The sequence below is a fragment of the Podarcis pityusensis genome, assembly GCF_964106645.2.
Source record: "Podarcis pityusensis genome assembly, chromosome: 9".
Taxonomy (NCBI): Eukaryota; Metazoa; Chordata; class Lepidosauria; order Squamata; family Lacertidae; genus Podarcis; species Podarcis pityusensis.
In genome coordinates this window covers 33,254,614-33,542,971 of record NC_138034.1, presented here as the reverse complement: position 1 = coordinate 33,542,971, position 288,358 = coordinate 33,254,614, and the positions used below count along the sequence as shown (strand labels likewise).

General features: G+C 41.4%; 2 protein-coding genes and 3 long non-coding RNA genes across 59 annotated transcripts in view; 2 read left to right on the top strand and 3 right to left on the bottom strand.

The window, feature by feature from the left end:
• The window catches only part of LOC308485761 (uncharacterized protein), a 105,810-nt gene extending 5,419 nt beyond the window's left edge, over positions 1–100,391 (top strand). For 2 of the 50 annotated variants that reach the window (XR_013990706.1, XR_013990710.1), the window contains exons 2-7: positions 8,139–8,227; positions 11,692–11,855; positions 34,695–34,750; positions 52,632–54,731; positions 54,851–57,962; positions 58,085–58,324. Coding sequence is in view for 14 of the 50 variants with exons in the window: in XM_081021808.1 (XP_080877934.1) it covers positions 30,963–31,037; positions 34,695–34,750; positions 71,967–72,085 (250 nt within the window). In the remaining 36 variants the exon portion in view is untranslated. Of the gene's footprint in view, positions 1–1,805; positions 1,923–8,138; positions 8,228–11,691; positions 11,856–30,962; positions 31,038–34,694; positions 34,751–52,255; positions 52,463–52,631; positions 54,732–54,850; positions 57,963–58,084; positions 58,325–62,242; positions 62,514–62,675; positions 63,859–64,458; positions 64,474–64,560; positions 64,621–66,347; positions 66,460–66,502; positions 66,521–67,750; positions 67,769–69,947; positions 70,077–71,295; positions 71,315–71,421; positions 71,440–71,966; positions 72,104–73,781; positions 75,374–78,442; positions 78,623–82,635; positions 83,132–86,900; positions 88,998–94,591; positions 94,607–97,546; positions 97,562–97,641; positions 97,657–98,504; positions 98,520–98,821; positions 99,953–100,169 lie in introns of those variants that run through there. The other 48 variants (XR_013990705.1, XR_013990709.1, XR_013990703.1 and 45 more) reach the window with 44 other exon arrangements.
• Positions 83,777–85,356, bottom strand: LOC308485766. The gene is made up of 2 exons (XR_013990738.1): positions 84,668–85,356; positions 83,777–84,376 (listed from the first exon to the last, which is right to left on the bottom strand). It is a non-coding gene; the product is annotated as an uncharacterized lncRNA (long non-coding RNA).
• On the bottom strand, positions 88,750–96,921 carry LOC308485765. The gene is made up of 5 exons (XR_013990737.1): positions 96,713–96,921; positions 95,076–96,524; positions 92,837–93,024; positions 89,374–91,722; positions 88,750–89,006 (listed from the first exon to the last, which is right to left on the bottom strand). It is a non-coding gene; the product is annotated as an uncharacterized lncRNA (long non-coding RNA).
• A 13,920-nt stretch (positions 100,392–114,311) lies between the features above and the next one.
• Positions 114,312–120,719, bottom strand: LOC308485776. Of its 3 annotated transcripts, none has more exons than XR_013990761.1 (3): positions 120,383–120,719; positions 117,683–118,578; positions 114,312–115,352 (listed from the first exon to the last, which is right to left on the bottom strand). It is a non-coding gene; the product is annotated as an uncharacterized lncRNA (long non-coding RNA). The 3 variants fall into 3 exon arrangements; XR_013990762.1 differs by having other exon boundaries at positions 114,312–115,349; XR_013990763.1 differs by lacking the exon at positions 114,312–115,352 and having other exon boundaries at positions 117,444–118,578.
• On the top strand, positions 118,983–242,860 carry TLL1 (tolloid like 1). 4 transcript variants are annotated; one of them, XM_081021698.1, is made up of 23 exons: positions 118,983–119,224; positions 119,483–120,220; positions 175,283–175,393; positions 181,999–182,079; positions 183,775–183,927; positions 186,820–186,937; positions 193,777–193,955; positions 195,929–196,034; positions 197,404–197,528; positions 202,087–202,202; positions 208,662–208,764; positions 210,947–211,063; positions 216,411–216,556; positions 218,488–218,683; positions 221,159–221,284; positions 222,765–222,925; positions 223,413–223,593; positions 230,526–230,645; positions 234,846–234,971; positions 235,739–235,866; positions 238,166–238,379; positions 238,906–239,156; positions 240,832–242,860. In XM_081021698.1, exons 2-23 carry the CDS (start codon positions 120,067–120,069, stop codon positions 240,964–240,966), a joined length of 3,147 nt encoding a protein of 1,048 aa, XP_080877824.1. In that variant the 5' UTR covers positions 118,983–119,224; positions 119,483–120,066; the 3' UTR covers positions 240,967–242,860. The 4 variants fall into 4 exon arrangements, with proteins under 4 accessions (XP_080877824.1, XP_080877821.1, XP_080877822.1 ...); XM_081021695.1 differs by lacking the exon at positions 230,526–230,645 and having other exon boundaries at positions 118,988–119,224; XM_081021696.1 differs by lacking the exons at positions 118,983–119,224; positions 230,526–230,645 and having other exon boundaries at positions 119,369–120,220.
• Positions 242,861–288,358: the final 45,498 nt, after the last annotated feature.

Below are 288,358 nucleotides of genomic sequence, written 5' to 3'. Positions count from 1 at the left end.
TATCAAACAGTTAAAACTATTGCATATCTAAAAATCACTTTTAAAAGGAAAACAAAATCTCATTAAACCATTAAAAAAGACCAATGATAAATATGCATAGGATTGCTCTGCACAGATCTCTCTGTGTGGCAAAGTATGTCATAACTTAAGTACTGGCCTTTGTGGACTAACTATAAATTGTGAAGGAAAAAAATAGAATACCATGTTTATTCAGTTACCATGCTCATTGGGTGCTCATTAATGGCACAGCGTCTGCCTGGAGGGAGTTCTCGAGTGGTGCCATGCTCACAGGGCTCTGTCCTGGGCCCTGTCCTGTTCAACATTCTTATAAATGACTTAGACAAAGGTACAGAGAAGATGCTTATCAAATTTGCAGATGACACAAAGCCAGGAGGGGTAGGTAACACCATAGAACACAGAATCAAGATTTGAAATGCTATCAATTGACCAGAACACTGGGCCATAACTAACAAGATGAAATTCAGCAGAGGTACATGTAAAGCCTTCATTTAAGTACCAATATAGCAAAGGGCACAAGGATAGGATGAAGGAGACCTGGCTTGGCAGCAGCACACATTTTAAAAGGATCTAGTTGATCACAGGCTGAACATGAGCCGGCAGTGCGCTGCAAGTGCTAATAAGTGCAATCTTAAGATGTCTTAACCGAGTGTCCAGTTCACAGGAAATAATAGTTCAGATCAATTCTGCACTCGTCAGGCAGCATCTGGAGCACCTGCCCACCAAAATGTGGCACTCCAGGCTTCTCTGTCAGGCCCTTGAGACTTTCCCCCAGGCAACAAACCCTCCTGAGCCATACCTTTCACCAGCGCTGGTATGCTGTTGGGTGTTTTGGACTTGCTGCGATGTGTCCTTGAACTCTGATAATGTTTCTTGCTTGCCTGGATGAAGGATTGAGAGCTGGCTGTGAAGCCTACTGCACACATGTAAAAATTGCATTCATTGCCCTGACCACTTTTACCTTTGGCTTGGCCCACCACTGACATGAGGTCCTGAAAGCAAATGTGGCCAAAAAAAGGCTGCCCACCCCATCCTAGAAAAAATATGAAGCAGGTATGAGAACACTCATGCTGGTCCCCTCCATCACCTTCCCCATTGTCAGTGTAGACAATACTGAGCTAGATGGGTGAATGATCTGACCTGGTTTATGGCAGCTTCTTGTGTTCTCTCCACCAGCTGAAGGTAGACAGAAATAAGGATGTTCTTCAGGTGCAAATCAATGAGATTTGGTTCCAAGGTTAAATAGTAACTGGTATAATTTTTTTCTTGGAGCTCTAGTTCTGAGACTCAAAACAAGCTGCCATGTTGATAAGCCTTTGCTTTAGTTTGAAAATGACTGCTGCTGTATGTTTAAGGTTTCAGCAAGCCGTGCTGCTGTTCATTTCCCCTTAATTCAGGTTTTTATCTTGTTTTCAAGGTTTGGCAGAGAACTTGATAAAAGCTGCCATAATATTTAATCCAACACAAACAGTGATTTGCCTAAGACTGTTCAGACAATCATCTTGTTCAAATGATTGATCATTATGGCATATTTCTTTAGGAAAAGTTGCCTTGCGAAGGCTCCGTGAGGCTCTTTAGCTCTTTAGCTTTCTGTGTATATGCCTTGCTTTTGCTCAATCAACTGAAAATAGAAGGATGTCCACAGGGTTTTGTGGACATGGTTCCAGACAGAAATCACAGTGCCAGTAGCAGAGGGACATAGACCTCCTCCCACTCCCCCCTACTCAAGAACATCAGAAGTGATCTGCTGGATTAGGCCCATCTAATCCAGCTTCCTGTTCTCACAGTGGCCAACCAGATGCATGATGGGATGACCACAAGCAGGACACAAGCGCAACAACACTTTCCCCACTTGTGGTTTCCAGCAACTGGAATTCAGGGGCATACTCCCTCTGACAGTAGAGGTAAGACCATAGCCATCATAGCAATTTGGTAGGTGGCACTGTGGGTTAAACCACTGAGCCTAGGGCTTGCCGATCAGAAGGTCGGCGGTTCGAATCCCTTGTGATGGGGTGAGCTCCCATTGCTTGGTCCCTGCTCCTGCCAACCTAGCAGTTCGAAAGCACGTCAAAGTGCAAGTAGATAAATAGGTACCTCTCTGGCGGGAAGCTAAACGGTGTTTCCATGCGCTGCTCTGGTTCGCCAGAAGCGGCTTAGTCATGCTGGCCACAAGACCTGGAAGCTGTACGCTGGCTCCCTCGGCCAGTAAAGCGAGATGAGCGCCGCAACCCCAGAGTCGGCCTCGACTGGACATAATGGTCAGGGGTCCCTTTACCTTTACATTTTATCACCCATGAATGCTTTTACTTGGCCCCTCTGCTAGTGGTCTCAGAGGATGCTACTTGAGGAGACCCTAGGGTGGCCAGATGCAGAAGACGACAGGGTTCCTGTGCCCTTCACGAAGAGAAAATTTCAGAAGCTGTAGCTTTCGTAGTGAGCTGCACCTTCTTCTGAACATCTATGAAAGATGCTGGAACCACATCCCCTTTTGTATCTGGCCACCTGAAGAGAGTTCTACTTGGTTCCTCTGCTGCCTGCCTGCCACCAGTCCAACTGGGCCAGGAAGTACCCTTGGTTAATGGGGCTAGTACAAAAGATTGAAACTTCCCAAGTGGGAGTGGTGGCCTGCCATGTTCACCTAGTGCTGCCTTTGGTAATGTTTTAAGTGCCAGGCAATATCTGTTCTGTTCTTCCTTGCTTTTAATGGAATCTGATGGCTTTTATTATAATTGGCTCCCTTTTGGTTTATATGGATTTGTAGTTATTGGCTCATTATTACTGCTCACACAAACGCAACCACGCCCTGTTTTTAGTGTTTTATACCTTTTAATATTGTAAGATTTTGTTAGCTGCCCTGATTAATATATGAAAGGTGGCATATACATTCATTGAATCAGCTTATGTCCACCTCATTGTCTTAGACTATGACTCTCATCGGCCCCAGCCAGCATAGTTTTCCTCTACTGTCTTTTGCATTATTTTCTACATTTGTATATCACCCTTTCTCCCAGGTGACAAGTACACATGGGGAGTCAATGGAGCCTTTCATCCCCTTGCTACTCAGGTGCTGTCTAGGCTCACATTTGCTTAGCTTCAGGAATAGGTGTATACCTTTAAATAAGTCATTGCCTGAGGGGTATAAAACCTTTAAATAAGTCATTGCCTGAGGGGTATAAAAACAAAAATAAAAGGCATTAAGTGTTGCTTTAACTCCAGTCATCGTATTCTGTGAAATATAAGAAGAATTTTAAGGCGCTCCCAACAACACAATTCATTAAAACCCACTGTGTAAGATGTGGTTTTGAATGTTTCCTTGATTGTGTTAGTTTTATCTTTACTGTTCAGCTATTGTTTTAGTGTATTCTGTCTCCGATTAAGCCTTTCAATATCTTTACTAGTAGTGAAATTTCTTTCACTGTTTATTATTTCCGCCCCATCAACCCATCTGCTTATTTTAGCTACTTGTTCCTTCCTCTTTTCTGGCTTCTGCATGGAACTCACCAAGGTCAGAGATTTACATTTCAGCTTTGTTTGTACAGTATAAGAATGCAGGCAAGGGCTTTTAATTCATTTCTTCTTTATGGGTTTGCTGTAGCGTTTGAAGGCTTTGGGGGAAAGGACTGTTTCCTTCCTTGAGGTCTGTTTTGATGCAAGAGTGAGAGATACTTCCTTAAGTCAAGCATTTCACTAGACTGAACAATCAGTGTTTAATATGAATTGGAACATTAGTTTAATTAGCACTCGGCTAATTCAGTTCACTGTTCAGCATACCCCCAAAAGGCAATCACTGTTGCTGAGTCACAAACTTGAATACCTTCAACAGTGGTACTCCTCTGTCTCCATTATCCAGATGTTTCTAGCTGCCACCTTCCCAATTTTATTGTGCATTCTTTTTCATTGATGTGAAAACTTTTCATAGTCTGTTCCTCTTCTGCCCCAGCCATGCATTGTGTTAGTTGTTAGTGGTCATTATATTTAGAACTGCTTTAATTTTCCCTCTGTCAGTCTATCAGCAATGGCCGCTCACCCATCTCAGGTGGGCCATGGTTGCCGACCTTCATCCTATCTGCCATCCCCAGCAGCAGAAGCCCACGTGTTTGCCAGCCATTAGGGGAACCCCCTGCATGGCGGAAGTACCAAGCAGGATTCCTGCCAGAAGTAAGTGGGCCAATCAGGGGCCCTGCTGGAGGGGCAGTGCCTTGCCACCTGGCTGAGCATTGGCTGTGGGCCATGCCCAGGAAGGCCAGCAACTGATCAGGCCTTACTCTCTGTTATCATGTATTGTTCCTAGTTGTTCCTGGGAAGAATTTCTCTTCTTGCCCAAATGCTTCCCCTGGGGTTGTTGGCTGGCATGGCCTTGCATTTTCTGTCCATCTCATCCATCCTATCTCTTTCCCTTCAGTCTAGTTCAGCTTTCCTTTCACTTGCAACTGAGGATCCATCCACACTTCCATTCGTCCCGTGATGTCAAGTGATTTCAAGTCATGGGTTTGAGCTGTTTTTGTATTTTTCACCACTGTCCCTGGGAAAGCCCTCTGTTTACTGCTGAATTGGAAAAAAGTCAATCTGGCATTCTGTGGATTGATGTTTGTTCAGATAAGTAAGCATAAGTAAGCAATGGGTTTTCCCAGGGAAAGTGGTGGAACAAAAAAACCCCACAACACCCCTTGGATCTGTGACTTGAAATCACGGGACAAACCAAAGTGTCTTAAGTGTTTGATCTCCTGAATTTACTAGTTGTTGGATCTTCAAGTGGTGCTATCAATGAAGATTGATTTATAGGAAATGTATATTACATGGAGGGATACAGGACAGAATTGCAGCCTATTGTTTATTGAAAACGGAGCAGTGGTCCCAGTTTGGAGAACCAGGAAACTGCATTTTCTCTTATATTCATTGGATCTACTACTGAGTAGATGGTTAGAAACTGAATGGTTAGAAATTATTATAAAAAAAAGGAAATTGAATGAAAAGCAATTTAAATGGCTTAAATGACTGAGACTAGTCTAATGAGTTCCATGGGATTAAGTCATGGGATGTGTGTGTGTAATATTTAAGTCCTCTTCAAGCATTCTGAACAAATGCCTGGAGAAGATAGCAGGATCACACACACAAGCCCTGTCCCCAGTGTAACAGGAGACCATGTGTTGAGTATGAAGGTTTGAAGGGCACGTCTAACAATGTTCAGCCGAGTGCATTAGAGGTCCCCACGTGATCCAGAACATGACAGTATCAGAGTTCGCAATTGTGTGGAGACTTTTAAGCTCAGCTAAGCTATTGGGGTGGGACGTGGGTGGTGCTGTGGGTTAAACCACAGAGCCTAGGACTTGGTGATCAGAAGGTTGGCGGTTCGAATCCCCGTGACAGGGTGAGCTCCCGTTGCTCAGTCCCTGCTCCTGCCCACCTAGCAGTTCGAAAGCACGTCAAAGTGCAAGTAGATAAATAGGTACCGCTCTGGCGGGAAGGTAAACGGCGTTTCCGTGCGCTGCTCTGGTTCGCCAGAAGTGGCTTAGTCATGCTGGCCACATGACCCAGAAGCTGTACGCCGGCTCCCTCGACCAGTAGAGCGAGATGAGCACTGCAACCCCAGAGTCGGTCACAACTGGACCTAATGATCAGGGGTCCCTTTACCCAAGCTATTGGGGTATGCTCAATGTGAGATCTGGGTGGCATATGGGGGCAAACTGATACTCCCACCCCACCCAGTACACATTTTCTCCTCCATGAAATGCTTGAACACCTTAAGAAAATATCTGCATTTGGGGGAGGGGTGCCTTTGATTTGCATGTGTTTTTGTTGTTGTTTTGCTGAAATCCATTCTCTGTTTGGGGGCAAGTTGTGTCAAGCTAGATGTCAGGAGACTACTCTGTGCACTATGAATGGAGTCTATAGAGATTGCATGTTCAGTCTGGCATAGATTCTGACTCCTAGACAGACAGCCGATGTGGGCACACCCTTAGTGTATGGCTGAATAGCGGTAAGTGGGAGGAAGAAATTGATGTGCCAGTTATTCCTTTAGGAGGAAAAGAAACCTCCGCTCCCTCACAAAAGGGAGGAGGTGTTCTGGAATGTTATTTTATTTTAATATAATTGTTTAGCTAGGATAGAATATCGCTTTGTCATATAAATTCACTTCCACCCCTCTAATTGGTAGGTTGTCCAGAAAATCTTTCGGTTTGGGGAGGAGGGGCATGGAAGGGGAATAACAACAAGAGAAAAATAATAATCATTGTGTTGAACATTTTTTCAAGGATGCTGTTAAGAATAAATTATGGGCTGGAACAAAAACGAGAATATTTGCGAGGCTTCACCACCATAATCTCTTGAATATAAATCCATTTGGGCAAGGTTGAAGAGTGAAAACATCTCTTTGCTTTGGAACTTAGGCCAACTTGCTTCAATTAACAGAGCCTAAAGAAACCTCACCCATTACTCCTTTGTCCCCTATGACTTCCGTCTGAAATTCTTGTGCTCAGTACATTATTTCCAGAATTTTATGCAAAGGGAGTCACACTTTACGCTTTGTTTCTTGTGGTCTGTTTTTCTGTTCCCGTCATGGGATGACCTTTAAAGTAAGCGTACTTACTTTTGTTGGTGTACAATGTGGTGTGTTCGGCTGCTGATTTTGCATGAAGAAAAACTGACCGCAGGTCAGGAGCATAGTTTTACAATGACGTAAATAGCTCTTTGGTACTGAAAATGCCTTTAGAATGACGGAGAGGTGAGTCATTCTGCATCTTGGGCCATTTGTAATTGTTTTGAGTGGCTGCTGCTAGTTGCTCTCAGTTGGAAATACTGATCTACAGTGGCTGCTTCCATAGTAGGCATTTGGGAAGCCATTGTAACTTCTGCCCCATCCCTGAGCCCAGCAGGACTTTATAGAGTAGTAGGGCTGCTGCTATATCCACAGTTCTGCTGTGTATGGCATTCAGGTGGAGCCCTTCTCTCCAACCTGCTTTGGCTTTGAGATTGGACCTACACATTGACATACCAAGAACTGCTCTCGTTTAGCTAACTTCTGGATACGTCTTTGTTCTTCACAAGCAAGGATGCAAATGCCTAGTCTGCTGCAAGGTCTGTTGTAGGTGCATAGCTTCAAAACTCTTCAGATATGTATATACCGTACTGGAAGAGTTCATAATTTGATACATATTGTGGATAGTTTGTGCAGGACATTTTGTGTGTTTTAGGGGAGGCATGTCCCTGGATATGTTTAATTCTTTTAGCAGCCACAGCTGTTCAGAACTGAAAAAACAGGCATGCAACATCCTCAAAGCTAAAAGAGACCCCCCCTCCCCCACAACATGCAACAATTCTGGCGATCTTGTGTTTGCAAGGTCAACATTTCAGCGAAAAATATCTCTCAACTCAGCTATATAGTTGCAAATAAAACGTTTTGAGTGTGTTGTAAGGTGCATTATACAAATGTGACACTAGATGGTGATGGTGAGCTATGGCAAATTCAATATATTTTTTTCCAAACTGTTTTTTTAAAAAGCATTTTCACAACGTGTTTTAAATGTGTCTAGATTCCACCTCCATTGTTTTCCACAGAGATCAACCAGAAGTAGCCACAATTTCTGGCTCGTCTCCACCTTGAAATTTCTGGAGGAAATTTACCCCTTCAATATTCTACTTGTGCAATTAGTGGGGGGAAATGCATGTAAAGCATGGGGGAGGAAGGAGCAGTAAAAATCTTTTGGCCGTTCTGAGGGGCTTCCATGGCAATGAGTAAAGCCTGCATGCTCAGGTGGAAAGATTGTTTCATGACTGTAGGATTGTCACTGATCCTAAAAGCATCACACATGAGCAAAAGCCTAACAATAGAACTCCTAAAATTAGAACACACAAACAGTGACATTGAACAGGGTGACACTTCAGCTATTTTTGGTCTTTTGCATTTTGAAAGATAAGCAGACCTGGAGCTATTATGCCTTTGGAGTCTTATAACTAGCATAAGGCCTACCTGCTCTGTTTATTATACAGCTTTAGAACATGAATGTTTACTGGAATGGCTATTTATTTATTTGAACTTTGAGTTGGATGTCATGCAGATAATAAAATGAAAGCAATAGACAAGTAATTCACAAATTAATTCACCAGCAGTTTTTCTTTTACAGTGTTTTGGAGAATAAGAGAGCTTCCTGAAAGATGTTTGAAATACTTATTATTACATTTACCAGGCTGGTCCAAATGATTGAAAGAATAGGTACAGAATTGAATGTATTAACAAATGTTTTGATGATGAATCAATATTTGATATTGTTGACCCTGCTTTTTTAGAAACAAGACTTGCATTCTTCTTCTCTCTGCATGGTGGCTATTAATTTACAGCTGAACTATACACTTTTCTCAGATAGCTTTGTCTGCTTTTGTAGAAAACTTCAATAGACACAGCTTTAATTAAACTTGTAAAGACTGTTTAAAAAATATACGGTATCCAACGGAGAGTTTGTCATCAGAAACGAATAATAGTTGGTGTTTGTACAGTGAAGCTTTTTCTTCTTCGTCTTCCAGAAAGAGTACTGTGCATGTGCCTGTTTTAAAAATGCCTACCCTTATTTGTTGAGAAGCGGAAGGTCAGAGTTCAACAAATTTAATTGTCAAAGATTTAATACTCAGGTTTGAGAACAGTGAGAAATATAGGCAGAGGTCATAATTCAAAGTGCATGGCCCAGTCTCAATGTAAAATGAGATCAAGATGCAAGAGAGAGAGAGAAAATGGTACCACATTCTGGGCTTCTGTTTCTGGAAGGCAGTGATATAATATTGGCAATAAAAAAAGGAAAGTTAATTCACACCCCTCCTCCTAATCCAGCCATAGAAACTGGACAAACACAATTGACAACATAAGACTGATATGATAGATGGAGCACATAAATTAATAGGTGTTAGCAGAACAAGATGAGAATAAGCAGTGAAACCGAGGGAGAAGCAGATGAGGTAAACAACAGGGAACAGAAGGGGTGTGAGAAGGAGTTCTCTGAGGAATTAGCTGCATTTGTGGGCAACTATGGCTGGTAGTGATAGGCATTCATTTTTAAGACAGTTGCTAGAAGTGTGTTACAGGTCTTGTCAACTTTGGTGTACACACACACATATCCCTTTTGTCCCACCGTCATCTATGGTGAAGAAAGGTTTTAAAGCTGTTTTTGAAACGCTACAAAGTACTGTTAATCAAAGCTGACAGTGGGATGAGTCAGGGTTGCCATATTTTGAAGAGCAAAAGAGAGGACACATTTGCCAACTTCTACTTTTAACTGTGGATTGCTATGATGACTCTACCCATGAAAAAAAGGACGTGTCCTGGACAAAGAGGACATATGGCAACCGTAGATGAGTGCACATACTGCAGGCAACAATGCCTCTATCATACCATCTCTGACAAAGGCGATTATCTGTCTCTAGCTCAAGCTGCATGATAGTCAACAGAAGAGGGATACCTTAGGATAGGCACAGAGTTGTACAGAGAAGATTGGAAGTGGTTTTGATGCATATGTCTAGCAAGGCTTCTGAGTTATGTGCCTCCTTGACCAGTAGTAATAAGCTAGGGATACATGCAAGCCTTTTATATTCCTGGCATAGGGTTGTATCCAGTGGGGTCACTCAGCTGGTGTTAAGACTTCTGTCACCAAATAGGGAAGGGATTCCTCCTCCTTCCTCTCCCTGTTATCTGCTCCAGATGGCTGGGAGACCATTCTCCAGAGCAGATTTAGCAGGGCACAGTGAGGGGCTAAAAGGGGAGGAGAAATCACTGACAATTGCTTCCTTCTGCTGAGTGGCACAGTTGGTTCAACCCCTAGTTTTCTTGATCATGCACCATGCCTCTCTTTTCTTTTCAGCCAATTTAAACAGGAGACTTTTAGCTATGTCTTTTCAGCTACAGCGCTGTGCCCACTTGAGTAAGTCTCATTGGGTCAGTGGAACTTGCTTCTGAATAAACTTGCAAAGGATTTCATTGTGAGACATCCAAATAATTAGTATCCAAAAACAAGTTTGTTGAAACCCTTGATTGCTTCATGTACTGCTTGCGAAAAAATAAATAATTTAAAAAAAAGCTTTTGATGGGAAGTATCTGACATAGGGGATAAACTCAGGCAAGTAAATCTTCCTTGTGTAGAATAAAAATTGTCACTGTCCTTTTAATTTCACTATTGTAATCACATAGTGACATCAGCTTTGCTGAGGTGCCTGGAAAGCTAGATGAGAATCAATGGCAGCACCATCTATCAACATGAAGTCTAAATCAATGTAGTTTTGGAGCATGGTACTCATAGTTCCAAATAGCAATGTCACTGGCTGGAAGGGTTTGCGTGGGCATTTTTGCTTGTTCTTAAATAACTGTGTAGTGACATACTTGTTTCCATCTTATTTTTCCTGGCTAAGAACTAGTTCACATGTCTATTTCTGTGGTAGAAGGCACAACTCACCATGACTATGGTTCACAGAATCGTACAATTTGATTAATGTAACCTTTGGGGCTTTGGATGTGCTTCCAGAACGGCAGCTTCCCATGCTGAATAAATGCATAAATAAATAAATTCACATTGAGAAGAATTTCATATGCACTTTATTATATGGCATGGGAGGATGCCGTTCAAAGGAAAGTTGGAAGTCCCACTGGGTTCAGGCATGTCTAATGTAGCTTTCCGATTTGCTGACCACAGATTTCCCCCTCCCAACATCTACAGCAACAATAGGGCAAATCCCTCAGGGCTTTGGTTTTAAAAACTTAGTTCTATATAAGAGCTGTGTGGCCTACAATCAACATGTATAGAGCCATTCCTAAGACTAGGAAGTATGTATAGTGGAAGATGTCTCAGAATATAAGAAAAGTCAACTTCTTTTAGAAAAATTGGCTGGTTGTTTTGTGAATCTACGCCCGTGAAGCTTCTATTATCAGTTAAAGGAAAAGTGTTTTGGGTAGAACTGGCATCAAGTATGTTCTTGCAATATATATATATATATATATATATATATTCTTACACATTGTATTTTTTGAGATTTGTGCCAGAAATGCCTATCACAGGCTTTCTGAAATATTAAAATTAGATTGCCTTTGCATTAGGCACTCAAAGGCACCTCTGAGCACCTGTCACACAATTTCTGCCATATGTGAAAAGTTGTGGGTTTTTAAAATGGGATTTTATTTAATGTAAGAAGTCACATAAACAAAAAACAATAGCATATACGGAAATGAAATTGAGATAGTTGTTAATATTGGTAGTGCATAGACGAGAAATTGAAACTGCGAGGGATATCATGCAGTTTTTACATTTGAACTAAAGGATGATTTAATGAAAAGCCAATTCCAGCCTCACATCTGAAAATGTTCTAATTCCCAGTTTGTATCTTAGATTAAAAGGTCTTCATTCTTAATGGATATGTCAGAGCTTTACTCAAAGGAGAGAGATCTTGGCAGGTCATGACAATAATGTTATTATGCGTGCTGGAATATGAGACACACAGTTTGATGATATGCTGATGAAGGGTTCTAAGACATTCTTGGTAGTTAAACATAGCATGGGGTTGGAAGGAAAGAGTCCAGTTTATTAGAGTAATAACTTGCAATTGCCCCATGTTGGCACAGAAATGAGACTATCATACATTAATATATATTATCATCTTGGTCTTGTAATACTTTTCAATCAAAGAAACACTCTTTCATTTCAGCCTGGTTGATTCTAAAGATATTTTCTCCAGATGGTTGTTGGGCTTCAGCCCACATCAGTCTCAACCAGCATGGCCAGTGGTTGGGGACTGGTTCATTTTTGCAATCTGGAGAAGTGCAGATTTCACAGGATGTCTGTCTGTGTTTCAGTTGACATATTGTTCTGGTAAGTACAAATTAGGTAGGTTTGCCTTTTGCTCCTTGTTGGCAGTTGTACTCCAACGACATCTGGAGGGCCTCAAGTGCCTCACTCCTGTCATACAAGGTACATTTTCACACTAAGGGTTCACCCACACTTACCTTTTGCCCCACATTTATGAGACACAGGTCCATGCTTTAAAGCTCTGTGTCTGGTTGTTTTTATTTCTTTGCTCTTCCGCTTTCCCCAGGACACTCTGCTCTTTAATGCTGAATTGGAACGAATGGCAATTTCTGTGGATTGTCGTCAGCTCTGATTCAGTCGGTAGAGCATGAGGCTCTTAATCTCACGGTCGTGGGTTTGAGCCCCACATTAGGCAAAAGATTCCTGCATTGCAGGGAGTTGGACTAGATGACCCTTGTGGTCTCTTCCAACTCTATAAGATCTAGAAGTGGTAATGAGCGGGCTTTTGTGGGGAAAGTGTCAGGGCAACCCCCCCCCCAAAAAAAACCCAAGAAAAAACAACAACATTCTGATAGAGTGCTTTAAAGAGCAGACCTGTGCCTAGAAATGCAGAAAGAAAGAAAGAAAGAAAGAAAGAAAGAAAGAAAGAAAGAAAGAAAGAAAAAAGGCCTGGGTAAGTCCTGAGAATAGTAAATCTTTGCTTGCCCCTCTCTAAAGCAACTCTTTCCCTTTTTATTTTCTGAATGTATTTTATATGCCCAAGCAGACTGTTTCCATACCACATTTAGGCAGCTGCCTCAGCAAGCAGGTTATGAGCTAGATCTGCTTGACCCGGTTGCCATCTTCTCAATGACCCTTAACGGAATTGGAGTCTACTTATTGTGGTTCTGATCCTGCAAGGGCCTGCATCCTAACCAGGCATGGCATTAACAGCGAACGTTGCTGCTGTTCAATCTTGTTTTTAACCAGGAAGGCCAGAGGTTCACTCATCTGTAACATGTAGCTACTGACATAAAAGACAAAAACTGAGGTTGATAAGATAAAAATGGCCAAGCTGCACGAGAAAGTGGTGACTTTTCCCAACATAAACATTTCTGTAGCCAACACAGCACTTCAGGGGTTTTCTTTGTAAAATGTTCCACATCTCCTTAATCTTCCCGATACAGAAAAGACAGGGAAGATACAGAAGGCCTTTGTTTCCATTTAACAAATTACTATTGCCCTGTAATATTTTTTTTTAAAAGGACCCTCCTTCTTTATTAGCAGCATCCTCTTTCCACAGATATGTCTTGGATATACATGGCATCGTGACAGTTCCTTTCTCCGTATGCAGCTGAGGAAGAGAAATATTAAATGCTTTGCCAGTGTTTACTTGATATAGGTACTTTGGACATATCCTGTGTAGATAATGAATGATAAGGTAATATCCGCCATTGTTAAGGAATTTACTTCACAACGTACTGATGGCAACGGTGACAGCCAGTCCCATAGACTCTCTGATTTAAAAAAGTCTTGTTCAGTTACTTGGACTGGGTTGCCTTTCCATTCCTAAGTATACATTCCATTTCTCCCATGTGTGCTTTAGACTTCAATTTATTGCTCATGCCCAGGGGCCATCAGCTGGTGCCTGAACTGGCTGGTTTCTGGCACAGTACCTGCATGAAATGGTTCTCCTCCTATGAGTCAATCAAACTCTGAGGTAGCTTTGACCAAGAGTTGGTGAGTAGCCCAAGGACGCCCAGCAAGCAATGAGTATGAAAGGGGATTTGATGCTGAATCTTCTCTTATTCCAATGTTCTAACCAATGCACCACAGTAATTAAGGCCAGGCTATGTTAAAATCTGAAAATTCTACATTGTTAATGCCGGTCACTGCCTTCGTGGGAGGCATTTAAAAAGCCTAGAAACAGGAGTTGGTTTAACTAGGCATTTTTGTAATCCATTCTTAGATTGAAATATGTTTTTTTTAAAAATAAAAATAATGAAGTATATATGCTGTTTTCACTCTCCATAATTTCAGTTTTTAAAAGTACATCAACATTGTATTTAAGTTCGGGGTGTGTCTGCAAATAAAGGAGTGTTCCATGACAGCAGGAAAGGGGCTGAGAGAGCTATCACCCACTGTGGTGACAAATAGGTACATGCAAGTAGGTTTCTTCATTCCTGAGATACCTGGTTAGAAACCAGAGAAAGAGGGAGAGGGAGAGGGAGAGTAAGGGATCAAGCAGGACAGATATTTATGGGCTTTTTGTTCTTTTCTTTTTTCCGATTTAATTTAAGTCATAAGATTAAGAGATAGGGGTGGGTCCAGTAGCACTTTCTTTCCTAACCACAGTTTTTTGGGGAGCCCATCAAATTCATTTCAGTGCTGTCAGTAATGTGCTATTTTCCCTCAAAGCGTTGTCACCGAGGCCAGTTTGACAGTGACAGGTTTTTAAATTTAGTAACTGTGCTTGCTTGCTAAGAAACTGTCCGTTTCCTAAAATGCCAGGAAAGAAGCAGCAGAAACCCCTTTCACACCTTTTTAAAAAAACTGCGCAGGTGTGAAGTAGGAAACCAAGACTGGTTGCTGTACCTCTCACTAAATTTGATGTGCCTGCATGCATATAACTTGTACATGTGTATGTTCTGTACACACAATTAGTAATTTCAAAATGCAGACTCCCCTCCTGAATGGGGAGAACCTCTGTGCATGCCATGCATAGGTTCTGTTTTCACATTTGGATCATATGCACTGAGTTTGTGAGTGGGCAGACAGCAACAAAACTCCATTCTGTCCTCTAGCCACCTGCTTTTGAAGGTGTGGAAATGGGGAAATGAAAGCACCAGGGACAGCTCTGGACATTCTATTTCCTGTTCTCTTATAATGAATTGTGTTCATGATGGCACCGGAGATATGTGATCCTATTTTCCATACGTGTTTGCACCTGCAAAGTTTTGGGGTGGTCCTATTGCGTCGTTTCCCATCTGTATGTGTCACTCCAACAGGTGAAGCTCGTCATGTAGGAACCTTGAGGAAGTCCTTCTCGGTAGTTGGGCTCCATTTTATGGAACTGATTTCACCACACGATAAAGACTGTTTTGTAAAGCTTTTGAAGGCCATGCTTAGAATGTTTTTAGAGCTTTTGGTCTCCTTCCATGCCACCGAGCTGATTATACAGGGGAATTTCCAACAAGAGAATGGGCTTTTTCTGTGGTGGCTCCTTGATTGTGGAATGGTCTTCCCAGAGCGGCTTGTCTGGCGCCATCATGACATGTATTTAGATGCAAGGCAAAAACATTTCTCTTTACCCAGGCCTATGGCTATTAAATACAGTGGTACCTCGGGTTACAGATGCTTCAGGTTACAGACGCTTCAGGTTACAGACTCCGCTAACCCAGAAATAGTACCTTGGGTTAAGAACTTTGCTTCAGGGTGAGAACAGAAATTGCGCGGTGGCAGCGCAGCGTCAGTGAGAGGCCCCATTAGCTAAAGTGGTGTCTCAGGTTAAGAACAGTTTCAGGTTAAGAACGGACCTCCAGTACAAATTAAGTTCTTAACCCGAGGTACCACTGTAATCTATGGCCTGTAAAAGTATGGGGGAGAGAACTGTTATTAGGATGACTATTTTATGACCAGGCTGTCTATCAGTATGCTTTTAATTATGTAGAAGATGTTTTTATTATGTTTTTATCACTGATGTTCTGTAATGTGTTTTTAATGTTGTACCCTGCCCTGGGATCTTTTGATAAAGGGCCCTGTTCCACCCCTGCCCCATCCCCTTTAGGCACCAAAAATGGCTTGTGTGTCAGCAGGATCCTGCACAAATGGGGAGGTGCCTGTAATTGTTTTATGGTTGACGTTTAATCTGTTTTGTGCTTTGTGTCAATGTGGTTTGTTAAATGTGAACCACTTTGAGGTCACTGATGAGACAGCGGTATGCAAAAGCTCTCAAGGAAGAAGGTGTTTGTGTCTTGTCTGTATGGCTGGCCATCTTTAGCCAGGTAAGGGCAAGAAGAAATGTTGTTGGAGTGGAACTTAGAAGGAACACAGAGCCGTCTTATAGTTACAGCCCAGCTGGTGATGGTGCCAATTGGTGTATTGATTGCTCTCTCTGTAACAAGAGCTTTTGCCTCCGTAGCTTGTTGTTGGTTTTTATCTTTTAATAGACTGGATGCTTTGATGCATAGATATCAATCCTTTTACTCGTTATTGGCAAGAAGAACACTTTCTGAGCCTTATGCTGGCATGTCTGTTCCTAAATATTTTCTATATATAGCCTTTCAAACATTTCCCTATTCTCTGTAGTAGGCAGATTTGTTCTGTGCCCTTTAAAGAGCAGACCATTATTCACACTCCCAACACATCTCTCACATCTGCCCAATTGTATGCATGCTGAACATTGCCTGCAGTGTTTCAGGCAGCATTCTGGCCATCTGTGTCCCATTGCTTCAGCAACTTTCTTCCAAGTGCTGTCATTAATAATTTCTTCTATCTGGTTTCATTTTATATCTGGAACAGGCATGTTTGTGTAGCTCTTGTTTTCCACCCACATTATTTATTTATTTATTTATTTATTTATTTATTCATTCATTCATTCATTCATCCATTCATTCATCTGTTCAATTAAAATATTTTTACTCTGTTCTTCTGCCAAAAAAGCTCCCAGGGTGGCATACAGAAGCTCAAGCATCCCTGCCCACAGGTTTACAGTCTAAAAGACGTAGCACAAAAGGAAAGAGGACTGAGGAGGGAAGAGGAAAACGAACAATCTCAGGCACAATTCCTTAAAGCTACTTTTAAGTTGTTCTTATAATGGCCAGCCAGAATGGAAACAAGACACCCCTTTCTATTCTCCATCCAGGCAAGCAAGAGGCATTATCAGAGTTCAAGGACAAATTATGGACAGGCAAAAACATTTGTGGAAGGTGCCAAGCAGGGAAGGGGGTGGCCAGGGGGAGGGTGTGTGGCTAGTGAGGAGTTGTGGCTTGGGGAGAATCCTGAGGAGCAGGTGGAGATATTAGAGGGCTGAACTTGGTTTCTGTGCAGGGGTGGGGCAGAGACCAATAAAACAAGAAAATTGCCATGGAATCCTATACTATTAGGGCAGCTAAAACAAAGCCAAAAAAATTGGAAAGCAATTATAAAGTGATTTGAATTAGAGTAGACTTTTTAAAATGAAGAATTATGCAATACAGTGGTTCCTCAGGTTACAGACGCTTCAGGTTACAGACTCTGCTAACCCAGAAATAGTACCTCGGGTTAAGAACTTTGCTTCAGGATGAGAACAGAAATCGTGCAGCGACAATGGGAGGCCCCATTAGCTAAAGTGGTACCTCGGGTTAAGAACAGTTTCGGGTTAAGAACGGACCTCCAGAATGAATTAAGTTCTTAACCTGAGGTACCACTGTATAAGGAAAATTTACACATATTTTCTGTAACATTTAATAGAAAGGATTAGAAGAGAAAACAAACAAAACAAGTGTGTTAATGCAAAATTTTGGCAAATGCACAATAAGAGCTAGCATAATCGAAAAACAGACAGGTTGTGGCTTACTAAATACCAATGGACTGGCCTCTGTCAGGTCTTGTGTCACATTTATTGAGTTATAAGGCCAGCAGGTTGATCTGTGATTAACCAATAATGATTTACTGCCTTAAAGAGATCTGGGGCAGTTCAAAACATGTACCTTTATTAACATGCAAACAAATAGTGTCTGCCTATAGTCATCCGTTATCCTTGGATCGATATGAGGAACCTCCAGTATCCATGAAATGGTGGTGTGGTCCCTGAATTCTCCAAATACTGTAATGTAATTGTTGTAACTCAGCATTGTTGAAAAATGCAGCAAGGGACAGCCCCACTGTGCAGATTAGCTGATGAGCAGTGATGCACCTCACAAGGAAGACTTCTCACCTGCAAACATAAATATAACAGCATGCAAATATGCAGTCTGGGTTATGCAGCGAAGCAGGGATCTTGAATTAGGGACTCTGGTGTCATCACTGTTTTTGAGTTTTTGTGCTGCCTCAAAAGTTTTGCCCCTCTCTAATCTCCAGTCAAAGAAACAAAACTCTTATTGTACCCTCTTTAGATAAAGGTAAAGGTACCCCTGACCATTAGGTCGCGGACGACTCTGGGGTTGCGGCGCTCATCTCACTTTATTGGCCAAGGGAGCTGGCGTACAGCTTCCTGGTCATGTGGCCAGCATGACTAAGCCGCTTCTGGTGAACCAGAGCAGTGCACAGAAACGCCGTTTACCTTCTCGCCGGAGCGGTACCTATTTATCTATTTGCACTTTGACGTGCTTTTGAACTGCTGGGTGCGCAGGAGCTGGGACTGAACAGCGGGAGCTCACCCCATCACGGTGAGCTCTTGACTATCTGGACTTTTGGTTTAGTACAAAATCTATAGATTTAACCAATGAGAAAACATTCACGACATCTTGTGTGGCTTTTAAACCTTTCAGAAGTGCAATTTGTAACAGTGTCTATTAACCATAATTTGCAGTATGTTTTGCTAATAATAGCATCCCACTCCCTGGGGCACTTGATGACATAGTAGCCTTAAAGCCATCGATTTAATGTCTACTCTATATTGCAATAGCTCACATTAATACTGTTTAGGAACCAGCGGCCCATAATGAGTAAGTGATCCTTGAGCATTCAGAGTGTTGGCTGTCCTTGACATTCTGACAGTCCAAGACTTAGTGTGGAAGTGGAGATGGAGTCGTCTGCATTGGCCCCCTTAGACTTAATTTGTTTCAAATAGCAGGAAAATAACAAACAGTGCCAAAATCTGAAAGCCTCATTTCATATACAATTGGGAAAAAATCGCAAATGAGAAAGGAGTGCCTTAGACACCAGCCACAATGAGGAATGTGTGAATGCATGTTCCATACGCCACAGATTTTCTTTATAACCTTTTCCCTCAAAGCACAGCAATAGTTTTCCAGGAAATTGTGAGACTGATTTTTTTTATTTATTAAAAAACCTCTTTAATTTGTCATCTTGCTTGAAATATTAGTAGGAATGGCTAAAAATGTTTGGGGACTAAAGGGGATTAGAAATAAAACATTTTGGGTGGTACCCTTCCTCTCAAAATAATTACCACAAGCCCAGTCCCTCTCACCTTTGAAACCAACTGGAGTTCTGCCATGGCTTTACCAGCAAAAGCATCCAGCATTATGGAAATGAAGCAAAAGTATAAACTAAACCTTTATTAGTAAAGGGAAATGCATTAAACGTAACAGTAATTAAATGTTGAAGAAATACTTAGCTACAGAGATTTTGGCATTGAAATATTTGCCAGACTTTGGACCAATGAAATGAGTTTGTAATGTATCAGATTGATCACCCAATATTTCTGCCTGCTAAAAATATTTTTATGTTTTATTTTTGCTGACTAAATTCATTAAGTGAATCCCAGCTAACATAAAATTTATAGCAACCTATTTGTATCACATTACCATGTGGGATGTATAAAGTCAACCAAAAGGAAGTATCAGAGTTCCAAAAGGAGAACAAGGTTATTCAGCACAAAACATCATTCAGTATTGCTCTAGTTTCATATTTGCTTTGTTCATGTTCAGCAGACATAATTCTCTCCACAGGCCGAGGCTCCATGATACAGGATTGTCATGCATCTTGTATGCTTTTATTTAGTGATGACGACAGTTAAAATTTAAAACAATTTGCAGTCAGAAGAAAAGGATTGGTCCTAAAAATACCTTAGGTCAGGTGCCAAAGGCCAGGGTAAAGAAGTAGGTCTTCAGCCTATGATTAAAAACTGTACAGAGAGTGCCAGACGCACCTCTGTTGAGAGGGAGTTCCGCAGCTTGGGGGCTGCAATAAAGGATGCAATAGAGTGGGTCACCCCACTCCTTGCGTTTCTGAGGGTGCTGCCCCCCCTATCATCCTGTGGGCATTTCAGCCACTGCATTAAGTGGCTTCCTAGCCAGTTATTGGGTGTACATCTCCCTCTTGCTCAACAGACCTTGCTTCCTTTTTGGAAAGTTTTAATGTTTTTATATTATTGTAAACCACTGTGATATATTTTTATGATACAGCGGTATATAATTATTTTTTTATATACAAATAAATGTAGCCCTGACGTCTCCACTCTGTTTCTCCAGAATCCCTCCTATTCAACAGACACCCTCATCTTTGTTTGCTAAAGCATTCCATTACTTTTTGACTTTGTTTGTGTTCAGTATCAGACCTGCTGAAGGACAGTTTGTCTGCCAGACACTTGGAACTCCTGGCTGGATGCCCATCTTTACATCCCGTCATCCTATGTTTCTGCTCAGTGAAGGCCCTATTGTTACCTGGGAATGGCTAATTCTATTACAGTGGTACCTTGGGTTAAGTACTTAATTCGTTCCGGAGGTCCGTACTTAACCTGAAACTGTTCTTAACCTGAAGCACCACTTTAGCTAATGGGGCCTCCTGCTGCTGCTGCGCTGCTGGAGCACAATTTCTGTTCTCATCCTGAAGCAAAGTTCTTAACCTGAAGCACTATTTCTGGGTTAGCGGAGTCTGTAACCTGAAGCGTATGTAACCTGAAGCGTAGGTAACCTGAGGTACCACTGTATGTCCTTGCACTTCTTTGTGGACATCCTACCACGTGGCCAGGGAACACCTTATATCAAAAATACCACTGAGGTTCCCCTCAGCCCAACTTTGTTTCTTTCCTCAGCAGATGAAGAAAATGAGATACCGGTAATCTAAAAGATCTCTTCTGCTCTGCTTGCTAGACAGTAAATAATACTTCTCTCTTTGGCGTGGGTATGGCATCCTGGAAAGGAGTTGAATGAGAGCATTGCCATTTAAAAAAAGCATCCAGAAGTAGGTTTATATCAGAGGCTTTCAACATTTTTGAGTCCACCTGGGAAGCTTGTAGTCAGGGCTACTGCAACAAACAGCTGCACAAGCCTTTGGGAGGCAGAGAGCCGAGAAGGCGTCAGAGGAGGGAGGGAGGGAAAGAGGGACAGAGGCCAGTGTTGCTCACGGCACCCCTGACCATCATTCAAGGCACCCCAGGGTACCACGGCACACTGGTTGAAAACCACTGGTTTATATAATTTTATAACAAGGTTATAAAGGTGGATTTTAGTCCTTTAGCTCCTCACTCAGGACCAGTGAAACGTGGAGGCTATCCAAAATGCTTTATCATGGTTGATGTTCCATGGCAGGACATAACATTTGTGTTATATTTACCACCGCATGAGTTAGCTCAATCATTTCATCAGTGATCACCACCCCATCAACAGTTTTTGCTAACTATTGAATTCTTTTGGGATGTGATGTTCTCTCATTTCTCACAAGTTAAAAAACTGAGTTAAAGTACTTTATTATTGGCCAGTCATTTGGTGCTTACAGGAGACCATGCAGAACACCAGAATTAGTAAGAAAACCATTGGTTACTTTTTCTTTTTTAAATAAATGTTAAATTCCTCCTATGATTTCTACTGTTTTAAGTTCACTTCCTGACTTTTTATATATATTGACAGGCGGGTAACTCAGCAAAATCAGTTGTTATGCAACATAACAAAAACTTACAAGATCTCAAAGTAGCTGTTTTACTACAAAGGAATTTCAGAAATAGACTGGAAAGAGAAGCTGCTGAATTACAACTCATTACCAAACTTAAAACAATGGAGAAACCTGGTCTGAACAGAGACATCGGATTCTTATCTCATTATACATGACTAAGCCATTTCTCACCTTCTCACCCCTTGCCTTTTCCTGTAAGACCTATTACAGTCGTTAAGAGTCGTCAACAGGCTCATCTCAGCTATCTGCCAATCTCCGATTCCCACCACCCTTCTAAGTAATACCCCTCCCCACCTTCTCAATATATAGAAGGATCTGGCAACTTCTGTTTCAGTGTATCTGAAGAAGTGTGCATGCACACGAAAGCTTATACCAAGAACTAACTTAGTTGGTCTTTAAGGTGCTACAGGAAGGAATTTTTTTATTTCGAGTATGGCAGACCAACACGGCTACCCATCTGTAACTGAAACAAAAACTTTGTCATTTAGCACTTCACTAAGCAATTCATCTTTGCTTAGGAACTTTAGGCTTCTGAATATATTCATATTTAGAGTTTGGCTAGGAAGGAACGTGCTGTGGAGCAGAGCAAACTTTAATTATTCACTTGTATAGGAATCAGTGCAAGCTCATGCATTATTTAATCTTAATGACACCCTTGACAAATGACACCCTTTAGCACTGTTTGGCCTGACTTCAGAGGAGTTAAGTAGCTGAGGCTTCCATTATCTTTAGCACCTTGTATTGTATTTCCTATTCTGTGCTAATGCCTTGTTATTCTCAGATAAAATGACCACCTGAAGCTCCAAACCAAGTAGTTTGCCTTCAGGCAAAATGCGGCACTCACGCTATATCCATATAGTGATAACATTTTCATCCTATGTCTGCTCTTTAGATATTTCATTGTCTGCACAATTATGGCACAGTATCACTATTTTCAAAGTGCAGCATAGCTTTTGCTAATATCCTTTGAAAAAGTTGCAGGAATATCCCTTCTTCCCAATTTCTTAACCAAAGCTGTTAATGCAGGTAATCAATCAACCAATGGGACCTTGGAGGCTGTAGATTAGAACCTCATAAAGGCAAGGAATCAATGGTTTTTTTTGTGTGTGGTGAGGATGGAATTATTTTCAAATATTGATTTGAACCAGCCAGCCCAAACTTTCCTATAGCAGGTGTGAAGAACCTTTGGCATTCCAGATATTGCTGAACTGCAACTCATATCAGCCCTGGCCATTGGCCATGCTTGGGAGGACTGATGGGAGTTGTAGTTCAGCAGCATCTGGATGGCCAAAGGTTTCCCAAAGGCTTCTAGATTGGACTGGATTTTACAGCTCACCCATGGTCACAACTGGGCCTGAATTTCGATATTCAGAGCCTGGCTTACACAGAAAGTCATAGAATTTACACCGAATAGCATTGTATATTCAAATATTTTACAAACCTTCTCTGTATAAACAAACAGCTGCCTTTAGAAAATGAAAACAGACAATCTGATAGATCCTTTGGGCTTTTATTTGCAACAGTTTCTGTTTAATAAGTTGGTTCTTCTAGATGGCAAATTGAAGAGCATTTGAGCAGAACAGAATACCATCAGGGTTGTTCAGCATTAGTTTCTGCAAAATGAAACGTGTGATAGTGATCCTAGCTGTTGTATTATTTTTAGAAAGCTGCCTGTTGATAGCCTATTCTGTAAAAATGACCTTTGAAGATGACTTTCCTCTCCTTAAGATAAGGTTTTAAAGATTTTTCTTCCTTTCAAAGCAGACGCTTTTGCTTTTTTGATAACCCTGTATGCTACTTTTCAAAGAGAAGTCTGAATGGGTACTGTCTGTTTTGTTTCCCCCCCATCATTATTGAAAACATCACAGTTTTGAAAATTAAATGCTCCATTCAGTCACTCTTACAACTGCCAGATCTTTGTTTGCCTGGTAAAATCCCTGTTTCAGCTTCAGTTATGGCAATACTGAAGCATTTTATAGCATGTCAAAATAAGCATTTTAAATAAAAAAGTAAATGAAAATGAATAATGGAGCCAAAAGTTTACAGACACCCTTCAAACAATGCATTAAATGTTCTCTCTTCGTGTTTCTTCTTCTTAACCTTTACTTTCCAGTTAACCTTAAGGGGAGAAAATTAGTTGCCTTGTTCTCTGCTGTGGAAATCTCATACCCATGTACCCTCTCCCACCAAACCCTCCCCCCCCTTTTTATTTATTCTGATTCTACTTACCTTAACTGTATGATACTGCACTACAAAGTGCTATGATGTGTTGCTAATATCCCCACTTTTATTGTTTTTATTCATTGTATTGTGACTTTATAAAAGTCAGAGACAGGGTAAGAAATCCAAATGGATGAATCATGTGAGTTTTAAGTAATCTAGTCATTTAACTCCAATCTTTCTCCCAAGGTTGGCATGCTTCCCTTTTAACCTCATAGCAACCTGTGAGATAGTTTAGGCTTAGAGACAGCGACTAGTCCGTAAAGTGATTAAGATTTGAAGCCTGAGTTCCTTAATCCCAAACCCAGTACTCTATACACTGCATCACTTTGGATTCCAACTTAAATTATATAGGCACCACTTTCCTCATGAATAGCCATGTGTAGTCAAACTATCTGGGGAGAACAAGTGCAGAGCATAGAGGATAGATGTAAATATGGAGTTTGGGACAGGAACCCCCCTCATTAATTCTCCTAGAATATGGTATCGAGTAGTTCCGAAACAGGGTAGGGAAATATTTATTCTTCGATTATGGATTTGTCATAATAGGCACCATCTTAGACATTTTCTTCTGTATGTGAGAGAAATAGGAATAACTCTTCTAAGATGGCAGTCTGCCAACATAGTTTTTATACGTACTTTTATTTAAAATGATGACCATGTTTTGCTTTTAATGAACATGCTTCTCAATTAATTGAGCACCCCTTTTAATTGATCGTCAGTTTTCAGATCAAGAAATCCAAGACAGTTCTTGACTAAATAATGCAGCCCTACTGATTAGCTTTCCTAGGACTGGTTCACATGTCATTCTAAGCCAAAACATGGCTCAGCATTAACACACAAGTGTACAGACTCCGGGAGAGGAGATTGTGACTGTTTTGCTTCCCCCCAGTTGCTCTGCTGCTGTTCTGAGCTATGGTTTGACTTAGTGTGTAATCTGAAACTGGGCTCATAGTTTAGCTCTCTGCGTCTTGACCTGTAACCAAGATTTGTCCTATGGTTTATGGCTTGTGGTTTGTCCAGGAGAGCTGAATCATGAGTCTGGGTTTGAACAACATGCTAAGCCAAACCAACCAGCGCAGTTCAGTGGCAGGAGGACCAAGAAGGACTCAAGTACGCCCCAGTTTTGAATTCGGGATCCCACACACTTGATCATTCATGCCAAACCATGACATGGCCTGCTGTGACTTGTGAACCAGGCCATTATGTGGAATGGAAGTGCACAGGAATGATTAGTGGTTGCTGTATAAACAGTATGTATTCTGTTACTACTATGAAGTGCAGCTCCCCAGACCTCTCTGAATGGCAGTTGTGCAAAGTCTAGTGAAAGTTATAGCTAGGCTAACTGTGTATGAACTTAACTGGGAGTAAATCCTGCTGAGTAAATTTACATAGGATTGTGCTGCCAGAGCCCAATGAACCATTAGGAATCTAACATGGCTGTTGATGCTGCAATTTGGTCCATGGCAAGAGTTAAAGGTAGTCTTGGAGCCAAAGTTCATAGTCAAGCATGCAATTCCCTAACGTAATGTGTGGAACAACCCTGTGCATCATTATAATTTATGCTCTTTCCCCACCCAGCCTTCTGCAAACCATTTGGAAGAGAACCAAAATGTCGGCATAGAATAGCTTTTTAATATAGAAAATACTGTTGCAAGAAAACATTTATGTGATCGCACAGAATATATTTTGTTTCCACACATCGAAACATTGCTGCTGATTAACACAAATCTGTGTCATTGTAGCTGCTGAGAAATATGTTTTCCTTGGTTTAAACTACAGAACTCTCTCTACAGAGACACTCATCAATAGCAAAATTAATCACAACAAGAGATTTCAGTGCATGTTGTGGCTTGCTGTGCTAATGCAGTTTACTTGTTTCAGTCAGGTAGCTTCCTTATAACTGTTTTTATTTTCAGATTCACATCTTAAACATGTTACCCTTGTCCAGCCTTCTGGATTTCTTCTAAAATGTATTGGTACATTGCCAAGTGATGCTGCGTGAAATTAATAAAATATGTCCAGATCTTTGTCTTAGTGAGCCAAAATCTAACTCAAACCATTTGCCCTTGTAATAATAATAATAATATACAGATGCATGATAGGATTGGGAAATGCTTCCTTGTGATAACTTTGGCCCTTGTCCTGTGAGCTACCGAGTATCTCAAAAGTCATTGAGCATCTCAGGCTCCTTACCAGACTCCTCCAAGCTGGTGCCCTCCAGATGTTTTGCACTAATCTCCTATTAGCTTTGCAGCTCGATGTATGCTTGAGAGTACTCCTTATTTATGTAGTGGCCTGTCTCCTTCAAAGGTTGCTGTAGCAGAAGATTCATCAGCATCACATGCCATCCCTCTGCTCCACTCTGTTTTCCAACCAAGACTAGGACTGGGAGAGCAGATGAAGGTGATGAATGGGCAGCAATAGTCTTGTGTCTGATCACTTGGCCACATTCTTCAAGCTTTCTGAGCTTCTATCTTATATAAAGGTAAAGGTAAAGGTAAAGGGACCCCTGACCATTAGGTCCAGTCGTGACCGACTCTGGGGTTGTGGCGCTCATCTTGCTTTATTGGCCGAGGGAGCCGGTCTACAGCTTCCGGGTCATGTGGCCAGCAGGACTAAGCCGCTTTTGGTGAACCAGAGCAGCGCACGGAAACGCCGTTTACTTTCCCGCCAGAGCGGTACCTATTTATCTACTTGCACTTTGACGTGCTTTCGAACTGCTAGGTTGGCAGCAGCAGGGACCGAGCAACGGGAGCTCACCCCGTTGCGGGGATTCGAACCACCGACCTTCTGATCAGCAAGCCCTAGGCTCTGTGGTTTAACCCACAGCGCCACCCGCATCCCTTCTATCTTATATAGTGGCTAGGAAATCTCCGTAAATATCAAGGTCATGCTCACAAGTGCACATGCCATGCACCTGTAACGTGCAGTGACTTGGGGGCAAGGCCTCATCCACTCCCAGTTTAGGAGGTGAGCTTCCACTCAGATCATGTGCACAGAGGAGGAGAGTGAAGCCATGCAAGGCTCAAAATTGGAGCGAGGGGCTATGCATGTAAGAGCAAGCTCCCCAATTTAAACCATCCCCTGCAAAGTGTGGCCAGGAGCAGGTGGGGGCATGACAGTGGAGGAGAGGCAGTGGGCATGACATCCCTCTTGTCTTCCAAGGGATTGCAACTGCATGGAGAAGAGTGCTTGAAGGAGGCTGTAGTGAGAAAACAATCCACATTCAAGTTACAGGACAGCATGAAGGGAACCTTCCCCTCTTTTCTGACAGCTTCTTAGCTACTGTTTTAGATGTCTACCAGGGAAGCTGATGTGGCTAAGAAGGGGATAGGGCTGTGTGCATTTCATTAAAGCCCTGTTCTCTTTCCCCCTGACATTGTTTTGAATAATTTGTTTTTTGAAGTGCAGAGGAAACTTCACCAAAGGGGCAGAAATTTGGCAAAGGATCTGTCCAACTGAGAAATATCTTATGTTAGCTTTTCCCGACACACATTCCCACACTGTCCTGTTCCGATTGTCTGAGAGGAGTTTGCTTAAGTCCCTGTCTGCTCTGGAGATAGAAGGTGCTCAGGACTGCACAGCAGTCTTCTTATTTTCCAAAGTGTCACCAGCTGCCTTTTCTGACCTTGTGCATTTGAAATGAAATGCAGCATTTAGAAGCTATAAAACACTTAATCACAATCCAATCCAAGAAAAACATGACATAATAACAACAATAGTAGAAATAAAGCAGCAACTCTGATTCTGATTCCATGAAAGCAGTTCCCCAGAGAGGTCTACTGCTCGCCTTCCAGAAACAATGTAAGCTCCACCACCACCACCTCTTTAATGGAGATAGGCCTTTAAAAATTTCTGTCTGTTGTGAATTGGTAATTGGGGGTTTTGTTAACCTACACCTTTTGTGCATGGGGTGGGGGAAGCATGTTGGCTGCATAGCGCCTGTTAGTAAGGGATCTTAATAATACAAAATACTGCTCTGTTACATTGGTGAACAGAGACTTGTAGCTATTTTGCCTTATCATCAACATCTGCACAGTGATGACTAAACAAAGATCGACTCGAAAACAGTTTGCAAATAGTGTTCAAGTTTATGGCGAGAAGCCATAGGCCAAAGTAAACATACTATATTCACATGCAACATCATTACTGAACGAGGGGGGAATAAGGGGAATAAATCATGACTCCAATGTACTCCAATGTTTTTCTTCCCCTCTCTTAAAACTAGTCCAGGGAGCTGATTGGCAGGAGATTCAGGAGAGAAACAATGAAATGGTTTTTCACACAGCGTTTAGTAACCTATAGCGTCACAAGACATCGTGATGTCCACCACCTTCGATGGCTTGCAAAGGGTATTGGGCCAAGTCATGGAGGGCTGGGCTATCCATGACTACTCTTCATGTATATTCAATGGTGAGGTTCAGAAGCAGCATCCTTCCAAATACCTGTTGCTGGGAATCAGGAGTGGGAGAGGGCCATTGCATTCATGGCCTCCTTGTGGGATTCCCATGGGCATTTGGTTAACAACAGTTGAGAAACAGGATGCTGGACTACGTAGGCCTTTGGACTGTTTCAGCAAAACTCTTCTTATGTTCCAACAACCAGTATAGGCATCGGCATACATAAATATTTGTAAAACACTTTTCTATTTGCATCAGGACAGGAGGTCTGTTTCTTGATGTTTACTTGCCTTCATATAGCTTTCAAACATTACTTGTCTTGCTTAGATTTAAAAGAGCATTGGTCCAACTGTTTCAACCTCTTTGCGTATTATTTCTTCTTGCAGATTTGGGGTTTGTCGTGAGCACTTAGCTCTGCTCAGGGGCAGCCGTGCTATTAGACAGTGAGGTAGCTCTCTCAAGGCAGCTGATTTGGGGTGTTTGTTTGTTTAATATAATGAAAGGGCATAAAATTATTAGTTATACAGTATATTTTTTATTGGGACGCGGGTGGCGCTGTGGGTAAAACCTCAGCGCCTAGGACTTGCCGATCGCATGGTCGGTGGTTCGAATCCCCGCGGCGGGGTGTGCTCCCGTTGTTCGGTCCCAGCGCCTGCCAACCTAGCAGTTCGAAAGCATCTCCGGGTGCAAGTAGATAAATAGGGACCACTTACCAGCGGGAAGGTAAACGGCGTTCCGTGTGCTGCGCTGGCTCGCCAGATGCAGCTTGTCACACTGGCCACGTGACCCGGAAGTGTCTGCGGACAGCGCTGGCTCCCGGCCTATAGAGTGAGATGAGCGCACAACCCTAGAGTCTGGCAAGACTGGCCTGAACGGGCAGGGATACCTTTATTTTTATATATATATTTTCACTTCCAGGGACTGGGAGTTTCCTGCCTTAGGTGAAAAAAACAAATAGGTTTGCCTTGTCTCCTATTACCATGATTTAAGGGTAGTGGTGTGGTGGCGGCAGGGATGTCAAATACTGCTCCAGCCCCGGCAGATAAATGTCTTCATCTGGCCTTGGTTCCACTGATCTTTTGTTAATCAGTCTATCCATGGCAGTAAGATATATAGAGACATAAAATAAATGATGAGATATGATTATGATATAGTACCAGTGTATATTATTAATATTTTTTCTGCTGTTGATATGACCATGATGGTCAAAATAACAACAAACAAACAATAAAGATTACAGTATAGAGCTGTGCAAGTTTCTAGTCACCAGTAGTGAAAGTGAAGATTGTATCTCCAGAATCCTGAGGGCATCTGGGCAGATTTCGTATTGGCTAGCGCACTGAGCTTCCTGTTTGAAGATTTCTCTGGCCAGAGAGTCTAGTTCCTCTCCTTATATTCTGTAAGTTCTACCCCATCCTCTCTACTACTCTAGTGATGTGGTGTTCATCTTCCATGTGCAGCAGAAACTGTGTTACTAGAATGAGTTTTTCCCATTACGTGATTTATATTGCATAAAGTATTGTTTCTTAAACTGCATACTGCAAAGGGCATTTTGTGTGACAATAGAGGTACTGCTGCCTATTTTTCTCTGACTGGAGGGCTCCTGTGTTTTTAATGGCAGCCTGACATTGCTTCACCTGACATTGCTTAGCAGGCATAGCATTTCTCATAATTTTATTGCCATGCCAGGGAAAAGTTCCCTTGTTAAATAAATGCTCACCTGTTGGCCAACTGTCAAAAACACAGGAGTCCTGTAGGAGGAGAAAATTGACGGAGAAGCAGTTACAAAGTCAACTGGTAAGCAGAGCTCCATTTTTCTACCCTATCAAAGCTGGCTGTTGGATGCCAACCACTCATTTTCTTGTTAGAAATGCTTACTGCAAAATTTTCTTTCTTTTCTTTCCTTCTTTTAAAATACTTTTCCTAAACAGTTATTACTGTTAAGGGACTGGTGTTTGGCAAAGTTCTACTCTTAAAGTTGGCCTTACTACCTCTCTTGCTGCTGGAAATTTCTGTGATCCAATAAAGCAGAAGAGCAGCCTTCTGTACAGTCGTCTGGGTGCCCTTCAAACTGTCAGAGCTAATAATGGCAGAAATGAACATAAAAATGGAGAAAAGCTCATTCCACAGAATTGCCAACTTTTCTCTGGCAAGGCTCCTCTGCCTTTTAAGAGAACCAGAACTGCCTAAGTAGATGTTGAAGCCTCTGTGTTCATAACTAGCAATTCAAGAATGAGAACCTCCTGGAAGCTTCCAGAGATCATGTGGAGCTTCTGAAGACTTGCCAGAAGGTCTTTAAGGATCTTTACAAGCCCTTAAGAATTGAAAAATGTCCCTGCTATGTTATCTACATCATTTTAAGTAACAGCTGCCGAAATACAAGCTTGTAAATAAAAGTGATAGATCGTTTTTGCTGAAATCATCTCAAACATTAACTGAGTATTAACTGCTAGCTTCTTTTGTGGTCATGGGCCAATACAAGAAAGTGTCACATTTATACTCATCATGTAATATATTAATGCATCTAGTTCTTGAATTTAGAATCATATGAATGTTGTCAGTGGTTTTTTTTGAAGCAAAGCTAATTCATTCTACAGATGTCAAACATCTTGTGTAGGGCAACAAGCAGCAGCAGCAGTTCACACGCTTAGATGTTCTGTAGGAACAATTTACTGTTCAGAGCCAGCTTTTAATTGTGCTGAAAACATCAGTGGACAGTCCAAAAATACTTGACACTCTCCCATTTTCTGCTATGTTTTAAGAGGGTGTGTAGATGACATAAGAGAGTACGTCGATGGGATCAAGATGTTGATTCTTTACATCCAATCTTTTGCTGGACATTCTGAAAGGAGCCACACTTGGCTCTTCAGATCGAGCCTGTCTTAGATAGAACAAATACCTAGGTTAGGTTTCTGTTTTCTACTTCAGTGCCCACTGGGAAAGAATAAAACCTCACACAAACTACATAACGAGAATTGCTCTCATTAATTATATCTACATACTTTTTTTTCAGACTTTCTGCCCCGGTCCTCACTGGTGGATGCAATACTCATACTCCCAATGCTGTTTTTGAAAAAGGCTTTAATGTGTAGGTACAGAATTCGGCGGCCAGGTTGCTCACCGGAGCAAGACAATTTGAGCATTTTACACCAATCCTGGCCCGACCGCACTGGTTGCCAATTAGCTTCTGGGCCCAATTCAAAGTGTTGGTTTTGACCTATAAAGCCTTAAACAGCTTAGGACCACAATACCTCAAGAACTGCCTCTCTCCGTATGAACCTACTCAGACCCTGAGATCATCTTCTGAGGCCCTTCTTCGAGTGCCTCCTCCAAGAGAGGTCTGGAGGGTGTGATAACACAAGAACGGGCCCTTCTGCAGTGGCCCCCCCTTCGTGGAATGCTCTCCCCAGGGAGGTTTGTCTGGCACATTCATTATATCTTTGGATATATATATCCCGGTCTTTGGATGATTAATGTTCTAAGGCCTTTTAAATGTGCTTGTGGGAGGGGGACCTTATTGTTTTGCCGTTTTTGTTTTGATTATTTATTCGGGTTTTCGTCTTGTGTTTCTATCTTGTGAACTGCCCTGAGATCTTTGGATGAAGGCGGGGGGCGGCGGTATATAAACCTAATAAATAAATGATAATAAATAAATCTGGTTGCAAATCATTTAGGTTAGCAATAATAATAATAATAATAATAATAATAATAATAATAATAATTTATTATTTATACCCCGCCCATCTAGCTGAGTTTCCCCAGCAAGTGTTACTGTGGTTGAAGCTCATGGTTTGGTGTAAGCTGGCATTGTCCCAACATTTGACATCTGCCCCCGTCTCCTTTCAAACATCAGGGGAGGCGCAGTCATTCGGATGGTTGATTGCCATGGGACTGGGCAAAGTGGGCACTAAGTTTGCCAAGTCTGTTTCAGCCAGTGCAGTTATCTTTGTCCTTGGCGATAGAGACTGAGCCGCTGACTAATCTATCTCAAGGCACCTCCCTTTCTTGTAATTACATGTTCACGCTTTTCATCTTCAGAGCTGCTCTGTGTTTACCCATATTTCTGTTTTCAGGTAATGCCTCTCCTATTCTTCCACTAGAACTTTTACTTGTCCCCTTATATATATATATATTTTTTAAATATTTATTGGAGTTTACAATAAGAATAAATGTAACAGGCAGTATAACAAATATCTTAACATACTTTCACATTTTTTTTCTTTGGACTTCCTCACATCTCCCGCTCCCACTTTCATCGTTATAACTTTTTACCAGCAATTTATTATCTTATTTACATTCTTGTATCCCATCTATATATTTATAATCTTATAATTCTCAGAAAGGGTTATATTTTCTCAATCTCACTTATTGTCTTAAGTCATCTAAGTTAGTGGTGCTCAATTATTTATGATCTAGCATCCTGCTTAGCATTCACTCAAATTGCAATGTTTTTGTAAATAATTCTTAAATTTCTTCCAATCCTCCTCCATCTTCTCTTCTCCCAGGTCACGAATTCTGCCGGTCATCTCAGCCAGTTCCATGTAGTCTATCAGTTGCATCTGCCATTCTTCCAGTGTGGGTAGATCTTGAGCTTTCCAGTGCTTTGCAAGTAGTATCCTTGCTGCTGTTGTTGCATACATAAAAAATGTCCGATCCTTCTTTGCCACCCCTTGGCCGACAATACCCAAAAGAAAGGCCTCTGGTTTCTTTGTGAAGGTATACTTAAATACCTTTTTCAGTTCATTATAAATCATTTCCCAGAACGCCTTCACTTTAGGGCAGGTCCACCAGAGGTGGAAGAATGTTCCTTCACTCTCTTTACATTTCCAACACTTATTATCAGACAGGTGGTAAATTTTTGCAAGTTTGACTGGGGTCATATACCATCTATATATCATTTTCATTACATTTTCTTTCAAAGCATTGCATGCAGTAAAGTTCAGCCCAGTACTCCACAACCTTTCCCAGTCCTCAAACATGATATTATACCCGATGTCCTGTGCCCACCTTATCATAGCCGATTTAACCATTTCATCTTGTGTATTCCATTTTAACAGCAAGTTATACATCCTTGAAAGTACCTTAGTCTTTGGTTCTAACAATTCTGTTTCTAGTTTCGATTTCTCCACCTGGAACCCTAGTTTCTTGTCATTTTTAAAAACTTCTTTAATCTGAGCGTAATGTAACCAGTCTCGCACTTTATCCTTCATTTTCTCCAGACTCTGCAATTTCCAATTGTCTCCATCTTTTTCTAATATTTCCCAGTATTTTGGCCATTTAGCCTCCATATTGGGTCTTTTTCGGGCCTTAGCTTCCAAAGGTGAAAGCCACCTTGGAGTTTTATTTTCCAGCAAGTCCTTATATTTTGTCCAGACATTAAACAGTGATTTTCTGACAATATGGTTCTTAAAGGCCTTATTTGCTTTAACCTTGTCGTACCATAAGTATGCATGCCATCCAAAAGCATTGTTAAACCCTTCCAAATCCAACACGTCAGTGTCTTCAAGAAGTAGCCAGTCTTTTAGCCAGCATTTACTTGTCCCCTTATAGACCATTTTTTTTATTAGCCTTCATTCTTCCTGTTAATTCTTTTATCTTTCCTGTGCATTGCACAGTCCATTGCTCCATATTATATTCCATGCTTCCTCGTTCCTTCTTTCATATTCCTTTGCCCTTATTACCAGATTTGTTCAAAAAAAATGATCCCCTGGTGGTATTTGATCACCACTGGCAGCTATCTCTGCTGTGTCACTGCCGCCTCTGTGCTGATGCTTATCCCACAGATAGTCATACAATTATACAGAGATTATTAATATAATCACCATGGCAACTGGCAAACTTACGAGAAGAGCCATTCAAAAGGATTCCAATTCTCCCCAATTCTTCATTTGAATTAAATGCTGAATTATGCCAGTTAAAAGATTGACAGCAACTTACAAACTTAATAAGTTGAAACAAAAGGAAAATCTAAATTAAAAAACCTCTTTATACTGATTGATATCTATTCTGTATTGAAGCCTCCAAAAATAAATAAAATAGTGCCAAATCTAACAGCATCATAAGTTTTGCCTTTCTGTGCATATGTTAGGGGTTTTTTTTGTTTTTTGTTTTTTAAAAAAGACTTCATAGAAATGTAGCTGATTAGCTAGAAAATGACTTCCTGATTGTAAAATGCAATAATATGACATGGTGTTGAACATCAATATAAAACTAGCAGCTGCTCCATTTTAGGCTAGCAGATAATTTGGATTTAGTTTATTGGTTACTGTGTGCTGCAAAAATAAAATAAAATAAAGAACCCCCCCCTGACCAAACCACATAAATGGATTTCCTAAAATATACAAGGGGGTGGGGGAATACTTTAAGTCCCATTAAAATAACTGGGAGTTTTGCTATTGACTTCAGCGGGTTATGGATGGCACCCTATATCAGAACCTGTCAGTCTCAGCTGGACCTCTCTGACCTTTTCTGCAGCGTGCAAGTAATGAGATTGCCCTTTCCCTTCCTGACACAGTTGCATCGCTTGACTCGAGGAGCTAAGCATTTTCAACATGTCCGTATTCTCCAGAGGTGTCATTTTCTGATTAAAACAAATCAAAAAGCTTCAGACTTGGCATGCCAGTAGTAAAAATCCTTTCCAGATGTTTCATTTTAATTTTTTTTAAAAAAATAATGGCAATGTATATTTTCCCTCAGTCACAATAATTTTCTTTTTCTTTTCATCATCCGTTTCCTACACATGAAGAAGACTGAAAGCAAAGTGGCTCTGCAGTCAAGCCAAACGATCATTATTCACAGAAGGTATGTATTCCCCATGTCTCTTGTCTCTCTTGATCCTTTGCCACTCTACTTCTGTTTCGTATCATTATTTATAACCTTCTAGCTAAAGTTCAAGGATGCAATCCAACCCCCTGTGCTTGCAAGCAGTAGGATACAGAATGGCTTCCACAAAGTCCTGTGAAAACCCCTCATCAGCTTCCTCCATACATGATGCAACTTGGCTGGGCCATCTGGTTGTGGACAACCAAAGTCCTTCCTGTACCTTTCCATTTAACACACCTTACCATCCCCCCCCCGCAAGGCCTCTGGGTGTCGCTCTTGACTTTGCTAGAAGTAGCCTGGGTGGGGTCCTGAGGAAAGGCGAGCTACTTAATGCTGATGATAAGACATGGGAGGTCCTCTGATGGAACAGGCCATGATGAGTAAAGTGCTTGGAAGAGCAGCAGCATGTTCAAGGCAGCTGATGAGAGATGGACACATTATTGTTGGGTCCTTGGGAGCCCCTCTGTTCCTGGCAAGAGCGGGGTGCACCCAAAAGAAACAGCCAGCAAATAAGCACACATTATGAACTTGTCCTGTTGATTTCAGTGGGTCCCCTATGAATATGACTAAGGCTGCCATCCTAAACCCTCTTACCTAGTAGGAAGGCCTAAAAAGTCAATGGAATATGGTTAGGATGCTCTGTAAGTCTGGATGCAATCCATAGTTTTAAACTCACATAAAGGCCCAAATTCTCGCTTCCACCTTACCTTTAACATTGGTCAAGGTATCTCAGTCTAGGAAAATTGCCTTTTTATCTCGGAATGATCTCTTTGTATTGTCCTATAAAAGTGCTCCACATTCCTAGGAACCCATTCCATCTTTTCTATCCTGGGCATTGACCCACCTCACAGGTAATGCTGAGTTTAACCAGGGATTAGTGCACATAATCAAATATGTGGGTTCCTGCCGTGATAATTGCAGCTGCCACACTGTTCAGGGCTAAGCCATTATTTGACTTAGCACTACATCCAAACCCAGGCTGGTGGCTTATCTTGCTCCAGATTAGGGATAGACTAGTTTGTAAAGTATGGTTTCTCTCCATTCCTCATTGTTTCACTCTTAAATTCGGTTTTCCACATTTCCGTAGCAGTTTGCAATTTTATTTTAATTTTTTAAAAAACTCATCAGAATTTGCTAGCATTTTAATGAGAATTTCTCCTAGCATATACATTGTTGATAAATATACACATTTCTGCCAACATTTTCCTATTATATAATGCATTTTTGTACACTTTGTTCACTTACATGTGTACTTTTAGGTTCACTTTATATGCTTTTATATTACTATTTTATTGTTTAATGTTGCCTTTGGTTTAATTGTATTGTACACTACTTAGATATTTAAAAAATATTAAGGAGTTTATAAATGCTTCAAATTTAATAGAAAAAAATCTTCTGTCCAGGAACTTGTGTGTTTGCTAGTTCATGCTAAGCCACTATTTGGCTTAGTACTATGTGTGGTCATTCAATCAGTTAACCTTTTCCTTATGATTTCCCAGATGTTTAATGCATTGCTGTGTGACAGCCAACATTGTTGTTATCTTTATTTTTCATTTAAATCTTAAGTTTCGGTTATACAACCTAATTTAGGGGAAGTTTTAAACGTCTTAGTTGATTAGAGAATATACTCCTGCCAAGTACAAAATGATTCCTAAAATTTCAGATTTTCATGGAACCAACAAAGACATTTCACAGAAGAGCCTGTTAATTTATTTGTTGTCAATTTTGAGAGCAACAGAATATTGCAAAACACATTGCACAATGGAATTGTCCAAGGCAATGAACATTTGATCTGTAGCCAGTCTTGACGCAGCCAGTGTGACAGCATATATGCGTCAGAGTGACCTTACTTGCACATTCCAGTTCAGAAAAATAGCAAGAAACACAAAGACACTTTGATGCATTTTAGATAAACAAATGCCATCACATTTTCAGCAAAAAATGTATATAATACAGTTGACCCTGACCATTTCTGAAGTTCAAGGATACCAGGTTTTAATGGTTCCAGGCACAATGCCATCAACCATAAACCTCAGAAATGCCCTCTTTTGTAATACTGAATTCAATTTCTTTTGTACAGTTTCTTTTACCATATTTTTTAACCGAAACCATGTGCTCAACTAGTGAATACAATGCATTTTGTTCTCAAACTTGTATCAGCATCAATAGTTCTTCCTCTCTCTCTCTCCCCCCCGCAAAAGTCTGCACTCATAGGCAGTTGGCAATTTTCAAGGCAGTTCTAAATTGTGCTTTTAACTTTAAATAACAAATATTGAGGTAATTTGGCAGTTAAAATATTTACCCTGGATTTGACTGATTCTGCGTTGCGTTGCATACTTGCATATTGTTTAAGTTGTAAATTTTCCACATATGCTGAGTTGAACCACCTGAGCCAGAGTTTCTATGTCACCCTCTCCACTGTTCACCCCCAACGTAACATATTTGTGCAGACTCCATGGGCCACCACAACCCCAATCCAGCTCATTCTACTCCTGTATAAAACTGGCATGAGATCGGAGATGAGCATGCTAAGCTGTGTGTCCTTGTCACTGTCTCCATCACCCTCCATGAGTTGGAGAGTGAACTTTTGAAGTGGGGGCACCTCCACAAGAACAGGAGATTCCCTGCTTCAGAGAGGGTTGGTCACCAGTTTGTGGAGGACTATGGGAGTCATGTGCTCATTCTTACTCTCTCCACTGATGTGTTGGTTTTGCATGCAAGTAGGATACAGTGACTTTAGTATGAGGTATGTGTTTTGGCATGGATGGAGCATTGCTCCTCATTTATTAAAGAGTATTTGAAGTAGTTCATAGCATCTCTAGTGAGCTAGAGACCACAATATAGAAAATAGAATGGATATCATTAGAATTGTGGCAAAACTCTGGTTTCTTCTCCTGTCAGAAATGTCAACTGTGAAACTGTTTAAAAAAGAGAATAATCCTGCTGATGAGGCGCTCAACACCAAAGCTCTATTTGTTTGCAGAATAAAGGGCATCTTTGAATTGTTTCTTCACATGCATTTCTAACTTTCCATCCATTCTTAGAATAACACCAGATCAATATGCATCCAGTGCCCTTGATTGTGCCTCAAAAGGCACAAGCTAATGATGCCGACAGCTATTGAAAAGCTTTCCATTTGGCCCAATGTTGGATAAATTATCCTGAAGAAAATTGTAGAACCTTTTCCAGTAATGCTATTAATGCAAGGCATGCCATCAGCAATATATCTCAGTACTTAATAATACATTATAGGATTTGTTTAAAAAAGGGGGGGGATAATGGAGGAGCAATCTTTTTAACTACTGAAAAAAGTATTCCTGATATTTGTTTTGTACTTTCTTCAATTTTTCCTCTCAAAGAAAAGTTAAATTGGTTTTTTTTTTGGGGGGGGGGGAGAGAAAGACTGTCTTTTCTGTGTAGCATTTTAAGAAAAGAGATAGATGCAGAATATCATTTTACTCTTTTTGGAATGTTAAATAACAACTGATCCTTCTGAAATAGTTATGCTAAAATAGCCTAAGAAACAGTGCTTTGGATGAGATGGGATGGGAGACACAAAGTATAATAGAAATAATACATTCCGGCTGCAGTCCTATACAGCAACTGTACCTGGTAGTAATTCTATTGAACTCAGTGGGGCTTGTCATAACTTAAGCAAAAAAGGCAGATTTCCAGTTTTATGTAGGCATCTCATCAGCCTTTCCTTGTGGCTTGTTTGACCATTGTCAGTAAACGGTGAATAAGATACAGTGGTCTGGTCTAACAGAAATTTTAGGTTCTCTGAAGCAAGTGACTTCTGTTATGCTGATAACTTTTGTTGACAATCTACACTTTTTCTTAGGTTGCTGTATAATTTCTCTATCATTAACTTTTACTAAAAGCTAACCATCAGACTTTATAGGATAATTATTAGTTGGCAGGTTGCTAAAGTACACATGAGATGCTAGCACACTGACTCCAGCAACAAATAATAAAACTAATGTTATTTTAATAACGGCAGTAAGTGCAGCGCTATGCCGTTTTGACACCATATCCTCAGGGCATCAGCTTATCTAGCAAAACCATCAGATAACACTTTGTTTTATCAAGGAAGGTGCAGGCTTAAAGCGAGGTGTAGGCAAATGAATGGTCCGTCTCTTACAACAACATTTAGAGGAAAGCAGTCATTTTTTTAATCAACCAGTTTGAATTAATATATTAAACTACTTTTCTTCTTGGTCTTGAGGTGGTGAAAACACTGTTTAGAAAGTATACCATTTCAACCATTTGTATGAGTCATTCACTTCAGGGCTTATTCACACAAAAGGCGAACCCAAGAGCTGGTAAACACAAGAAACTCAATGTGGAAATGCCCCTATGAAATAACTTCCTGGTGGTGGGTGAGCCCATTGGGCCATCTTTTAAAAAATATATATCACACTTACTAAGTAGTTGCTATAATCAACAGCAACAGCCAGTACTGATCATACTCACTAGATTGATTTCAATTCCAAATATGGGATAAATAAGTGAATGTAATGAACGTCTGTTTTCATCTTTGGTGTTTTTCTCCAATATCTCTAGTGGGAAAGGGCAGGTTATCCAGGACCAAGGGCAACAACTCCCTAACAATACTCCAGTTGGTGGCAACTGGTAAGGGACTATGAATAAGAGTATAAGAAGCTCTGTTGGATCAGGCTGTCTCGTCCAGCATCCTGTTCTCAAAGTGGCAAACCAGCTACCTATGGGATATAATACTTTCTGTGTGAAGTATTATGCTAAGCCAAGGACAGGGAACCTGTGGCCCTCCGGATATCCATGGACACAATGTTTCTACATAGAATTCTACAATTCTATGATTCTATACGACATTTTCAAGGCACAAGCAATGCATACATTGGCCTTGAAGTGATCCCTGGGTTTCATAGCTTTGGATCATTCATACATTGCAGTTTTAGTGGATACATATTACAAATTTTGCATCTACCCACAATGTAATATGGCATGTTAATTTAATACGGTATACACCACAAAACATGCTGTAGGGAAAGGGACACATTCAGTTGCCAAGAATTGTCTGTAATCTGAAGGAATCTTAGTGCCAATATTACATTTCAGCAGTTTCTCTCCTCTCCCCCTCCATATCTTCCTTCCCCCTCCTGTAAATTCATTTTAATATTTTCTAGACTATTATAGCTACATCATGGCATTGTTCTTTGAATAGCACTTGCACTTAACTATGTGTGTATATTGTGAATTTGTAATGTCTCCCTAATTTGACAGTCATTAATATCCTTTTATTTGAACAGTCATTAGTTTACCTCTGCTTTTGTGAGCTGAGCACACAATAAGCTAGCGTTCGGATTTATATGCTCTTTTACTTCTCCCCATCTCTGAAAAGCTTGCTCACACACACACACAAAAACACTGACAAATCACAGCAGGGCAGGGTTGTGAGTCAGTAGGAAGGGTGAAAATATTGGACAATGCAGCGGTCCACGCCTATGGGAGCTGTTGCAGTGAGGAGATAATAAGGGCGGAAATGGGTCAAGGAGCATGGGATGGTCATGACTTCTGTCCTGGAAGAGGAAGGAAGAAACAAGGGAGAGTGCAGTTTGACAGAGGAGGGGGAATGAGAACTGGGCAAGCCACATGTGACCAGTCCCCAGTCCTCCTAACCTGAGAAAGACAATGAAATTGCTTCAAAAGTGCCTGGGGCCTGGGAAAATGTAGAAAAGAAAAGAGAAACAAATAAGAGGGGGACTCAGTACAGAAATAGGGAAGAAAATGAGATTACAGTACAGTGAAGGGAATCCTCTGGCTAATGAATATTTACTCATTATTTGTTCAAAAAGAAAATTATCCAGTTCTTCAGTAAAAAAAAAAAGGTGACCAGCCCAGCCCACAAATCATTTAAAAAAGGAAGAGACACTCCCTGCTCTCAGGCTTATAATATAAAAATACATGACACCAAAGGAGAATGGATTGGGAGGGAGGAGGAAATAAGCAAGGTACAAGTTCTTAAGTGCAAATCATTCTAATGACCAACTAAGTTGGACAATAAAAAGTCACCCACATTGCTGATCTCACAGGTGTGCTGAGAGAGTGGCCCTGCATCCCTTTTATCCTGTGCTACAGCCTGATACAGTGACTGATCCCACGTGAAAGTTGATGGAGGAAGGAGTGTGGTTTCGATCAAAGCTACTGGTACCGCCACATCCCTCCCTCCCTCCCTTCTTCTGATACAGTCTGCTGTAATTGCAGGACTTTTTTGAGCCAGAACTCACCAGAACTCAGTTCCTGCACCTCTCAGGTGGGCTCCATTGCCATTATAACAGAACAAGGGAGGTGTTCATGGTGAGTTCCGGCACCTCTTTTTCTAGAAAGAACAGCACTGTGTAATTGGATAAATAAGATTGCTTTGGACCCATTAAAAACAATCCAGGTGGTATGTCTCCCTCAGAGGCCACTTGCAAAATATAGCCCTCTGCCTCTCACCCACCTCCCCCTGCCGCCTCCTTTGCCCAATAAAGAGCAGCGATTGGAAACTACTACAATACTAGCATTTCAAGCTAGTAACACTTATGGATAGCTAAGTCAGCACAGACAAAGGTCTATGAATATGTTAGAGTTGCAGTGTTGCAAAACTAGTGTTATTCATCTTGGGTTGTTTTCTTCTGCAACATACTCCCTAATTTGTAGTACAGAAGGAAACAGAAAGCTAAGGAGTCTGTATTCAGAGTTTGTCTCAGACACTGGAAGAGTGAGTCATATGCAACTAAGTCTTGCAGGAAAAGTCTTGACACATCAGACTGGGATTGGAAAATAAATATTTGATTACAAACCCCTGCAATATTATTTTTTTTGAAAGAAAAACCTGAGTAATGTTAAAGGTCAGAAGTTAATGTTTGTTTTTTCCGGGTAAAATTTAGTTACGGAAACGTTGAGACATGTTCTGTGAATAACAGAGCTTTAGATTGCATCAAATTATAGTTTCAATGCACTACGGAGATTTATGAAAAGTTTTGCAAAGTGTCACTAGCCTGAAAGTGTTTGAAGAGAAAGGCAGACAGAGTGAAGGCCGCACTCAATAACATACAATTATATTAGATAGGTAACTCGCCCTTGAGTGCTGCCTCTTGTCTTCTGCTGTCTTGCCTACATCAAACAGCTAGTTACCTCTAGAAACTCATCAACAAGGTATAATGAACACAATTCCTTTTTGTGACTGCATGCCCAGGCACATGAGGCCCTCAGCACGGTGAGGGGCCAACCATAGAAATAAAACGTGGGACATTTTGAATTGGGTTGAAAATCAGCCACAGCTTTATTGATTACAGGTGTAAGTAAGACGGTTTTGGCGAAGGCATTGGGTATGTATCCATCATAAAGCAGCCCGATTGCTGGTTGATAAGCAAGTGGGGGTTGACCCAGGGTTTGGGGGTCGTCCCTGACATTCCCCTTGTAATACAATCCCACTGGAGCCACCATTGTGAAGGGTTCTATGGCCCATAGCTCCCACAAGGACTACCGGACAGAGACATCCCTTCCTGGAATCCTTTAACAGAATGTCAGCTAAGGCTCCAGCCTAATGCCTTATCTGCCAAAGTTGTGACATTTCCCCCCCCATGAAAGCTGTATTATGTATAAATATCTTTTTGTCTTGTATGGTTGTACGCTTAAGTTCAAGTCATTTCATTCCAGTTACTAAACATGTTTGTGAGGTATGCTAACTTTGCTAGCCAATCTGTGTGGGCTAAATTGCAACTCAAGCTTTTAGTTCAAAAGAAATGCATGTAATCCTTCTCTTAACTCAAATAGTCTCTGCAGCACATGGCCCCAGAGGCAACGATTATTTGTGTGAGGTGGGGGTTATCACAGTCGATTTCTGAACTTAAGATACCAAACACTAATTGGAATATATAAAAAAATAAAAAAATTGTCCAGCAGCACCTTAGAGACCAACTAAGTTTGTTCTTGGTATAAGCTTTCGTGTGCATGCACACTTTTTCAGGTATTTGAAGAAGTGTGCATGCACACGAAAGCTTATACCAATAATTAAAAAATAAATAAATCTATATTTCGACTGTGTCAGACCAACACGGCTACCTACCTGAATCTAAAACACTAATTGGCTTTGAGAATCAAAAAAGAGCTATCATTTTGTCCATCCCTTTTGCTGTATTAGATAAGCACTTCATGGAATACTTCAGCTAGCTCTAGCCAAAGGCAGCACCTGTGCATCAGGTGAGCTGTAATAGTCACTCAAAACAAATCCCTGTATGAGCACCTTGTGGTGAACTGTTGCCGTATCTTCCGCTAGCCACCAGAGAGTAGTGTGGTTACAAATGTCAACACTGCATTATACTTGTTGTTGACATCCATCTATCCAGTTGAACTGCAGCATTAGGAGCACTCCCCGGGGCTGCCCAGCCTCACTGATGTGGTCCAAAGAAAAGCGAGAGCAATACGTGTGGCACCAGCTTGGCTGCAGGAGTTGCCGGAAGGAGGCGTACAAGGCTGGCAAAAGAAAGAAGTTGTCAGAGGTATTCATCATGCCAGTTAAGGATTTGCATGCAATAATTATTTTGGGTTTACTTATAAACCTAACAACCCACTTGCACAGGCTTCATAACCTGCTTCTGGATCACGAGCCACTGGCTGGGAAATGCTGATTCAGTGGACAAACTTTTGTAGCTTCCTGTATTGTGGAGGCTACCTGTCTAATTCAGACCCCTGGAAGTACACCTTTGAGAATTTTGTTGATGGGGATGAGTGCAGTGGAAGACACTTGTCCCCATTCTAACTGCTCACATATTTGTTTTAAAGACAAGTAGAATACCCAAGTAGGATACCCAAAGAGGGCCCCTTTCTCTCTACTTCAGAGGTGGCGGACTTTTGTGGCTCCACTGGCCAGATCCTTATCTGATCAGCCTCAAGGACCAAATTTCAAAGGTGGATGGGACCACCCTCCTGTCAATCATTTAACAACACAATGACATCGGGTGAGTGGTGCTTGGAATCCACAAAGTCATGGTTTGGGGGAAATGACCACCACTCCTCTATAGTCATTTCTATAGTCAAAGACTCCTAAAAGTTTGGTGACTTAAGACTGTCCTTTGTAAAAACTAGCATGGCCTGCCCATCTATGTTTTTAAAAATTCTATGTTGAATTATGAATGTTACATGGCCCTGGCAAAAATTGGGACAGAAATAAGGCTTATGAAGACCCAGATAGAGCAAAATGTGGCCAGCAGACAGGCGTTTCATATATTAAGTGGTTTGGGTACAATATTCAATGTATTGAATGTCTGTGAAACAACCCTTCGTATCATAGCCTACAACAACTTGTCAAAGCCCAATTTGATCTGTAGATGCCTTGGACACAGCTTGGAATCTTTTGCATGCCTAAACACTGCCGACCTGGCAAGCTGAGATCTGAACTTGTCTCTATTAAACATCTGTGCTTGAATTACCAGTGTTGTGTTCCTTTGACCTGGTTCATTTGAACTGTGCTGGAAGTAAGCATTGCAACCACTAAATCTAACTTCAGGGTGTGAACTGTTGCTGGGTGATGATAGCAAATTGGATAATGAGCTCTCCAAGGGGCCATGAGAGCACCGAAGATCCCATGTTCTCAAAGGAAAAAAAACAAAACCCAAACTCTTCAAATCAGATTGGAAGGGAAAACAGAGAGCAGGGTGTACATTGTGTTTTCGGGCAGCTCTTTTTGTTTTTTTTGTTTTTAATGACTCAGTATGTATCTAAATGACCAGTTCAGAACTGTCAGGATAGTTCCCCAGTTCCTGGTTGAAAGGTACTACTCAGTCCACATGTAATGGGAGAAGGAGTGAGGCAGAATAGCCTTCCTTCTGGGATAGGAGCCATGCTGTTTTCATCTCTTCACCCCTTGCTTTCATCAGCTGTCCTAACCACTTGCTTTTTATCTTTAGCTGTGTACACATGTAGCCTTTGAAGCACACAGAGGTCACTTTTTCACAGTGCTCTTCTGTACATAGTGGCTCGCAATTTGCACACCTTTGTGCAGTAACCTCATCTAAAGCAGCAGCTACTACTCAAGTTGTCTGTGGGCATGTTTTCAAACCGGTGTTTTTGCCATAGACTCTATCTATCTATCTATCTATCTATCTGTCTGTCTGTCTGTCTGTCTGTCTGTCTGTCTATCTATCTATCTATCTATCTATCTATCTAGACACACATACATCACAGTCTTTTGAAAGAGAAGGGCTGGAAACTGGTGTGTTTATGTATTGATGTACAAAAGCTATATACTGGTATACAGAGGGGGCTGAGTTAGTGCTTCCTGTCTTGCCTATTTCATTCATAAACAAGTTAAACATGGCAAGGGACAGTGGCAGCATCTGTAGATCTGCCCCCACAGGAGATGAGCTGAGAAAGCCCTCTCTGTGTACACATGTATTCAGCAAGTACATGAGATGTGCATTTTGGGACCTGATCAGATTATAACTGTTCCAGCAGAATGCACTTTAGAAAGACAAATAGTGTAAGACAGAGATGACATCATGTATACAGCACCTCCAAAAGGCGCCAGCATCCAGCACTGAATGCACATTATCACGCAGCGTGTACGCGCCCTAGGTCTTTTCCCTTGCTGGTCTCACTGTTCTGCACACCCTCCTTTCTCTATTCTCAGCCCAAGGGAGTTCTTCTCAACAGACACTCCCCACCTGTTCCTCCACCCACCATTCCATCATGCTCCCCTGATGCTATTCATCCTCCCATTCATTCTTTCTTTTACGTTGAGGTTATGATTATTTCCTGTTTGATGCCATTCCTAATGGATTGCTCTATGGGGAGAAGGATAGAGGAGGAGGAGAAGGTGGATCTTATTTTCATAATGAACGCATGCTAATAAGGCTTAAGATGTAGGGGAGAAGGTCACTCTGGGATTTATTCAACAACATTTGTAACCCTGGCATTGATCCCAGAGCACCAGCAGCAAACTGAATAAAATAAACATCGGATTGCTGAATGGGGCTTTCTGAGGAAATTCACATGTGTTTCTGTGTTCCATAGTAAATATTTATGGATCTGTTCTTAGTTAATATTATTGACTCAGACTTAGGAGGAAAAAGGAGACTCAAGCCGCACAAAAATTCAGAAGCTTTCCTAAACTATTAGATTATCCCATCTAATGCTCAATAATATCACTTCCCTGTGTATATATTTCTGGAGAAACACCAAGGAGTGTTTGATGTGCTTTCATTAATCCTTATACATATAATATTACTCATATAAGAAGGGAATATAATTTAACTAACGCCATATTGTAGTCAAACGTCAGAGTTAAAAAAGCAAACTAATGGACCCAACCCTGTAGGGCCTTGGCCAATCATCTTTTGCTGGAGACTTGCAACAAAGGATTGGCTGCTGAAGCCATATATTAATTCCCCATACACGCACAGACACCCTTGATCTTTGTCCCATTTTCTGTCTATTTATCAGGACTACATTGGACAAGCCACCCTCGCAGGATGCTAACTGTATGAAGGGGAGAAGTGGGGTGGCATTCACCAGCCTCGCCACCCACAGATTGGAGGTGGGGGTGTGTGTCTGAAACAGGGAGCCTGCTCTATGTAGGATCCCCACATAGTTAAGAAACCTGCATGATCAGGTGTAGAACATTGTAGAACAGCTTCTCTGCATCAGGATTCCGCCCCCTACTGTGTGACTATGTAGGGTGTGGTGATTCAGGCAGGGCAGACACAGTCCCAGCAGACCCAGAACCCGCATGTGGTTCTAGTTGCATCTGAAGGGAGCACCGTGTAGGGAAGTTGTGTTTTTAATATTTTGTTGTGAGCTGCCCACAGTGGCTGGGGCTACCCCATATAAATATATATAAATAATAAAAGTATAAATAATAAATATAAATAAAGTATAAATAATTAGTATAAATAATAAAATTATTAGTAGTATTATCTTTATAGGCTGCCTATTTTGTTTCCAGGCTTGGTTTAAATGTTCTGGTATTGGCCTTCAAAGTTGCAAATCGGGGGTGGGAAACCTGTGTCCCTCCAGATGTTGCTTGACTGCAGCTTCCATCATACCTGACCATTGGACAAAGTAGCTGAGGCTGATGGGAGTTTTAGGCCCCAGTGTCGGAAGGGCTGCAGGTTCCCCAGTCTTGCTTTAAGTGGCTTTGGTGTTCAGAGGTCTGCACTGGTGGCCAATCTGCTACTGGTTCAACCTTTGTTTGCTTTTAGTATGTAAAGCCCTTAACAACTTGGGAGCAGTTTACCTATGAGATTGCCTTACCCAGTACTTTTCTTCTAGACTATAAAAACAGGTGCTGGTACTACGTGCCCTTGAGTACCCCCAGAAGAAAATAAGCACTGGCCTTACCCCGTATGTGCCCATTCAACTGCTTTAATTGGTGGAATGGGCACATAATACCCAAACCGCATCTGTAAAAGCTCAACCATTTAGTGTGGCACCGCCAAACCTCCTTGCCTATTGATATCAGGCAAGGACATTCTTAATTAGACAAGCCTACTCAGATGTTTGAGGGACGCGGGTGGGGCTGTGGGTTAAATCACAGAGCCTAGGACTTGCTGATCAGAAGGTCAGCAGTTCGAATCCCCGCGATGGGGTGAGCTCCCGTTGCTTGGTCCCTGCTCCGCCAACCTAGCAATTCAAAAGCATGTCAAAGTGCAAGTGTTTACCCCCAGCGGGAAGGTAAACAGCATTTCCGTGTGCTGCTCTGGTTCGCCAGAAGCGGCTTAGTCATGCTGGCCATATGACCTGGAAGCTGTACGCCGACTCCCTCGGCCAATAAAGGGAGATGAGCGCCGCAACCTCAGAGTCGGTCACGACTGGACCCAATGGTCAGGGGTCCCTTTACCTTTACCTTACTCAGATGTTTAGAAAGTTTGTATGAGTTTTAATCTGTTTTAGTCTAATCTATTGCAGTTTCTTTTTTTTATTTATAAATATTTATTAAGATTTTCACAGTATTACAAAATGAAAAAAGAAAAAGAAGAAAAAATACAAAATACAAAATAAAAATAATTAAAAACAATTCAATCTTTCTGTCATTTATCTTTCATTTACTTGTTTCACAGACCTCCTCATACCTCCCTTTTTTGTATTCCAGTTCAATTTGTTAGTTCAGCAGTTCCTTTCCCTCCTTAATTGATCCTGATCTTTAATCTTAAATATATTATAACATTAAATTTTTACCTGTTAAAAATCCATTTTTTCATATTCTTTTATACCGTTTCAGCTAGAAACCACTTAACTTCAATCCAACATCATTCTAACATTCATTGATTTTACAGTATTTCTGTAAATAGTCTTTAAATTTCTTCCAATCTTCTTCCACCGACTCTTCTCCCTGGTCTCGGATTCTGCCAGTCATTTCCGCCAATTCCATGTAGTCCATCACCTTCATCTGCCATTCTTCCAGAGTGGGTAAATCTTGTGTCTTCCAATACTTTGCAATAAGTATTCTTGCTGCTGTTGTGGCATACATAAAGAAAGTTCTATCCTTCTTTGGCACCAATTGGCCGACTATGCCCAGGAGAAAGGCCTCTGGTTTCTTCAAGAAGGTATATTTGAATACCTTTTTCAATTCATTATATATCATTTCCCAGAAAGCCTTAATCTTTGGGCACGTCCACCAAAGGTGAAAAAAAGTACCTTCATTTTCCTTACATTTCCAACATTTATTATCGGGCACATGGTAAATTTTTGCAAGCTTGACTGGTGTCATGTACCACCTATATATCATACCTGTGGTCCACAACTGTTCCCAGTCAGCAAACATGATATTATGTCCTAAATCTTGTGCCCATTTAATCATAGCAGATTTAATCTATTGCAGTTTCAACCTTATGCATGCTTTAAATTACGGTGGTAATTGTTTTAGTGATTTTTTAAATGATTTTAGCTTTTTTTGTAAACTGTTTTGAAGTCCGTCCCCCCGTGCAATTTTATGAAATAAAATCAATCAATCAATCTGGAGGAGACATGTGAGGATCTTGGCTTTCACATGGAGGGGTGCATATGGATTGAAATCTTCTTGTAGTTACTTGGAATATTGAAGAGAAGGAGAGACAGCTGTCTCTTCCTCTATGCCAGGGACTAGCTAGATGAGGAGGAATGGTGGGAGGCTACAGCGGGGACCCCCCCCCTAGGGAAGCATCCGAGTGGGAAGCCCCAGAGCCAGGAGAATGGTGGTGGGATGCTGGAGAAAGGTCAGAGGATGAAGGGGGTGCGGATGGGTTGGAGGCTGAGCAAGCAACAGATTTAAGTGAGACTGAGGCAGCTGAGGAGGAGTAGGAGACTGAGGCTGTGAGATTCCCAGCCACCTGCCAGTTCCATTGTTTCCTTCTCCCTTCCTCCTTTGTCCCCAAGAATGAGGAACGTGTTACCTGTAGCAGAACAAAAGGCACAGAGAGCCCCTCCTCAAAGCAGTTTGAGATGGTTGAGAAGACGGCTACCTGGGGAGGAACCTTGAGAGGAAGTGGGAGGCTCAGATCCTCAGTTCTGGCAACTGCCACACCAGGCTAGTCCTGCCCATGGAGTTCTCTGTTGTGTTTTGTCTTTCTGAATAAAGAATCGACCTTCCTGCTCATCTCTGAGTTCATGGGCTAAACTGCAGCTGAACTAGCCCTGCCCCTCCAACATTCAGAATAGTTTGTAAGGCAGGACAGAGAATGACATCACGGTTTGCCTTGTCCTGTGGTCTTAAGAAGAAGAAGAAGCCTAAGTGATGCCCCCAACCACACACCAAGTCAACCTTCTTAACAGAAGTATCTCGAAAGCATTAGTTTTTTGTTTGATCCAGCAGAACCTTCCTTTGCTAGGGGTTAGCTAGGTAGCCAGGTGAAAAAGAGGATGTGGCTCGTGCATCTTCCTGCAGAAGAGCTACAGCTTGTCAGTCTCTCCCCTCTCCCCCAAAACCCCACCATTCTAAATTAGCTGATGAGGTTTCAGCCTGCATTGGCTCTCCTATTTCCGGGGGTAGCTGTTTGAGAATTCCCCAGTCATTTGTATTCAATGCCAAGACACCAGTGGAAAGGCAACTCTGCCTCCAGACATGGAGCTTTTATAATACTAAATTTAGGGAAAGGTGGCAAGCCCACTGCTGTCAGTACTGCTTCTCCTAGACCCAAATGTGTGTGTGTGTGTGTGTGTGTGTGTGTGTGTGTGTGTGTGTGTTTGCGGGGGGAGCTCAGAAAATCTAACTCATTGAGACAAATCTGACCAACTGTGCAATCTCCCAGATGTAATGAGTCATCATGCAGAAGTTAAAGCCTAAATTGTTCTAAAAATCTGCAAATCCTTATGTGACAGAAATAGCCCCTGCCTTCTGGGAGTTCCACTCTCCCTGCATGCAATGACAGGCCTCAGACATCCACTACTGGGGGGCAGGGAGAGGGGAAGGGTCAGCGATGAATGGTAACTGACGGTAGCTGAATAAGGTGAAGAGGGAAGCACGCTTCCTCATTTTGACAAGCATAGAAATCATGATCTCATAAATGGCCAAGCTTTGCCTTTCCTGAGTCATTTTTTCACATTATTGCTCTCCCCAATTGTACTATGAAACTGTTTTCCTGAATATAATGCTAGTGCTTCTATCCTTGATCTTAATGTTCCTTTAACACTGTATTACCTGTTGCATTATGGATCTGTGGCTTTTTAAATTGAAAAATGTCACATTAACTTTTAAATGGCATGAAAGAACTATATGCTGGAAGACCGCCACAAATTTTATCATGGAAAATTGCATCACAAAACTCCCTTTATTTTCTGGTTTAAAAAGGTTGCAAAAGAATGGGGTTTTTTTTGGAAACAATTAGCCTGGAATTAGTGCTAAACATCCGCTACATTCCATTAGTTTTATGCTGTGTGAAAGATCACATGAAATGTGGAAGTTATCAAGTAAGGAAATGTTGGGTAAACAGAATAAAGTATTTTCTGAATGCAGCCATATACAAAAAGGCACTGCATCTAAGAAGCTTCTTTCTAGGGCCTGCCAGCTGTACAGTGGGAACTTGATCTTGATGAAATTGCATATTTGTTAAAGTGTAAACCACTTAGAGGGATTTTACAATCCTGAGGTATATAAATGTTGACAAGCAAATTATATATTGAGAACTACATTCTCTCCAGGCAGATACATTAAAATGTGAACATTTTGGTCTTCTTACAGTCTATGTAAAGATGCAAGTTATGCATTGTGTTTTCATTTGGTATTTTAATGTTGTGAAAAGCCCGGTGATCTTCAGAAGAAGGGTGGTATACAAATAAATAATAAATAATAAACTGTTTGCATACCAAGAAGGCATTGGCAGGTGTGGGTTTATGTACGTGTGTGTGTGTGTGTGTGTGTGTGTGTGTAATGCATGCAAACACAATAACCTTCCCAGAAGGGATATATCTTCGTAACATCGGTGACTATTTTGCATAGGGGTTCCATTCCTGACCCCTGCGTACACCGGTGGAGTGTGCATAAGCCCACCCAATTCTCCTCCTGCCCCTTTTCAGACACCTTAGACACCTTACGTGACCAATCGGACACATGTAAAATGTTCGCTGTGGTGAGCATCTCTCATGTGTGTAATATCACTTTTATGGCAAACAATTAATGAAATCAAGCAAGCAAGCAAGCAAGCAAACAAGCAAACAAATAAAATGAGTTCTAGCACCCATGATTTTATATCTTCTCCCTTCCCCCTTTTGAAATTTAAACTTTGCTTTCCACGAATAAGAAATCCCACTGTGATTTTTACAGGAGTTAAACTGAAAAGTAGGAGAGTTTGGTCTAGGCCTCCCTTGCACTGTAGTCAGTTCCCACCTCTCAGTCCCCATCTGAAAGCAATTGAATAATTGCATAATGGGTTTAGGCTTTCAGCCGCTGAAATAATGCCATTATGAGTAACAGACGGAATGTTGAGGACAAGAGGACAACTTCTAACCCTACTGAAACGTCCACATTTCTTTGACTGTTATTTTCACTTGAAAATCCAAGTGCATGAACATGTTGAAAGAAGATCAAGTAAGGTAGAAAAAAATGTCATGAATGAGAGAGGCTGTTGCAAAATATTAGCAATCCTTTATGTCATTTTGAAATTCTGTTTGTCTTATCTCACAATCAGTGCACTCTGAACAGTCTAAGCAAAGTTTAGGAAAGTACTGTTTTCTTGAAAACACTACATGTTAGGGCCACTGCTTCTCAGTGCTATTTTTCTCAGAAAAGAGGTGCCAGAACTCACCATTAACGCCTCCCTTGTTCTTACAATGGCAATGCCACCCACCTGAGAGGTGCCAGAACTGAGTTCCGGTGAATTCCAGCTGAAGAAAAGCCCTGCTATTTCTATTTTTTCCCACCAATACCCTTCAGTCACTATATATGGTCATATATATGTCATATTTCAGTGAACAAAGGGCTGCTGTAACAACCGTGTGTGACATAGCTACAGATTTTTAAAAAGGGGCAGATCAGGTACAATGCTTCAGAAACTTGCGTAACATCTGAGTAGACAGTTGGGGCACAGAGGAGCAAAGGATAATGTCTCTGTTCCTGGATCCTTGAAACATCAAAGACAATGTCAAGACGAAGAGATAGTACATATGCCAGCAGGAGGATCACTCGTAGAGGTCCTACCGGAGGGAGGAGCAGGAGATGCAAGTCAGGTGCAGAAATGCCAATTAAAAAAAGGAAAGGTAAATTTCAACTTTGACACGCAATTACAATCCATTAGGTGGGGATCTTAAACTTGCCAATCTTTTGAATAGTATCCAACACCAATTTAATTTGATTGAGTGTTGTGCAGTATATTTCAAAGAACCATACTTTAATGTTTAATCATTGGATTTTGTTTTTATGTTGCAGGGTATGTCCGCGTCTGTGCAGTATACTATTACTGGAAAGGAAGAAAATGATTTCCAGTGATTCCCTTTCCATTGCTTAGAAATTCCATCTTCTGCATTGGTGAATCACAGTGACATCTCCCATAACATGGAAACCCATCAGATAAGTCATCAATGAGCCAAGGAATGACCTCAGGATTCAGGAGTGCTCCTATTACAGGAGCAGTGCTAGGCCTGTCAGTAAACTCATTAACAAAAACCGTTGTCTTTGGTGTCATCCTAAATATTCCATCACTTTGATCTCTGATGTTTCATTCCACTTTTTTGTTTTTGTTTTAATGGATCTATTAAAAACGATGGTGAGATTTGCTGAAAAGGAAAAGCAGAGTAATCAAATTGTGCAAGCCGTCTAAGCAAGCAAGATTAGACGATCACAAATTTATATTCCCCATATGCATCACTTTGGAGGCAAAACGGGAGGTGAAACATATGCAATTATTTCCTGACCTCATAAGAAAGAGTACAGTTTAAAGACCTGCACATGTTTTGATTGATGCTCATATAAATCACATTGGATGTGATTCAAGGGATAAACACCGGTGTGATGGACAGAAAGGGGGTGGAATGGAAGCCCTTCCATGTAGGACAACTATGTCAAACAAAAAGTTGGAGGTCCAACAGCTCACCCATCTGGATGCCCAGATTATTTTTTTTCAAAACATCACTAAGTTTGAGGAGAAGTGACCAGAACTAGGACCAGTGCTTATCTTTTTAAAATATTGCCTGCAGTCCAAGTCAAATGTGCCCCCCTACTATGAGTTGCCTCTCAAAATATATTCCCCAGAGCCACTGCTGCTCCCCTAAGTGTCTCAACCCTGCCCTACACAAGCCTCTAAAATCCAAAAGTGTAGTTCGAATACTGACTGTTGTGATGTGGACCCTGCAGATCCTATTTCCATGCCTTGTCCTGATATTTATTAACTTATTCAAGTTATTTATTGGTTGCTTTTGGGACACATTTATTAATGCACACATTTCTGCAGTGTTTCACCCTAATACAATGAATTTTATATGTTACTTTCCCTAATACATGCATTGTAATGCACACACCATTCCTGCATGCAAATTTGGGTAGACATTTTTTGGTTGAGAAATTGCATCTAGAGAAGCACAAATGCTTAAGAAGAGCTGCTTTTTGGTTAATGTATCATTTTGGGAAGTGCAAAGTAATGAGGCTTGCATTAAATTTTCTCTCCCATCCATATTACCAAATAAAGTACAGTATTTGAAGGATGGGAAATAAACATCACCCCCTAAAACTGGTGTCCACAAACATGTTTTTTTAAAAAAATAAAATGGGTGAGGGTACAATATTTTAGATTTGTCATTAAAGATTGTTTTCATTTCTCTGTTTTCAAACCTTTCACCCAAACATGCATCTGGGGACACATTTATTAACCTTTTAACATATATTTGCATGGTGGTAGTGCTCCTATTGTGACCACCACCCCCAACCGCCCTGAGGATCATCTGTTACTCAGTTTTATGCAACAAGTTATAAGACCTTTTGATTTGCCCGGGCCTATTTAAAGTTTTTAGCCAACTTCCCCTCCGCCCCCCATTCCTCAGTTATTTTTTTACTGTCGGTGCCATTATTATTTCTGTCTGGTTTTATTTCATTTCTTACATTATTTGGGAAATGGCTTTAAATTGGGGCACATATTTGAAACCCATGCGTATGTAAATGTTTGAGGTGCAACCCTGCTTGCCTGCCTGCCCTTTCTTTTGCCCTGCCTTGAGATGAGTATACTGTTACACGGCAGTAAGGGTCACACACTACGTTTCATCACAAAGGAGGGCATGACATCACAAGCCTTTGTGAGGTGCTGCGCTTGGCTTAATAAATGGGCAGAGATGCCCCCAGCAAATCACCAGCTCTGAAAGGCCCATCAAGGACAGGTGGTGCTCCAGCTGCCAAGAGCTCGGAAGGACAAGATCACCATCAGAATGGCCAGATTCAGACGCAGCCGGAGCCGGAGCCTAACTCGCCGAAGGAGGCGAAAGGCCAGCCAAGCGAGTGGATCTGGAAGGAGGCGGGGAAGGCGACGTGGGAGGAGGAGAGGTAAGAAAAAATCCCAAAACCCTACACCATACCCATTTAGGACATTTAACATTATCACTATATACCACAGGTCTAATGGGTTACATTAAATAACTGGTGCTTGTTATGTTTATTTCCAGGAAGGGGGAAAGGTCGTCGCAGAAGAGGGAGAGGAAGAAGACACTAAATGACTCCCTTTCCTGTGTCCTCTGCCCTTGATTCCGGGTCATTCACCTCAGCAAAGCCTCCAGTGAAAAACAAAGTCAAACGAAACCACCCCTTGAAACAAAAACCAAAAAAAGGAAGAATGTCCAAGAACCAGGGAGCCTGAAACAATTTGAAACTTGCCACCTGTCAATAAATGCTGACATTTCATTTTTTTGAGTCCATGCTTTTTGTGGGGAAAGTTGTACACAGCAAAGCAAAATTATAGATGTTGGCGTTACAGTAATGTTCTTAGAAAACAGCAGTGGGCAACTCAGGTTTTTCCATCCTGGGTGATCTGAAAACTGTCAGCTTGGCTCCCAGTACACATTTAAAATTCCAATGGTATAAATGAGAAAGAGGGTGGGAGGTTTATCTTGTCATTTTCTTATTTACAAATATAATAGCACTTGGTAATCTCAAAAGCATTATCACATCAGTTAACCTCTCAGGGCACACATTCAAGGTATAAGGTGTACAGAAAACTGAAGCAACAAGCCAAACCCAAAGGTGATGGACAATGTGAATAATTTTGGCAAACAAAGTGATCGGTGCCAGATTCTGCACAACAGATGGGAGTTGCGAAGTCATTTATTTTGATTTCAATAAATTCTCAAATTTATTAATAGACAGGACCCTTACAAACCTTTCAAAGTTTGCATGAGTTTTAGTGGTATGAATTAATGTTCTTAGCTCTATTCATGTAGAGAACATGTGCTACTCAGATGACAAAGGCTCATAATTGAACCAATTTTACAAAAGACAATGAGCTAAGGATCCTTGGTAGTGCCTAACCGAAAAGACGCTGGAAACAATTGGAACAAGCTGAGGTTTTGGATGGTATGGGACAAATTGACCCAAGATAATACCACAACATCTTGTGATTATTACCTTTAAAATATTAGATAAATGGAGGCATAGTCTCATTCCTGGTTTTTCATTATTAAGCTTAACCAAATATTACATAGCATTCAGAACCAACCCATGGGCTTAAAAATGGAGAAGGTGTGTTAATTAGTGTAGCTTCACTAATTCATGTATAGTTAAGACAATTTTTAAAAAACCAACAACATCCCAAATGTAAATAATCTTGGAAGCAATCATTTCCCAAACAAACAATTCCACACATTCATCTACTTTGAGAAATCAGCTTTGACTAATAAAAATGGCCAAACATGGTTTGACACCCCACATCCTTTTCATATGTGGCTGTTATGTAAGTGATAACACATTTCAAGTTATCTCCAATACATACTCATGGTGCCAGTAGGATTTCCTTTACTGATTGAAAATCTACCTCAAGTGAAGCTTAAAAATGTTTGAACCTTCAGGCTAGAACATAAGTCTTGTGAATATTCTGGGACTCAAATCTCAAGCTTCAGTATTACAATGCCATGGATTATTCCTTATGTTTGCTGAAAAGGAAAGAATAGAGTTTGAGACTACCTATTTCAGTAAAAGTGAAAATTGATGCTCTTAACCACTATCCTACAGCAGACTGCATGATACAGATATCTTAGCAAGTAAAGCATTAAGGCAAGGATGAGGAACATGTGGCCCTCCATACATATATTTTTGGATTACAACTCCCATCTCTGACCACTCGTCATGTTAGCTGGAGCTGTTGGGAGTTAGAGCCGAATAGCATCTATACATTAAATAAACACCTCTCCAAGGCTCCAGACAGGGTTGTTCCCAGTCCTACCTTGAGATTCTAGGGATTAGATAATCTACAATTGAGCTGAGGTCCTTCCCCCAAGAGATTGCCTTGGCTCATTTTTTAATCCTCCAAAGCATGGATTGGAGGGTTGCCTTAACTAGCCATAAGAAGACAACCTAGAATATATATGAATAAAAACATTTCTGAGCTACAAGTCTGTTCCATGTTAGTCCTAAGGTACTCACATGTAAAACTGTATTATATTAGAGCAATGTAGATGGAATTTGTAAGATTACAAAATGTAACAGGTATTGTAACGTTTAAACTGAGTTCCACAAGTAAAGTTTATGAACATTAATTTTTTGTGTTAGCAAAGTTTTCTTTCTACACAAATGGTCGGATCAGAGAGAGGTCTTCTGCTCGCAACATATATTCATCCATCACTGCATGCTTTTTGATGATTGGTCAAGACATCTCATACTTTTAAATTAAAACATTTTGTTCCCAAATCAGTGAACATAATTTGGGTGTATGCAGAGGTTTTAGTGGGCAACTGTAGAAAATAAGGATGAATTAATCTGTCAATGTTGGTTCCTCTCCATTTCTTATTTTTCCAGTTCTAAGTTCAATTCTCCACATGTCCGCATCAGTTTGTGATTTTTTTTTCTTAAACCGCTCTCATAAAAATTCACCAGCATTTTAGAGAAAATGTCTCCTAATATACACACATGTATATGCACTTTTCTTTAATGGACACTTTTTTGCAACGTCCCTTAGAATAATTCAGTTTTACATGTTATTTTCAATTAGTATATGGATTTCTGGATGGAGTTTTTTGGCTGAAGAATTTGGAGAAGTGATCATTTCAAAATATGCTTGTGCTTTGGTTCATACATTGTGAAGTGTGTGTTTGATAAGTCCACTTTCAAATGAGAACAGCATTGAATTTATCTTTCATCCCTAGAAAGCAGCATGTAATAAGGCATGCAGATCCTTTTGGGGATCAAAGAATGGGATCAAGGACAGGTGAGTGGATGCTGAAACTGCCTTGCTGGATAAATTGGCCATATATACAAACCTGGTTATTGGCTGGCTGCATGCAAAGGTCACCCATTGTATTACATCACAGTTGGGTAACGTGTCATTGGCCATTGTCTTCTGGCTATAAAAAAGCCAGCGATGGCCAGCTCAAGCCTTAAGCTCTCAAAGGCCCATCAAGAGCAGGTGGTGCTCCAGCTGCAAAGAGCTTGAAAGACAAAAGACACCATCTGAAATGGCAAGATTCAGACGCAGCCGGAGCAGAAGCCTCAGTCGCCGTCGCCGTCGGCGGCGACATGGTGGCAAAGGTGGAAAGAAACGCGGACGGCGACGTGGCAGGAAAGGGAAAGGTAGGGAGTTGTTAAGTACACGTTTGGAAAAATATGTAATAATGGCTGTGTAGTAATGGCTGCTTTGTACCATAACTGAGGCATAGGAAGTGACAGTGTCTTTGTTTTCTGTGTCTGTCTAGGTAAAAAGGGAGGTCACAGGAGGAGGAGGAGGAGACACAAGAAGGACTAAATAAAAGTCCCTCTTCATCGTCTCTGGCATTGGCATCCCCTGATTCCCCACACTGCTTGCCTCTGGAGCACCTGCGAAACAGAACAAAAAAGACACAAACCTTCTCAGAAACACCCAGGATGACTTCCCCACCATCAAGGAGGCTGAAACAATTTGAACAAACCACCTGTCAATAAAACATTGGACATTTTATTTGCCTCTTTGTTTCATTCATTAGGGCATACTGTGGGAAGGAATAGGGAAGGTAACAAAAATAAGAGATGTTGCTCTATTTTAAAACGTGATCTTCAGCACAGAGGTCCAGTGGCGCAGTAGGTCTGCAATGCTCCCGAATACTGAATAAACAAGGTTGTATCCTAAGGCCACAGTTCTACACCTACTTGGCAGTAAGCTCCCATTGAACACTGTGGAATGTGACTACTGATAGGACACACATAGGATCAGGTTCTTTAATACTTTAAGACCTCAAGGTATGGGCAAACTCACAACTCAAAACTTTGCTACACTCCCCCCACCCCCATTTTTTTTTATCAGTAATAGAATGCAGGTAATACTTTTAAACTTTAGCACTGCCAATATCCTATGGAGCACAGGAGAGGTCACCACAGCAGTTGAGATTGATGTGGGTGGCAGTGGCGTAGCGTGGGGGGTGCCAGGGGTGCCGGCCGCACCGGGCGCAACTTCTGGGGGGGGCGCGAGTCCAGAGGGAAGGGGAACGCCCCTCGCTCAGCCCGCGCATCCCTCGCCCGCCGGCAGCTTCTCCTCCTCGCCTCGCTCAGCGCCGCCGCCGCGGATGCCGCCCAGACCCCCCAGCGCCCAGGGCCATTTCCCGGGGAGCCTCCTCTGGCACATGCCCCGCGCAGGAGGAGGAGGGGGAGGCGGCTCCGGGATGCTCCCTCCCGCCCCGGGAGGCAGAACGCAACGCACAACACACACACACCCTGTCGCCCCCGCGGCAGAGCAAGGCAGCCAGACGCGGAGCAGGGAGAAAGGCTCGGGCTCACCTTGGGGCAGCCTCCGGAGAAGCGAGTCCCGAGGAGGAGGAGGAGGAGGAGGAGGAGAAGCCGCCGCTGCCGCTGCCGCCGCCGCCGTGCGCCCCCAGCACCGGGAGAGAGGCCGCTGGCCGCCCGGCGGGCCGTGGTTCCTTCCTCCGTCGGGCGCCCAAGGGGAGGGGGCTTTGGCTGCCTCGGCCCGCGGGGGCTCCACAAATAATAAATTTAATAAATTCCTTTTTTTAAAATAAGATATTTATTAAAGTTTTCAATTTTATACAAAGAGAAAAATGCAAAAAATAGAAAAAATATATATTAAAAACACATAAAATTCACAACTTATTTTTCAATAACATATTTCCCTGACCTCCTCATACCTCCCCTTCTTGTTTTCTAGTTCAAATTATTTGTTCAGCAAATCCTTATCTCATAGCATTACCGCTAAATAACACCTTATTTTCTATCCAAGTTCTTGAAACTTAAACTTTTACTTTAAAAAACCATTTTTTCATAACCTTTTATACCATTACAGCTAGAAACCACTTAACGTAATTTCAATCCAACATCATTCAACATTCCTTAATATTGCAGTATTTCTGTAAATAGTCCTTAAATTTCTTCCAATCTTCTTCTGCCGACTCTTCTCCCTGGTTGCGGATTCTGCCAGTCATTTCTGCCAATCCCATGCAGTCAATCAACTTCATCTGCCATTCTTCCAGAGTGGGTAAATCTTGCGTCTTCCAATACTTTGCAATGAGTATTCTTGCTGCTGTTGTAGCATACATAAAAAAAGTTCTATCTTTTTTAACACCAACTGGCCAACCCAGTGGCGTAGCATGGGGGGTGCAGGGGGGGCCGGCCACACCGGGCGCAACATCTGGGGTTAGGGCAAATCCATGGGTTAGGGGGCGCAAATCCACAGGTTAGGGGGCGCAAATCCATGGGTTAGGGGGCGCAAATTACTTGCCTTGCCCCGGGTGCTGACAACCCACGCTACGCCACTGGTGGGTGGAATCTACACACATATAAAAGAACACTAAAAATGCCTTTTTAAAAAAGCTTAAAAAAATAACATTGAATTTGCCATAGCTTACTGTCACAATCTAGTGTCACATTTGTATACTGTATTTTACAACACACTTAAAGCGTTTCATTTACAGCTGTATAGCTGAGTCTGTGGACTGTTGACTGGTAGGGATGAGCTATGGCATAGAGAGGTTCCATTTGTATCCTGCACTCTGAAATGGAGTGATTTCAAGTTATTGAAGGAAGAGGCAGCAAGATAGAAAAATGAAATCACAATCTTGGAGAAAGGACACATTGCTAATGAACAGCCAGAACATGGAAATCTCACCGAAAAAGAAAGTTCAGTTTTATTTTCATCATTGTCTTTGGATTTTGTCACTGGTGTATTTTAAGGTGGTGGTGATGGTGGGAAATATAAGCACAAAACCTGGGTGGCACTAGAACAAATGTGCACATATTATTTGGGGGACCAGGACATTTAGAATATGCATCTTGTCCATCAGTCGCTTCAGACATCTTGAAAAGACATGTTTTTACCCAAGCTTTCCCTGACCCATAAGAGCAGATGGTCTTCATTTCTCCAAATTCCCTTAAATTCTTGTTTTTATATGCTTCTAGGCCACTGTTTTACTGGTTTTTGTGTTGTAATTTTGTTTTAATGACATTGTTTTAATGCTGTAGACATTTTCATTTTTTATTTTTAAAAATGTGGTTTGTAAATGCTTTTAAATATGGGAGACAATTCACATAGTAAGTAAGCCCCCTTAGATAAAGAAATTCACTTTGCTGAGGTTTCTGGAGTTTTGGTACAACAGGAATTAAAATTGGTAAATATATCTGGTATCTGGCTACACTGTTTTCATAAAACTGTAACTCCAATTTCTTACTATGTTAAAACATTTTTATCCTGCTTTCTATACAAGATACCCCGAGCATAATATTTTAGCTGAACCCCCACTGCATTGGGATAATACCAGGACAATGTCTTAACATATGACTTTTTCTGCTGTTGTGTGTAGCAAAAGCCATTACAAAACAAGACACACATAAAACAAAATACATTAAAATTAAAACTGGGTATTGGGTGAAATAAATATTTGCTCCTCTGAAGAAATTAACTTGTCATTCCTACAAACCTTTCTCTAGGTGCAACTCTAAAGGCAAAACATCAGGAAAGGAGGGGTGGGAAGTCAAGAAGAAATTTTGGGAAAGAAATTGTAAAGGACGATAAATGTTTTGGAATATTTTTTGAGATTTAATAACAAATGACACAAGGGCAAAGCAAGCTACCTTTTCAGAAATGTTAAGGTAACCTGTCCCATAATAAAAAATTATTCAGGTACCCCATTGATCTGTCACCTGAGAGATTTAAATATTTGGACAAGGCTGTTCATAAGTCCTCATAAATTGGGCAAACAAGTAAATAGTTGGGTAAATCTTCAGGCACATATGCCCGCATGGGCAGACTCTCTCTTCAGGTGGAATCTGGCAATCAATGGATTCCCCTTTTTCTAATACTGGCACATAAAAGACAGATAAATTTTACTCCATGGCTTTGCACATAGTTTTTATATAAAATTCGTGCTGTATTCTGTCACCCACGGGATGGCATTTTAAACAAAATCTCAACATTATTTTTACATCACCACCTTAGTGTACAATTCACATAAATTCACCTTAAATAGAAAAATGTGGAGTTTTCCCACCTATAAATGTTTCAGGGATGCCATACTTGAGAGTCTCAACTACCTTTTGTATTAATATCCTTTCAAAACTCCAAAATACAGGTGGAAAATTCCCTATTTTATGTCAGCCATGAAAATAAGTTATTTCTTCTTTCTATGATTTTCCTGGCGGCGGACAAAAACATATGGAAGGGGCAATATGAGGATTTCAAACCTTTGTGGGTTTTAATAAAACATTTAGGATTTTTCCTAGAGGTTTTTGTGAAATCTACTGAGTTAATGACTCTTAAGTCGATGATAGTGCTACTGTAATTTCCCTTATATGGTCAATCATGTGGACAGAATACAGATCTCCATATAAGGGTTCACCCATTGTATTTCATCACAACTGAGTTGACCTGATACATCATCAGCCTTTGTTAGACTTGGTCACTAGTTTCCAGGGGAGGGGTGTGGAAAGCCAAGTGGTGCCACTACAGTTCACAACCTCTGAAAGGCCCATCAAGGCGGGTGGTGCTCCAGTTGCTAAGAGCTCAAAGGGGAAGCACAGTAACAGACATGGCAAAATTCAGACCAATCAGGAGCATTACCCGATGCCACCGCAGAAAGCCACAAAAGAGACGTCATGGAGGTGGATCTGGAGGAAAAAGGAGACAGCCTGGGAAAACAAAGAGAGGTGAAGACTTTTGTGCATCACTTAAACTAGAGGGGTGCTACAGCTTTGTAACAAATCTGGCAGTTGGCAGCCTCCACTCATAAAAATGTGATTTATTTCTGAAGGAGCATTCAGGTTATTAAGCGTACTAAGTATTGATGGTGTTTTCTGTCTCTTTTCCAGGTCACAGGTCCCATGGTCTCAAGAGGCAGAGGAAGAGGAGACACGACTAAATTCCCTCTTCATGGTCTTCTCTGTTCTTGATCTGAAAAGCTGACCTTTCTAAAACTTCCACCAAACATGAAATTGAAGCAAATTTTCCAACAAGAGACCCAGGATGTCTTCCCAGGAATCAAGGAACAGAAAAACATTTGAGCAAGGCCACCTGTCAATAAATGCTAGCATTTAATTCCTGTTTCATGTCTCATTCAACTGTAGGAGGGTGATGGCTTGAAGGAAAGATATTTACACAACTTTACACAACTGTTGGTTTTTGACATTCACACTAATAGGTCAACATACAGTTATCACTTCACGCCCAATAAAAATGCTCATGTTCTCTTGTATGTTCTGCTCATGTAGAAATATATCTACCATATGACAGTATATTGCAACTGAAGCATTAGTGACCATGATGCACCATATATTTTACACTGCAACTTATCTGGGGACTATCTGGACAATAAATAAATAAGTGAATGTGACAAGTATCAGAGGATTTGGGGATGAACTTTCCTTCCTTTTCAGTATTGACTGTTCACTATCTATAAAACAGCACCTTTTCTCCATTGCTTGATTCCCCTAACAGTCTCTAAGGAATATGAACATTCTTTTTGGGTGAATCTCAGAACACTGAGACGTTACTAGGATAACCAACTGCCACTGGCTATTTCCCAACAAAAGGAGAGAGAAACCTTACACTGCAATTCCCATCTCAAAGCCACATTTCTGATCCTTCAAATATATATATATATATATATATATATATATATATATATATATGATGGTTCCATTGCTTTTTATGCAACTAAAATGCCATAATGGGAGGCAGCCACTGACAAATCAGCAAAATGAGTTTTGTTCTCGGATTTTTCAGTAGTTGTGAATCAGCAGCTTCAGACAACTGCAAGAGCAAGGGTACAGTCACTTAGAGCTGACCCGATATTTTGCTACTTGAAGCAAAGGTCAAGTTGGCACCTCGCCCTGTTCCATGTACAAAATCCAACCACATTCGAATTGTACTTTGACCCTGGGGGGCAGGTCAGCATTCTCCATGGCTCCCGAAGACAGCAGACTATCTTGGTGGGTTATGTGGCTATGTGGCCACACAGCTGTGTCGTAACAACAACAGAATCAGCTGAATCAGGTCAGAAGTTCTGCCTTATGTTCTTATAGCAGTCGGCCAGATCTTGTTTGTTGGGAAAGGAGGGACTTGGGGACATTTTGGGTGGGACAGGTGTATGCCTTCCTCCACAGCCACTTAGAGCCCCCAGATATTCTTTTGAAGGTATTTTCTATCTACCCTCCTGTTCTCCAGTATTTTCTTTTGGAGCCAATTTGAAATCAGCAGAAGCGTATTTTCTTACACGGGGGATTTTCTCATATTAGCCTCTTTATTTTCTTCACAAGTTCATCTCTTTCCTGCTCATTTGTTTCTGACTAATATTCCTGCCTTCCTGCCTTATTCTGTGCAGCTCTTCATGCATGGAGTAACTCTCTCCACACACACACACACACACACACACACACACACACACATATATATATACACACACACACACACATCAAAATATGCACAAATAATAATTTGCACAAATAAATGTCTTTCGGGTCTTACCTTTCAAAAATTTGCATTACAATAATTCGCAAACGCCCACCTCCCAACAAATTATAAAACATACCATTCCTCTTGTAAATCAAACCAGCCAATTGGTCCATTTCTGTTAACTTGAAGACATTTCCATAGCCTTTCTCATCCAGCTGGAACCAGAGACTCTTTCCACTTCTTGAGCCCAAACTACTCTGGCTGCGATCAGCAAGATCTTAACCAAAGGCTGTTGTTCTTCAGATACTTCTGCCTTGATTCAGTTGAAAATAATCAACATAGTAACTCTCACTTTAATTGTGCGTGAGTACTTTTATTCCTTCTATAAATTTGTAGTACAGTGTCAGTTCAGGCCATCTGAATTAAATTACAGGCACTAATTTGGTTACATACTTTAAAAGTTTTGCAGCTGTCTTCTCCAACTGTTAACAAAGCAAGTTATATTCTGTGACACCATTTTAATTACTGAAATGAAGTGCAGATGGCCCGGGCTTCAGTAGTGGCTGGTAGGTGGTGTACAAGTCTGGAGGAACCAGAAGCTCCAGTCACCACCAGCCCACCAGCTCCATCATCGATTATTAGTGGTTACAATTAGGGTTGGAGGAGAAATTTGATTTGTATCACATGTAAAGGTAAATTTACCCAAATCACAGTTTCTGGAACAATCTGAGAACAGAAACACAGCCATCCTTCCAAAATGGCACTTCTCTGAATTTGTCAATGCACTTCTCAAACGATGCATACAGATATACATTTGATGGAGTAAAGTGAGCATAAAAATGGATTGGCGAAAATTACGTGCAAAAATACATTATATTAGGGGAAACTGTATACAAAAAGGTATATATTAGGAGCATCTCACACTAAAATGCTGATGGAGTCCAGACTCCAGAAACAATGGAGGAAAGCTTTCATGTATCCAACAGAGGACAAAAAGAACACTATTGAGATACATACAGTCTGGAGACTATTGAGATACATACAGTCTATGGACTTGGTTACATCAACATGGGTAATAGTAGACCAAATGTGCAAATGACTAACTGGGCATTCTAATTAAAAAGTGATGCTAAAAGGATCAGATTAGGTAAGGAAACCAAGTGAGGCATGTGGCATTCATTGAGAGGCTTCAGTGTCACAAACAACAAGGAAAATTAAGGCTGGCCACTAGCATACATGTATGTAAATCCAGGTTGAGAGGTATCTGTGGCCCTTCAGATGTGAACATGAACTCCCATAAGGCCCAGTCAGCATAGCCAGTGGTTGGTGCTGATGGGAGGTGGAGTCCAACTACGTCTGGAGAACCAGAAGTTCCCCATGCCTAATGTAAAGAAATGATCAAGCTGCAGATTTGTATATGTCAAAAAGGAACATCTGCACTCATTTCTGAAGTCAGGATTTGTTTCTGCTCTAAAATTATCTGGGTACATTTTGTTTACACAAGTCTGTGGCAAGTTTTGAACTCAGAGTGCTTTGTGCTTTTCAAAAGCTCTGGGTTATTTTCAAACAGACAGTTTGTACAAATTAAAATGAATTTATCAGCCCAATAAATTATGAATAAATCACCGCTCCCTCGCAATAACCAACAATACCAGCTTGTCATCTCTTGGTATAAATGAAAAAAATCCAGAATATTGAAGGCAGAGGGAGAAAAGGAACGTTTTGTTTTTTAAAAATGCTTAACAATAAAAAGTAGAAAACTGTGTCCTGTTTTTGAAAGGATATCCCTTGTGCTGACAGTCTTCCATGGCTTGATCTTGCTGGTGTCAAGTCAAGAGAGAGGCAGACAGGCCAAAGAAAACTCTGCCGAGATTGTATTTTAAGCAGGTCACCAAGTTTTTTGATTAAAAGAAAAGCTGTGAAACTAATCCAGATGAGATACCGAATCTTTGTTTATGTTCCACAAAGATAAAACTAAAATCTAACTCTCAGCAATAAGAAAAAGCCAGGAAGGTAAAAACTTCTTTATATTTTTTTTAAGTTTTTTGTGACAGCTCCCCCCCCCCCTTTTCTTTCTTTCTTTTTGACAGTTGCCTGTGGAAAGCTGACGGAAGTGATCCTAACCTTGAGGTAAACTCCCTGGGCAGGGTAGGATTGCTTTTAAAGCCTCTTGTCCTGTTGGGGCACCATGCTGCCAGTGAGGTAATAACCATGCGCCCATGGGAGGTCTGGACTCTGCTTGCCTAAGGAGGAACATGAAATGGTACTGGAGGGCCTGGGGGGAAGGTTAAGCCAGAATTCTGGGCTCTCTCAGGGTTCAGCCTGACACCTGATAGTGGTGGAACATTTTGCTACTAAAATAAGTGGTATTAGTAAAAACTGGGTTCAAAGGAAGTCCCAGACAACTGCTGTGCCCTTCCCATAGGAGACACAGCCCCTAGGGGCCGTGGAGGCTTCGGCCCCCATAATAAAATATTTGAGGGGGTCAGGCCCATGCAAAGTTGATGGGCATTCCCATTCAAATGGTGTGTGTGTGCGCATTGTGTCATGTGATCGATTATGCAGGGCTGGTCTTACCTGGACCCCCCTGAAATATTTTATTCAATATTGCACCTGTGCTCCTTACTCTCTATTCCCACTGGCAAAATAAATAATCACATCCTGACCAGCTCTGCAGCCAGTTATAACACACCTTGAAAGGTATATAATGACATCTTCCCTATTGACTTTGGGGCATCTCTTAAAGACTTTTATGCCCCTAGGCCTATGCAGCTGCTTTAAGTTAATGCTTAGCCAATCATTTTAGTGATTATTATGTATTGTTCTTACGATGTTGCATGTCTTACATTATATCTTGCTGTGTACTGCCTTACTGTTTTATATGAATTAGTGGTATAGACACATTTTTAAAAAACAAGCAAGCAAGCAAGCAAGCAAATTCCTTGGCCCAGGAAGTGTGCAGGGTTAGCTGCTGACATTTTCTGATGCAAAGGACAAGATGGTGTCCCCTCCCCTCCCATGTACAGAAGTCAGTTCAACAGGTAGTTGACTCTTAGGGCTTGTCCGCACCAGAACAAAATGTGGACCCCCCTCCCCAGTCCAGTGATGTCTAGGACCTTTTCCAGTTTATATGTGTGGTTTTCCAAATTTGAAATTTCCAACCATGGGGGGGGGGGCACATTTAAATGGGAGTAAGTCCAGGGTAATGCTCAGATGGGAAGGGGCCTCATGTGGACCTGACTACGTGAATGAGGAAACAGACCACAATCACACATTTGTGCCAAGCTATGGTTTGTCTTAGTGTGATGTATAAGCCAGGCCAAAGTTTCTGTAACATGAGTGGCGGTCCCCAAAAACTGCTTTACATTTTCTTAGATTTCTAATGATCATTGCAGGACCAAATTCACCGATCAGTTTAGAGATAATGCCAAACACAGCTGGAAAGAATTCTCTGCACAATTGGCTTCAGATGAATTCCAAACAGGAGGACTGCAAGCAAGCAGTCTTGTGGGTAACACTCTGTCTACCAGGAAACTATAATTTTATGAGAGGAAGCAGTTTCCTTTTGGCTTAGCGTCAAATGACTTGTTCCATTCAAGATGCTAATGATGCTGCTTCCAAGGAAGAGTGTCGCCCGCCTGCCCTCCACCACAACACACCCATTCCTAAAAATTCCAGTACTAAGGACACTTCAATTGATCTAAGATACGTAAGCCACACATACGGCACACAAAGGGCAAATCTGAGACTTCTGTGGGGCCTAGTGCAAGCAAGAAGAAGGAGCTTCCTAGTGTAGACATCTAGGCTGCTAGAAACCTGTGGCACCTATCACCTGGAAGGCTGGGCAGACTCTTGCCTCCTTTGGTTTGGAGTTATGTGAGGGCGGTGTGTGTGTGTGTGTGTGTGTGTGTGTGTGTGTGTACGTACAGAGGCTAATATGGTGGTGTGGCTGATTGTTTGCTGCCTGGCAAGTTGCCAGTGGGAAGTGATGTCTGTGTCTGTGGGTGGTCCGCCTGAGCAGAGCATTCAGCTTGGGGAAGAGCTGCGAAAGGTACAAAGGAGCTTATGGGAGCTCCCCTGGATCCTCACTTGTCAGTGCAATTGACAAGATGAGAGATAAGGAGACTGTGAGCCCAGTAGGAGCATACTTAAGGAGCGTATCTCCCTAAAAGCACCTCTGAATAAACATCTCTGCAAGTCTCCCTCTGCTTTATGTTAAATGATATGCTGATTGCTTCTGTATACTTGCCAACCGTTAAGGAAAAATATTTGGCAGGGCACCTGAGATTGGAATTATGTGCAAGATTTTCTAGCATTCACATTGGCCTAGTTCTCTGGTAAGGTCAGGCACATGCTTGGAGCTCAGGTGACTGCACACCACACACACAGTCACACTGTACATAGCAAATGTGTGAGGGGGCAATGAGAACAACCCTAATTCAGACAGCACCACTTGTTTTTCTCTTCAACCTCCATAGATCGGAGGGTGATTGAAGGTGTGTTCACACATTACTCTGAACACAAGCACAAGCTGTCTCTTTACAGGTAGAAGTGTTTTTGTGGAAAAGTGTACACTTGTTGATTTGTACAGCTCAGCTACTACCTACAGAGACTGTACCCTGATTGAATGCTACATGTGAGTTACTGTATGAGTGTACAGATCTACAACTTGTTTACACAGACGCCTTGATTGTACTCTCATGGAATGTAACATGTGAACACCCTTTATGTGAAGCACGGAGCCTCCTGTAGGCACCTTTTTGAATCTTTTTCAAGAGAGATTTTACCTGGGAATGGCCACTTTCCGCCACTCTTATTTTATAGCCCTGTTCAAGCATGAAACCCCCTTGCAGTTTCAATTGTGTGCAGGAGAGACTGAGAGTGCATTCTCTGGCCCCTCCCTTTCTGTTGGATCCACCTGGTCCCACCTTTCACCTCCTTAGATCTCTATACAATTTAGATCGTGCTGGATACTGAAATGGCTTTTACTCTTGGGTGAATAAACTTTGGGGATTTCGAAGCCATTGTGTACTGATTCGTTTCCACAGCCTTGCCTGCCAAGTTAAAAAAAATAAAAATGAACAGAAGTACGAGGAAAGAGTGTTGTTGAATTGCAATTATTAGGTTATGGTGGTTCGGGCTGGTTAGCACCTTCATAAAAAGACGCTGTGGGCAATTAAACAATTGCAAGACACAGCTGCAACACACGACTTTTAAAAAGGAGAGAGCGCTGCCTCAGATTCAGGAAGTCAGGCAGGCAGCTCAGAGAACTAAAGCCTAAATAGTAAAACATATATTGCCTATACAGATTATGTACAAAAACATTACAGAGATATCCATGATGTACAAACTCTGATAAGAAAAATAAAAAAATTCCTTCCTGTAGCACCTTAAAGACCAACTAAGTTAGTTCTTGGTATAAGCTTTCGTGTGCATGCACACTTCTTCAGATACACAGTGTGCATGCACACGAAAGCTTATACCAAGAACTAACTTAGTTGGTCTTTAAGGTGCTACAGGAAGGAATTTTTTTATTTCGACTATGGCAGACCAACACGGCTACCCATCTGTATCTGATAAGAAAATCAGCCTAGAAAAAGGTTGCACAAAACGAAAATGAAAATGCATGGAGAAGATTTATTGCTCTTTTGCAAATGGGTAGCTGATCACTTTCCCTATTTCTTTTGTAGGATTTCATTACATGCCAAATGTCCTGTGCAACCTCAGCAATTGACATCAAATGCCATATGAAGCCTGGGGATCTATCTATGAAACTGCATGCGCTGATGTGCATCAGTGTTCACCCTGCTCTTTCCCGGGACAGTACAGAACAAGTACTTCTTGCTCAGGAAGAATTTGTGTAGCACATTCTCTCTTGAACAAGATTATGATGCTATTCCCCTGTTTATAAGCAGAGTTGATAGCTAGCAAATTAAGATACTTGAATCATCAGTAGGAGAGCTACAGTATTGGGCAGCTATGTACTCAAATGCTCATATTCACTGTGATCCAACTGAGGCCATATGGATAGCTATAAGGATTCACTGTGTGCAGAATTCCTGATTCCAGAAAGGCTTGTCCAGCAACTACAGCCTGGGTGTGCACAACAGGCAGATTACTGGCAAGAACACAAACCATATATTCAGAGGTAGGAGGGTAGAATGTGGGGAGAGAAGATTGGATTAAAGTTATTTTCCTCCACCCAAACAATGGATTTATGTTTCCAATAACCTGCCTTGCACTGCTAGACATCACTGCTGCTCAGGCATATGGTTGTAGTAGGACCATTATCCATCTTTCTGTTAAATAAAGTAGGCCCAAATTCCAGTAACTTCAAGTAATAAATGGCTACAGTCATTCTACATGTCTTATCTGGCCAGCTAAGTGGTGAACAGATGATCATGAGACAGTAAGACTAGAAATTATGACTTTTTAGTTCAATCAATAAAATATTCACTTTGACAGAGACCTATTTTGATTTAATAAATGATTGCTGTGAGGCTATATAAACTAGATATTTTGATGATGATGATGATACAGGGGGAATGTGACATAGTGTGTGGAGAACACTAGATTGGAATGCTCCATACACAGTTCAGCAAGGCTTTCAAAAGAGATTTATTTAAATTAAAAATTAAATTCTCTTGGCATGCCTTCAGATATTAGACAACATTTGAATGTACTTGGCTTCCATGTCAGTGCACTATACTAGGCGGTCTTATTCTGCATATTCTATTCTGCACATTAAAACCAAGACAGATATTGTTAAAAAGTATTTCAGCAGTTGTTCTTAATAGAAGTTCTTCCAGTCATTTTAGAAAGCAGCACACAGAAAGAGAAAGTTGTCATTCTTATTTTTCCTATTATTATTATTATTACTAAAACCATTATCTTTGCAATCCATGAGTGAAGATTAAGCAGCGAGAGGACTGACCCTGATCTTCACTGTATGTTCGTTGCTTAAAGGACATTGGCAGGAAATGGTCAGCCTGAGGACACAATGAAAGGAAACAAACGCAGCAGAAAAAGTTTCACTGATAACATGTGATCGGAGCTGGTGAGCAGCTTCAGCCGGTCATCCAGCTATTCAGGCCAAAGTCTCAAAAGCACAGTGCTGACTCCAACAAGAATGTGTCAGAAAAGCATGTGCAGGGCTGGTGAATGACACCTGACACACGGCAGGTGGGCGAGGAGGGAGGGAAAATGCTTTTTGCAAATTACCATATTGTGCAATGCACTTCTTGTTTAATCAGTCAACGTCCATTTGAGAATGCTTCTTTTGGAATGAATTGAAAGGTGGCCGTGTGTCAACAGTAATAATATATGCTCTGTGAAAGATGGAATCATAGATATAGTGGGTGCTCAGCAAAAACAACCATTCATTCCATCTTTTTGCATCTTAGCAGTTGAAAATACACTATGCTAGGAATCAGCTGCTTGCTTGAAGATATCCATACAGACTTTTCACCCTGTATAGGGTGTCCAGTTCTTGTAAGGCTTGCTGAGCCAATCGGAAGAAGTATTAGAATAGAACAAGCAATATTCTCTGTAGCATGCTCAACCTGGGTCCTTTTCTACAGTAGAGGCCTCACAAAGAGAGCTGGGAGGGGGAGAGAGAGAAAGGAAGAGAGCGCACGATTGTATAGGGACTTCCAGACTAAGCATGAGGAAACTAAGTGGCTTTCTGGATGTTCTTTGACTTCCATCAGGCCCAGCCAGCAGCCAATGGTCAGAGATGATGGAAATTGCAGTTCAAAAACATCGGAAAGGCCACACCCCTGATGTCCGACTTGTGGTTCAACAGACAGAATTGCGCCACCACCTGTGACCTACTCGCTTGAGAAATGTAAGTCCCATATTTCTACTGGTGGCATTTTCTTAGCATAAGCAGAAGAGGCCAACATTAGTTTAAAGTATTTATACCCCTCTCTTTAGCTGAAGAGACCCCTACAAACATCAGTCATGGTCTAAGAGTGCATAAAAGACTCACACTAGATCCCAGGGAAAGCACTGAAAAGCATTCGTGACTTGTATAATTACTATACAGTCATTCCTCGGGTTGCGAACGTGATCCGTGCAGGAGGCAGCCTGAAGCAGCCTGAAGCGCTGCGTCTGCACACACGCATGATGCGATTCAGTGCTTCTGCGCATGCACATTATGTCATTTTGTGTTTGCAAGCGCCGAAACCCGGAAGTAACCTGTTCCAGTACTTCCGGGTTCGGCGCAGTCTGCAACCTGAAAACGTGCAACCCGTAGCGTTCGTAACCCGAGGTATGACTGTATAAAGAGCCATGTCAGGATATATGTACACAAATCAGGGAGCCAAAATATAAAGACTTTAAACAATGGGAACCAAAGAAGCTAAACGACAGCACGAATCTTCAAATTTTTCATAACAGACAGGGCCTATAAGGGTTATGGAAAGGGACCTGTGTTACAATGTTTACCTGGCACAGATAAATGATGCTTTGCTAATGGGTATCTGGTTCGCCACAGAGACTAATAGGATGCTCAATGAAATGGATCCGACATCTGATCCAGCTTCCTATTCTTAGGCATGTTCACACATTACATTCAACTGGGTTAGGGGAGAAATTCAATTCACATTTAAAGGTGAACTTACTAATTTGCATTTTACAAAACAACACACAAACTGAAAGACGCAAAAAATTGTGCTGCTCTGAAGTTTGCAATGCACTTCTCCAGCCAAGTATTATTTACCAAAAAAAATCATACAGTGTGGCTGTAGATTCATATATTAGTGAAAATAACACACAAACCCCCATTGTATTATGGGGAAATGCTTTTCAAAAATGTATATATCAGGATAAATTCCATACGAGAATGTGTAAGGAGATTTGCACTAAAATGCTGATGAACAAAGCTTTAAAAAATGGATTGCAAATTAATGTGGAGAACCTCAGATTGGAAAAATGAGAAACTGTGAGAAGGCAAAATTGACTCCAACATATTCACTCAATCCTACATTCAAAGAATGTACAACACAGTAGATGAGCTATACAAATTAACAAGTGTAATAATAATAATAATTATTATTATTATTATTATTATTATACGCCGCCCAGCCACTCTGGGCAGCTTACACAGAAAAACATAGTAAAATGTCAAACTTTAAAAACTTCCCAATACACCGCTGCCTTCAGATGCCTTCTAAAAGTTGCACAGTTCTTTATCTCCTTGATATCTAATGGGAGGGCGTTCTACAGGGAGGGTGCCACTACTGAGAAGGCCCTCTGCCTAGTGTAAACTCTTTCAAACACCTTCACATGTGCAAAGACACTCTGTGTTCAGAGTAATGTGTGAAGAAGCAATTTAAGAGACATTACATGAGTGAAAAACACCTTTTACATGTGGAAGAGCACTTTGGGGTCCAACAAATAGTTTTTTTTCTCTCATTGAGAGGGAGGGCGTCCAGTAATGATGTGAAATCACTACATATTATTCTTTTGAAGAGCTCTAACTTTTTCTGTTGTTTTTTTCCCACCTTTCAAAATGCTGCCAGGGATAACATGCTTTCTAGTTAATACGTAATAAAAAGTACAATGCCTTTCATATAATCATCCAGGAAAAACAGGATTTGGGTCAGTTAATTTCAAACAGGCTTCAGTGGCCTTTCCAGCTGGCAATGGCACCAGTATCAAAACGCCTGGCAGAGCTATCAGTCTTCAGATGTGATGGTACGATCAAATTATGAAGGAAACAACACAAAAAGCAATGGAAATACTTCGTTTTGGCTGTCAGACTTCGCAAGGAGGAGCGGATTTCCAAAACTGAGTCGACATTGGCGTTATAAAATTGGAGATGAAGCTCCAAGTTTATGTTCTAAGTGTGATAACTCTCAACATATCGAATGCCAGTTGCTTCTGCTTGTAGGCCAGCATAAGGCCGTATAAGGGCACCTCACATCTCCTGGCAACCACGTTGTTAAGGACAGATTACTTTTGTACAGTATGAAATTATGAAAGGAGAAAGAGTGAGAAAGCATATTTTTAAAAGGCACTTATAAATGAACAGAGGGCAGCGCTGTCATGTTGCACTTTCCTTGTGTACATTGCTTTTTTAGGCTGGGGAGTGCTTCTGACATTACAAAGTGAAATAACAAATTCCCTCTTTTATTGTTTATTGAAAAGAGTCTTGCCTTTCTTTCCCCCTCTGGAACAAAACTCCCACGTTCCTTCAGACACTAACAAGGACACCATGGGCGTAGCTAGGATTTTTGTTATGGGGGGCAGGCCTTTTGTTGGGGGGGCCAGAACCTCAGTTAGCTATGTATTTTTATTGATTTTTATTGATTTAGGGGGGCAGCTGCCCCTCTCTGCCCCCCTCGCGGCTATGCCCATGAAGGACACTGCATTGACCCACTTGTGGATGGGCTCTAGCTCAGTGGCAGAGCATCGATTTGCATGCTAGAAGGTCCTAGGGAAGAGAGGGTGCCCTGCACCACCTTTATATTTTAAAGAAGAACCATAGTTCAGTGGTAGGGTATTGGCTTTGCATGCAGAAGGTCCCAGGAGGTTTGATTCCTACTATATCCAGGTAGGACTGGGACTATCCCCATCCTGAATCCTGAAGATTCGGTGCTAGTCCATGTGGACAATACTGAACTAGATTCACCAGTGGGCCTGACTCAGTTTAATGCAGTTTCCTATGTTCCCATGTTTCCTCTCAAAAGGATTTCTAGGAGACACTCAACTGTGTTGAAAGATGGGCTTAGTCATCTAGGACATGTTTCATAGGCCTCTAAACAGTCCATCTGTGTTTATTGAAAGTTTGTTGGGTGGGCAAGCTGCATCTTCATGTTGAGGCAAACTCCTCGGCTTTCAACCCAGTATTCCCATTTACTCCGAAACCTACAAGTTACAACTGAGTAATTGGCTACTTTTTGATGAAGAATGAAGGGAAAGAGCTTCCAGGCTGAGTGTGACTTCGCCAGCCCAGCTTCCTTCTGGAATATTCGTTTTCCGTAAGGAATGAAGTGCCGTGGCACTGAAATTCACTCTTTCTCTCCCCCCTCTGTTGTAATTTTGGCTTTTTAAAAATAATGCAGAAAATAATATACATTTCAAGGGAGTTAACCTTTGGTCCTCACCCTTTTTCTGCCAAGTCGACCAACCATTGGTAGTTTAGTTGGACTGACTTATGTGGAAAAAGAATGAAAAAGCTTTGAATTCCAAGCTTTGAGACACTCAAACACTGTGTCAGGGAACTGCCATCAGTGCCGGAGGGAGAGAGCAAGATCCAGAGGGATTCCAGAGAGCGTCCCGGGATTGGGAGAGGCAGCCCATCTTCTGGGGAAGAGAATCAGCGTAGCACCAGTGGAGAAGGGGGGCAGATGGGGGAAGCGGCGAGGCGGTCCCATGACTCCTTGCCGGGGACCAGCGGGGAGAGTAGGGGTCCTCCGCTGCCTACGCCCTCCTTGCGCAGAAGGCTTTCACGCAGAGAGAGTAGGAGGAGACTAGGCGTCAAAGAGCTTCTTTGCTGGAAGAAGTTTAAGAAACGCCCACTGACGGATTCTGCCAGCGATTGAGACAGCCATGGGTGAGTGGCTGTCCGGACAGAAAAGGTTCACTCAGGCAACCCAGCCAGGTGTTTGCACCGGCTTATGCACGAGCAACCCCTAGAACCACTACACACTGATTTATCAGTACTTCATGTACTGGATGAAGCCATACTGGACAAGGTGAATGAGGAAATAAGTAGTGATGGGTGAACTCCCTTTCTTACAGTATTGACTTTGTCAGTATGAGCTTTTTTAGAACATGTCGTGTGTGCGCACCTTTTCATCTTGCCGTCTTGCCTCTCTTCCCAAAACAACCATATCCAGGAACAAAAACCACATCGAACATTTGTATGAAATAGACAGAAGTGACTCAAATAGAGTAGACATTTGCCAAAGAAAAGGCTTTAGTTGGGTGGTCTGGACATGTCAATAACAGCAATCAGTGAACGTTCCACTGAGAAGAATATTAAAGAAATTCTGCAAGCGCACTTACTGGCATTGTCGTTCATATTTCATTTCACAACAATCAGTGAGATTATCGGTGAGGTTAAGGGGTTTAAACTTTTGCACATATGCCTACAAAGCAGCTGGCTTTGGGTGCCGATTGGCTGTATGCCAACTGCACATGCGCAGAATTGCATTCTGCTTTCTTTGCTGATGAAGAAACCTTGTAATTAAAAACATTCACAGCATTGTTACAAATGAGTGCTAGAAATAGTTATGAGCATACTTCACTTGCACTGCAATTGAATATACCCACGCACCAGGAATAAGCCCTATTGAATTTAACAGGACTCCTGATTAATATGTAGGATTTCTGTGTTAATACTTAAATTAGATGTTCATCTTACAAGACCCAGAGTCTTATAAGTTTAAGCTACAAGTTCAACGAACAATAGGCTGGATCCAGTGCAGACCTTTTGTAAGTGGATTCCCACATAAATGGGAATGCAGTTTTTGCTGATTCTCCTTCCTGAGATCTCCTCCTTCCCCTCCCATGCTATTCCACAGAATCCCTGAGCTAGAGCAGAGGGCTGCAGAGAGAAATGGCATCGGAAACTCTCGTCTCCCCCTGCCCATCCTTCCATGAGTAGATCTTTGGTCCATCAGTAGATCTAGCCCAAGTGCGTTTGATATAATAACATCTAGTATGATAGACAATCCATGGAGGTCAAAATGCATTGCATTTCTTTCTCTTCTCAAATTGCCTATTTTCTGGTTTTACATCTGAAATTCAGATTTTCCTTTAATTCTTTAAGTTATAACCACTGTCTCAGATCTTATGGGGTATGAGATCTTACTCAGCCCTCAGTGGAATAGAAGCAGACATTGACTTTATAACTTTTTACAAATGTTTAAAATCCCATTGTCTTCCATACAAATTCCCCAAAACTAGTCAATTTCAAAGAAAGAGGAAGAGACATAATCTTCCTATGAGCAAAGGTTTGGATCAGAGGACTTCCTCTTAATTTCTGACTATTGTCCTCATATTTCATTCCTTTTTGTCATGAAAACAACATCTTCCTAGACCCTTCTTTAGACAGAAAGGAAACATGTTGGAAACATTATTAATGTGACCTAACATAAACTCCTTATTTAAACAGAAAATCCAAATAAGATTTTACCATAGGGGAGAATTTTCTGATTTAATGTGTTTTTACAAGCACTTGAGAGGAAGAAAAAATAAAAATGATCAAGTAAACAAGATAAAAAGGCTGAGCTTTGGGACATTATCTAAAGGCAGCAAGAAGTAGAAGAAATTATCAGAATTATGTTTTCTTTCTTTACTGTGGGGAGGGGGAATGCAGGGAAATTGAAAATGAAAAAGCACAACCCAGTAAAACATACAGCCAGAATGAAGGGACTTGAAAGCAAAAGAAAATGAGATACAAAAATATATAATTATGTTCCTTATGGTAAAATTAGGGTAGCATATGTAGTACCGTACTACTACAGCCTCCCTTCACTCAAAATGGATGCTATCTCAAGCAGTTTACAGTAAATAGGCCAGTTATAGATTAGGGCTAATTCAAACCAGAATCCCCCAAATTATCTGTGTTATGGAGAAGTTAAACAAATGGCATATATATTTGTGTATGTATGCATTAAAAGCTGTGTCTACTGTAGATTCTGCTTAACAGTTTTCCATCACCTTGCACCAGGAGTCACAGGATTCTCCTGCCCCATATGTTGTTTTTTTTATTGTACAGGTCAGTCAAAATATAGTTAAACATAATTAATAAAAAAGGGGAGGAGATAATGTATACTGTAAATAGTTTATTAAGCATGTAATCGGTCATTATTGCACAACACCTTCATTCTCATGATTTGCAAATCATAGCACTTGGCTGTTAATGATACTTGTGGAATAGATTTATTTATATTATAGAATGTCTATATTATAGATGTCCATTCTATAATGTTTATGGATTACTTCTGCAGATATAATCATATACACAAAAAGTGTAATATATGTTGGAGGGATTTTTTTTTAGAAGTGCCAATCCCAAAGAGTCCATAGGAGATGCTGTCTCACGCATGTTGGCAAGGTGACAAGCCACACATGTGTGGAAATGACTAATTAGCTAGGGGACATGGGAATCTGATATTGCTCCCATTGGTAGAGACATGTCATGGAAAGGCCTGGATGTTCTTAATTACAGAGGAAATTGCGCCACCCGCCTGCCCCAGCGGTCAAAGGTCATGGAAAATTGAAGAGAGTTCCTCAGGTACACCTTTATTTCACACATTGGTGGCAGTCCCTTCAAAAAGAATGAAAAGACCCAAATCTCGAAGCATCTGTTGTTCAAATTCTCACTTCTAAATAAACCAGTCAGTCCAGAGAGTGCTTGCTGTATTGCTTTACAAGGCAGAGGAAGTACACTGCTCAGCCGGAATGATTTTTGCTTTTGCATTTTTGTTGCCATGGTGGGAAGGAAGAGGCAGATACCAATAAATGGGATTTAAACAGGCAGCAGTAAATGGGATTCAAACAGGCTTCATTGAAGGGACACAGCATATATCAGGGGTCAGCAAACTTTTTCAGCAGGGGGCCAGTCCACTGTCCCTCAGACCTTGTGGTGGCCTCAACTATATTTTTTGGGGGGAAAAATGAATGAATTCCTATGCCCCACAAATAACCCAGAGATGCATTTTAAATAAAATGACACATTCTACTCATGTAAAAACACACTGATTCCTGGACCGTCCATGGGCCAGATTTAGAAGGCGATTGGGCCGGATCCGGCCCCCGGGCCTTAGTTTGCCTACCCATGGCATATATGCATGGGCGTGTGAGCATTAGCACATTGTTCTCACACTGACACTGATTCACAAAGCTTGACATTCTCTTAATAAGAAGACTGCAGTGAAAACTGCTTATTCAAGTATGTGATCCATGCTATCTCTATTCATTGAAGCTGAGTCCAGATTAAGACCCCAGTCCTGTACTTTACTTAGCTGGGAACAGTGCTGTTAAACTAAACAAATTTTGAATGAGATCGCACTGTCAGTCTGTTGAACTTGGTTCCCATTGAAATGAGTGGGACGAGCTATTCATGCCTTAAGTCCCATTGGTTTCAGTATAAACTGGGTTCCACTAAGAGGCTGCAGGCCTAACCCTATTTACGTGTAACCTAGCCACAATGGCTATGTTCTGCCTCTACTGTCAGAGGCAACTTGCCTCTGAATAGCAGTTGCTGGGAACCACAGAAAGAGGGAATGCTATTGCAGTCAGCTTCTGCTTGTGATAGCTATGTGAACAGTGTGGGGGGCTAGACAGAACCTATTCAATTTTTTTACCATTCCAATCACTTCTGGAGCAGATCTGGAAATCATTGGGGATTGAGGGTGTGTGTGTGTGTGTGTGTGTGTGTGTGTGTGTGTGTGTGTGCTTGAAGAGAGAAAGCCTTCCACTCAAAGAGCCACTGCTCTTGTTGTGCTTTCTTTATCCAAGGTCAGACAACCTGCTTGGAAACTTGAGCTTCCCCGCATTTATCTGACTCCTGCACATGTCAGCTTTATTTACATGTGTTATGGTTATAGATGCCAAGCAGTGTAATTTTAATCATCCTTTACACTTGACAGAGAGCAGAAACATTATTCAAATATTCAGATAGAATATCATTTCATATAAATAAATGGCCTACAGATTCAGGAGGAATATATAGCTAACATATCCTAGAATGTAACCAAAAAAAAAAAAAAAAAAAAAGCTCTGTGTTTATTTTGAATTCTTGATCTTGATCTCTGGCTTTAGCCATTGCTTTTGGGGAAAAACCACCATAATATTACCTATCAAAAGTTTCAGTGCAAAGTGATGTTACAGAAAACGCAACTATATTGGCCACCTTCAGGCCACGGGAAAAGTGAAATGCTAATTATTTGACCTTTCCTTTAACAAAACAGAAAGGGTCAAACTATGTGATCAATATACGGTACTTCTTTCTCTTCAAGCTTCTCTCTCCTGCAATATTACTTAATAGTGTATTCATTTCACACTTATATTTCCCCCTCTAGGGTAAAAATTAGGAATAAGTCTGAACTACACACCATTTTCAGGGAACATTTTATTCAGAGTTAACAAACTGTTGTTGCTGTTTTAGTTTTTGTTGTGATCGTTTCTTTGTCATCATCGTCTTCATCTCCTTATGCCTCACCCTTCCTCTCACGAGAGACCAGGATGACTAACCATGAAAATGCAGCTTTAAAAATGAAAGTGGAAAATGCCGTCCCCACTTTTTTGGATAATTTTTATTATGGCTGTAGAAACAGACCTGTTCCTTTAAAGGTATATGGGTGTTTCAAGCTCTTTTAAACTATTTCATTTGCTGTTGGTGAAGCTATCTCACAGTCAGATATGATTGGTTGGCATAGTGATGTCTCCTAGATCGGTCCAAAAGCCTCGAATAGTTCGGAACACCCTTATGACTAATCCAGTAAGGATTGTCCTCATTCGCATTTGTCCGTTTGCCCTCAGGGATGTGCCTAAACGGCAGGTGTTGGGGAAACAATGGCACTAAATAGGCTCAAAAAAGTTTGTTATTGAGGCAATCTGGGAAATTGTCAGTTATCTTTTCTCCCTGACATAAAAAGTATCCTAAACAGATTCAGAAGGGTAGAGTACTGACATAAATTCGTAATTAAATACCAGAATCTTTATTCAGAAAAAATAGAGTTCTGAAAGTAGCACAATGTTAACAACACTTACATAAATATATGTTTGATCTAAACTGCATTACTTTTTTCTTAAGTAGCAGTCTGAAACAGCAGCAAACATTTCAATCCACCTGCCACTGCGAGGTTAACAGTGTATTTGGATTTACTAATAGGAAGAGCAGCTTTTCATTTTCTGGATCAAAACCAAATTTTGCGTTTCAGCAAAGAAGATTTTCCCCATGAGAAATGAAAAACTAATACCATATATATTACAATCACTTTCAAGGATACCTATCCTCAGTTACAGTGCTGCAGAGAAGTACAAACACATGTGAGTCTCTCAGAATAAAACAGGAATAGAAATCCATCACATTGCTCTTTATAATCTCACAGAAATGAACATCCCTGCTTGCTTCTACAATAAGTAAAGCACACAAGATTACTGAGATGCATCACAGCGTAAAGGGTGATATATTTTATTTCAGTGGGTTGGAGTTGTGCCTGCCCAAATGTCTGCCATGGGGCTTTCATAGGCAGCTCTATGTGTGGAACTGTGAGCCAACAATATGTGTAGAATTACACAAAGCGGAGCTTGAATTGAGCTTTGAATTTAGAGTCCCCCAGCCCCATTTTCCTCCCCAACCCGATCATCATGTTGGCACATAATCTACCATGAATCAGGACAGTACAATCTGAGTCTATTCAGATAGGGCATAAGAACCAGGATAGAGCAGGAACCAACAAAGTTAGTAGGAATTGATTGGACCAACAAAACATATAACACAGATTCAACTCTTTATGCTCCCCCCCTTTCTCACACACACACTCATGAAACACACAATATATTCAACCACAGAAGCATAAAATAACATTCTAGCTAATAACTTTCCCTATAGCAGATTTAAACAGGAGTGTCTACAATAACTTGCAGAAGTATTTCTCAGCAAAATTATTTTACTCCAAGGCTAGGCACAAATTCAGGAAGAAAGTAATAGGCACTTCTGTTCATAGAAAATAATATTCAGCAACCACCCAGCTGAAAACATCCAGCCAGTTGAAACTATTCCTTATGAAAATGTGGTTTTTTTACCCAGTGATGTCATAATCCTATGTGAGTGGGCCTGTGCATCATAGAAACAACTAATACATGAGGGGGAGGCCTACAGCAAATGGGTGAATGTGTGCAAAATCAGGGTAATTTTTGTAAAGAAATGAAAGAATGTTTTTATAACGATGGAAGACTAAGTAATGATGGGGAAGGGGAGCTTCATATGAGATTTGCCCAGGCTCACTCTGGGAAAAGTCTTGTCTCTTTTTAATAAGAACTTGATCACTTTTTCAAAAAAAAGAAGAAAGCAGCGGGTGGCAGAATAATTTCTTTGCCTGAAGCAAGTCTTGCCCCCAAGGTTCTTATGAATTTCTTCACCCCACTGAAGATTGTGGGTGTGTTTCTCACCACTTCTCACAATCACACACCCAGCTCTGATGAATATGCTGGGAAAGTTTTTATGGAACATACGACATAGCACAACCTCCAGACCTTGAGCATGTTCGTGGTTTGTGCACCCATTCCAGCTCCACAATATTGTTGAAATGCAGCAGCCAGAAATGTGCATAATATTTTAAATGTGGTTTCTCACCATAGATTTGTGTACAGGCATTTCGATAATGGCAATTTCATTTGTGATCCCTTTCCTAGCGATCCTTAGCTTTTCCACAGCTGCTGCTGCTGCACATTGAGTCTGCGTTTCATTGATTTCACCGCCCTGACCTCAATATCTTTTTCCTAGTAAGTCACTGCTAGCTTAGTAGTTTGTTTCCCTTGATGTGCATCACTTTACACTGAAATATGGATGAAATTTTGTGAAAATCTCTGTATTGAGTCCATCCACGTATATTTTCTTGTTCCCATCTTGTTCCATGATCATGAGAAAGTTTTTCCTAACAGGTTTTGCTAAGAGGATTATTAATTCTTGCATATCATGGGCATTATAATACTACAACATAATATTATACACATGTACACTCCATATTTCTTATGGTAACCAGCACATAAACAAATAGATACTACAACAATGGATATAATTGTATAAAAATACTTGTGTATCGATGCTGATAGAATTATGCTGCACAAATATAGTACAGTATGGGGCTTGACTCTTTTCTATGCATTGTCTATATAATGTTGTAACCCGCCCTGGGACCTTGGGATGAAGGGTAGGTAAATAATAACTATTATTATTATTATTATTATTATTATTATTATTATTATTATTCTACCCATTTTTGCATCTTAAGTGGTCAGACCAGCGAAAATAGCAATGCACAATTAGCTTGGACATACTGTAAGTGAAAGTTCAACACAAGAGACTTTCTGATGCGAGCAAAGCTTGATCGGGTCAGAAGCATCAAATTCTGTCTCTAAATCACTTTAAAATTGATTCCTCCTCTTTCCTTTTTGGTTTCCATTCCCTACCACATCTTCTATTTTGTTGCCTTATCACCCAGTTGGGAGAGAACCTTTCAAAGTTATTTGCAGTTGATTTTCATTGCCTTGAATAATTTGGAATCATCTGAAAGCTTGGCCACCTCACTGCTCTGCTCTTATAATCTACTAGTGTTGGTACACAAAGCTAGGAAGGGAAGTACTAGATATGATCAGTCAAGAGAGGAGTAGATGTTGGATGGCCATCTGTCATGGATGCTTTAGCTGAGATTCCTGCATTGCAGGGGGTTGGACTAGATGAACCTTGGGTCCCTTCCAACTTCCAACCATTCTATGAGTAAGCAGTATGAGGCCTGAGCTACGTACTATTTCTAGTACTATTACAAAAACAAGCTAGAGAAAACTTGCTGCCGTTGTATTTTTTAAGACAACTGTTTGATGTGAGGCAAGGCAGCCAGGGACTTGGTCCTCTGGTGTAGAGAGGAACCCAGTGGTTAGAGTCCTGCTTGCTTAATGGGAAGAAGGAGGCAGGTTGAAGTTGAACTGTGGGTCTGATCCCAGGCAGCAGAGACCTTTGCCCATCCTGCAGGGATGACCCAGCTTCATGTGGTCCAAAGTTGTCCAAAACGAAAACAAAGGGTTGAAGGAAAACAAGGTGGAAAAGAGGACCCCACAACAGAAAACAGTCCACTGGAAAGAGAGGGACTACTTAAGGACTTTCATCATATTGAGGCTGGCAGGCCCTTCTCTTGGATCTTCTTTGAGCTTTGCTTTCACCAGCTTTGCTATTCCTTCCTGGCCCAGACTTGCAACATTTTCTATGGGAAGGGTAGAGAGAAGCGCCTTCCCCTTGGCCATGGCTTGAGCCTTCCGGACTCTCATCCACTCAACTTTTCCTTCTTCTGCTCCTGTTCCTGCTCCTCCCTCTGCAGTGATTTCTGGTGTTTCCCCTTCTGCTCCAGTAGCTGATTCTGGTGTCTTGCTAATTCTTCTCCTGTCAGGGGAAAGGGAAGATCTATCAAAGAAAGAGATACTCACCATTGCGGACGTCACATCCACACCACATATTGAAAGGACATTCACCACACATTTAAAGCACATAGCTTCACCCTCGCCCAATAACTCTGTAATATCCCCTCACAGAGCTTTAATTCCAAGCTCCCTTACCAAATTATGGCTCTCAGGATTCTTTGGGGGACGCCAAGTGCTTTAAATGTGTGGTGAATTTTGCTTTCAGCGTATTGTGTGGGTGAATACTAAACTCTCACAAGAAGACACAACTTACGCAAGCTTCAGACAGCAGTTGCTCAGTAATCTCAAGAGCAGCTTTATGAAAAAAATCTTCAATCTCAAACACATTCTTTCTGCTGTCGGAAAGCGGCTCTCCTCAAAATACCAAAAGCAGAGGGAAAATAATGCCTCCCCACCCCTCAGCTCGTCAGGTCAGGCAGCCATTTTCCAGGCAGATCCTCCTCATACGTGTCCTAGGCAGGGGAAGTGGGTGGACAGAGCAGGTGGACAAGCTCTTGCCCCCTCCTCTGGTTCTTTCCAAAGGCAGTCTCTCCCCTTGCAGCAATGCCTCTCCCCTGCAGCATCTCCTTATAAGGGTCCCAGACAGTGGGGTGGATTGGGAAGAGAAGGGGTCAAAACCCAGCCTTGAGGGTTTCAAAACATAGGCTCTCCTTTGGAACCTTGGCTTCGGCATGAGCGTGGAGAGCAGGGCTTTGCCAAGATGCCCCTGCTTTTTAGGAGAACAGGGAGCTTATCTACACTTGTATCAGATCCTGGATTTAGCACTGATGTGCTGATTCATTAGCTCAGCACTCACTAACAATGCCGCTGCCTGAGCAGAAATCTCTCTCTCTCTCTCTCTCTCTCTCTCTCTCTCTCTCCCTCTCTCTCTCTGGAGGTTGAACCACATGAGATGTGGGCAGTTCCTTAGTTTTTGAGGGCCATCTTACATATGTACAGGGCTTTTTTTCCAGCTGGAACTCACCAGAACTCAGTTCCGGCACCTCTCAGCTGGGCGCCATTGCCATTCTAACAGAACAAGGGAGGTGTTCATGGTGTGCACCTCTTTCTCTAGAAAAATAGCACTCCATATCTAGTGAGTAGAATGTACACAGTTACTTCTAGAGTGCAGCATGAGTGTTCTGAATTTTCTGTGAATAGATAGGCTGGGAGGATGCGGCTGCTGAGGTTCCTTAATCCACAGCACAGTAAAACATACACATACATGCACCAACCTTCCCCACCGTTTCTCTAAAGTATATTTTAAAATCCTTTATATTATTTTATATATATAAAAAAGCATCTATCAATTTAAATGAGTAATCTAGCCTATTTAAATCTCATATCTGGTAACCTTATAATACTGGAAAGCCATTTGCCGAGTCACCAACAATGTACAGACACAAAGCTTCCTCAATTAATAATTTAATAAGCAACTTAATTTGTTTCATAAAAAAACCCAATTTGTTTTTTAAAATTCCAGAGAAGGATAATTTAATCATTTAACAACTGCTCCCATGAACTTATTTCTTTACTCTTGTTCTTCCTACATTAACAGCAAATAATGATTTTAGGGCACAATCCCATACACATTCTCCTGAGAGTCAGCCCCACTGAACTCAGCAGAACTTATTTCTGAATAGACATGTATAGGATGGTGTTGTTAGAATCTTAAGTGCTATTTGTACATAATGTTCAAACCATAATGTCATCTTATTACCTAGGATGCAAAGCATTGTCTTTGCTTGATTTGGCTTTGTGACATCATTATGTAGTTAAATCTGATTGGCCACAGGGTGGTGGTATCATAATGCCTGTGTGACCCAGTTGACTGGGATTGCTTCAGAAAGAAGCGCATGTTTATTTGGTTATGCTTATTTACATGAGTGTGAATGCAATCCTATGCACGCTTATCAGTTGCTTTTTACTTCTGAGCGGGTTATTAGGTGCATCCTTACTTGAGAGTAAGCCCCACTGGACTCAGTGGGAATTTCATCTGAGTAAACATGTATTGGATTGGGCTGCATGACTGCAATCCTACATATGCTGACCCTGGAATCAGCCCCATTGAATTCAGTGAGACTTATTTTACCATAAACATGCATAGCCGCAAGATGAGATATCTACATTTCTGCAGGAAATGTTAAATATTCCACTCAGTGGATTATATAATATATTATGCAGCAAGGGGAAAATCAAGGATCAATAATATCATTTCCCACAGATTTATAAGGATTTAAAAGTAATAGCTCTTTTAGAGCTGGACTGGACAAACAGTTCAAAGGGAAAGGTTACCAGTTATTAGAAACCTCATATTGATTCTGCGCAAGTTTTGATATGTGCTGTTATGAATAATATATATGTTACTATAGCTGAAAGCCACATCTTCTCATAAGTGAAAATAAATACACTCGTGAAATATGTTTAAAACATGGACATACTCAAGTCTAAGTGAAGCCTCAGTGGCATGAAATGCCAAAGGCATCCAACAAAACGTTTTGTTGCAGGCAACAGCACAGAATCATAGAAGAGTTGGAAGGGACCTCAAGGATCATCAAGTCCAACCCCCTTCAATGCCGGAATCTTTCGCCCAACGTAGGACTCAAACCCACAGCCCTGAGATTAAGAGTCTCATGCTCTACTGACCGAGCAATCTGAGCTAAACTGGACAGAAAGTTCAGCTGTACAAACCCGAGGGATGAATAGAAAATGGGAGGAAAAAAGCATGGAAAGGTTCTTGTGCAAAGAGTGTGTGTGTGGAGTCAACAAGAAGGCAAGTCCAGCTTTGGTAAATGGCCACATCATTTACAATACCACACTCTAACCAACTGAGCTAACCATATAACCAAATACTCCTCAATGTTCATGTATTAAATCCTGAAGTATTGGATAGTGCTTTTTGAAATTTAATTCTAATGTGATATGAATTTGGATTCTATTATTTTAACCCCTCCCTCAATCTTCTGGTTTTTAAACTAGGTCTTAGTACTATGTGGAGTGTTTTTTCATTCACCGTGGAATTATTGCTGGCTTGAGACATACTTATTAGGGGAATTTACACAGTTTCATTGGTTGCGACGTCACTTCTTTTAAAAATTTGTAAAAGGTATGAGCAGAATTTCTAAATAGATCTTCTGGCATGAAAATAAAAAAGACCTTATTTGTAAACTGTGAAATAAATTGTGAAATGTACTTAAAAGGCTTTCTGTTTCAATCCTGTATATACACAGTGCGCATAATGGAAAATCAAGATTAAAGACAATCCGTTATGTCATTAAATGTTATCCAATTTTAAATACCCTCAAGCACCTTGTGTGAGTAGTCTCAGTTCAGAAAAACATTTTAAGACCAATATATAAACCCCTCACAAATACTTTGCAATGGAAACTCTGACAGATTGCCATGTCCTCACCAATGAACTTTTCTCTTTGTACCACATACTAGTTACACCCATTGGCCGGAGCCATTACTGGCTTATTGCTGAAATTTCAGGCTGATTGAAGAAGGTGCCAATCATAACAGAATGGAGTGAAAGGGGGAACACAGGAGGAAGGACTGCGTTTGTAACAATGGCCCATGTGTATATGAAACATTCAGAGAACAACACGAGAGCTTAAATCTCTTTGAAATCAATGGAAATGAAATCTATCCTGCGCACATAGTCAACATTTATTTCAATTAAACCTATCATGCATTTCAAAGGCAGGCACACTCGTCTTTGACTTCCTTTACACATAACCATGCATCTGCAGATGGATTCATATATTCCTTACGTGAACTCCTCTTTGCACAGTGTGATGTTTTACAAAATGCTCGATGTTGTTATCAGGAATGAATGACAAATCCAAAATATTTTGCCTTCAACCATTTTGCAAATGCTCCTATACTGCCTATACTTGGCAGTGGCTGGCATTTCCTATATCTCAAATATGGTACTACAAAATTGTTTTTATATGTCCTTTAGGTTAGTGCTTTTAGCTCACCTTGTTTGCCTGCTCATCTTCACCACAGCTCAGCAAATTAGGGGTCACTTGACTGTGAGAAGACAGTGCAAAAGATGACAGAGGTGAAGTTTGAACAAAGCTGCATATCCAACATTGTATATACTGGAAGACATGTTGGAAAACCAGAGCGCTGCCAGAATCCATGGTGAAGTGAGATGCAAATCCTCATTTTCACATGATGCATTAGGGGAATGTGAATGTGTGTTTCTTGTAGCCTTCCTTGCTTACATGGCTGGCACACTTTTATTCCTCCACTTTTCTGTTTAAGCACATTTCATAATAATGTTTAATGGAGCCATTAAACCAAACATACAGAACGATACATCAGAGATCAAAGAGAGTGAAACCGAAGTGAACTGCATGTTCATGAGTTTACTGACAAACAGGCAGGTCTAGCATTGCTGCTGTAATAGGCCGGCTCCTGAATCTTGAAGTCTTCCCTCAGCTCATTGGTGGCTCCTTTGAAGGACTTCCTTATCATGGAAGATGTCTGGTGGTGCGTCACTGGTGCCAAACATGGATTTTCTGAACAGGACAGTTGGGGAAGCACTAGAAATTACTTTTTCCCTCCTTTCCAGTAGTAGTATGTAGCACAGACCCGTACGTAACCTGTCGAAAACAAAATAAAAACCCATTACTGTTGTTTTTTAAAGCTTTTTATTGAGTTTTACAATTTAACAATCAACCAAACAACATAATGTGACAATTATCATAAAGGAGGGGGGGAACCCTCCCCGTAACTTCCCTCAGCTTCCCCTTCTGGTTCTTTAAATATTTACTACTTCTGCTTAAATTGTTATCTTTTGTGATCTTATACCTAAATGCTCTTTTCAAAAAACAACCCATTACTCTTGTAAAGCCTAGTTCTTTCATATGGAGAGAATAACCTACTTTTATCCTCCAACCATTTGGATGATTTGACAAACCTTAGATGCCCAGCCACAATAGTATAAAACATAGTAAATGTTACATTTACCTTTCTTCTTCTTTAGTGGAGCATCATAGACAACCCTGCACCTTTTGTTCCTTCTGCTTGGAGGAACTCTTCGTTGAGTCTCCTTGCAAGAAGAAGATGAGCTTCTGCATCTTGACATCTTACTCGTTCTTTCAAGATTCCAGGAGCACAGGCATTATCTCTTGGCTTGTACAGCCGAGATAATTGCTCTGGTGTTTTGTGAGTTTCTGAAGCAATTGTGCCTGAGCTCCTCCTTTTATAACATCTGTAACAATATCACATAGTGACCCTTTGTCTGCTGAAATGTAACCATATATAGTAACTGCCAGATAGTCATGGGGAACAATTGTAACTAGCCTTATTTTGTAGTTTTTCAATGAAACAGCATTTCATCGATTTTTGTTTTGACAGTTCAAAGTCCAGTAATTATTAAATAGGGCAAAGATCAATATGTGGAATTAGGATGGCAAACTAAAATTTTAAATTTTGACAGATGGTGCTGGAGAGTTTGTATTTAAGAGGAAAATACATTATTTTTCAAGGACAGAGATACTTGTGAGCCTATCAGCATCTGATTTCTTGAATGGTCAATTGAATGGCAAATTCAAAAAGAGTGTTGTGAATATGGTTGTTCTACTAAGGCTTTTGACACTGTAAATCATAATGCCCTGTGGACTGTCTGCTTTATTTACTAAAATCTTTTCCATATTCTGTTCCATAAATTCCATACAAAACATACTCATTGATATTGAAAACAGTGGCAGTGCTGTTTATAATGTTACGTAGTTGCAGAACCTATATCTGTGGCATTGACAGGTAGGCAATAGGCTGGAACAATAAATGACTTCCCTTTTTATGAAAATCCATTACCCTCCCACCCTTTCTCAGTGATCGAGATTATTTTTGAAATTGGGACCAGAGGTTAAACTACCTGGGATTTCTTTTATGCTATATGTGAAAAATCTGCTTTGGGAATTCCTGAAATACTGGATATCAATACAACTGATGATGCTACAACTGAAATACATTTTTATTTTTGAAATAATGCTTGATTTTTGAAACATTTCATAATTCTATTTCATAAAATTCATTTTAGAAACCCTCAACGTGGTTACAATGTATATACTCTTGCCTGAGAGTAAGCCCCATTGAATTCAGTAGAACTTCTAAGTACACATGTGTAGCATGGCATTTCTGGACTGCAATCTTAGACACATGTAGTGAAGTATAGAGTGCAATCCTCCTAAGCATGTTACTTGGAAGTAATTCCCAATGAATTCAGTGTGACTTACCCTCCTGTACGTGGGTTTAGGATTGCATTCTGTCCCCCAAACTACTGTTTCTTCACATGTACATGTATTCTATCATACACCCCCCCTTAACTTGGGGATGTGTATTCCCATCCAAATAGCCTTTCTTCTTCAAAACACTTAAGAGTGATCTCAGATGACTTCCTAATAAAACAAAGGGGGCAACCACTCTCCACCTTCTTCATCCCACTCTTCAGGAATATTAACGTTGTTTTGTTAAATTCCAGACTGCGATCAAACTTGGTTAAGGCAAAACTCATATTAATAAGAACTTAAGAAGCACCATGCAGAATCAGACCAGAGATCAGTCTAGCATTCTGTCCCCAGTGGGCAGTCAGATGTCTACGAGAAGCCCACAAAGAGGACACGAGCACAATGGCACCATCCCATTCATGTTCCCCAGAAATTGGTATTTAGCACACTGTCTCTGATACTGGAAGGCGTGTATAACCATAATGGCTAGAAGCCATTGTTAGCCTTATCCTCCATGACTTGGTCACTAATCTCCTTTCAAAGCCACCCACATTGGTGGTCATCACCATCTTGTAGTAGAAAAGTCCATATTTAAACGGTGTGTTGTGCAAAGAAGTGTTTCCATTTGTCCATCTGGAATTTCCCACCCTTCGGTTTAAGTGAACAACACCCAGGTTCTAATCTGAGATGGGGCGAATCTCTCTGTCCAGTTTCTCCACACACCATGCGTAATTTTATTATCCTGTCTCCCCGTTCCTTGCCCATATTTATAAACACAGAAACCCCAGAAGCAGTAGTCTTTCCTCATGGAAAAAATTGATCCAGCACCCTTTTCAGCACCTTTCTCAACATCCCTTTGGATAGTCCCACCTGCATCTCACAATAGTATGGTTCATAAGAAGACAAAAAGAAGCCCAAGTGCCATTCAAATGGTTTATTGAGTGCAGTGCATGCTTCCACCAGCCTGGTGCTTCATCCTGGTTTCTGGCACGGTATTTTCCTTCCGTTTGCAGCAGTTGCCTCACTACAGAAAGTGACCTAGGTTAGACTGCAGCTGAGGCTCTCCGGTAATGGGACTGGTGTCTGCCTGTAGACAGAAAGAGGGAAAATAGAAATAAATGTGGGCAAAGGGATCGAACAAAGCTCCAGATTATCTTTATTTCTCCCCATAAAAGACTCGTGCCACCACACCATCAGTTCATTTGATTTCATAATGATGATATTGTTGCTCCTCAAGTAGTGCCAGCTCAAGAATTGTGGGACTTGCTATGGCTTACAATGTGTCCAATAGAAAACCTCAGCAAATGATATACTGTGGGTTGAATCACATGACCATTCACCAGCTAATGAAGAAGAGATCTATGTGGGTCTCATATTCTTACATATGGACTCCCCTGTCCTGTCACATGGTGCCAGGTCTGGAACGGAGCACCTCGTTTCCTCCTTGGATGATTAATCCTTAGAGGTTTAGCAAGTCGTATAAAATACCTTTGGAACATTACATTGTGAGCGGTTTTTACAGGGAGGATATTTTAGGGTTCAGTAGAGGCATGATGGGTGCAGGGAGAGAAACTTCATCATGGTGGTCAAAAGCCTGCTCTTGGCAAAACTTAAGCCCTATTTGGGTATTCAGTCTCCTCACATGTAAGAAGACATGTGGTGTGTGTTTGTGTGTGTGTGTGTTTGTAGCCCTCAAAGAAGTGGGAAGCCTCTCTAGTCATGGAGCCACCCCACACAATTTAAAACTCTGAGTGTGCGGTAGGGAAGCTTGGATGCTCAAATAGAATTTAATTTGTAAGAAAACTGGCATCCTTTCCAATTGTTTCTAATGGATACTTTTCATTCATATATATATATCAATGTCCTGTCATAACTAATGACCTGTCATAACTAAAGTAGCTGGTTAATTTCAAAGGAGAGAAATTCAACTAACTTAGCTGAATTTGTTCTTTTTATTATATAGTGCTTTGTGCATAACTTATAAGAAAAGAGTCTCTAAGGTGATTTTTTTTGGGGGGGGGGGTTGTCGACAGCAGATGAATAAAACAAATAAGTGACATGCTTCTGAGAAATAATTGTGTTTAATGCAAAGTGGCCTAATTGCTTCCTCACTCTCAGTGCTACCTCTGGAGATTTTTAACCCTCAATGTTAATCTTACTGGATGCTTCACAAAACCCCAGTTTAGTAATGTTTTAAAAACCTGCTCTCATCTGCCTCGGGAGTCTTCGAGCAGCCGGTTTCCTGCTACGCTGTTGTCTCCTAAGGCGAATCATTCTTCGCCTATTTCTTCTCTGCTGTTGCCGTGCCATCATGTCTTTTCAGGTTTTCAGCCTCAGGCAGAGCTGCGAATTCAGTTGGTCATCCTCTGTTATGGTGGTTGATGTCACTCTGGCCAAGCAAATGAAATTAATTTCAACAGGCCCTTGGGTGGGTGGTCATTCTGCCTTTACAGTATTACTATAATGAATCACAATATATCGCAATTTGATCATTGACATGTTCCAGGTAAAATACAGGTAATGGAATAAAGAACTCCCAATTAACTGCTGTGCTATAAAGAGTGCCTTATAATTCGATATCAGTGATATCCATCGCAGGATTCAGAACCATTTTCCATTAAGTACAAAAATACAATCCAAACTGCCTGACACAGCAGGAAATGGGGGTTGTTTAATGCTTTCTCACTGCATCATTCTTCTGATATTCATTTTATTTCTATTTGAAGCATTTATAAACCACTTATTAATAAGAAAAATATCTAAGCAGTGGTATAAATTACCTATACAAACTGTTATTTACAGGGGCGGGGGAGGCACATAGGAAGCTGTTTTGCCTTGAAAACAAATGATTACATTCAACTAAAGTCCTACTAAAGTAGACCCACTGAATTTAATAAACCTGTCAGTAATGTCGCTTAACTTCAGTAGGTCTACTCTGAGTAGGACTAGCACTGAATGCCAATCAAACAAAATGGCAGGACAGCTGATCATAGCTTTCTCAGTGTCTGTTTTGACCCTCAGATATCTTTCAAAGATATTTGATACTTAAAGCGAGATGTTATTTGATAGAGCTTACCTGGACACCAGGTACTGCACAAATGATAGTTGTGTGAGCATCCTGGTGACTGGTTATGCCAGGAAACCAGTGACATCACAAATGATGTTCATTGTGACTTCGGTAATCCAGATACAAACCAATCCTCCTAAGAGTGATTTTTTAAAAAATTTGCATTAACTTTTGTTTTTTTTGCGTGGGCGAAATGTGCTGTTACAACTGAGTTATTTTAGCGTTTCAAGACTGTATCCTCTAGCTCTCTCACAACACCCCAAGGACAGTTCAGGAAATAAAAAAAGAAATTATGTATGTATGTGTCAGGGGTTCAGTATGTATGTATTGTTTAATTTCTACACCACCCTATACCCAAAGGTCTCAGGGTGGTTCACATAAAATATCAAATACATAAAATTAAAACAAAACCTACAACCCAATAAAAAACCCCAAAAGAGCCAGCATTTTTAAAAAGGGTATAGGATGTAAATCAAGTCAGACAAAGGCCTGGTTGAAAAGGAACATTTTTGCCCGGTGCCAAAGGTGTATAGTGAAGGCGCCAGGCAAACTTCCCTGGGGAGAGCATTCCACAGGTGGGGAGCCACTGCAGAGAAGGCCCGTTCTTGTGTTTCCACCCTCCTGACCTCTTGCGGAATGTAAACTGCCACAATGAAACAAGGCTTTAATAATTTAGGTGACAACTCACAACTGCACATAAAAACCCAACTATGTAAAGATACCCTAAATGACAGCTGTGGAAGGTAAATACCAAAATCCAAACTCCTTCAACCAGCATTGAATGCTTTTCTAATGGCTGTCACAATGGGAGAAAAACAGAGAGATGGAATATGAAGCCAGTGAAACCACTTTCCAGAGCATGGGTGTCACAGCAAAAAAGAGATTGTTTTCTCCTCTGTAGCAGGTAGGACTCGGGGCAACATCTCCCCCGCAGATGGAGGAAATGAAATAAAGATATGGAAGAAGGCACCCTTAAAAATCCAGGAGCATAGTGAACCTGTGGCCATTCAGATGTTGTTGGACTCCCCTCATGCTGAACCTTTAGCGGTGTTGCAGGGGGCTGTTGGGAGCTGGGGTCCAGTAGCATCAGAAGGGCCAAAGGTTTCCAATATCTAGCCTATTCTTATAAGTAGCCTGTGTGATTGAGCCAAAAGTGCAAATAATATTTTCCCTATAGTGCTCTTTTGCTGGAAGGCAAGCTTCTGAATTGCCTTTGAAGGCTACCCAGTGCTCTCTTTTAAAAGGGGGTACTCAAGGGTACACAGTACCGGCACCTGAGGCCACCCCATATAGTAGTACATATACAAGCTTAGCTAAGCATGAATAACCGAGGCCAATTCCCTACTGGAGAACAACAGGAGCAGTTGGCTCACCATCCTAAAGGAAGAAGAGGCATCCCTAGCTGCTGCTACCACCTGAGAATTCAGCAGCAAAGCAGGAACCAGGAGAATCCCAGAATGGCATACCTTGTCCCTTATGCAGAGCGTAAACCCATCCAGTACAGTTAATACCAACAGCTTGCCAGATCTAGACTGGCCTAGCATCTTAACTTCCATCTTGTCTAGATTAAACTTCAGCTACTGTGGATTAAACTTCAGCTATATCCAGCCCACAACAAGGTATTCATTCAAGGCATGAAGGACACACCTCACAGTCCTCTAGATTTGTTGAAAATGAAAATAGGACTTGTATCATCAGCGTATTGATGATACCACACTCCAAAGTGATGGCTGATATCTTCCAGTAGTAGGGTCAAGTGGGTGAGGGAGCAGGAAGGGAAGAGGCTAACATATTGGACAATTTTCTGGTAAACTACTGACAGATGATATAAAAGGAAGGCAAACACCTCCCCCCCAAAAAAAAAACAAATAATGAAGGATTATTGGTGGGAAAAGCCAGCTTTCTGTGGCTGGCTCCAACTCATCTCTCCCCCCACCCCTTCCTGTTAACAATTCAGTTCTGGTCTGTATGTCAAAGCTTCTAGTAATGTCACATCCCCAAGGTGCTGATGTAAGAGATCAGGCCTGCTCTTCTTTGCTTCTGACCTTTGCAGTCCAAACAGGTGAGGTGTTTCATCCAAGCCAGGAGGATTATAAAGAATATGTAGTCTACACAGCTGGCTTATATTGTGAAACAGCATATTCTCTCGGGGCAGGGGGTGATTTTGCTGTAAGCACTTCCCATGCTTGAAGTTTTTCCATATAGCAGCAAACCAGGAGTTCAGGAAGTTGTTTTCTAAGCATGATTTAGAACTCCTCCAGATGACCTGTTTTATTAAGAGATCGTCCTGATTTGCTTGCTCAAAGCTAATGCTGTGGCAAGTCTTTGAAACAAAATTCTGATTGGTTTGTGGGGCAGTCATGTGCCCAGACACTGCACCACCAACCATCCCATCACACATATAATAACTAGACAAAACAACAGGCTTTGACACAATCCACAACTCTCAAACTAAGAGTTCCTAAACTTTTTATTAAGTTCCTTTTTCCGAGCTTCTCCCACTCACGATATCCACTTATGGCAACCTAGCAATTCACCCACCAACATCATTGAGGAGTTGCCACCTATCCCCGGTTAAGAAATCACATGAGAAACCACAGGAATGAAATTTTAGCATTTTATTGACAGGTGGCATTGTTCAATTTGTTGCAGGCTCCTTGAATCTCAGGAAGGTATCCTGGGTATTCTCATGAAAGATTGTTGTGTTCATTTTGTTAGACAAAGGTTTTGGTGAGTCAGATGGTTGAAATCAAGGGCACAGAACACCATGAAGATGAAAAGAGTTTAGTGTCTTCTTCTTCGCCCCTTCTTCCGACCACGACCTTTACCAGAAAAGAACAAACACCACCACCAGTTATTAAATGTAACCAAGTTGAGCTGTAGTAAATAGTGATAAAATACATTTACTTCCTACCAAATGTGTTTGAAGGGTCACAACTCAAGAGTGCAATCTTATGTGAGTATACATAGGAGCCATATGGCATAGAAGTCTTAAATTTAAGCATCTTACCTTTCCTTTTGCCCTGGCGTCTTTTTCGTCTCTTTCCAGAGCCACCCGCATGGCTGGCCTTTTGCCTCATTTGACGGAGGCGGGTCAGGCTCCGGCTCCGGCTGCGTTTGATTCGGGCCATTTGATGTTTCTTTCTTCTCTCAAGCTCTTAGCAGTGGTGGCATAACCTGCACTTGGGAGCCTGAGGTTCAGGGTGGCGGGCTTTGCCTTTTTATAAGCAGCCTCAAAGCCACAACAAATGATGACCCTGCTTAACTCATCTGTGATGAAATACAGTGGGCAGCAGCCTTGCGTGACAAAGCTGCTATGCCTTGATTTGTTCATTTAAAACAATTTTAACTCAGCTTCCCAAGCTGGAGAATAACCTCTAAAGCCAATACTGTACAATGGCAATGATATCAAAGGGTGGAAGGGGAAAACATCCCATAAAATCTGGGGTCAAGCAGCTAACCACAAAAGTGTCATTGAAAAACACAACAGACCAGAAAGTGATTTTGAATAACTTCAAAATCAAGTAGCAAGAGGGTCACAATTAGAGCCCAAAGAGCTTCCTGAGAAGGAAGGTGCTAACACTCCGATAAAAGACCTTCAGAGAGGGACTAAGGTCAGACACCCTAAGCAGAGTCACCGAGAAGGATGCTTCCCTGGTCCAAGGATACATGCTTCAGATATGAGTAGAACAGACAAGAGAGTGTGCACGGATTATCTTAATGAGCCGGTGGACTTATGTAGGAGGAGGTCCTAAAGCACAGAAGGCTTCAAAGGTCATAACCAGCACTTGAAATTGGACCCAGAAGCAAAGCATAAGCCAGTGAAGGGGAGTCACATGTTCCCAATGTCCAACTCCAGGTAACAATCTGTCCACCTCTTCTGAGTCACCTGAAATTTCCCAGTGTTCTTCAAGGACTGAGTGAATCCAGGCATATGATATTCTTGGAGGGAAGGTAATGCCCCACATTATAGCTCAATACTATTTTTCAAATCCGGCAGAAAAAGAGTTTTCACCTTTTATAAATGATGGCTTTGTGAAATATAGAATATGAGTTTGCTTCTCCCCGTGGAATGAATTTTGCTAGGCTTCTTAGCTGGCTTACTAACATAAGTAGCTTTCTTCAGAAAACATTATTTGTCTCACAAACTTTAAGCCTTGTTACGTCAAAAGTTAATGGCTGGCGGTGCTCCTATAAATAGTGCACATGTAGAGTCTTCCATGATTGTACAAGAGGCTCGTCCAATGCCATTATGCACAGAAGGATGAACTGGTGATATTTGTTGAACTAAAACTGGAGATGAACTTTAAGGGCATAGGGTGATAGGAATCGGTCTAAATTTCCCCCCTCCTGATAGGGTGTGTGCACACAGAGTACACTAGCTTCCCTTCACACACCCCATGCCTGGCATGATTACCACGATTAATATTCTGTGCAGAAATGTGTGGTGAAATGTTTTTTATCAGTTATGCCGGTGAAGTCTGCAAAGAATGGGCCTGCGCTGTGAATTTTCACTGCTTGTAGTACTCATTTGTATTCAAAGTGAGACACCCTACCTTGAAATGCTTACTTGAGTTGCAATTAAAAATGAGACATATTTTGCCCTGCTGATAAGCATGTTTCCCCATTCATCAGACTAGGCTGCTGCTGGTGCATACTCAGAACCTGAGTACTTAAACTTCTGTGGGTGCTTTCCTGTTAGCTGAATTTTAGTCTATGGGGGTCCACTAACAGTGATTCCCACAAAGTCCACTGGGCAGCGATATGAGGGATTAGGCGGTCCTTGAGGGATCCTGGACCTCAATTCTCAAGGCCTTGTAAGTTAATATAAGAACCTTGAATCTGGCTGTGTGTGTTGGCATCGCCAGGCAAGTAGAGCAGGTGTAACTCACATTTTCTGGTTATGCCCTAAAATAAAAATATTTTGGAAAAAGGTGGTTATCTTTCAGCCAGAGGGCCAGATCCAGAAGTGGCCAGCCCTCTGTGGATCACACGGGGCAGTCAGTTACCTGAGATCATATGATTTCAGGCACAGGAAAGGTAAAGCTGCAGCTGTAAAGAAACATTTGCAGAGTGTGCTGTTTGCATTTGGCAGCTTTCTCTGCTGTGCTATTTTCAGGAGGGACCAGATCAAAAGGATCAGGAGCTCCTGTATCTGGTCCCTGCCAAAAGCAGCATGGTGGGTTAAGGTGCCAGATTCAAGAAGTGCCAAGGGTACAGCCGTGGATGCAAATGAACCACCAGGAGTGCTCCTGACTACTCAGGACACAGAAAAAGAACAAGTGGAAGTTTGCCAAAAGCAGTGGCCCAAGGTAAGTCGTCAAATTCAAACAGTGCAAAATTCTAGCTGCGGCTGAATTTGTCGTTATTTGCACATGTAGCTTTATCAGTCTTGCACCTGACATCCTATAGGCATCAGGTGTTGGTCAGGTGAGCGTGGCTTGGCCTACCACAGACATCAAAGAGGCTTCCATTGGATTTCTCGGTGATCTTGTTTGGAAGTATGAAAGATAAAACCTTGAGGAATGACCAAGAAATTATTGTTTATTATCAGCTGCAACAACCAGTGTTAGTAATAACTGGAAGAAAAAGGGAAACACAAAAATGTTTCAATGGTTACTAAGCACATGGGTTATATTCAGCATAATAAAACACTGGTTTTGTTATGATATGGAAGAACATACTAAATTTTTGAAGAACTGAATTTCTCGTGTTCTGGAAAGTGAAACTTCATGCTAGAATGACAAGCTTACGAGGTGTTGGGTGCAATTTAAGTACAATAAGATGGGTGTTTGGGATGAGAGAATGAATGCATGAGGTAAGGCGATGAACCAATTAATAATAATAATACTAATAATAATAATAATAATACATGCTGAAGTTTGTTATTAGATGCTGAATTGTGTTATATGCTAGTTTTAAAGTTAGTTTATTAGCCTGTCCCATATATGGTGATTTCATAAGACACAGAGGTTGCCATATCAACTATATGAGCTCATAACCACCAGATCATATAAGTAAAAGTACAGCAGGTAGCATCATTTCACAAATTCAAGTACCATCTTCGGAGACAGATTGTGCTGGCTTCGCGGAATGACATGCTCCTCTTGATCCTCTACTAGACTTTTAACATCACCAAAACCCCAGAAAATGACGCGATGTGGCTGCAGGCCTCCCTATCGCAGAAGACGTAAAAGAGGGGGGTTGGCAGGTCAGAGAGGAGGAAGAAGGGGAAAGAAAGGGAGACGAGGTAAAGCAATGATCCTCATGGCATTGTTAACAAATGAACAAAAAAAAAGCAGCAGTTCTTTGTGGTCTAGGGAAACATGCATTAGAATAAGGGCAGAGTGGCCAGTTTTGGGTCCCACCAATGCCTTGCTTGAGTGCATGATGTAGATGTTTAAAAAGAAGTGTTTGCAGGTGGGGGGGAGAAACTCAAACAATATTTTGCACTTTTGTTTCCGCAGTGTCGGTAGCGCACACAGTGTACTACTACAGGAAAGTCAGATAGAGCTCCGAAGCCCTTCCTTTCTATCATCCAGCATTTCCAGAAATGCCAGGCAACATCACCAAGATTTCTGCCTCATGAATGAACCACAGTTCCAGCAAAGCCAGGCCGACTGATGTTCTGAGATGCTGACGCCCTCCAAAGAGGAGCAATGTGTCATTAAACCTGAAGCTGCAACATCTTTCCTGACTGGCCTGGTTCCTTTGCCCTTCTTGATGAATCTTTTCTTGGTGGGGGGGGGGCACAGAGAGGAACTGGAAAGAGTGTGAATTTCAAAACGACTAATCCTTGGGGAAAGGGTCTGCTGTGGTTTTTCAAATAGCCTCCCAAAATTCGATGTCAGTGTTTATGGTAGCTGGTTAAAATTTACTCAGAGCAGACCTATTGAAATCAATGGATCTGCTCTGAGTATAACTACCATTGAATGCAACTCTATGTATTAATGTTTTAATAAGATCTCTATTTTTGTAATGGCAACTGGTATACATGATGGCTTGTCTAAACTATTAAATTTGAGAAGGGTCAGCTCAGTATGAGAAAGCAGAAGGAACACATGGCATCTTCTCTTTTACCTGTATATTATTTAATTATGAACAATAGGAATAACTCTTAGTACTGAAAATATGACAGAATGTGACCCTGGGCACCTAACAAGCAACTCCACCCCCCCTGCCGTAGCCTCTGAAGTGGCAACTTAAATTTACAAGACCCTGAGGTCCATTGTTGGTGACCAAATGCTTCAAGAAAATGCCCTAGTGCTGTGATTTCATTAAGCTATTGTGTGACACAATGGGAGGTCGTCTGACCTGAGTGAGGGTCAAAATAACCATAATTTTTCTGCTGAAAATAATCACCTTCGGTAGGCAACTTTGGTAGACATTTTCCACAAGAAAATTGCGTGTGGTCGGGTTGGGGGAGGGGGTAGTAAATGGACTACACCATAGATTTGTAGCCCCTGTGGCTGCTTTTCAAAAACAGATGTGGCTAGTTTTGCACAAAATATTTAAAATGTGATTAAAGTCACATCTCGTTTGATCCTTGGACCTTTCTTAGTATTGTTTCCATGCTGCTTTATTGTTGTAATACAAATTAATCTATTATCGTTGCACTTGGTTTGCAGAGCAATGAAATGCTCTCTCAGTCTGTGCTGACAATACTGGTCTACATAGACCAATACGTAAGGTACTGCTGTGGCGGGAAGGTAAATGGCGTTTCCGTGCGCTCTGGATTCCGTCACGGTGTTCCATCCCACCAGAAGTGGTTTAGTCATGCTGGCACATGACCTGGAAAGCTGTCTGTGGACAAACGCCAGCTCCCTCGGCCTGAAAGCAAGATGAGCGCCGCAACCCCAGAGTTGCCTTTGACGTGACTTAAGCGTCCAGGGGTCCTTTACCCTTTTCCCTTTTACCCTTTACATAGACCAATGTCTGACTTTGGTTTTAGGCACTTTTCTATGCCTATGGATTCAGGAGGTGGAAATGCACTTCATTGCCTGCCTTTTCAGTGACCAGTTTTATTTTATATAGGCTTGGCTATAAATATTCACTGTCCCCCCCCCCCTGCAGCCCAAGGGCAAGTCTGCGGTGCAGCCACAGAGTTCGAGAAAGCTCAGCATTCTCTTGTACCATTAATAGTCCCGAGTACTTTAGACGCAACCTAAAAATAAATCCATACAGATCTCAAAATGTTACAGATACTACATTTGTCGGTGAGAGAGGAGAGGAAGAAAGGTTTTAAAAAAGCACCATCATTTCAGATGAATTCAGATTTCCCCCAAACCAGTCATCATTTCAAGATGTTATTTTGGGGGATATCCGTGTGCTCAGCATCACAATCACATCAAAGTCAAGTGTGAATTGAAATAGAGCTCACTTGAATATATTGGTCTACAGCCAGAATCAGTGGATTCTCCCTAGCATTACAACTGCAGAATAAAGGATAACTCCAATGCAATCTTAGATCAGCACTGTGACGGATGCTTCAAATGCCTTCCTAGGAGTCTTGCTTCATTCTTTTTACTTACTCTCCTCTGCCACTATGAGATATAGCCAGGACAGGGTCTATCCTTGTTTCTTTGTAACCTCACAATGACCTTTGTTACATTTGGCTGCTTTTTACAGTGCTACCCAATGACCTTCATGGGATCTGGAGCTTTGTCTCCTAGATCCATACCATTCTGTCCACTGCGTGTCTTTGCCTCTCAGTGCATAGATCTCATTAATGCAGTTGCATCCCCACCACCACCACAAATGCTGCACTGAATAATTCTAGGCATGAATTATGAACCAGCCTTCAAGCTGTTAAATTCAAATGTGGTCTATTACAAATCTTGCCTGGTGCTACCAAGGACATTTGATGAATAATAATAATAATAATAATAATGGTAAAGGACCCCTAGACAGTCAAGTCCAGTCAAAGGTGACTATGGGGTGCGGCGCTCATCTTGTTTTCAGGCCAAGGGAGCAGGCGTTTGTTCACAGACAGGTTTCTGGGTCATGTGGCCAGCATGACTAAACCGCTTCTGGTGCAATAGAACACCATGATGGAAGCCAGAGTGCACAGAAACACCGTTTACCTTCCTGCCACAGTGGTACCTATTTATCCCCACATTTATCCCCACATTTCATGTACTATCATGTACTAGCTTGGAAAAGAGGAGACTGAGAGGAGATAAGATAGCCATCTTCAAATATCTAAAGGGCTGCCACATGGAAGATGGAGTAAGCTTGTTTTCTCCTGCTCCAGAGGGTAGGGCTCGATCCAATTCAAGTTACAAGAAAGGAGAATGTGGCCAAACATCCAGGAAGAACTTTCTGATAGTAAGAGCTGTTTGACAGTGGAATGGACTCCTTCAGGTGGTTATGGACTCTCCTTCCTGTAGGTTTTTAAGCAGAGGTTGGATGGCCACTTGTCATGGATTCTTTAGTTGAGAATCCCTCATTGCAGGGGGCTGGACTAGATGACCCTCAGGATCCCTTCCAACTCTACTAATTCTATTATTCTATGTTACACAAGGAACTGGATAGCCGTAATGTGCCCTGTATGCAAAGTCTGGCCTCTTCTTTGAATTGAACTACACTGAAATAGAAATCCAGCAATATATCCGGCCATATAAACATCCCAACAAAGAGCTTCTCAAGAAAGGTTTATACAACAGGCAGTGTAGGCAGTTACCAGTCACTTAGGGGAGAAATAGCAGGCTTTTGTCTGAAAATCACCACCTATGCAGCTTAGACATAACAGGGAAGGGTCATATTAAACAGGTGGAAGGAGATAATTGTAGGCTTGGTAGGTAAGCTAAGCAGCCATCATCATACCTTCCATAGTTCTATAACACAAACAGCTAAGCTGTCAGAAGGCCAAGTCATAAGCACTCGGGTTTCTATTTTATGGAGGGGATGGATGGAGAACAGGCAAGAGTCAAGTTCTATGAAGCAGCCATCAAAGATCAGAATGACCAGCAACCAGTAGTGTAATCCAAGGCAGACAGGAGGTCTGGTTTCAAAGGCAGCAACACAGGAGAAGGGAACAACAATGAGAGTGATTTAGAGCAAAATACGTGTGACAAATCCAACTGAGGACAGGCCAGAGAACATTCTACAACCCAATCCTTAGTGATGATGCTGAGGAGTGACCAGGAAATCTTTCTTCTCCACCATCATTGCATCTGCTGAGTGGAACATTTATGAATGGAACATTTATGAAGGATGAAGAGCCTTTCACAGCAGGACAACCCTGAAAAGCCTGCTGTGATTAGTTTTCAATGCACTTTGCATTTGCCCCTGTCCAGTTGTAGACAGTGCTGGCTTAAAATATCTTACATTATCTTTTGCTCCCCCTTATCAGTTTTTTATGGGTGACTTTCAGCTTGTTCAGCCTGAGGATGTGGACAGGATTCTTGGGATGGCTGTGGCTGATCATGTGCTTGCTTGAGCATTGCTGTTCCTGTCTGATTATGTACCCATCCCACAGAGCTGGTACAAAAGGAGACCATGGTCAATGGTATCAAAAGCCTCCAAGAAATCAAGACGCATTAGCATAGTCACACATTCCCTGTCCTGCTCTCAGTACAGGTCAACCAACAGGGTGACCAAGGCTGATTCATTGCCAAAAATCTACTTGATTTTTGCGAATGTTCTCAAACACCTGTGAACCTTCTTGTGCTAAGATAACAGGGATTGTGTGTAACATTTTATTTTTGGTGAATAAAGACTGGCTTGCAAATCTCCTTTTCTTAAGCCTGAATCCTATTAAAAAAACCACAACTTGTTTCATACTGTTACTTTCAAAATGACCATTACGTATTTTTATGTACGTATTCCAAATAGTAACCACATGTATAAAAATAACCAGGGATATGTGTCTTCTAGGCAAGCATGTTTTGACATTGCTTGTTATGAAGGGGATTTTTTTAGTTCTTTCCACTTTTCCCTACTGATTTACTTTCATTCTCAAATTATCCCTATCCCCTCCCTTTCCCTCTCAGTTACTAGAAATGATAATTTCCCTCTCTTTAACATGATGAATTATTTCTATGCATGCCTGAAACCTGAAGTCCTAACTCATGAAAATCAATATGCTAGAACCTCAAAGTATGGCTGTTTCTTCTTAAGATTACTGATGAACACAGAGAAATGATTTTCCGCATATCATCTACTGTGAATATTTCAAAACACCATTCATCCCAATAATTGCAATGCAAAAAACCCCCCTATTAGTAAAAATTAGAGAATGCATATCAGTGACATGCCTTGTTGATGGAAAAGTGAAATCCAATTTATTGTTTTGACCTGAAAAAAATACGCACTGCTTAGCATTTTACTGTGTGTCTAAGAACTCACTGAAAAGTCTACAGGAAGGTCTAAGAAGAGCAAGTCTGAACGGGAAGGGGTGCTGCTGCTTTGCTGGCAATTTCTGTTGCTCACTAGGGGTCGCAGGATGTCAAAAAATCAATCAGCTAGAATGAAGCTGCCAAACCCAATACATGAACCATTTGCGAACTCAAGAACACTTCCTCAATAAAGCACATGCATTGAGACAACAACTCTCATAAATATTACACCCATTCATTCATGTTTTAATGCCAGCATCTTATTATGAAAAGGAAAGACCACACTCCCTAATTTCCTCACACTGAAAGTGAACTATAATTCACTTTCGTTGAGAAAAATCAGATGGTCTTTGATGAACTTCCAAGATAGCATGAGAGATGAAGAGTAGATGTTGATTATGATTCAGAGGTCTGTGCATAAAAGCTTAGGACTGATTCATGACTCACTATTTTCCTATGTTTATGCATCAGATAAAAAAAGCTACATCAATGAAACCAGAGATTTCAAAGAATACTCTTCCATTTACTATTAATTAACTAAAATGCATTCATGGAGTAATTTGCAAAGAAAGTATCGTATTATATTTTTCAGAAACCTTCATCAATTTCACACCATATAATTAAAATCAGGCTTATTTGTAAGTGTATAGCTAGCAAAAGGGAAAATATTGGCATCTGGAAACTAAAAAGCAACCACTGAGAGGTATCGAGATGAATCTTTGTTGACTGTTTGCCTATGTGTTTCACTTTTGCTAATGTACTTATGAGACAATTCAGGCATTCATAAGTGGTTTAAATGACTGTGTGAGGTGAGGAGAGTTTGCATGAGTGCATTAGCACTGTCCCCTGTCCCTGTCACCTTTCATGAGTTGGAGGACAACTGACTGAAACATGGAGCCCTCTGTACTTGTGGAAGCTCCATGTACACTCTAGAAGTCTGATTTCCCTGGTTTCTTTTTCTTTTATTAAATTAAAACATTCAAAAGTTGCAATACAGCTTTGTCCACAGAATGATCACTCCAATCCTCAATCCCAGATCACTGTCATGTTGGCTCACCAAATATCCTCAATAGGAACCAAACTACCGATCTGGTGGGCTAGACATTTCCCCGGTTTCTAAAGTGCAATGGGAATCTCTCCAAGTGCAGGAGACTTCAAGCAATTGCCGTCCAAGCCAAAGAGGCTGATGAGAACCTGGCAAGGGATAGAGCTAGCACACTTGTGCTAAATAAGCACCTGAATAGGGCTAGTGCTACAATGAAATTAAATATTTTAAATGAGCTATGTGACAGAGCTAGGCACTGTTATCTGCAGACACAGGGCAGATCGAGACAAAGTATGAACTATGCAAATAGTGTTTGTTTGTTTTTTGCACCATGTCCGTCCTTCTTCCAACCTTGGAACCAGCCTACCTAAATGTGTGACCACTGAGTTTTCAACACCATGGTCAGAGGTGCCACGTTGCCTCCAGGACTGAGGGGGCCTAGCATGTGGTGCACAGTCTGCTGTCTGGAGGATGTTGTGTTGTCTGGAAGAGGTTGAGCGCTCTGGAAGAGCTGCCCACTGAAGCTGAACTATGTTCAGCTCTGTGCCTGGGCTCCTCTGCCCCCTCAACCTTGAGAAGGTTCAGCCCCCTTCCAACAAATACCGAGGGGCCAAAGACACCTTGGCCCCCTAGAGTTGGTGCACCTGATCATGGTTTTGTGCTCAACCCAGCCTTGCAAGGACTCCGCATTATTCTTTTTGTAAAAAGCAACAATATGATGGAGGCAAAAATCCTCACTTGGTCATTTCCTCAGAGAGCCAACTCTGAGAATGTAGGTTGCTGTTCTGCAAAATATGCAGTCAGAAGATAATTAATTAGCCCACATCTCGTCTGCATTGGAATCAAAGGGAACGGAAATACAAAGAATTGCACAAAAGTGCAAGGTGGGAAGAAATGGAAATAATAATAAGAATGTAAGAAGAGCCCTGGTGGATTAGACAAAAGGCCCATCTAGTCCAGCATCCTGTTCTCACAGAAACCAACTAGATGCCTATGGGAAGCAGGACCTGAGCACAACAGCACTTGCTCCACTTGTTATTACCAGGAACTGGTATTCAGAACGATATTGCCTCTGACAGTGGAGACAGAATGCAGCCATTGATATCCTTATCCTCCATGAAATCCCATAGGGGTGACCTTAGTTAGGACTTGTGACATGTTACTCATGTGAAGATGGTGTGACACAATTACTGGGAGACAGTCTACTCCTGGCCCTGCCCATCCAGCAGACATTGACGCTGGCTCTGCCTATAGACACATCCATTCATTGGATTGGTTGTCTGAAGAGAAGATGCTTTGATCCCTGCTCCCTCATAGAATCATAGAATTGTAAAGTTGGAAGGGACCACAAGGGGCCCTGCAATGGAGGAATCTTTCACCAACATGAGGCTCAAACCTAAGACCTTGAGAGTCTCATGCTTTATCTACAGAGCTATCCCGCAGGTCTCAGAAAACCTAGCTATAAAATTGGTCTAGCACACCAGACAGAACTGTTGTAAAGCCGAGATCCCCTTGCCAACTAGTGTTCTATTTGTGAGTCATTAAAACAACAACAAAGGCTAGAATTGAAAATAATGTGAAACTCACCTGTGTTTGCTGGAGAAGGACTATAGCTCTCCTTTGCAAACAGTCCAGGAAGGGCTGGGAGAAGTCTGGAATCCTAGGTAGTCACTGCTGGTCAGTATAGATGACACAGAGCTAGGTGGATCACTGGTCTGGTTCAGTATAAGACAGCTCCTAACAGTCCCAGTCAGCATGACCAATAGTCAGGGGTGAGGGGAGTTGCAGTTTAGCAACATCTGGTCTCCATCCGTGCAGAACCAAGAGAACTTTCATTTTGGAAATTTTAAAAAAAGCAGCATTGGGAACTAAGAGAAGCAGAGGAAACATATGGGCCCAGAAGCAGGGAACTGCAGAGAGCAGGGAGTGCATGCAAAAATGAAGGGGAAGGAAACACACTCATAGTGTAAGTATGAGTCCTATCCAAGAGAATGCTGCTAAACTAGACCACGAGTGCTGTATTGGCAGATATCTTTTACGACTCCTTCCTACAGATCAGTCCAATTATCCTTCAATTTATCCATGGTGTTTAGACTGAGAATAAACACATCACAAGTTGTTGGTCGGGGAGAGAACATATGACACTTTCATGTGCTCACCACAATGACTCACAGCACTTAGAAGCAGCATCCTTAGCACCTCTTTAGACCCAAGAGTAGAATTATTTCTGACATTCTCATCATGATGCATTTAGCTTCTGCCAACTATATAGGATTTGGGCTTTCACATTTGATTCTAATCTTCCTTTGGTGATGAGATGATGTCCCTTCCATTTCTGTCTGGTAAAGAGCTGCCAGCAACTCATGCCATTCACCGTGATAAAAACAGTATCCATGGATACATGAGTTGACTTTGAGCTGGATGGATCGGACATGAAGCAAGGTTTTTCCTCTTCTAAACGCTAACAAGTAAAGACAGGAATTTAAAAAATAATGATGCGCTTCCATAAAGAATATATTTTTCTGCCATATGGACAAGATAAATAAAGAACTTTTTTTTTGGTATCGGTAAGACCTCACAAAATGACATAATCTGCAAATTGGAATTATGCCCTTTGGTGCAAATTCTCAGCTGTAAATGCTAAATACGTTGAGAGATCCGTGACTGTGGCACTTACAGTGGTAGTAACAACCAGTAGCTGCTGAAGGAGTGTGTGGGTTGCATTGCTCTTCTGTCTTCCCAACACTTTGCACTGCTGTTGCTTTTTGGAAGAGGAGGGGCAAGGCAGTGGGGAGCTTGACAGTGTGCAGGGTTGGCTGCAGCTGCGTTGGACTGGATCTGCTGAGCTCTCTGCTGCCTTGCTCTTCCTGCTCCTGGTCAGCAAGAGTGTGGTGTGGTGTTGGGAAGCCAGGAGAGCAATGCAGCCCCACTCATGGCACCTTGCTGGCCACTACTGGTAACAAACGGCAGAATGGATTCTAACTAGGACCGATGGTCTGTCTAGTCCACCATGCATTTATAAGATGATTCGGTCAAGTGCCTTTGGAAAACTCATATGCAGACCGTGAAGGCAAAAGCCTCCCTTGCTACATGGGAGCATTTACCTCATCTCTTATACATTTTGAGAAGTTGTTTGTTCACTGTGCATTTGGAAACCTCTTTTGATATCTTAACCAACTTTTGCATGCTAGTTCCTGAGATCAAGGAGCAGAGTCTCTCTCTCTCTCTCTCTCTCTCTCTCTCTCTCTCTCTCTCTGTTTAGACACCATTTTGAATCAAGATGGCAGGCTAAAACTTTCCAACCTGCACTGATTTTTTTGGTTTCTTAGAGTTCTCAAGCAATGCTGAGGACAAGGCTGCCTGCATTCTTCTATTAGAACAGCACACATTTCACACCGATTATTTCCAGAAACATTATAGTCTTCTTGATTCCTGCAAAAGAGTCCTGAATCTCTGTCAGTCCCATGAGACCTGATGCTGACAGCCCACACCCCCTCTCCAAACTTTGCACCACACGTATTCATAGAAGCAGCCTCAGGGAATCCATCCTGTCAATGCTATTCAACATAAATAAGGCTTGAAGAATGTCTCCTAGTAAAGCAATGCAATCTTCTGCTTGCTATAAATCAATGATTCTTAAACTTTTTTGAGTCATGGACCCCTGTGAGACTTTGATGAAAGCTATGGACCCTCCTTCCCCTCGCCTCAATGCACATAAAACACATAACACACAAAATTTTGCCAACAATTTATTGTTATTATTGCACTGGGGAAAATATATGTCCATCCATGGACTTTGTAGGAGTCTGTGGACCACAGGTTAAGAACCCTTGTTATAAATCAATATTTTTTATGACAAATATTGTCTTGCGATCTTTTGATGAAGAGGAGTATAAATATATAACAAAAACAACAACAACTGTTGTAATCTGTCTGTTTTGAGAAACAATGGAGTGCACCTCCAGGGGAGAAGTCAAAACCCTGTATTGCAGCACCTAAGTGACCTCCCTGGGGCACAAGCCTGGGCAGTGTGTAGGGAGGTCCTGGCTGCCCAGATGACAAGACCGCTCCTCTCAGCCTTGCTGATGTGGTCCAAAGGAAAGCAGAGCAATACATTTGGCACCAGCTTGCCTGCAGAAGTTGCCAGAAAGAGGCATACAAGGCACCACCCAACCCTCTTAGGGATTCCACACACGATTTGTGTAGGGTTTACTCCTCAGCCTTTTCTTCTTCCGAAGATATCCCTCAAGGCAGTGGAGGTTTAGGATCAGAGTTTTCCTTCTCTGAGATGGGCTACCTTCCCAGGTTGATGAGCCCCATATGGCCCTCACTTCCCTCTACAGCATGTGCAGAAACCAACTTTTTGACCATTGGACACACTATTGGTTTCATCTACTCAATTCGCTACAGCCTGTCTTCTCATGCGGGGGCGGTCCCTAGCTCACTGAGGATTTGGGACCCATCGGCTACCCTCACCTAGTTTAGCCGACCAGTCAAAGCCATTTCCTGGGGTATGGCTGCTGTCACATGCTGGCAGCGTCTAGGAGTCAGAAGGAAGAGCTGAGTATATAATAACTCTCTGTTTCTTATTTCTGAAGCATCTGTTCCCAGCCCATTCATGGGAACTGGTGCTATTTATAATAGCTTAATTATGGCAGTAAAACATAATTCCATGGGCTTCGGGGTGAATAAAAGATCTCAAAGTAGCACTTCAGAATATCACATTTTGTGACACATTATTTTTTTATTTACATCTCGCCTTTCTGCAAGATGGTACCCAAGGAAGCATTTTATTGATTTGGGTGTGCATGCTAATGCAAGGACTTTTGTGTTACTGCATACATTGACAGGCCAATGGCAAATGTCAGAGCAATGTCACACAGCATGATGTGATGTTGGCATTGCTATGGCATTAGGCTAAAGTCACTGGCAGACACATTGGCACAAATATTTCAGATTAGATTGTCAGGGACGAACATATTACCCAGTAATAACTTGTTTGCGAATTGTAGTGACAACCTATTTTAAAGTACTACTTTGACTAGGGCTGTAAAAGCAGGCAATGGAAATAACTTCACTGTAACAGGCATAACGTAGTTTTGGTCTATGAGATAAATAGCTGAGATAACCCCAGAGTCCACATTCTACCCACTCCAATAGCTGGGGGTGGGGGGTGGGGGAAGGTTCATGGAAATATTAGTCTTCTGCCCACTGGCATTAATATGGGTGTTGTTGTTTTCTTCTTAAGTATGGTCAATATCTCTAATCCAGGGATCCCCTGGGTAATTATGCATTGAAACCATCATGCTTTCAGTTGAACTTCTGCGGCTCCTTCTTCAGAGAGCATCCTCCTTCCATTAGCAGACAATTTGCTTCCCAAACTCAGGGGAACTTCATGGGTGGTCTTCAATGCAACAAGAAGAGTAGTGGTGTGACAGAAAAAGAAAGAAAAGAAAATGAGAAACCAAAACAGGGAAAGGATGCTTTGAAAGTGCCTCTATGTGCAAGACATCCTTGGGTCCCTAACTATGGAAGGCTGATGACCATACCTCACTTTATTTGGAAAGTTCACTTATGATCTCTCCCACTCAATAAATTCTATTAATGGGGACTTAACTTTGGGTTTATTTGTGTTCTTAATGGTAAGAAAAAGCAAAAAATGGAAGGCGTGTTAGTGATCAAGTTACTGTGTTTAAAACTAGCCACTGTTGTTAAACTCTTTTAATCCATTTAGCAAATATTTAGTTTTGAAGATTGGATGCTGTCCTCGTTTCAATCTGGCAACCAGGCTCCTCTTTGTAAGGCAGAAGACACAAATGAAACCAATATCTTTCAACAGAGATCAGGGGTTTATGCACCCTGTTTATTAACTAGAAGATGGCAAAATCTTGGTAGGAAGTAATGTGAATGTATAATTAACAGCATGATCTGACCTCTTTAACTTTGAATGAGGCTTCCCCAATTAAATTTTCCTGGCCCTCGTTTTAAATAGCTATTCACAGCTGTGGACATTTGATTTATTCCCTGATGAGAGGCAGGGATGCTGACCAGCACTAGAAAACAACCGTTTTTAATTTAGATGTCTGTGCTAGATTGTAACCATTGCATCTTTTTAATCATACGTTTTAGTGATCATTTTTCTTTGCCTTTGCATTATTTAAAAAGTCTATTAAAGGATTGCGAGAGAGACTATCTGCGCATGGGAACAATATTTCACATTTGTTTATATTGTTTCAGACAAGGCATAAAATTTTCATGGGGACCAGAGGAACTGTTGGGTGCCCAACTCCCATATACCCTCAGCTGGAAGTAGGAAGCCTAAGGGCACATCTGCGCCTTCTGCTGCGGCTGCTTCATCCCAGCAGGGATCGGGAGACAGTGTGGTGCATGAGAAATTGTAGCAGCACCAGCGGGAACGTTAGGAGTGCAGCACACAGGCGTTACAGTGGTATCTTGGTTTAAGAACAGCTTCGTTTATGAACAACTTGGATTAAGAACGCTGCAAACCCAGAAGTAGGTGTTTTGGTTTGTGAACTTTGCCTTGGAATAAGAGCATGTTTTGCTTCCTGTTGAGTGTGTTCCATTTGTAAATTGAGTCCCCCACTGCTATGGGAAAGCACACCTTGGTTTAAGAACGCTTTGGTTTAAGAACGGACTTCCGGAACGGATTAAGTTCATAAACCAAGGTACCACTGTATTCCTATACTTCTGCAAGGTTTACATTGATAATGCGTGTACTTCTGTTGCTTTTATCTGCATTGCTAACAAAGTGGCCAATGATGGCACTAATGCAGATTTAGGAACGGACTCAGTATAGTATGGGCTGGTATCGTTACCTGCACTTCTTGTCATTTTTTACCATTTTGCATCCCTTTAGGAACCAGCCTTTTGCCAATCTGGTGACCTCCAGATGTGTTGGACTACAACTCCCATCAACCTCATCTGAAAGGGCATGCTGGCTGTGGCTGATGGGAGTTGTAGTCTGTAACATCTGGAAACAACCAGGTTGGTGAAGGAAGGTTGGTCTTTCTTTGTCCCTCGTCACCCAGGAGTGCTTTGTTCTTTGCACATGCTTCGGTTTTAGCTGCTCTATGCATTGAAAGCACATGGCTTCCCCCAAAGAATCCTGGGAACTGTAGTTTGTTAAGGGTGCCAGGAACTGTAGGTCTGTGAGGTCCCTAGAATTCTTTGAAGTTTATGTAAAGCCTTAAATGTGCTTTAAATGTATGGTGTGAGTGTGGTATTTCTCTTTGGAATTAGTAGGGTAGTGGCTGGAACCAGACTTTAGATGTAATATTATACACGCTGAATAGAAGGTACCGATGAGCTCTTGCATATACACCACCTCCCTTGGTACCTGTGTCTGTTACATGATGAAATAGCCAGAGTTTCTTGGTGAAACAAGGGGCTGGTTAATAAATATAAAATCAGATTTATGTATTTTTTTGGGGGGGTTATAAACAAGAATAATGTTATACAAACAAGTAGACCAAGTTTTCTCATGTCATTTGCATATCACAAAAATAGCATAATAAATGTGGAAAAATATCTACAACATATGTTTCATTATTAATGTTCAATTTTTTTTAAAGGTAGAGGGCTCAGATTGCATAGAAAGTAGGAGGTGACAAAGGCAGAAATGAGAGGGACTGAAAGATGTATATCCATGCAAATGAAAGGAATATTCCAGGAAGGCTCAAGCTACCACTTTCACACTGAGAAAGCCATAAAAGGAAATGCTAATTGGGACAGGTGAGGTGTGAACTGCTCAAGCTAACCTCTGGTATTTTCTTGGACAAATCAGGGCAAAATTGGCCTTGTAAACAGAGGACTGAAAGGACTGGATGTGAATCTGAGCACACGTGAGGAAGATATTGCACCCTTCCTCCAATTAAGCATTTATAAGAGAACAATTACTAAAAAACCTATGGCTAAGTTCAGATTTGCCAGGTGAGAGGCAACTGTAACACAAAGTAAGACAATGGATCAAAAAATAAGCTGCTGAACTGGAGGATTCACAGGCATGTTTTTTAAAGTTCCAGGTAGACATCAGTTTTAAAGGTAGGATTCTTCTGCTTCTTTTAAGTCTTAAGAAGGACAATATGGACTGTGTTCCTGCTACTCAGTGGCTCAACCCCCACAAACATCCTCATCAGTGAGCGGGCAGGAACTGTGCCTGTCTGCATGTTGCACACCCCTAACTGCACCCCCCCCCCCAACAAAAGTCCCATCCCATCCAGAAAAATCCTGGCTACTCCCATGAGAGCAGGCGTTCTCCCACCACGCTATTGAGAGTCTGCCGTCTTGGGAGTGGAGTTGGAAAAGGGACAGAGACTGGACTTGCTCCTTGTGAGAATCCAAAGTAATGGTTTTGGTGTCCCCTCCCAGAGCAGCAGGATCTATTCGAGTAGTGAAATGGACTGTTAATAATCCCGTGAGTCTTTCATTTTATGCTCAACCTATAGATTAGTTTTTTAATCTCTTCAGTACTGGGGGAAGAAGGCTACAGAGAAAGAAAATGAAATATTTGATGCATACCACAAATTATTTATTTGATTGCTTTGGGTTTTTTTTTTTATTCCACCCCCACATATTCAGCAGCAATGCAAACGTTTATATGATGATGTAAATGTAATGAAGATGGGTTTCCCCCTCTTGTTGCCAGGTTGTTGTTGTTTTTCAAGGGGGGGGGTGTCCTTCCAGTTATGCAGTCTGTCTCACTGTCTTTGTGTCTGTTACTTGGAAATGGCTGTAGGACAGACTTTGGATGTCTGTGTTGACAGATGGATCCTCAGCATTATATAGAGCAGGTTGGTAGTAGACATTTATGTGTGAAGCAAGAAATAATAATTAAAAAAAACAACCCTCCTTGTCAGTATAGCAGCCTGCACTGAATCATGGGATTGCTCTGCTTTTCATGTATTTACTAAGAAATGGAAACTGGGTGTGCAGATTTGGTTTGTTTGTTTAAGGCATAAGAAGAATATTATTCTACAGTCCTTCTACATGTGATTCTTCCTTGACTTAGTTGGGCAGCCTTTCCATTGTAGGCCAGCGCTGTTGACCTGCTTCTGTATAGCAGCTAGAGCTGTGTCTGAGTCTTTATCTTTGTTAGGGTTCTTCAAGGCCAGCTGTCCTCAAGTCCGCTGTCAGCCAGCACCGCTCTGCTCTGCTGCCACTGGAGAAGCTGAGGTCAGGGGCAGATTGCCGTCTGGAGGCTAAGGGGTGACGTCAGTGAGTAACTTGCTGGGATGGTTAATCTCCTGCTGGAAGGATAGAGTTTAATAATGAACTTACTAGGGAAACCAGCACACACTTGAGACTGCATACTGCATGCTTTCCTTTGGCGAGCGTGACTGGGACTAGCCAGTAATCAATACCCTTCTTGCCTGCATGCATGATTCCAATATGTGTATTTTATAGATCCAGGACAAGATCTGTTGTACACTTGTGATCTGCAGCAACTGAAAAACCAGCAACTAATTCTGAGGTAGGTGTGCTTCTGCGTAGAGCTAATGATGGGAAATGGGATTTTGTGGTCAGGATTGCCTTCATTTCAGAACTAAGCAAGTAACAGGCTAGATTTCTCTCCGTGTGTGCCGAATTAATCCCTTCCTCAAACATCTGAAGGAGTAAGCCTTGGGAGTGCATCTTCATATTTTTATGTTTGATGTTATATTATGTTTTTATGTATGTTGGAAGCCGCCCAGGGTGGCTGGGGAGACCCAGCTGGATGGGCAGGGCATAACTAATAAAATTATTATAACTATTATTATTAGATAAGGCATTCCACTTGATACGGAAAGTAACACTAGAAGCTCTTGGATAACAGCAGATTTCTGACACCTCTGTGATTCTAGTCTGGGAAATTCTGTAGATACCGTATTTTTCGCTCTATAACACGCACCCGACCATAACACGCACATAGTTTTTAGAGGAGGAAAACAAGAAAAAAAATATTCTAAACCTAACAGTGGATGTATGATTTTTGTGGTTCATGCTGTGGCCACAGACATGTGATCTGACGGTGAGTTTGGGGTAGCCCAATGCAAAAATCCTGAGGATCCATATGGATCTGTGCTTTGTAACCACGTTTTTGCACCACTGCGGCCCCAGGCAACAGTGGGTGCATTTTTTTTTGGTGCAAGCTGTAGCCATGGACATGTTATGTGATCTGATGGTGAATTTGGGGTGACCCAGTGCAAAAATCCTGAGGATCCATGTGGATCCGTGCTTTGTAACCACGTTTTAAGTGGGGAGGGAAGGAAAAGCACTCAAGGGACAAGGAACACGCGTGTGGTGGGTGGAGAAGGATGCTGTTAATAATGCAGAAGAGGGGTATAAGAGGAGAAGGCTCCTCTCCTCTCCTGCTTTGCTCCTTTAAAGGCTCTGCTTCTCTCCCTCCTCCCCGGTTCGCTGAAAAACTTTGCTGCTATTAAGCCAGCTGAGTGGGGAGGAGAGAGGGACAGAGAGCCTGCTTGCGAAAAACTTTGCTGCTATTTAGTGACCTGTTCTCTCCCTCCTCCCCGGCTCACTGAAAAAAACAGCTCCGGACTCGTGTAAGCGGCTCCTCTCCTCTCCCGCTTTACTTCTTTAAAGCAAGCAGGCTCTCTGTCCCTCTCTCCTCCCCACTCAGCGGCTCTTCTCCCACTTTGCTGTTTCAAAGCAAGCCACGGAGGAGGGAAGGAAAGGGAACCATGGATCCTCTGCTCACGACTGCAGCAGATCCCCCCGCCATCCGTAGGCATTAGTTCCATAACACGCACAGACATTTCCCCTCACTTTCTAGGAGGAAAAAAGTGAGTGTTATGGTGCAAAAAATACGGTATTTGTGAAAACAATCAAAAGCCCACAGATACTGTGGTAGAACAGTAGAGTGCATGCTTTGTACACAGGTTAAATCTCCCATGTCTCCAAGTAAGGCTGGGAATTTTCCCTCGCTAAACACTGGAGAGCTTCTGTGGTCTAACTTGATACATGTAACATAGCTTCCTTTGCTCCCAACATATCAAAACTGGTAGCTGAATCACTTTAAGGAAGGTTTTAGCCAATTTTGGGTAAATGCTATCTAAGTGAAGACTAGCTATGGGACAAATCACAAGGCTTCTTAGGTTGTGCACCGTAAACTGAAATGCACAAATGTGGTGGACCTTTTCTTTCCTGTTTTTCTGCCTTTAGCCACAAAAGTAATTCCTACGAGGGCAATATACAGTCTTTTAAAAATGTGCATGTTTTGGAGGCAAAAGGCCATTCTGTGAGGAAGCTCAGCTAAGGAGGGCAATGGAAGGGTTTTCCAATAAGGGCAGCATGTGAGCGGCAGGCCTGCATGTTTCACCCTCCCATTTACAAACCAAGGCTGTTCATGCCTACCGGGAAGTTTAATCAACGCTCCGGACAAAGCCCTCTTTCCCTCTCTCTCAACCTTTCCAGGTTTTTGTTCTAATCATCACATCTACCAGGCTCCTATTGTGCCTGGGTATCTTCTTTTCCAACATCCCACCATCCTTCCAGGGCCCTGTAGTCAGCAGCAATTCTGACTGTAGATGTGATGATGAAGCAGTTTCATTGTAGATGTGATGATGAAGCTCACACATACTTTAACCTCTGGAAGGAAACTCTGTGGCTGGAGATTCCCAGAAGGCAGCATCCCAAGTCCTGATCCGAGAGGCCTTTGGAGCTGCCCGTTTCTTTTCTTTGCTGCCCTCCTGGGAAGGGAAGCCAGGGTCAGTCTGCATGGCATTTGTTACCATCTTGCTGCTCTGTTTGTTGCTGGTGTTGTTTGTGTGTTTTGGCTGGCCGGAAGCACCCTGTTAGCATGTCCACTTGTAGGGAGATGAGGCCGTTTTCCTTTCCATCTTTCACCCAGAAGGGGAATAATTCCGAGAAGCTATTAAGATAGAGAGGAGCCTTTGGAGAGCTCTGTTGTATAACAAAGCCAAGAGCAACTTCGCAGCGGCCCTTTCAAATGCCTGTTAAATGTGACACCACAATGTCAGCAGCAGCGAAACCTGCCAGTTAACTTGCGCCTCTTCCCTCCTCTCCGCCTTCCGAGGAGACTTGTAAAAAAAAGAGGCGGGGAAGTGTTGTTGCTGTTTTCTGCCTCCTTTCTACAGTAAAACTCTCACCTTTTGACAGATTTACACAACTCCAATGTGTCTCTTTGGCGAGCCACCCCCTCCATCCCAGACTCAACGGTGTCATTTCTATCTGGATGTGTTGCTTAGGGTGGATGTTTGATTTGATATATTTTTTTAATTTTTAACCATTTAGGAGAGCTATGCCTTTTCTTCTCCTAGGCTTGATCTGAGACTTGCCTCGGGGGAAAGAAGAAAAATCCAGCTCTCTCTCTTGCTCACTGACTCCGTTTTCCAACTGAACGCCCCGTTTCCAAGGGAAGGAGCCTTAGCTGCGACGGAAACTTTGCTGTTGGAAGAAAACAAAAAACCCCTCTCTTAACCTTTCGCATCCGCTGGAAAGCCAGAGCCGAGCTGTCTGCAAAAATAGATAGATAAACAAATAAATAAATTTCTACTGCGCTGTTGGTGCACAACCTGCTTTTCCTTATTTATTTATTTATTTTTGTTAATTTTGCATTTGCCTTCACGTGTGTGCATACTTTTTTTTTTTTTTTTAATGTACAGCTGAAACGGCTTTCCTTGGCTGAACTTTGCTGATCAATGGTCCTCTTATACCCTTTTATTTAAACAAACTGTGCTAGGAAAAGAGAGAGAGATAAAAACTTTCCTTCCTTCCCTCTCGCCTTTGCACGCTGGCAGCGGAAAGTGAGCGGCGGCAGCAGCAGCAGCAGCAGCAGCTCTCCTCCTCGAGCGAGCGCGGAAGGCGCTGCACTTCTCCTTCTCCGCCGTTCTTGTCGCCGCCGCCGCCGCGCGCGCTTCCCTTCTGCCCGCGCCCGGATGCCGGCGACCCCTGGACGGAGCATGGCTTCGCTCTGATCGCCGCCGCCGCTGCCCTCCGCCCGCCCCGCCAAACCCTGCTATGCCTCGCTTCTCCGGGCAGACAGCAGCCCTATGGCGAGGGAGGCGCCCCGGGCAGGCGCGCGTGGTGTTTCCCTAAGGCCGTCGAGGGAGCCGAGCAGCAGCAGCAGCAGCCCGGATCCTGACCCGGATTGTATGAATAAGTAAGCAGGAGGCTGGCGGCCAGGACGAGAATTAAGAGGAGTGGAGGGAAGAGGAGGAGTGGGGTAGGGGTGGGGGTGGAGGGAAGCCCAGAGAACAACAAAAAAAAGAAGAGGGGGGGGGGGAGAGAAGCCTTGGCACTTTTCCTGGCTCCCTCCAGTGCAAGCGCTTTGCCATCACTGCAGGGCTACGGTGGTGGGAACAGACTTGTGACCCCCCCCCCCGTCTCTCTTCTTCTTCCCTCTTTCTCCTCTCGGCAGCTCGCCGATGTGCAGCCCGACTCCGCCGCCCAGTAGCAGGCGAGCAGGGAGCAGCGACGGGATCCGGAGCGGCGCGAGGCGATCGGCGGACCGGAGGATCCCCCGCGCTTGCCTCCGCCGCTGGACAGCCCAGGCGACGAGAGCCCCCGCGCGCAGCCCCGCGACGCCGCCGCTGCTGCTGTCGCTGCTGTGGCGGGAGAATTTGCAAGAACAGCGGCGGAGGCGGCGGCAGAAGCAGCGAGGAGGAGAAGGGGAACCCGGGAAAGTTTGCTTGGCCTTTGACAGAGGCGAGGAGGGCAGTCAGACGTGGTGAGAGGAGCGGGCGAGCGGGCGTCTCTCCGCCAGGCTCGGCGGAACAGAGAAGCCTTCCCCCCCCCCCGCGCGCGTTTTCCTTCGCGAGTGGGGAAGCGCCAGGTCCGGATCGGACACCCCCAGAGAGGAGCGCGGACGGCCAAGCGAGCCCAACACACACACACCACTCTCTCACACACAAATACACGCGCACGCGCGCCCCCCTCTCCTCCTGACACTCGGCGGCGCCTTGGCTCTCTCTCTCCCCGTCTGGGCTGGGGAGGAGCGTGACCATGCTGGCTTGGAGGGTGGCTCTGTGGCTGGCCGGCGTGACCCTGTGCGGCAAGCTCGCCCGCGGCTCCGGGATCGACTACGACGACTACGCGTACGAGCTCGACGGAGGGGACGAGGCGGAAGCGATCGATTATAAGGATCCCTGCAAAGCCGGTGAGTTCAGGGGACCTAGTTGGGCTCGCCGCCCAGACCCCGGTGCTTTCCCGTGCGCTCTTTCCCAAAGTAGGGGCTGTTTGGTTTCCCTTGCCTGGGGGGCTGTGTCTGTGTGCGTGTCTGTATGGAGGGGGAGAGAGGAGGGGAACGGGATCAGCTCACCTGCTTCCTCCTCCTCCTCCGGATCGGCGTGGGACACTCCAAACAGGCATGGCCAAGAGGAAGCGTGAGAAGCCGGGGCAGGCGCAGTGGGGCTCGCGCTAGTCTTCCTTTTTTGCAATAATGCCGCTGGGGGCAGATTTCGAAGAACCTGCTTTCCTCGGGCTTGCGAGCCTGTGTCCCCAAGAGTGCACACACTTTTCCTTTGCAGCTGTGCTTGGAAGACAAACGTGCTTTCCAGGCACAGCAACCACAACGGAGAGAAATCTGGAGTTTGTTTCCCGTGCCCCTTGATGACGGCAGGAATCCCAACTTTCTCCGGGACGATTTCATCCTCTCTCTCTCTGTGTCTTTCCCCAAATCCCCGTCTCTCCACATTGAGGCGCTAGTCAAAACAGGTTTCTTCTGCTTGGGGCTACAGAGGAGAGAGAGGATGGGGGAGAGGGGGCTGGCAGGGAGCAGAGCAGTCCTATGGCCCTTTCAAGATTTTTAATTCTGGAATGAGAAGGTCAAGGTTGTCTGGAAATCACTCTTCCACCCTCTGCCCCCACATCATCTCCTAGCTTTGCAGCACAGCAGCAGTTTAATGGGCAGGGTAAGGTAATCTATGAACACATTTCTATTTGGATTGGATCCTGCCTGAACCATGCTCAGAGCAGACCCTCTGAAATTAAAGGGATTTAAGCTAGTCATTATTATTAACACAAATCTCATTGATTTCAATGGGTTTGCCAACTCAAATCCTCTTGATTTCAGTGGGTCTAAGCTTAGCTAAGTCTGGATCCAACCCTTTGTTAGTACATCTCATGCGCCAAGATTGAGAACTTGCATTGAAATGGGTCCTGGGGAGTCAGACTCAGTGAACCCTGACTCAGACTGACATACAGCCAGGAAGGGGGGGGGGGGGAGCTGGACTAGATGACACATGGGGTCCCTTCCAACTATACATGATAGGCATTGGTGGGCTCCTCCTGCCACCAACTGCAGAATGGCCAATGGTGAGGAATGACAGAAGCTGGAGAGCCACACAGGTTCTCCATCCCTTATGTAGAGGCTGCTACTCATGTTGAATCAATACTTGCTTGGCGAGGGATAGAATCAACTCAGCTGATCTGAGAATTAAATCGTTTCCACTATAGTACATAATCCAAGAGCTCCACAATATGCAGCTGTCTTGCCTATGCATCTTTACTCAAAACAAACTCCTACTGAAGTCCGTAACTTCCAGGCAGAGCTTTAGATAGTTTTCCACTTGCACCGCTAAACCTAACAAGTGTCCCATGTTCTCTCTGTGTGAACATTTGTTAACTTCTTGGTTATAGAATGCAGGAAATAGAGTTGATTGTTCATAATCTTTCCCATGTGGTTTTTGCATTCATACTATATAGACAAAATGTAATCCTGGTGTGAACAAAGATAGATTGTAAACATGGCTCTGTCCCGAGCTCTCCTTCCTTTATTTACAGCACAAGGCGATCTTTGGATCACCTATGGTAGACACTTCTTCTGAGGGTAGAAAACCCATTCTCTGGCAGGCTTTGCTGAGTCAGTGATTTTCTTAATGGGAATGAGAGAGGGGTGGGTGGGATTGCTGGCCCGTAATCACCCTCTGGAACCGGCAGGTTTATGGCTCCAGCGAAAATGCATGGAGAGAGAGAGAAATGCAGTTCAGTAGCTGGAGTCTTTGTGTGCTTTTCACTTAGGAAGCGGTAGCAACAGTAGCAGCAGCAGCAGATTCGGTCTTCAGCTTCCCTTTTAGTGCACTGGACATGGGAGGGTCCTGCCCTTGCAGTCAGAGATGGGGGGAAAGTGCCCTTGATGTCAGGGATGGGGAACGTGTGACTTTCCAGATGCTGCTCCCATCAACACTGGCCACTGGGCATGCTGGCTCTGGCTGATGGGATATATTCAGGGTTCCCCATCCCTGCTCTAGGTAAGCCCTTCTTTTGCGTTAAGGAAGAATCCCTGCAAACTATGTCCATTCTGTATGGGAAGTGGCTTTCCCATGGCAATATCTTACTCCTCCAGACTTTATCATCTCCAGCTGCAAAACAGATAGGAGCTTTCCAGTGCAGTGGAGTTTGGGATCAAGTCCAAGGTGCCAATTCAGTTATAGCATAATTCCTCCACAGAGGAAAACACTTAAGAGGCATACATGTGGAAGGCATTATAGTGGAAGACAAAATGCAGGTGGATCTTGGGGGAAATACTCAGGAGCAGTAACCAGAAAGCCTCAAGTCTCCTGTTCATGTATTATTGCTATGTATTCACGGGATCCCCGCCCCCACAACACACACACATTCCACATACAGTGGTACCTTGGTTTACAACCATAATCCGTTCCAGAGGTCCGTTTGTAAACCAAAACAGGTTGTAAGCCAAGGCGCGCTTTCGCCAATGGGGCCTAAAAAAAAAAAAAATTGTTCGTAATCCAAAAAAATTGGGTTGTAATCCAAAAAAAGTTTGCAAACCAGGACACGCACTTCTGGGTTTGACGTGTTTGTAATCCAGAACGTATGCAAACCAGACTGTTTGTAAACCAAGGTACCACTGTATCACTGTATGAAAAGTGTTACATCAGAGTTGATACCACAAAAATATTTTTTCACAGCAGAAGCCTGTGGAGGTTTACTCTTAAGTAAGTCCTGCTGAATTCAGTTGCACTTTCCCCAGAGAAAGTGTGCATAGGTTTGCAGCCTGAATCAGACATTTCACTGAACAGTCACTGAATGGCAGATCTAAAGAGATTAAGGGCACTCTGGATTAGGAAACATGGCAAATTTTGCCTTTCAAATCATGGAACAAGTTTTTTTGAGTCTCCTAAAGTCACCTTGACTGACAGTTAATTTTTGATCCAGGCAAATCAGCAGCAGTGGGTAGAATCAGAACTATGCCACTGGACTTTAGGAAAGCAGTTTTTTAAAAAAATAATCAAAACTGTTTTTTAAAAGGATTTTTTTAAAAAAAACCCCTGCAAAAAGCAAAATAAAAAATAAAAATGTATGCTGTAAAAGTTTCTACCAAGGCTGTTCAATAAATAATCAATGACATAGCAACTTAAGTGTCACTGATTGGAATACGAAAGAGGAAAGATCAATTCAGGGCAGATGATTTTACCACCTTTGGACAAGCAAAGTGGATCAGATTCCAACGTATGGGCGGCGGTGATGCTCATTCCTCCAACCAAGCTTTTGAATATTTCTCATTTGGGCCAGAAACCAAATATTCAAATGCTTGGCTGGAGTGCATGGAAGAGCCTTTTGCCTCCCACGTGAATTGCTTCCATGCTTAAGGTGAAAACCCTGGATCTATCCAATTGTCTCGCCTTGAGGCAAGGAACTCTAAACTGAATTGCATCTAAGAGAGGCTTGCCTCACATGTTGGATGAACATGTAAGGCCACGCCCACTAGCCCTGCCCCTGGCTTCTGCTCAATGAACAACGGCAGGGAGGCCAATTTTGCATGCGTAGATTGCAGACATGAAGGATCGTCCCTTCAGACTCTCCGTCTGTACATGGGGATGCCAGGAGGCAGAGCTAATTGGTGCTGATGGGACTGGTCAGTGCAGCCCTGCTCAAGTGCAGATCTAGTGTGCGAGAGAGACTTCTGCAAAGGGCAATATCAGTCTGTGGTTCTTTCAGAAAGCTTTTAGTAGTAGTAATTGTATGCTGTATGCTCTAGGGGTAGGTAGGAAATCTTAGCAAAGTTTGCTTCCACCTTGTGAATAGTGCTTTATATTATTAATTCTGGTGCTTGGTTTGTTGTGGTCAACAGTTAGGATGAAATTGAATGTGCCTTAGGATAACCTCAAATTCAGTTTTTATTACAGATTAGTTAATATGTCAAAGTTCTCAATAAATGGAAGATCTGCTTTTCCAGATTTCCATGAAACATCAGCTTGATCGTGTGAGATGCATGTTAGATTTAAAGACTATTTAAGTGGCTTGAGTGAGTTCATATTGGATCCATTGGATCCCACTCAGTGACTTTCCTGGCATTGAGGTTATGGTTTTTGAGTCATGGCTTTTGAGCTCAAAATGACATATTTTTGCAGTGTGTGTATATGCCAAATTCATTTTGAAAGAGTATTATAAACAACATTGGTCCATGTGCTGCAGCTGGAGAGTAAAACAAGTGCTTGAGCTTTGTGGTCACTTCTTTTGCATTACTTACTTTGTTCCATGAGACTTAGTTCAGCCAAAGTTAGTATTCCTTTTGGCCACAATCCTCAATTATTTATTCTTTTCACAAAGAATGGGATCAAGTGGTTTGAGGTTGGAGGAGTGATGGGTGCACTCCAGAGTAAGCGATTTGAGTAATGGCTGTGTTACTTGGTTGCTTTTAGTCATAATTATTGAGGAGTATGTGTTGACAGTGCCAGATATGCTCTCTATCGCATTATTCCTTTTCTAATCGTAGAAATATGTATCACCTTGGTATAAATTGTTAAACATTCTTTGCTTGTAGATGAGGAATGTACAACAGCAGAAGTCAAATGAATTTGCATCTGCTCAGCTCACACACAAAAATTAGAGACATTTTGAGCACAGCTATTTCAAGCTTCTGAGCTCTCCGGTTTTATCTATGTTTACTTAGAAGTAAACCCTGCTGAATTCAGTGTGGCTCGTTCCCAGCTAGGTATTCCAGCTATTGACCTTTTGGAGCCTGCCCCTGACTGGGTTTACTCAGACGTAAGTCCTACTGATGTTGATAGGGCTTACTTCCAAGTTTTGCAGCCAGGTTTGCAGGCTAAGGCTCTGGCAGTTACCTGGCTATGCTCACATACCTGGTAATAAGTCCCATGGAGCATTGCAGCACTTCTGAATCAATTTGTGCGGGATTGCATTGCCGGTGTTAAATGGGAAAAAATAATTTGTGTCATATTTTCGTAAGATTTTGAAATAGTTAGCACAATGAAATGCTTAAAGTTCTACTCAATCCCAAGGCACATGTTCTAAAATGTTAGTGGCATGGATATTCTGGAGTAAACAGGAAAGGAAAAGAATGAAAATATATTGGTGATGTCAGATGTTATTTTATATATATATCAGATGCTGAGAATGAATGCATTTGATTTAATATTTCATGCAGAATAAACAGTTTATATAAACAAATATATATTATTTATGATATTGAGAACTTTAAGCAATGCCCTTGCTTCGAGCTGAGTTGTTTACAGATGCCTTTGGTGGAGACACAGAAAGAAAAACACTCAGCCTGGGAGAGATGTGAATTGTGCACCCTGCAACCATTGATATGATCTTGTCTTCCACTGGAGTTGCCTATCTCCTTCACTTTGAGGATACCGTATGTGCGAAGATGGATTAACCCATTACCAGGTTTACTGGTACATTTCTGGCTTCCACAACAAATGGCCTCCCTGCCATACGGAGAGTGGTTTCAAATCCATACAACTTTTGGCCTTACCTTATGTCCTGGCTCGCTAGGTTCAGGAAGGCTGATCACTGTGCTCAGAGTTCAGTGCTATTTTTTCTAGAAAAAGAGGTGCCAGAACTCACTATGAATGCCTCCCTTGTTCTCTTATAATGGCAATGGAGCCCACCTGAGAGGTGCAGGAACTGAGTGCTGGTGAGTTCTGGCTGGAAAAAAACCCTGCCAGAGTTTTGAGGGAGAGGAGCAACATGTCACATTTTCAGATTTTTCTAGAAATCAGAATGTTGAAGAATGCGAGTGGCAAATTTTAGCTTTCTTTGAGCTGTGGAGCTATTTTGAGATGAAGCAGAATTTCACGTTTTCTGGCTTTTGGGTAGTGGTGCTGACTGGGACTCAGATGACTTGAGGCGGGTGTGTTTGACTAAAGAAACTGGCGTTTCTACAGCATTATAGAGGCCCCAGAGAGCCAAGCGGATGTCTTCAAACAAGTGTACTGGTGAAATGCAAGAGTTACACAGCTTTAGCTTTCTGGGCAAGGAAGTGACCAAGGCCCAACTAGACATAGATGGCTCTTCCTGTCCTATCTGTGTTGCAACTATAGCAACTACCATGCTCTTATTTTTAGCTTTCTTTTATGGTTATACCCCCCATCCTTTGTGAGGAAAGTCACACTGTCTACATTTACACTTCATTTTGTCTCAACCTCCCATCTGTTCAGTAGTTCTTCAACTGTTGCTCTGAGCAAATTTCCTTGCTGGCTGTGGCAAGCAACCCCATTCGCTTGTCCTTGTCATCTTATTCTTTGCTTGTGGCATCTGGTTACTTAAGGCTCACCTCCTCACATCTGCCACAGCCTTTCTGTTGGGCTGACCTCTTCCACTGCTTCACCAGCAGCATTTGTGGCACCCTGTGCTTGTCTCCTGTACATGTGCTTCCTCCTATGTTGCAGAATATGAGGAGTGTGGAGAGCTAGTTTGCTCATCCCGTCTCAAGGCATAAGGGTTCTCCCAACTCTGCAAAGCTTTTCAGAAATAAGACAGGGGGAGGGGGGAAGAACTGGGTAAGGTGAAATGAAGATGGCTTTGCTAGAGAGACAGAGGGAATAGCGGGCAGGACTTTAGGGCAGTGGTACCAAGTGAGAGAGCAAGCAAAACTGATTTGGTTTAGCCAGTGTTTTGATTCACCAGCATCGTGGTCTGTTAGTTGGAAAGATGCCTTTTGCATCACAGCTGAAGAATATGCTGTGAACCCTGGACCTTGATGAAGTCAGTCTTCAGCAGGCATAGGCAAACTCCGCCCCTCCAGATGTTTGGGACTACAGTTCCCATCATCCCTATCTAACAGGACCAGTGGTCAGGGATGATGGGAATTGTAGCCCCAAACATCTGGAGAGCCGGAGTTTGCTTATGCCTGGTCTTCGAAAGCATGTCAAAGTGCAAGTAGATAAATAGGTACTGCTCTGGCAGGAAGGTAAACTGCGTTTCCGTGCGCTGCTCTGGTTCGCCAGAAGTGGCTTAGTCATGCTGGCCACATGACCCGGAAGCTGTACACCTGCTCCCTCAGCCAATAAAGCGAGATGAGCGCCACAACCCCAGAGTCATCCGCGACTGGACCTAATGGTCAGGGGTCCTTTACCTAGGTAATAACTTCATCCATTTATTACAAGTGGGCAATGTGCAGCTTGAGCAATGCCAGAGGCAAAAGAGGGCAGAGCAATCTATGTAATTTTTACTTTTGTACAGTAAGCCAGTTTCTCTCGCATCCCCACTCTCTATCCTTCTCCAGCCAGTCAAGTCAGAGGCACTATAAGAGTTCAAGGATATATTCCATACAGGCAAAAACACTTGAGGAGGATCGTGTGAAGCAGAGCTGGTGAGGGGTGTGGCTTGGAAGAATCCCAAGGGCCAGAGGGAGAGGCATGGGAGGCCACATTTGGCCACTGGGCTTCAGATTCCCACCCCCAATCTGCAGGGTATATGCAACAATTTTGTTTTTGTTTTAATCCTGAAAACTCTGTATATACACATAAAAATGTAACTTTTGAGTCATTGTAGTATGAGAGAGTAAACTGAATATATTGTTGGCATCCGTCTGTCTTGAGAAACAATGGGGTGTGCCTCTGGGGATGCAGCCAAACCACTGGAGAGTCACAGCAGCTGCTGTGGCTGCAGAGACCAGTAACTCCTAACTGCTTCCTCACACATTGTTTTTGCTGCATTAGTAGCACCAAAGTGACCTCTCTGGGGTGCAAGCCTTGGCAGCGTATATGGAGGTCCTGGGCTGCCCAGACGACAAAACCCCCGCTCTTGGCCTGCAGAACAATATTTTTGGCACCAGTTTGGTTGCAGGAGTTTCCAGAAGGAGGCATGCAAGCCACCATCCGACCACCTTAGGGTCTCCACTCTGGATTTGTATTGGGTTTACTCCTTAGCCTTTTCTTTTCCCAAAGACTCTGTGGTTTAAAAAAGCAAGTGGTCAGTGTCTGACAGATTATTGCATGCCTTCATTGTCTCATTTAGCCTCACAAACTTAATTCTGAAGGAGAAAGCCTCTGTTTCTGCTGCTAGACAGATGGCAGTCTGAGAAGGTCCGCTTGACAAAGGCCAAGCAGTGAGTTGGGATATTCAACCCCAAAGGCTCAGATTCAGCACTCTGTCTGCTGGGCAGCACTATCTTCTACGGACATTAGAATGTGAGTCTGTGGTTTTTCCCTTCAATATTTAAAAGTAGAGATTGTAATGATTCAAAGAGGAAGAGATCAATTTTGGTCTAAAATAGCTCCTGGGCTCTTGTTTTATCGAAGTATGTGAAAGATGATGCCTGAGGGGAGGCAGTCTTGGTAATTAGCCACCTGCTCTGAATACTTAGCATTGCTAAGGTGATGTTTGCCTGAGAAGAGGACCAATAAAGGAATAGGTGACAGATCTTAGGCTGTTTTTATTGGCAAGAACACACATTGTATTTGTTGTGGGATTTCATAGAATCATAAAATTGTAGAGGGCCCAACCCCCTGCAATGCAGGAATCTCAACTCTGCTTAAAAACCTCCAAGGAAGGAGAATCCACCACCTTCTGGGGGAATTCGTTCCACTGTCAAACAGCTGTTACCATCAGAAAATGCTTCAGAAGTTTAGTCAGAATCTCATTTCATGTAACTTGAAGTACATGACATCCTTTTCACATGTACCACTGGCAATCCAGGTGTCCCCATTTTATATCTGTGCAGCTGGTTCTTCCTGCCTAAGGGCAGAACCTTACATTTGTCCATATTGAAATTTATTTTGTTAGTTTGGGTCCAGTTCTCCAATCCATTAAGTTCTTGAATCTCGGTTCCTGTCTTCTGCAGCATTGGCTACCCCTCCCAGTTTGGTATCCTATGTAAATTTGATGAGCATCCCCTCATTTCCTTCATGCAAGTCATTTTTAAAAGACTTCAAGCAACAACAGGCCCAAGACAAGAATCGCTTGTTACTTTTTTCCAGGATGTTGAGGAACCACTGGTGAGCACTCTTTGGGTTTGGTCAGTCAACCAGCTACAAATCCACCTAACAGTTACTGCATCCAGCCCACATTTTAATAGCTTCTCCACAATAATATCATGGGGGACTATGTCAAAAGCTTTACTGAAATCAAGATACCCTACATCCACAGCATTCCCCTGATCCACCAAGCTTGTAACTCTATCCAAAAAAGAAAATGAGATTCATCTGGCATGAGTTATATTTGAGAAACTGATGTTGTGTCTTAGTGTTGTAAAATCCTTTTCTAAGTGCTCACAGACCGATTGTTTAATTATCTGTTCTAGCACCTTTCCTGGTATTGAAGTCAAGTTTAGCAGTTGGCAGTTACCTGGGTCTTCTCCCCTCCCCCGCCCCCATTTTTTAAAACGGGGACATCATTTGCCCACCTCCAGTCCACAGGGACCTCACTTGTTCTCCAAAAATTCTCAAATATTATAGACAGAGTCTCTGAAATTATATCTGCAAGCTACTTTAGTACCCTTGGTTTATTTTGCAGGGCAGCTTTGAGCTCTGAAGCAGTTAGCTAGGTAAATAAACTCTTATTTATACTTTGTGTTACAACAGTTGCATAAATGTTAGAAAGCAGTTGCAAAACTCCAGAATGGAAACTTTTTCCACACTTATCATGAGCTGGCATATTTACTGGCTAGTCAGAAAGAGGATTTCCATATATTTGAATAAACATGGTGGGATTCTGACATCCAATGGACCAATGGACCTCATTCTGTGAACTCCACATATAATTCTGAAAACAGTGATGTGACAGGCATAATTCCTTGACCTATTTCAGCCTGGCTTCTGGCCTGGATAAAGAACAGAAAGGATATTAGTTGCCCTGGTGAACAATCTTTGCCTAGAGATAGAGGCCAGAAGCTTTAGGAGCCTGGGAGTTACCTGCTATTGGTGCTGTGCATGTTAACGCTGGGAGAGCAGGCATAGTATTGAGGTCTGCTTCTGAACCTGATGCTACTATAGGAGGATCAAGGTCATTAATTAGGTACATCTGATATGCTGACTGCTTCACTTCCCACATCATCAGGACCTTGTAACAGATACCCATGCTTTTGCAGCCTCGGAAGTGCTAACTACTGTAATGTACCCTATGGAGGGATGCCCTGGACAGCAGTCCAGAAACCGAATTCAGTGCACATTACTGCAGCCAACCTTCTGGAAGTTTCTGCCACTGAAGCAATCTAGGACTGAGGGAGGGAGACCTTTACCTCTGCCACCCTTGCCCGCTACCACTATTGTGCTGTCATTGCAACTGGGGAGTGATGGATTGGCAGGGTTTGGGAGAATTGCAAGGAAGTTGAAGGGGAGGTATCTGAACCCAGTCTGAAACATAACATAGAAATCGGCCATTGGTCCACCTGACTCAGTATTGACTATAATGACTTGCGGTGGCTTTCCAGGGTAATCAGATACAGTAAGAGTCTTTTCCAGCTTTTTTCTGGAGGTGCCATAGAATGAATCTGGAAGCTTTTACATTCAGAGCTTGTGTTCCACCATTTCCCTGTGGTCATCAGGACCGTAACAGTTTTCAAATTTGGGATTCAGCTGAGAAAAAGAAGTATATTTTCTAATTTTGAATTAAAGGAGGGAAGCTTGTCTATCTCTATCCTTCACTTTTATTGCAGGAAGTTTGGGGGAAAAACACCCAAAAGGCTTTCAAAGTGTGATAGATGGGAATTATTGAAATACTCCACACTTTCCAGTTCATGGAGATTGCTAATTTATTATGTACAGTAATCATAATTAATTTGGGAACCTATTATAAGAACTCAAACATTCTGCTAATAATACATTACAAGTAGTTCATACAGAAATCCGAGTCCTCACATTTTGCACAACAAAGCCATGCAACCAACCTTTTGTTATGACCAGCATCATACCCTCAAATAAATGATGAGCGGCATTTTAGATATACCTCTTACATAATATCAGTGTTTATTTCAGCATTTTGCACACACAAGCCAATTTTATTTGGTTTCATGAAAGATAGTTTTAGAACAACTCAGTGGGTGTGAGAACATGATGGTGATGAATATCTGAGGTGAATTGCCCAATTTCACCATCTGGCAAAATTTGCTTTTCTGCATTTATATAAATAAATGGCACGTTCTGTAATTTTATCCCACATATTGAAAGTGTAATTTCCCCCTTTTCTAATGTTTGAAAAATGTAGCCTATAAGTATTGGAATTAATGAGTAACCAAATATTGCACTATAGATGAATATTTCCTGAGTCAGCAATAAGCTATATAACTTTTTTTTTTAAAAGGCTTTATATTAGAGACCAAGACCTGGTAGAAAGTTAGGCATGTTTAAATTCACTTAGGTATGCTTGAGGATGCACCTGTGATACTTCCACTGGCTGCTAGCTATTGTTTACCAGCCTTCCCCAACCCGGTGCCCTCCAGGTGTTTTGTATTACAACTCTGATCACCCCATCCAGCATGACCAATGGTAAAGGATGATGAGCGCTGTAGTCTAGCAAATCTGGAGGATACCTGGTTGGGGAAGACTGTTACATATGGTCCTCAAATGACCTTGGCAGATAAATTGCACTCTTCTCATTTGGCTGTACAAGAATCAACTGACATCGCCACTATTTCATAACCTGTCAGGTCCTGCATCCTCCACTCTCCAACAAATCACTCTCTTGTCAAGTGGTTCTTACCAAAAGAGTTTTGACAGACGTATGGTCAACATTCGCTACCTGAAACTTAACTCTGTGTTTTCAGCCAAATAGTTGCCGTGATGACGTAGAATGCGTTTACACCAATGAGTTTTGCCATGCTTTCAAGTACAGAAGGAAAAAGTGAGTGTGTTAAGGGACATCCTTTCAGCTAGTAGTCATCTCTGTGATCACAGCTTGCCAGAGAAGCATGCCTGTGATCAAAGAGATGACTGCTGTCTTACATGACTGCATGGGAAAATTTGGTAGAGACTAGGCTCCAATTGAAACTTTTGTATATGGCTCCTTTGTATTCCTGTTCCAAAAAGAATATGCATGTGTGACTAAATATTGATGGAAATACCAGCATTCATAGTTAATTGTAAAAAAATAATAATGGGAACTTACATATATGGTCTTGTGAATCAGGAGTCACTCCTGCTGGTGGAAATGCAATTCAGTTTCTTGTAGGAGTGTCAACTTTTGTTCCAAAGAAGTCAGAATTTAAATTACTGTAGCTGTGCTTGCATGATTAGAGATCTGTCTTTCCATATATTTTTAATTGTTAAAATCACAGGTAGAAACCATTACGATAGTCCTGCTAGTATTGAGACACATGTTACTTGAAAGTAGTACAAAGAAGTATTAATAAGAATAGCTTAGCTAGAATCAGACCCTCATAATCTATTATTATTATTAATTAAATTTCTGTACTGCCCTTCATCCGAGCATCACAGATACATACCATAGAAACAAACAAAAACAATAATCCTGCCCCTCACAGTTTAAAAGGCCATAGATTGTTTAATGGACCAAAGACCTGGGAGAAGAGAAATGTTATTACCTGGCACCTAAAGGTATGTAATGAAGGCACCAGGCAAGCCTCCCTGAGGAGAGCATTCCATAAGTGGGGAGCCACCACAGAAAAGGCCCATTCTCATGTTATTGCCCACTGGACGTCTTGTGGAGGAGGCACACAAAGAAGGGCCTCAGATGATGATTGCAGGGTCCAGGTTGGTTCATATGGGGAGAGACAGTCCTTGAGGTATTGCGGGTCTGTGCTGTTTAAGGCTTTATAGTCAACACCAGCCCTTTGAATTTGGCTGGGAAACAAATTGGCAGCCAGTGCAGTCAAGCCAGGATTAGTGTTATATGCTCAAGCTGTCTTGCCTTGGTGAGCAACCTAGCCGCTGAATTCTGTACCAGCTGAAGCTTCCGAACAGTCCTCAGAGGCAGGCCCAGGTATAATGCGTTGCAGCAGTCTAACCTGCAGTATGTTACCAGAGCATAGACAACAGACATGTCATTCTCTTGTATTCTTTAGTCAAGAATTTTCTGATCAGTGATAAATAGGAATAGGAATCAACTTATTTGTCCTGATTCCCCCCTGAAAAGGTATATGCATTGTCATAGCTTTGTCCTCTTCTTATAGTTTAAATGAGAGAGCTGAAAATGTAAAATCCATGATTTTTTTAGAAGGAAAAACAAAGCTGATAGTAATAATCTAGAACCCTCAGCCAGACTTCATCTTGGAGTAAGGTATTCAGTAGTTCCTCTTGATATCAACCCAGTTGTAGAATCAGTTGTGATTATTGTATTCAGCTTATGATTTATGGAATGTGAGTGATCTGGAGACATTGAAACATCAGATAGTGTGTTGTTCACCCAGTACTAGAAGCCTCCCAGAGGGATGATAAAGACAATGAGTGATCAAAATGTCTTTCTGTGACTCAGACATCTAGAGAAGACAAACTGTCGAAGGATTTGGGTGCAATTTGCCTCATCAGCACTTTAAACTGGACTTCATCAGTGAATCATTCTGCCTGAAATAAAGAGCTCTTGGTCTCCAGAAGGTTTGTGGGTGTTAGAGATTTTGGAAGAACAGCAGGAGTTCAGAGAAAATCTGAGTATCCCAAGGAACACGGCTTTCTTTTTTATTTCTTGTTATTGTTTTTAGGCCACAGTGAATAGTTTCATCTGTTGCATACTCTTAGCAGAGTGTGCCTGTTTGCGCTTGCCTTATTGTATAATGGTGGTGGGTTGTTGTCATGTAAGATTTACAGATGCAAACATATTCTCACTCCAGGTGTATCGTTTGCCCTGCCCCTAAGGCTAAGTCATGGCTAAGTTGGGCGTGCTGGTTTTTTATTTCATTTTATTGTATCTATTAGCAAATTGGAAAAGAATGACAAGGACCATATGTTTTCAAATTATTATTCTAAACAAGTGACCATGCTCTGTCTCAAATTGTACTTTGGGATAGATGTTACTGCTTATTCATCATGCAATTGCTTGGTGAGCAAATTCATCTCCACTGGGAAATGAAAGTCACGCAGCTATGTTCTTTGTTATGCCTTTTCCCATTTCTTTTAAAGTTTGTTTTTAGTTTTGTAAGTTTGCATGTTCTCTAGGTTTTCCCTCCATCTCTTTTTATTTTGGTGATGTGCTGATTGTTTGCCCCCTAGTTAAGGAAGATTAACTGTATACATAGTTCTCTCAAATATTTCTTTACAAGAAAGTTGTTTTATTCTAAAAAGGGCTACGTGCGTATGTGTGTTTTTAAACCTTTGAAGTATTGTACTATGAAAAACGTTAAAACTTGGGTAGTTGAAAAAAGTAGTTAAATCTATTTGAAGCAAAGGTCTCTCTCTGCAAAAGTCTCTCAGTGCAAGCTGCATTAAATTGTTCAAATGCTATGTTTGGAGTTCTTTATTCTGCTGGAGCACTGAATGCATTCATAATAACTATAAAATATGTAATAAAAACTTCCTAAATTCGCTGTAAAAATACATTAGAATTTTGTGGCAGGTAACCTGTTTATTCAGCCCAGATTTTATAAGCTATATAATTTGGGAACAGATAAGGGTTTTATTTGCATTAGTGCAAATGTTAACACCGATTCAGCTGCACACAGGAATGTAACTTTGTAGGACTGATAAGATAAGGGGAAGGCTTATAATCCAAAATAGTCAAAACATTGGAAAAGTCCAGAGTTATTTAGTGGGTTTTGCTTATATACAAAAAAGTGGACTTGCATTTGACTTGTTGAGCTTGAGGATCAAGGAAGATTAAAGCAGTGGTAAATCCATGGGGCCTCAGGGTAGACCAGGTCTTCTATTTGGCCCACAGAACAAAGTTAGTGCAAAACGATGCACACGGGGATAACATGTCCCAGCTTGATATGTGAACCAGCAGGGCAATTGCTAGCAACTTTCCCCTGGTGGACATGAATTCATCTCCAACTTGTTTTGACCTTAGCACAGCCCCGATTTGTGGGTGAAATCAGCAGACATGGGGCTCCAAAATGTCTGAGCTCACCCTGGAGGGTTACTGCCCTTCCTCTGTGGGCATACCCAAAGAAAGGATGCAGATTCATCAGCGTGTGTGAGATAGACTGTACAGTGGTACCTCGGGTTACATATGCTTCAGGTTACATACGCTTCTGTTAACCCAGAAATAGTGCTTCAGGTTAAGAACTTTGCTTCAGCATAAGAACAGAAATCGGCCTCCAGCGGCGCGGCAGCAGCAGGAAGCCCCACTAGCTAAAGTGGTGCTTCAGGTTAAGAACAGTTTCAGGTTAAGAACGGACCTCTGGAACGAATTAAGTACTTAACCAGAGGTACCACTGTATTCGTTGATGTCTCATGTGCAGGGAGTGGAGAGAACCATGCCTATATGACTTCTTAGGAAGTATTAACACATACCCTCCAAAATGTCTCCAATGAAAATAGGGACGTCCCATTCCATAATGATAATTTTACTAGTTATACCCAAAACATCTTACTGGGTTGCCCTAGCTACTCTGGGCAGCTTCCGACATATATGAAAACATAATAAAACCCTTCCCTATACAGGAGTGCCTTCAGATGGCTAGGGAGTCGGATAACTCCATACCCTCCAACATTTATCCAATGAAAATAGGGACATCCTAAGGAAAAGTGGGACATTCTGGGATCAAATCAGAAACCGGGACGACTTCTCTAAATTAGGGATGTCCCTGGAAAATAGAGACACTTGGAGAGTCTGTTAGCATTTTTATTATTATTTAAAAACGTGTCCTTCACTCATATTGTTGAATAGAGTAACACATTTTATTACAGACAGTGTCTTTGTTCTGTTGTATAAATCCCATTAGAGCTATAATTTTGGACAGGGGCAGTTTTATAGAGAGACTGTCAGGGCTTGTAGTACAGCACACAGAGATATCAGGACAGTTAATAAATAAATCAAACACATGAAGTGCATTAACGTGACTGTGTTCATTGTGTTGGTTTTTCCGAATCTGGTAGTATAAATGAAAAATGAGTACTTGGTGCCACTATATGCTCTCAGTAAAATCATGCTGACGTGTTCACCAAAAATTTCATTGCTGTATGAATTTTTTTTTTTTTTAAGTTAAGTACTTTTTAATAGGTTTCCAAATTGGCCTTGGCAAATGTTATGCCATGCACAGGAAAACATGGAAATACTTCAAGACCCATATTCTGAATATACTACCACGCTACATCAGACATAGATAGCTGTGCCTGCTTTCATCCTCAAGTACTTGCCATGATATGAACATGACACAAAGAAAGGGTAGGATTTGCTGATTAAAGTAGATGTGAGTTTGCATTTTTGAACCTTCGCAATCAAATATGAATAATGAACATGTGCCAAATTAAGTGTGCATATATTTAGAAGGTTCAGTAGTAGTGGCATGGGCGTAGCCAGGATTTTTGTTATGGGGGGCAGGCCTTTTGTTAGGGGGAGCAGAACCTCAGTTTGCTATGTATTTTTTATTTATTTTTCTTGATGCAGGCAGCTGCCCCCCTTGGCTACACCTATGAGTAGTGCCTAGGAAAGGCTAGGGCAATGCTTCTGAGGTTTCACACTAGATAGGGTGTTTTCTGTACTTTGGGTATGAGGACTGCTTAAGAAAGATTCAGGGCTTGTTTGACTAAGGTGGGAGCTCTCTAAGGCACACTGAACTGAAGCAGCAAACGATCCAAGGTGCTTTGGACGTGGAAAAAACCCCACAGACACAGCATTTCTGCCCCAAATGAAACCTTTCTCCCCAGCCTTGCCCTATATGGAAAACACCAAGGTAGGAAGAGGGCGGGGGGAGTTCTTTTGTGACTGACAGGTCTAGCTTCTAACCAGGGATTGATTCCACTCTAATCACAGTACTATGAGAAGGGATGCTGACATATCACCTTGTTCTGTACTTTTTCTAGTTCTGCCAGTGGTGCTTGCTTGGAAGAGGCTGGGAATATCTGCTCACCTGGGGCTTTGGGGGAGTGGCATTTGCTGCACGGCCTGGCCGGTTCTGGGAGAAATCAACTTCCCGAATGGCCAGGGAGGGGATGGCCACTGGGTGCCGCCCTCCCCTGACTGTGCCAGACCCACCATCCAGGGCAAGCTTCACCCGCAAGCCAACTGGGGCAGGGGCACTGGGACTGTGCCCTGCCCACACCTGGCATATTTAGGAGGGCGACCTTGCCACCCACCCAGCCAGACTGCTTAGGGGCCTGCTCAGCAGGAGAGCGGGCAAGTTGGTGTAAGGACCTTGCTATGGTTTATGTGTTCAGGACCATGGAGGAATTATCTCCATAAAGCATATTGGCTGGCTTCAGGCTTCTGTCTGCATCAAAGCAACTTTGGCGGATAACGCATTGGGCTGTACCCTTAGTCATGCAGGTTCCCCACTAAAGGGGTCCAGGAGGGTGACTCTGTCCAGGAGTCCACACAGGGACCAATGAGCCAATGCATCTCTCCCAGTGGCAGCTTTGAGGGATGTGTGTGTCAGCCAATCCATGTTGGGAGTGACTCCCACTGGGTTCCTATCCGGTAGCAGGTGGGCTGTCTGATCCTGGATTCATGCCCAGTGCCTTAGCCAAACCTACTCTTACCTGTAATTAATAAAGTTGTGGCCTCATTCAACCCAATATCAATCTCCTGTGTTCATTTCCTTGGTCTTCCCCATACCAGCCGCAGACATCATGCATCTGTGGCAGCAATATGGATATATGAATGGGCCTCAGTCCATCCTGACATTCATTTGTGGTCATGTTCATTTCATATTTCATTTTCTGTTCCTCTGCAATTGGCTTATTTGGCACAACTCTATTTTAAAGGTTTATTTTCCCTCTGCCAGGCTTGTAGCCCTGGTCCTGAATGGAGTTTTGGAATAGTGGGAAATTAAACCAGCATGACTTATCCTGGAGTAAATCACTCGGGTTTCCTTATAGTTTGGATTATTCTGTCCAATGTACATTTTGAGATGTTGGATACGTCTGCCATTTTGTCGAGAGATCCACTGGGGATGGGCGAATCTCTATATTTCCCCTCTTTGACACTTCCGTATGTTTTAAGTCATAATCCCATTCCATTTCATCTCTACGTTAATGTGTGATTTAATTAAAAACATAAAAAGTAGGAGTTTGAAAATATTGTATTCTTCAGGCATTCCTAGATGTGATGGTTATTTCCCTGTGGTGCAATCCTATAGCAATGAAGAATGTGCATGCAATCATTTCTGTGAGCCAACTCCATGGGTGGTGCTTTCCACCTGATTGGCACTGAGAAGAGAGATGTCAGCTGAGCAGAATTTCTCTGGATATTTAAAAGTACTGTATATACTTGAGTATAAGCCTACCCGAATATAAGCCGAGGCACCTAATTTTACCACAAAAAACTGGGAAAACTTATTGACTCGAGTATAAGGTGGTTCACCACACCACAAACCTCCTGGTGGGCCGGAGTGTGTGTGTGCACACGAACATGCACACAGGGCAGAGGGGGCTTCTCTCTCCCCCCAGTCCCTCCCGCCCCCCTGCCTACCTAGGGTGCTGCCGAGAGGCAGAGACTGGTGGCGGCAGCAGTGGAGGAAGAACAAGCAGCCCGAAAGCTTGTTCCTCCTCTGCCACTGCCGACAGCAGCAAAGCCAGCGGAGGAGGAAGGAGCAGCCCGAAAGGGCTGCTTTCAGGTTGCTTGTTCCTCCTCCTCCGCCAACAACAGCCTCTGCCACTCGCAAGGGCAAGCACAGGAGCCGCGCTTGCAGTGGCGTAGCGTGGGTTGTCAGCACCCGGGGCAAGGCAAGTAATTTGCGCCCCCTAACCCGTGGATTTTAGCACTCGAGCAGAGAGCTGCGAGTGCGAGCGCCCCCCCCCAGATGTTGCGCCCGGTGCGGCCGGCCCCCCTGCACCCCCCACGCTACGCCACTGCGCGCTTGGCAGAGCGGTGGCGGCACGAGCAGCGGCAGCAAACAGCTTGCTCTGATGAGGGGCTGCTGGAAATGTGCTCAGGTGGGACCCTCACTCGAGTATAAGCTGAGGGGGGCTTTTTCAGCATAAAAAATGTCCTGAAAAAATCGGCTTATACACGGTAATAAGAATTTCCTCAAATATTTAGAAGGGAACATCTCTTTAGTAGTTTAACATTTTACGTCATAACCAGTGATTTTATGTAAAGCACTTGCAATTGGCAACTATGTTAGCCTGGGATTTCAGGTAGTAGCTGTACAGAAGATATGGAGTTATGGGCATGCCCGTTGACAAAGTTTAGCAAAGAAAAGGAAGCTATTTAACGTGAGGAAATATTACTGATGCAGTTAAGCTGGGAATGTGAAATGTTGTATGTGAATCCATAAAATGAAAATAAACATTCTGCTTGTTTCTGTGAATGCCTACTCAGAAGTAAGTCCTGTTTAATGGGACTTACTCCTAAAACAAGGGTGTTTGGATTGCACCCTTTGTTTTACAAGTAGTTGTTGCAGCACCAGTTGGAATGAACTACTGATTTCAAGCCCTCTGGTGTGCATATATGTTTGGTACTCAGGAACAGAAGGGTGTGAAGGGAACATAGAAGACTTGGTGCGAGAGGGCTAGCATAAACACTACAGCATCAGGGTACTTCAGTAGTAGGGTTGCCATATTTCAAATGGTGAAGTTTTTGGCAATGTTGTTGAGCTTTTCTTGACCGATTTTTAGGGGGGAAATCGCCCGGACACTGCTGCCAGCTGCAGTATTCTGGATATGTCCGGCAAGATCCGGATGTTTGGCAACTCTGTTCAATAGCAACTGCAAGCCTGCAAAGAAAACTTATTGGAGCAGAGAGTCCTGGCTCACACATAATTCTACACCAAACTGTGGCTTCTTAGTATGAATAAGCAAATGTACAGGAAGATTGCAGATGCTTAGTTTCTCCCTGGTTGTTTTGCTGCTGCACTGAGCTGAACGAAACTGATTTGGCTTAGTGTGTAAGCTGAACCTGACCTCATGGTTTAGCTCACTTCAGAAAAAAAAAAAAATCACAAGCCCTAACCAAGGTGTTTGAGATATTAGAATGCCTAAAACCTGTACAATAATTCAGCCAGCAATGTGAATATGGGGGGGGGGGGAATGGTGATTTCCTCTGTGCTGTCCCCTTCCTTTTTCATTGAATGAAGTGAACTTTTTTGGGTGAAGTTATTATGAACCATTTTCCTTTTGAGAATGACAAAATGCATTTTAAGAATCTGAAAATGTTGTTTTGTCTACTGTTTACTTCCACAAAATGCTTTCTTCTGTGTTTGTGTGTAATATATGTGCATGACAACGTCCTGTATTAGGTGACTACACTTCCTGTACACTGTAAATATGTACAGCTTTCATCTTGCTAGTTTCAGTTTCCTCCATCTTCGGCAGAATAGGCCAGTCAAAAAAACTGATTTATGTCTGGAAATATGCACACCAAATCAAGAATAAAAAAGTTGATAGGCTTGTTTCAATCTGGGGAAACCTTTAGTTCTGTGAAAGTCTGTTGAGGTTTGCAAAAATGACATTTTAGAAGCAGAAGCCATCAGAAGAGTTTTCATAATCTCATTTTTATGAAAGAAGAATGGAAATGGTAGTATTTTCAAGGAAATATGCTTTGGTGATACAGAAAACCTTACAAGATGGAAATCCATGGCAGTAAAAATTAGAGCACAACCCTATGCATGTGAATTCCGAAGTGAGTTCAGTGGATACAGAATTGCAGCTTTAAGCGATGAAATAGATGCAAAAGAGCAGTGTGACTGGATGATACTATCCCACCTGCTAGCTTCTGAAGATAAAAAAACCAAACCCTAGGGTTGAAAATGTGATACTGTAGGCAAAAGATTTCCAGAATAACAGGTGACATTTGAAAAGAAAAGAGCTGCTGTTTGACGTATTAGCATATGATGTGTTCTGTTTGGTTATGTTGTAACTCTGTTCTGAGGTGGATATCATTTTTGGATTTTGTGCTTGACCTTGTTCTGTAGCACAGTAAACAGGAGGTTAGCAGAATATATTTCTCACGCCATTTAGCAACCAACATTCATACTTAATGACACAACAGGGTGATGTCACCCTTCAAATAAATTCTTGGTCATTTGATGGCAGTTGGTGGGCTTTCTTTGCTGTCAGACTAATTAATCAGTCATCAGGACTCTGGATATGGAAAGCAGAAGAATGTAAAGCCTTTTTTTGCCATAATTGAAATTTCTCATTCCTGCACTGAACATATAATTTTAAAGGGCCATCTTTAACTTCTATTGCATGTACCAAAATCTTAAAGAGGCAGTGGAAGGCAAGAAAAAGTTTCTACTGTAAAAAGCTGAGTCACTGTTAACAAGTTGGTAGCGCTATAAATGGCTTGCCCTTTCTGAATAGCACTTGTGGAGCACAATAGGCCAGAGAAAGACATTTATTGTACCCAAAGACATTCACTTTCTGCTTCTAACAACATGCCAATAGGGTTTCTACACCTAGAGGCCATTTCTAAGAAATAAGGAAGACTTTAAGGTGGTGGAAGCAATTTGGAAAGAACTCACTTGCAAAACATAAACATATTTTATTAATAAATTATGCAATGAAAAAGAAACATTTTTAAAATGTTAGTGAAACTTAACATACAAATAAAAGAGCAACCCATTCAGTGTGAGAATCATATGTGAAGTGTTTATAGTGGTTGCAAGGACTGAGTGAACTCTTTCTTCTAAGGAGACAAGGAAAATACAGCACCATCATTTCCACCCAGAAGCCGGAAGGCACCTGTTAACGAGCCAATGACTGAGACCTAGACTTTAATGAATTGTGTTTTCCCTTCAAAATATTGTAAAAGGAAAAGCCAAGAAGCTTTTCTAATTTGTGGGAAAACAGCAATGGAAGTGGAGACAGCATTGAACTTAGACTACATATCCAAAGATAACCTTTATTTATTTTGTTTAAAGAAACATACAAAGAAAAGCCTTGCACTTGAGCTCTCATTTTCAGATTTTGGATTCAGTGGTATAGCCTGGGTGCTGACATCCAGCACTCGACAGTTTAAGGGGCCCCAAATGACTACTCAGAAAGTTGTAGGCTGCTGCTGGTTACTGTGGCATCTTTTATTTCTAGGCCATGCGTGTACATAATTGTGGGTGATAATTTTATTATTTCTACTTCAAAAACATAACCTTTTCTGCAACAAAATGATGATTATTCTCAAGTAAATGTTTTTAGAATCTGGGCAGCAGAAGCAAACTGTTTTATTCCTATATTTGTGATGGTGCTATGATGTGAAGCTGCACATGCTCATAGTATTTATTTTTCTCGAGCATATTAGGAATGTAGAGCAGTGGTGATGGTCAGGGATGGACAGAAATGTTAAGTATGTAGCCTTCACAACTAAATTAATGAACATGGCTGTCTAAAGCACCACTCCGGGAAGATGTCCTGGATGTAAAATTACTTGGGGGGGGGGTGTTGTTGTGAAGATTTGTTTTTATCTTCCTATTTAAAAATCTAAACAGAAAATCTCAGCTTGCTAGCTGAGGGATACCTGTCTTTCCATGTATGCTTAGTTTCAAAATCTGTACCCAAATGCTGAAAATTCTGTTCATTCTTAACAAATGAGAGATGCACATTTAAAAGGTAAAGGTAAAGGACCCTGGACGGTTAAGTCCAGTCAAAGGCAACTATAGGGTTGCAGTGCTCATCTCGCTTTCAGGCCAAGGGAGCTGGCGTTTGTCCACAGACAGCTTTCCGGGTCATGTGGCCGCCATGACTAAACTGCTAATGGCACAACGGAACACCGTCCGTGACGGAAACCAGAGCGCACGGAAATGCCGTTTACCTTCCTGCCACAGCGGTACCTGTTCATTTACTTGCACTGGCGTGCTTTTGAACTGCTAGGTTGGCAGGAGCTGGGACAGAGCAACGGGAGCTCACCCCGTCGCAGGGATTCGAACTGCCAACCTTCCGATCGGCAAGCCCAAGAGGCTCAGCGGTTGAGACCACAGCTGAAAAGCTGATCTACGTGTCCCTTTCTCCACATACTTCATATGCAGATAACATTCATGATCCTGATTGTGGAGAGTTCTGCAGCATGGTTGGATGTTTCTGGTGATGGGTACTGTTGTGAAAACTCTCCATGTGGATTGGGAGGATGCTCATGAGGAAGCCAAGCAAGTGATTAGAGTAGCAGTGATGCATGAATTCTCCCCGGTTTGATTTGGAAACAAGTTATTTTCAAAAAAATTGGTAAATAGGTTGTTGGAGCCCAGTTCTGAAATTTGAAAACCCTGTTATGTGGCTGCTGACATCATTGGGAGCACAATAGAATCTAATTTCCATTTTGCTTTGAAAACCCTCCAAATGGCCCACCTTCGAGCCCTTATGCAATCCCTGCTCCTTTCCCTTCATCCCAGAGTTGGTGGTATTCCTTTCACTTAGAACGCTGCTGAGCACGTTCATTGTCCCTTAAGAGCATCAATAAGCACGTAAATGTAATATATTAAGTGCTTGAACTGGTAAAGCTCTTGACAAGCCTACTCTTCGCCATGATAGACTGAATGCACCAGATACAGTGGAGGTAGCAACCCAATGACATAACAGGAGAGGACAACATTGTAGGGAGGCCTGCCAAAAACCAGGGCTGGGCTTTCAGAGACTGAAAGTAGTCCAAGCACAGAGAAATCTGTGACTTTTTCAGGTACAATAAATCACAGAGTGGAATTTTAGGATAGTTTTAAGAGTGGGGGGGGGGGGAGAGCAAATAACAGTCTGCATATTGCTTTCCTTTTAAAAAAATCAGGTAAGGCCCATCTGCAGTAGTTAACAAACACACAAAATCACAATCAGTTATGTTATTGAATGAAAGGCAATTGGCGTATTCAACAACAGATTCATAGCTATCTTGAGCAATCCTAGGCAGGTTCACTGAATTCAGTTGGACCTACTTTCTGGTAAGTGTGCTTAGACTTGCAAGTACTTCTGAAATTAGTCTTGGTGCATAAATGCTGATCACCTCGTAGCTGCAGTACATCATATTCAGCATTGTTGAATTTCCTTTACACACAATTGCTGGAAGTAATATGGTGTATTGAATAAGTAGAAAAGGTGTATGTTAAATACCTTAAAGGGGAGTGTGATTGTACCCTTATTACTCCTACTGGAAGTGCCTAATAGCATAGTTGGGTTTTTAATGAGTCCCTGTTGATTTGAATCACACGTAATGCATGTCTGATGTGTATTTCCTGCACTATTAACGTCAGAAAATCTTTGAGGAGTAGCACATTCCCTGCGTTGGTTGACTGTCCTTCAAAACATGGGTGGGTGCAATTCACACACAAGGAATGTTGCAACTGATGACTGGCCAGAATATGTCATGACCTTGCTATCTCCCTTGTCATCTGCAGTTTTGTCCTCAACTCATGAGGGTTGTGGTTTTAATTATTTTTTCTTGTATATACATTACACGACTGATTACACAACCCCACAAATGGGCTGCGTAATCATATGACGTTCAGTCACCAAGATGGGGATTAAGACAGAAAATGAAAAGGATGTTTATTGAGAAGCAGATTTTGGCGTGATGGCTAATGTCCTATTGCAGAATTCCCCCAAAATATTCTTTTTTAAAGGGTGGAAGACCTAGGATAACTGCTGAAAGAGAACCACACCTATACATCTCTAGTGGCAATACAATGCCAGATTTGCTCCCAGTAGGAGTGCCGGATAATGTGGCCAAACACACAGTAAGCAAGGCAAACCTACTGTGTTTTCACCAGGATTAGGATAGTTAAGTGCCAGTTCAGATTATAGATTGAAGAATGTCTTAAAAATTAAAATTCCAATATTATTACAAAGCAAGTGTAAATTTAGACAGTTGGACAGTTTTGTCTAGCATAAAAGGGAGCTGTGACAAGGTAAAACAAAGCAGTTCAGTATGTTTATGGATGTGTTATACTACACTGAGATGATTTTTTTGGGCAGCTTGTTCCGTTTATTCACATATACTAAAATGTGTTCCATTTGGCTAGAGATTGATAATTCTTAAATGTTTACTTTTACTGAGCCGCCTCTTTTTCCTTTCTAATTTGGACTGTATGTTTGCACCAAAGATTAACCCACATGAAAAGGCAGAGTGCCCCCCCAGCAAACATTTTACACCTGAAATATCTTTTATTGTTCTTAGAGCTGTTCAATATATTTCCATTGAACTACATACTTGTTTGTCCTTGTTTCCGTCATCTGTCACCGGAAATGTATTGTAACTATGATCCTACCTGGCATGTTATGATTTGACTAAAACAATTTCCAGTTTTTCTTACCATAGGTCTCCTTAAGAGAGGGATATTAAAGCCATGCTTTCTCATGAAAATGTTTATATTTTATATTTTGTTTATTTTATATTTTTATTTCAACCATACATCTAGAAATGTGTATGTTGTGTGCATGCTATAATAATAATAATAATAATAATAATAATAATAATAATAATTTTTTATTTATATCCTGCTCTCCTCAGCCGAAGCCGGGCTCAGAGCGGCTAACAACAATAAAAGTAACACAGCATTCTAAAATCAAATCATTCTAAAATCAATTCAAAATCAAATTAATGGCAACCATTGGGCTAGAGTTCTGTGAGGATTACCAAAGGAGGGGGTCAGACTGTGCCTAAAAAACTATTAACAAGTTAAAATACAACAATATGTAGTCTCCTTATATTTCTGTATTTCAAATCTTCAGTGTACAATATTTTATACATTTTAGTTATGGATGAATCAGTCCAGTTCCACCCCATGTCACACTTGTTCACTCACAAGACTGTTCTGCCCATTTTTTGCTGGAAGGTAACAAACCTACATTTCCCCAATGACAGGAAAATGCACTGGGAAGTTTGCAATACCTTGACTCAGGTTGTAGAACCTCCCCACAAACAAATCAAAATGAATGGCTTCTAAGTAGCTGATGCCTGCGAACTTCACGAAATTTGTGCAAACAAATGAGGATGAATACTCTCTAAACAGGTCATCTGGAAGCAACCAGTAATATAAACAGGTTCTCATTGTAAAAAAGGGGCAGTGTACTTATAGCAATTAACTCGTTGAAGTGGTCGTTTTATTACAGATTTCAAGCTCTTCATCCTCATAAATAACGGTTCTGATATCCTGTATATGGATGGGCCTGCCATGCCGCCACACTGTTTTTAAAATGTCCACAGCTAGCTGTGACATTTTCTGTTAACTATATACTTTGAGCTGTATGGAACATCCTCTCTCGTGGTCTCTCTTTGATATGTGAGATTAAATCCCACTGACATGGCGAGCTTTGCTCTTGTCAGTTTTCCCTGACAAATGTCTATGACATGTTTCTCAACTCTGTTCTCTCCCACAGCTGTGGCCTCAGTTTGAAGCACTTGTCTGCTAATTGTCTTGGCAATAGGGGCCCCATTGACAGTTATCTTTAGGGGGCTGTTTTATCCTTAATGTATGTGCCTAAGTCCCTGTTGACGTTAATTGGACTTAATCACACATATCAAAGGGATAATAAACCACTTATAAGAGTCTACAGCCACCACTTGGGAAATGCACCTAATTACCATTAGTTCGGCAACAGGATTGCTTCAAAATATGTTTCTTATTGCCCTGCGATGAAACACACTGCCCACTTTGCTAATTCGAAACACTTTGGTTCCACTTTGGTGTGCCTGAGAAAGGGGTTCTGTTTCTTTGATTTGGTTTGAGTTCCTGCAATTAAAGTGCATCTCTTCCTGTTTTAAATCCCTGTCTCGTTGGCTCTATAGTGCGAAGGATCACAGAATGGTTCTTCCGAGTCTTACACTGCAATCCTACGCATGTTTACCCAGAAGTAAATCCTGCTGTGTTCAACTGAGCTTTCTTCCTAGCAAGTGTGTTTAACGAATGATGCCTGAGGCTGAAATCCTATGCGTACACACATACTGGGGAGTAAGGGCTATCGAAAACAATAATTACTTTTGAGCAGACATACTTTCAACCCTTGTATATAGTTTCTAAAATGAAAGGTTCCGGAAGCTGTCTGAATGTCACAGTCGTCTATCCTCATCCCAGCTCTCTGTGTTGCTGTTGCTCAGGCTGCTTTGTACATTACTTTTTTTTACAAGTACTATCTAAACATGATGGGCAGGCTCCAGTTACAATTAAACAACTTTTAATCCCGATTGCTTCTAACTGGAAAACTAAGAATTTGCTTAAACCTCTTCCACTGAAATCAGTGGGATTTAAGACTATGTCATTTGGTTGGGTGATATCTGTGTACCCCTAAAATTGAGATTTAGTGTGGTGCAGTGGTCCGAGTGTTAGACCGGGACCCAGGAAACTTGGATTTAAATTCTCATTCAGCCATGAAGCTCCCTAGATGCATAGCTGTCAACTTTCAGATTTGAAAATAAGGGATCAGCAGCCTTGAAAATAAGGGATCAGCAGCCTCACCTGTCCCGGGGACAGTCTACGGCAGCGGTGTCAAACTCAAATTCATCGGGGGCCGCATCAGCAGTTTGGTCACCCTCAAAGGGCCAGTTGTATCTGTAGGACTATGTAAAGGACATGTAAAGTGGAGGTTTCCTGTGTAGAACGGCCGGCGCCGCTAGAGGGCAGACGTTCTCTGGCTTGTAGGCTGCCGCGCATGCGCTGAAGAGGCGGCTTTCTTGTGTCAAAAAAAAAAAAAAAAGCAAGAATAAAAGGTGAAGGCTGGCGGGCGGTGGCTACACGGGCCACATGATGAGGTCTGGCGGGCCGGATTCGGCCCGTGGGCCTTGTGTTTGACACCCGTGGTCTACGGGATATCTAACAATCCGGGATAGCAGCGGGAAGCAGTGGGGAAAAGCACTGGAATAAGGGAATTTCCTGCAAAAAAAAGGGAAGGTTGACAGCTATGCCTAGATGACCTACCTCAAAAATGTGGGGGGCGGAAGAGAAAGATAATGGCACCCCTTAGAGGAAAAGGTCCGATAAAAATGTAATTATTAATTATTATTAATTATTATTTTTAATAATGTGAAAATCTGTGTTTCTAGTTTCATGGATCATTCATGCATTAGGGCTCTTTGTCCAGCATTTGAAGTTGGCTACTAGATGCAGTATCAGTTAGTGTTGAGAGTAAGACAATATTCTTTAGCGTTACTTTCCATGCCTTAGGATTCGGACTTTGCACTATGAACAGTTTCTGGCATGAGCCCTGGTTCAAATTAAGGCATGCTATGGATTAGTTTTATTTGCAGTTTCTTGTTACTCATTCTTTTTCTGTGTGGTTTAAAATTCTGCTAAATTAGTTTTCCAACAATACTGTTAGTGTGTGTTTTAAAGGCAGGTGTTGTGGTGGAACATGGCTGTAGTAACATTTACTTAATTAATAATGTTAAACTTCCTCATCTTTCAAGATGGTGCTTAAAGTAGATTTCACTTTTCTCCAGACCAAAAATGAGTCTGTAGTATGGTTACTTCATGTTTTGGCACCTTATTTAGACAAGCCTGACCAGATGTTTGGAAAGTTTGCAGAAGTTTTAATTTGTTTTAACTTTCTGTATGCTTTAAATTGTGCATATTAGATTTTTTTAAATGATAACGGTATTGTTTTATCCTTTTTGTAAACTGATTTGAAGTTTTTTTTTTCTAAAATCAAGCAGTATATAAATTTTATGAAACAGATTAACAAATAAATATTTATATAACACTAGAAGTTTTGACTGAAAGGATTAGCTAAGTGCAACCTCATTGTTCTAAATAAAACATATAATAGGATTAGGTGTTTCAGTTCCTGTTTTTACACCCAATTGAGGCATGTTGTTTTAGAAGTAACATATATTAAATGAAAAATTACTTACCACACACTGAAGTACTCTAATTTTTTTATTCCTGGAAAAATTATCAGTAAAATATTGACAAGCTGGAATGTGTGCAGAGGAAGGTGACCAAGATGATCAGTGGTCTGCAAACCAATCCTTATGAAGAATGGTTGAGGGAGTTGGGTATGTTTGGCCTGGAAAAGGGAAGACTGGGAGGAGATATGAAAGCCATCTTCAAATATCTAAAGGGCTGTCACTTAGAAGTATGGAGCAAGCTTGTTTTCTCCTCTTTTGGAATCCAAACCAGTGGATTCAAGTTCCAAGATATATGATTCTGACTAAACATCAGGAAGAACTTTCTGACAATAAGAGCTGCTCAATAGTGAAATGGACTCCCTTGGGAGGTTGTGGGCTCTTCATCATTGGAGGTTTTTAAGCAGAGGTTGGATGGCCATCTGTCATGGATGCTTTAATTAAGATTCCTGCAGTACAGAGGGTTGGACCTTCTAACTCTATAATTTTACAACTCTATGATTCTTCCCCCATCTTGTCGTTCTCATCAAGTCCTCAGGGAAGGCCATGACATCTTTCCTCAAGGTAATGCACATGATTATAGCCCTACCAATTTTAGCCTTACAACAACCCTGTGAAATAGACTGAAAAACGGTGACTTCCCCAATGTCACCCAGTGAGCTTCCTGGCTAAGCAGGCGTTCGAATCCTGGTCTCCCCGGTTTGAGCCCAAGTACACAACACTGACTCTGTGCCTGGATTTGTGGAAGGTGTCTATGGAGTTGTACACCATGCTGATCTTTCGAAAGCTGAAATAGTTGCCTCTTTAGCCTAGAATTCCAGTCAGCGCGACTGGGGGCCTTGAAGAAGTGGCTTGTTGGGTAGGTGGCATGCTTAGTTGCACATTCATCCCGCTGCTGTGGAATCCACTCCTCCTGTAGGCCCCTTGAGATGTGGATGCCTGCAACATGATCAAGCCTCTAACACCTGGTGAAAACATACCTTTTTCCTCAGGTCTTTGTAGGAATCTAAGCTATTCTGTTGTGGCTCTTAGGGCCTCAGTTTGATCTGCTGCTGTTTACTTGAAATGGTCTTATGCTGAACTTTATTTCATGGGAATCGTGTGGTTTATTTTATTTTATTTTATTTTATTTTATTTTATTTTGGTTTTAGTTACTATGTGGGAAACCACCCTGTGGTTACTTAGTGACGAAGGGTGGTTTTGTTAATTAATTGTTAATTAATTAATTAATAAATGGCCCTCTTGTTTCAAGCTAGACTCTGACTGTTCCACTGTATTAGCATTTTCCCTCCAGGAGCTGGCAACCCTAACAAAATGCCATAGAACAGATGTCCCCTCTGAACTTATTCCATCTATTTAATAAATTCCCATACTAGAGTGGTTATGTGCTGGCACAGTTAAGGATTGGGCGGTTAGTCAAGTATTTAAATCAATTAGCTGCTAAAGAAACTAAATATACAGTCTGAAAAGACTGGAACTACAAAACCTATTCAGCCAGAAATGATGGTTAAGGCCGGCACATGCATTGATAGGTAGCAGATAGAAGGAATTTTGCAAATGCAGAGCAATTGCTAATCCTTATTGTCAATTCAGATTTTATTACTTTCATGTTCTTTGTCCACTTACGCTAATATAAAGCCTTTTATAAATTTTGAAGAGCCACTTTAGATGAGAGATTTTCAGATCTTGTACAAACAGAAGAATGTTGCAGTGCCAACCGTTGAATACTGTGTGGAATTCAGTAAAGAAAGCATGTGAGGAGGACTGGAGCTGTAGTCTGACATGTGTACTTAATGGTATTCAGGACCATATACCATCAGAGTGTCATTGCACCGGCATTTAATCCCACCCCCTTAATTTCAATTTAAAATCTTATTTCAATTTAATTTGTTAAACATTCCCTTGTATTTATGTATAGTATTAGCAACATGAAATCTGATACATTTTTGCAAATGTTGTACGTCATCCAGGCATGAATTATGCAGAATAGCAAACCTTTGCAACTCTGCAACGTTTCCATGTATCAAATCAGGGAGTTTCACATGTTCCCACACACTTGGAGGTGCTAAATGTAATAATAATAACAACTAACATTTAATCCTCCCGCATTGTTGAATAAAAAACAAGCTACAGACACTAAATGACAGATTGACATAAGCATGCATCTTCAACAAATCAGTTACTTGGGGTGGGAGTGATTGGACTTTATCAAACGGAAGGCTTTCTCCCTTATGAGTTATAATACCGTGTCCCTGAAAATGCATTTTGTGCAATTATTTATTATGCGTTGATAAGAAAAAGGCAGTTTCAGCCTGGTGATGTCTTGCAACACAACTCAGGGATCATGAATGGAATCAGAACTTTGGATCAGTGTAACTAATGGTCTGTTCTTACTGCTTTCTGGGTATGGAAGATGCATGTGGAAAAGGCAAACGATTTAATTCCTTCTCAGGCTAGCATGACCCTTCAGGTTGAATGAACCTAATCCAGTCATAAGTAAACTCCGGCCCTCCAGATGTTTGGGACTACAATTCCCATCATCCCTGACAACTGGTCCTGTTAGCTAGGAATGATGGGCATTGTAGTCCCAAACATCTGGAGGGCTGGAGTTTGCCTATGCCTGACTAATCATCCTGGCCATGTGGTTCTTTCTTAACTTACCTAGATTGAAGACTGAATAATGAGGAAGCTTTCACAGTAATGTATGCTGAATTAGGTCTTATTTTGCCGGTGTCACAAGGACTGTCAAACCAAATTCAGGATAACTGTAGCCTTGAGTCTAGACCCCTGAGAAAATCACATTTGAAGTCAAATGCCACATTGAATAGTATTGGAAACAGTGGATGAGTCATGAAATTTATTGTGTTTATCCTCTTTGGTTGACATGCTGACAGGTATATGTGGGATTGTATAATTAATCAGCGCTATGGTTAACAAATTTGCACTTTTTAGCTAACAAACACACAAGCTAAAACTAGGCACAACCACAAAAAGCCTCATAGATTTTAACAAAGCATTTGGAATGCTTTGTCAGTTTTCAGGTGAATAGGAGAAGAAGAATAGATCATGTCCTTAAACACTCAGGCATTGTGTAAGCAACTGTGTTAAGTTCATCTGTACATTATGCAGGAAGTTTTTTTTTGTAAAGGGGAATGCTAGTTTTATAAGTTTGCATAAACAAACAAACAAACAAACAAACAAACAAAAAAGCAATTTTAGTGGACAAATGTTCAAAGAAACATTTTCTTCCAACCAAAATATTACCATTTTTTATCACTTCTAGGTGTTCCTGTTTATGTTATTGTTAGGAAAGGCATGATGTGAGTATTTGGCTGTTCACTTATCTGATATAATCTGTTCTCTTCAAGAGCAAAATACACATTGCCAACCTTTTGTTATCTAATTTCCCGACTGCAGTACAGTATTGAGTCCTGCCAAACTTGCTTACATATTAGAAGTGCTCACTATTGCCTTAGTTATCTCTTCCTGGTAGCCTGCATCCTGCCACTTAGCTGGAAGTCTCCCTCACAAACAAACACCCCACATACACACACACACACACACACACACACTCATTCATGCTTCCTACTTACAATTTTTTAAAAAACTGGAGTCACGTGCAGAAACAATAAACTAGCACATGCAGGGGAAAATCAGACATATCCTCAGTGTTGGGCTCCCCCCCTCCAAAATCATCTTTCTTAGTGTTAAAAATATCTAATAAAATAGAAGAATCTGTGAAAATGTGGGGAAAGTGTTAGATTCTTAGTTTCCGGTGTTCTTTTTCTAGAGTTAGGTCTTTAGATATTGGCCATAAGAAGAGCTGAAGAAACCTTTTGAATTTATTAGTATCAGCAACAGTTTGTTTTAGTACCTATAGAAGTAAGTGCCTGGGGTTTAGCTAGTCCTGATGTTGTGGAATGGTTATACTCTGAGTAAGGGGTCAGCAAACTTTTTCAGCAGGGGGCTGGTCCACTGTCCCTCAGACCTTGTGGGGGGCCGGACTATATTTTGAAAAAAAGAAAAGAAAAAAAGAACAAATTCCTATGTCCCACAGATAACCCAGAGATGCATTTTAATTAAAAGCACACATTCTACTCATATAAAAGCACCAGACAGGCCCCACAAATAACCCAGAGATGCATTTTAAATAAAAGCACACATACTACTCTTGTAAAAGCATGCTGATTTCTGGACTGTCCATGGGCTGGATTTAAAAGGTGACTGGGCTGGCTCTGGCTCCCGGGCCTTAGTTTGCCTACCCATGCTCTGAGTAGTGACTAAGAGTTGAAACAGGTAAGTTGTGCTTTTTTGGGGGGTGGAGAATCCTAGAAGAGAATTGTTGTTGTTGTCGTTTAGTCGTGTCCGACTCTTCATGACCCCATGGACCGGAGCACGCCAGGCACTCCTGTCTTCCACTGCCTCCCGCAGTTTGGTCAGACTCATGTTTGTAGCTTCAAGAACACTGTCCAACCATCTCGTCCTCTGTCCTCCCCTTCTCCTTGTGCCCTCCATCTTTCCCAACATATTACACCATATTACACATATCATATTACACCAATTCCTAAAGAATTGCATTGGCTGCCAATCTGTTACTGAGCCAAATTCAAGGTGGTAGTAGTGATTTACAAAAGAACTTGGGATCTATATATTTGAAGGAGTGCCTCTTCCCATACCATTCCACCTGTGAGCTAAGAGCAGCGGCTGAAGCTCTCCTAACTGTTCTGTATCCAAAGGAAATATGTTATGTGGCAGTTAGGAAAAGGGCATTTTCTGTAGTGATGTCCCAATTATAAATGCTCTCCTTCTTGAAATTTGATGAGTTTCCGGTACTAATTAATGGGTGCTTTTAGAAGTCTTGTTGTTGTTGTTGTTTAGTTGTTTAGTCATGTCCGAGTCTTCGTGACCCCATGGACCAGAGCACGCCAGGCACTCCTGTCTTCCACTGCCTTCTGCAGTTTGGTCAAACTCATGCTGGTAGCTTTGAGAACACTGTCCAGCCATCTCGTCCTCTGTTGTCCCCTCCTCCTTGTGCCCTCCATCTTTCCCAACATATTACACCATATTACACATATCATATTACACCAATTCCTAAAGAATTGCATTGGCTGCCAATCTGTTACTGAGCCAAATTCAAGGTGGTAGTAGTGATTTACAAAAGAACCTGGGATCAGGGTCTTTTCCAGGGAGTCTTCTCTTCTCATGAGGTGGCCAAAGTATTGGAGTCTCAGCTTCAGGATCTGTCCTTCCAGTGAGCACTCAGGGTTGATTTCCTTAAGAATGGATAGGTTTGATCTTCTTGCAGTACATGGGACTCTCAAGAGTCTCCTCCAGCACCATAATTCAAAAGCATCAATTCTTAGATGTCCATAATTCAGCATCTCTGTAGTTGGGAAAACACTAATGTGTCCTGAGTAACTTTATGGGCTTGTTCCTTCCACCTCAGCACTAGGAAATTCTTTGCATGCACCATGAAATTGTGCAGCTGGAATGTTATTGGCCTTTGTAGTGAATGGGTTGGCTGTTGCTTGGCCAAAGTTTCATGTACACAGCAGAGTTCTGTGGTCTTTTGGGCCACAGCCAGATTATTTGTTTTGATGAGGTTTTTAAATTTAATAACTTGATAGCTATGTCTGTTTTTTTTTTTTTTGCAGCTGAGTTTGTACAAAAAAATAAGAAATTGTTGCTTTACTCATAGCTTGCCTCCAGATGTTTTAGTTCATACTGTTTTTGTCTTTATTTGTTGTTTCCTGAGAATTATTGCTGTATATTTTAAAAATCTGAAATCAATACAGTATAGCAAATTATAGAAGTGAAAAAATTGTCTATTATCATGAAATGTCTAAATGAAGATGCAGATTAGAATTCTATACGCTTAAGCACAGTTAAAACAAAATCTTGGTTTTATGGAGGTTAAATAAAATTGATTTGATCTTTGATTGATCCAGATCACTGCCTGTGTAGTTAAATTAGTTTGGGGTAAATAATGTTGGGATAATATCCCTTTCAGGGCCAGATTGCTACATTTTTTGAAAAAATATGAACCAATTCCTATGCCCCACAAATAACCCAGAGATGCAGTTTAAATAAAAGCACATATTCTACTCATGTAAAAACACACTGATTCCCGGACCGTCTGCGGGCCCGATTGAGAAGGCGATTGGGCCACATTCGGTCCCCGGGCCTTAGGTTGCCTACCCCTGTTCTAGTTGGTTAATTGGTTTGGCAACTTCCATGCATATGACGTGCGATGCTAATTATTGTCCCCAAGAGTTAAATGATAACTAATCAGAGGCAGCTACAGTTGCAAGTGGCAACAAAATATCTGTGAAAGGAAGAGGAGCAGGTTTGCTCAAGTGTGTTGCAGGTAGAAATACTGTTTGTAATGAAGTGAGAGCAGTAGTTTACTTGCTCGACTTAACAAATAAGAAAGCTTTGAGAATTTAAATTCTAGATTAAAATGGATTACTTAATTGAGAAGGGGATCGTAACATAAACACTGGGGACTAATTTGAATAGTAGAGTGCCTGATATCTGGTGGGCAATCTCATCCTTTATTTCCACACTGTGGCTGCAGACCAAATCACCTGTCAGCAGAGTTATGAGATTCAGGTGAGGGTGAGATGCCTTGTCAATCCCAGCAGGTGTATAAGAGGCCTTCGCCCAGGCCCCGCGATCTACCAGGATCAGCCGGCGATCTACCAGTAGATAATGATCTACTGGTTGGACATCCCTTTATAGAGTATTGAAATGTGCCATTTTTCATATAAAAATATTACTATACATCATCCATATATCAACAAATGTTGCTGCCATAAGACAGGTAGTGATTCATAATTGTTTAAACTGTTTCCCCATCATTCCTCTCTGGTGTTATGATAGCGGATTGCACACAGTATTAACAAAGGGGGCTAAGTATCAGAGAAAAATTGGCATAATGCTCGTCTAAAGAATGTCTAGCTTTGAAGGCATTTCTGTAATGTAGGAGTGATGTGAATCCGACTGCTAAAAGAGCAGAAAGAGGAGATGTTTTTAAAAAGTATGTTTGGAGGAAGATTACGAGGATAAAATAAAGTTGCCTAATGTGCACTTTAATCTTGTATCATTTTACAATATTTAAAGGGTATTGTTGGCATCCATCTGTCTCAAGAGACAATGGAGTGCGCTTCTGGGATTAAAGTCAAAATGCTGTTTTTTGTTACCAAAGTGTGCAAGCCTGAGCAGTGTTTATGAGGGTCCTGGGCTGACTCCATTGCCTATCCATAGCTGGTTTTGCCATCCAGTTGAAGCTGTTTTCCAGGGCATGGCCACTGTTGCATACCAACAGCTTCTAGGAGCCACAGGTGAGAGCTGAATGCGCAGTGGGGACCAATGGTGAACAAACTACACCAGAAGACGTATCGGAACATCATGATTTATTGCTGCTGTAGCAAGAAAACACTAGACTGATGGCCATTTTATTTATTTTTAAGAAAGAGATGTACCAAGGGCAGTTTGAACAACCTTAGCTTTCATTTAGATAGACTTGTTTAGACATCTTTTAGTAAAAAAAAAAAGGTTGTGGTGGATAAACTTTCAAAACAAAAGCCAAAAGATTAGATTGTACCAGTTAATCATTGGGATCAGCAGTTTCTGAGCTTCAATAAATCGTAGTGATGGAAAGGAGCCAAATAAAGCAATGCGCTGCCTTAAGACGGGATATCCTACAGAAAAGCTTGGCTGACAAAGTCTTGGAAACCTTCAGCAAAGGTGATGCCTCCTCGAATCCTCAAAGCATTATTGCCAGTATACACTTATAACTAGGAAGCTTAAAAGCATTCTGTCACACAGGTTTCAGTGAGTAGAGGGTGAGAGTATTATTATTGTTGTTTATTTTTTAACACCCTGTTTCTCTATCGTTTTTCTTTAGAAAAAAGCATTTTCAGTTACCCTATCCTTTCCAGAAGATTTATCTCATTCTTCACTGTTATTTGTAGCTCTGGTCTGAATCCTTTGCATCTTCTTAAGCTCTGGTTCCCAGAACTGAATACATTATTCTTAAATTTAGCTTGATATGCAAACTTACGCGGCAGGAGCATTCATTTCAACAGGACTGGCTTCTGAGTAAACATGCTTTGGCACAGATCGCAGATGTCTTATCACAACTTCCTTTCTTTTTGAAGGTTTCATAACTGCACCAAAAACTATGCTCAACCCGCCCGTCCCCCACTTCTAACAGGGCAGAGGCAATCGAAGCTGTGTGCTTCCCTTATTCTCTTCCTTTGACAATGCCATAAGGATTTCACTCTGGTTGCACCCCCCCCCCAATTGAGGCAAATCAAGACTTTGGGGAGCTGCATTTTTGTGCAGTGATGCATTAAATATATCAGTGAGCATTGCTGTGTGCTCCTGGTCATCTTAATTGATTATGATAATACCAGATGACCCTAAAAACAGTCTCTGCTAATGCAGACATACCAAAGATGCCATTCTTGAAAAGCTCCATTAACTTTATGGGAAAACTACTTTTGACAGAGCCAGTAGGAAGACTGCTAAAGCAGGTGAACAGATTAGATTAGACACGATGTGTTTTCCGAAGGATGAAAACCAGGTAATATTTTTCACCTGATTTTGCTCTGTAAAGAAACTCTTCACAGCTCAGACCTTGTTTAGTATGGTTTTCCTTTTGAGATAGTTATTTATTCAGCATTAGACTTACAGGTGTTGCAGGGAATGCAAAGTTTTCTGTTCACAACTCATTAAAATCATGGAATTGATGTAATAAGGAAACTTATTCTGTATTTTTATTATATTTAAAAACATACATGCTGCCTTTCAAAGCAATTCCCCCCCCCCGCCGCATCTTATGATCAATGTAATTGAAACTTCTTAGCCCCTCATGCTTTATAATCAGAACAGGATAGATTCCCACATAGCATATATAGCATATAATTCATTGGCATAAAGTACAGAGATGACCATTGGTTAATATGGCTTTAAAAGTGGATTATATATATTCCCATAAGGCACTTAAAAGATACAGGTTCTGATAACTAAATGTCCTGTAAAAATAATAAAGTTATGTATTTCAAAAGTTTTGATAAGCACTGGCAGGGAGATGGCTATTTGAACCTGCTAATCTATAGCAAAATAAATTTTAATCTGAAAAATTATGGGTATGGGAATCTTGCTGCAGCAGACACATTATGTTTCCTGTATCTTCAGGAAGGCAATCTTAGCAAGAAGGATGAACTTTTCCCTGTGTTGGGTGTGAAGCAAAAGGCTACAGGAAGCTAAATTGTAGACTCACCCCCAGTTTAGCAATGAATTTTGTTTGGTCCTGCATCTTTATTTATTGGATGCAATCTTTTCACCTTAATAAGCATCCTGCTTAGGAGGAAAAAAAAGCTTTAATGTTTTCTTGCCAGTTTTCTTTCCAGATACCCTGTCTTTGTAAAAGAGTGTTCACGTATAGCAGGAGTTTGCAAATAGCTCCCCTGAGGTCATGGGAATTTTTAATTTTTTTTTTTTAAATAAACCTGCCATGACATTATCGTGCTGATGGAAAACAAACTTGTGGAAATTAACATTCAGGTGTATTCATGGAATAATATTCCTTAGTGTTTGAATTTCCACTTTCCTTTTCCTGTACATGATGGGGTGGCCAGGGGTGAGTGGAAGAATTATTGCCCTGCTCATTTAGCTTGTCTATATCAGCTTCCAGCTCCTCTTCCTTGCCTTAGGCTTTCTTCTACGGTTCTCTTCCAGACTGGAGAAGGGTCACAAATGCTCACAGGAACTTGCACATTTACAGGAAGCCTTTCTCTTTTTCCTGAGGAACATTCCCTCCTGCTCTGTGCCACATTGCAAGCTGCTTTTTCCGTTCCCGGAGCAGCCTGTGAAATAGTATAAAGGAGCTGCTGAATGGAGGAGCAAGATGAGGGAAGCACACTGTTAATGCATGCTTCCCTGGGTCGCAGCCAATATCTCTTGCTCCCTTCCTCTTATTTGCCTTCTTGCATCCTCTACTCCGTGAGCACTCCCAAGACTGTGCTGTTCCCAAAGTTATTCCTCCCAGTTCCATCTTCCTATGTGATGTTCCTTATTAATTTCTTCAGTTTCCACAGCCTTCAAATAATAGCAGTTTTTGTTCCCACACATTTGATCAGAGTTTACTGCTATATTTTTTACAATATAGCACCATCGTTAAAGACAGCCCAAAGTTCTATGAATGTACATATTCTCCAGGTCAGCTCTGTACATCTGACAAGCCACTTTATCATTTAGGCACTGCTTAATTTATTCTACATTACTGAAAAAACACCGAGAATCTGGCATCCCAAATCAGTAGAACCCTTTTATTAATTTCTTACGTTTATACATGCATTTAAACATCATTTGACACACACTTCTTAATATATTATTAGTTTTCTAGGCAGCATAATTCTTAGATCTGCCAGGAATGTGAGCAGTAGCTAGCAATTTGGAAAGCCTTTCAGTCCTTCAGTTCTCTTAGAAATGCTGCTCAGTTTATCTCTTAAGTATAATGTTGCCTGATTAGCACTGATAAGTTAAATTCTTGTTACCAAGTTGCCAAGATAGAATTCACTTCCTTTCAACATTTACCCAAGGAGTTTTAGCATTAACTAAACCTGTCTTTCTGTAAATTTGGCTTTCCTCTTCCTGAATTAACACACATGCTGTTTACTGATGGTAACATGACATCAAACTGCTATCAGTTAAATACCTTCAGCAAACACTTTGGAACAATACATATGCCCTTTTCACAAGGTAGCACTTTTAACTTAATGAATTAAGGTGATGCTGTCCATTCACACAGGTACAATCCAGACTAATCTGTTTTTCTTAATTACATTGTTACTGAACCCTTCCCTTGAAATAATATAAGTGAAGATTTTTTAAAAACCCTAAACCTGAAGTAGACAAAAAATTGCAATACATTCATCTAGAACTATAACTGAACACTGTCATCAGTTAAGATAGACCTTCATAGAGTTAACGGTCATATAAAAAGATCTGTATCCACTTGAGAAACACTATTCTAAAGAATTATTGTTTATCAATTATTGTACATTTTTACAATCAACACTACTCTTGAGCTACTCCTGTTCTGGCTCGATCGAAAGAATTTGTTGGTGGATTATGTATTCACATTTTTTGTTAATACTTTGAACTGCTATGCCATGATAGGAAGATTCCCCTTTTCCAAGGAACATATCTGTGTACTGAAAAGCAAGTTATATTTTGTTTTATGTGGGAAAAGAAAAAGCAGAGGCAAAGCCAGAATCTCTTCCTCATCGCAAACTCCTGTTGACAGAGGTTGTGGCCCACATCTGTTATTCTTGTAAGGTGGTTTAAGTCTACTGCTAGTATGTTTTTTAAGATGTCTTCTTTTTCACTTCTTCAATAATTTACCAAAAAGAAACACTTTTTCCTCACAATAATGCATCATATATTTCACAGTCGTGAAGTCGAAAAGCTGAGAGGAACTTCAGTGAGTGTGTGAAAATTGTGCGGCACAGTGAGCTGTGCAGGCAAGGACAGCTGCTATATAGCATGTATAGTGCAACTTAAGAGGTCGAAAGGAGCCTTGAAAAGTGAGCATTCTTGGAAGGTAGATGGGAGTAATGAGAGTTCAGACACATGGAGGTATATAGTTGAATACTTCATGCCAGTGCTGTTTATAGAAATTTTATTTTTAGAGAAAACATTTCAGAAATAAATATTTAAATGTAAAGCTCCACCCTTCCCTAGATGAATAAGGAAACAAGATGGAATGAATTTATGGATTACTTCACGTTAAGCTATAGCATGGGTAGGCAAACTAAGGCCCGGGGCCCAGATCTGGCCCAATCACCTTCTAAATCTGGCCCGTGGACGGTCCTGGAATCAGCGTGTTTTTACATGAGTAGCATGTGTCCTTTTATTTAAAATGCATCTCTGGGTTATTTGTGGGGCCCGCCTGGTATTTTTACATGAGTAGAATGTGTGCTTTTATTTAAAATGCATCTCTGCGTTATTTGTGGGGCATAGGAATTCGGTCATTTTCCCCCTTCAAAATATAGTCCGGCCTCCTACAATGTCTGAGGGACAGTGGACCGGCCCCCTGCTGAAAAAGTTTGCTGACCCCCGACCTACAGGGTTGTGTGGATAGTTTCTGGTGGGGTAAAAGACACCATTGTTTAGCAGCTTCTGTGGACCACATTGATGTCCTTGGAAATGTTAATTGCAATCCGTTGTTCTTTGTTTTTCCTGAGTGGCCATGAAGCGCATCTTATGATTTTTTTAACACATTGGAAACATAATGTCTCTCCCAAACTTCCCTATCCCATCTTTTCTCTCTTGCCCAGGGCCAGAACTCGAGAGAGTTTTCAACCTGGAGGCTGTCACTGCCAGTAAAAAAATCGTTCTATATGAACTAGGTGGTCTGGAAACCTTGTGGGAGGCAAATACACAGCAAATTACTGGCTTCATAAAAGCCCCAGTAACTTTTCATAAAAGCTCCAGTAACTTTCCGTACAAATCCAAACAAATAAAGCTCTATATGAGAATTATTTGCCAGTGAGCAATTCATAGAGAAATAAAATGCACGAATTTTAGGTTTTGTTTTGTTTTGGGGTTATATATATATATATATATATATATAGTTTCAGCCAGATTTAATACATGCATTTTTTTGAATTCCCACTGTCCTCCTTCAGCAGAGCAGGATTTCCCCTTTCCCTTTTTGGAAGTCTTTGAAAGATTTCACATCTATATATACTGTTTCTGATTGTTCTTTTTTTAGAGGTGCAGAAAAGCAGTGCCTCCAATACAAAGATCTTATGTTACATTAGCAAAAGTGTTTTCTGTTATATTATTTATACACTTATAAATTCTTTAGGCACTGCAGCATTCTGTGTGGAATGGGCTGCAGGAAGGAAGACGGAATAAGGTGGCATCATGTTCAGACCATAATAAGGAGGAGGAGAACATGAAAAGCATCTGGTAAAAAGTAGCACAAGGCATCATATGCTAATATTGGGTTGTATAGCAGACCCATTGAACTGAATGGGCATTGATTTCAATGGATGTATCCCGAGTGTAGAATTAGCCAGATACAAACCATTGGAGAACTCTTAATAGCCTCTTAATTTATTAGAATTCTTAATTAATAATTTCAAGGCTACATTTCCCCACAACTTCTTAGATCTAGGGATGAAACTCTACTAAATGAGCTCCACTTAAAGACAAGTTCCATTTGAGTTTGGAACAGGCAATTCTCACAGAGTACATCCATTGTGGAATAATCCCAGCTAAGATACCCCATCCTTGTTTTTGTGTTTTACTGGAGGGTCTCCCTGGTTTGCTGTATCCGAACCTGCAGCAGGGTGTTTGGATTTTTGTTGAAAAGTAAGGAAGAAACGGCTGATTTTCTTCCTTGTATAGGACAGCAGTCGGCCTCTGTTTAACGAACTCTCACTAGAGCTATGCAGGCAAGGCAGACTTTGCGACAGGTGATCTCAGCAGTATGGAAGATGCCAATACCGTCACAGAGGTTTTAATATTTCAATTTTGTTACTGTTCAAACTGATTTTTTTATTTTCTTGTAAATTGCTTTGGGGGCACTTGTTAGGGCCAAAAGGTGATATAAAATACTTTACCATGTAAAATAAAGATATAGAAACTATACTGGAGTAAATTTAAGCACAATCAAATGAGACTACCGGTACTTCCTCCTAGTCAGCCTGCATAGGACCATACTGCTCGATTACTGGTAGTAAATTGTCTCTATTCCAGCATGATTCTAACCCTGTGGTGGAATTTGGCAGTTTCTTTGCTATATTCATGTGTGCTGTTACTAATACATGTAAGTTTTGGCTGCACTCAACCTCCCGTTTACTGTGCACTATGTTTCCAAAGCTGGGTGTTTCATCCATGTTCACACAGCAGCATGTTATCTAAAATGCATATGCATCCTGTACTTTGATACTACTGTTTGATGTGTCATTTCTCAAACCAGCTTCACACCCCCTTGGAGTCCTTAAGCTGTTCCTAATTTGTCTCTAGGCAAAGTGTGAACATCTTTTCATGGGGTAAATACATCCCCAACCCCATCAATGTCCTTTGTGTGTACACAAACAGAAACTAATCTTCCACTAATGTAGCTGTGCTGATGTGAGCAGCTGGGGCTGAGGACTAAAAACCCCAGCTGTACTGTGTTCTAAGGTGGTAATGTGAACACGCCCTTAGAATTAGGATGGTTGACTGTACACGTGCTGCTTTAGCTAACCTTGTAATAGATAGATAGTTGGCCTATAGTGTATATTAAAATTATATGTTTTGCAGCAAGGGTGAAAGTGCAAAAGGCGCCTATGGTTGCAACCTGCTCACTAAACAGGATGTTGCTTAGGACACTTGGTATTTATCACGATTTTGGTTCAGAAATCTATGCAGCTACTGAGCAAAGGTCACCAGTCCATTGTACCAATTGAATGCTTTTTGCAACTTGATGGCAATTTGTATGGCTGGCCATCTCTGTGGTTACAGTGGTACCTCGCAAGACGAATGCCTTGCAAGACAGAAAACTTGCAAAACGAAAGGGTTTTTGCTTTTTTGAGTTGCTTCGCAAGACGATTTTCCCTATGGGCTTGCTTCGCAAGACGGAAACGTCTTGCAAGTTTGTTTCCTTTTTCTTAAAACCGTTAATACAGTTGCGACTTGACTTCGAGGAGCAACTCATAGCACGCGGTGTGGTAGCCTTTTTTGAGGTTTTTGAAGACTTTGGTGATTTTTGAAGCTTTTCCAAAACTTTTCCGACACCGTGCTTCGCAAGACGAAAAAAACCGCAAGACGAAAAAACTTGCGGAACGAATTAATTTCGTCTTGCGAGGCACCACTGTATCTATGTTAACTGTATTATAGTTTGGGCTACCTGAGAAACTAGAAACAGGTTTGATAAAAATAGGCAACTTAGTTTGGGAGTTTCAGTTATTATGAACAACAATTCATGTTTCATGTTTGTACCTGCTTGGCATTTATAGTTGGGAGTTGTATGAAAGGAAAAATCAATAAGATAATTTTAACAAAGTCCCTGCCCTGTTAATATGATATGTTGTTCTAAAAACACATAAGAGGCAAATGTCAATTTACAAATGGAAAGTGATTCAGTTATCAGGAGAAAATTATATTTTTGTGCTTCTGTGATGGAATTAATAACAATGAGGCAAAGAAAAATCAATAGACTATTCTGTTATATTTCACAATAAACAATTACATAATTCTAGGGGGTATTTCTCATGTTTCTGATGTACATCTCATTTTTCCCAGGGCAAGCAGAAAATCAGTACCTCTAGGCTTGTATGAACCTGGTGAACTTCCCCCCTAACTTTTTTTAATCAGCTAACATACATGGAGTATTACAAAATATTTTTAAGCTCCCTTCTCTTTTCATAACAGGTAGCAATAGAGAGCAATTTTTAAAAAAATGATAAAGTTAAAATGAGGTCAAGACAGCCATACAGAAATAGAGAAGTGCTAAGGGCTAATTTAAGATCTTCTGTGGGTTTAAAAAAGAAAACCACTAGGGAAAATGTATATCTACATATGCATCTCTCCATATAACATCTAGCTTATGTAGATGGCCCAATGGGTGGAGCTCAAACAACATCTTCCAACCTGTGGGTCATGAGCCACAAGTGGGTTGTGAAGCCTGTGCAAATTGGTTGTGGCCTTTATATGCAATCCCAAAGTAATTATTGATTATAATCCTTAATGAGAGTCCCATGGACTGCAGGAAAATCAAACCTATCCATTCTGAAGGAAATCAGCCCTGAGTGCTCACTGGAAGGACAGATCCTGAAGCTGAGGCTCCAATACTTTGGCCACCTCATGAGAAGAGAAGACTCCCTGGAAAAGACCCTGATGTTGGGAAAGATGGAGGGCACAAGGAGAAGGGGACGACAGAGGACGAGATGGTTGGATAGTGTTCTCGAAGCTACAAACATGAGTTTGACCAAACTGCAGGAGGCAGTGGAAGACCTGGCGTGCTCTGGTCTATGGGGTCACAAAGAGTCGGACACGACTAAACAACTAAACAACAACAACAACAATCCTTAATGAGGAATATCTCTTACACCTTTTTGTTTTGTTGTCTTATTATAATGCCATGTTGACATTTGTAACCAAACACCAGGAAGGCTGAATCTTGGGAACTCCTCTCAGGGGCAGATCCAGTGATCGTTCGCCCCAAGCTGCTCATACAGACAGTTGTTTTAGTGACTCAGCTCACCTCCAATGCACAGGATCTGCCTTTGGTTGGGCTAGATGAAGTACTTCATGAAGTATTCACCAATGCCATGAAAATTGTAAACTTTCTCAACACCAGTTTGCTCAGTGCATGTGTGTCTGAAATCTTATGTTTGGAGATGGATTCTGAACATGTACACTTACAACTTCACACAGATGTTTGTTGGCTGTCAAGGGGCCTTGTGCTGCAGAGACTCTTTGAGTTACACAAGTACATGTGTTTCTTTTGATCAAGAAGTCCTGACTTGCAAATAATTTAGCCAAGACAATTGGCTAGCAAAGTTAGCATACCACACTGACATGTTTTGTAATGTGAATGACTTGAACTTAAGCCTACAAGGTTGAGACAAAAAGATCTTTGTACATGCCACAACTTTCATGAGAAAAATTGAGTTCTGGGCAGTTTGGGTTTGGCAGAGGACAATGGATTCTTTTACATGCTTGATAGAATTTCTTGTTTCACTTGACGATAAAGAAAGTGAGATTAAAACTAACATTAAGCAAACAATCACGAGCCATTTGAATTTGCCACATGAAAAATTTATCAGCTGAAGAAACGGGAGTACGTGCAAAGCACACTTGCAACTGATGCTGCAAAATTGTCTTTGTGAAAAAAGAATTACGGATTGGAACTGTCTTGTGATAGGGTCTTCACAGATAATATTTTGGAAGTGAGGTTATCTGAATGCTTGATTCATGTTACCATTGAGTATCTTGAGCCTGGTGATGAAGCAGTATCTGTGCTGCTGTCATTTGGTAGTACTGTATTTTTCAGTCTATAGGATGCCCCCGTGTATAAGACCCCCTCCCCCTATTTTGGGGGACTCAATTTTAGGAAAATGAGGGGAGATGGCCCAAAGTTGTTGAGCCTCTCCCCCCACACAGCTGGGGGCAGGAAACACTTCCTAGATTGTTTCCCGTGCTCCCACCAGCCATTATGCTCTGATGCCACTGCGCGCAGCAAACAATGCAGGGACTACACAGCGGCATCGGGGGAAGTTGCACTCCCACCAATGAGCTGGCTGGTGGTGCACCGCTTCGCCCCCCCATACCACTATCTGTGTATTGGATGACCCCAGTTTTTTGACATAAATTTTGAGTCAAAAAACCTCGTCCAATACACAGAAAAATACAGTATATATCTTTGCGAGGCAGGTTTTTCAGCAGTGGCTGCTATAAATATGAAATACAGAAGCAGGGTGTGTACCACTAATGATCTGAGACAGTTTGACAACCATCAAACCCCATACTGGCCTAAAAAATGCAGGCCCAGCCATCCTACTTATAGTTGCCAAAATAGACTTCATCGTTAATAAAGTTTTTCTTTCTTTCATTGTTTCTTGTATCTAACATTGCTTTTGTAACCTTACATTTTAAGGATAATTTTTATAGCTTATGAAGTGATATCCTGCAGTCAAATGGTTGGTGTACTTACATTCTCATAAACAAAACTGTGAATAGCTTTGTAAGTGCTACAGTGGTGCCCCACAAGACGAATGCCTCGCAAGACAGAAAACTCGCTAGACGAAAGGGTTTTCCGTTTTTTGAGCTGCTTCGCAAGACGAATTTCCCTATGGGCTTGCTTCGCAAGACGAAAAACGAAAATGTCTTGCAAGTTTGTTTCCTTTTTCTTAACACCGTTAATACAGTTGCGACTTGACTTCGAGGAGCAACTCATAGAACGCGGTGTGGTAGCCTTTTTTGAGGTTTTTGAAGACTTTGGTGATTTTTGAAGCTTTTCCAAAACTTCTTTTAAACTTTTAAAACTTTTTTGGGGGGGTTTTGGATTTTGGGTTGGGGTGTTTGGAATTCAAGGACTTGGTGTTGGGGAGGGGTTTGCAAGAATCTGGAAGCTTGTGTGTTTTTTTCTGCATTTTTATGATTTTCTGTGACCATTGGGCCCTCTGCTGTTTTTTTAAAAAAAATTCTGGATTTGAATTTCTGTGTGGTGGGTGGCTGGGGGAACAGTTGAGGAGGGGTTTGCAAGAATCTGGAAGCTTGTGTGTTTTTTTTCCTGCATTTTTATGATTTTCTGTGACCATTGGGCCACTCTGCTGTTTTTTTAAAAAATTTCTGGATTTGAATTTCTGTGTGGTGGGTGGCTAGGGGAACAGTTGAGGAGGGGGTTCTTCATCAAGAAGCAAAGAGTGGAAGAGGAACCTTCTTCGAGTTGTCCCCCAGAGTCTTAGAAAATGTACTGTACACTTTGTTGATTTTTAAATGTTTTTCTGTCATGTTTAGAAACTTAATTTATTGTTCCTTCAATTTTTGAAATGCTCTTTACAGTATGTGTGACTTTAAAGAGCACTCTTGTTGTACCAAATTTGGCTTTGTTTGGACTTTTTTTGACCATAGGAACGCATTAATTGAATTTCAATGCATTCCTATGGGATTTCGTGCTTCGCAAGACGAAAAATTCGCTAGATGAAAAAACTCGCGGAACGAATTAATTTCGTTTTGCGAGGCACCACTGTATAAGTATTTCAACAAATTCCACTGCCCTTCTGCAGATCCCTCTGCTAGATCAGGAAGCAAGTGGTGTTCAAGGATGGGTTTTTTCTGTCATATTTCATCCTGGAACACTCTCACTGTAAGGCTTGCTAAGAGGCAACTGTGTTCTCGTTTCAGGGCTTAAGTGAATACATTTTGAGTGTTTCTGCACGTTTTTATATGCTTCTGCTAGTTTTTATCTGCTTCTGTTGCTCATCTTTGCTGCTTTATTTTATACATGTTTATCAACACTTGATTATTTTATGATCATAAATTTCCCTCTGTGTGGAAATCTCTAGTAAAAGGTGAAAGATTAATGCAAACAGAAACCAGAGTACAGCTTATTAAATTTTAGGTTACTGCTTTTATTGGTGAAATTCACCTATAACATATAGAAAGAAAATCTGCCTCAATTATCATGGGGGGGGGGTAAGAATAGGAAATGAAGAATCCCCAAGGCTCACAGCTGCAGTCCATTAAATCCCCATTCTGATGTTCTCAAAAAAGGATGTCTGTCAAGAATTTAGTATAAAGTACTCTTTTTGTCTCATATATCCCTTAAATCTCAGATTAATGGAGTTAAAGCATCTCACTTCAGACTGAATGTCATGTCCTTGCATAGTATTCTATGTTACAAAGCAGATTAGAAAACCCAGTGCTCAGTGAACAAAGGGCAGCCACCTATGTGACAATGAGCTCACTTTAATGGGGAATGCAGAAAGATTTGCTTAAAAGGAAAAATATATTAAAATCAGATTTTAACAAATCTTCTTCCCTTAATGAATGTGTAAATTATCCTCCCATATCAAATCTGATTTGCTCATCTGTGGGCCAGGCTGGTAGTTAATTAATAATTGTACTTCTTGGTACCACATTATTATTTTAATTTTATTCCGGCGCATGAGGAGGGGAGGTTTAACCTTACCCTTCTGTCTCTAGCAACAAGCCTGATGAAAATCTGCCCTCTAATGTACTGAAATTAGCATGTGGTGACAATCTCCCATTGATGTAGCGGGGAACCCTTTCTTTTCTAATGTTATATAATGCCTTGATGTCAGACAGGCGCTTTATGTACATTTGTAGATTTACAGGTGATACATTAACTGTGTTATAGAAACACACGCTATTAATAAATGAAAACAGAAATACTTTTACACATAGTAGCTATTGGCTTCACAGCCAACTTGGTTGATTTATTCAAGTTAGGGGTTTGTTGTTGCTTTTTACTGAAATTGTATAAAATGCCTGCAACTTGAATGAGCGCTTAAGTATGAAGCATCTGCTATGTCTGTTTCCTAGTTCTAGCAGCTGTTTCACGTAGGTGGCAATTTAAACACAATGGTTTATTTCTGCTGTGGCTTTTGTTCATTCTTTTGCTCACAGCTTGTTAAAGCCATGAAATGGGTTTTTGTTTTGCTTTGTTTGGTTCTGTGTGCAAGGAGCAATCATAAACCGGTGAAACTTTTCTGCCTATATCTTTGCCCAGAGGTCACCTAGTAAGGTTACCAGCTCACCGATAGCAATCGTACATTGAATTCTGGTGATTAACAGAATTAGGAACTTCCATTTGGGTAAATGGGTGTTGGATTTAACCCCAAGGTAGCCAAACACTGTTAGATCTTTTCCTGCCCCTTTTACATTGGGGATTGGTTTGATTTGATACCTGCTGTCCCTTCCAAAGGATCCCAGGAAGGAAGGATCTCTCCCTCTTATTGACAAGAAGAGTTATTGGGGGGGGGGGCAGGATCCCATGGTTAATGCATCTCTTCCCTCACCACTGATTTATAAAGATTATTGCCTTTCCTAGAGCAATACAGTACTCAAGGAAGCCACACTGGAATGGCTACTATTGCTCATAGTTTTGGAAAATGCCACAGCGTTAAAGCAGGGAGCATAGATTGTGTATTGATATGAATGTGGCGCTGAATGGGACAGTGTTGCCAGCTTATATTACCATGTTGATGCTTGATGAGACTTTTGACAGGTTATACCAGGCACAGTGTTGTTGTCTTTGACAGATGCAATTTGAGATCACATGTGCCAGGTCCTCAAGAACTAACTTTGCAATTCTGGGCTCCCTCCAAAATGATGAGGAAAAATACTTACTGTTTGCCAATCATCTTGTTCAATGAAATCTTCTGCTCTGAGCTTGTGGGGCTGGCGGGGGGGGGGGAGAGAAGCAAGCTTGCTTCTCCCCCCCCGCCAGCCTTCAGATCAGGTCATAGCGGGGTGGCAGCGCTCCGCCTCCCTGCTATCCCCCAAGCTTGTGGGGCTGGCGGGGGGGGGAGAGAAGCAAGCTTGCTTCTCCCCCCCTGCCAGCCTTCAGATCAGGTCGGGGAATAGCGGGGTGGCGGCACTCCGCCTCCCCGCTATCCCCCGAGCTTGCTTCTCCCCCCCCGCCAGCCTTCAGATCAGGTCAGGGCATAGCGGGGTGGCGGCGCTCCGCCTCCCCGCTATCCCCCGAGCTTGTGGGGCTGGCGGGGGGGGAGAGAAGCAAGCTTGCTTCTCCCCCCCGCCAGCCTTCAGATCAGGTCGGGGAATAGCGGGGTGGCGGCGCTGCGCCTCCCCGCTATGCCCCGAGCTCGTGGGCTGCAGGCTGCTGCCCGCAACCCTTGCGAGCCCGTGGGACCTCCCCCCGGGCTTGCAAGGCTTGCGGAGAGCTTCCTGAAGCCTGGAGAGCGAGAGGGGTCGGTGGGCACTGACCCCTCTCACTGTCCAGGCTTCAGCGAAAGCCTGCATTCGCCCCATAGGACGCACACACATTTCCCCTTCATTTTTGGAGGGGGAAAAGTGCGTCCTATAGGGCGAAAAATACGGTACTTTGTATCACAAAAATACTGAAGATCTGTGTTAATGGATTTTACCATGAATTGCTCTTTTGAAAGAAAGATTACTTATGAGGTGGTGAATCTTATAATTTTCTGAACTAAAGATAGCATGGATTCAACTTCAGTTTATTATAAGCTGTATTAATAGCCTTTGCCAATATACAGAGCTCAGCTTGCTGAACACTGTCCTAGAAGACCTTTATTATGAAATTATAAATTTCCTGGCCTAAGTTAAACTTCAAAGCACTTATCTGTAGTTAGTAGATATGTAAGCATTTACAATTTTGGTGCAAAAGTTCTATAATTATTTTGACTTCTAGGGCACTTCTCATCTCGGTGACTTCTCATCTTAATTATCGTCTGTTTACACTATGCCATTTTCCTATCAGAAAAGACTGTTCTACCTTAATACTGGCACAAGATTAGTCTTCCAGCTTCATTTAATGAACTCATACCCTTTAACATTTCTCCGTTGAAAATAGAGGTGTCTCATTCCATACAGATAACTTTACTATATTTATACCTCACACATCTTACTGGGTTGCCCCAGCCACCCTGGACAGCTTTTTATTATATATAAAAACATAATAAAACATTAAACATTAAAAAAATCTTCCCTATACAGGATTGCCTTCAGACAGCTCAGGAGCCAAATAACTCCATACCCTCCAATATTTCTCCAATGTAAATAGGGACATCCTAAGGAAAAGTAGAACATTCCAGGATCAAATCAGAAACCGGGACCGCTTCTCTAAATCAGGGATGTCCCTGGAAAATAGGGACACTTGGAGGGTTTATGAACTCCTTGCTTTACTGTTCACCCTTTAGCATGTTAAACCTGTTATATGACTTCTTATGTTCAAGAAAGGCCTGAAAGACCATTCAGTTATTAATTAGACCTGCTATAAAGAGGCTTCCAGTTACGCTATGCTCCTTCCTCCATACTTCTTCTTAAATAGTTTTCATAAATGAGGCCAAATTGCCCTTTAGCCTCTCATTCTGGCAAATGGCGTTTCCATTTACAAAACCACAAGCTACAGCCTGCTCTATAAGAGGGAAGGGCAAAGGGAGACAAGCAAACCTGGCAACCCAGCCCCACTTTCTTCTTAACTCAATCACCAGCATCTTGTGAATTTTTCCACTCTCCCCACCGCTGCCCTCATCCCCACCCTCACCCCGGCTGCCTTCCCTAACAGCCCTTTAAGCTGAGGAACTGAATCTGAATTGGAAAAAATAATAATGAGAGCTTTGTTTTAAGATAGAATTTGGGTAAAGCCTTCAAGAGTGTGTGTCTGGTAGAGAGGGTTGGTTGTGGAATCACAGTTAGAGGAGGCTCAGTGCACCACAAAGAGGGACAGAAAGTCTGAGGGGGAAATGAGGCGAGGGTGATATTGAACTTTATATTTAAAACAGAATAGCTGTTACCAGTGCTTTTTTCCTGGAGGTACGCAGGGGTACACATACCCCTAAGCATTTGTACTTTTGAATCTTTGTATTTTTGTCCATTTACTGTATTTATTTTCCCCAATTCGAACTATAAAATGGTGATATTGTTGAGTCAAAATGAGAGAACCTCTAAACATTTTTTAAAGAAAGAAAGCACTGGCTGCTACGGAACTTTAAATAGACAGTTATGTTAGATCAGAAAAGGGGAAAGATAAAAACCCTATACAGTCATGCTTCGGGTTGCACGATTTCGGGTTGCGCACCGTGTTGAACCTGGAAGTACCGGAACGGTTACTTCCAGGTTTCGGCACTTGCGCATGCTCAGAAGTGCTAAATCACGCTTTGCACATGTGCAGAAGCGCTGAATCGCGACCCGCGTGTGTGCAGACGCGCGGGTCATGGGTTGCAAACACTGCGGGTTGCGAACGTGCCTCCCGCACGGATCACGTTTGCAACCCGAGCATCCACTGTATATAAAGACTACCAGTTGAAGATGTGTTGTCCCTTAATTAAAGATGAGTTTGTGGTTGAACTGTTGGTGTTCTGGGTGGATTCTTCAGTAAATATGGCTCACTCCATGTCTAAAGTGTAGATGCACTTGATTAATGTTGTAGAAAGGGATTCCTGCTGCTCTCCATAAGTCAAACAGATGATGGCACTAGGTGTTTTGAGGAAAGTCTGTGGTCAGCAGAGTATCTTAGTGATCACTTGGACTTAGGCCTCTGTGAGGAACCCTTGGCTCATTAACATGTAACCCTGAAATTTTGGATCCCCTCCAAAATTTTGGGGTTACACGCTAATGAAGCTCCTTGTCTTTAGGTTATGTTTTCTCCTTAACTACCAAACTGAACTCTTAACCTCCTGTGCAGTACGGATAAATGTTCTTATTGAAATATCTACAAGGGGTCACAATGTGTGTATGGCATTGACCACATAGCTGGAATGTATGTGTGCATGCAAGAAAGATAAAACTGAGAAAGCTTAAAAGGACTCCCTTCCTAACTGTGAAAACATTAGGAGAAATATGAATTTATTTCTTTATATCTCAGTACCCCTGCAGTGTAGGTATTCTGGCACTTTCCCAAAAGAATAAAGAAAATAAAGAAAAGCAATTCGCTCTCCCTGGGGAGCGGACAAGACTGGGCACGTGCTTGATCTCTTAATTTCAAACGTACTCACTACAAATGAAAATAGTTAAATTACTGTAGATTTGCTTTCACCTCCAAGTCAGTATTATCTGGCTTCTTGCCCTTTCTGTGCTTTTAGCTATTTTAGAATATCAAGTTTTTATACTTCGTGGAATATGTCAGTCAAACTGGGATGCCGAACTGTATCTCATTTCAAGAATGTAAGTGAGGCTGGAGACATATTGAGCATGATTTGTTCTTCTTAGTTGCCTTCCTCTGTGAAATAAGGGATGATGGGCAAATGTTGCAGACATTCCTAAACAAGAGCAAACATAATTATCAGCAAATGAAAGAAAGTCTAACCCAGTACAGCCAGCTCTTATTATAATTACTTGATGAGAGAGATTGATAAACAGCAGGATTGTAGGTAAATTAAAACTATAGGCATTCTGCTTTATGTAATATGAATGTCTAAAAGTTTTAATTTGCCTACGGTCCTGCTCTTTATCGATCTTACTCATCAAATAATAAAAAGTTATATATTCTATTGTTTTCTGCATTTTTATTGCACAATCAGAATTGATTTTGCAATGGGGTAAATAAAGTTTGAGTTTTAGAAAGTTAAAAGCTTTTTCAGTATGCTAGATGAGGACATTAAATTACGAAATGTTTCTTAAAAGTTGGGGTAGTGTTTGGCTGAATCTAGACATGTATAAATAACCCTGTGATAATTCTTTTTTTTTAAAAAAACACGTTTACAAATATATATAGAATTTCTCATTAGCTCACCATTGCCATCTAGCGTCACTTTTGTATAACGTACTTAAAACACATTTAAAATGTTATATTTGCAGCTGTATAACTGAGTCCTTGGTCTGTTGCTAAGTTCCCAATATGGTACCTGTGGGCATCATTGCATCCCCAGACATTTCTCTGATGCTAGTCAAGGCTCCCAGTCCCTCCCATTACTTTTTTTTTTTTACTGGTGTTTTCGTTGTCTGCTTGAGAAGGTTTCTTCTTTGTGGGGGTACTGTCAGCTTTTTCTGTGCTTTATTTGTTTTTTTGGGTGCAGATGTTTTGCCTGTGGTTGGTTGTTCTAAGCACCACTAGTTTCTATGAAAAGTGTATTTTGAGATATCCACTATAGTTTCTTAGACTTCAAAAGTCCTCCCAGGGCCAAAATGTTGTTTGTGGCACCGGTCTATTGAGTTTTTAAGATGTGAGAAAGTTGAGTCTGAAGGGCACACTCTTTGGGAGGTGTTCTTGAATTACTTTGCTCAAGAGGTAAAATGCATTATACTAGTAGTTACAGTTAGAAAGCAACATTGGGAATGAAATTAAGAAAGGTTGGATTTTGCAAGAAATTTTTCAAAAAGGATGGAGTGACAAGAAAACAGTATAATTGTGTCAGCTATGAAATTTACTGAGTGTGTGAGGAAATGTACAGCAATACTTCGTTCAGCTCCAGCCTATTTTGCCTGCTGGTGGACTCTGAATTTCACCACAGCTTCTCAAAAAGTCTTCTGTTAAAGAATTCTCTTCTTCTTACCTCTTTGGTAAGTGGTTATTAGGCATGAGAGGTGAATCAGATACTCTTAATGGGTTTCTTTAAAAAGAAACAGTTTCTCCCTAAGTGGAGAAAACAAGCAAAAACAAAGCATCCAAAATCTTTTTTGAAAATGTCAGCTTTGTGATTAAAGTGATTAATTAAAATACTTCCTTTCCCCCTCTGTCACAACCTCTTCAACTTGTTACTTATGTTTAATATTAAAAAGACTTTTCAGTAACACACACAAACACACTTGTGTGTGCATGTAATACTGTTTATATACCATATGTATATGTTTCCCAGATATTTATTTATAGGTCATACAATCCAAAACAGAACTAAATTCACACAAGACAATTGATTTAAATGGGCTACAGTATATTTAATTCTGTGCTGGAATATGGCCATAGTGTTTAGTCAATGTTTGTGCAATTCTGCTCTTAATATATTTAAAGTAAGCTCTCTTTTTGTATTTAAAGCTGTCTTTTGGGGAGATATTGCCTTAGATGATGAAGACTTAAAAATGTTTCATATTGACAGAACAATTGATCTTACGCAACATTCAAATGAAAGACTTGGACATAATACAGGTAAGTTGCTAAATATTTTGGTTTATTAAAATGTAACCAGTGTTCCGTCATGAGCACTTGCAATAGATTTGTTTTCTTATGGAGCAAAAAATCCCATATGCATAAAGATATTTATTCAAAACATTTATGCCCCACCTTCATGTTGCATATAGCAATTGCCTACAATAAACACAACTATAATCACAGTACAGTATCGTAAAGCACAATTCAAAATGAGAGCTTGAGAAAGAATCAGTTTGAGAGATCACAGTGATAAAGTCAGACAAGCACATAAGCTTGTTGGTATAAAATACTGTTTACCTGTCATGGAAATATCATCAGGGGTGGGGCAGGTTGATCTCTTGCAGCAGGAACTTGCAGAATCTAAGTGCTATGGAGAAGGCTATCCTGTTCCATACCTGCTAACTGAATTTCTGGTAGTGAACTCCCTCCTGTGACTTGAAGGTATGCGGAAGCTAATGAAGGTAGGAATGATCTTTTAGGTATTCTGATCCCACCCACTTCCCCAAAAATTCAGTCTTTAAAGAAAATAACCAGCACTTTGACAGTGATGTTGCTGTAACAATTCATTCAGATTAGCTGGCTCCAAGTGACTTTCCATCACCAAACATTTGATGTAAATGGTTCAACCTTTACCTGACCATGGGCCTCGTTGTTTTGTTAATTCTGTGCTCCCTAGATGTCCTAGAGCTACAAAGACTAGGAATAAATCAGCATTTCTCCTAATGCAGTGGTGTAAAAAGTAGAGTTCTCCAAGGTTCAATATCAGGACCTGATCCTTTTAATTTCTTCATAAATGACTGGAGGTTAGGGGTGAGCAATAAAGTAACCAAGTTTTCTGGACTCGCCAAAGTTCATACAAAACATTCTCCTTCTGAGTGTGTTGTCTGGGGATTGAGTGGAGACAAAAATGACCTTATATACCATGCCTACCATGTGCATAAGGACCAGGGAAAACATTATAGATACCTACAGGGCTTTCCATGGGAAGAAATGCTGAGAACAGTTTGTTAATGCACGGTACAGCTGTGTAAATATCCAGCTTACATTAACAAGCCTGAGATGTACAGTGTGATGATGAGGAAACTGCAGGCCATCCTTGTTAGTGAGTGTCGACGGTAATGGAGAGGATCCAATCTATGCTGCACCCCAGATCTATGCAGAAGGAAGCGGAGAGCAGCTTGGATGAAATTCATATCCTCATTTCACTTTCCCATGACCTGCCAATGAAATCTGTTTGGTGTGTGTGAAACAGAAACCAATTCTATTTCAAGCCAACCCCATACCTGATGGTTGATGAGGATATATGCACTATGCAATCCCTAGCTTTTTGTACATACTTTAGACATGGGCAGGAGAATATATTTCTGTGTTTCTGCTTTGGAGAAGCTGTTGGATGCAGCATACCTACTTGAAGCAGCCTGACAGCCTTTTAAGCACCAGTAAACCACAGAGCCTAGGACTTGCCGATCAGAAGGTCGGTGGTTCGAATCCCCACGACGGGGTGAGCTCCCGTTGCTTGGTCCCTGCTCCTGCCAAACTAGCAGTTTGAAAGCACGAAGTGCAAGTAGATAAATAGGTACTGCTCCGGCGGGAAGGTAAACGGCATTTGCGTGCCCTGCTCTGGTTCACCAGAAGCGGCTTAGTCAGGCTGGCCACATGACCCAGAAGCTGTACGCCGGCTCCCTCGGCCAATAAAGCGAGATGAGTGCCGGAACCCCAGAGTCGGTCACGACTGGACCTAATGGTCAGGGGTCCCTTTACCTTTACCTTTAATAACCTCTGCAATTGGATCAATTTCCTTGGATAGAAACAGCGAAGGAAAATAATCTCAACTACGATTCCATTCTACTTACCAGTTTATAACTAAGGCAGAGCCCAAATTTTAAATGTTCAAACTATTGACTTGAATTAAATGAAAGAAATGAAAATGGATGGGCAAAACTGGGAGCTTATTTTTTTGATGGTGTCCTGCAGATCATAACCTAGAGCAGGGGAGGACCAAAGAAGCTCAACAGATGAGCAGGACCACGGATAGCTCCCTGTGGAGCTGTGTGCTTTCTGGCCAGATATAGCACACCCAGAGCCAGGGCAGCACTCCAGACAGGATTTGGAAGGAAATTGCAGTCTTAAGTAGTCATGCTGCACCTGTTGGTAGTTTTTCCTCTGCCCCTCTAAAGAATGGCTGTTAAAGAGGCTACACACCCTATTATTCAGGTGCTGGCTGCAGTGGAGGAGGTGAGCCTCCTGCTGCTCTTAGAGATGGCATGGAGGCCAAAAGGGGTCTTCTTGCACTGTCAAGCATTCTCAGATTGGGAGGAGTAAGACAGACCACCTTTTACAAGCAAAGACTGCTTGCTCTGGGGGCTCTTTCCTGCGGGAACTGTTGGTAAGATGAAATCGTTTGTACACTTTCCGGGGATGATTCTACCCCCAAACTTCCCAGTCCTTGATGTCCTGTGCCCCTCCTTGAATAATGGGCGAGATAAATGGATTGACAAATTGGTAAAAACTGGTAAGAGACTGTGGGTTGTTGTTTTTTGGTTAGGTGCTTTTCTCTCTGTCTCTTTCTCTATTTTCCTTTCACATCTGTGTCAGCAGTAGCACTTCTTTCAGATACCACCAGCTGCAAGTTGCTGTCTCCCATCCCCTGAATGTTGTGTTGACCAAAGCATGGATGCCACCATATCCCATGCCTTTGAATGATAGGGACATTCTGGGGGGAAAATGACAGCCAATAAGAGCAGATTTTACTTACTTATTCACTTGCCAGTTTACATACTATCCCTCCCTTCCTTCAAAGGAGCCCAAGGCAGCAAACACATTAAAACTAAAACAATGCAATTGAAACATTTAAAAACAACCTTCTAAAAGCAATCATCTGTTCTCAAATAATAACATCTGAGTTGCCAGGGACAGGCCTTTCAGCCATCAAACGCCTGGGATTTGGCATTGGGGATAAGTTTGCTGTTCACCCCCGAAATTTGTCCCATGCCTGAAAAGCAGTGCCGTAATTTCCTATTAAAACCAATTCAGCCTCAAGTTTCTTCCCTCCTTTGCAAGCTTTTTCCTTTACACCGTGGCTGGCTGGACAGTTCTGCATCACAACTGCCGTGTACGCAATGTTCTTCCCTGCCATACAGCCTTGAAACAAGTTACCTTTCATCCAAAGAGAACTGTGTAGGAGCGGTGCAACAAAGCACAGTCTTCGCCTTAAGATCTGAAGGTGTTTTTGTGCAATTCATAATAGATAGAGATTTGTTCCATCAGTTAAGTAATGCCAGAATGAGTTTTTAATAGAAAAAAATGCCCCGAGACAAATTCTTTAGAACGTCCATAATTATATCCCTGATTTATTAACATGAAATCTGCGTACAGCATGCAAACAATTATAAAGCACTAATCTGTGCTAACATGTTTACATTGTTAGCAGTGGAGTCTAATTCAAAGAAAATACATCTGTTTACTTCTCTGGGAAACATTTCCAACTGCTGCTGTGATGTCCATGTAACTGTTGACTCAGGGCAGAACTTTGGGTCCCACTGAGAAGTGAGACCCAAACTGCAGCAGGTCAGCTGCATATTCCTGCATTGGAGGGGGTCAGACTAGATTTCCCTCAGGGTCACTTCCAGATCTATTATCTATGATCTGTATTTTGAAGTAAGTGCAGTAGTACATATAATCATATAAAGAGGATGTGAGACTATTCAAAGTAACAACAACAACAACAACAACAATTTATTACTTATATCCTGCCCATCTGGCTGGGTTTCCCCAGGCACTGTGGGCGGCTTCCAACAGGAGATTAAAAATACATTAAAACATCAGTCATTAAAAAACTTCCCTAAACAGGGCTGCCTTCAGAGGTCTTCTAAAAGTCAGATAGTTGTTTATTCCTTGACATCTGGTGGGAGGGTGTTCCACAGGGTGGGTGCCACTACCGAGAAGGCCCTCTGCCTGGTTCCCTGTAACTTTGCTTCTCACAGTGAGGGAACCGCCAGAAGGCCCTCGGCACTGGACCTCAGTGTCCGGGCCGAATGAAGTATGTGAAGTAGTGCACTTTCATATCTAAAGAGAGCCCACCTCCATGCCCCAATAAGACCAGTTGTAGTATAAGATCACGTAACTATTCTGCTTGTCTCAGTTGTGATTCACCTGGAAGATGCTGCTGACTGGGAGAAAGCACTTCATTTTCTTCACCTCCGGCCAAATGAGTTGCCAAATGACCAGGATTAAATAGCCTGACCTGCTCTTCCTTCTTTAACAGCACCTTGATATTCAGAGATCAGAAAGTTTAGCTTTCTACAGTATGGGAGAGAAATATTATCACCTCAGAATATCTGCAATCTGCTGTTCAAAGCATAGCTAGAATTGCCAGTTCAATCCCTTTCCCCAGTCCATGGGCATTCTTTTTTACAAAAGTAATTTTTAGAGTTCTGCCTTCTGGTCAATTAATAATGAATGTACTATTTTTACACTTTCTCGTCATTTTTTGCTTATCTTTTCTTAAAATCACCTGTTTGTTCTAAGTAGTAGAATCTTTTGATCTTTTCAAAGATCTGGATTTAAATGTTAATAGATTCAGTTAATTCCACCCACCCTCACCACAACAAGTAGTTTTAATTAGCTTTGAACTGTTTCACAGCCTAATTTTGCTGACAGATAAACACAGCAAGGTGAATCACTTCTCAGACTTGAACATAAGTGATTATTTTGTTTAGCCTGCATTCTTGTTTTGGATTCACAAACATCCGAAAAACCATTTTATATATATATATATATATATATATATATATATATATAACAATATACAACACCTCTCAGATTAATATTCTTCATGTCTTTCTTGGGAAACATGCATGCTCACTGCCAGAAAAAGCAGAATATTATTCTTTAGGCAAAGTTATGTTATTTCAGGAAATGTTACTTTCTATAGCTGCATTACTATGACACATTGTAAAAAAGTGGAAATATTTAGAATCAGGGAGTTTTTCATTCTAATTCTTGAAGTAGAAGTATTATATATTTTTAAATATGAACGATAGTGCAGTTTATCTGTACATTAATCTAAAATTTCTTATAGAATCAAAAATTCAATTTTGGAATCTGAAGGTATATAAATGAATTTGAATAAATTTGAACCATGAACAACAAATGAAAATTATTGTTTTTAAGGCAGCAGTACTACTTACTTGGGAGCAAGCCCCATTGAACTCTATGGCACTTATATCTGAGTCGACCTGTATGGAATTCCATTGTTAGCTGAGGATATTTACCGGTATCCTTAGTAAAAACTATACTCTTCTGTGTAGTTATTCACTTTCTTTCATTGTGTTTGTTTTTTCATAAATAAAGTATTACATCAATGGGCAGCAAATGTTGGTGTGCTGTCTAGTACACTCTGGTGCTATAAAATATCTCATTCAGAAGGAATGTCTTAAAGTATTGTCTCATTCCCTTAAAATCTAAGCAAAAATTTGAGAAATTTTTCTTGAGGGCCGCTGCAGCTATGTGACAGTGTAAAGCAAATAATTACACAGATTATTGAGCAACCATGCAACAAGCTTGCCTTTTATGGCACTGTGTACTTTGTAATATGTCTTTGAAGATTGCCATTTGGGAAGCTTGCGTGGAAACTGTATGTCAAAAGAATTCAGAGAATTGCTGAAATGGCTAACCTATGTTTCATTGTACCGCTTTAAGCCTTAAAAAAATATCATTCCAGTTCTTCTGTAACAAGCAGGAATAATGGTTCTTTAGTATTAGATATTTTTTACAAATATCAATAATGGGGATTTTATGAAGTCACCCAAAAGCCCTCTATACAATGAAGTTGCTGGTGATAGATTTAACGCTTGAAGACAACTGCAGACAGACCGTTCAGAGGCAAAAGAAGTCAAACATAAATGCTATCAGAAGAGATCTGATTTTTGTGGCATGGTGGATATTGAGATAAAGGATCTGGCTGTTCCTGTAATTCATTTTTAGGACTCTATCCACCAGTTCCTCAGCTATTAGTACTCAAGTTACTGATAACTTAGCATCCTTATATGCCTTCCAGTCTTAGTAAAAACCACATGTATGTCAATAACTTTAAGTGTATCATAGTTTGACATCACACCTGGAGGTACACACTCTATTGTGAATTGCATCCAATGTGAATTCAACTATCTTGTATTTTTTAAATCATATGTTTTATCTGTCTCCTCAATACTCTTGGATACCTGTGCTTTATCCAAGTCTGTAGAATTGCGTATCTCTGAAATAAGAATAAAGTTTGCCATTCATAGTACTGAGACTTGTCAAGGCCCTGGGGGGAATTGGCAAATTGTAATTAGATGATGTAACTGTTGTAAATTGTTGAAATGCCAAAGTTATGCTGGCTGGCATTTTGGAATGCACACTAAAAAAAAGGCCTTATGACAACAAATTTGTTTTTGTTTCATTCTCAATAGAATGTTAATGGCCAAAAGAATGTTAAAGGCACATTTCTTTAGCAATCTCCTCACATTCAGAAAAATTCTTTTCCCCCACCTCAGTTTTCTGTAAACTCGTGTGCTCGATGTATGTGTGCGGTTTCTCATTGAATATTCTTCTTTTAAAAGGTGGTTTTGGAGAGCGTGCAGTCTCAAAAAAAAGCGATGCCCTGTTTCAGCTTATAGACAGCTTAAGAAGATTTGGCTCAGGTATTGTACTATTCCAGTGGGTAGATGTCCAGATTTTACAATGCCACTGAGTACTGTAAGATTTGTCTCCATCACAATCCACAGAGGTGTGCACACTTTGATTTGCTAGCTCTTGCATGTACCAGCTTCCCTGAGATCAGTGGAGGCACACAAACTGCAAGAGGGGAGGTGTGAATACAGACGGGATTTCTATATTGAGATCAATGGACAAGCTCCGGTGGATTAGGGAATTCTATGTATGCTGTGAGTAAAAGAGACCCTAAAAATATATATTATTGGGCTGAACTGCTTAAGCCTAGTTTATGAGAAATGGGAAACTCTGAAAAGTGACTAAATTTATCCCAAAGTTCAAGTTTGACAGATCCTGTTTTATATTTAATTTCTGGAATCTAAATATAGAAGGTAAATCGAAATTGCAATTACCTCTCAGTATATGACTTACTGTTCATTCATTGGGGAATGCAATAATATAGGTTGGTGATATGGTCACTGATACATTAGTTACAATCACTGAGATAAATTTGCATCCACCGTTGAGGGAAAAAGTGGTGGGGTGTCAAGGCTCAGAGAATACTATCCCTCCCCAGGTGGCAGCCAAAGAAAAGTCGTTACCACATAATTTATTCAGTATTCACACACAGAGAGAAAGGGGCATAGTCTGTATGCAATGATGGTGTTGCTCCAAGTAAAGTCCCACCCCCCCCCATCTCCCCTAATCTACGTTATAATCTGAGCCTTCTGCCACTGAGCTCTCTCAACGCCCATCTGGTCCTGGGAGAAGGGGGGTCAGGAATGCTTTCCAAGGACATTGAGTCTGTCAGCTGTCTCTCCCCTCTCTCCTTCTTGCTGTTCATCTTCCAATATTTCCCAGCTTCTGCTCTCTGCAGCCTCTGAACTATGCCCTTCTGCAAACCACTGATCTAAATCTATACTGTCCTCCTGTTCTCAGGAAGGGTCAGCAGAAGGGGGGGGGGGCGGCGGTTCCCACCATTCCTCCTCAGTCTAGTTTCTGACATAGAGGGAAGTAGTTGCAGAAGGAATGAGGTGTCTACAGGAGAAGAATTAGGATCCTCTTTCTGCCTACCGCCTACCACCATCTCTCTTGCAAATTGTCCCCTGCAACAGGGGCACCCAGGGTTTGGAAAAGTGACTTGGCTGTGTAACATCATGCAGCCCTGGTAGTCTTAATTTGCCTGCCTCTTTTTTAATGTTTAAGTGCTTTCTATATAACAACATGTGTGAATCCTTATAAATAAAGATTCAGTTATGCAACTGTATCTGACAAACCACTGCATTAAGGCAGAGTTTCATAGGACTGGCAACAGGATCCTGTGTGCCAGTTCAAGGAAGCTGTTCTGCTGTCTCAGGACTTGAACCCAGTTCCAAGTCTGGTACTATGGCACGAGCATGCCTGTTGTCCAGGGATTTTTCAAGCAGGTGCAAACAGGGACACATGGCAATGAAGACATGAGCTGCATGGTTGCATGGATTTGGCATCGGTGCATGATAAACAACTCCATAGTATTGAGCTGTTAGTTCAATTCATTTTAAGCATTTGTTAATTCATGTTTGCCCATTGCATTGCAAGTCTGGGTATATATATAGGGGGGAAATCCTTCTATCTTTGAAGAAGATATTTTCATTAAGGAAATTTTAAGCATTTTGTTCCATTTTCTATTATAAATATCATTGCAGGTTTTCAGCAAAATAATATAACAAAGGGAAGAGCAGCTCTAACATTCTCAGGGAGCTATGAGAAGAAACGGTTTCCACGAGCAGCTACATCACGCACAGAACGGATATGGCCTGGGGGTGTCATTCCATATGTTATTGGAGGAAATTTCACTGGTAAGAAAGACAAAAGATACACTTTTATCCTTGAAGGAATTGACCCTTAGAATTAGTAGAATTTTTAAAAAATGAAACAGAGGTCTTGAAATGGATTCTCTCTTTCTTGTTTTCTAGGTGTCCGGCTATATATTACAATAACAAACTCTGAAATAAACACATATTTTATAGTACAAGTGTCTTTATACAATTGTAGCTCCTTTAAAGCTTTCTATACAAATGCTTTAATTCCTAAAAATTAAATGTAACTTGAAAATGCTGTGAATTAAGTAGCACTCAAGTGACTAAGGTGCAGTGTATGGTAGCAAACTAACTCAACTTTTCCCTTTATCATAATATCTTGAGATTCAGGTCAACTTAAATACACATACAGTTTAGCTTATATGAAAATGTTGCAGTCCCTGTGCTCAATGACTCCAAGATGCCTCATTTCCACTGAAATAAATTCAATGTACATTTCACATGGTTGGCTAAAAGAAATAGGGATACATCACAATTAAATACCAGGAGAGCTTTCTAATATATTTAAAAGCATGTGTAACATGATAAAACAACACACAGGTTCTTATCCAGCAAGGGATATACTCACAGAAACCTGCATCAACATGCATTTGCCCTCCAGGTGGATAGGAGCATGTGATGGTGGAGGGAGATAGGGAGAGAGAGGAATAAGAGCAATTTTCTTGCCAAAAAAGTATACTGGAACACAGATATACCCGATTATCTATCTCTGCTTCCCAATTAAAATGAATAGTCTTTCTTGGTCAGAAATTTCTAATTTAAATGATACGGAATGGGAGCTAATTGTTTAGAACAAGTGATTGGGACCAGTCTTACTACAAAATTATTGTATGCCAAAGGCAATGTACATCAGATTTGGCAAAAAAAAAGGCTCAGGAAAGGGAGAGAGACTCCTATTAGTTGCCAAGCAAATGAAAAGTCCAGTCACTGTGTCAGCTCATCATTCACTCCTCTCTCATCTACTGCTCATTATCTCCTGGAATACGGTATTGAAATTTGTCCTGGAATCATGCAGATGTGCTTGGCAAACCTGCATAGATTAGAGAGCTCTGAGCACTGTGTGTTCTGTAGCCCACTCTCCGTTCTGTTGGTATAGGTGGTTTTTGATACCAGACTGCCAAAGCAATGATCAGGTCCATGTGTGCAAGAAATTCTGTTGCAGCTTGTGTTATGCTTTTGTCGGGTCAGCTGTTTTTTTCACACAAGCTATGCGTGCACACCATTAGGAAGAGAGGTCTGCACATGGCATGCCTATCGCACAAACCAACAGATGAAACAGTTGTGTGAGTCTACACTCACTGAAGTTACACTCTGCTCATTCCTGTTTTTGCAATGCATGCACATTTTAGAGGCAGCTGAAGAAATGTGAAAACACACGCAGGAGTGACCAGTCAGTAATGTCTCTGCTTTCAAAGCATCCTGCAGATATTTCATTCTGCTGCCTATAGCTTAGTTCAGTGCTGTTTTTTTCCCGTTGCTTTTAGCCTGTCAGTCTGACATTTCTATCAATGCAAATTTTTGTCTCTTGCATGCACAAAGAAGACGACACAATGGTAGACTCTTTTTGTATCAGTAGCATCTAATGCAGGAGCTTTTAAACCTCCAGATGTTGCTGGTCTTCACCTCCCATGAGACTTCGCTAACATGGCCCTGGATAATGGGAGTTGTACTTCAGCCACCATCTGGAGGACCCCAAGTTCTCTTCCCCTGACCCAAAGGACTAATACTGAAGTCCCAGTACAACAATAAAGAAACCAAACGGCATGGCTTCTCAACATGCAGCACACCTGCACCAGTTGGAACTCACTAACCTAAGCCATTCCAGGTGTGATGTTCCAACAGTGGCTCAATAAACCTCTTCTGCTGCTTGCCTTGCACTGTAAAATGGGGTGGGGTGGGCAGGGCGTTGCTATTATTTACCACAAATTAAAACACATTACAACAGATTAAAGTAACTTAAAATCGCAAAAAATGGGATAGGTCATAAAATATATATCAATAACTCTACCATCAGCATTCTCCAAGAACTCTGTAGTGAAGGAGCTAGATGTTTTGTGGTTTTATATTTTGATTTTGTTCTGTGAACCGCCTTGAGACTTCCAGGTATATAAATTATAATTAATACTACTACTACTACTACTACTACTACTAATACCTTTGTGGAGAGTGAGTTCCACAACTTGGGGGCTTGCATAGACAATATGTTATCAAAAGTTTGACAAGATGTGGGTGATGGACTGTGCATTTGCATTTCTGGGTCACAGGATGTTCAAACCTGGGATGAAGGGTCGATTTGACAGTTCACCCATTTCTTTCTGAACACAGGGTTGTATCTACTGGTGGCTTTGTGCTAAAGGAAGCACTTCCACTCGTGTAACTTAACACACCCATTTTTATCAATCCCTCCTACCATTTGCAGCCCTCTATGCCATATCCTCCCTCTATGCCATATCCTGTGCTGTTCTGGAGGATCCCCCAGCTGTCAAGCGTAGCTTTTGAATAGGATAGGATGGCAAGAAAATCACTTCTGCTATCACAAAGCCACTGTTGGATATAACTTAGAAGTAATGAAAAAGCGTAATGTTATGAATTCACCTTGTAGGATTTGTGTGCATATTGGGGTACATTTTGGAAAATGTTGCCCTTGCTGTGCGAAGTTTATACTATTTGCCAGTCACTGTTTTCATTGCTTATTTCCCAAAACCTGCATTCAGTATTAGTTTGCACTTGAAACACTCTTGCTTGTTTCAAGTGCAAGTGGTTTCCCCCCCAAAAACCATCAAATTTACTTGAATGCTGTTGGCGTGAAACAGGATACATTTTTTCTCTCTAAAAATCATTTGTGTATTTCATTGCAAACATTGATTCCAGGCAGTCAACGAGCAATGTTCAAGCAGGCAATGCGGCATTGGGAAAAATATACCTGCGTTACATTCATTGAGCGAAGTGATGAAGAAAGTTACATTGTGTTTACATACAGGCCTTGTGGGTAAGTTGGTGTGAAAGTATGCTTAATGTACTCATGTGGTATGCTTAGAAGCACACAACTGGAACGGATGAGAAGATTGTCCATCCTCTTGCTTCAAGGCACACAGATCTACACTCTCTGCCTTGATCACAGTGCGCTAGTTGAGATGGTGCACTGCAGAAAGTTACGAGTAGAGCAAATTGCTTCAAGTGAGATGACTTAGGGGAAAGCCAAGTCCTTTCAAAAAGTACGTGTACGTGCATGTGTGTATTTTAAATTTAAAATATATTTACAATGATCCCCTCTTTGTGTATTGAATATCAATTTGCAGCATTGCCTTCTTTGTAAATGTGCATCGTACATGCATGTGGTACATGAGAAGAGTTTTATTACTATTTATCTGAAGCCAAATATAAAAAGTATAATGTAAACTCAAGACCCATGTCTGAGGTTTTCCAAGTATGCAAATGCTCCACATGTATGTGGAGCTTCCATGTGTAGAATGACTTTACCATTCATCGCAACACTTGAAACAGTTTTCTACATGTATCCTGTTGTGTGTACAGAGCTACCCCAGAATTTGAAGAAATTGAAGTTTCTATGTCGTTTGAAAGTTTTATAGACACCAGCTGGTAAACACACAAAGCTCTGAATAAGGCTCACAGTAGTCATTTGATGTATGTAATCAGCTTTCCGTAATTAAATATGCCTTTATAGTGGACGGGGAAATCAGTTAGTGAATCTGAGGCACATTTATCAGTATTGTAAGCATACATACACTTTGAAGTCAATTCTGTTGAAAATGAAACTTTGTCATCCCCCATGTGGTCTACACTTAGCTCTCCTACATGTTTTTGTAGGAAATCTTTAAACCTTGTCAAAGTCAGTGTTATTATACAACAATTGTCCGCAGTTTGTCCGCAGACAGCTTCCGGGTCATGTGGCCAGTATGACTAAGCCGCTTCTGACGAACCAGAGCAGCGCATGGAAACGCCGTTTATCTTCCCACCGGAGCGGTACCTATTTATCTACTTGCACTTGACGTGCTTTTGAACCCATTGCGGGGATTCAAACTGCCGACCTTCCAATTGGCAAGCCCTAGGCTCTGTGGTTTAGACCATAGCTCCACCCACGTCCCCTTGTATTGCACATATTGCAGCATATAATGCTGGTTACAAAAGAATGGATGTGTGATGGCACCCTGTGTTGTAATGAGCATTTGTGTCAAAACTAGTTCAAGACTGTGATACAGTACTCATAGTTGTTATTAGGGCAACTACCCTGCAATGTATACCACATGTGTATTAGATATCCTGCTCGCTGCAAGGATATAAAGAGCTAGTCCCTTGCAACCCTATCTGGTGGGCTTACCCAGTGGGATTTTAGTTTTTCTCTCCCATTTGAATGGCAAACCTTGTGCCATATCACAATGGCTTTGAACCCCTCCTTGCTTTCAGGAGGTTTGCCATGTAACATGCAGGGCTCTTTGCTTTGCAGAACTAGTTGCATAGTTCTTAGTATCCAGGTCCCTTGTTCAGTGGAATCTGAGATATGGTGCACTCTCTGAGTCCTCTCCAAGGTAAATAGGAATTCTAGTGCCACCTTTGAATAATTTTGATTTAGAAGTTGAAACCATGGGGGGGGGGGTGTTTCATTAACAGTCTCCGCCTACCAATGATAATTACTTAGATTAACCTCTTTGACAGAGGAACAGGGGAACTGTGATCCTGTTGTTTCTTCTCAATCTCTCAGTGACTTTCAATACCATTGACCACAGTATCATCTGGACTATCTTTTTGTGTTGGCAGAGGGGCACTGTTTTATAGTGGCTCTACTGCTACTTGTGGGGCCAAGTTCAGTGAGTTGCACTGGGTGACTATGAATCGTAGCCAGCTTAGTTTTACTCAGAGTAGACCCAATGAAATTCATTGACCTAAATTAGTCATGCCATTAATTTCAATAAGTCTCCTCTGGCTGTGACTAATATTAGATATAACCCTATGTGCCTGCCACCTGGCAATTATGTTGTGTGATGCCTCAGGGCACTATTTTGTCTCCAGTGCTTTTCAACATCTATATGAAACTTTTGAGAACCGTTATTAGGAGATTTGGATTGCAGTGTCATCAGTTAATACTTATAAACCCTCCAAAGGTCAGATTCATGTGCTTTCCCATACAGTAACAAGAAAACACAGGCAGCAAAACTTAGTTTTAAAAAGTGGTAAAATGTTTCTAAATTATTTATATAGAAACACAAAGATGACTTGCTAAAGCCACACGGTCTGGGCTTAGAGCAATTATCTCAGACGTCCTTTCTGGTTGGATTCACATGGTAGAAGAGAGAGGAAACAAGGTTTTTGGTAAACTTTCATCCCAAGGTGAGGGGGTGTGACTTAGTTAAGTCTGACAGAACTGTGTACTCTATGGCCTTAACCCCTTCATCCATTAAGTAGAGCTAAGCATGCTGGTTATACAAGACTGATACTTATCCCACATACTGTATTTGTCACTTGAGGCTCAAATAACCTTGATGGAGGGAGTTCCTATAACCAACTTCAGGTGATGTTTTTATCAGGACAGGGATACCCTAGCCACTGTGGTTCATGTGTTGGTAACCTCACGTCTGGATTATTGCAATGTGCTTGGAATTAGTTCGGAAGCTGTAGCTAGTAAAGAATCTGGCAGCAATGCTTGTTCATGCACATGCTGTATCTATTTTAAAAGTGCTGCACTATCTGCCTGTTAGGTACAGAGTCATTTTCAAAGTTTTGTTGGTGGAATAGAATGCCCTAAATAACTCAGGACCACGATACCTGAATGGTCACTTCCCCCAGCTGAGAGCCTGGGGGCCCTGCTCCTGCCTCAATCCACCTGGCCCAGGACAGGGCCTGGCAGGTTTTATAAGGACTGGTGCTGCTGCTCAGCAGAGAGGGCTTCTTCTTTTAAATTGCTTTTAAATTGTTTTTTATATCTTTTTAAATTCCTTTTTTTAGTGTAAGGGCAATTTGTGGGATGTGCCTGGGAGGAAAGGAGTGGGGGAGAGCAGTGGGAGGCCCAATTACAGTGGTTCTGGGTAGGAGGAGGTATGTTGTGGGAAGAGGGGGAGGCCAGGTAGGGGGCAGCTGGCACAGGCTGTCAGTGAATGTGCCATGTGCCAGCCCCTCCAGTCTGCACCTGCTGCTGTTGAATGCTAGGTCAGCCCAGAATAAAATCTCCCTCATCCATGATCTGATTAAACAGTGATTTTGACAGTATTTCACAAACGATCTTAAGACTTACTTATTCAAAACAAAGTTAGTTCTGAATTTTCATATGCAGAGTAATAGTTCTGCTTTCTGGCTTAAAGGCAAACTGCAAACTGTCATTAACGACATGACTAGCTAAATGATCTCATAAACTGACTTTTGCATTGTGAATTATTTCGAGTCATCATGCTCATGCAAGGGGGTGTTCAGTTCATATAATGTTAGCCTTCTGCTGTCATTATATAAGATGCTTTAGACTATCACACCTTTTACAGTCCAGCTGCCTAAATAAACACTAAGCACTTGACCTGGTTCTGTTTCCAAATTCCTCTAATCAGCTTAAAGCCCATCTTTAGGCTTTTAACTCTCAGGAGCATGAAAAAAATATATTACTCAAACAGCAAGTTTAATGTCATCTTTAGAATGTTTTGCGCTCTCTCAGACTGTCAGTTATTGCACTTTACTTGCCGTTATTGATCAGCTAGAATGATTAAATGGAATTAGAGATTCATAAATAGTTAGTGCCTTTAACTACTGTCTGGTGCAATAAAGATTAAAAAAATCAAGATCTGGAAAGTCAGGCTTTTGGCATGGTTTGCAGAGGATTGCTGGGCTGTGTGCCAAGCACACCTAGCAGAAGCGGCCACAATAGTGATACAGACCACAGTGTTCTTTTCGAGCATCACTCTTTTGTATTCCTAACCCTTTGACTCAGTACTGTTGCCTTAGTGGTAGTCTAGGCACTTAATTGGATGAATCAGATATGTTCTTGGCAGGCCGCTTCAAGCAGTGAGTCCCAATGACCCTGTTGTAGTCTATAGTAAGGCGGTTATTTTAAGACTCCGTTGCTGATGATTGCTGCTTTCTTTTGAAGTACAACTAATTATTGGCATGAAACAGCTAAAATGCCCTAAGTGTGATGAGCATTAAGAAACTGCTGATTTTGAAAATACAGTGGTACCTTGGGTTACAGACGCTTCAGGTTACAGACGCTTCAGGTTACAGACTCTGCGAACCCAGAAATAGTACCTTAGGTTAAGAACTTTACCTCAGGATGAGAACAGAAATCATGTGGCAGCGACACGGTGGCAGCGGGAGGCCCCATTAGCTAAAGTGGTACCTCAGGTTAAGAACAGTTTCAGGTTAAGAACGGACCGAATTAAGTTCTTAACCTGAGGTACCACTGTATTCTAATACCTAGTTCTTTTTCAGTAATGTAACTGCATATGTACATAGCAAGCAGCCTTATACTGAGTTAGAGCATTGATCTAGCCAGCTCAGCGTTAGCTACACTAGCTAGAAGCAGCTCTCTGTGGTTTCAGGCAACGAGTCTTTCCCAGCCCTACCCTTACTTGTTTTCTCCTGCCTGGACAGCTCAGTTAAAGTGTGGTGCTAATAACACCAAGGTTTCAGGTTAACTAGCTTTTTATGAATTAGGATCTGCAGGGCTATTAGAAGGTAACAAATGTATTTGTTGGTGATCTACAGAGAGCAGCAAGACACTTGTGGGGCAGCAGGTGGGGATATTGGGGCTGAACAGATGGGAAGAAGAGATTATATGTAGCACAGACTTAGAATGATTAACTTTTGTTTTTCAAAAAGGAAAAAAAGGAAAAATAATTTTCCTAAGATGTGGTGCTTATCACTAAAATACTTTACACCCCCCCTACTCCGACATGACGTACATGACCTTAAAAAGCAGTGGATTGCTGAAATGGGTCAGAAGCTGATCATAAGTTACTATCTTCAGAGGATTTAAATCCCCTGTCTTAAACAGAGAGCTCTATTTCACTAACCCATTAGCTTTAAAAGAGTATTGTTTTGCAAAGTGGGTTTTCATAAAGCTTGTTTTTATGCAGACCTATGCCTACTCTGGGCTAAAAATATTCAGTTTATACATAAAGTATCCTGCTTGCATAATAAATTATCTAAACACATAATATATGTATTTAATTCATTCAATTTAAGCTGTGAGTCAAACTGTATTTTTTTAAAAGGTCCATTGACACCAAGAGGACTTTAAATTGACTGAATCATTATATTTTAGACAAAATTATATTCTATAGCAGTTTGTAGTGTGGTGGAGGTGAGCTCAGGCAAGGGCATTTCCTAGGCATCTTTCAAAAATCATGTGAACTAGTAGCCTCTTTCAGAACATTTTATCCAAAGTGTGATTCTAATGGAATCTTTTTGCCACCACATTTTTGCTCATGTTCCAAGTTTTATTTCTGTGATGTTTAGGATTAGTTTGTTCCAAGCCAATATAGAAGGTTGTCATTCAATATTTCTGTGAGCATTGCCACATCAATATGATTCCCAGTCAGGAGAACCCTTGAGGGAAGAATTTAAGGGAACAATACGTGTGTAGATACTTAAGCGTTGTGATTTTATTGCGGAGGCCTCCGGAGCACCCACAACCAGCAGATGTTTGCAGATGACCACCTCTGCCATATCCTAAACCCCTCCAGCAGCAAAGATCAGGGGATTAGGACTTCCTACCCTTCAACCTCAACATGTATTTGGGGACACATTTCTTAATTTTGTAATATTTATTTGTAGTGTTGCTGTTGTAGCCCATCACCCATTAGTGTGTCCCAAATTGCCAGATGAAGTCCATTGCTTTAAAAGTTGTATTCTGCTGAGTCACATTCATAGCAGATCCACTGAAATCAATGAACGAGTGAGCCATAAGTCATAAGTCCATTGGATTCAGTGGGTTTACTCTGAGTTGGACTTAATTGGATACAACCCTGCTTATATCCTCTGTGGTAAATAATTGTTTCAGTCTCATTAGTCATGTCTCTGTGCTCCTAAATTGCTTAGACGTTTTATCAAGTGGTATACAAAATATAAGTAAAGGGGGGGAAATTGGCTAAATCTACTACCATCCAGAATTCCCAGGGCCTTTATGCTTTTAAAAAAGATATTTGGCAAAAGGTGCATCTAAACATAATATATGATACCTGGAAATTCAAGAGGAATTTAAGTTGGTGAATTGGGACAGGAAGAAATGATTAGCCCCTCTCCCAGAGTGCCACAGAGACAAAAAAATTATTCAGGCTACCATCAATGGTAGCTACTATTAAAGCTTTTAAGTGACACCAGAATCTCCTGTCATCTTTTTATAAATACGTTTTATATCACAGTTTGGAATACTCCACAACTTGAAAGCATATTTAATGACTTTCAAATCACTAGGTGTTAAAAATATTTAAATGTATCTGCAGCCCCACATTAAACTGATAAAGAATTTGAGGCGGAAGTGACGTTGCACCGTTTTTTCTTCAGAAATGCTTTTCTTTGTCAGTCTTTTACTTTTGCTGGTGATGGAATTAATTTTGGCTGACCTCCTCAAGGACCATATGATTTTAAGCGTTCTTGCTGTAAAAACAAATGCTTCTTATACCTCCACCCCTGTCTCCAAGAAGAAAATTGTACAATTAAACGTTTACTTTTTTATATAAAAAGAGAGAGAGATAGCCAAAGTTTAATCTTCTTGACAAACCACAGAAAAACTAATGATTTTCAGAAGATTAAAATGCAAATTGCAGCACCTTTTTGGCAACGAGCAATATTCACATAAGTTTTCATCCGTGTTCTTCTTCTAAATTACAGGTGCTGTTCTTATGTAGGCCGAAGGGGTAATGGCCCTCAGGCAATTTCTATTGGCAAGAACTGTGATAAATTTGGAATTGTTGTTCATGAGCTGGGACATGTGATAGGATTTTGGCATGAACACACAAGACCAGACAGAGATGATCATGTAACCATCATCAGAGAAAACATCCAGCCAGGTGAGACCATTTTAGTGTGCTTTCTTATATTTTAGTGTGGTGTCTTACATTTTAAAATGCTGCCCCATTTTATTTGCTTGCGGCTCTTGAGGTTCTTGCACATTGGTTTAACTGGATAGTGCTAAAACGGCAAAATTCAGCTGTGCTGATCAGAGTGGGTGTTTATATGAGACATTTGCATTATGCAAGGTGAAGGTAAAGGACCCCTGGCAGTTAAGTCCAGTCGTGAACAACTCTGGGGTTGCAGCGCTCATCTCGCTTTACTGGCCGAGGGAGCTGACATTTGTCCGCAGACAGTTTTTCCAGGTCATGTGGCCAGCATGACTAAGCCGCTTCTGGCGAAACCAGAGCAGCACACGGAAACGTCATTTACCTCCCTGCCTATTTATCTACTTGCACTTTGATGTGCTTTCAAACTGCTAGGTTGGCAGGAGCAGGGACCGAGCAACAGGAGCTGTGTGGGGATTCGAACCGCCGACCTTCTGATCGGCAAGCCCTAGGCTCTGTGGTTTAGACCACAGCACCACCCGCATCCCAACAGCGCCACCTGCGTCCCTATTATGCAAGGTACTTTGTGTTAATACGGTGAATACTTAGTAAAAGCAATTGATAGCTTATGCAGTCTCCATAGCCTCAAGCTGCCTCCTTGGCAGTTTACCCTTGTTTGAAGAAGCTGTTGTTGTTGTTAATTGGTTATATTGAAGGTATGTGCCCCTAGGCATCTTTGCAGATGATTTATTTCTCTCTAACACTTGAGTGAGTGAACCACATCTTTAAACCCTCTAAGAAACCATTTGAATGTCCTGGGTGCATAGAGGGAAATGTCTCTATATTTGGAAATAGGAGCAGCCAGTAGAATATGGAAAAGGGTTGGTTATGAGCAGAAACTATGTGATGGTTGAAATTATGTTCATACATGGTCGTACAAGGCTCCAATGAAGATGATAAAGCCCTTTGAAAATTAAAAATATGCTGTAGATAATAAATAATAATGAGTGTAGGAATGGGTTACAAAATCAGTTCCACATTATGTTAACAGCACCAAAAAACCTTGATTTTTATGTTCCCACAGCAACAGTCAGAGTAGCAAACATGACATTAAGAATATATAATGAATGAGTCAGATAAGGACAGAAAGTAGTCCCAGAATATTTGTCTCCATTTGGCTTTCTTCCTATTCAGCATAGCACGTAGCACAGTAAGATGGGGTTTCATAGGACTGTTAAAAGAATAATTTGATTCATGAGGAAAAATTGATATTTAAGAATGATTGCATTAAGAATGAATCAAAAAGCTGTTGATAGTTGTGCAGAAACGTTTGGCTTCATCAGTATTGATTTTCTCTGACTGAATGAGGAATGGCTAAGGCGAACTTGCCAGGTTATGAACAGGTGATACCTGAGAGTCTGACATATAAATGTAATATTTGTTCCTGAGGGGCATAGCATCAAAACCTTAAAAAACACTATACCACCAGTACTCTGCAATAGTTGTAAGATGTGAAAACTCACCGTTGGATCCCAATGTTGTGGCAGGAATTGGTCAAGGTTGCCCAGAAACACCATTGAGTGCTGCAAACAAATGGATAGAGGAAAAGTTAGAATAGAGGGTAAAACTCCTCTCCTGCCTCCCCTTCTCTCTGCCTAATGTGTCCACTTATAGAGAGGCTAGATGTGCTTGCAGAAGATACTAAAATGCATTGTATTGGGCCAGAAAAATAAAAGATCCTACAAATGTCCTGTGGTGGTTCCAAAGTCTCAAGATCAGCCCATTCCATCTCAGACCACTTTGGGTTGTCTCAAATTCTGAGGAGGTCTAAATATCTCCAAAGTGGATATATTCACTCATGCATTGTCAGAGGTGAATGCGCAGCAGTACTGTATGTAAGTAGAAGGGCTGGGACTTCTGTTTTCTTCTGTTTTTCTCTTTCTTTTTAGGAAAGGCTTACATGAGATCTTGCTTATGAATTATAGGTCAGGAGTACAACTTTTTGAAGATGGAGCCTGGAGAAGTGAATTCTCTGGGGGAGCCATATGATTTTGATAGCATTATGCACTATGCCAGGAACACCTTCTCAAGGTTGGAGTCTCAGGTTATACCTTTTGACTTTTAATTCCATTCTTCTTTGTGTATATATTTTATAGATGTAGTTTTGATTCAGGCAATTGACCAAAGAGGTTTATCATGTTGTAGCTCCTGAAGCTAATAGTTGTGAAAATGGTTCTCTTAGATATGTCTGATTATTTTATAAGTATGTTCTCATAATGATCATTGATAGACTTTTCTTACACTTGTCTTACAGTAATCCCCACTTTAAAAGAAAAAGAAAAAAAGAAAACTGCTCCCTTGCTCTCAGAATTTTCTTGTTCATAGTAGACAATGGGGAACTTCCTGTGCTAGGTTGCTAGATCATAGCCATTACCTTCAATGGGAACAAGTCCTATTTTGTCACTAGGAGGGAGCAAAATAGAATAAGGCTTCTCAGAACACAAGGGGTAAAGGTGCCAAGGTGAAAAAAGGTTATTCCAGGCTACTATCTAAAACATTTTGCCAGTAACAGGAACAATGTAGAATGTTCCCAGCCATTATATATTAGAAATTCTGTTACTCGTGGAGATTAGATCTTTTCTTAATTGTGAGTGACACTAATTTGATCATTTTTAGATTACTGTGATGGAAAATGAAACCTTCAGAAAGCACTCATGGTGCTTGGTAACAGGATGAATCAATCTGACTTTGTTCTTTTATGCATGTCTTTTGAATGTGGTTCCCCCCCCCCCATAGACAGGCAGGCTTTTTATGTATTGATTTCCCCCCATAATAAATTCCACCACAGTTCAAAAGATTGCATCTACCGTTGACTATGATTATAAAAGTAAGAGTTTCCTGATAGACCTATGACCCTTTTCAAAGATTGCATTGGCAAATAAATGCTTAGAATAAAGTATGCTAGCATGGTGAACAGCACCTGATCGAAGCAGTCTATAAGCATAATCTACCTTGCATATATTCAAGCAGTTGTGGAAATGATTGGGAACAATTAAATGATTATGGTTCCTCAAAAGCAAAAGCAGCATTTGAAGCAGATTTCATTGTACTAATTATATGAAAACTAACAGTTTAGTGTGGTATATGTTGCTCTTGATATTAATTTAATTTCATTGCACGATATCAATTGATGTTCGGAATTGTTGACAGTTTGCTAAGGAACAGGGACTTGAGCAGAACAGTTTCCCAAACTGTTGTTGCATGGTTGTCAACAACAAACCAATTTAATCAAACAAGCCACTCTCGAGTTTTCCATTATGCCTGCTATTTATTTATTATATATTTTTAGATCTAATTTGGCCAAGAACTTTGGAATATACAGAAGCAAAAGTTAGATTTTGATAGCTTAGTTTGATATGAAACCTGATCGGGTTTCTTGTTTTTTTTTGTTTTTTTTTAGGGGCATGTTTCTGGACACCATCCTTCCTTCCCGTGATGATAATGGAATCCGACCAGCCATTGGTCAGCGCACGAGATTAAGTAAAGGAGATATTGCACAAGCAAGAAAACTGTACAGATGTCCAGGTAGCGCTCCATAAAACATATGCCCAATAAAGCATGCTTTCCTGCAGAATTCCTGAGCGCTAACGGATAGTTTTGAATAATCTGTTTCTAATCGGTTTTCATTCAGGCAGTTAAGGCATATTTGAAAGCTGAGAGAGTAAGCATTTTAAAGTGTGGTAGCTCTGGGACATTAGGCACTAAGGTATGAATGGCCTGAATCTGAATTTACTGACTCATATGGCATTTCTGTGCTTGCCTACTGTAGCTGTTCACTTGCTGGATAAGGAAGTGGGAAAAAACATGATTCATTCTCTCAGTTCTTATTTAAGATATTGTACTTTAAGCCTGGAGCTATGTTTAGATGAATGATGGGTTTGTTTAACATATCTCAGCAGCGGAATCCAGATGCCCTGCAAAACAATTGCACCGAACAGCTCTTTGTGCAGGAATTCTTTATACAATAACCATCATGCTTGGTCTGGACCTCTTGCTGCAGAGAGTCTTGATAGTACCTCGGTCACTTGGTCTGAAACGTTATTTCTTTGGCCACTCCCCCTCTCTTGCAGATCAGTTAACTAGCTCCTAGATCAGGCATAGGCAAACTCAGCCCTCCAGATGTTTTGGGACTACAACTCCCATCATCCCTGACCACTGGTCCTGTTAGCTAGGGATGATGGGAGTTGTAGTCCCAAAACATCTGGAGGGCTGAGTTTGCCTATGTCTGTCCTAGATCCATGAAGCCTGAACAGCATCTTCTCACGATCTCCCCTCCTAAAATGTGATTGGTCACCATTCACCCTTGTCCATGTGTGACTTCTCTTTCCTGCCCACAGCCCTTGCCTCTGCAACACAGAGCATGTGTGATGCTAATCTCTCACACCTGCTAGTTCTTGTCTGTTTCAGAGGAACCAATTAGAGAGGGAAGAAAGAAGATAGGCATCCCCCAGCTTCAGCTATGTATTTTTTTCCCTTCAGGAGCATTTTTTTTTTTTTTGCACCACTCAGTAGTTCTGATAATTATTATAAACAATTCACAAGGCATATGTGTGATGTAAGCATGCCAAAGAAACAACTCATGGTAGAAGAACTGGCATCTAATCAGGCAATACAGGCAATATAAAGCTGTGTTAAACTTCATAAAGTTCTTAATCTCTCTCTCCCTCTCTGTGTATGTCTGTGTCTTTATGTAAGTAGTTAAGTAATAAGGTTTTTGTGGCATGAAAAATGCTGGTTAGCTGGAATTGTGAATAAGGCACTGTAACCCCCTTCACTATATTTAAAAAGAAATGTAAATTAAAAAATAGCAAAGGGGCTACAGTGCCTTATTCACGTTTTCTAAGGACTACCTTCAGCATAATGAAACCCATTATTAACAGGTTGTAACATATAATTAAAGTTTGTTAACAGCAAGCCATTTTATAAGCTTACAAATAATGTGTACGTTGCAAATTTTGGCAGTACCAAATGAACTGAAATCCTTCGAATTCTCGTGTGTTGGAATTTTAACTAATAACATTGGGAACTACAGACCCAGTGTAATGAATTTCACCTTTCAACTAGGACAACCAAAGTGTTGCCTAACCAAAAGCAGAATATGAAATTTGTCAAGGGTAGCATTTAATTTGTGACAAATGGCATCATGGTCTTTTCTGAGCAGGCTATGTTTTAGATCAGTTAGCTACAAATGACAGGGCTTGTGGGGTGGTGCAGGTCTTCTTGAATTAATCCAATTAATGCCAATAGGACATTTGCATTGAACACTTGGAATAACTGGGGTGAATGCCCTTTTTTTTTGACATGGCTTTAAGCTAAAGAAATGAAGGAAATGTAGGCAAAGGGACAGCTAGTAAAGCCTATAAGAAAAATATTTCCATATGTTAAGGGACGCCTGGGTTGGGAAGCTTCCCAGTGCTTTGACAGAAAATCTCAGGCCCTGAAACTTTTCTTTCCCTTCCTGTGCTCCATCAGCTCTGAGGGGCTGGGAGAACCCCAGATCTGTCCCCTGTGGGGGCAGAGGAGTGAGATTGTTCCCTTTGGGAAGCATAAATGCTTTTGCTGATGGAACAATCTTAATAGTGCTACACGGTATTCCTCCCCCAATATATTAATCTCTGCAGTTTAGTGGAGTTACCAACAATTGTGGTGTTAAAAATAAACTGGTGTGGTCATTTGATATGGTACTGAATACATTACTTAATATGTGGCTATACTTTGATTAGATGTCACGTGATGTGTGCTTTGTGGAGAGACAGAGAGGAAAAGGTTTTAGGCTAAGCCAGGGCTTGTCTTTATTCCTCAACATATACTTTAAGTCCCGTGTTTTCATGTACTGCCTCATTCAACCTTAAATAAGATTTAGCATTATTGAACATTATTGTCTGTCTTTATACAAAATCTTGTGGGTTTCCCCCCTCCCATATGTTTAAAGATTCTGCAAATCATTTATATTTAATTTGACTTTTGATTACACTTGTAATCTTGCCAGCTGGCAGCTCTTACACTGTCATTTACTGTTGATCTGATGTTCAGACAGACAGATTTCTGTTTGTAGCCAATGGCGATTACAGCATAACTCACAAAAACAAATGAGGCAATCCAAGAGTAAGTTAAACATCAGATATGCAAGTTGTCAAAATTTGAAATAGTTAAGTTCCCCAAATCATTTAGATTTTTTTAAAAATCCCCTTGACAGTCAACTATGTTTTGGGTCAAAAAAGTAGCCTGTAACTTTTTTGCTCTTAGTGCGTATAAAGCTATCTATAGGAATGGAGTTGTCTACATTAGCCAGCAACCATCTAATTTTGAAATCATCTGACTGATCTTATAGAACATTCTTAAATGAATAGAGGTATCTACAGTCCTCATAAACAAAGACAACCATTAGTTAACCAGTCAGATATACTGTGAGCATAGTTCAAAAAACGAGGCTGAGTAAACACATATCTTACCAGGAGGTGGGGTGAGGAGGTTTATTCACACAGATACCCAGCCCTTTGTGGTCAGATTTAATTTTAATATACCAGACAGAGGTCTTAGAATTTTTCATAACTTCAAAGTCCATTTTGGCATCTTCAGCAAACATTACATCTTGGGTTTTTTATGGTCAGAATTGTCCTGAGGTGACATTACAGGGAAAATTGATTAACTTTACACCAAACAGTAGCAACTTTGTACCCAGCTTTCTCTCGTCTGCAGGTCTAAACTCACAGTTTTGTTAAGTGTTCTTGCATTAGTCAGAGATTTTTCCAGTGCAGAACCCTGAATTTATGAATGTGTGCTTTTAAGGAAGGGAGATCTAAAAAATTGGGGTCGTCTTATACATGGGTAGTTCTGAGTGGGGATGGGTGATTGGTTGCAGCTTCGAGTAAGAGATTGTCTGTGTTTTTTCGGGTGATTGGTGGCTGCAGCAAGGGCTGCGGTTGACTGGCTGTGCGGCAATTGGGCAGACGATTTTCGGCTTCTGCTACATGTGATATTGGCAGTGTTAGCCAGACGTGTGAGTGATTTCCCCCCTCCAAAAAAGCTCAACAACTCTGGGCAATCTCCCCCTATTTTCTTAATGTTGAGTCCCCCAAAATAGTGGGCATCTTATACACGGGAGCGTGTTATACACGGAAAAATACAGTAAGTTCTAAGCAGTGTACCAGATGTACAATGTGGGACACTAGGTAGTGCACAAATGTTGTTGTTGTTGTTACCACCACCAATTCAGCTATCACAGATTGCTGCATCATATAACAAAATATGGATAAATGATGATGCTTGTAGTCCTCAATGAGTAGCAGGTGGCATTTTAATGTCCTCAAAATGGATGTGACAGAGTATTTTAGCAAAATCTGATCTTACTCTTCCTAATGGCAAGGTAACGAGCTTCAAAGAGCCCATGCTACCAAATCAACAGGAGAAACAAGTTGCTGATTTAAAGTTATAAGGATAAATGGCAGATGAGCTGGAGTGAGAAGTGAATGAACTTTAATGGCAGATAAATACTTCAGTTTCTACTGAAATTCACTGGGAAGGGAAAAATTAGTCAGAACCCCGTTCTGCCCTGAAACAGTATGATAGACAGCTAAGTAGGAAATAGAGTAAAAGAATAAGGTATAGCAATAAAATAAATGTCATTGGTTGTTATATTTGCTATGCTTTATTATCAGTATTGTTAGAAGAAATTTATGCACATCTTTTAAAAATAATTTCTAGTTTAATATGAATATATCCTCATCTAACATATAAAAGACATGAACAATTCTGGTTAGTGTTCAGCATCATGACAATTGTTCCACTTATTTTTCTGTTGTGTGGAAACATAAGGTTGTTTTTACTATTTACTTGCCTGATGGTCAGCAGTGACATTTAAAGGCGTGCTGTAATTTTTTATTTTGATTTAAAGTAAGGGGAAAGGACATGGAAATAATATTTTGGAAAGGACAAAGTGTCCTTGTCAGCTTGTTTCAAAAATGTTGCTTTGTATAAAGCATCTCCTGCCTCTGCTGTTAATTATTCACAGTAAAGAAGAAACACAATTTCTTTGCACTTTGTCAGGCGACCCTCAGCTGCTATAATATCTAATTTCTTTCAGCCTGTGGAGAAACACTGCAAGAGTCTACAGGCAACTTCTCCTCTCCCGGGTTTCCAAATGGCTACCCTTCGTATACACACTGCATATGGAGAATTTCAGTGACGCCTGGAGAGAAGGTACTTTGCAATTATTCCCAAGGGTTGGCGCTTTGTTCAAACCAAACATTTTGCTGTTGTTTGTTCATGTTTCTCCTGATCTTGTGGGGTTTTTATTTTATTTTTAAGCTTCATATTTATTTATTCACTCATTCATGACATTTGTCTAATGCCCCGTAACATGTTGCTCTCTGGGCAGCTTTCCATGAAGAAGGATGAAAACAATTTAAAAATGAAAGATAAAACCATGAAACCAAAGGCAACGAAAATGCTGCAAATCCACTCTCTCGCAGCCCAACTCAGCCCAATCCTACACAGATACAACTACAAAGTGACAAATGCTTTGGTTTAAAACTCTGCTGCATCGAGTGTGTGGTTTTAAGAGTGGTTAATGAGACAAAGCCTTTGAACTGTACATTAGTCAATTTATTCAACTTTGGCTTTAGTTAGCAGTTCAGGTCCATTTTTGTCTGAAGACCCATCTGAGTGCCTGGTCCTAATCTTCTGGGCTTTCATACTGGGAAAGCCCATCCAAATTGGTTCCTGGGGTGGCTGTTTTAACATCTCATGGGATGAGAGATAACCATGAGGATATTCTGGCTATGCCTTCTATTCAGTCCAACAGGGGCAGGGAATCTTTTTCGGACTGAGAGCTGCACTCCCTCACAGTTATCCTGCATGATGGCAGTGGGTGGGGCTAGACAGGGGCGGAGGAAGGGGGTGCTGTGGGGGCGGTCTGACCTGGGTGCCACCACTGAGATGGTGACAAAATGCCAGGCGGCACTCACTGCATTAGGGCCTGCAGCATGCCCGAGTCACGCATCTCTCCTGGGAGTGACGCGATGGCTTCGGTGCCTGCAGGTTCTGCACTGCCCCAAACGGTCTGCCTGCTGCCTCCCCCTCAGCTGTAAGGCGGCTGAGTGGGAGGAGACAGGCAGACTCCTCAGAGGTCCCACAGAGCGTCCTGCCCCTGCCCGCCCCACCCCCGGGCACAGGGACCCACGCCGCCCCAGGCACCAAATCGGCTTGTTCTGCCACTGGGCTAGAGGCAAAAGTGCATGGAGCAATGGGTGCAGTTCTTACCTTTGTATAGTAGGCTATATTTTACCAGGAAAAGCCAGAGGTTTCCTTCACATGTGCACTCTGTCCAGGCAAGCGCAAGGATTTATTTCTGTTCAAGGACACATTCCAAGTAAAAAAAGTACTTGAGGGCATGGAGCAGGGTCATAAGGCAATCCTGCAAGTAAACTAGTCCCAAGACCTGATAAGAAATCAGTGCAGATCTCTGAGCTGAAGTGTACGCTGGCAGGGTAGTGTGTCTGTCATCAACTATGCTGCAGCATCCTGCACTAAGTGCAGCTTCGCAAGTGCAACGGAAGCCCTACATAGAGTTGCACTGCAGCAACTCACTCTTGAAGTCATCAATATACAGTATATTCTGTAATTTGTTAAACAGAATAAAATAGCCTGCCTGCATATGGTATGTTTGCTTTTAGGATATTTCTTATTAATCACAAAACTCTTTTATTTTTTTAAAAATATGTTGTTGGTCCTAAAGATGCAAAACAGCCAACAAAATGCCCAGCAGCCTTTGAAAAGCATGACTGTATGACTTGTTTAACACTACTAAACCATAAAACAAATATTTAACGTTCTGCACCATCCACAGCTTTCAAATATTGAGATCCAAGCTCTCACGGAGATGCAAAATACTGCGAGTTATTTTTTCGAAGGTTGTGTTCTTCTCTTTGAAAGTATAGTAATTGCAAAATGGCATAGCTGTTTTCACTGTCATTTTTATATAAATAATTTGCTTTACTTTAAATTTTCTCAGTTTTTCTAAGTACGGTTTTGTTAAAATGGTTATGAATATATATTATGTTTCATTTTCCCTTTCCATAATGTATTGTGGGCTTTCCTGTTCCAGCAGTGAAAATGTGTGATTCATTATTCTGCATGAGACAGCAGTGCTACTACTGAATTTGCTTACGTTACCATTAATTTCTCAGTTGTGCTGACAAATGTTCATTGATTGTTTATCTCTGGAGACTTGCAGCCATCCTGTCCTCTTGAACTGTTGATCTGCCTTGTCTCCAGTTCTTCTTCTGTGTCTGCTGAGTTGCAAAATTGAAGTTAAATGTTTTTTCGTAGACCACAATTAATGTAATGTTGCCATAAGAAAAATAGAACATTTGTAACTGAAAATTTCAGTATATTGTGCCCATTATACTACATCTTCATTTATTTCTCACTTTGGAGTGACCACATTACTTTGCCAGCTTGCCTTATGTCATAAATATCACAAATAGTGTTTCAGTGAACTTGTCTGACTTTTACAATCTCAGAGGGGCATAATACAATAAGCCTGCAACTTCCACGCATTTAACTTGTACGCATTCAGCTTTACGTGCTTCACATTTTTTTTTAAAAAAGGGGTATGGAAAGGGGATGGGTGTCCAGGAAAGAAGACTAATCTACCCACCATTGCACTCAGTGTGTTTTGACTATACTGTGCGCAATTTTGACTTTAGGTGTGATCCCTGGAATGTAAGCCTTACGTTAGTTGCGGGCTTGCTGTAGTTTGAAATAAGTCTTGAAATATAACAAATATGGAAGCTATAATGTGTTTCCTTCAGTTGAAGTAATTTAGGCTACTATGTATTGGTGCTTGCATTTAAAGGAAGCAAAGTCAGTATTGCTGATTTAGGAAACCAGAATATAGGTTCTGAAATAATTCGTTCTACATTCAAAGACTGAAGCCTGGCACATAAGCCATCATTGCATATTTCCTGCTTACAATAAAAATAACTATGACTCAGAATTTCTATGGCTTTATGTTCACGAGAGGATTAAACAAACATTTTCCAAGTATATCAGTTTTTAGTGAAAGTGTCATGTCAGCAGCCCAACAAAATGCTCAGCATGCTAAAATCTATTGATTCCAATGGGCTTGAACATGCTTAACTCGCTGTTGGATTGTGGCTGAGGCTGACAATCCTGCTCACAGCTGACTACTTAAATCCTACTTATTTCAGCTTAATAAATGGGCTGAACTGGATTGCAGCCCATTTATTTCCTTCAACATTTGGATTCTAGGCCTAGAGAAAAGGTCTTGGGAGTAAAGCACATGAATCTCTATGGTCTACTCATGAGCAAAACTAGGGGGGTGGAGTTAGGAAATGATGCCCACTGACACAGTTGTAGCCACAGGAACCTAAACTGTTGAGCTTGAGGAACACATTGCTAAAAACATGACCAACAGAAACGTCTCTGTAGCAGGAAACTTGTCTTGTCATCCCTTGGATGACAAGGGAGTTAAGGAAATGTTAAAAGGAGGATAAGGATATTGCAGAGAAGCTGAATGAAGCAGGGAACTTGATTCCCTCAAACTCCCTCAGCAAGAGGGCAATAATGTAGTAACTGGCTCTCAGTGTAACTTTTCTTCCCTACACTTTTGTTTAGGTAATTGTTACAAACCCATAATGCATATTTTGTGACCATTTCGAATGTATATAAGCTTATTTCCATTGTTGCAAGGGTTTCCAGTACAAAATCAAAATGTTTGCAAAAGTTGGATACAATGCTACTTAATTGAGTTCTGTGTGTATATCTGAAGTGCAGTCAAAACCAGTTAATGATATATTAGGCTCCTTGTCCACATAGCAGTGTTATATTTCCCCGTTACAACTTGAGGAAAGGATAGACTCACACAGATACAGAAAACACGCACAGCTGGCAAAGTAGCTGCCGAAGGAGAGTATACAGTTGCAGTATGAAATTGGATTTACTGCACAGTAGCAAATGGTTCTTTTACAGCAAATGCTCAGAATCTGATCTGTCCAGTGTTAAAGCAAAATTGCTCTAGCCAAACTACTGACAAAGCTTATTTGACTGTGCTGCTTTAGGCTGTGGTCAGTTGAAGCAGCAGTTCCCGAATCATTTGTTCGGTTAATGTCATGTGTCTTCAGAAGTGTTTGCTATTTAAAATTCTCCTCTAATTTGTAATGGGCAGATTCTATTGCTTCCTAATGTTTCAAGCCTCCCCCACCTGCTTGAAATGATTCAGATTGGATTCACTACATTCAGTTCATCTGGCATCACAAAACATATTTGCCAATCATTGACATATTATTTATCAAAATTTGAACATATGCAAAATAGTTTCTTCTTCTTTTTACCGCGCAAGGCATTTCAAAGGTTGTCTTCTGTGCTGATTGCTGTGTAATTCTTACACCAGATGCTCAATGTAAATTCATTTTTTTCCATTGGTTAAAGGTGGTAAGTAAGTAGCAGCTGCTGTTACGTCTGCCTATTGAAGTGGCCCGGCATATGCTGTCAGGACATAGTAGGGATGTACCTCTATAAATGAGTACATAGTATGTGAATTCTGTGGTAAAAGTGAAATGTTCTTGTGCCAACTGCTATTTTAGCAGTTCTGGTGTCACTGTCTAAAAATATGTGTTATTAATGGATGCAATCTGTTATGTTCATCATGACTAACAAGATGAAAGATCCAGCTTCTCATTACTGCGGGGGGGGGGGGGGTCTGAGTCAAGAAATTAACAGTTCCTTCCTCTGCAGAGATGTCACTGTAGGGACAGTGCAGGATAAGGCTGTCTCGCAGATTGCTATATCCTGCATTTTAGATCACATACTCCATCTGACCCTATTTCTTCCATAACAAAGGCTTCTCCTCTAATTTCATAAAGTTTAAGTTTAAGCCCATGGATCAGATTGTAACTAATGAGATGGTATATTCTGCATCTCTCTAGCCGCTAAAATTGAAGGTTGAATAGATCCACATGATATCTCTAGTTCCCTGCTCTCCACCTTCACAGATCTGGTACACAGTCATGCTTAAAGCTTGTATTCCAATATTTAGCAAAAGTTTTAAAATTCAGGATCCTCATTATAAATTTACTGTCATCGTGTCGGCTCCTTCAATAAATTAATTATAGGTTGCACAGGTGAGCTTATAGAGATTCTTGAGCACAGTAAGTGGAACAATAAGGAAATTTTAGACTAGGGCTCACCAACCTTTTTGAACCCGTGGGCAGGTTTACAAACTGGAGAAACTGTCCCCACACCATGACCTGGTTTATGCTTCTTTAAAATCTAATTTCAGTGGGAGGAGGGGCAGGGGGACCCCCAGGTTGCTAGCAAAGGTCTCTGTGGCCACATTTGTGCCCACAAGCAACCTCTGTTGTAGGCCCTGGACTCAATGAACTTACCAGGAGAAGGGGATTTCAGATAGCCATGTACTATAATTTCAGTTGTGGACACACAATTAGCTTTTCTTTTGAGTCCCACACCCCTGCCTGCTACCACCACTCCCATGCTTTTACAAATGTGTCCACATTATTGATATGCTATGGCAAATGAACACACACAAAAACTGTTCACTCTAGGCATAGACAGTTTCACATTTAAAGCTCATTTAAATCATATTGCCATCATGATTACAGGAATAAAAGCATTTCTGTAGCCCTGATGCTAAACGCATTTACAGGGGGATAAGCACAGTTTCATTGCTGAAAAGGATAATTTATATTTCAGTGTCAAAATAATAATAATAATAATAATAATAATAATAATAATAATTTATTATTTATACCCCGCCCATCTGGCTGGGTTTCCCCAGCCACTCTGGGTGGCTTCCAACAAAGTATTAAAATACAGTGGTCTGTTAAACATTAAAAGCTTCTCTAAAGAGGGCTGCCTTCAGATGTCGTCTAAAAGTCTGGTAGTTGTTCTTAAACAAGTTGTTCTTAAACAATAAAACAAGCACCTGAAATCATGCACATGGCTGTCTGGTTGCCCCCTGACTATAAAATGTTTTAAAAATATGAAGAAAGATTGCTACGGTAACTAGGAAGAGCCTCAGTTGGCCCAGGTGCCCCATCACCAACTTCCTTCCTCTCCCTCCTGATCATTTGGGGAGGCTTTGGGCTGGGTAGGGGCTGGATTTGAACCCTGAACCCCAACTCTGTCTGCACCATTGAGCACAGTTTCATTTAGCATGCTGATGCAGGCAAGGATTTGTTGATTCAGGCACCAACCCAACACTGACATTATGAGAGGACTGCTCTGGCTATTGTCACCCCAATAAATCATTTACACAGGGAACCCCTGGACATTAATGTGGATCACTAGAAATTCTCTGTTAGGGGATAGTGAGCTCTTGCTTGATGGGGCAAGGAAGGCACTCCCTGTCTAAATATTTGTGTTTGCTATTCCAAGTCAGCATAGAGTGTCCTCCCCACAGTTTCAGAATCTAGGCCCTAAGGAGCTAAGCCCTTAAATGCTTATTAGATAGAGGGTTATCTTAGTTACATAGAAAATCAGAGGAAATAGTGACACTATTCAGATGTTAACATTTCTGACATTTATGCTCAGCATAGGAATATCTTTATTCTGGTTCAGAGCAGAACCCAAACCACGTGTGTGACATACTGTACTTCTCTCTTTTGCACTTTTCAGATTGTTTTAAACTTCACTACAATGGACCTCTATAAGAGCAGCCTCTGCTGGTATGACTATATTGAAGTAAGAGATGGCTACTGGAAAAAATCACCTCTGCTTGGTATGAAACCTCTGTTGTGATCAATTCTGAATAACTGGGACATAGAAACAGTAGCTAAATAAAAAAATGATCTGGAATTAGCTTATTAGTTCGAAGTATTATCATATGATATTTGTAGCACAAGCCATGAGAGAGCTGTGTGCCTTTCGTCATTGCAAAGTGTGAGAGAAACATAACTTCCCCCTCAATTATTACCTGCTCTAGGCAGCCCTGTATAATTGGTTTCATTGGCTTGTCATGTGTACATGCTGTTGAGTTTGAGGTAGAAGAAAGGGTTGTATCTCTCTTGCACATTACAGGGTGCACTTTGGGTACACCCAGTAAACATACACTACAGCAAGCAATTCTGTAAAATGTGAAACAGTGAACAGTGAAAAATCCAGAGTGGAAGAGCACTGTCTAAGCATGCATGGTGGTGAACAACCAGTTTTTGAAACTCCTTCATCATCAGGCAACACAGATGCCCCTGCTTTGTTTTGATGGTTCGCTTCTTGCAGCCGGAAGTCACTTATAAATAGTTGCAAGCTTTAATTTCCTAGTGGAAAGCTTTAAGTTTAAGCAGATCTGGGTGATAATATATGTAATAGGTGCTGCTCTCCCACCTGCTTATTCACCTGCATTATTTCTACTTCACAAAGATGTTATGTCAATAGTTTCAGATGTCTCTTCTGGACTTTCTGCTTTGCCCTGATTTTGTTCTTACTGTTTTGATTGATATGTGTAAACTGCTTCAAGGTCATTTGTGACAGTAAGTGGTGTACACAAGATTTAAATACATAAATTTTAGAATTTCCACGGGACATTTAAGAAATCAGTTATTGCCTTAGGATATCTGACACCCCATGACCCATGGTAACACACACACGCTCGACGTTATTCGGGAGTTTCCACATCCATCGTAGGGTGTGATCTGTGTGCCCATATAATAAGGAGTTTTCTCTGCTGTCACTACAAAAATTAAAAAGAGGAGTAAGACGAGTGGAAGCTGGAGGAGGGACTAAAGTATCAGGAAAGGAAGAAGGAAGAAGCAGAATATTTTTAAAAAGGAAGGAAAAGGTGACTAACATAGTAGACTTAAACAAAAAAATTCTTCCTAGTAAGGAAAGAGCTTCTGTACCAAACCCAAATTACAATTGCATTCTCAAAGCACGTGGTAGACTGGAATAAATGTTTGTTATTGCTACTGTTTTCTAGTTAGTGTTCCAGTTTACAGAAGACTTTCAAAAATAAGGGTAACTTTTTGTTGATACTTAGTGGGCTATTATATGTCTATTATTTAGACTGTAAATCCTATCTGTGCTTCAAAGGGGCTAACCCTAAGCACAACCATTACTGAAACCAGGAGGTCAAACTATACATAACGTACCACCCCCCTGTGTTTGTTTATTTATTTAATTAAATAATTTTACCCTGCTCATCAGCCACAAAGGCTGAGCTGACTTAGCAATGGGCATTATGTGTATTTTAATGAACTGAACAGAATGAAAGATTATGAGTTCTGGGGGCATTGAAAATGTGTGTGAGAGCTTAACAGTGCTTAGTTTATTTTCTTTAGTTGCTATTTTGTACATGCTGTTAATATTGTTTTATGGATTATAAATGCCGTATTGATTTGTTAATCATATAATATGACTTTTGCTGTAATTGTGAGGTTTTTTTATTTTTCAGTTGCTGTTTTGTTGACAGAGTTTTGTAGACTGTAATTGTTTTATTGGTGATCTGTTTATTATTTTAGGTGATTTATGCTGTATTTGCGGTGTTCTATTAACGTTTTATTATATTATTGTTATTTATTGTTTGTAAGCAACTTTGAGATCATTTGATTGAAAACTGGCATAGAAATACAATTAATCAAATAGAATCAATCAGTGGTGGTGACTTCTTCCCCACATTCCCTGCTCCTCTGCTCCCCACTGCCTTTTCCTGCCTTTGGGCTATAATACTAGAAACAAACTGGGATGAAACAGGTGGGGAGAGGTTGTGGGGAGGAGGGGAAGCAGCAGTCAGGGTTTTAAATTGTACCCCAACTCCAATTGTACTTTACACATAATTGGGGCAGAATGTCTGTCCAAGGAATCTGCCTCCATCTAGTGTAGTTTGGCCCTGACATTAATTACGTTAAATTGCAGGATTTGGCCTGGAGAGGGAGACCTTAAAATGTGTTTTCTTACTGTTCTTTTAGGCAGATTCTGTGGTGACAAACTCCCAGATGTCCTCACCTCCAGTGACAGCAGAATGTGGATAGAGTTCCGTGGCAGCAGTACCTGGGTAGGAAAAGGTTTTTCAGCCACTTATGAAGGTGAGTTGCTCTTGTAATCAAATTGACTAAAGTTTATTCCTTTGAAACTATATGAGCTTCAAAGTGTTGTAATAATTTAAACTTGATCAAATGAGTGGTTAAATTGGCTGCATGTATCTTCCTGCAACAGGTTTTTAAATCATCATCATCATTTTTTTACCAAAAGCTACTTTGAGAAGCTGTGAGTTTGAGCAGAGGAATGACAGTGTGTGGGTTCTGCTGAATCCTTGCCCTTCTTAACTGCTTTTCTGCTCTAATTGTCCTTCTGGAATTTTAGGATATTGGCTAGGAACCCAAGATATTTGGGGCACCAGCCTGCATAGAAACTGCATATGTTTATTTCTATGTATAGTTGCAAATGGAATTCATAGGTCACAGAAGGCAGTCAACTAATTTCCAAATCACCCCAGAAAAATTATTCAGTTGGTTTACATGCCACCCCAGATCACCCCTCAAATTAGTTCCTCTTCTATTAATTTACTCCTAATTTCTAAACATACTTTTCTCCAAAGAAATTCAATTTCCCTTTATTAATACTCATTCAGTACTCTGAAATCAATTCTAGGTAAAGCCATATTAAACAATTTGTTAATTTGCTTACCCAAAAGAATATTCTATCCAGTCACCCAGTTCCATTTCCCCCGGAATCATCACCCAAAAACATTTACGACTCTCACAAAAAGATCTGGGACTTGTAACCTAGCAACACCCCTGCTCCAACCGTTTTTCTACCTTCAGGAGAGAAAAATGCAGGAGAGTTAAGCATGCTTTTGTGCAGCATACAATGAATAATGAATGCTTAAGATCTACTCGATCATTTCATATTGGTGTAGTTCTCTAATGTATGTACATAATCTTTAATGAAAGGCGAGAACCTCAGTATTCTTTTTCTTTAGCTATAGCGGTCTAGGATTCCCAAATTCTGATCCTGAAGTACTGTCAGGTGCTTCTTATCTAGTTGGATAATATGATTGTTCTCTTGCAAAACTCTAATTTATTTTAATGTTCTTTATGTGCCCAAACCTCTCAGAAGGCTGGGCTTGTTCTGAACAGTAGTAATGACATTTTTCAATTCTTAATCAACATATAAACTGTGGCAGCTGACCAAGTTCTGCATGCTAAGAGACTTCCTTTCCTCTGAGAAGGGAATGTTCCATGCAAAGCACAGATATTTCCCATTGTGGGTGCCAAGCATTTCCCTCTCATAGATGACAAAGGGAAGTCCCGGCATCAGTGGGGTTTTGGTTCAGACACTGAAGCTGCTGGGTCATGTCCTATGGCTGCAATCCAACCTGAAGTTTATACACACTGTGTGTAACAACGGCAAAATTACAATACAAAGTAAAACAGCAGAGACAGATCAGGGCGGACATAAAAGAAATACAACAAATTTGTACCTGAAGGAGCGTCTCCACTCCATCATTCAGCCCAGATGCTGTGGTCCAGCTCCAAGGGCCTTCTAGTGGTTCCCTCACTGCGAGGCTACAGGGAACCAGGCAGAGGGCCTTCTCAGTAGTCCCACCCACTCTGTGGAACACCCTCCCATCAGATGTCAATGAGAAAAATAACTATGCACCTTTTAGAAGACATTAGCCAAGGCTGCACAGGCCCTGGATGGGCTGGATAAAGGCCAACAATTTAATGCTGAATTCTTACAAGGCAGAGTTTCTGTAGGTTGGTGGTTCCTGGGTCTGGGAATTGATTGTCCTGGATGGAGTTGCAATCCCTTTGAAATAACAGGTTTGAGGCTAGGTTGCTCACTGATCCAACACTGTTGTGGGAAGCCCAAGTAGACTCGGTGGCAAAGAGTGTCTTTTACAGCTTTGGTTGGTTTGCTGGCTGTGGCTGTTCCTGAATAAGGAACAGTTATATGGTCTGTCTGACACTACCCTTGAAGCTGGTTTGGAAGCTGCAGCTAGTGCAGAATGTAGCAGCAAGAATGCTGAGTTGTTCAGCTCCCTGGTATCATATTACACCAATTCCTAAAGAATTGCATTGGCTGCCAATCTGTTACTGAGCCAAATTCAAGGTGGTGGTAGTGATTTACAAAAGAACTTGGGATCTATATATTTGAAGGAGTGCCTCTTCCCATACCATTCCACCTGTGAGCTAAGAGCAGCAGCTGAAGCTCTCCTAACTGTTCTGTATCCAAAGGAAATATGTTATGTGGCAGTTAGGAAAAGGGCATATTCTGTAGTGATGTCCCAATTATAAATGCTCTCCTTCTTGAAATTTGATGAGTTTCCGGTACTAATTAATGGGTGCTTTTAGAAGTCTTCTTGTTGTTGTTGTTTAGTTGTTTAGTCATGTCCGAGTCTTCGTGACCCCATGGACCAGAGCACGCCAGGCACTCCTGTCTTCCACTGCCTTCTGCAGTTTGGTCAAACTCATGCTGGTAGCTTCGAGAACACTGTCCAACCATCTCGTCCTCTGTTGTCCCCTTCTCCTTGTGCCCTCCATCTTTCCCAACATCAGGGTCTTTTCCAGGGAGTCTTCTCTTCTCATGAGGTGGCCAAAGTATTGGAGCCTCAGCTTCAGGATCTGTCCTTCCAGTGAGCACTCCGGGCTGATTTCCTTAAGAATGGATAGGTTTGATCTTCTTGCAGTCCCTGGGACTCTCAAGAGTCTCCTCCAGCACCATAATTCAAAAGCATCAATTCTTTGGCGATCAGCCTTCTTTATGGTCCAGCTCTCACTTCCATACATCACTACTGGGAAAACCATAGCTTTAACTATATGGACCTTTGTCGGCAAGGTGATGTCTCTGCTTTTTAAGATGCTGTCTAGGTTTGTCATTGCTTTTCTCCCAAGAAGCAGGCGTCTTTTAATTTTGTGGCTGCTGTCACTATCTGCAGTGATCATGGAACCCAAGAAAGTAAAATCTCTCACTGCCTCCATTTCTTCCCCTTCTATTTGCCAGAAGGTGATGGGACCAGTGACCATGATCTTAGTTTTTTTGATGTTGAGCTTCAGACCATATTTTGCGCTCTCCTCTTTCAACCTCATTAAAATGTTCTTTAATTCCTCCTCACTTTCTGCCATCAAGGTTGTGTCATCTGCATATCTGAGGTTGTTGATATTTCTTCTGGCAATCTTAATTCCGGTTTGGGATTCATCCAGCCCAGCCTTTCGCATGATGAATTCTGCATATAAGTTAAATAAGCAGGGAGACAATATACAGCCTTGTCGTACTCCTTTCCCAATTTTGAACCAATCAGTTCTTCCATATCCAGTTTTAACTGTAGCTTTCTGTCCCACATAGAGATTTCTCAGGAGACAGATGAGGTGATCAGGCACTCCCATTTCTTTAAGAACTTGCCATAGTTTGCTGTGGTCGACACAGTCAAATGCTTTTGCATAGTCAATGAAGCAGAAATAGATTTTTTCTGGAACGCTCTAGCTTTCTCTATAATCCAGCGCATGTTTGCAATTTGGTCTCTGGTTCCTCTGCCCTTTCGAAATCCAGCTTGCACTTTGGGGAGTTCTCGGTCCACATACTGCTTAAGCCTGCCTTGTAGAATTTTAAGCATAACCTTGCTAGCATGTGAAATGAGTGCAGTTGTGCGGTAGTTGGAGCATTCTTTGGCACTGCCCTTCTTTGGGTTTGGGATGTAGACTGATCTTCTCCAATCCTCTGGCCACTGCTGCGTTTTCCAAACTTGCTGGCATATTGAGTGTAGCACCTTAACAGCATCATCTTTTAAAATTTTAAATAGTTCAGCTGGAATATTATCACTTCCACTGGCCTTGTTATTAGCAGTGCTTTCTAAGGCCCATTTGACTTCACTCTCCAGGATGTCTGGCTCAAAGTCAGCAACCACACTGCCTGGGGTGTACGAGACATCCATATCTTTCTGGTATAATTCCTCTGTGTATTCTTGCCACCTCTTCTTGATGTCTTCTGCTTCTGTTAGGTCCTTACCACTTTTGTCCTTTATTATTACCACTTACCACTTTTGTCCTTTATTATTAATCTTTGTACGAAATGTTCCTTTCCTATCTCCAATTTTCTTGAACAGATCCCTGGTTTTTCCCATTCTGTTGTTTTCCTCTATTTCTTTGCATTGCTCATTTAAGAAGGCCCTCTTGTCTCTCCTTGCTATTTTTTGGAAATCTGCATTCAATTTCCTGTATCTTTCACTATCTCCCTTGCATTTTGCTTGCCTTCTCTCCCCCGCTATTTGTAAGGTCTTAATAGGAGGTTAATTGGCTTGAACAGACTTTGATACTGTTACTGCTATGGACATTGCTGTGTGTGTATGTGTTTTAATTACAAAGCGTGTTCTCCATCATGGAGAGCACGTGTTGCGGTTGGGGATTCCAAGACACCTTGCTGTTTCTGGGCAGATGGTTTGGCCAACTCGTAAGCAGGGGCAGGCTGTTACTGGGGAAAATTAGATGTTGCCATTTAGTGATTGACAGCCCTATTTGTTAAATACAAGGCACGCAGCAACGGACGTCCTCTTTCGCTGCGTGCTTCGGATCACCCGCCCTCCCTTCCCTATTGTTAGGCTGTTTGCTTGACCTTGCTATTGCCTGTCATGGGGTCGTCTGCTTTGGGGCAGGGGCCCGGTAGGAATTTTGCCATTTGGCTGATTAGTGTGTGCCACTTGGTTTTCGCCTACCGCGTAGCAAATCGTCACAACTTGTAAGGTTTGCGGTTAGGCATTGGTCTGGAATTGGTTGCTGGAGGGGTATGGATTCAGCTGTGCCTGCCCCCCAAAATGCTGCTGCTGGTGGAGGGGTATGGATTCGGCTGTGCCTGCCCCTCCAAAATGCTGCTGCTGCTGCTGAAGGGTTTTACCGTTAAAGGAACCCAGGGGCTCCCCCATGCTTTTGTCCGAAACCCCCTGGCAAGGGGCTAGGGCCTCGCAGGCCCCTGGGAGCATGCTGGGGAGAGGTGAGGCATGGTTCCCAGTCCCGTCTCCCCAGGTGACTTACCCTTCCTGACTTCACGGGGGGTGCGAATGTCAGAGCTGTCCCCGTGCGGGGGCAGTTAATGCTACCAATGCCTAAGCAACCACTCACATTGCTGTATTTGAATAAAGTTGTGGCCAAAATTATGCCAAAAAATTTAAACAAAAATTAAGTGTCAATTATGTTTTCCTTTGGGGTGTATTGGGGACCTCGACACGCAACAGCTTACTTATTAACCTCCCAAAATCAGTTTTTGCTGTGGTATTATCTCTTCTTGTTATCGGTTTATTTGCTTAGACCCTTTGGTTTTAATTTATATTATTGTACCTCTCCCAGGCATTGCTAAGCAATGAAGTGTGGGTTAGTTTTTTCAGTATTAATAATAAAAAAATTGAAAATGTGCTCAGCCTGATTCTTATGTATTCTTCAGCAATTTGTGGAGGTGAAATACACAAGAATGAAGGCCAGATCCAGTCTCCTAATTATCCTGATGACTACAGACCAATGAAGGAATGTGTGTGGAAAATAACAGTTTCAGAGAACTACAATGTCGGATTAACCTTTCAGGCATTTGAGGTAAAGCCTTTTAACTGATCTGAGCAAACCATCTGTGGATAAGTGACAGTGACATTTAAGGGAATCCTCATTAAGCCAATGAAGAAACAAAGCATTCTCTATATATTGTAACCCCTATAGTTAATATTCCTTTCACTGAGACTTTTCCCATTGCATAAATTTCAAGAAGATTAAAGGGATTTTATGTTATCTGTGGTATTTAAATTGGATTTTTTTTAAAAAAAACCTGACAATAGTTTCTTTTGACAAATGACTAATCCTGTTCCACAAGGCTGCATTAGGAATCTATTAAATAATAGGCCTATTATTTCTTTCCTAAATGTATATCTTTTCTTTTTTTAATTAAACAAATGAATGTTACTATTATTCAGAGATAAATATTAGTGTTCCTACCACCAAATTGTTACAAATTATCCTAGAGCTGTTAATTTTATTTTTGACACTTCTACGGAATACCTCTGTGTGTTATTTGCTGCTATAAGCTATGTACTGCTGAATAAGCCTGTGACTCTAGTTGTGAACTATATATCATGTTTTGGGTCAGGAAAATATTTTTTTATAGAATGATTTGAATACTCTCCTAGGGTTCAATAATAATATATATATACACACAGAGAGAGAGAGAGAGAGAAACATAAATGTAATGTATTCAAACGGGATTTCATAAGGCTAGTCATTAATACTTTATGCATGCGGTTGAGATTTACAGCTGGTGTATGTGATATTTGCATTCCAGTTTGGAATAACCTTTTTGCATTTTTCTATTATATAAGCTTGATCCGTTATCCTCACAGCAGATGTTTAAAACAATGGGAGCTTAGAGAATGGAAATCTCAAGGGATCAGAGCATAGGCAGCCAACTTCATGACAATAATCTGGCCTGAAAGCTGAGGCCAAAGTTATAACTTTTTCACTGAGCTACCGGAACCCTCCGTGCATAGTTCAGTGGTAGGGTGCCGACTTTACAAGTTTACTGGCATGAGTTGAGCTCCCAACATCTTCAGATAAAGGATCTCAGGCAGGTTGGTTGAGTAAGTCTCTTGCTTGAAAGGCTAAAAAGCTACTGCCTATCAAGTAGGACAAAGATGGCATGATGGACCAATGACCGGTATCATATGTTCATTGTTTCATTGTCCATCACTAGGTCAAAGATCTATGCTGTATTTGATATATGGATATGTGTACTGCTAGGTAGCCAGTGTTGCTTCAGATCGTTATTCAACCCACCAGAGTATTTGAGATAACCAGAAGCAACCGTAGTATATTGAAATGAGTGAAACGCTTCCTTAATTGCTGGACCCCCAATACTCATTTCTTTTCCTTCACCTGACTTTGCTGTGCATCTGCTTCAAGTTCATACCATGCCTCTGACTCTTATACCAGTTTAACTCTTGATTTGAACACGTCCTTCATTTCATTTTACAAATTACCGTATTTTTCTCTCTATAAGACGCACAAGACCACAAGACACACCTAGTTTTTGGAGGAGGAAAACAAGAAGAAAAAAAAATCTGAATCTCAGAAGCCAGAACAGCAAGAGGGATCACTGCGCAGTGAAAGCAGCAATCCCTCTTGCTATTCTGGCTTCTGTGATAGCTGCGCAGCCTGCATTCGCTCCATAAGACGCACACACATTTCCCCTTACTTTTTAGGAGGGAAAAAGTGAGTCTTATAGAGCAAAAAATACGGTAGCTTCATTTGTAAAATGTGTATTGCTGCAAAACCTCATGTGCTTTTGCATTGGCCAATGCTATACCGCAGTCCCTTGGAATTGAAAAAACAATACAAAACCCTACATAATTATCAGGTTTACAGTGAAACTCAATGATATGCTGAACCCCCAAAGTAAGGTTTTTAAAAATGTGTTTTACATTGAGTAGCAGGAAAAGGACCGGCTATAGTATCGGTCATGTATTGCTTTGTATTTGCAGATTGAGAGACATGACAACTGTGCCTATGATTACTTAGAAGTCCGAGATGGAACCAGTGAAAGCAGTCCTTTGATTGGCCATTTTTGTGGCTATGATAAACCTGAAGACATCAGATCTACCTCTAATACCCTGTGGATGAAGTTTGTTTCTGATGGAACAGTCAACAAAGCAGGGTTTGCTGCTAACTTTTTTAAAGGTACCAGTTTTGGAAAGTGAGAATCTAGTTGCACTTGACGGTGCAATTCAGAAAAAAATGCCAATTTTCAGTGTGTTAAAATTTAAATATCTTGTTTTACCCACAGGAAACATACAACACTTGTTTTATATGAACTTCACTGTTTGTGTGCTAAATTCAAGGCACTAGTGCTTATTTTTTGGTCTGGAATATCCAAAGCAGTAGCACTTTTGTCTGTATTTAGCTTCCCATTCTTTCATTGTTTGGTGGTCTTAGCATCTGTAAGACCGAGAGCCACTGCTGAGTGCCAATGAGCCTTTATAGTGGTGGCTTTTGAACTTGCTTCCCAGTGCTGTGCAGCGGATCTGAGAACTTGTCACTTTTCAAAGTATAGGCTTTTACAGAGGCTTTTAATGCTTCATCTTGTTTAATGCCGGCTTTTAATTTTATCCAGTCACTCTGCAGCTTTATTGTATCTTTATTTTATTTGTGATGATGCATTAAGAACCTTTTGATGAGAAGGGGCTAAGTTTTGTTCCTGAAAATAAAAAAGAACATCTCTACAGACCTTGATAATCAGAATTTTATCTTGCTTAATGTGTGCCCTCTCATATAGCCATCCATTCTCTCTACATATATAAACATTATCAAACCACAGAGGTATACATTTTACACATTTATTCAATATCAACTGTTTTTTCTTTCTTTTATGAATATAATGCAACACATAAAGCATAAGACATACCATGATTCTGTATCAAATGCTTAACTATTGAGTCACAAAATCAAACAGAGACAGGAGATCAGCTGTCTTTCGTATTTGCTACTCTGTAAGTATTACCAATGTCTCAGGTGTATGCTTTTATTACCTATTTTAAATGGATGATTCGGAACCCACTGTTACCGAAATCAAGAGAACTAGTGATGAAAGAAGTGATGACTAAAATGTTCATAAGTATGTCATGCTGCTTGTAGAGATAATACTGTATTCTACGTTTCCCTCTTTCTCTCTGTTGCATCTTGCTTCCTTTAATATCAGTAGAATAAAAATGTGGGATTTGAGGATTCAGTTAATCTGGGTTTGAGTATAAAATTCAAGATAATGTATAAATTCATTCTGTTGGAGATAAAGTGCCCTTTGAGTGACCCTGCTGGATTTTCAGCCTTTTCTCTTAGTATTTTACACAACCTTTAAATTCCTGTGGCCTAAATTATTGCATATCAGCAACACAATTCTTAGGGCATGAACCTTCTACACACAGGTGTAGAGTACAATACCTGTGTGCAAAATGATGCCCCACCTCAGGCCCCACAACAAGCTGTACAGAGATGGGATGCCAATGCATGCTTCTCATCAAAAGAGTGGGGGAATGTTGTGGATAGTAGGAGAGGATATATTGATTAAATATTACCTTCCTGATTCAAGCTAGTGAGTCAGTAGCAGAGTGCATCCCCCAGTATATAGCAGTTGGTAGATTAGTTTGAATCTCTTTACTTAAGCAATCCAATGTGGCTTGTCCAGATTGGGTTTGATCCTAGCAAATCCCCTTTGTTACCTCTTAAAAAGAATAAAGACACAGCAGTCTTCTTTAAAAGCAATGATAAGAAGTTTACTTACATTCAGTTCACAGTAGGTTCCCTGAAGGCAGGCTTCAGGTTGCAGTTACAGAAAAGAGTGTGGGTTCATTCCATGTAGGGAAATGAGCCCATGTGCTAGCACACAGCAAAAGTATCAGGTCGGAATAAAACGAAGGAGGAGGAAGGAAGATGGCAGCGTGACCAGCTCTTTTATGGGGTCTCAGAGGGTCATGCCCATCTACCTGGTCACACGCAGGGGGAGGATGCTTCAGACCAGGTGTGACAGGAAGTCCTCCTGGCTGGAGTAACATACCCCTGTGTGTCCACTCTGGGCAAACAGGAAGTGTTAACTGCTTATGTTACATCTCACAAAGAGATGCAGGTCGCCATCTATATTTAGTCAAGGGATGAAAGCTGAGTACTTGTGCCCCTGGACCAAAAGGAGAGGAGAAGTCTAGACAGGGATTTGGGAGACAAACACAGACCTCTTATTTCCCAAAGCAGCCTGGAATGCTGAGTGCCTGCATCTCCACTCCGAAGGGAGATCCAGCCTTCTGGAGAGCCCTCCACAAACAGCTACGGTGTCTGTGCAAGGAAGGATCATGCACTTATAATAAATCTAAAGCTAGAAGCTTAATACAATCTGAATTATAGGGAAATAATCCGATGGTCTGTCATTGTGTTTTCACTATAGTCAAGAGAAAAAGAAGTCAATGATTTTATTTTAATGCTGATTTGAATTTGAATCTGTTTTAGTATTTTAACTTCCCGTATGTTTTGCTGTAATGCAATTGTTTTCCTGATTTTACGGTTTTATTTCTTTGTAAACCGCTCTGAGGTTTTTCTGACAATCAAGCGGTGTATAAATTTTATGAAATGGATAAGTGAATACAATTCTGTCTTTCCATTTCTTCACAGAGGAAGATGAATGTGCCAAACCTGACAATGGTGGATGTGAACAACGGTGTGTGAATACACTGGGCAGCTATCAGTGTGCTTGTGATCCAGGTTATGAGCTTGGGCCTGACAAGAAGAGTTGTGAAGGTAAGGCTGCTCAGTGTCTCAAAGATTCTGTAGTTTTATTTCATGATAGGCTTACTCAAGCCCAGATTTAGGAACTTGGATATGCCGAAACTCACTTGTGCACCAAGAGTCTATGTCAAGACTGACTTTTGTGCATGTGTCTTTATAAACCACATAACAGATACGTGTCAAAACAGCGACCAAATGATAGGTAGTATGGTGGCTTTACATATGTGCCGTAACTGCATGTGGTGATCATTTAGCAGCTCAACATATTCTATGTGAACGCAAATTCAGGTATGTTATTTCAGACAGGAAAGCCTTTTTAAGTACAATAAGCCCACAATTTATGTGCGTAACTTTAATTTACTCACATTCAGCTTTATGCACTTAGCAAACAAATTAAAAGTAAACAAAAAGGGGTTGGAATGGGGGTGGGCTTCTGGGGGAAAAAAATACTTTGGCAATCCCACCCACTATTGAATCCAATGTGTTTTGACTATGCAGTCATACCTTGAATCTCAAATGCCTTGGCTCCCAAACAAATTGGCTCCTGAATGATCTAAACCCAGAAGTGAGTGTTCCAGTTTTCAAATGTTCTTTTGGAAGCTGAACATCTGGCGTGGCTTCCGATTGGCTGCAGGAGCTTCCTGAAGCCAATCTGAAGCTGCGCTTTGGTTTCCAAATGTTTTGGAAGTTGAACGAACTTCCGGAACCGATTCCATTCAACATCCAAGGCATGACTGTATGCAATTTCGGCTTTAGGTGCAATTCCCGGAACCTGAGCCCCACCTAAGTTGCAGGCTTACTGTATGTATGTCTGCAAATATGCATTTGAAATATGTGGAGTCTCTAGGTTTAATGTTCATACACTAAAATGGAAGTTCAAGAACTGAAAGTTATGAGACAGACATAATTGTGCTGGTATACAATATGAACTGTGCATGGAAATTGAATATGTTATTACTGTGCACGTTATATGTACTGATGGATCTCAACTTCAGTTGAAGAACATTCTAATAAAAGCTTGCTTCTTTTCTCTGTGGACTGATTTTCACAGTACCCCCATATTTCAAATGGTAAAGCATGGGGAGTCAGCTTCTTCTTCAAAATGTATAAAATAGGCATTGGTTAACACAAAATGCATTCATGCTGATGTGATTTATTAGTATGCAAGTATGCCTTGCTACAAAATCAGTCTATTTTAATAAATGGGAGGAGGCTGGATCATGATGACAGAGCAGATTCGCATACATATTTCACACAAGATGTGCTGTGTGTTGTGCAGAACAAACATGTATGAGAGCCCAAGCTTGCTTCCACATTTTGTCACATGCAGTAAATAGATGCCAGGTGGCAGTATGAACTGGCTTTGAATTGTGAGGGTCTCTGGTTTGGTCTGTCTGATCCATATTACCATATGAGCAACCAGTCCATCTCCCAAAATGTGGTTTCTTGGGTCTGTAAATAAGTAATAAGATTTCTTTCTCTTTTGTTTCAGCGGCTTGTGGAGGACTTTTGACAAAGTTGAATGGGACTATAACAACACCAGGATGGCCCAAAGAATATCCTCCTAATAAAAACTGTGTGTGGCAAGTGGTTGCTCCCACCCAATATAGAATCTCAGTGAAGTTTGAGTTTTTTGAATTGGAAGGAAATGAAGTAAGTTAATTGAAGACAGATATTAATGCCTAATTACATAATCAATAGTGGTAGAATTGTCAAGTTCTAAGCATACCTATGTCCTACAAATATGGTACTGTATTGCATGGAGTGAAAAATGGCCATTGTAATCCTTTTTTTCATTGCCTGGGAATATTCCTGGACTGCTTAAAAAGTCATGCAAAAAAACTCCTTACACTCTCAAACAGCTTAACTAGACTAGGATCCTGGGTTTGTAGTTAGTTAAAGGAAATAGTAAATATTATCATAATATGATACAATGTTAACTCTGGTCTCTTCACCCCAGAGGCCTCCAGTAAAACTATTCATGGTGGGTAAAATGCAATGTTGTGTGAGCAAAATTCAGAAAAAAGCAGCAAATTGTTGTAAAGTCCGTCTATTTTTATCTATATCTGAGGTTATAGATAAAATAGAAATGCAAAATATGGCTTATTATTTGACTAATACTGGATCTTTCATTTATCAGGTGTGTAAATATGATTACGTAGAAATCCGTAGTGGCCTTTCTTCTGATTCCAAACTGCATGGCAAATTTTGTGGTACAGAAGTGCCTGAAGTTATCACATCACAATATAACAACATGAGAATCGAGTTCAGGTCGGATAACACAGTCTCAAAAAAGGGTTTCAAGGCTCACTTCTTTTCAGGTATTAAAACAAACACCTTGGGTGCAGTCTCTATGAATTGTGTGTTGTTTATGGTGTCCATAATCTAGGGAAAGTTTTTGCTTGCAATTTTGGCTCATTGATGCTGATGAATGAACATTCTCTTAACATGTTTAGTTTCAATTTTCTACTCAATCAAACAAATATAATATTAATTGTAAGATTTAGACAGCCATAATGATCATGAAGAGGAAGATCATGAAGGGGAACATACCTGACCAGATTCTGAATATCTCATGTATGGTCCTAGTAATGCTAGCTTTCTTTTAGAAAAAAATATGAATGGTATCTATTTGAATCTGCCTCCAAACAGAATGGATGCCAGAGCAGCTTTAAGGGGGCCAGTAGGGATCTTCAGGAAAGGAGAGGAAGGGAGTGTCATTGCTTGAATAGATTTCCTCTTGTGCAACGTTGGGTATCACATTATAAATGGATCTTTGATTTAGTATCACTTTGGTACTCATATTAAATACCCTTTTCTGTTTTCTAAAGTTTCTCCACCTAGGAAAGGTAGAGAAACATAACATAAAAGGGGCACTTACCCAAACAGATACCTTTTTTACATGAAATTTCAGAGAAAGAGAAAATCTCCCTTCCTTACCTGCGCTTTCTGCTCTAATAATTTTAGGCATGGGAAATATTTATGGCTAAGTTCACATTTCCAAATACTTTGTCCTGGTTGCACATTTTGGAAGAGGTTAATGTGGCTTATGCATATGATACCACAAGTCAAATTTCATAAAGAGTCTGAGCTCTACTAAGGGCGAAGTGGAAGTCGAAGAGGCAAGCAAAAGAGTTTGATGATGTTAATATTTGTGGCACCTAGGAAACAGGAAAGATTCCCCCTTTATCAAGACAGAAGCCTTATGACCCCTGACACAAAGTCCCGATACACTAAAACAAACTTGTGTATTTGGGCCAAAGACATTTCTTTCCCGTTTTAAGTAAATAAACCATCTTTAATACAACAACCCTGAAATAAGTAGATTCCTAGTTGAAATGAAGTTATATGGCTTTAGTAGAAATATTATAAGGAATTAAGTACAGATAGGTTAATAGAGTATTAAAGGAAAAAAATAAGGTTCGAATGAGTTAAGATAATTATAGCACAGAAAACAGAGGAGGGTGGAAAGGAATTGCTGAAATAATTAACAGAAGTGGAATACAAAAAGGGAGGTGTGAGGAGGTCGTGGAAATAAGTGAATGAAAGATGGGATAATGAAATTGGTTGATTTATCTTATTGTCTTAGTCTTGTTTTGTTAATTTGATGTGTTGTATTGTATTGTTTTATTTTTCTTTTTCTTTCTTTTCTTTTTTCTTTTAGGGTTTTTGGAAAAATAATAAATATTATATTTTTAAAAAATGAAATAAGTAGATTCCTAAAACTGCAAATTGAATCCGTGGCTGGCCATGGCAAGGCTTAGCAGAGTGCCATACCCCCAGCTACATCCATTGACTCAGCCCAGCCAGGCTGGAGGAGGAAGAATGCCTGTTTGCTACATCGGCTCCCAGTCTGGTGCAGCAAAGAGGTGTTGCCATCATGTCCCAGTCCAACTCCTTCCTTTCCTGCACCCAGCACAGGGGTTTCTGCTGATAGGCAGTGGATACCACCAACAGGTTGTGTCTGCCATTTGGGCAGCTGCCTTGTGGCCCTTCTTATCAGTAGAGCTCCTTTGCCAACAACCAGGCAAGGCTGAATGGAGGACCACTTCTACCTCATCCAAAACCCCTCCATCCTGGTGGATTGGAATAGTGGTGGTAGATTGTTCTGTAAATGACATTCTAAGAGTCAAGGCCTTCAGTCATAGAATGTAGTTCAGCTTTTCCATTTTAGCTAGCTTTTGGAACAGCCTGCAGGAGTGTGCTCCAACCAAAGTTAAGCTGCTTGAAATCCAATTGATTTCAGTATGTGCTTAAATCCCGCACACTGAAGGCAATGGAGATTAAAATCACTTTGGTTGAATAACACCCCATTGCAATAATCAGGATGTCTGGGCTAGATTGCACACTGTATCAATGATTATGGTTTGGTCCTATATCTTAAAGTCATGTACTTTCAATTGATGGACAGTAATCTTGCTGTGTCTTTCGTTTTAAATTTTAAAATGCTTCTGCTCAAAATGATTGCCTGTTCCAAAGTGATGTTTGTATGTTACCCTAAAGGCTTTGACCACAGATTACAGCGGAGATCCACTGTTGAAACTTTTTTGCGGCACTCTTAAGCAGCTCCCATATATAGCATTGGAACTTGAGCAGGGGAATATCTCAATGCTCCTTAAGAATGAAATACTTAATTAACTGCAACAGTTTCCCCCTTGTAGTTTTGATAAAATGTTATCTAGCATAAGTGTAGGTAAAGGTGTTTTCACTCCGGTCGGCTTTGCTAATAGCTGGATGATTTACTACAGCCTGTGTGTTGTTACTTAGAAATTCAAGAAAGCAGATAAGTAATCTGACAGAAGTTATAATTTGTAAAGACAAGAAGGTTAAAGGACTGCAGACCTGAAGGGCGGGTTTCTTAAAATAATTATGATTGTTTAGAAATGTTAGCAGACCAGGAAAGAAAATCTCAGACTCAGATTAATATGTGCTTTGTTTCATGGAGACTTATAAAGAACTTTATTTACTTACAGTTAAATGTTTATATTCAGTGTTATTCTGATTTATTGTGTAGTGTAGGTGGTCAAAAGGGATATTAAATTTCTGTAGCATGCCATTTTGGATTCCCATCATCGAGCCGTAAAAGCAAAGCAGAATTTAATAACTATACATGTAAGCCAGGGATTGCTAAATTCCCTAGAACATTCAAGAATCCACCAGATTCTATCAGTCTCTGGGAGCAGATCAGCCTGTACACCTGCCCATGCAGGGAGGGTTAGTCACTACCAGTTCAAACTTCACTGGAGTCCCTCCATGTCAATGTGATGACAATCAACCCCTTCCCTAACCACTATATCCCTTGCAATCCTCTATGTTGTGTTTCTAACACAATGAATTGAGACAGCCTCAAGGTTGTCATGGTGGCCATGAAGTCCTGAGCTGGCCCAACCAAAGCAGACTTGGCATGGATATCAAAGTCCTCCAAGATTAATATTCTGGGGTACTCCAAAACCACCCCTGCCAGCTCAGTGAGGGAGGTGGTTGGCAATGCAGTGGGTGGTACACTAAGAAGATCTCCTTCCCCCATAACCCAACATCAAATCCAAACCCTCACATCCAGCTGTTACATTTGGATTGGTTTCCTGGTGAAATTTATGTCCTCCCCCCCCCATGGATTACTGCCACACATCCCTTCCCTCCAACTTCCTCTGGTGCTTTGCAAAAGAAGAAAACCCAAGCAGGCAAAGCTGAGTAAGGACAGGGTCCCCTAGCAAACTTCATCCATGATCAGAGTTCTTTTACAGTGGTTGGATGTGGCCTTAAATAATGGCACCACCAGATGAGAGGACAGGTCAACATAGCTACTCAAATCTCTGTTGAGCGTTGGCTGAGCAGGAGCAAGACATCAAGTGTCTCTTACCTCTTCCTGTGATGATAATATTGCTCACCCACCATTCCATACTTCCCCTTCCCCTAAACTCATCTTAGAAACCTCACAATTAAATGAGAGATTCATAGATGAACTAACACGATAGTTCTGTATTTCCTAGCTGTACACAGAAATGTCTGTACAGTCGTACCTTGGTTGTCCTGAACACTGCAAACCCGGAAGTAAGTGTTCTGGTTTGCGAACGTTTTTCGGAAGCCGAACATCTGGTGCGGCTTCTGCTTGACTGCAGGAAGCTCCTGCAGCCAATCGGAAGCCGCGCCTTGGTTGTCAAATGGTTTCGGGAGTCAAACGGACTTCCGGAACCGATTAAGTTCGACAACCAAGGTACCACTGTATATGTATTTTCTGCAAAACACAGAAGATAGGCCCATCTGATGAAGTTAGCTTCTTATTTTACTACAACAAATTGTTTTGATTCCTTTATGATGGAATACATATATGGAAAACATATACACCAAATGCTCACAGTGAGTTAAATTTTGAATGTCCTTTCAGAAAATACTTGCTCATTTCTGAAGTTTAAACAATATTCAACGTGACAGGCTGAAATCCTAAAGTTATGGGAAGTAAGCCCCATTGGGACTGTCAACCCCTCCATGTATCCATGGTGTCCTGGTACTCTAGATCCCCTGCAAAGCAATTCCAAAGCATGCAGTAGTCAGGACCGGGTGGTGGTGTTTGTGTTTGGGGTGGGGGCTTGGTATTTCCACACACCCCAGAGTGACCAGTAGTTCTGGGCACTGTGTGGCTGTTTGGAAGGCTGGGCTGACCACTTCAGAGGATAGCTATTACTGGCCATCCACATAAAGGAACTGGGGTGTTGTTGAGGCATCTCCTGGGGATCCCCGTCCTAGACTGATGTTGTTTTCTGTCTCCATGGCTGCAACTCCTTGTGACTCCTTTCTGACTCTCTAGACAAGGGGTCAGCAACCTTTTTTCAGCCGTGGGCCAGTCCACGGTCCCTCAGACCATGTGATGGGACGGACTATATTTTTTTGGGGGGGGGGTGAACGAATTCCTATGCCCCACAAATAACCCAGAGATGCATTTTAAATAAAAGCACACATTCTACTCATGTAAAAACACGCTGATTCCCGAACTGTCCGTGGGCTAGATTGAGAAGGCGACTGGGCCACATCTGGCCCCTGGGCCTTAGGTTGCCTACCCCTGCTCTAGACTGCAGCTGCCCCATTACTGCTGGGAAAAGAAGCTTGGAAGAGACATGTTAGCATAAACACATTGTTTCCATTCCTGGGGTGTTTGGTCTCTGTTAGACAATTGTGTCTGGTTTTTGTGGAGCGGATTCCCCAAGCGCAAAGTCCCTGAGCCCCTCTCCTGAGTGGGCTACACCTTATTGCAGGAAGACTGAAGTAAAGTGAAGTGAGGCTGGGAGACGTGCAGCTTATATCCTGCTGTTCTGGCTGTGCAATTGGCCAGGAGTTATAACAAATCCTGAGGTGTCTATCATGGCAATGTGGCCAGGGCTGCCGGCTGAGCCTGCTCCTGAGGATCAGGTCCCCGCCACTGACATCCATTGTGTCTTTTGAGTTACACCACCCTTTTGGGCAGCTTAATTTAGACTGGGTTGCCAGGTCATGTGACCAAGCTAAACACACTTGGGATCCATTGTAAGTCTGCTCCCTCCAGTCCCCCCCCCCCCAGCGTACCTCCAGGATTGTGGAACTCCCTGAGCTACAGATCTGCCATATGCTAAGCTGCTCAGTTCAGCGGATCTTATCACTCCCTAAGGATTGTCCCCTAAGCCAAGAGCTTCAGGGGAAAACTGATTTTTTGGAGGGAAGAATTTTCTAGAAAAGACTGTGGGTAGGCATTCTGGAAGGAATTTCCAGGCATAGAGACAAAAATGAGATAATGGGTGGAGCCATTGAAGAGCGTAGGAGACGCTTATGCAGCTGAGGTCAGTGGGACTGTTCAAGTGATTACTGAATCTCACTAACAATTTAACATAAATAATTAGTAGTGTTGATAGCATAATCTAATCCTGTACACCAGACGCTGTTGGAAATAGCATTTCCTGGACATCAATGCTGAATGGAGAGCTGAATAACTGCTAAACATTCCCACTGAAATAACACCATTGGTAATCTTTTCTTGGCTACATGCAGAAACTTCTAGGCCAAAAACACGCTATGAGAAATATACAGATGGCATATTCAGGATACTAATTTAAAGCACTGACATCTTTTGAAAAATTTCTAACAGTGTATACAAAGATGACTTTATGCTTACAAGAGGCAGTGTAAGTTCATATGTTAGAAGTCACTTGTTAGAAGTCAGGATGCTTATCAGGCCACTGAAGTCAGGTTCTGAATGACTATTGTAGTGTATGTGCTAGTAGTGATGAAATAAAGATCCTATGAATCATAAAAAATTAATTTGGAAAGGTGAATTATATGAAAACATGCCCATCTGGTTGGATTTCTACAGCTCAGTTAGGAAACAGAATCATGGGATTAATAGAGGTTTTTTTTATTAGAACAAAGAAGATGGCAGAATTGGCCTGGGACTATAGCACTAGGGGGTGGGGATTTAACCCTTTTCAACTTCCATTTTCCTGATTTAAACCCTTCTACCAGAAGCTATTATTCGCCCATATGGGGGGAAAGGTTCCCTTTCAGTGTGAATAGCAGCTCTGGGTGTATTTATACAGAGCAAATAGCTCAGATAGAAGGCTTGAATCCCTCTACCCAGCTAACATGGCGTCAATAAAATCCTCCCAAGACCTTCAAACTTCAGAATAACCCACAGAAAATCCTAATCATAGATCCCCTGCATTGCAATCCAGTTTGACACTGAGTGACAGCTTCAAAGTCCGGAGTCTGCGAAAGTTTTAATAGGAAAAAATATACTAGGAAACCGAATCTAGAGGATCATTGGATATATAAGAAGAAATATTAACATATGATAGACTGCAGTGAGTTCAGAGCAGAGTAAACACAGAATTCTACTTCACCCCCCCAAAAAAGAAACTTTTATAAATAAATGAAGTATTATAAGTTTAATTCTTTAAAATAGCAACAACAGCAACATCTTATTAATTAGTTTGTTTAATTCCAAGCTGAAAGACATTGTTTAACTGCTAAAGTTCCAGTGTTCCAGTGATGTTTGTTCTTTGTATGATCAGTTTTGTATAATTGGTTTTGTTCCACTCTGAAAATGAATTCATTTTATTATCCTATATGACTGTATATTGGCAGAGGAGGTGGGATTGTAGAATAGCGATGATCATGTTACTATAAACAGATGAAAAGTTATAATGAAACTGCCCTTGAGCAGATTGATGTTTGAAGAATCACTCAGTCACTCATTTTTGGTGCCATCCTGGTACATTTTTTCCTACAGACAAGAGAGCTGCCTGCAAGGAGAAATTTTTTGTTTTTGAATCATGCAAGGACTTGATAGAGGTTGCCCCTTCAGGCCAAGTACGTATAATTCACAGACTGGCCTCTGAGGGTCTCAGAGGTATGACCTTATGTCTTGTGAATGGTTAAAATCTAACATATTGCTGAGAATGGATCTTTCCCTTTTATAATTACTGACAGAGAGAAATACACAAAGGATCCATTCAAAACTGGGAGACAGAGTTCCATCTTTTGAGCACAACAAATGGTTTGCATTTAGTCAGCAAAACATTTGTTTCTCTAACTAATCACTAATTTTTTTCCCCCTTCTAAGATTTTCAATTTGGAATGCACATGATGGAAAATCTACACTGGCTTATGTAAAATGTAGATAAGACTTTTGCTGCACCATTCACTAACCATGCCAAACTATTGTATTCTGCTGAAGTTTCACTTTCTGTCCTGTGATCATTATACAACACCGCTAGAGAGGGAACAAAAGATTTGTTTAAATAAAGCAGATATACCTTGAGCAAAACAGCTTTTGACTGAATATACACAAACATGACTTTTCCATTTCAGGTATTTTGATTGAACAGAGAGGGCTTTGATAGCCTCTGAGAAATTAGAGCTCTTTATTCATGGACTTGCTATTTGTAATAAGTACTTTTGAGCTCACTTTCTATACATTTGACTGGTTTGTTAGACAACTGCTTGTTAAGGAGAAGAAATGCTAGGCAGGTCACCATTCCCTGGTCAGTTCTCTGCTTGCCTTTCCCATTACCTTTTGCAGGAGAAAGTTTGTCAGAGGTTTGCTTTCTAAAGAGATAAAAAGCAAGCTTTCTCACACTAAATAGGTATATCTGTATTGTTGCTCTAGGGTCTAGGATGAACTTCAACAGCCTAGGTTGGAATCTTTCCACCAATTAATGCTCATTTGTTTTGGCTGGAGTCCAAAGTCTGCATGTAGTGTTTTTTTGCATGCATCACAGCCTTCTAGGCTTCCTTGGGTATACACAGGGGCTCTTCGGATGCTGGCTTTCCTGATCCTTGCACGATCACAAATGTAAATGGCACATTTCTATTTAATTAAATTGCAGTCTAGCATTTAGATTAGTTAACATTTTCAGAACCCCGCAAGTCAGTAGCCTGCTGGCAGACCACATTTGTATTGGGCCAGCAGAAACTTCGCATAGAACTTGGTCCCTTTTCTTTGTTTTGTTGTAGGGTGACACAAAGCTTGTGTCGTTAGCTTATAGAAGGGACTCTCGCCAGGAAGTGAGAATCCTGTGATGTTTCTACAAAGGCTTCCCCACATGGTGAAACAGAGAGAGAGAGAGAGAAAATACCTGCAGGAAAAGGAGTACTAGAGAGAGTTATTTCCAATAACTGATGATGTGTGAAATCCCTCCAAGCTTCTTGAAGAGGAGTCTGTGTGGGTCATACATTTCAGCATGTAGGATGTTGGAGTGCTGGACAATACAGCTATTTTGTTCCTCTGGATTACTGTATGCAAGTTTCAGTTAAAGAAGAGGGACAAAGAACACAGGGGAAATAAAAAGCTGTTGCCAGAAACTGATGGTAAAAGGCAGCTTGCGCATGTGCACTGATTTTGGCTGTACCAACTATGACGTAAAATAACTGCATGCTGGTCTTGTTCAGACAATAACACTTCCTTTACTGTGTCCTAATGGATGGGAGGGCTTGCCTCCCTAAATCTGCATTTCTGTAACAGCATTGTAGTGCTGTATCCAGCCCCTATTAGCCATACTTCCCCAGGGAGAGTCCTAAAATGCAATTAACACACACACACACTTTTCAATACGTAGCTTAATAACCAGTCACAGTCACTGCAATCCTATGCATAGTTTCCTTAGGTGTAAGCTCAGTTGAACTCAGTGGGGCTCACTTCACACTGTATAGGTTTAATTTCAGAAGTGGCTCAGCCAGTGGCATTCAGTTGCAAAGCTACCTTCTTGGCAGGTATGTTCCTGCCGCTTGTTGGAATGGAGAGGGGGTGAGGCTGCAGGGAGTCAGGGCTGCGTGGGCACACATTGGCAGCAGTGCCAGAATGGCTTTCCCAGTGTGACCTCACAGTCCTGAGCTCCCTGCCACCTCTCCCTCTTGGTACGTAGCTGCGATGACGCTGCCCAGAAGTTATCATTGCGTCTCTGCCCCACCAGCTGAGCTGCTTTTGTTCCACCTGTAAAACACATCGAACTTTAACAAAATACCTTCGGCCAGCTGAAACGCAGCCCTTTCACTTTTAACCAGAAATACCAGCCATATCTCAAATAAGTGTCACAATTTACATGGCTGGCATGAAGTAGGAGCCCCATCCGAGTAAAAAGAAAGAGATACCCCCCCTCAGCTTGATGAGCTTCTTCATTCTCTGTGTGAATCTGTTCCTCTATACTAATCTGCAGCTAACGAACTTGAAAGCCTTGTTATCGCCGCATGGCAAGGAAGGCCTGCTGGTAACTTTATCACTCCAGTAGAATACATTGTCATTCCTGCTCTGAGAAAAGTCCTGGAGCTCTGCTTCTTTTCATTCTGCCTCCACTGTGCCACTGTCCTCCAGTCTCTGATATAACCATCAACAACTCTGATTATTTTAGCTTTGCTGAAAAGAGAGGGCCTTACAAACATCTAGTGTGGTGTGTCATTTTGAATATGTTTCAGAAATAAGTCTTGCCAGTTTTGATTTAATGGATCAGCCCCACCTAAAATAATAACAGCTGAATGGGGGCAGCAGATGCCTCTGTGTTGCTGGAATGACTGCCTGTTAATCTAGTTTGGCTTTTCTCCTTGCAAATGAATTTTTATGCTGTTTAGTTCAGCTCACATTACCCCCACCCCCACCCCGCTTTACGCCTAACACACTAAAAGCTTTTTTAGAGGATTACTACTCAGCAAACAGGGTACTACTGCCTGCCATGTTGCAGATTTTCCTGCAATACATAACATCTATTTCTTTCATGTACTGTTTAAATATGTTTTGCTTTTTAAGGTGTTATGCCATGTCCAGATTCATTGCGATCAAAGCGCCTTTGTCACTGTCTCGAGAGGGAAAAACTGTAATAAATCACAATGTATTATTAAGAAGTACCAGCATGTGCTGAGCTTGGAATCTTGTTCAGCCTAATTTTATTTCGTCTCACTTTTGGTACTGCTGCCAAAATGCCACTGGTATAAATCCAATACTTTTGTTTTTGTTTTGTTTTGTTGTGTGCATCTAAATAGTACTGATTAGAACAGCACGTGTCGTGACCCATGAAGCCAAATGCAGCCCTTCAGAGGATTAATCAGCAATGTTTTTGCTTTCTGTTTGGGACTGTAAAGCAAGGGGAGGTTTTGTCGAACACCCAGCATAAACTCAGATGCTGCCACACCTGCTGGTGAAACATTATTGGAACAAAGAAAATTAGTTATAATTTAAAATTATAGACATGGGCCCATTTTCCCCTCAGAGAGTCTTTTCTCTTCTGTGCCACCCCTCCCCCCCCACAAAAATGGGTGGGGTCAGGATGAAATGAGAAAAATAAAATAGAGCATGGGGATCAGGAATAAGAAATTCTAGATGCTCACAGAGCAGGGTGTTTACTGAGATGGCACCATCTTCTCCCAAATGCCTCACTTGGATGTACAGTGGTACCTCAGTTTACAAACTTAATCTGTTCTGAAAGTCTGTTCTTAAACCAAAACCATTCTTAAACCAAGGCGTGCTTTCCCTAATGAGGCCTCCCGCCTCCGGTACCCTTCCACGTTTTGGATTCCGTTCTTAGACTGAGGTAAAGTTTGCAAACCAAGACACTACTTCCGGTTTTGCAGAGTTCGTAAACTGAATTGTTCTTAAACAGGACTGTTCTTAAACCAAGGTACCACTGTAGTGTCATTCAAAAGGCATTGTGGTGGAAATTACGGTGACCTTCATTGACGCCTCTCTTCTTGGTAAAGCCATAGTCCCTTGTTTATTTCTAGAATTTATTTTGCTTCCCCTCAGGATGAGGGGAATTTCCCAATACCTCCCCAGTTTTGTGGCCTGAAGGTGGAGCTGTAAGAGTGGGGAGGCATTTTGGGCTTTGCACAAAAAATTAAATATGGGCAGTGGTTTGTTGGCCTGGGTGTTAATGATTTGCTTGAGAATGGCCATTGCACTAGGTTGCAGGTTGAGCAATGAATGGGCATACAAAGGAGGATAAAACAAGTGCCTTGGTTTTTCCCTTTTCTGGACTTAAACGTAACTAAACCGTTGTATACCTTATTCTGGAAACTGGAGGAAGATATTCCACTCACAACGAATGTCCTGTGTATCTTGTAGATAAGGATGAATGTTCTAAAGACAATGGTGGCTGCCAGCATGAATGCATCAACACTGTAGGAAGCTATGTATGTCAATGTCGCAATGGATTTGTGCTACATGAAAACAAACACGACTGCAAGGAAGGTAAGAAACAGTAGTATGAAAGAGCTGCTTACTTTGAAAGCTTTGCCAGGTGTAGCCTGCATTCAGACATGGGGTTTATTGTGTTACTTTTACTAGTAATAATACTCATGCTTCCTGTCTCAATTAATAAGGACCTTTTACAGTGCATTATGAAATTGTGGCTTTTTGATAGATAAACTGCCACATTGCGCTAAATTTTAACATGGCAAAAAAGAACTGTATACTGGGATTACCACCCCAAATTTTGCCATGTGAGATTACAGCACAAACCTCCCATGGTTTTTGGGGTGTTGCAAACAATTCCCCCCCCCCCAAAAAAAAACATAACACAGAAATACGCTCTAAATTTCCAATAGTTTCCACCAGATTTCCAGAAGCTGCTTTTACACGCTGTGAAAGATCACATAAAATGTGGCTGATATCTCTTAAGGAAACATCAGGAAAACAAGTTCTGCCTGAACGCTGCCCAAGCCATTTGGGCATTGGTATCTGTTGCAAGGCGCATTATGAAAAGTTCTGTATAATTTGTAGTGGACACTGCCAGAAACGCAAAGCCAAACGCTAAACTACAAATATTGATTATTATCTGTTAGACTAAATAATTAGTTTGTAAGTGGTGATGGTGGTGACCATGAAATTAGGAGGATTACTAGCCCTGGATTCACTTCCAGACAATTTTGCCATTGCCATGAAATGATGCTTTTCTGTTTACATGGTATACATGTTCATTCAGACTCACTCAGTCTTTCTGTCAATTATTGATGCAGCCGAGTGTGAACAAAAGATCCATAGTCCCAATGGAATTATCACGAGCCCTAACTGGCCTGACAAATATCCGAGCAGAAAGGAATGCACGTGGGAAATCAGCGCTACTCCTGGTCACAGAATCAAAATAGTAAGTAGCTTCCATATTATGAGCAAAAGCCCTTTGCAGTTCACCTGCAGATGATCGCAATGTTGTTTTAAGATTAAGATGAGTCATGGTTGAAGGCAGATGGTTAAATATACATGGCCAGGTTGAAAAGTTTCCTTCACACCATGATGGGGAACCTGTGGACCTTGGGATCTTGCTGGGATCCAACTTCTATCAATCACAGACAACACACTACCACAACTGATTGTTGACTCTGAGCCTGCTAGCTCTGGAGTCTGTACTCTGAATAGTGGCACCAGGGACCTAGAAGGGGCAGGGCTTGTCAGTCCAACCCCTGCACAGTCTCATCAGGGCTGGCCTTAAGGCAATTGGAGCAACTGGGCCAAATTGGGCTGCACAGGCCGCTCCTAAGGGGCCCCACACACCAGGGCAATCTAGATGGGTTTTATTTATATCTCTAAGATTCTGCAGACTTTGGCTGTGAACTGGGGCCCCACGAAACATTTCAAGTTGGGCCCCAGAATTTCAAATTGGGCCCCACTGGCTGGCCCTGAGTCTTATAGTTGCTGGGCCCAAGTTGTCCTGCCCTCGCATGAAGTCTTGGGTTTGCAATTTTGGGAAAGGGGAGACTGCCTGCTGCGGGGCAGGTGGGCTGGGGAGGCCCCCTAGATTTAGAGGCCCTAGGCTTCAGCCTTCTTAGCCTATACATAAATCCGTCACTGACTACCAATACTTTAGAATGATGAGAGTTATGATTGTGAAGGATCCCCATTATGGTCTCCTTTAGAAAGAGTGTGAAAGTTTTGTTATACCAAGGTCATGGATATGATTCCTATATGGGCCACCTGGATGTTCCTGCGTTGCAGGGGTTAGGACTGGATTACCCTCAGAGTCCCTTCCAACTCTGATTCTATGAAACATTTTTTTTAGGGGTTATTTTCTACAAGTACTATTCTCATGTACTGCATGTGTAATTTAGACAAGAGAAGATCATCTTCTCATTACCATTCAGATGAGCGAATCCTTAAGCACAGTGCAATACAGCACCTTTTAGATTAAAATGCAACCTAGCTCTCAGTTTGGATTGAACTTCTGTTTTTAACCAGCTTCTTGTGGAGCTTTTCTGTATCCACGAGAGGCCAAATAGCACAATACTTGGTCATATGAGAATAGTCTGGTTGAAGAAAATTTATGAGTAGCAACTGGGATAGTTGTACAGCTGTTTTATGGTGCATCTGCAGTTTCCTTCTATTACAGATGCCTAATCTTCCTAAAAAATAAAAGCCAGGAAAGTATCGGTGTTTCAGTTTGCAGAGCTTTGTGATTATTCTGACTGTTTTCTCTCCACTGCCAAAACATCGGCACTGGAGCTACATGAAGTTCCTCAAGGCCAGCTGTTAACATAAACTGGCATCACATTGTACTTTGGATGGCTTCCACTGGGGATTCAGTAGATTAAAGCCGCTTTATTGTCCCAGACACAACTTGACAGCAGTTCTGTTTGCTCTCCACTTGACTTTTGTTTGGTTTCGTCGCTTTTAAAATATGGCCTCTGAATATATTGCCTTGCTGTACTGGAAGGTTCCTCAGATGCTCCTGCTCCCTGCCTGATGGGACTGGGGCAGGAGGGAGGAAAGCAAGGAAAAAGATGTGGGAAAGCCCATGCCAGGCATGTGTCAGAACAGCGTGAAAGGGAACCTTCTTTCTTTTTAAAACTGATGTGAAATCGCCTTTTCATATATAGTTTTCAGGTTGCAACCCTAAACACTCTTAGAGTAAGCCCCATTGGCCACAGTGGGGCTTACATCTAAGTAAACATGTACAGGATTGTCCTGAATGAGTCTCTTTTTTAACATTTAATTTAGTACACAAGGTTGTTGTTTTTAAAAAACAGACTAACTTCTGCTGTGATGGTACAATTGCATTCAATGAGAACCTTCTGACAACGGAAGACTTTTGATCTGGTGGAGGAATCCCTTTGGCAATCCAGGAAAGGAGACATTTTGTGTAGATTCCGTACTGGCTTTTCAGCTCCCTGTACCCCCACCCATCTGCTCCAGATGGTTGAGGGACTCTCTGGAAGGAGAAATGGGCAAAAATGGTTCCTTCCTATCCTTTTAGGAAAGGCTACCACAACCACAGGAGAGTCTGGATCCACCCCACTTTCTTTGCTAGTTCATTATTACACTACTTATAAAAGTTGCATGCCATTAAAAATCCTAAATGCCCAGAGTAGCAAAACTATAGCATGGACCTGGCCTCAGGTTCACATTCAGAACACACCTGACGTAAAGGATCAATACTTTGTTAAACTTTTCAGGTTTTTAATGAGTTTGAAATTGAGCAACATCAAGAATGTGCCTACGACCATTTGGAAGTTTTTGATGGGGAAACGGAGAAGTCACCAATTCTTGGACGTTTGTGTGGAAGCAAGATACCAGATCCCCTTGTCGCTACTGGAAATAAGATGTTCCTTAGGTTTGTCTCTGATGCATCAGTACAGAGAAAAGGCTTCCAAGCTACTCACACTACAGGTATGAAAATAATTCCCACTACTTTTGTTTCTAAATGTTTAAAACTGTTTGGGGCCAAATTTTAATCTGGGCTGCGTTTCCATTAAGCAAAAAGGGGAGCAAATATTAGTTATATGTTCCTAATACAACGTTATTGCCTGTGCTTCTAATGTCCTCTGTCTTTTTATTATCGATGGAACAAAAACTGGTAGTGTTGACCATCTTGTTGAAGCCAATGTGCTTTTTAATGAAGATGAAATATGGGGCTTCAACACTGGAAGCACATTGCATCCTTCAGACACTCAAAATTCTGTTAGAAAAAGCAGCTGCCAACATACTGATGTCTGTTATTTTTTCCAGGTCAAATATTATTTCTAGTTCCTTGTTATTTCAATTCCTTGGTTTATACTGGCCCCTAGCGGTGGTTCTAATATCATTCTTACCACCATCATGATTCAAAAACACGGTGGGAAATTATGTGTGGTTCCTTTTAAAACAAGATCGAAAGAAGTGTATATTTGTTTTTCTTCTTCCTTACTTTGCACAGAGTGTGGTGGTCGTCTGAAAGCTGAGAACAAAGCAAGAGATCTCTACTCTCATGCTCAGTTTGGTGACAACAACTATCCAGTTCAAGCAGATTGTGAATGGCTAATAGTATCAGACCGTGGTTACCGAATAGAGTTAACTTTTCAGACTTTTGAGGTGGAGGAAGAAGCAGACTGTGGTTATGACTACCTAGAGCTCTTTGACGGTCATGATACAACTTCTCTGAGGCTTGGTCGGTTTTGTGGATCAGGGGTATGTAATTTTGAAGATATTCCAATGATTAAGACTCTTCCAAATATGAATAAATAATATGACTATCTATGGATGTGAAATATAGACGTTAATGCCCAAACAACTTTTTGTTGTCTTTATACAGAAATAGAAACACACCTCTATACAGCTTATCACAACCTGCTTTTTTAAAAAAACTTCTCTGAGTTTAAAAGCAGGTTGTGGTGCAGTGATAGGGTTCCCTATTTGATTAAAAAAAAGAAGTATCAAAACCCCACTGCTTCTGCTTAGCAAAGTGTATGTAAAGGTGTATGTATTGTACTTCTGCCAGTGTTTTGGCCTTTATAACCTACATGTTCATTGAAGTTAACAAAATTAAGTAATACCTGTTTTGACAAGGCTGCTTTTATTCTTCAAGGTGAGAAAAGTCAAACAGTAAGCAAAGGAGCTATACATACATAGAAAACCCAGAATTTTAGGAATTCATTCTGCTTTCATCACTGAATGCTAAAAGCAAGACATGATGTAAAATCCAATTTTGTGTTTCCTTTGTGAAAGCCATCTAGTTCATGTAATATTTAATCAATACGAAATTCATTATATTTCCCTGAACTTGCTTTTAAAGTACTTTTTCTGAGAGACGAAACTAAACAATTTCAGAAGGTTCTGTGCATGGGTTTTCCACATTAAGAGAAACTTAGGAGGAATTTTTCAATGTGAATTAGTTTATTTCAAGTAGAGAACTCTTCCAAGGGGGAACTAAACTCTTCAAATAAAGTTTTAGTTGGGTGTAATGGAAAGGAGAGTGTAGTATGTGCCTTATGGGTAGCACAACATAGTGGTGGGCACCTGAAGTTTGAAACTGTAGTTATCTCTCAGCATGGTCCTCAGACAAGATGGAGCAAATATCAGTATCAGAGTTTGGAGTGCACAGTATACAGACACTGATGTAAGGGGGTGGGGAATTGCTGAAGCAAGTGATGACAGTAATTGGGGCCATCCACAAACACTATTTCATAGGATGCTTAAAAGCTAAGGACTGCAAATCTTTGGCGAAAGATTGTGATATATTAAAGGAAGGGAATTAAATTTAAAGGAAGTACGTTGAATGAAAATCTGCTAAGGGGAAGGATTTTCTGTACTGCATCAGTAGCTAGACAGATTTTGTCATGAAGACAAAAAATAGACACAAACTACATAGATTTCCATGATTTTTTGTTCACTTTTTTAATAGCTCAAAGCTGTCTTTCAGACAAAGTATGCTAAGCAGAGAGTGTCTGCTTAATTCTTTTCCCTCTTTCCCCCTTTCAGCTCAAAGTTGCCCTTCCCAAGTTGCCACAAAGAGGAGAGCAATTCTGAGCTGAAAATGACAGGTGTAAGGGTACAGCAGCCACACACCCATACTGTTCCAATCATATGTAGCCTGGTTCCAGGCTGCTTTAGTTTTAAGCAGCAGCAACAACAACAACAACAACACAGATGAAAGAATTCTAAAGCTCTGCTTGGTGTGTAGTTTGAGCTTCAGAAGCAAGCATGCTCTCAAAGCACTACTCCATTCAGTGTTGATAGCAGAACAAACATCAGCAGACTGTGGCCTCGTCTAGAGAAAGGAAGACCACACTGTTAATTGTTGCAACAAGCTTAACTGTGTTCATGCTAACCTTGGCAACCCCCTTTTTTTCCTCTTTCCCTGCAGCCGCAAGAAGAGATTTATTCGGCAGGTGATTCTATTTTACTTCATTTTCACACGGATGATACAATCAACAAGAAAGGATTCCATATACGATACAAAAGCATAAAACATCAAGACAGTGTTCACACCAAAAAATAACAGAAGATCCCTTAGGCCACAAAATGAGACAGAAAGAGTGACTGTTGCGGAGAGAGGGGGGGGATGGGTTTTGTTTTGTGTTGTTTTTTTTAATAAAAAGACTGACATTCTTAGTAAACAAACATTTTTACACCATGCGTCCAAACTGAAGGAAACATCTCACTGCTAAATATATTCCTATTCTAGAGGAACAGACATTATAGCGATGACGTGTGGTCTCAGGCGTGGCTGTCTCTACAAAGCCAGCGGAGGGGCGCTGCATGCTTCCAGGGAGACTATAAGAGCTTTTTGCTCACAGCTTGACAAATGTCATAGTTGCCTGCATACTCAACCAGTTAAGATCCAGGGAAAGTGACCCTGCAGACTCTTGACAAGTGACTGCTGTCCAGGAGGGGGGGATGGGAAATGCCTACCTTCTGCAGGTCATGCACTCAACAAATGCTGTCCTTATATTTTTCTTACTTTAATTGCTTTGGTGATATATCCAAGATACAGTGAATGCAAAGAAAAGTCAGGGGAAAAAGGGGAGGGGGATCTTCTGAGATTATTATGCACTCGTAATTCATCTGTCCCACCAACGCATTAATGTCATGAAAACTGGAAAACTACATCTGCGAAATCGTTGAAACTTTAGAGAGTTGATCATAGCAACATATTGGAATGTCTGAAGTGTTATACATTCATTATCATTATGGGAACATCCAGACTTTGGACGTTGTCATTTACTGAGAACATTGAGTTTATTATTGCTGAAGGACTCCATACCTGCTGACCTCTTAAATTTTACACTAAGTACTCATGAGAACGAGTCTTTTACAAGCCTGCTGTGGACCTTTATTCAATAAACAACAGAAGTAACCAGGGCCAGGATAATCCGAAACACCAGTTAATGGATTTTGTTTCAGTCATAATGAGCTGCTGCTCAGCATTTCCTTGAAAATGTTTGTGAATGGTTTCATTTCATTTTTTAATTTTAAACCAGTCAAAAATGAATATTAAAAAGTTGGTTTCCAAAAACTTATTTCTCAGCAATTGGGGACAAAAGGGGTGGGTGGGTGTTTTCTGGAAATAAGACTTTTGTGATGGCAAAGATAATTTCTATGGTGCTATTCCATGAACATATTATATATATAAAAAATAACCACAACGCAAGATGTTTTAGATCTTTTGAGCCAACAATCTGCAGATCATGAATGTCTCACTATGCCTGGCTGCATCTTAAGAAGAACAGACTTTCTAAGCATGTGAAAAAGATAATTGCAATGGCAGCACTAGCCCTGTGGAACAACTACTACTATTGCCTTAGAATTCTTGCACATGATCATACAGATCTTTCTGTAGATACATCCGATTTGATAAAGAACTTGACAATTTGAACATTTCACGTGTGTGTTCACAAAAGTGATCCACGAGCAAATTCCCATCTGCAGAGCAAGATCATCAGTTGTAAATACAGTGGACTTCCTATTGATGTAGAAATAAGTACTTTTAGGAGAAACTATTGTATGTGCTTTAGGCCATACATGGCTTTAGTCACAATGTATATGCATCATGTAAGTATGTATGAATGAGTGCTTTAAAAAGAGTGAAATGTGTTGTGTACGGATGGACAGGTAAATTGTATTTCATGTGCCAAGTTCTACCAGAATTCGGATTGACTGTAGCAACTTCCTTTAAAGGTTTCATAAGCAGGACTTCAATAAAGAATCCAAGAGCTAATGAAATGTTACGTTTCATTTAAAAGAACTATTTTGGTATTATTTGATGCTGGTTGCTACACCACTTAGTTTTTGTTTCCTTACCACAATCATACACTGGCATTAATAAATGTGTTGTTGTTGTTGTTTTTTTAAAAAAATAATATTAAAATAAAACTAAGCATGTGCAGGTCTCATTGTTTGTATGTTGTTTCTGTATCACTCCTTTCATCCTCCAAATGACATAAATGTCAAGGGTGCCTCCTAGCCAAGGGAATGCACACGACAGAGAGTTTATCATCAAAGATAACACTTACAGTCACTTCTACAGCTCTGGATATCTGTGCACACCAGTCTAGCACCTAGGCAGCTGTTCCCAGGTCTGCGTTCTATAGAGCCATTGCAGCAAGCGAAGACCACTCCCTTTCCGCCCATTTACGAACATTTCTCCAACGGGCTGTGCACCTTTGTGGAAGCTTCCTCTGCTCATCCCTTTGCAATCCCCTCCTGGTTCTGGGAGACAGTGGTGCAGGTTGTCTGGTTGGAAAAGACCTGTGGCAGGGCCTTCTTGGTGGTGGTTCCCTGATTGTGGAATGTCCTCCTGAGTTAGGTGCCTTAGTTTCCCTATTAACCTTTAGGAGAAATTTAATTAACATTCTTGTTTACCTAGGCATTTGATGGCCAAATGTCCTCTGGAAACTCTGAGAGTTATTGTTTTTAGGAGCTTTTGACTGTTTTTAGAAGGTTGCTTTAATTAGTATGTGCAGTTCCTTTTCTCTTTATTCATATGAATGGAATGCATCAGTAGCTATCAGGTATAAGGGTAGTTGAACTTAACATCAAAAATGTTCTGAGCAGGCTGTGAACAGGCTTTTTACCATGTCAATTATGCCAAGAGTCTACAAATTACCCTTCGCTCCATCTTGACACAGGTTGTGTTTTGTCATGACCCACTTAAGTAAAATTTAACACGAAACCTATTTCTCATTTTTGATGGCACTCTTTCCCCATTAGAAATAACTTTGAGTAATATGACACCTTCTCTACAGTTGCACTTAATCCTCCAAAGGGCAGTGATGGCTGGAGGCAAAGGGATTTACTATAAAAAAAGACGCTCAACCGCAACACATTACCGACAAGTTATATTGGGCTTTGCTGCTTCTCTTGTACTTAGAATTTTTAAATTTATTCTTAGTTCCAAATGTTTTTTGTTGTTTGAACAATGCCCCTGCCTTTGTCTCCAGTGGGAGGGAAGCGGGAAGTGAATTATTCCAGTTCCAGGGCTGGCAGATGTATTCCCCTATTTGGGGGGGGGGGGGTTGGCGTGTCAAGGGATTGAGGAAACTATGGCTCCTTCAGGTCCATGCCTTCCCCTGCTCTGACCTTGTCAACCTTTAGTGGTGTCAGAAGTCCAAAGTTGGTGAGACAGGGTGATTCGTTGAGGATCCAAACATGGACCACTCCACCCTTGTGTTAGATTCAAATTCATGACCTAGAATATGAACATACAGTCGCTGAACTACATTTTGTTAAAACCTATGCTTAATTCTCATCCTCAAAAATGTTTATTATTTTGCTTATTAGGTAAAGGTACCCCTGCCCATACAGGCCAGCCGTGTCCGACTCTAGGGTTGTGCGCCCACCTCACGTAAGAGGCCGGGGGCCAGCGCTGTCCGGAGACACTTCTGGGTCACGTGGCCAGCGTGACGAAGCTGCTCTGGTGAGCCAGCACCAGCGCAGCACACGGAAACGCCGTTTACCTTCCCGCTATAAAGCGGTACCTATTTATCTACTTGCACTTAAGGGTGCTTTCGAACTGCTAGGTGGGCAGGAGCTGGGACCGAACGACGGGAGCTCACCCCGCTGCGGGGATTCGAACCGCCGACCATGCGATCGGCAAGCCCTAGGCACTGAGGTTTTACCCACAGCGCCACCCGCGTCCCTTATTTTGCTTATTAAATGTTGGTTATATTGTAAGCTCTGTAATGCATTAAAAGAGATAGTGTGGAGTTGTAAGAAACTCATGTTAACATTCCATGAAGTGACTGGTTTAATTAATCAACCAGCATATTTTGGATATACACTGAGAAATCTAAAAGTACTTCATGCATTTTGTTCTAGTTAACCATGATCAGAACATCAGTTAAGGAATTCAGTAGCACTGACATAAAGAGGGGCTGATAGTGGATGGTACTCAGAATTCAGGCAACACCTAAAGGCACCTCATCTTAACCAGAAATGCAGTCCACTTCATCATTTGGTGTCTGTTGCCTAAGACTTAGCTGCAATTCTGCACCAATTGAAAAATGGCCCATGATCTTCAGGCTGGTTTTGAATTATAGAAAGGAAATATAATTTTGAGGTCATGCTTAATCTCTTCTTTCTTCATTGGTGCTTTAACAAATATTCACCACTATTTGAAACAGTATGCTGGGGAGAGGGAAATGAAAGAACTCTCCACATGTGATGGTCCAGCCTAAAATAGGAGATAAAGTGTTCTTTAGGAATCCAGTCTTGAGTGTCTTTTTGAAAGAGATTAAAATATCACAAACCCGACATGAAAGTTTACATTTATTATTAGTTTTAGAACAATAAATTATAGGCACCTCTGAACAAGAAAGTTCTCATTGTCTAGCAAAATGGTTTACAAGGATCTGGAGAGTATTAAAAGTGGGGGGAAATGTAAGGATGTTAAGAAATATCTACTTGGAATGGCTGACATCTCCAAAGTATGGAGCAAAATCAGACATGGTCAAATCATGCCAAAATGGACAAATAAATCTGTTTCTTCAATTTGTGGCTGTAGACCACAGAGCATTCTCCCTCGCTCGCTCTCCTCCCCTTTCCAGATGTAAGACTCTTTCGAAACACTGCATCTGTGGTTTTAGGGTTGTTGTTGTTGTTTAACCCAGACCTTTTTTCAGCACTGATATTCCACAGTCATTACCTGTGTTATAAAAGTTTGATTATGTATTTTCAAGACTATATAAAGGTTTTGGGATGCTTCATAACATACATACAGCATCTTTCATTTAAACTGATATGGTACAGCTGACTTCGATGGAGCAAAGGTGTAACACTAACCATACTGACTTAAAAATAATTTATGTTGGAAATGACTTATAGTCATGCTTACAGGTTCTGGTACTAATATGCTCAACTGCAGCTGTTCTGAGTCAAGTGATTTTTAATTTATTTTTTAAGCTGGGCAAGTGCCAGGATTCAAACCCTTTGCATATGCTGAACATGGGGTTTGTGTGACCTAAAGGGCAAATTCGGGGCATGCTATGAGGGAACTGCAGGGGAATCAATGAGATCAGGAAGAAGAAGAAGAAGAAGAAGAAGAAGAAGAAGAAGAAGAAGAAGAAAGCTTTTAATAGTGAAAGGTCAGTGTTTTGTGTGATACTGCTTGATTCCTGTAAATGTTTCCAGGTAAGACCTGCTGCTCCTTGTGACAGATTGATGTTGCCTCTGTCTTTACCATTTTCTTCCTCACAGCTTGATAGGAAGCAAAGAATAACACAAGGCAATTGACAACATTTTATTTAAATCCCTAAAGGAGTTTAAGTTCTCACTATCCCGTGCCACAACCAAGTGCAGATTTATGAAGCGCTTCCAGACAGGCTGCTTATTTGCACGAAATGTGGTTGCTATCACACACTTTATGTTGAGTGCAATTATCCCATTAACGTTCCTAACCATACAAAAAACAGATATGGGAAAGTGATGGGATAGTGCAGAATAACACCCACTAGTTGCATAAGCACTACATGAGCATATCAGGATGAATGCTGAATAAACAGCTGGAGTTGTATAACCTCTGCACATTTTGGGGGGAAATATTGACGTGAATGTTGAATAAACAGCTGGTCTGGAAAGTCCCCATGACACTTGGGGCACTTCTCAACTGCCTCTGTTTTGGGGTGGGATTCAGTCACATGCCAGTAAATACAGGTTGTGCAATTGAAGCCAATTTGGAGCTCTTGCAAAACAAACCCCCTTCCCCTTCCCCAAATCTGACTTTTTGTGATAAGGGGAACTGCTTTCGAAAGTGTGGAATAATGCTTGCTTGGCACAGCACCATATAACCTCCCCACAAATTTTATACAAACCAAATAAACTGAATGCTCAATAAATAGGCTATCTGAAGCAAATCTAAGTACCATGATTTCACTGAGTTTCATTTAAACACGTTTACTTGCTGGATTCTGACCCAGGAATTTGCTATTTGCATTTTCAGAAGACAATTGTTTTCTTTTACTTTTTCTTTTAAAAATATTTAATAAACTGTCTGCCCCAAAGGTAAATGTGACCTGCTTTTTTTTCTTTCTTTAGGAAATCTCATTTGCAAGAAGTATAAATGCTCTTGTCCAAATGTTAACTGTACCTTGTGAAGGATATCATTTTCTTGCTTCCTTCAGATGTGCTTTCTCATTGAAATGCCAGAGATAAACTTGCTGGAGAATTTCCCCCAGAAGGCTGCTTTTCTCTTTCTCTTACTGCTGTTTTCTATTTCCCTGTGGAGGGGAGGAAATCAGTTTTCATAGGGCCAAACAATAGGCTATACTCGGATTGTGTGTGCCTGAAGCCTGACAGGGTCTTTTCTTTTAAAATTCACATTGGGGCAGCAGGATTGACAGGATAGTAGCAGCACTAAGAACGGGCTGGGGGAAAGGAGGTGGTGTTTAGCTCTTCGCCCACGTAACACCCACTCTAAATCGCTCCCCCCTCAAGCAGCTTTCCCTTCAAAGGTTTCAAATATATACTTTTAAAACACTAATAGGGAGGGAAGTCATTGGGTGGGGGGAACTGGGGTCAGGAAAGGCTTAAATCCCTCCTGCTGTTTCTCCAATATCAATAGTACCTTCCCATGTTGTACTTAAAATCAGGAGAGTCATCAGCCTTAAATTACGCTCTTTTAACAGCCAAGGGGGGGCGGGTGGCGCTGTGGGTTAAACCACAGAGCCTAGGGCTTGGAAGGTCGGCGGTTCAAATCCCCGTGAAGGGGTGAGCTCCCGTTGCTTGGTCCCTGCTCCTGCCAACCTAGCACGTCAAAGTGCAAGCACGTCAAAGTGCAAGTAGATAAATAGGTACCGCTCCGGCGGGAAGGTAAACGGTGTTTCCATGCGCTGCTCTGGTTCGCCAGAAGCGGCTTAGTCATGCTGGCCACATGAGCTGGAAGCTGTATACCGGCTCCCTCGGCCAATAAAGCGAGGTGAGCGCCGCAACCCCAGAGTCGGCCACGACCTAATGGTCAGGGGTCCCTTTACCCTTTACCTTTAACAGCCAAGGAGTGAGAGCAGAAACGGACCTCTATACCTTGTCGCCTTATCCCAGATCTTTGACATTGAAGGTCCATGCTAGTTTACTGTCTTTATATAATTTTTCATTAAATTTTCTGTTTTACAATTAGAATATTCATTTAAACAAACTTAAAATATCAAAAACTTCCCTTTTCTTTCGATGGTTCATTTTGCATAATGTAAATCCTTGCATATTTTATATAAACAAAACCATTCGGTATTCCATTATTACATCCATCAAAACTTTTTAAAAGTTGTTTTTATTTGATTTTACAAATATAAATTTATAACAAAACCAAATACATTTCCATATAAAGAAATTTCTCTGAATCTCAAGATCTCCTCCCCATCCCCTCCATGGGTCCGAGTGTCAACGTTTTCGACAGCATATTATATCATAATCTTTTTTTTTTATCTATCCATATTATCCATAGTATTTGTTGCATTGCAAGTGAGATTAAAATCCTGCTAACATTTTCATCTGCTTACAGTGGTCTCCTAAATAAATTATAATTTTTTCCCATTCTTTCTTAAAGTTTTTGTCCTCTTGGTTCTTGACCTTTCTGGTCAGTTTTTTCCATTATGGCATAGTCCAACAGCTTGGTTTGTCGTTCCTCGCTGGTAGGGACTCTTTCTTCTTTCCATCTCTAGGCTAATAATATCCATGTGGCTGTTGTCGCATACATAAAAAGTCTTTTCTGCTCCTTTGGGATGTCGTTACCTACATCCATCAAAACTTATTTACAGTGATGAATTTATCTTAATGTTGCCAACATTTTCAATATGCTAGGTTCTGTCTATATCAGTGATGGCCAAACTTGGCCCTCCAGCTGTTTTGGGACCACAAGTCCCATCATCCCTGACAACTGGTCCTGTTAGCTAGGGATGATGGGAGTTGTAGTCCAAAAACAGCTGGAGGGCCAAGTTTGGCCATCACTGGTCTATATGCTTTGAAATAAGTAGCAAGTCAAGAGATATGTTCACGTTTCATCTACTATGTTAATTTGTGCCTAAAAACAGGTTTGCCTAAAATTGATGCTAATCACTGATTTTATCTGTAATTTTAAGATAGAGTTTATATTTTATGTAAACCATTCACAGGTTTTGATGATTAAGCAGTATATAAATCCTGCTAAATATTTTTTTTTTAAGCAAAACACACCTGACATTTAAAGAGAGAAGAGACCTGTATTATTATTTGGTTTACGGAATGGGACGATGAAAAGGATTTCTCTTCAGAAAATTTCTATTGATTACAATTTTTAAAACAAGATTTAATTCTAATCATCAAAAGCTTTAAGTGTTTTACATAAAATATACTTTAAAATTAGCAATAAAATCAGCAGATAAAACCAAGTTAGCTTAAAATCGGTACAAAGTACTTTATCAGAGGCACAGATTAATGTAGCAGGTGCAATGTGAATTTATCTCTTCACTTGCTACTTATTTCAAAGCACATACAGGAATTTTCCATGGGTCTTCAACATTAAAGGTACACTATATGCCTTCAGATTCCAAAGCAATGATCCTATGCACACTTACGTGACTGTAAGGTCTACTTAACATAATAGGATTTGGTTCTGAGTAGACATAGATAGCCTGGACTGCATGTGAACATAGTGCTCTGTTAGTAGGCTTTCGTTGCTCCTAACATGCCCAACAAATGGTCAAGGGGAGGGGGAAACTAATATTCCTCAAATTATGAAAGAATCAAAATGTTCTTGTAGTAATTGTGTAGTAATTATAAAATGAAATAGTCTCCAGTTATTATGAATTGGAGCGAAGGCTTCACCTTTAGATTGTTCTTGTGGTTACTTTTGTTTTTCTATGTAGTTTTGCGCCAGCCTCTTGCTCTGAGCTTACATAGTGAGTAGCCTTGCCTGATATATTTACCAGTCCTGATAGCACTTCATAGTCTGGTTCATACAGCTTTTGAAGTAGTTCAGAACTTTCCTTGTTGAGATAGGCCGCCTTTAATTTTGAAGAGCTCTGTCCTTAGCCTGTGTGCTTGAAAAGCTTTTAGGAAGCCATAAAACGTATGTCTCTAATCCTATAGCAGATTTGTAATTAACGGAGAGTACTTCAGCAACAGATCAGAAGAGATGCGTCTGTGCTGCCAAAACAAAACTACTCACTGCTTTCAGACTGATTCTAAGAAGATTGAATTACTTGAACACATAGTTCTAACCATTCTTTTTCATACTAGCTATCACCTGCTTCATCACTATGAATTAATGGGGGCAAATTGCCTGCAATATCCACATTTGACCCCCAACATTGTTGGATGAGTGCCAGTAAACTAAGTTTGAATCCTGTGAAGATGGAGGTTCTGTGGGTAGGCAGTTCCCATTTCCAGAAGATAAGCCATTGTCTGTTCTGGATGGGGTTACACTCCCTCTAAAGGAGCAGGTATGTAACATGGAGGTACACCTGGATACATCTTTGTCATTGGAAACCCAAGTGACCACTGTGGCCTTTTACCAGCTTTTGCCAAAGGCTGTACCTGGACTGGGGTAAACAGGTCAATGTAGTGCAAGCACTGGCAACCTCCCAACTGGAGTACTGTAATACGCTCTGTGTGGGGCTGTCCATAAGCTCCAGCTAGTGCAGAATGCAGCAGCTGAACTGTTGATGGGGGCAGATGACCAACAGCATGTGGCACCTCAGCTAAAACACTTATACTGCCTGTCCATATGCTACCAGGTTCTAGGCAATGATCTTGCTTGCATCACCAAGTGGGATGTTGTGAAGTGACGTGAGAAGAGCAACTGCTGCGTCGTTCATGGTCACAAAGCTGTTCAAACAGGCACATGGAATATTTAGGTGGTTTTTTTTGTTTAGTTGTTTAGTCGTGTCCGACTCTTCGTGACCCCATGGACCAGAGCACACCAGGCACTCCTGTCTTCCACTGCCTCCTACAGTTTGGTCAAACTCATGTTCGTAGCTTCGAGAACACTGTCCAACCACCTTGTCCTCTATCGTCCCCTTCTCCTTGTGCCCTCCATCTTTCCCAACATCAGGATCTTTTCCAGGGAGTCTTCTCTGGAATGGATAGGTTTGATCTTCTTGCAGTCCACGGGACTCTCAAGAGTCTCCTCCAGCACCATAATTCAAAAGCATCAATTCTTCGGCGATCAGCCTTCTTTATGGTCCAGCTCTCACTTCCATACATCACTACTGGGAAAACCATGGCTTTAACTATACGGACCTTTGTTGGCAAGGTGATGTCTCTGGTAAATCTCAGACCTACTTCTGAGTCTCCCACCACAAATCGAAAGTGAAGAGGCCAGGGTTAATGGGTGGTGGTGATCTCATCTGTTTTTTAAAAATCCCCATGGTGAGGCTACATCTCCAAGGAGAGTCCAAAACAAGTGGAAGGCACAAGATTAGTGAAGGCTGTATTAAAGTGTTTTCCTCCTGCCTTTATGGCAACAGACAACTATCAAGGCTGGTTACAACAATAATTGTACTATTGCAATTAAAAAACAAACCACGATAAAAATCATAAATTAACAATGAATAAAACATCAATTCTAAACCAGTACTGCTCATTTTTATCAAGTGACCCAGAATTCTGCTATTATGAAGGACTGAAGGAAATCTCTACTATCCACTTTCCCCCTATCATACATAGCGTTCTAACCTTGTCATGTCTCTCTTCAGTTATTTCCTCCTCAATTGAACAAAGCCCTAAACACTTTAGTCTTTCCAAGATGCTTAACATCCACCCACCCACACCTGACAATTTCAGTTGTTCTTCTTGGTACATTTCCCAGTACTATCATATCCTTTATGAGATGGTGCATCCGCTGTATTCCAGGCATCACTTGCAATCCGGTCTGGTGAAGAAAGATGGTCCTCCTCCATTCTATGTAGAAGAGCCAACCATACTGACACCTGAATATTTCTTCAATCCTTGTGATGGGTTACAGGGTCCTCTATTGCACCCCAAGACAGCAGCTTATTCTGGGGGGCACAGGCAGGCAGTGGGTCTCAAACAGCAGCATCCACTCTCTCATTCCTCAGCATCTGCTGCCTAATGGTGGGGACAACCCTAGAGGCACCGTAGTGTCATGGGCCAGGAGTCAGCTTCGCCTGCTGAACAGCAGCCTGAAGGGGGAGAAGGCAGAGTGACTCCACCTACAGCTGATCAGCCTTCAGGGACACAGTGGAGAAGGCACTGATGAGAATCATCTGGCTTCAGCTTTCTTAATCAGAGCTTCCAGCAGCAGTCAGATGCTGGTAACAACGCTTGTAGTTTCTGGCTCTACCTTGATGCTTCCTGCTTGTCTTGACCCCATGGCCATCGGATTCCCTGACCCCTGGGACTGTCTGACCACATGGATTGCTGTTCATCTGACCCTAGGACTGGGCCTGCTGCCTCTGCCTCTGGTCTCCCACTCCCCAGAGCTTTGCATGTTGCTGCTCAGCAAGGAGACTACGACACATAGATTTTGGTAAAGACATAATGATACCAGTAACTGCATTTTCAATCCCTAAGAATTTCCAGTGTTGAGTTTGCCTTTTCCCCACTATTGCTGTCCACTGAGTTGACTTTTCCAGTGGATGCTCCACCATGACTCCAAAGTCATCCACCTATTTAGCCTTCCTTAATGTACCGTATACTGTATGTGCAGGTGGGATCCCACTCCCTGCCTCTACATCCATCACTTCATATACAGTATTCTGTCTCTTTTGTCATTTATCTGTCCACTCCTTCAGAATAGCAATTTTCTCGGATCCTTCATCTGTTTTGGAGTTCATCATTCCTGAGTAGTATGGTTCTAGATTAGGGTAGCTGACACAATGTCCTTTCTATATAATTGGACTCCAACTCCCATCCGCCAATATGGCCAGTGGCTAGGCATTGGCTCATCCATTCTAGATATTTTATTAAATAAGAAAGAAAGAAAGAAAGAAAGAAAGAAAGAAAGGGTACTGATCCCCACAACCTAAGTGCTTATGTCATGGCTGTTTTGATTACCCTAACAGGCAGCACTGAATGATTTCCCAGTGGCCTGGTTGGCTTGATGTTTATGTACTTTTCTGCAGTGACTGGTGGAGTATGAAATGTTTGCTAAATCACTCCATAGATTCAGCAGTGGGTACGCTTGAAAGCAGTTTGAGGTGGGGTGGGGGGAACACCAGACAAATTAAGGAGCTCTAATGCATCTTGGAGTGGCATACTGAGAAGAAAAGTAGTGAGCTTTGCATCCAAACTAAGTTAATCAAACTTATTCTCGGAAGTTTCATGCAAGCTGTTAAAATGACTTCAGCTGAGGTTTCTAAACAACTGAGGCCACTCTCTGGTGAACAGGAGCAGTGAGCATCCTTAATAATGCATTCCAAATTTCATGACAAAATGAGGCCTGGTTCACATCTGTTGGTGTTAAATGCCCTGATAAGTCATCCACTTAAGAATTTTTGTGTGTTTCCTATGGAAATTTTTTGAAAGTATACTGTGAGTGTCACAACACAGACCAACAGACCAACAGTCCCTCATCCCAACAGTAGGAAATAAGGAATTCTGCTTATGCAAATTTGGAAGCACAAGAGTGAGAGAGGCACCCTACTTAGTAGATAGGTTAAGGTTAACGATTTTTAATTCACAAACAATATCTAAACCATGGTTTGGCATTTCATGAGCAACCCTCAAACCTACATACTCTCCCTTCCCCTTGTGTGCTTCCTTTGGCCTGATTCAGCTGGGCTCTTTTTATGCACTCACAGTATAGGAGCCTTCCAGGTTGTGACCATAGAATTCTATGCTGCCTGTCCCTGATTCATTTAGTGAAGCTCATGCACGATCAGCAATGGATGGATTATGCCTGAAAACTAATAATACAAGTCTTTTAATTATTATTCTTTTGTGGGGAGGCACTATTAATTTGCTGTGAGGAGCATTTGAGCAGAGCCCATGGTACATTCTAAAAGAGCAACAGGCAACAAAAGGGGGTGTATTTTGGAAAATGTGCTTGAAGCGCAGTGGTACGGTTGCATTTTTCATCTCGGCACTGACCTTCCTGACATAATTTAAAAATAAATGGAGCAAAGCAAATTACCAGGGAAGCCAGGCGTGTTCTTGGTTTGGCAACCCTGAAGCACTTGTTTATTCTACGGTGCTTTAGGGAAGGAAGCCCCCAAGGCTTTGTAATACCCATAACATCTGGAACAGGTAGGAATGGCTGACCTTCCTATGTAGCAGTTCCTCTAATGTTGTGGCAAACATGAGATTTTCCAGGGTTACTGAAGCAGATAATGATTTATGTATTCCTTTAAAGCACATTTCAGTGAGTTCTGAATAGAGTTCCATAGACTTTCAAGAGTGATTATGGTTATTTTATTTGTGAAGATGGCCAGCTGTGAGGAGGAAGCCGTGGTGGAGCCAGTGAGATGAACTGTACAACCATATACATGTGTACAATGGCATATATATTTTTCAGCTGCTCCATTCATGCAAACCACCTCTGGGAAGCATCAACTTGCAAAATGGTCATGCCAATATAGTCCATGCATTACATTTTCCACAGGGTTGTTCTGAATTGATGGCTCTGAAGCATGCAAACTGCCTCATTCTTAGTGGCTGGTCTACAATTGTGCTCCTTGTCCTGGTTTGAAGACATTTCCAATTAAAAACAAACAAACAAACTGCAGGCCCTAGTGCTTTGGGAAGTGAGAGTTCTACTGAGGGAGCTTATGGAGTGTACAAGCATCAGCATATTGTCCCTTGAGTTTCTCAGGAGACGTTGGAATGCCTTGTATTCTGTGGGTGTTACTTTTGTTAGCTCTTCCCCTGAATAGCTTAGGCTCAAAAGACACCAGGCACATTTGCAGTGAAACCCACAGGAATTTGTTTTCACTTTACTTACAGAAAGCAATGCACATAGCCATAGAAAAGGATGGTGGAATCCATGACCACTCCCTTTATCAGCTTTGGACCTGTAGGGAGAACTTTTGGCCAACAGCTGAGCCCCGAGGAAGCCATTTTACATAGGCCTTATCACCCTTGACTGCCTCTTAGGAATGGCCCTAAGACATTTGGGGGGGTAGGCACCCCAGGCAGTTGATTTCCGGTATCATGAAAGGGCAGTGCCTTGTAAACTTTCTGTATTTATTATTGCTGTAGTTTTATTGCCAGGGAGGGTGAGAGAGAGACACTTGTTGGATTTTCTACCTTTGGTTCCAAAATAACTTGACTGACCTTTGCAGGGGCAGCACATCCTATTTCACCTCTTGAGGTGAAACCAGAAGTGCCACCCTGCCCTGCTGCTTTCACTGCCACCTATGCCACCTACCCTACAGCTGGCAGAGAACTGGTGCCAGCTTCAGCACCAATTTATTGCAATGTCTTGCCAATTTCCAGCGAGAACTCTTGTGCTCCGCAAAATTTCACTGGAAATCAGCACTGGAAATCAGCACAGTTGGTGCTGTTGCTGGGGAACAGAAATCTAGAGCAGGGATGAGGAACCTGTACCCTTGCCCCAGATCTTGTAGGACTCCCATTGGCTCTGCCAGGAAAACCAAACAGTGAGGGAAGATGGGAATTGTAATCTATCAACATTGGGATGGGGTCACAGATTCTCCTCCCCTTAACTAGGTTCTACCTGTTGTAGTTAATACTACAGAATTAGCACAGTGGTTGAAAACTAGGGACCAATGAACTGGATAACCTGCACATCTGTCTCTCTCTGTCCTGCATTGGTCTACTACTGCTCCTGTGTTATTATAATTCTTCCCCTTGGGAAAAAAAGAGATTTTGTTCTCGTTCTCCATGGACAGCCTATAATTTCTTCAGCAAATTTGTTTTGAACAAGCTAAACTAGATTACTTCATGATCCCATATTCTTGCTCTCAACAACAACTTTTTATTTTTGGCACATTCATTATTGGGGTGCATTTGTGTAAATTTCAGAATTATCGCTGGAGGGGGAGAAGGAAATAGACGCCTGAAGCTACCATTCTAGGCTGTGATTCAAATGAAACTGTTATCTATTTTTAAATGGATATTTTGCACACCATTAGCCCAGACCATTAGCCTAGAAGGTGTAATAATGCTGAATTGATCCAAGTTGGATCATGTACAAATGCAGTTTACTCTGCATGACCACCAGTTTAATTTTGATTAATCTCTTACTAAAGCGTTTCTGCATACACTGTTCCATTTGCTTCACACAGGCTGCCTGCATACCAAATGCATGTGGGTAGGCTGACAACTTGGCTCATATGGTTAAACTTTCTTTTGGTAAATCCACAAATAAGTTTACAGGTCATGGAACTTAACATAATTTCATAAAACTGTTTGGAGCTGGGAGACAGAGCATCTTGCCTAAAGCAACTGCTATAACCAACATTGCTTAGGTAAAGATTGAACCAAAGACCCCTCACAATACTAAAATTTGGGGTTATCCAATGAAACTGAATGTTGGAAAATTCAGGGCAGACAAAAGGAAGTAAAGTGGAACCTTGGTTCTCAAACGGCTTAGTTGACGAACAAATCTGCTCCCAAACGCCAAAAACCCAGAAGTAAGTGTTCTGGTTTTTTAATGTTTTTCAGAAGCTAACTGTCCGATGCGGCTGTCGGCTATGGTTTCCAGCATGCCTGTGCCAATCGGAAGCTGCGCCTTGGTTTTCAAACGTTTCAGAAGTTGAATGGACTTCCGGAATGGATTACGTTCAAGAACCAAGGTACCACTGTACTTCTTTGCACAGAGCAAGGTATGAAATTTGCACCCACTAGGTGTAGTGATGGACATCAACTGGGATGGCTTTAAAAGAGGGTTAGATAAATTCATGGAGGACAAGGCTGCTAGCCACAATGATGGTGCTCCATCTACACTGTATGCCCCTGAATACCAGTTACTGGGAATCGCAAACTGGGAGAAAGCTGTTTTGCTCAGGTCCTGCCGTGAAGCTTCTCCCAGGCATCTACTTGGCCACTATGAGGAGGATGCTGAAGCAGAAGGCCTGATCCAGCATTGCTTTTCTTGTGTCTTAAAATTCATATTTCCAGACAGATCACAGGATGTAGGGCTGTCCGTGACACCTCTTTCCATAATGTTTGTGAAAAAAACTTTTTTTTCGTATTTTGCTGAATTCCTTAGATGCATGAAGCAAAACTCAAGTGCTAAATAGAAACAACACAGGGGTTGTTAGGCCTTTTTCCTCGGCACGAATGCTTATGAACTAGAAAGAATTGTCAAGGCATGGCTGTAATAAGCCTTTGAAATCTATTTGTTACACAATAATAGAAGGACTGAGTTCAGGAGCTTTCATGCTTCTTAATCAAAGAAAAAGAACCAGGAAGGGGATGATGGGAAAACAGAAGGGACAGCAACGTTAAGCATGAACCTACCACCAGTAGGATTTTTTCTTTGCTCGGAAGAATCCTTATCTATCAGTGAAACCCTTGTAGCGGCATACAATTGTAATCCTGCTACCTCACACACAGAGTAGGCATATTGAAATAAATAGACTGAAATTAGTCATGATTAGAGATGAGCAAATTTATCTGATTGCCCCCCCCCCCAGTTTCTCTTTTTGTTGAAGTCTTAAGTTCAGTTCTCTACATTTCCACATTAGTTTTTTTTTTTTTTAAAAAAAATAATCTTAATGAAACATACGGGTTTTCAAGTAAGTGCTATCATTTAAAGTGCTGCCATGAAATAGCAACACCAGTCGAAGCAAAGGAAATGAGTACTTAGCCTCTGCATGAGTATTTTGCTAATTCTCTTACTTCATCTAGGCTAATCTGTCACAATCTTGAAAGTCTCCTTGTCACCTAATTCATTTTGTCCAGATCACGGAGAGTATGCCAATTTCAGTGGTGCTCTGGCTGATGATGTCATCACTCCTACCCACAAAAAACAGTCCTGGAACAGTGCTTCCCTGTATTACCACTGATAAAAGGGGAACTTTTTCTTTGTATTATGATAACTAAAGCTTCATCTTTACCTGCTGATTTTTACCTGTCATACAGCTTTTAATAGCTCTCTCTGTTCATGAAAAGGTGTTCCCCTTTAGATGCACAGGATTGTGCTGCCCAAAACAGCCATTGCAATTCCCGAATATATTCCTGTTCATAACATTTGCAAGTTTTCTATCTAAGATTTATTGCGGCAGTCCAAAGCAATCGACATTTCCTAAGTAGTCGTTCCACACTAGATGTCACTGTTGTTCTTTTAAAGAAAAGCAGCCTGAGGAATGCTGTTGCATGTTTTGCATGCTGAAAAATCGCTTCACAACAAGATACTTGGGGGAGCGTTTCATTGTAATGATTTTTCTTTATTTAAAATGTTTATTGTGCTTGGATGAAAAATAAAAGCTTTGGACAAGGTAGATCTTTCAATAGTTTCTTCTCTAGCCCTTGAATCCGTGAGCGTTTGGAAAGCTAATGCATTAGTAAATTCAGAATACAGTAGTGTATAGAAGAAACCTTGCAGCAGTGAACAAATCTGCTAATGGAAGTAACTAGGAACATTGGGTCAAACTATGTACTTTGTAGAAGCATAAAAAGTGCTATGTTGAAAAGAACTCAACACTCACGTTATTAATGTACCTATTCAAAATCTTGCAAAGTAGCAGGAGAACTTCCCTCCGACTTAAAACAGTCTGTTCTGTGCATGGTGTGTGTGTGCGTTTTATTTTAAGAGGAGAGTCATCTAGTTGAGGAAGTCCTCCATTTGCAGTTGTTCAGTCCATGGCTGGCTTAAAGATCTGGAACCATAACAAGGCAGAGCAGAGGCACTTGAAATTAACACCTGGACAGGTGCAAACATCACCTGGACAGTCCTTCCCACTATGGTGATATGTGTTGCATTTCTGTTTAAATTAGAGTAATCACTGATGAATTTGAATCTATACATCTAAATTACTACAGCAATTTTTATCCAAATCAGTAGCCTTTGTCACATCAGGCTAATGTTCGTAGACCAGAGCTGATCCCACGAAGAACAAACATAACAACACTGAGTGTTGCTTTTCATCTGATGATCTTGACTTTTTTTTCCATTTTAAAACATAGATGGAAACTGCATTCCCGGAGAGAGAAGTGGTGAGCTCCCTGACATTTGATTCCCAAGTATTATTCTGCTATAGCAATTATCCTGAACAATAACCAGCTGCAGTGAATTAATTGCAACTTTCTTCAAGTACAAACTGTGAATAGCAGATCATTGCACTTAAGGCAGGCATTTTGCCTATTACTCTTAGCTGAGTATTTGAGCTAAAGCTGGGGGGGGGGGGATACTTTTAACCAGGCACCCGATTTGCTTCTTGCATGAATGTTTGCTTCAGCAGAATTAAGGAGGATTCCAAATTAATGTCACAGCAGCACCTACTTTTTTTTTTTTTTTTTAAAAATGCAGATTCAGGCACAAAAAGAAGATAGATGCAATTAAAAAACAAATCTCCTCCCCCCTAGTTTTTTTTAGTTTATTTCAATGAAAAAAGTCTTAGTAATAGATTCCAAACTCAACAGTTGTGCAATATCTTTATTAGGACCAACCAAAATGTCACCAAATAGTGAGTAACTTTTTCAGCCACTAGAACTCTTGATAAGGTCTAGAGGTCTCAAGGAATTCAAAAGCTGTGTGACTATTTTGTGATAAATTTGTTGTTTGATTGGTCTTAATAAAGGAACCACTCAACTGTGGTTAGGCGGACTTAACCGCCATGGAGTTTTTATAAAGCTTTTACCAAGGAAATGAAGAGGAAATTAGCAAACTGCTTGGAAGGCGGGCCACTGAGATATGTCCAACTAGACAATGAGGGCAGAAGTGTGTCATTTTGGCTAGTTTACCCTTGATAGTCTTCTGAATCGATTTCAAGTGTGCGAAGCTGTTTCTGAATCATGCCAAATACAATTTAGTTTTGTGGGCAAGAGAGCAATCCTATTGGTATGAAACGTGGGCCTTAAAAAAATATGCAGCCAACTTTCCAACTCAGTCATAAGCTGCTTATTAACTTTATGGTTTTTTTTTGCAATATGTCTTGGACACCCAGAGATGTGAGGTAGGGTGTGTCTAGTGTGGTTCTGAAGCAGCACAGTTCACTGTACCATCTTGAGATTCCAGCACCTTGTTCTTCTCTATGCAGAGACCAGGCTTAACTCATGCAACCAAATTCTCTTACCAGCATTGGTTGAGCAGGCGGGTATGAGTATAATCTCTTCCAAAGAGGATCTTCCTTAATACAAGAGAGTGAAACAGAGAAGTCAGCCTGAAAGCACAGGAGATGGTTCAATGGATGGGATATTTACATGTGAACCGCATGTAAGATGCTGCCAGCTCCGTGGAGGAAGAAAAGAGACAGAGACATAGCTGACTACTTCATATTATATAAGCTGGGGAGGAACATGAATAATAAACTCATACTGTTATGAATTTGTGGGTGTCAGACTCCTCTTAATCCCTGGATCAAGTTAGTGTTAGAATTTAACCAAGGCTTGGGGTGCTAAACTGGTGTGCCACACTGTGTGCCTGTCTCTGGACTCAAAAACTAGTTAAACCTGTGATGACGTGATCGCCTGAAATGATGGACTATTAAGAGAACAAAGGATCAAAGGGCCTTGGTGTGAGTTGGCAAATGGGTGCCCGCCTCCCCTCCAAAACAGATAAAGCCAGAGTTTAGAGTAGAGGGGAGAGTTGGGAGTTATGTGACCAAGGAGCAAGTCAGAAAGCTGGAAAGCCAGAGAGGCAGAGAAATGGTTGAGCTCTGTTTGAATCCAAGACTGTGGCTATGTGAGAAGCAAAACCCTGTTGGGGTGTTGATGCTGTGAACCCCTCCATCATAGGCTCAGGTTGTATATAGGTGTAAATGAACCATATATCATAAAGACACCACAGTCTCTGCTGTGCCTTCTTCCAAAAGGAAACACAGATCCTGGGTAACACCTAGAACCCTTGGAATCTCGTAGGTTTGGAGGTTGGAGTGGCATGCAACAACATATTAGTAGCGAGAGGAGATAAATATAGATCATTCTCTTTCTCTTATCTGAATAAACTAGCCTGTATGGCTAATAAATCCCTTATACGATTCTTTAAAATTCATAAAAACAAGTATCTGGCTTGAAAATGCTGCAATCTATTTTTATATGCACTCTCATGCTGATAATTTCTCTGGCTTTCAATTTATTGTGTTTTTATAACTGCCTGTCTCCATTATTTAACATCATTTAAAGTTGTTGTCATGAAATTCTGACACAACCAGATACATTGCTCCAGTCAAACACTTGAATTTTTAACGATTTTTTTCCATTAAAGAAACAGGAAGAACTCTAATCTCATCTACAAGTTAAGGAGCACGAAGATTCAAAATTGTTGTTTTTAACAGATTAAGTGTCTCTTATTTTTATACTTTTTCTGTGTATCTTCCTACCCAAAGGGTATAATATAGACATAAAACCTCCACTTTTCACACCTTTTACAACGTGTATTTTCCTACGATAACAGGGTCCATTATTCTGTGGTGCTTGAATATCTCTTCCAGGTGCATTTATTAACACATTTTGAATTTCACTAAAAGGGTATAGTTTAAAGAAATACTATATATTCATAAGACATTAAATAAGATCCACAAGACTGGACTCTGTTACTATTTTTCTGTTTTTAATGTTTAGTTATGATATTGTTTCACTGTTTCATGTTTGTTCCCAAAATGCTCTGAAATAAAATAAATAGTAAAGGATAATAAATGATACTTAATTCCACCATAACTGCTTTATGTTCAGTGTGTGGTTAAGATAATTAGGTGAGAAGCACATATAGTTTATAGCACATCCCTCCCTCCAATGAATCCCAGGAGCTATAGTTTATCCCTCCCAAAACTACATTTCCCAGCACCCTTAACAAACTACAGTTCCCAGGATCAATGGGGGATGTGTGCTTTAAATGTATGGTGTGTACACATCACATGGAATCCTGTCATGTGACATATCTTCTCCATGTTAATTGAATGATTATTGATGAACCATATTTTCAGATTTATGAATCAGCTCCTCAATATTACCCATATGGGTTCTGTGAAGGGAATGAAACCCAATTTGCTAAGTGCATCCATCTACTTCTTCTGCCACCAGTAAGGGGCAGTGCAGGTGTAATTGTGTTGCTCTCCTGACAGTCTCCTAATGCAAGGTGGGGAGCCTGTGGCCATCCAAGTGTTGTTGATTTTGCTGTTTCAATCCTCCTTCTCAACCTATAAATAGTGTACTGTGTAAAGTAATGGAATCTGTATTGTACAGCAGTGAATGGCATATTGACAGTAAATATTTCAGGAGAAAAATCAATTATCTTTTTTTTTTTTAAAAAAAAATATTTATTACTTTTATAAATTACAAAAAGAGAGGAAAAAAAAGCAAAAGAGAAAAAACAGAGGAAAAAACAAAGAAAAAAAAAAGAAAGAGAAAAAAACACACAATACAATACAATATATAAACAATAGAAAACACAACCTAAACTCAAAACTAGACACATTAAGCTAAACTAAACAAACCCCACTCCCCAAAACAAAAACAATTTAAAAACATACATCCTCTCTTTTCCATACTCTGTCTTTCGTTCCCTTGTTTCCTTGACCTCCTCACACCTCCCTTTTTGTGTTCCGCTTCTATTAATTGTTTCAGCAAATCCTTTCCATCTTTCTCCATTTTCTGTGATATTGTAAATAACGTATTATTTTAACCTTATTTTCCATTAAAATTAAATTACTTATATGTGCTTAACTCCTTATAACATTTCTGTTAAGCCCATAAAAAATAAAAAATCATTCCACCATTTTTCTATCACTCATTAGTTTTACCATAAGTCTATATAAAAACTTTAAATTTTCCAATCTTCTTCCACCATCTCCTCTCCCAGGTTTCGGATTCTGCCAGTCCTTTCCGTCAATTCCATAAAGTCCATCAACCTGGTGATCTTATGTCCGAGGCTCTTAACTCTTTTCCAAGTCCCTTCTGCAGGTCTTCTTCATTTTCTTTAATGCTAAAGAGCCAATCTCGGGGAAATTCCAACCTGTCAATCCTTTTCTTCCTTCTGAACAAATCAGCTGAGTTTCCATAAAGTATTTCCGGGTATATTTCAAAATTCCTCCAATTCCGAAGGCCCCCAAAACTTCAATCTCCTCCAGGCCCGAGTCCATGTCCCAAAAGTCAGTTAATCCCTGCATAGAGGGCTCTTTCCAACTTTCCTTTTTTAATCCAAACCGGGATCCATTCCTTGGAGTCTGGCTTTTCCTGGATTCAATCATAGATGGCCTCAACTTATTATCTCCAATTTGCTTCTGTAAATCCACAGGTCTCACTTGCATTATTTTATGTTGAACAACAGCTGCGTTCTCCTTCTCCTCCTTCTCCTCCACCATTTGTCCTGCCAAAATGGGTTCCTGTACCAAGTCCTGAATTATTTCTGTGTTAGTGTTCGCTTTTTGATTCAAGTTGGTCACTTTCTGTTCCAAATTATCAACTTTGAGAGTCATATCATCCATCTTCTTGTGAAGCTGTCCCAGCGAACAGCTTATCTTACATAAAACAGTCATAGTGGCCTCTCCTATCAACATTTTTAAATAGTCCAAGGTCACTCTCTGGTTCCCAAACTCCTTTTCTGCGGCTGGAAATTCCCCAGTTACAGTCCTGTTACAGTTTCAAAAGCTCCCTCTAGAGGGAAACAGTCTCCACTTGTATCAGTTCTTTCAAGCACAATTTCAAACATTAAAGATAAAATTTCAGTTACTTTTCCTCTTTTTTTTTTTAATGCAGAAAGGGACAATGGAAACAGTATCTTACTCTTGTTTAGCTAGCTGTCAAATCCGTTCTGTCAAAAGCATTCTCTCCAAACGTCATCTGGCAGCCCGTTCCCAGGTTCAGAGCAGTGGTAATTTGATTTTTTCACTCTCTCCTGCAGGCTCACTAGATCCAAAATTTCCCCCTCTTCTCCTGCTTCCTAAGGGAGTTTTGTAACTTTAAACCGGTGGGAATTTGATCCTTTGCCAAAAGCTTTCAAAGGCTTTACTTGTAACGTCTTTGCTTCAGTGTATTTACAAAAACGGGAGGCGGACTTCCTGTTTATAACCTTCCCGTTTCAGTGCCAAATTGAAGTATTTGAAAATCCAATTTTCCGATTTACTCACGAGTAGTTGTTTGAAATCCAATTGTCCACAGGAAAAAGTCAGCGCTCTCCGGCAACAGCAATGCGGCTTCACTCCGTGAAAGAAGCAGTTGATTCAAAGCACCGTGCCACTCACCCCACGTCGCTCCGGATCCCCAAAACAGGGTTTCCCCGCGAGTAAGGGAGGTGCAAAGGTGCCAGCCGAATCCCACGTCCACAGGCTTCTCCCGCCTGTGGTTTTTAATGGGTCTCCGCCTCGCCGTGGCGGTTCAGACCCTGTTTTTCACGGAGCGGTTTCCTCCCGATCGGAGGAAATCCGCCATTGCCAGAGGCGCCAACCCAGAAGTCCGAGAGAAAAATCAATTATCCCACCCTGTCTTCCCACATAACTATATGACATGTAAATCTCTAACAAGCCAAGTCAAGAAACAACTTAAACCGTTCCGGAAAGAACTTCATTGGCTCCAAGTATGTTTCTGGGCACAATTCAAAGTGTTGGTGCTGACCTTTAAAGCCCCAAACAGCCTTGGCCATGTATGCCTGAAGGAGCATCTCCACCCCCATCGTTCAACCTGAGGTCCTCCTCCGAGGGTCTTCTGGTGTTTCCCTCACTCCAAGAAGTGAAGTTACAGGGAACCAGGCAGAGGGACTTCTTGGCAGTGGCGCCCGCCCTGTGAAACACCCTCTCATCAGATGTCAAGGAAATTAACAACTATCTGACTTTTAGAAGACATCTGAAGGCAGCCCTGTTTAGGGAAGGTTTTTTTTAGTGTTTAATGTTTTATTATGTTTTTATATATGTTGGAAGCTGCTCAGAATGGCTGGGGCAACCCAGTCAGATGGGCGGGATACAAAATAATAATATTAGTACCAGGTATAAATGGTTCCAAGATAACAGTTTTTATCTGGAAAACTGATTAAAACATTTTAGACATAGTTCACTTCATAGGTAACAAGGTGTGCCAAAGAGTGCATGATCACCATTTGGGAGACTCCCATCTAAGGGTGGCTGAATCTGTCCATTTTGCTTTCTCTCTGTTTCTTACTTTTCTGCTTTTCTGTTCATCCTATTTCCATATCCCTTTGCCATTCTTTTTTTTTTACTTTAAAAACAAAATCCTCATTAAAGTTTGACAGTATTTTAGTGTGCATTTCTCCAAATATGCACATTTTTTGTATGTTAGTTTCTGAATGTATGCACAATTGTGCACAATTTACTCTAATAGACACGTTTTTGTAAACATGCTGTGGGGTCAGAGAACTGCATTGGAAAATGCAGAGCAGCGCACATTTTGAACAATGCCTGTCTTTCAGTTCACGTATTGTTTTGGGAAATGTGAATTAGGTATGTTCATGACTGCAAACAGGTTACTTTTACATTCCTCCTCATCTTCTACTTCTCATAATTTTGAGCACTTATGGTGCTATTTCTTTTCATTTTTTAGCTGCTAATCTTTAGTGGTAGCCTTTGGGCAGCAATGCCCTTTATGGTACATAGTTTCCCCTCCTTCAATCATAGCTGTCTCTAAAAAAATAAAATATAAAATAAAATGACACTGCCATTACTGTGTTCTGACATATTTTCACAAGATCTGTGGATCTGGTTTTTATTAATGCATTCCTTTTCCATCCGCTCCAAACATTGGCTGTTGATTCTGTTAGTTACAGTCATTCTGAAGGGCCTGTTGGCACTGCCAAGAGAAAGCCCATGACAAAGGTAGTAATATTTAACTGTTCTCAGATGGGATTGGTCATTTATGCTCCATTTTACCTTAGGCTTTCTCACCTTTTTTATTTGTGAGAGAAAAGAGGTTCTACATTAAATGCATGTTTATTCAGCCTTTTCTCAAATGAGGAAATGGAAGGTCACTAAAAACGGCTTGTTATGCTAAGAATTAAATGTTGAGCTCTTATTCCAACATAGTTGAACTGGATTTTAAGCTTATTTTATATACTTGTGGGTATGTTGAAGGGAAAGGGCACAATAATTGTTAGACTAGCCAGGGTGCAAGATTCCATACAAATATATTCTTCTACTCCACTCATGCTCCCCTTTCCTTGTTCTTTTGAGAATTACTCCTCCTCCTGACCAAAACAGTACTGTCCGCAGTCAGCCTAGATTAGATGGAATTCCTCCCTTTAATACCACAAAGCATTTAACATTTATGTACCATCAACCATCTGCTAAATATTAGACAGAACACTGAAAGTGGTCCTTTTTCTGCCAAGCAGGCTTACAATATTACTGAGGAGGGCAAATGAGGAAGGATAATTTCAGCCCTTGTCAAAAATACCTTCAACTCTACACTGCTAAGTAGCACAGGTTGTTTTTTTCAAAGAGACTTGAAAACCGCATATAAAGCTTCCACCTCTCACTGAGAAGAAGGAAGCCATATTTCTGGGCAAATCAATAACATATGCTGGCACATGCTGTAACTGGCATGTAATCTTGTAGTAGAAATGTTTAGCTGGGATAAGGAAATGTTCCTGTTTTCTTTGCAGTTACAGAAACAACACACAGCAGGGAGATAGATTTTTCTCAAGCAGAAACTTTCTGTTCAGTAACAAAGAATGAAGTCCCAATGAAAAGCATGCCTGTCCTGGAGTCTAGCATTTTAGCACTAAGAAACAAGTGCCTTCTCTGTTGGATGACAACAGATTTTCCCTCAAACAGGTAAACAGATTTCCTTGTGTGGGCCTGGTGGCTCTCACCCCTTTCTCTATAAGCTGGTATATGAGGGAGGGAGAAAATGTGATGCCTCAGAAATTTGTAGTATGTAAGTGCACGTGAGTGTGTAAAAAAGAAAGAGAAGAGGTTCAGTTCCACACACAAAGAGCTAAAAGGGAAAGTAGAAATAATCTAACTTCCCAATGCCTCCTCCTGCTCTATATACTTTCCCAAGAAACTTACTCTCACCACTTCATGGCAGAGGGGGCAGTGAGGAGGAGAAGGCAGGCCTCAGAGGAAGACCTGTGGGGTAGTATTGCACGCACGGGTACCACATTAGTGACCAGATATATACTAATAGTGACCGCAGGTGTTAAATTATGATGACTGTAGCCAAAAGAGGGGTCCTGAGAAACAAGAGGGATATGTCAGCACCCTTGGCGGGAACCTCAAGGTCTGCAGCAGGAGAAACAAAAATTAGAAAAATACACAACCATCTCAGTGAGGACTGAGAATGATCAGTGGCCACAGAATGCAATGTGTCTGTTGGGGATGAAACAGAATTCCAGGGTTTGGGGAGGAATAGGAATATCCTAGAGGCCATGGGTGTCTGTCTGCAACACTGAAGAGGAGCTCTCAGTTGTTATGGGTCCCACATGAGTTTTACAAATGCAGACAGGCAATTCCAGCCATTTGGGGCAGAGAGGTACAAATGATGGGCATCTTTGGTACTCAAATACTTTACCTCTGGGCTTCCTAGGTGCTGGCTTGTCAGCTTTCTTTGTGAGGAAATTTGTAGCCCTGTAGTCATAATCCCTGTCTCTGGTAAACTTTGACTTCAGATCCGCACATATTGTTTCCTTCGAGGACCTTGTATAACAAACCATATCAGGTTGATTCTCAGCCTCATAATTTCAGGTAACTAGGATGTGAGTCAGAGGTGCTAAGGCATTCAGAAGAACCTGCTCTCTTGCTTTGCCAAAACGCTTGTGCGTATCTCTTCTTCTCTGCCCTGCCTGGTTATGCAGTGCTTGTACCAGCCTCTGGGCAGATGGATGCTCTGGATTTGATCCATAGCAAGCCCTGACCCATCTCAGCATCTGCTTGCCAGATGGTATCCCCCCGGTAAGCTTTGTTCTCTTTATTTGGGCTTTTGCTGGTAGTTAGCTTTGAGGACTGGTCTGCAAAGCTGAATTGCAGTCTGCCCTTATCAATCTGCTTTGCTGTCATTTTGACTTTGATGACAAATTCAGCTGAACAAACAGGTTGTTCCAAGGTGAGTGCAGTGGACTCTTTAACTTCCTACAAGCTCTTATCAATGGAAACATATTGGGGCCATAGAATTACTGCAAGGCTTGGTAGGCATGATGGTCAAAATGCAATGCAAGTATATTATAAGTGTTATGTAGGTACACTCAGATGTTTGTTGCATCTTCTTTCTTAATCTGCAAGGGGCTATTTTATTAAATTCAAAGAATATCCAAGTTACACTTTTGAAAATGAAAACTTGTACACATAGTTCCCAGAAATCATAACTTTAAAAAAGACATGCAATAAAAACAAATGGACAGGAGACCATCATTACAATCTTAAGAAGGTACATGCTTTTGAAATATGTATGGCCCTTTGTTCTGAAATAAGGGACGTGGGTGGCGCTGTGGGTTAAACCACAGAGCCTAGGACTTGCCGATCAGAAGGTCGGCTGTTCAAATCCCTGCGACGGGGTGAGCTCCCATTGCTAGGTCCCTGCTCCTGCCAACCTAGCAGTTCGAAAGCATGTCAAAGTGCAAGTGGATAAATAGATACCACTCCGGCGGGAAGGTAAACGGCGTTTCTGTGTGCTGCTCTGGTTCGCCAGAAGCGGCTAAGTCATGCTGGCCACATGACCCAGAAGCTGTACGCCGGCTCCCTCGGCCAATAAAGCGAGATGAGTGCCGCAACCTCAGAGTCGGTCACGACTGGACCTAATGGTCAGGGGTCCCTTTACCTTTACCTGTGTTCTGAAATGTAATGTAAAACTGATGCTCATTGTCTCAGACATTTCTTGTTTGAGCTTAAGGATTTCCATGATCCATAGTTTATTTTTGGAACTAAGGGGATTTCAGGATCATGTTTATTTAACACATTTAGATAACTCACTTTTCTTCTGTCATGGAAATCGAGGTGGCAGAAAAATGGCTCCCTGCTGATCTCCCATTCAGGTGTTGAACAGACTCATGCTTGCAGAGTTGCTGCAAATGTGTTTTCAGGCCATGTTCTGGTCTGAAATGGGAGCATTGTACAAACAGCTGGTTAATGCAGTGCTGCAGGTCCATACACCTCTGTGTGCAATTGGTGTTCAGGGGCATGTGTAATGAAACGATATTTCTGAAGTAGTTGCCTTTGATCTTGAAGAATCAACCTTATTTTAAAGTATTTGAAAGTTCTCTAAATGGAAAGAATTTAATTGGAGTGGTTTATTTGCAGAGGCTGGGAGTGCAAAGCAAACAAAAAATCAGAATTAAACAAATAATGAACCCCCATTACAATTTGGAATTAAATCATATGACAATATAATGAATAATGAAGGCTAAATTAGAATAAATGTGGAAAGTGCTGTCTCCAAGTTTTCCCCCCATGTATGAACTACATAGCAAGATGATTTGCAATTAACTATGATGAGTTGTAATCTGGTGCATAGTAATAATGATCATTTCACTTTGGATTCAGTGTTTACCCCTCACTCTGCAAGTGGTGTCATGACCTGGCAAAAGAATTGCATAGCAATCAGTTTATCCTGACAAAATGGGGTGGGGGATGATAAGTGAAGGATGTTGAAGAAACTTCCAGAAACTAGATTTGCAAGATGTGAAGAGGACTTTGGAAATTGTTAGGCTGCTGGGATCATTCTGCTGGTTGGCGAAGAGTCTGAGAGAATGGAGGGAAGATGGGTAAAGCTGGAGATGGAATTCAGCTACTCCTGAGAGGACCAGAATAAGGCAGGGAGAATTCAATGCCCTTGGCCTCTGGTGTCCTAATTTGTGGGTGGCAGAAGCAAAGAGAAAGGACTGGGACAAGTCCCCCCGGGACTAACAGGCTATCCTACAGAATTGGTGCAGGAATGGGGAACCATCCTAAAGTTACAGTGGTCCAGGCACTCTTGATGGAGTTAGATGTTGGAGAGGGGAGTAAGCATGTGTTCCTGGTGGTGTTATGCTTCAAAGCAATGTTCCCTTCTACCCCAATGGCAGTCATAGCAATAACATATGAAGTGGGCCGAATTTAGTGTTGCCAGTGGACCAGAGTCCATATGTTATGGTGATAAAGTACCAGTCTCCATACGTTACAGTGATAATGCATCCATGATGAATCCCGAACGGAGGGGTATTTTTTGCGTTTCATTCCTATCTTTCTGATGGATCATTTCTTCAGCTGCCAGAAGAACAATGTGGCAGGTCTAAGTGGATACTGCAGAATGCAGCAGAGGCCATGTAATGAATACCTCCAAGCTAGGCTTCCATCAGATTGTATTTAATTAAAGGAAGGGACACAATTTCAGAGTAAACCAATTAAGAGCATTTTAATTAAATGCACGAACACTGCAACAGCCGCTAGTATTCAGATAGCTCTTGCTGCTTAATTTACCAACAGCTTGGAGGGATGAAGTGAGAGGGAGCAACTGTGAAGTATTGCTGTTTATAACAGAGGAAAGGAAATAATAGTTTCTGCTTCCAAGAGCAAGCTGATACTCATACCTGTCAAGGTTTGAAACTGGAGTAGAAGCACAGGCAGCTTCTTCCCCTTACCTTGAGCACTCTTCCTCTGTCCTGCTCACTAAACCCTGATCTGAAAGTGTCACCCCTTGACTCCTGCTAACAGTTGAACTCATGAGGAAATTTTGACATGTGCATTTATGTAAGCCATTCTTCAATAATATCCAGCATTGTATGTAATAAAACTGAGCTTGGAAAATAGGTTACTAGGAGATGTGGTTTGAGACCATAGTTCAGCAGCTAATCACATGCTTTGCATACTGAAGTTCCGGGTTCAATCCATGGTATCTCCTCTTAAAAGATTAGATGATTGACTTCTGCCAGAGACCCTAGAAAGCCAGAGGCAGTCAGAGTAGATAATACTGGGCTGTATGGTCAAATGGCATGACGGGGTATACTGTAGATTCCTATGTTAGGACGGGGAAAGCAGGAAGGAGATATGCCTAGGCCTAGGCCAGGTGTGGCTCTCCAGATGTTGATGAACTACAACTCTCATCCTCCCTGGCCACTGACTATGCTTGCTGGGGGTGATGGGGGTTGTAGTTCGGCAACATCTGGAGAGCCAAAGGTTCTTTACACCTTCCCTAGATTTTATGGGGTATACAGTATTTTGGGTTAGAAGTGAACACCTTTTACCCTGGAGGCATTGTTCTTAAGACTCCCCTGATGCATTTTGAGACAAGGCAGTTGCCAGGCAGCCATAGTTAATAGTATCCCATCCACCCACCCACCACTATATATATATATACACACACAAAAAAAACAAAACAACAACTTTTTTTTTCACTTGCTGTTCTGCATATTTAGAGATGTCTTTGCCACAGCAGGTGAAGAAGGCAGATGACAGGATAGGGAAGCAAATAGTCAAGAGCTTCCTTCATGATGCCCTTACCTTCTGCTCATTCAGAGAGAGGTCTGAAGCAGGAGGTACAGTATAAAAAATTGTGTAAAGTGATATAAAAGGTTCAGCTCTGCACACCTGGAATTTCGTGCATGCAGGGGTCCTGATCATATCACCTGACTATGCCCATTCAGCTAAACAGCGATAGGTGCTTTTTTGCAGACATCTATGTTCAATGTAGAGATATGGATGGTGGTGCTTCAGGACATGATTATGGGGTGGGGCCAGGAGCCATAAGCTGCCCTATGTATAGAGCATCATTTCTGATGGGCCTAGATTGCAAAATTCTTCACAGAAGGCTGACCATAGGTATAGAGAACTTGGGCTCATCACTTGGATATGATATGGCAAGCTAAAGGTCATTGGTAGGTATTACTTATTATTTATTGCAGAACTTTCCAAACTTTTCATGTTGTTGACACACTTTTTAGACATGCATCATTTTGAGACACAGTAATTCAGTTTTACTAGCAAACCGGAGGTTAAACTGACCCCTTTCCAGCCCCAGGAGGAGCATGGGGAGCGTTCACGTGACACACCTACCCACTGCAGCCGACACACTAACATGTCATGACACACAGCTTGGAACATTCTGATTTATTGCATAATAAACCATGCAATTACATGAGCCAGGAGCCTATGGATAGTTTTAAAAGTAATGTCGTATGCATACTTTGGGATTTCAGATTTTGTGTTATATGTAATATTGAATAATTAACTTCACATATGCAACCGTGTGAAGAATGATGTTAATGAGATTACCTGAATAAGAATGATTTCAAATTCCAAATGGAGGTGAGAATCTACTGTTGAAATAATTCTAAGCATGTGTAGGTGTTGAGCTTAGTGCAAAATGTATTATTTGCTTCACTTGCCAACAACATCTTTTTTATTGTTAGACTGCACCAGCCTTCCCCAAGATAGTGCCATCCAGATGCTTAGGACTACAATGCCCATCAGCCCCAGTCAGCAGGATCAATGGTGAGGGATGATGGGAGTTGTGGCCCAAAACATCTGGAGGGCACCAGATTAGGGAAGGTTGTCCTGCACCTACTTGCAGAATTTCCTCTACCTTTCCTTTAAATCGGAACCAGTGAAGACAGTGAATGTCCTGTGTGAGTGTGTCTGGAGGCGCTTGGAGGATAGATGGCAGCTAACAGATTGAGGCCTGCCTGACAAGGCAGAAGTACTGTTCCTGGGACACAGGGGGTGGGTTTGTGTGTGTGGGAGACTCCCTGGTCCTGAATGGGGTAACTGTCTCCCTGAAGGGTCCCAGCCTGCAAGTCATTTTGGACTCACAGCTGTCCATGGAGGCGTAGGTCAATTCTGTGTCCAAGGCAGCTGTCTACCAGCGCCACCTGGTACGCAGGCTGAGACCCTACCTGTCTCGTCAGAGTGGTGCATGCTCTAGTTATCTCCCGCTTGGACTACTGCAATGTACTCTACATAGGGCTACCTTTGAGGGTGACCTGGAAACTACAATTAATCCAGAATGCAGCAGCTAGACTGGTGACTGGGAGTGGCAGCCGAGACCATATAACACTGGTCCTAAAGTCTCTTCATTGGCTCCCAGTACATTTCTCAGCACAATTCAAAGTGTTGATACTGACCTTTAAATCTCTGTGGAATGCCCTCCAATCAGCTGTCAGGGAGATAAAGAATTACACAACTTTTAGAAATCATATGAAGGCAGCCCTGTTCCGAGAAGTTTTTAATATCTGACATTTTATTATTTTTTAATATTTTGCTGGAAGCTGCCCAGAGTGGCTGGGGAAACACAACCATATGGGTGGAGTATAAACAATAAAATTATTATTATTATTATTATTATTATTATTATTAATTATTATTATTCCCTGTAAGCAGTACGCCTCTCAAAGTTGAAAGTGGCTACAAAACATTCATGGCAGGAAGCAGTTTCTGCTTTTTGTTTTGTTTTTGTGTTGTAAGGTTATAAATCTTAGAAGCTTCTGAAGCATAACTATCACAATAAATAGTACCCAGTAGTCAAATAGATCTAAAGGCATTAAATAAAGGGTTTCATTTCTTGAAAAATGCTTTTGCAAGCATTCATTTGAGAAAAAGAATAAGGCGCTTAAATTTGACACACTGTGTGACATAGAAATTACCATACACAGGAGTTTCTTTAAACAAAGCAACATTTTAGAATCAAACCAATTAATGAGAATGTCAAAGTAATTGTTCTCTTATCTCTGAGCAACCAAGCACCAATTCATGTGCAAAAGTCATGGCTGTCAATCAGGGTGAATAAAACACTAACAAATAATCATGAATAATCTGTAGACTTCACCACTAGCTTAAATGCCTGGGCACAAATTGATGGTTTGCTGGGCGGTGTGCTTTCAAATCACAATTGATGTTTTAATTCCTCAGTCATACTGGGTGTAAAACAAAATTAATCTCCCCAGTTCCATACCCTGCCCAAGGCTGCTGCAGATCCCAGGAATGGAAGGCGAACAGAGGATGCAGAAAACAGGAAGAAGAGTTTCATATTTTCAAAATGTATAAAAATGTGCCGAGAGGAAGTTGGATATTGGTGGTGCAAAAGTGTCTAACCAGAGATTAATCAAAGGTGGCATTTTGGGGTTACAAACTCTGGCTTATCTTTTCTCCACCAAAACAAAATAAATGAAAGTTGAAAGAAACAGCTGCACATAACACCTTATTTAATATTGATGGTAACTGAAATATGGGTTTGAATGTTACTTCATCCAGGTTTGTGCGTTCTGTCATTGCCACAATGTAGAATAAATATGATTTTATTCAGAGGAGAAATGAAACAAAACTAAAATGAATGAAGACAAGCGTCTTCAAAACCCTTACTGGAGTGCAAAATTTTATAAGTGAAATCTCTCTCTCTCTCTCTCTTTTACACACACACACACACACACACACACGGCAGAAGCAGAAACATTTTGCTTTGAGACTTAATTATCTCTGTTTTGTTAATCACTGCCATAAATGTTTCATTTTAGAGATTAACGGTGTCCTTCTGGAATCCAGAATGAACTTGTCTGAAGTGCTTTTTGATGGTTTATTAGAACTGCCATCTGATTATTACACTGAAGAAAACCTGCTTGATTAAATGCCAGAGTTTTGTTCAGTTATTCGGTTAACCACATTTGCATATTTTCATTATCTTAAAAAAGTATAAATGCAACTTGGCATCTGACTAAGACATACTCAGAGTAGACCCCCCAATATCAATGGACTTATGGTTGTCATTCTGAGGATGTTGTTGGAGACCACCCATTATCGTGAGTGAAATAACATTTTTGCATTTTATCTCATTCTCCAGCAGGAAAAAAATGTAAGCTAATTCTTAAATTCCCAAGATTTGATTGTGTTTGGGATGCTCCACCAATTATGGATGAGACTTTTGTCAATCCAGTGACTTGTGGAAGATGTGGAACCACCCATAGTTTTTAGATGGGGAGGCTGAAACCTTTGCAGAGGCTGGTTGATGAGCTGAAAGTAAGACACTTTGGATACACTTTAAGACACTCTGAAGCATCCTCATTCTTCACTACAAGTTGCAGTGCCCACTATTAAACCTAGGTCATTTCTGCAAAGGATGCTTGCTCATGTCTTTGCCTTCGGTCACAGCTCTGGCTATGTTCTTGGGCACCTCCAATTGTGGCTGCCTCCCCCAATTGCATTATGTGCTGGAAAGAGTAGAGTAGGAACATAAGAAGAACCCCACTGGACCAGACAAAAGTCCCATCTAATCCAGCACTCTCTTCTCACAGTGGCCAATTAAATGTCCATGGGAAGCCCAGAAGCAGAACCTGAGTGCCACAACACTTCCCCTACCCACGATTCCCAGCAACTGGTATTCAGAGGCACACTGCCCCCACAGTGAAATCCTCCATGAGTTTGCTGGGATGCAGGTGGTGCTGCAGTCTAAACCACTGAGCCTCTTGGGCTTCCCGACCAGAAGGTCAGTGGTTTGAATCCCCATGACGGGTGAGCTCCCGTTGCTCTATCCCAGCTCCTGCCAACCTATCGGCTCGAAAGCACACAGTGCAAGTAGATAAATAGGTACCGCTGTAGTGGGGAGGTAAGGAGCATTTCCATGCACTCTGGTTTCCATCACGGTGTTCCGTTGCACCAGAAGCAGTTTAGTCATGCTGGCCACATGACCTAGAAAGCTCTCTGTGGACAAATGCTGGCTCCCTCAGCCTTAAAGCGAGATGAGCGCCGCAACCCCATAGTCGCCTTTGTCTGGACTTAACCGTCCAGGGGTCCTTTACCTTTACCTTTTTTTTTTTTAACCTTTTTTACCATGAGTTTGCATTGTCTCTTCTCTGCCTGGTAACCTTCTCAACAGGAAATGGGAGGTCACCCCAGAGGCTCTATGATATTTTTATTTTTCATTTTCTCGTTTTACAAATGTTTTAACCAAAACCAAAACAATAATCAATCTGCATTTCTTTCTGCAGTTACTTATTTTATATCTTTCTGTTACTGCAATTCAAGCCTGTTTACTAATTTCCCCTTTATAGTCCCTTTTCATTATTTCTTACTGCATGTGTTTATGTCAATCCTGCTAATGTCTATGATAACTTCTAAAAGCCCATTGGTTTTTGGCAAGGCTAAAAGGAGGGTATGCCTTCTTCTTTGCTGTGCTAGTTATAACTTGCAAAGTTTTTTTTGGGGGGGGGGGGTTGTTACATAGTAAAGTATTCAAAAATGTGATCTTTCTCCTAGAATCAAAAGTGGCACCACCTCGTGGGTCTACTGCCTCATTGTGCTGCATGTAGAGACCAGGCCTCAGGGTGCTGACGAAATGATCAGATTGATTTGCGCTGCCCTGTTCTCGGAGGCGTTTAGAAGTAAAGTGTTCCTGAATGGAAAGCTTTTAGCCGACCTCTCCCTAATTCAGATTCTGAGGAGTCGGCACAATCCTCTGAAAAGCTGGATTTGAATGATTAGTATGGTGATGTGGAGTATCAGCTATCAGCAGTAACTGTTCAGGGGTTCCTGTTCTAAAAGCTTCTCCGCATCCCCCTTCCTTTGTTGTAATCAAGGAGCTACTTTAGAACCAGCACTCACATTTAATTTCATATGTACTCCAATATGATACACAGGGCTGATCAAATCAGCTGTAATCCGCCCCCCCCAACCTGGTCATCACTCTCCGAAGTTCTGCATATGCTCAAGACATAAACAGGTCTATACTGGGTTGCAATTATTTATATCCCAGTTTTAACAGTACAAATTCTTCCCAGCCAGCTTAGAAGTATCAATTATGCACATTTTAAAAGTGACAACCACACAATAAGCAAATAGCAGGTTGTCATGCTATAGCTCACAGGTTAGCTGGAAGTGCCTGGGGCTGCCGGATTCAACAGAGGTTCCCCATCTCTGGGCTAGGCAATTGTTGCCCTGATTATATATTATTACTGTATTCTCAGCTTCGTTCTTGACTGCTCATATCCAAGGTAATCAATGCTCCTTACCTTCCAAATTTGAATGCTTGTTCTGGCAATGCCTCTCGGCAGAAAGGATTAAGGACATGGGGCGTTGGAAATTCGATGCTTACAAAACCTATGTGAGGAAGAATCAATGACTACTGACTCTATACCTGATCATATCTTCTCATTTCATTCCGCTTTTAGGAAACTCAAGAATTCGTATTTGGATCGTGGGCCACAGTATCGTTCACTGGGCGGCAAAGCGGGCTGTTGCGCCTGGCATAGGGTGTGGGCTAAGGTTACCTCCAAATATAGACATGGCATGGATGGCTAGGAGAGGGATGCGCTGGGCCGAGTTCATGCCGATCGTGAGGAGCAAAGCCACGATCGAAGGCCCGCCAGACGCCTTAGGTATACAAATAGGGGGAAATGACTTAGCCTACCGTAAAGCTATAGATTTACAATGGAATATCTATGGAGACCTGGACGAGATGCTTACCACTTATCCCAGTATTAACATTCTATGGTCATCATTGCTGGAAAGGCGCACTTGGAGGGATTGTCGTTCCCCTATCGCAGTGAACAGAGCCAGAAAGATCTTGCAACGTACTGTGGCACGTAGAGTGGTGGCTCGGGGGGGGGGGTCATTGACCACCCCAATATCCAGTATGCCAAGGAGGCAATCTACAGGGAGGATGGCGTGCATCTTTCCGATGCTGGAAATGATATTTGGCTGAATGATATTACCTTAGGGATTAGGGATTGGTTACAGGTTTGAGGGCATTGGCGGCGAGTTTGGGCTCGAGTGGCGGTTAGGCATTGATACGGGTACTATTTTATTGTTATGCAGATGAGGGGGGCAAGGTTGCGCCATCACCTTCCCCCAAATCAAAGGGTAGTCCGGTAAAGGATTCTGGGGGGCGTGGCCTTGTCCTAAGCCTATGGAGGTGTGGGCCCACGGCACGCCCCTGGGGGGCAGGCCTAGTTGACGTGCCTCAGCAGGACTCCCCCTACTGGTCGTTAACCCTCACCGGTCTTCAAGCAAGCAGGCTGAAGCCGGTTAGTTGTTAGGACCAATGCCTAAGCCAATACCGCTCAATTCCTGTAATCAATAAAGTTGTGGCCTAATTTGACCCATTAACTCAAATTCTTGTGTCTTGTGTCTTTCTTTCCGAGGCGGGAGGCGGGAACTCGCCACACAATGGTTTCTCACTGTTATAAGATTTGGGGTGTGTGTGTGTGTTTAATGTTGTATGTCACATGAGAGTGGCTTGGTCTGAGGCAAGTGTTATCTAGGCCACCTTTTGATTTGGAAACATGGATTATATAGAAGCTACTGGTAGGTTGATACTGGGGTGAATTATGGGGAACGTAAGAAACATAGAGACCTTCTGGATCAGGCCAATGTCCTATCAAGTCCAGCATCCTGTTCTCACAGTGTCTAAACAGATGCCGAAGGAAAGCCCAAATGCAGGGCCTGAGCGTAACAGCTGTCTCTCCACCTGTGATCACCAGCAACTAGCATTCAGAGGCATATCGGCTCTGACAGTGGAGGTAAAACAATAGCCATCAGGGCTAGAAACCCTTGATAGCTTTACCCTCCATGAATTTGTCTAATTTGTCTAATCTTCTTTTAAAGCCATTGAAGTTGGCCATCACTGCTTGCGGGAGCATGTTCTATAGTTTAACCACGTCCTGTGCAATGATTCCCCCCCCGTCCCGAATGTTCCAACATTCAGCTTCCCTGGGTGCCCCTGAGTTCTAGTGCAGAGAGCGAGAGAGAGGGGGGGGGGAAAGCTATTCTATGTCCATTTTCTCCACACCAGGCTTAATTTTTTACATCTCCCCCTGTTGTTGCTGTTGTTTAGTCGTTTAGTCATGTCCGACTCTTCGTGACCCCATGGACCAGAGCGCGCCAGGCACTCCTGTCTTCCACTGCCTCCCGCAGTTTGGTCAGACTCATGCTGGCAGCTTCGAGAACACTGTCCAACCATCTCGTCCTCTGTCGTCCCCTTCTCCTTGTGCCCTCCATCTTTCCGAACATCAGGGTCTTTTCCAGGGAGCCTTCTCATGAGGTGGCCAAAGTATTGGAGCCTCAGCTTCAGGATCTGTCCTTCCTTAAGAACGGATAGGTTTGATCTTCTTGCAGTCCATGGGACTCTCAAGAGTCTCCTCCAGCACCATCATTCAAAAGCATCAATTCTTTGGCGATCAGCCTTCTTTATGGTCCAGCTCTCACTTCCATACATCACTACTGGGAAAACCATAGCTTTAACTATACGAACCTTTGTTGGTAAGGTGATGTCTCAGCTTTTTAAGATGCTGTCTAGTCATCTTATTTCTAGACTAAGAAGCCACCAATGTTGTAACTTTTCCATCCCTTTGATCATTTTGGTTGGGAACAGTTGTAGTTCGGTGACAGAGCATCTGATATGCATGCAGAGGTGCCAGGTTCAATCTCTGGTAGCTTTAGGTAGGGCTGGGAACATCCCCTGTCAGAAACCATGGAGACTCACTGCCCATCAGTGAGCTAGATAGACCCATGGTCTATATATTCTTCCTATGAATACTCTTCCTATGAACAGGTGTAAGCAGAGGGAGAAGAATTTATGAATACAGCGTTGCTGTGGTTTTCTCATCTGTAATTTCTGCAGGGAAGAAACATTTGCAAGGTCAAAAGCAGATCAGACCAAGACATTGATCCTTACTTTCCCAGTGCTCCCAAACAATTCCTCTCACTTCCACGATAGTAAAATGTTCAGCTGGAAAAGCGGAAAGATTGAAAGCTTACAAATGTGAAACATTAATTGGAAAGATTCTGTAATAATCATGGTACGTGGGAGGAACTTTAATGCTGATTTATGGCATATCTTGATAAGAACTCCTGTACTCCTTGATTAGCATCATAGTATACAAGCAGAACCGGGGGAAATGGTTTTGGGACAGGGTTTGGCACAGTTTCATGTAGAATGGCACAAGCAATGATGATTTTAATCCCAGGATATTTTGGCACACATTGTTAAATCAGTATCATTATCTTAATTTTGTTAAGATCCACCTCCTCTGGTGAACTTTGCTGCACTTTCTTCATTCTCTAATTTTGAAATTAATGTTTTTTCCTTTGTAATGATTGCAAATCGTTTCCTTCCGCAACATGATGGCAAGCATTTCAGCACAGTAATTTAATATACCCATTAAAAATGAGTTAAGATGTGTTTCTTTATGGCTAGGTCTGAGCTCCAGGGTAAAACTACCTAAATTAAAACTAGATGGATTTCTAGGACTATTGGACAAAACAGCTGGGAAGGGTTGAGCAAAGCATTCTTTAAAACAACAACAAAAGTTTGTGAGCCAACATCTACAATCGCAAAAACACATTTGGGGGTTTGAAGACTTTAGTATGAGAGCCAGCTGGTGTAGTGGTTAAGAGCGGCGGACTCATAATCTGGTAAACTGGGTTCGCTTCCCTGCTCCTCCACATGCAGCTGCTGGGTGACCTTGGGCTAGTCACACTTCTCTGACGTCTCTCAGCCTCACTCACCTCACAGAGTGTTTGTTGTGGGGGAGGAAGGGAAAGGACATTGTTAGCTGCTTTGAGACTCCTTAAAAGGAGTGAAAGGTGGGATATCAAGTCCAAACTCTTCTTCTACTACTCACTATTATATTATTCTTTAGCAGACATGCATAGGATTGGATGGTAATGCTCACTTTAGAATTTAGAATGTGTTGCTCTCAGATTCCTCCCACCATTTCATACCTTGTGCAAAGCAGCAGTAAGACTTCCCCAACATGTCACCATCCAGATATTTTTGACTGCAACACCCATCATGCCTGACAACAGTTTTTTACATCCATGGCAGAGGGTCACATTGCAGAAGAGCTTTGTGTCATCAGGAGGTAGTATGATGTCATCGATATTTCTCTCAGGTCTGTTCAGGCCCGGATTTTGCTTGCTATTTGTAACCCATGCTTGTAGGAATTAATATGAGTCTATATATTCAGCATTTATTCAGTAGAAAATAGAAAACTGTCAGTAAAGTATGAGAAACAATACACTAAGGCTGAAACTAGCTGACTGGTTATTTTTCATAGATAAGCCAAGAGCTTGGCTCACACTGTTGCCGCTAGTTCAAAGCCAAGGGAATATTTAAAGTAAAACCCTCTTTCCTCATGAATTTTGCATGCAGTTAGAACTGCATCAGGAGCACTTTTATCAAATACTACAAATACTACCCTCCAACATTCCCCAGATAAAAATAGGGACATCTTCATCTGAGGAACGTTGGAGGGTATGTCTCCTTAAGAACTTTCCTTAAAGTGAGTGGGGAATAATTTGAGTATTATTACTGAATAAAATGTGGACTACAGAGCCAAATCAATATTTTTTTCAGGCAGGCAGGCAAATTTTAAGCTAAAGTCAGTGTAAACAACATACATGAAAATGTCTGAGTGGAGGGTTGTTGTTGCTTTGCCCTTCCCCTGGGTACAACCAGAGATTTTTCTCTACAAAAATAGGTGCTGGTACTCACCATGAAGTTGTTACAGTAAGTGCCACACTTTTTAACACCAACAAAAAAAGAGGTGCTGGTACTGCATACACTTGTGTACCCCCTGAAAAAAAGCACCACGTACAACTCCATTGTGTGTGATGTGAAACAGATTGGTGTACCTGTACCATCTAAATGTCCTTTCTCTCTTTATTTCCCATTTGTTGCAAGATATAATCTGGATGAAGGCTACTCTGATACTGATGTCTGAATGCAGAAGATCCAGCCTCAGGGTAGAAATTTGGACTAGATTATCTTTAAGCACTGTCCAACACTACACATCTATTTAAACTAGCGACCCTATTTTGTAAACAGAGTTCTGCCTCTCTGCCTAATTGGAGAAAGAGGAGTTGCTTCAGACGTTATGAGTATTAATATAAGTTTGCGTTAACTGATCTCTTTATGTTTATTGCTCCCAATCTTTGTTTGTATTTATTATTTTAATAGCGTTAATACTTGGAGCTTCTGTTTTATTGATCATGGTGCTAAATAAACATCAAACAAGCTGTCTAACCCCCAGAGACATTTAAAGGCTTGCTCTAATTCTTTTTAAAAAATCAATTCTTCGGCTTTTGTTCACTTCACTGCGAGCTAGATCTATCTTTTAGAGAAAATGTGCAATAGATGGATGCAGAAAGCAATGATGTGGCATTGGGGGAGTTTAGATAAAGGGTACACAATGAAAGGTTCATATGGCAATGTTAGAGCCATAGCAGAGATGGGCAAATACGCATGGATTAGTTTATTGGTAATATAATATCTGAACTTATACCTCATTCGTACAACCAGGGCCCTTGCAGATACATTTTGCAGCATGTTCTTGACTCAGTAATAATGGTGGATTTATTCTGCTTTATTTAGTTGTTGATGCTTCCCCAATGCTGTCACATTATTGTGGTTTGGAACTGCTGTAGCGCAACCAAATGTATTTTAATGTATTTTATATTTTATTGTTTTATATTTTTTTATTTTATATTTATATTTTATTTTATTGTTATACATATTCTTGATATTCTATCAGAGGGAATTAAATACAGTGGTACCTCGGGTTACAGATGCTTCAGGTTACAGACTCCACTAACCCAGAAAGAGTACCTCGGGTTAAGAACTTTGCTTCAGGATGAGAACAGAAATCTTGTGCTGGTGGCGTGGCAGCAGCGGGAGGCCCCATTAGCTAAAGTGGTACCTCAGGTTAAGAACAGTTTCAGGTTAAGAACGGACCTCCATAAATTAAGTTCTTAACTTGAGGTACTGTGATGGGACGATGAGCTGCTTGTGTGTAAAATCCTAGTCCCTCAGAGTTTGGTCAAGTTTGCAAACCTCTGTCTGTAACGGAGCCCCTTAAACATGGCTCCGTCAGTCGCTGGCAGATTCCGACAGTGGTTGCTTTCGGAATCGCTTCCAACATAAAAGCTCCTTAACGGAAACACGTCTTCTGGACTCTCTGCGTGACAGTTTCCGGCGAGGAGTGGGTGTCCCTACAGGAGGTCCTGAAACCTCCCCACTGTTTTCGCTGGAAGTGTCTCTGAGCCATCCCTCCAGCTCACTTTCCCTCAGCTCAGCTCCTCTCCCCCTACTGGTTCCCTCTTCAGCTGCTGAGTCTCTCCCAACCTGTGTGAGCCCTTTCACTTCCCTTCCTTCCGATGGCAGTTCCCTGACATCCACCTCCCCTCCAGGGCCCCCTTCATCCCCTCTCGCCCCCTCCTCTACGGGCGGTGAGGAGGCAAAACCCCGGAATGAACTTCCTTCATCTTCCGATGTCCCGAACACTTCTCTCCACCTGTTGCGGTTCCTGGTCTCGAAGTACTCCTCCTCCTCAGAGTCCATCTCCCCTTCCCCTTCCGAGTCCGAGAATCCTTCCAACTCCTCCTCCTCATCGGTGGTCCCAAAGTATTCCCTCCGGAACCTCTCCACAGGCTGAGGTTTCCTTGGGAACCTTTGATGGAACGTTTCTATCAATACCTCGTCATTGATATCTTCTGCCATTACCCAAGTGTTTTCTGACTCCGGTTCTCCTTCCCACGCTACCAAATACTCCACCTGATCCCCCTTCCACCTGGCGTCGAGGATTTCTGCCACATGGCTGCTGCATTCCCTTTCTTCTATGACCGGTCCCCGAGTGGCCATCCCTTCTCGTCCCCCCTCATACGGTGACAGTAACGACCTGTGAAATACTGGGTGCAGTTTCATGTGGTTGGGTAACCGGAGCCTGAAAGCCACTGGGTTGACTTGTTGAATGACCTCAAAGGGACCCAATCTCCTGGGTCTTAATTTCTTACAACCTCCTTTGAACGGCAACCCTTGGGTTGACAGCCACACCCTATCTCCCACCCTTATGGTTTCAGTTTAGTAAAAATCTTTCCCTTCCTGACCCTTGTCAAAATGTCGTCAATCCTGGGCATAGGGAAAGCCACTGGTTCTGACACTGCATTTAAGGCCCTGAAGTCACACACAAGCCTCGGCTTGTTCGTGTTTTTTTTATCCACAAAAAACACTGGGCTGCCCCCCACCGCCCTGGACTCTCTGATGAACCCTCTCTTCAGGTTCTTGTCAATGAACTCTCTTAGCTCCTGCATCTCTCTGTCTGACATGGCGTACAGCTTGCCTACAGGGAGCTGTGCCCCAGGGAGTAAATTGATTTGACAGTCAAAGGGTCTATGCGGGGGTAGTTGGTCAGCTTCCCTTTCGCTGAAGACGTCGCGGAGATCTGCGTATTGTCGTGGTACCTTCACGTTCTCCGTTACTTCAGTCCCTGCTAGGGTGGCTTGGGCCCCTGCCAAACCCTTTCCCTCTTTGCAGTGTTCTAAGCAATGTGCTGAACCAAAAGAAACCACTCTCTGATGCCAGCCCACCAGCGGATCATGTAACGCTAGCCAGCTCATCCCCAATATAATGGGAGCTCCTCCCAAGGTGGCCACATTAAACGCTATCAGTTCGGTGTGCCTTGCCACCTTCATTATCATTGGGACGGTCTGCAAGCTGACTTCTCCTCCCAACAGCTCCCTGCCATCGATCGTGGTCACCTGCAGGGGGTTGCTTAAAGGGATCGTCTGTATCTGGTGTTCAGCTGCAAACTCTTTGCTCATGAAATTGCAGGAGCTGCCTGAGTCCAACAGCGCCTTTATCTTTAGAGGGTGTCCGTTTGGCAGCTCTAGCGCCACTTCTATCACTAGGGCGGGTTTAGGAGGTTCTGGCGTGGGCACTTTCACTGCTCTTTGGCCTGGCTGCTGTGCCCCGACGGTGGCAGCCAGGCGTTGGCTTTTACTTGCTTCGGTATTTCTTCCTCTCTTCCCTCCACAGCTCCTACCATCCCTTGCCATTCCTTCCTCTGGGGGCAGACTCTGGCAAAGTGACCTGGCTGTTGGCAGAGATAGCATTTCCGGGCGCCTTTTCCCTCCTTCTTTCCCCCCTCACTGGGCTTTGAAACTGCGCGCGCGCGCGCTGTTCCGATTTCCATCGGCTCTGCCGGCGGGAAAGTTGGCTCTGGAATGTCTGGAATGCGGAACTCCTTCCAACGTTCCCCCTTCCCTTCCCGCCTCTCCAATGCTCTCGCCTCCTGGCGCGCTCCTATGGTCAGCGCTGATTTGGTCAGCTGGTCCATAGACTCCGCCCTGGGCGCCCGGGAAAGTTCGTCTTTCACAGCCGAAGAAAGCCCTTCTTCAAAGAGCATTTGAATGGGTTCCGCCGATAGATCCCACCCCAATTTATGGATCAACATGGTGAACTCAGTCCAGTACTCACGGACAGATCGGCTCCCCTGTTTGCAAGCCATTAACTGTCTGCGGACCACTCCCTGTTCAATATCGCTGGAAAACATCAGATCCATGGCGCGAAAGAACTTCATCGTGTCCTTTAGGACGTCACTATTCGCTGCCATCAGGGGTCTAACCCAGTCTCTCGCCCCCTTTTCAAGATGCCCAATCACGAAAGCCACTCGTGATTCCTCGTCAGGGAATTCATCAAACTGCAGATTGAGGGCATATTGCATCTCTGTCCGAAAGCCATGATAGTCTTTGGGCTCCCCCCCAAACTTCTGCACCAATCCTGGTACCTTTCTGACGAGCTGGGTGTCTTTCCCCTTTTTGTCTGCATCCTGAGCCCTCCTCTCCTCAAGCCTCGCCGTCTGCAGCGCTAGCTGGACCTCCAACACCCGGTACCTTTCTTCCAGGCTTGGACCCGCTCCAGCTCCTGCTTCTCCGGTTCCGGCTGGGTTGCTCATGATGCCTTCTCCTGCACAAGCTGCTCACGGAGACTGTCGGAATGCTGTGATGGGACGATGAGCTGCTTGTGTGTAAAATCCTAGTCCCTCAGAGTTTGGTCAAGTTTGCAAACCTCTGTCTGTAACGGAGCCCCTTAAACATGGCTCCATCAGTCGCTGGCAGATTCCGACAGTGGTTGCTTTCGGAATCGCTTCCAACATAAAAGCTCCTTAACGGAAACACGTCTTCTGGACTCTCTGCGTGACAGTTTCCGGCGAGGAGTGGGTGTCCCTACAGGAGGTCCTGAAACCTCCCCACTGTTTTCGCTGGAAGTGTCTCTGAGCCATCCCTCCAGCTCACTTTCCCTCAGCTCAGCTCCTCTCCCCCTACTGGTTCCCTCTTCAGCTGCTGAGTCTCTCCCAACCTGTGTGAGCCCTTTCACTTCCCTTCCTTCCGATGGCAGTTCCCTGACAGGTACCACTGTAAATACTTTTAGAAATAAACAAATGTGGGACCACCCATGCTGAACATGTGTATCCAATTTTAGCAAGTAGCAAGACATGTACCAATGGGAAATGATTTCGTGCAAGGGCCCCAAAACTTTTGCAGGCTCAGATAAGGGAGATATTCAATGCACTCATTCCACTAGCAGTGGAACTTACCTTTCCTCTCCCCATGCTTACCCCAGAAGCTTGGGGGAACCCCCATAACAGATTTAGGGAGGAGAGGGGGTATGGTTTAATTGCACAAGCATACATCCTTGCACTGACCATGAGTTACCTGTGCCTCATTTGCCTGTACTCCTTTCCCTCCAATAACACACAGCCCCTTCAGTCTCTAATCCTCTCTGCTGCCAGTTTTTAACCAATTAGCAATGAGAATTTTCAGGACTATTATTATTAAATAAATTTTATGTTTCATAACAGTTATATACCACTTGATTTTAAGAAGCAGAAAACCCCCCAAAGTTTTAATTCCATATTAAATGTTAGATTCGCCCTTATACCTTTGTCATGTTTGGTTTTGCAACTATATACATTTAATATTCTTATAGGTATACACTGAAAGTTTGTATCTCACAAGTGCAGCCTTGTTTATGTTTTACACTCAGTATTGTTGTACACCACTCTGATATTTTATGAGAGGGAAGTGTATACTTTGGGGTATAATTGCTGGGATGGCTTTGATAACCTCTCTGTATTTGTATTTTGTTGGGGAAATAGCAAGCTGGAAGCTGGAAGTTGACCATGCAGCTTTCATTTGAAAAATGAGGAAATGCTTGGCCTTTGTCTGCATCCCTTTAGCTTTGAAAATGAAATCTGTGGTGACTCTGCAGAGTACACCCAAGGTTGTCATCACTTTGCCAGAAGGCCCAAATGCTTGGAAAGCAATAACAAATCATCAGTGTTAATGACGGGATGCTGGGAGGGAAGTCAGAAATCATTTGCCATAATAGATTGCCCTCTCCTACACCAGCACATCTTTGCATTAAATGATTCCATTTTCCTTGAAAGCGTATTTTTAAACGGAGACCTAATGGAGCCACTGAGCTTAATATCATTAACACGGGTGCTTGCAGAGACCAAATAACACAGCATGCATGACAAACAAATAAGAAGGTCTCCATTTCTTTGGATAATCTAAGATAAGCAATGCTACTTGCAGTTGTTCATGATGCATTCCTCAATTCAGAACTCTGCAGGACAGTTTTATTAAGAGATGGGGTTAGAGGGATATTTTTTATTTCAGAACAAATTTGCATTCATTGGAAGTTATGGCATCACATAAGAAACTAATATTGCATGCTGTTTAAGTGTTTGGTTTCCTCTCTCTGCTCTGTCTTCTGACTACGATGAACAATTGTTTTACAGGGAGGGAGTATATATTAAAATGTTCATCTGGTCCCCCCCCCCCCCGAAGATGTATTTTAAGGCTGCAGTCCTGTGCTTGCTTAAGAACACTCTTCAGATCAGTGGGATTTAACTGGATATAGAGGGGCTGACTATTGTATCCTCAGACCAGAGATAAGTAAGATTCTAAAATTCTTAGATTCCACTGACATGTCCTTCAATAGAGGGAGCCAGTAAAAGCGTGCACCTCTAGTCTCAATGATAATTCTATACATGAGTAATTGAAAACTAGGGCTGAATATTATTAAAAAAGGTTGTTCTTTGATCACAAATGGGTTGTTTGCAGCAAGTTCTTTCCCCCCCTTTTACTTGAGAGTCATTCATATGTTACACTGTGTATCTGAAGAAGTGTGCATGCACACGAAAGCTTATACCAAGAACTAACTTAGTTGGTCTTTAAGGTGCTACAGGAAGGAATTTTTTTATTTCGACTATGGCAGACCAACACGGCTACCCATCTGTATATGTTACACTGAACACTCATATGGGTTTTTTTATATGCATGCAAGCAAAGTCTGGATTAAATGGGGAAAATATACAGTGCTGACAACATTGTGCAGATGCTGAAAATAAAGCATGTTTGAGGGGCACCCATCCCCTGATGAACACTCATTTGGAAGCAGAGCATGCATACCCAGAATTATTACATTTATCTGTTTATTTATTTATTGATTGATTGATTTAAATACTGCCCTTAATCTGAGAATCACAGGCCGGTTTGCAATATAAAAACCACAAAAATGCACACCAAAGTGACAAACGGCCTCTTCCTGCTGCCTTTTAAAGTCATATGACAGGTGATTGGGTGGTGATTAGTGGGTGAGTCACCCCACCCACCAGTCAAAAACAGCACTTTTGGATCTGGCCCTGTAGCTGAAAA

What these genes read in the sequence shown, in the direction of transcription:
- TLL1 (XM_081021698.1), top strand. Translation starts at nt 120,067, where the DNA reads ATGCTGGCTTGGAGGGTGGCTCTGTGGCTGGCCGGCGTGACCCTGTGC. An exon ending in AAGACTTGGACATAATACAG is followed by an intron (nt 175,394 to 181,998) that starts GTAAGTTGCTAA and finishes TTCTTTTAAAAG; the next exon opens with GTGGTTTTGGAGAGCGTGCA. An exon ending in TAACCTTTCAGGCATTTGAG is followed by an intron (nt 216,557 to 218,487) that starts GTAAAGCCTTTT and finishes TTGTATTTGCAG; the next exon opens with ATTGAGAGACATGACAACTG.